The sequence below is a fragment of the Akanthomyces muscarius genome, chromosome 6, assembly GCF_028009165.1.
Source record: "Akanthomyces muscarius strain Ve6 chromosome 6, whole genome shotgun sequence".
NCBI classification, from domain to species: domain Eukaryota; kingdom Fungi; phylum Ascomycota; class Sordariomycetes; order Hypocreales; family Cordycipitaceae; genus Akanthomyces; species Akanthomyces muscarius.
In genome coordinates, this window is record NC_079246.1 from 2,261,090 (window position 1) to 2,524,698 (window position 263,609).

General features: G+C 54.1%; 99 protein-coding genes across 102 annotated transcripts; 47 read left to right on the forward strand and 52 right to left on the reverse strand.

Moving 5' to 3' along the window:
- Positions 1-5,975: 5,975 nt before the first annotated feature.
- Positions 5,976-7,313, reverse strand: LMH87_000795 (uncharacterized protein; the record flags this gene model as incomplete). Its single annotated transcript, XM_056198762.1, has 3 exons — positions 5,976-6,155; positions 6,210-6,515; positions 6,570-7,313. 3 exons carry the CDS (start codon positions 7,311-7,313, stop codon positions 5,976-5,978), a joined length of 1,230 nt encoding a protein of 409 aa, XP_056055680.1.
- Positions 7,314-10,813: 3,500 nt separating this feature from the next.
- Positions 10,814-11,476, forward strand: LMH87_000796 (uncharacterized protein; the record flags this gene model as incomplete). The annotated part of the gene is made up of 4 exons (XM_056198763.1): positions 10,814-10,995; positions 11,051-11,166; positions 11,249-11,365; positions 11,445-11,476. 4 exons carry the CDS (start codon positions 10,814-10,816, stop codon positions 11,474-11,476), a joined length of 447 nt encoding a protein of 148 aa, XP_056055681.1.
- Positions 11,477-15,131: 3,655 nt separating this feature from the next.
- Positions 15,132-15,584, reverse strand: LMH87_000797 (uncharacterized protein; the record flags this gene model as incomplete). Its single annotated transcript, XM_056198765.1, has 1 exon — positions 15,132-15,584. The coding sequence occupies one exon, from the start codon at positions 15,582-15,584 to the stop codon at positions 15,132-15,134; it is 453 nt and encodes a 150-aa protein (XP_056055682.1).
- Positions 15,585-15,757: 173 nt separating this feature from the next.
- Positions 15,758-16,088, forward strand: LMH87_000798 (uncharacterized protein; the record flags this gene model as incomplete). Its single annotated transcript, XM_056198766.1, has 2 exons — positions 15,758-15,816; positions 15,884-16,088. 2 exons carry the CDS (start codon positions 15,758-15,760, stop codon positions 16,086-16,088), a joined length of 264 nt encoding a protein of 87 aa, XP_056055683.1.
- Positions 16,089-19,874: 3,786 nt separating this feature from the next.
- On the forward strand, positions 19,875-21,052 carry LMH87_000799 (uncharacterized protein; the record flags this gene model as incomplete). Its single annotated transcript, XM_056198767.1, has 6 exons — positions 19,875-19,888; positions 19,963-20,038; positions 20,131-20,136; positions 20,187-20,240; positions 20,828-20,919; positions 21,019-21,052. 6 exons carry the CDS (start codon positions 19,875-19,877, stop codon positions 21,050-21,052), a joined length of 276 nt encoding a protein of 91 aa, XP_056055684.1.
- A 3,917-nt stretch (positions 21,053-24,969) lies between these two features.
- On the forward strand, positions 24,970-25,839 carry LMH87_000800 (uncharacterized protein; the record flags this gene model as incomplete). Of its 2 annotated transcripts, XM_056198769.1 has the most annotated exons (6): positions 24,970-24,984; positions 25,163-25,247; positions 25,322-25,354; positions 25,415-25,441; positions 25,539-25,680; positions 25,749-25,839. In XM_056198769.1, the coding sequence occupies 6 exons, from the start codon at positions 24,970-24,972 to the stop codon at positions 25,837-25,839; spliced, it is 393 nt and encodes a 130-aa protein (XP_056055686.1). The 2 variants fall into 2 exon arrangements, with proteins under 2 accessions (XP_056055686.1, XP_056055685.1); XM_056198768.1 differs by having other exon boundaries at positions 25,419-25,680.
- A 68-nt stretch (positions 25,840-25,907) lies between these two features.
- LMH87_000801 (uncharacterized protein) lies at positions 25,908-26,501 on the forward strand (the record flags this gene model as incomplete). The annotated part of the gene is made up of 4 exons (XM_056198770.1): positions 25,908-25,994; positions 26,193-26,283; positions 26,337-26,431; positions 26,481-26,501. The coding sequence occupies 4 exons, from the start codon at positions 25,908-25,910 to the stop codon at positions 26,499-26,501; spliced, it is 294 nt and encodes a 97-aa protein (XP_056055687.1).
- Positions 26,502-37,911: 11,410 nt separating this feature from the next.
- LMH87_000802 (uncharacterized protein) lies at positions 37,912-39,303 on the forward strand (the record flags this gene model as incomplete). The annotated part of the gene is made up of 1 exon (XM_056198771.1): positions 37,912-39,303. The coding sequence occupies one exon, from the start codon at positions 37,912-37,914 to the stop codon at positions 39,301-39,303; it is 1,392 nt and encodes a 463-aa protein (XP_056055688.1).
- Positions 39,304-40,541: 1,238 nt separating this feature from the next.
- On the reverse strand, positions 40,542-41,628 carry LMH87_000803 (uncharacterized protein; the record flags this gene model as incomplete). The annotated part of the gene is made up of 3 exons (XM_056198772.1): positions 40,542-40,689; positions 40,765-41,236; positions 41,298-41,628. 3 exons carry the CDS (start codon positions 41,626-41,628, stop codon positions 40,542-40,544), a joined length of 951 nt encoding a protein of 316 aa, XP_056055689.1.
- A 746-nt stretch (positions 41,629-42,374) lies between these two features.
- Positions 42,375-43,190, reverse strand: LMH87_000804 (uncharacterized protein; the record flags this gene model as incomplete). The annotated part of the gene is made up of 6 exons (XM_056198773.1): positions 42,375-42,440; positions 42,491-42,692; positions 42,744-42,781; positions 42,891-42,971; positions 43,026-43,090; positions 43,160-43,190. 6 exons carry the CDS (start codon positions 43,188-43,190, stop codon positions 42,375-42,377), a joined length of 483 nt encoding a protein of 160 aa, XP_056055690.1.
- Positions 43,191-44,224: 1,034 nt separating this feature from the next.
- On the reverse strand, positions 44,225-45,161 carry LMH87_000805 (uncharacterized protein; the record flags this gene model as incomplete). Its single annotated transcript, XM_056198774.1, has 3 exons — positions 44,225-44,575; positions 44,627-44,927; positions 45,019-45,161. The coding sequence occupies 3 exons, from the start codon at positions 45,159-45,161 to the stop codon at positions 44,225-44,227; spliced, it is 795 nt and encodes a 264-aa protein (XP_056055691.1).
- A 1,059-nt stretch (positions 45,162-46,220) lies between these two features.
- Positions 46,221-46,501, reverse strand: LMH87_000806 (uncharacterized protein; the record flags this gene model as incomplete). Its single annotated transcript, XM_056198775.1, has 2 exons — positions 46,221-46,349; positions 46,406-46,501. The coding sequence occupies 2 exons, from the start codon at positions 46,499-46,501 to the stop codon at positions 46,221-46,223; spliced, it is 225 nt and encodes a 74-aa protein (XP_056055692.1).
- A 1,267-nt stretch (positions 46,502-47,768) lies between these two features.
- On the reverse strand, positions 47,769-48,587 carry LMH87_000807 (uncharacterized protein; the record flags this gene model as incomplete). Its single annotated transcript, XM_056198777.1, has 1 exon — positions 47,769-48,587. The coding sequence occupies one exon, from the start codon at positions 48,585-48,587 to the stop codon at positions 47,769-47,771; it is 819 nt and encodes a 272-aa protein (XP_056055693.1).
- Positions 48,588-50,628: 2,041 nt separating this feature from the next.
- On the reverse strand, positions 50,629-51,405 carry LMH87_000808 (uncharacterized protein; the record flags this gene model as incomplete). Its single annotated transcript, XM_056198778.1, has 1 exon — positions 50,629-51,405. One exon carries the CDS (start codon positions 51,403-51,405, stop codon positions 50,629-50,631), a length of 777 nt encoding a protein of 258 aa, XP_056055694.1.
- A 915-nt stretch (positions 51,406-52,320) lies between these two features.
- Positions 52,321-53,505, forward strand: LMH87_000809 (uncharacterized protein; the record flags this gene model as incomplete). Its single annotated transcript, XM_056198779.1, has 3 exons — positions 52,321-53,071; positions 53,139-53,159; positions 53,213-53,505. The coding sequence occupies 3 exons, from the start codon at positions 52,321-52,323 to the stop codon at positions 53,503-53,505; spliced, it is 1,065 nt and encodes a 354-aa protein (XP_056055695.1).
- A 684-nt stretch (positions 53,506-54,189) lies between these two features.
- On the forward strand, positions 54,190-54,816 carry LMH87_000810 (uncharacterized protein; the record flags this gene model as incomplete). The annotated part of the gene is made up of 1 exon (XM_056198780.1): positions 54,190-54,816. One exon carries the CDS (start codon positions 54,190-54,192, stop codon positions 54,814-54,816), a length of 627 nt encoding a protein of 208 aa, XP_056055696.1.
- An 842-nt stretch (positions 54,817-55,658) lies between these two features.
- LMH87_000811 (uncharacterized protein) lies at positions 55,659-60,648 on the forward strand (the record flags this gene model as incomplete). The annotated part of the gene is made up of 4 exons (XM_056198781.1): positions 55,659-55,686; positions 55,931-56,013; positions 56,378-58,252; positions 58,306-60,648. The coding sequence occupies 4 exons, from the start codon at positions 55,659-55,661 to the stop codon at positions 60,646-60,648; spliced, it is 4,329 nt and encodes a 1,442-aa protein (XP_056055697.1).
- Positions 60,649-60,924: 276 nt separating this feature from the next.
- On the reverse strand, positions 60,925-62,892 carry LMH87_000812 (uncharacterized protein; the record flags this gene model as incomplete). Its single annotated transcript, XM_056198782.1, has 2 exons — positions 60,925-62,314; positions 62,381-62,892. The coding sequence occupies 2 exons, from the start codon at positions 62,890-62,892 to the stop codon at positions 60,925-60,927; spliced, it is 1,902 nt and encodes a 633-aa protein (XP_056055698.1).
- Positions 62,893-66,600: 3,708 nt separating this feature from the next.
- LMH87_000813 (uncharacterized protein) lies at positions 66,601-69,090 on the forward strand (the record flags this gene model as incomplete). Its single annotated transcript, XM_056198783.1, has 7 exons — positions 66,601-66,620; positions 67,168-67,181; positions 67,234-67,271; positions 68,159-68,162; positions 68,224-68,499; positions 68,571-68,678; positions 68,738-69,090. The coding sequence occupies 7 exons, from the start codon at positions 66,601-66,603 to the stop codon at positions 69,088-69,090; spliced, it is 813 nt and encodes a 270-aa protein (XP_056055699.1).
- Positions 69,091-69,144: 54 nt separating this feature from the next.
- LMH87_000814 (uncharacterized protein) lies at positions 69,145-69,915 on the forward strand (the record flags this gene model as incomplete). The annotated part of the gene is made up of 2 exons (XM_056198784.1): positions 69,145-69,283; positions 69,347-69,915. The coding sequence occupies 2 exons, from the start codon at positions 69,145-69,147 to the stop codon at positions 69,913-69,915; spliced, it is 708 nt and encodes a 235-aa protein (XP_056055700.1).
- Positions 69,916-70,290: 375 nt separating this feature from the next.
- Positions 70,291-71,481, reverse strand: LMH87_000815 (uncharacterized protein; the record flags this gene model as incomplete). The annotated part of the gene is made up of 3 exons (XM_056198785.1): positions 70,291-71,017; positions 71,082-71,092; positions 71,401-71,481. The coding sequence occupies 3 exons, from the start codon at positions 71,479-71,481 to the stop codon at positions 70,291-70,293; spliced, it is 819 nt and encodes a 272-aa protein (XP_056055701.1).
- A 1,076-nt stretch (positions 71,482-72,557) lies between these two features.
- LMH87_000816 (uncharacterized protein) lies at positions 72,558-72,833 on the forward strand (the record flags this gene model as incomplete). The annotated part of the gene is made up of 1 exon (XM_056198786.1): positions 72,558-72,833. One exon carries the CDS (start codon positions 72,558-72,560, stop codon positions 72,831-72,833), a length of 276 nt encoding a protein of 91 aa, XP_056055702.1.
- Positions 72,834-73,360: 527 nt separating this feature from the next.
- LMH87_000817 (uncharacterized protein) lies at positions 73,361-74,482 on the forward strand (the record flags this gene model as incomplete). The annotated part of the gene is made up of 1 exon (XM_056198789.1): positions 73,361-74,482. One exon carries the CDS (start codon positions 73,361-73,363, stop codon positions 74,480-74,482), a length of 1,122 nt encoding a protein of 373 aa, XP_056055703.1.
- Positions 74,483-75,259: 777 nt separating this feature from the next.
- LMH87_000818 (uncharacterized protein) lies at positions 75,260-75,929 on the reverse strand (the record flags this gene model as incomplete). The annotated part of the gene is made up of 2 exons (XM_056198790.1): positions 75,260-75,724; positions 75,891-75,929. The coding sequence occupies 2 exons, from the start codon at positions 75,927-75,929 to the stop codon at positions 75,260-75,262; spliced, it is 504 nt and encodes a 167-aa protein (XP_056055704.1).
- Positions 75,930-78,510: 2,581 nt separating this feature from the next.
- On the forward strand, positions 78,511-80,956 carry LMH87_000819 (uncharacterized protein; the record flags this gene model as incomplete). The annotated part of the gene is made up of 5 exons (XM_056198791.1): positions 78,511-78,521; positions 78,600-78,672; positions 78,728-78,793; positions 78,847-78,992; positions 79,048-80,956. 5 exons carry the CDS (start codon positions 78,511-78,513, stop codon positions 80,954-80,956), a joined length of 2,205 nt encoding a protein of 734 aa, XP_056055705.1.
- Positions 80,957-81,431: 475 nt separating this feature from the next.
- Positions 81,432-82,290, forward strand: LMH87_000820 (uncharacterized protein; the record flags this gene model as incomplete). Its single annotated transcript, XM_056198792.1, has 3 exons — positions 81,432-81,480; positions 81,655-82,019; positions 82,108-82,290. 3 exons carry the CDS (start codon positions 81,432-81,434, stop codon positions 82,288-82,290), a joined length of 597 nt encoding a protein of 198 aa, XP_056055706.1.
- Positions 82,291-82,615: 325 nt separating this feature from the next.
- Positions 82,616-83,674, forward strand: LMH87_000821 (uncharacterized protein; the record flags this gene model as incomplete). The annotated part of the gene is made up of 1 exon (XM_056198793.1): positions 82,616-83,674. The coding sequence occupies one exon, from the start codon at positions 82,616-82,618 to the stop codon at positions 83,672-83,674; it is 1,059 nt and encodes a 352-aa protein (XP_056055707.1).
- A 274-nt stretch (positions 83,675-83,948) lies between these two features.
- LMH87_000822 (uncharacterized protein) lies at positions 83,949-85,247 on the reverse strand (the record flags this gene model as incomplete). 2 transcript variants are annotated; one of them, XM_056198794.1, is made up of 2 exons in its annotated part: positions 84,817-84,931; positions 84,979-85,247. In XM_056198794.1, 2 exons carry the CDS (start codon positions 85,245-85,247, stop codon positions 84,817-84,819), a joined length of 384 nt encoding a protein of 127 aa, XP_056055709.1. The 2 variants fall into 2 exon arrangements, with proteins under 2 accessions (XP_056055708.1, XP_056055709.1); XM_056198795.1 differs by having other exon boundaries at positions 83,949-85,247.
- A 657-nt stretch (positions 85,248-85,904) lies between these two features.
- LMH87_000823 (uncharacterized protein) lies at positions 85,905-86,936 on the forward strand (the record flags this gene model as incomplete). Its single annotated transcript, XM_056198796.1, has 5 exons — positions 85,905-85,911; positions 85,983-86,042; positions 86,129-86,223; positions 86,282-86,494; positions 86,550-86,936. The coding sequence occupies 5 exons, from the start codon at positions 85,905-85,907 to the stop codon at positions 86,934-86,936; spliced, it is 762 nt and encodes a 253-aa protein (XP_056055710.1).
- Positions 86,937-90,908: 3,972 nt separating this feature from the next.
- Positions 90,909-91,660, forward strand: LMH87_000824 (uncharacterized protein; the record flags this gene model as incomplete). Its single annotated transcript, XM_056198797.1, has 3 exons — positions 90,909-91,200; positions 91,368-91,460; positions 91,596-91,660. The coding sequence occupies 3 exons, from the start codon at positions 90,909-90,911 to the stop codon at positions 91,658-91,660; spliced, it is 450 nt and encodes a 149-aa protein (XP_056055711.1).
- A 641-nt stretch (positions 91,661-92,301) lies between these two features.
- Positions 92,302-93,174, reverse strand: LMH87_000825 (uncharacterized protein; the record flags this gene model as incomplete). The annotated part of the gene is made up of 4 exons (XM_056198798.1): positions 92,302-92,430; positions 92,520-92,688; positions 92,766-93,000; positions 93,072-93,174. The coding sequence occupies 4 exons, from the start codon at positions 93,172-93,174 to the stop codon at positions 92,302-92,304; spliced, it is 636 nt and encodes a 211-aa protein (XP_056055712.1).
- Positions 93,175-94,041: 867 nt separating this feature from the next.
- LMH87_000826 (uncharacterized protein) lies at positions 94,042-94,353 on the reverse strand (the record flags this gene model as incomplete). The annotated part of the gene is made up of 2 exons (XM_056198799.1): positions 94,042-94,231; positions 94,310-94,353. 2 exons carry the CDS (start codon positions 94,351-94,353, stop codon positions 94,042-94,044), a joined length of 234 nt encoding a protein of 77 aa, XP_056055713.1.
- Positions 94,354-96,093: 1,740 nt separating this feature from the next.
- On the reverse strand, positions 96,094-96,516 carry LMH87_000827 (uncharacterized protein; the record flags this gene model as incomplete). Its single annotated transcript, XM_056198801.1, has 3 exons — positions 96,094-96,102; positions 96,165-96,219; positions 96,362-96,516. 3 exons carry the CDS (start codon positions 96,514-96,516, stop codon positions 96,094-96,096), a joined length of 219 nt encoding a protein of 72 aa, XP_056055714.1.
- Positions 96,517-98,925: 2,409 nt separating this feature from the next.
- LMH87_000828 (uncharacterized protein) lies at positions 98,926-100,092 on the reverse strand (the record flags this gene model as incomplete). The annotated part of the gene is made up of 4 exons (XM_056198802.1): positions 98,926-99,339; positions 99,400-99,895; positions 99,974-99,995; positions 100,071-100,092. 4 exons carry the CDS (start codon positions 100,090-100,092, stop codon positions 98,926-98,928), a joined length of 954 nt encoding a protein of 317 aa, XP_056055715.1.
- A 3,377-nt stretch (positions 100,093-103,469) lies between these two features.
- LMH87_000829 (uncharacterized protein) lies at positions 103,470-104,522 on the forward strand (the record flags this gene model as incomplete). The annotated part of the gene is made up of 1 exon (XM_056198803.1): positions 103,470-104,522. One exon carries the CDS (start codon positions 103,470-103,472, stop codon positions 104,520-104,522), a length of 1,053 nt encoding a protein of 350 aa, XP_056055716.1.
- A 213-nt stretch (positions 104,523-104,735) lies between these two features.
- LMH87_000830 (uncharacterized protein) lies at positions 104,736-106,309 on the reverse strand (the record flags this gene model as incomplete). The annotated part of the gene is made up of 4 exons (XM_056198804.1): positions 104,736-105,013; positions 105,335-105,572; positions 105,644-105,972; positions 106,147-106,309. 4 exons carry the CDS (start codon positions 106,307-106,309, stop codon positions 104,736-104,738), a joined length of 1,008 nt encoding a protein of 335 aa, XP_056055717.1.
- A 702-nt stretch (positions 106,310-107,011) lies between these two features.
- Positions 107,012-108,843, reverse strand: LMH87_000831 (uncharacterized protein; the record flags this gene model as incomplete). Its single annotated transcript, XM_056198805.1, has 7 exons — positions 107,012-107,239; positions 107,310-107,774; positions 107,838-108,131; positions 108,193-108,375; positions 108,469-108,635; positions 108,730-108,770; positions 108,836-108,843. The coding sequence occupies 7 exons, from the start codon at positions 108,841-108,843 to the stop codon at positions 107,012-107,014; spliced, it is 1,386 nt and encodes a 461-aa protein (XP_056055718.1).
- A 499-nt stretch (positions 108,844-109,342) lies between these two features.
- Positions 109,343-112,992, reverse strand: LMH87_000832 (uncharacterized protein; the record flags this gene model as incomplete). The annotated part of the gene is made up of 2 exons (XM_056198806.1): positions 109,343-109,881; positions 109,935-112,992. The coding sequence occupies 2 exons, from the start codon at positions 112,990-112,992 to the stop codon at positions 109,343-109,345; spliced, it is 3,597 nt and encodes a 1,198-aa protein (XP_056055719.1).
- A 1,135-nt stretch (positions 112,993-114,127) lies between these two features.
- Positions 114,128-116,825, reverse strand: LMH87_000833 (uncharacterized protein; the record flags this gene model as incomplete). The annotated part of the gene is made up of 3 exons (XM_056198807.1): positions 114,128-115,668; positions 115,725-116,580; positions 116,706-116,825. 3 exons carry the CDS (start codon positions 116,823-116,825, stop codon positions 114,128-114,130), a joined length of 2,517 nt encoding a protein of 838 aa, XP_056055720.1.
- Positions 116,826-118,577: 1,752 nt separating this feature from the next.
- On the reverse strand, positions 118,578-119,946 carry LMH87_000834 (uncharacterized protein; the record flags this gene model as incomplete). Its single annotated transcript, XM_056198808.1, has 2 exons — positions 118,578-119,026; positions 119,133-119,946. The coding sequence occupies 2 exons, from the start codon at positions 119,944-119,946 to the stop codon at positions 118,578-118,580; spliced, it is 1,263 nt and encodes a 420-aa protein (XP_056055721.1).
- A 733-nt stretch (positions 119,947-120,679) lies between these two features.
- LMH87_000835 (uncharacterized protein) lies at positions 120,680-121,216 on the reverse strand (the record flags this gene model as incomplete). The annotated part of the gene is made up of 1 exon (XM_056198809.1): positions 120,680-121,216. The coding sequence occupies one exon, from the start codon at positions 121,214-121,216 to the stop codon at positions 120,680-120,682; it is 537 nt and encodes a 178-aa protein (XP_056055722.1).
- A 1,833-nt stretch (positions 121,217-123,049) lies between these two features.
- Positions 123,050-125,214, reverse strand: LMH87_000836 (uncharacterized protein; the record flags this gene model as incomplete). The annotated part of the gene is made up of 2 exons (XM_056198810.1): positions 123,050-124,499; positions 124,571-125,214. 2 exons carry the CDS (start codon positions 125,212-125,214, stop codon positions 123,050-123,052), a joined length of 2,094 nt encoding a protein of 697 aa, XP_056055723.1.
- A 2,410-nt stretch (positions 125,215-127,624) lies between these two features.
- Positions 127,625-128,421, reverse strand: LMH87_000837 (uncharacterized protein; the record flags this gene model as incomplete). The annotated part of the gene is made up of 2 exons (XM_056198813.1): positions 127,625-128,333; positions 128,405-128,421. The coding sequence occupies 2 exons, from the start codon at positions 128,419-128,421 to the stop codon at positions 127,625-127,627; spliced, it is 726 nt and encodes a 241-aa protein (XP_056055724.1).
- On the forward strand, positions 128,327-128,999 carry LMH87_000838 (uncharacterized protein; the record flags this gene model as incomplete). The annotated part of the gene is made up of 5 exons (XM_056198812.1): positions 128,327-128,350; positions 128,413-128,427; positions 128,485-128,602; positions 128,657-128,755; positions 128,947-128,999. 5 exons carry the CDS (start codon positions 128,327-128,329, stop codon positions 128,997-128,999), a joined length of 309 nt encoding a protein of 102 aa, XP_056055725.1.
- A 515-nt stretch (positions 129,000-129,514) lies between these two features.
- On the reverse strand, positions 129,515-130,553 carry LMH87_000839 (uncharacterized protein; the record flags this gene model as incomplete). Its single annotated transcript, XM_056198814.1, has 2 exons — positions 129,515-130,076; positions 130,153-130,553. The coding sequence occupies 2 exons, from the start codon at positions 130,551-130,553 to the stop codon at positions 129,515-129,517; spliced, it is 963 nt and encodes a 320-aa protein (XP_056055726.1).
- A 677-nt stretch (positions 130,554-131,230) lies between these two features.
- LMH87_000840 (uncharacterized protein) lies at positions 131,231-132,340 on the forward strand (the record flags this gene model as incomplete). The annotated part of the gene is made up of 1 exon (XM_056198815.1): positions 131,231-132,340. The coding sequence occupies one exon, from the start codon at positions 131,231-131,233 to the stop codon at positions 132,338-132,340; it is 1,110 nt and encodes a 369-aa protein (XP_056055727.1).
- A 76-nt stretch (positions 132,341-132,416) lies between these two features.
- LMH87_000841 (uncharacterized protein) lies at positions 132,417-135,327 on the reverse strand (the record flags this gene model as incomplete). The annotated part of the gene is made up of 3 exons (XM_056198816.1): positions 132,417-133,281; positions 133,328-135,080; positions 135,129-135,327. 3 exons carry the CDS (start codon positions 135,325-135,327, stop codon positions 132,417-132,419), a joined length of 2,817 nt encoding a protein of 938 aa, XP_056055728.1.
- A 1,036-nt stretch (positions 135,328-136,363) lies between these two features.
- Positions 136,364-137,241, forward strand: LMH87_000842 (uncharacterized protein; the record flags this gene model as incomplete). Its single annotated transcript, XM_056198817.1, has 6 exons — positions 136,364-136,380; positions 136,544-136,556; positions 136,675-136,804; positions 136,866-137,060; positions 137,121-137,126; positions 137,177-137,241. 6 exons carry the CDS (start codon positions 136,364-136,366, stop codon positions 137,239-137,241), a joined length of 426 nt encoding a protein of 141 aa, XP_056055729.1.
- Positions 137,242-138,134: 893 nt separating this feature from the next.
- On the reverse strand, positions 138,135-140,079 carry LMH87_000843 (uncharacterized protein; the record flags this gene model as incomplete). Its single annotated transcript, XM_056198818.1, has 3 exons — positions 138,135-138,146; positions 138,202-139,891; positions 140,045-140,079. The coding sequence occupies 3 exons, from the start codon at positions 140,077-140,079 to the stop codon at positions 138,135-138,137; spliced, it is 1,737 nt and encodes a 578-aa protein (XP_056055730.1).
- Positions 140,080-141,189: 1,110 nt separating this feature from the next.
- LMH87_000844 (uncharacterized protein) lies at positions 141,190-142,996 on the reverse strand (the record flags this gene model as incomplete). The annotated part of the gene is made up of 3 exons (XM_056198819.1): positions 141,190-142,388; positions 142,528-142,636; positions 142,718-142,996. 3 exons carry the CDS (start codon positions 142,994-142,996, stop codon positions 141,190-141,192), a joined length of 1,587 nt encoding a protein of 528 aa, XP_056055731.1.
- Positions 142,997-147,108: 4,112 nt separating this feature from the next.
- On the forward strand, positions 147,109-148,295 carry LMH87_000845 (uncharacterized protein; the record flags this gene model as incomplete). The annotated part of the gene is made up of 2 exons (XM_056198820.1): positions 147,109-147,897; positions 147,969-148,295. The coding sequence occupies 2 exons, from the start codon at positions 147,109-147,111 to the stop codon at positions 148,293-148,295; spliced, it is 1,116 nt and encodes a 371-aa protein (XP_056055732.1).
- Positions 148,296-148,424: 129 nt separating this feature from the next.
- Positions 148,425-148,996, reverse strand: LMH87_000846 (uncharacterized protein; the record flags this gene model as incomplete). Its single annotated transcript, XM_056198821.1, has 3 exons — positions 148,425-148,440; positions 148,504-148,638; positions 148,917-148,996. 3 exons carry the CDS (start codon positions 148,994-148,996, stop codon positions 148,425-148,427), a joined length of 231 nt encoding a protein of 76 aa, XP_056055733.1.
- A 1,393-nt stretch (positions 148,997-150,389) lies between these two features.
- On the forward strand, positions 150,390-156,142 carry LMH87_000847 (uncharacterized protein; the record flags this gene model as incomplete). Its single annotated transcript, XM_056198823.1, has 4 exons — positions 150,390-150,684; positions 150,753-150,799; positions 150,888-156,085; positions 156,136-156,142. The coding sequence occupies 4 exons, from the start codon at positions 150,390-150,392 to the stop codon at positions 156,140-156,142; spliced, it is 5,547 nt and encodes a 1,848-aa protein (XP_056055734.1).
- Positions 156,143-156,496: 354 nt separating this feature from the next.
- Positions 156,497-157,228, reverse strand: LMH87_000848 (uncharacterized protein; the record flags this gene model as incomplete). Its single annotated transcript, XM_056198824.1, has 1 exon — positions 156,497-157,228. One exon carries the CDS (start codon positions 157,226-157,228, stop codon positions 156,497-156,499), a length of 732 nt encoding a protein of 243 aa, XP_056055735.1.
- Positions 157,229-157,856: 628 nt separating this feature from the next.
- LMH87_000849 (uncharacterized protein) lies at positions 157,857-159,850 on the forward strand (the record flags this gene model as incomplete). Its single annotated transcript, XM_056198825.1, has 4 exons — positions 157,857-158,020; positions 158,123-158,835; positions 158,889-159,025; positions 159,077-159,850. The coding sequence occupies 4 exons, from the start codon at positions 157,857-157,859 to the stop codon at positions 159,848-159,850; spliced, it is 1,788 nt and encodes a 595-aa protein (XP_056055736.1).
- A 424-nt stretch (positions 159,851-160,274) lies between these two features.
- LMH87_000850 (uncharacterized protein) lies at positions 160,275-162,110 on the reverse strand (the record flags this gene model as incomplete). The annotated part of the gene is made up of 1 exon (XM_056198826.1): positions 160,275-162,110. The coding sequence occupies one exon, from the start codon at positions 162,108-162,110 to the stop codon at positions 160,275-160,277; it is 1,836 nt and encodes a 611-aa protein (XP_056055737.1).
- A 524-nt stretch (positions 162,111-162,634) lies between these two features.
- LMH87_000851 (uncharacterized protein) lies at positions 162,635-163,755 on the reverse strand (the record flags this gene model as incomplete). Its single annotated transcript, XM_056198827.1, has 5 exons — positions 162,635-162,873; positions 162,943-163,054; positions 163,126-163,247; positions 163,332-163,451; positions 163,509-163,755. 5 exons carry the CDS (start codon positions 163,753-163,755, stop codon positions 162,635-162,637), a joined length of 840 nt encoding a protein of 279 aa, XP_056055738.1.
- Positions 163,756-165,620: 1,865 nt separating this feature from the next.
- LMH87_000852 (uncharacterized protein) lies at positions 165,621-166,778 on the reverse strand (the record flags this gene model as incomplete). The annotated part of the gene is made up of 7 exons (XM_056198828.1): positions 165,621-165,625; positions 165,680-165,690; positions 165,786-165,993; positions 166,065-166,161; positions 166,217-166,341; positions 166,391-166,513; positions 166,565-166,778. The coding sequence occupies 7 exons, from the start codon at positions 166,776-166,778 to the stop codon at positions 165,621-165,623; spliced, it is 783 nt and encodes a 260-aa protein (XP_056055739.1).
- Positions 166,779-167,051: 273 nt separating this feature from the next.
- On the forward strand, positions 167,052-168,094 carry LMH87_000853 (uncharacterized protein; the record flags this gene model as incomplete). Its single annotated transcript, XM_056198829.1, has 5 exons — positions 167,052-167,250; positions 167,302-167,427; positions 167,485-167,651; positions 167,710-167,797; positions 167,862-168,094. The coding sequence occupies 5 exons, from the start codon at positions 167,052-167,054 to the stop codon at positions 168,092-168,094; spliced, it is 813 nt and encodes a 270-aa protein (XP_056055740.1).
- Positions 168,095-168,975: 881 nt separating this feature from the next.
- LMH87_000854 (uncharacterized protein) lies at positions 168,976-172,928 on the forward strand (the record flags this gene model as incomplete). 2 transcript variants are annotated; one of them, XM_056198830.1, is made up of 8 exons in its annotated part: positions 168,976-169,022; positions 169,081-170,051; positions 170,115-171,158; positions 171,229-171,636; positions 171,683-172,581; positions 172,638-172,716; positions 172,808-172,871; positions 172,925-172,928. In XM_056198830.1, 8 exons carry the CDS (start codon positions 168,976-168,978, stop codon positions 172,926-172,928), a joined length of 3,516 nt encoding a protein of 1,171 aa, XP_056055741.1. The 2 variants fall into 2 exon arrangements, with proteins under 2 accessions (XP_056055741.1, XP_056055742.1); XM_056198831.1 differs by having other exon boundaries at positions 170,124-171,158.
- Positions 172,929-173,032: 104 nt separating this feature from the next.
- On the forward strand, positions 173,033-173,548 carry LMH87_000855 (uncharacterized protein; the record flags this gene model as incomplete). Its single annotated transcript, XM_056198832.1, has 1 exon — positions 173,033-173,548. One exon carries the CDS (start codon positions 173,033-173,035, stop codon positions 173,546-173,548), a length of 516 nt encoding a protein of 171 aa, XP_056055743.1.
- A 457-nt stretch (positions 173,549-174,005) lies between these two features.
- Positions 174,006-175,409, reverse strand: LMH87_000856 (uncharacterized protein; the record flags this gene model as incomplete). The annotated part of the gene is made up of 5 exons (XM_056198833.1): positions 174,006-174,560; positions 174,641-174,745; positions 174,805-174,984; positions 175,048-175,241; positions 175,373-175,409. 5 exons carry the CDS (start codon positions 175,407-175,409, stop codon positions 174,006-174,008), a joined length of 1,071 nt encoding a protein of 356 aa, XP_056055744.1.
- Positions 175,410-176,432: 1,023 nt separating this feature from the next.
- On the forward strand, positions 176,433-176,693 carry LMH87_000857 (uncharacterized protein; the record flags this gene model as incomplete). Its single annotated transcript, XM_056198835.1, has 2 exons — positions 176,433-176,626; positions 176,681-176,693. The coding sequence occupies 2 exons, from the start codon at positions 176,433-176,435 to the stop codon at positions 176,691-176,693; spliced, it is 207 nt and encodes a 68-aa protein (XP_056055745.1).
- Positions 176,694-176,783: 90 nt separating this feature from the next.
- On the reverse strand, positions 176,784-177,614 carry LMH87_000858 (uncharacterized protein; the record flags this gene model as incomplete). Its single annotated transcript, XM_056198836.1, has 1 exon — positions 176,784-177,614. One exon carries the CDS (start codon positions 177,612-177,614, stop codon positions 176,784-176,786), a length of 831 nt encoding a protein of 276 aa, XP_056055746.1.
- A 353-nt stretch (positions 177,615-177,967) lies between these two features.
- Positions 177,968-180,819, reverse strand: LMH87_000859 (uncharacterized protein; the record flags this gene model as incomplete). Its single annotated transcript, XM_056198837.1, has 4 exons — positions 177,968-179,158; positions 179,211-179,568; positions 179,626-180,223; positions 180,324-180,819. The coding sequence occupies 4 exons, from the start codon at positions 180,817-180,819 to the stop codon at positions 177,968-177,970; spliced, it is 2,643 nt and encodes an 880-aa protein (XP_056055747.1).
- A 3,758-nt stretch (positions 180,820-184,577) lies between these two features.
- LMH87_000860 (uncharacterized protein) lies at positions 184,578-186,407 on the reverse strand (the record flags this gene model as incomplete). Its single annotated transcript, XM_056198838.1, has 4 exons — positions 184,578-184,700; positions 184,929-185,831; positions 185,895-186,083; positions 186,138-186,407. The coding sequence occupies 4 exons, from the start codon at positions 186,405-186,407 to the stop codon at positions 184,578-184,580; spliced, it is 1,485 nt and encodes a 494-aa protein (XP_056055748.1).
- A 402-nt stretch (positions 186,408-186,809) lies between these two features.
- On the forward strand, positions 186,810-188,304 carry LMH87_000861 (uncharacterized protein; the record flags this gene model as incomplete). Its single annotated transcript, XM_056198839.1, has 4 exons — positions 186,810-186,903; positions 186,977-186,986; positions 187,091-188,210; positions 188,275-188,304. The coding sequence occupies 4 exons, from the start codon at positions 186,810-186,812 to the stop codon at positions 188,302-188,304; spliced, it is 1,254 nt and encodes a 417-aa protein (XP_056055749.1).
- A 150-nt stretch (positions 188,305-188,454) lies between these two features.
- Positions 188,455-190,824, reverse strand: LMH87_000862 (uncharacterized protein; the record flags this gene model as incomplete). Its single annotated transcript, XM_056198840.1, has 6 exons — positions 188,455-189,330; positions 189,382-189,940; positions 190,001-190,116; positions 190,173-190,295; positions 190,363-190,635; positions 190,732-190,824. The coding sequence occupies 6 exons, from the start codon at positions 190,822-190,824 to the stop codon at positions 188,455-188,457; spliced, it is 2,040 nt and encodes a 679-aa protein (XP_056055750.1).
- A 449-nt stretch (positions 190,825-191,273) lies between these two features.
- On the reverse strand, positions 191,274-192,148 carry LMH87_000863 (uncharacterized protein; the record flags this gene model as incomplete). Its single annotated transcript, XM_056198841.1, has 2 exons — positions 191,274-191,388; positions 191,436-192,148. The coding sequence occupies 2 exons, from the start codon at positions 192,146-192,148 to the stop codon at positions 191,274-191,276; spliced, it is 828 nt and encodes a 275-aa protein (XP_056055751.1).
- Positions 192,149-193,042: 894 nt separating this feature from the next.
- On the forward strand, positions 193,043-195,022 carry LMH87_000864 (uncharacterized protein; the record flags this gene model as incomplete). Its single annotated transcript, XM_056198842.1, has 2 exons — positions 193,043-193,228; positions 193,337-195,022. 2 exons carry the CDS (start codon positions 193,043-193,045, stop codon positions 195,020-195,022), a joined length of 1,872 nt encoding a protein of 623 aa, XP_056055752.1.
- An 890-nt stretch (positions 195,023-195,912) lies between these two features.
- Positions 195,913-197,225, reverse strand: LMH87_000865 (uncharacterized protein; the record flags this gene model as incomplete). Its single annotated transcript, XM_056198843.1, has 3 exons — positions 195,913-196,266; positions 196,393-196,935; positions 197,157-197,225. The coding sequence occupies 3 exons, from the start codon at positions 197,223-197,225 to the stop codon at positions 195,913-195,915; spliced, it is 966 nt and encodes a 321-aa protein (XP_056055753.1).
- A 1,659-nt stretch (positions 197,226-198,884) lies between these two features.
- On the reverse strand, positions 198,885-199,845 carry LMH87_000866 (uncharacterized protein; the record flags this gene model as incomplete). Its single annotated transcript, XM_056198844.1, has 2 exons — positions 198,885-199,772; positions 199,837-199,845. The coding sequence occupies 2 exons, from the start codon at positions 199,843-199,845 to the stop codon at positions 198,885-198,887; spliced, it is 897 nt and encodes a 298-aa protein (XP_056055754.1).
- Positions 199,846-200,201: 356 nt separating this feature from the next.
- LMH87_000867 (uncharacterized protein) lies at positions 200,202-203,764 on the forward strand (the record flags this gene model as incomplete). Its single annotated transcript, XM_056198846.1, has 5 exons — positions 200,202-200,206; positions 200,280-200,306; positions 200,396-200,466; positions 200,660-200,729; positions 200,785-203,764. 5 exons carry the CDS (start codon positions 200,202-200,204, stop codon positions 203,762-203,764), a joined length of 3,153 nt encoding a protein of 1,050 aa, XP_056055755.1.
- Positions 203,765-205,338: 1,574 nt separating this feature from the next.
- Positions 205,339-205,967, forward strand: LMH87_000868 (uncharacterized protein; the record flags this gene model as incomplete). Its single annotated transcript, XM_056198847.1, has 3 exons — positions 205,339-205,589; positions 205,712-205,818; positions 205,924-205,967. The coding sequence occupies 3 exons, from the start codon at positions 205,339-205,341 to the stop codon at positions 205,965-205,967; spliced, it is 402 nt and encodes a 133-aa protein (XP_056055756.1).
- Positions 205,968-207,863: 1,896 nt separating this feature from the next.
- On the forward strand, positions 207,864-208,598 carry LMH87_000869 (uncharacterized protein; the record flags this gene model as incomplete). The annotated part of the gene is made up of 3 exons (XM_056198848.1): positions 207,864-208,133; positions 208,288-208,530; positions 208,593-208,598. 3 exons carry the CDS (start codon positions 207,864-207,866, stop codon positions 208,596-208,598), a joined length of 519 nt encoding a protein of 172 aa, XP_056055757.1.
- Positions 208,599-209,827: 1,229 nt separating this feature from the next.
- On the forward strand, positions 209,828-211,359 carry LMH87_000870 (uncharacterized protein; the record flags this gene model as incomplete). Its single annotated transcript, XM_056198849.1, has 3 exons — positions 209,828-209,953; positions 210,071-210,397; positions 210,463-211,359. 3 exons carry the CDS (start codon positions 209,828-209,830, stop codon positions 211,357-211,359), a joined length of 1,350 nt encoding a protein of 449 aa, XP_056055758.1.
- A 577-nt stretch (positions 211,360-211,936) lies between these two features.
- On the forward strand, positions 211,937-213,016 carry LMH87_000871 (uncharacterized protein; the record flags this gene model as incomplete). The annotated part of the gene is made up of 2 exons (XM_056198850.1): positions 211,937-212,259; positions 212,326-213,016. 2 exons carry the CDS (start codon positions 211,937-211,939, stop codon positions 213,014-213,016), a joined length of 1,014 nt encoding a protein of 337 aa, XP_056055759.1.
- Positions 213,017-213,386: 370 nt separating this feature from the next.
- On the reverse strand, positions 213,387-214,757 carry LMH87_000872 (uncharacterized protein; the record flags this gene model as incomplete). The annotated part of the gene is made up of 5 exons (XM_056198851.1): positions 213,387-213,416; positions 213,468-214,090; positions 214,239-214,269; positions 214,334-214,456; positions 214,713-214,757. 5 exons carry the CDS (start codon positions 214,755-214,757, stop codon positions 213,387-213,389), a joined length of 852 nt encoding a protein of 283 aa, XP_056055760.1.
- Positions 214,758-215,953: 1,196 nt separating this feature from the next.
- On the reverse strand, positions 215,954-218,343 carry LMH87_000873 (uncharacterized protein; the record flags this gene model as incomplete). The annotated part of the gene is made up of 10 exons (XM_056198852.1): positions 215,954-215,996; positions 216,058-216,162; positions 216,214-216,497; positions 216,549-217,541; positions 217,623-217,771; positions 217,832-217,867; positions 217,922-217,948; positions 218,014-218,039; positions 218,113-218,163; positions 218,318-218,343. The coding sequence occupies 10 exons, from the start codon at positions 218,341-218,343 to the stop codon at positions 215,954-215,956; spliced, it is 1,740 nt and encodes a 579-aa protein (XP_056055761.1).
- Positions 218,344-219,268: 925 nt separating this feature from the next.
- On the reverse strand, positions 219,269-219,928 carry LMH87_000874 (uncharacterized protein; the record flags this gene model as incomplete). Its single annotated transcript, XM_056198853.1, has 4 exons — positions 219,269-219,522; positions 219,584-219,607; positions 219,670-219,830; positions 219,894-219,928. The coding sequence occupies 4 exons, from the start codon at positions 219,926-219,928 to the stop codon at positions 219,269-219,271; spliced, it is 474 nt and encodes a 157-aa protein (XP_056055762.1).
- Positions 219,929-220,682: 754 nt separating this feature from the next.
- Positions 220,683-221,867, reverse strand: LMH87_000875 (uncharacterized protein; the record flags this gene model as incomplete). Its single annotated transcript, XM_056198854.1, has 4 exons — positions 220,683-220,936; positions 221,001-221,330; positions 221,398-221,551; positions 221,610-221,867. The coding sequence occupies 4 exons, from the start codon at positions 221,865-221,867 to the stop codon at positions 220,683-220,685; spliced, it is 996 nt and encodes a 331-aa protein (XP_056055763.1).
- A 1,213-nt stretch (positions 221,868-223,080) lies between these two features.
- Positions 223,081-224,295, forward strand: LMH87_000876 (uncharacterized protein; the record flags this gene model as incomplete). The annotated part of the gene is made up of 4 exons (XM_056198855.1): positions 223,081-223,234; positions 223,296-223,504; positions 223,580-224,116; positions 224,197-224,295. 4 exons carry the CDS (start codon positions 223,081-223,083, stop codon positions 224,293-224,295), a joined length of 999 nt encoding a protein of 332 aa, XP_056055764.1.
- Positions 224,296-224,557: 262 nt separating this feature from the next.
- Positions 224,558-225,377, reverse strand: LMH87_000877 (uncharacterized protein; the record flags this gene model as incomplete). Its single annotated transcript, XM_056198857.1, has 2 exons — positions 224,558-224,959; positions 225,018-225,377. The coding sequence occupies 2 exons, from the start codon at positions 225,375-225,377 to the stop codon at positions 224,558-224,560; spliced, it is 762 nt and encodes a 253-aa protein (XP_056055765.1).
- A 1,116-nt stretch (positions 225,378-226,493) lies between these two features.
- Positions 226,494-226,930, forward strand: LMH87_000878 (uncharacterized protein; the record flags this gene model as incomplete). The annotated part of the gene is made up of 4 exons (XM_056198858.1): positions 226,494-226,634; positions 226,705-226,769; positions 226,831-226,841; positions 226,899-226,930. The coding sequence occupies 4 exons, from the start codon at positions 226,494-226,496 to the stop codon at positions 226,928-226,930; spliced, it is 249 nt and encodes an 82-aa protein (XP_056055766.1).
- Positions 226,931-227,750: 820 nt separating this feature from the next.
- LMH87_000879 (uncharacterized protein) lies at positions 227,751-228,571 on the forward strand (the record flags this gene model as incomplete). Its single annotated transcript, XM_056198859.1, has 9 exons — positions 227,751-227,772; positions 227,840-227,866; positions 227,922-227,954; positions 228,042-228,069; positions 228,123-228,189; positions 228,277-228,290; positions 228,361-228,370; positions 228,465-228,509; positions 228,560-228,571. 9 exons carry the CDS (start codon positions 227,751-227,753, stop codon positions 228,569-228,571), a joined length of 258 nt encoding a protein of 85 aa, XP_056055767.1.
- A 555-nt stretch (positions 228,572-229,126) lies between these two features.
- On the forward strand, positions 229,127-231,028 carry LMH87_000880 (uncharacterized protein; the record flags this gene model as incomplete). Its single annotated transcript, XM_056198860.1, has 3 exons — positions 229,127-229,446; positions 229,506-229,656; positions 229,712-231,028. 3 exons carry the CDS (start codon positions 229,127-229,129, stop codon positions 231,026-231,028), a joined length of 1,788 nt encoding a protein of 595 aa, XP_056055768.1.
- A 1,349-nt stretch (positions 231,029-232,377) lies between these two features.
- LMH87_000881 (uncharacterized protein) lies at positions 232,378-233,679 on the forward strand (the record flags this gene model as incomplete). Its single annotated transcript, XM_056198861.1, has 5 exons — positions 232,378-232,452; positions 232,522-232,824; positions 232,915-233,235; positions 233,316-233,384; positions 233,443-233,679. 5 exons carry the CDS (start codon positions 232,378-232,380, stop codon positions 233,677-233,679), a joined length of 1,005 nt encoding a protein of 334 aa, XP_056055769.1.
- A 224-nt stretch (positions 233,680-233,903) lies between these two features.
- Positions 233,904-237,837, reverse strand: LMH87_000882 (uncharacterized protein; the record flags this gene model as incomplete). The annotated part of the gene is made up of 2 exons (XM_056198862.1): positions 233,904-234,921; positions 234,971-237,837. 2 exons carry the CDS (start codon positions 237,835-237,837, stop codon positions 233,904-233,906), a joined length of 3,885 nt encoding a protein of 1,294 aa, XP_056055770.1.
- Positions 237,838-238,932: 1,095 nt separating this feature from the next.
- Positions 238,933-240,144, forward strand: LMH87_000883 (uncharacterized protein; the record flags this gene model as incomplete). Its single annotated transcript, XM_056198863.1, has 1 exon — positions 238,933-240,144. The coding sequence occupies one exon, from the start codon at positions 238,933-238,935 to the stop codon at positions 240,142-240,144; it is 1,212 nt and encodes a 403-aa protein (XP_056055771.1).
- A 751-nt stretch (positions 240,145-240,895) lies between these two features.
- Positions 240,896-241,711, forward strand: LMH87_000884 (uncharacterized protein; the record flags this gene model as incomplete). Its single annotated transcript, XM_056198864.1, has 3 exons — positions 240,896-240,942; positions 241,005-241,025; positions 241,096-241,711. 3 exons carry the CDS (start codon positions 240,896-240,898, stop codon positions 241,709-241,711), a joined length of 684 nt encoding a protein of 227 aa, XP_056055772.1.
- A 298-nt stretch (positions 241,712-242,009) lies between these two features.
- On the reverse strand, positions 242,010-244,199 carry LMH87_000885 (uncharacterized protein; the record flags this gene model as incomplete). Its single annotated transcript, XM_056198865.1, has 1 exon — positions 242,010-244,199. One exon carries the CDS (start codon positions 244,197-244,199, stop codon positions 242,010-242,012), a length of 2,190 nt encoding a protein of 729 aa, XP_056055773.1.
- Positions 244,200-246,155: 1,956 nt separating this feature from the next.
- Positions 246,156-247,898, reverse strand: LMH87_000886 (uncharacterized protein; the record flags this gene model as incomplete). Its single annotated transcript, XM_056198866.1, has 1 exon — positions 246,156-247,898. The coding sequence occupies one exon, from the start codon at positions 247,896-247,898 to the stop codon at positions 246,156-246,158; it is 1,743 nt and encodes a 580-aa protein (XP_056055774.1).
- Positions 247,899-250,214: 2,316 nt separating this feature from the next.
- Positions 250,215-250,951, forward strand: LMH87_000887 (uncharacterized protein; the record flags this gene model as incomplete). The annotated part of the gene is made up of 3 exons (XM_056198871.1): positions 250,215-250,353; positions 250,427-250,785; positions 250,901-250,951. The coding sequence occupies 3 exons, from the start codon at positions 250,215-250,217 to the stop codon at positions 250,949-250,951; spliced, it is 549 nt and encodes a 182-aa protein (XP_056055775.1).
- Positions 250,952-251,784: 833 nt separating this feature from the next.
- On the forward strand, positions 251,785-252,600 carry LMH87_000888 (uncharacterized protein; the record flags this gene model as incomplete). The annotated part of the gene is made up of 1 exon (XM_056198872.1): positions 251,785-252,600. The coding sequence occupies one exon, from the start codon at positions 251,785-251,787 to the stop codon at positions 252,598-252,600; it is 816 nt and encodes a 271-aa protein (XP_056055776.1).
- Positions 252,601-254,289: 1,689 nt separating this feature from the next.
- LMH87_000889 (uncharacterized protein) lies at positions 254,290-255,705 on the reverse strand (the record flags this gene model as incomplete). Its single annotated transcript, XM_056198873.1, has 4 exons — positions 254,290-254,800; positions 255,087-255,492; positions 255,540-255,598; positions 255,650-255,705. 4 exons carry the CDS (start codon positions 255,703-255,705, stop codon positions 254,290-254,292), a joined length of 1,032 nt encoding a protein of 343 aa, XP_056055777.1.
- A 1,898-nt stretch (positions 255,706-257,603) lies between these two features.
- On the reverse strand, positions 257,604-258,388 carry LMH87_000890 (uncharacterized protein; the record flags this gene model as incomplete). Its single annotated transcript, XM_056198874.1, has 2 exons — positions 257,604-258,170; positions 258,233-258,388. The coding sequence occupies 2 exons, from the start codon at positions 258,386-258,388 to the stop codon at positions 257,604-257,606; spliced, it is 723 nt and encodes a 240-aa protein (XP_056055778.1).
- Positions 258,389-258,820: 432 nt separating this feature from the next.
- Positions 258,821-260,455, forward strand: LMH87_000891 (uncharacterized protein; the record flags this gene model as incomplete). Its single annotated transcript, XM_056198875.1, has 3 exons — positions 258,821-259,225; positions 259,281-260,312; positions 260,366-260,455. 3 exons carry the CDS (start codon positions 258,821-258,823, stop codon positions 260,453-260,455), a joined length of 1,527 nt encoding a protein of 508 aa, XP_056055779.1.
- A 142-nt stretch (positions 260,456-260,597) lies between these two features.
- On the forward strand, positions 260,598-260,948 carry LMH87_000892 (uncharacterized protein; the record flags this gene model as incomplete). The annotated part of the gene is made up of 1 exon (XM_056198876.1): positions 260,598-260,948. The coding sequence occupies one exon, from the start codon at positions 260,598-260,600 to the stop codon at positions 260,946-260,948; it is 351 nt and encodes a 116-aa protein (XP_056055780.1).
- Positions 260,949-261,125: 177 nt separating this feature from the next.
- Positions 261,126-262,340, reverse strand: LMH87_000893 (uncharacterized protein; the record flags this gene model as incomplete). The annotated part of the gene is made up of 1 exon (XM_056198877.1): positions 261,126-262,340. One exon carries the CDS (start codon positions 262,338-262,340, stop codon positions 261,126-261,128), a length of 1,215 nt encoding a protein of 404 aa, XP_056055781.1.
- Positions 262,341-263,609: the final 1,269 nt, after the last annotated feature.

Below are 263,609 nucleotides of genomic sequence, written 5' to 3' on the forward strand. Positions count from 1 at the left end.
CTTAACGGCGATCCCCACCAAATCTACCCGACGGGCCGTTTATCGCGCTCACACCTCGCGCGACGTCCAGCACCAAGGACGCACTGGGACGACACGAGGGAGAAGAGATTACTAGAGACCTGAACGTGGCTGGCCGAGATATATGACGAAAAATGTGACGAGTCCAAGCATGGAAACGTTGCTGGAAAAAAGCAAGTCACACAAACACACACACACACACACACACACACACACGACACCCTCGCAGCGGATCGGCGAACAAACAGGTCGGCGTGCGGGATGGATGGCATGCAGCGCGCCCGCTGAGACCCAAATCCAGTTTTCGGCGTTTGGACGGCCGCGGACCATCCTTGGTACATGATCCGAATTTCTGTACAACCAACAGCGGCGCTCGTCTATCGCCTGCACGCTCCGCTGGCATGTCGGGCAAAGAAAAAGGGTAGCTGCAGCAGTGGGGTGTCGATGCCGCATCACAAGCTGCCCGTACAACCTATGCCAGTCCCTCGAGGTGGCCCGTCGCCCGCTCCCAGGTGTGGCATGTGCAAAAGGAGCAAAAAGGCGATGGGAAGCAGGCGAGAGCGCTCAGCGGCGGCGCGCCGATTCTGTCTAGCCCGCCCGCCCGCCGCACACACACGCCCTCCCAGATTAAGTTAGCAAAGCGGCTGCACTTGTCAACGGTCAAATTGTCAGGTGACGTGCCACGTTGGAAGAAAGCCCATCCCGGGAGCGCGTCTTCTCTTTTTTTGCTGCCCGAAAGCTGCCAAGAAGGCGGCGGGAGATGTGATAGAGGAGGGCACGAGGGTGGGCAGAAGGGGGACGGACGGGCCAGGGTGATACGGGGCCAACAGCAGAAGAGCAAGAGACAAAGAAGACATTGCCAATACACAGCAGTGTGCAGCATGACTGGTCGGAAGCCTCATGTCCCGTCTCCATCACCAGCATCACAGTTACACAAGACGGGCGGATCTTGCCAGTCGGTGAGCACGATGGAGAGACGACGAACTCATCACAAACTTGTGCGCCCGCTTTTGCCGGAGGACAGCAGCCAAAGAAAAAGAAGAGAGAGAGAGAGAATCTAGATCCGCCCTGCAGGCAGCCTTTGTTGACTCTGATGAGGTGACACGGCGCACAACAACGGCCTGAAAGAACGACGACGGGCGAACCAGGGGGGGCGTGTTGTTTGTGATAACCTGTAGCCGTGCCCGAGATTTAAAAAAAAAAAAAAAAAAAAAAAAAAAAACCCTAAAGCGCCACGAGCCAAGCACGCAACTCGAGCATGTGCGTGCGACAGAGAAAGGACTTGTCGGATGGGGGGCAGAGCCGAGGTGCGGGAGAAACCGCAGGAAAGATGAAAAGACTTGCTGGGCTGGTGTCGGATCAAGGGATGTTGCATTCTTTCCACATTCAGTGACATGCATGCATCAAACGAAACGAACGCCAAGGGCGCGTGGACCGAGCCTAAAGTCTCCCGAGCCCGCGCGAGAGGGGGTTTGCTTGCTCATATGCCGTTTGAGGCCATTGCAGAGTTGGACTTTACTGAGGAGTGCGAAAGCTTAAAAAAAAAGAAAAAGCACGCGGGCCAGTCCGCTGTTGCATCTTCTTCTTGGTTCTGGCCACTGGGAGGCAGCCACCCATCTTTTACACCCCCTTCCCGATGGTGTTGCGCGCTCCCTTGGCCGCCCTGCTAGGACCCTTGCGTGGCTTTTTGTGTGCATGGATGAAGCTGCATATGTGCGCTGTCAGATGCATCGCAATCCCACGACCGCGCACGTACCGCCGCACGCGGGGGAGGGAGGCTACGTATGCCTTTCTGGGCCGGCTGCATACCTCCGGAGCGCGATCGGCAGATGCACAACGACCAGGTTAGTGTGGCGTTTGAGATGTCACCAGAGAGGGGCGTATCCCGATGTTCAAGCGCCCCCCCCCCCCCCTCCTCTTCTAGGATACTGTCGTATTTTTAGGAGGCCAGATCCCTTTAGTCTCGAGTGCTTGGAATGCTTGCCAGAGTATGGAATAAGAAAGCTGCGTCTTTTCGGCCGGCGAGCGAGACAGGCTGAGCTTGCATCTGCGTCAACACGGACTTGCATTCAGGGTCCAAAGGCAAGCAGGGCTCCCCCTGAGATATGGACTGTCGTTTACTCCCGCCCCCAGCGTCATTCAAGAGCCTCCTTGTTTCCTGTGTGAAATGACTTTTCCAAGACCAAAAATCACTCTAACGGGATGGGCCTTGGCCGAGAAGAAAGACATTCTCTTTTCTCAGTCGCCAATCTTGGCTTGTAAAAGCTAGCGAGCCCAAGCTAAAACGGAGCGGCTGCGCGACACACACTTGTTCAGACCCTTGCTGCACAGGCCACAGCCAAGGTTCAAAATAGTTGAAAATGACAGGTCTTCTTTCCACGCTCGAGCTCGGGTATATTTGCTTCTTCCCCCGCTCCTGTGCAAATTTTTTTTCTTTTCCAAAGCACGCGAATTGTTACGATCGGAGCTTGTTCCCCAGCGCCCGTTGGCAGAAGGCCGTTTCATCTTGTTTATTTTTCTTGGTTGGCGCGCCAAGCGGTTTTGGCTAAATCTGGCAATAGGGGCGCCGCGCGAGGAAAGCTCACAAACTTGAAGGTGTAGAGGGCAAACCAATCTGTAGAGAGTAACTAGATGTGTTTTGTTCTGTAAAATGAAGAAGAAAAAAGTTGGACATGCGTGATTGAAATGTCTGACACCCTGATGACTTGCGTCAATCCAAGCTTTTGGGACCATGTTCGGATACAATAGCATTGTTTCCCAGCTTGGAACCCTGAGACTCGAGACCCTTTTGATTCCTGCCCTTTTTCTTTTCTTCTTTTTCGCTAGAGCCACTGAGTCGCATCTCGATACCAGTATCCGTACTTGGTCTGGGTCCCTCTATCCGCATTTTGCCCGTGCGACCACCTCGCCAATCTAGTCCCGTCTCCGACGACACAGTGTCTCTGGCCTAGTCGGTCGGGGCAGTGTTCCCATGGCCTAGGAGAAATAGTTGGAAAACACCAAGGTCTCAACACGGAAATTACACGCTTTCGACAGACTTGATGTGCAAATGCACGTCTTCTTCCTACAGACTGCCCACCTCCCTCGCTAGACGTTATTTGTCAAGGGATAGGCAGATGGGAAAACTAGAGACGGATCGTGCAGGAGCCGACCACGTGTGCCTCTATACAGCGAGTATTGGTGATCCCTAGGAGTAATACGCAACATCGCCACGTTTCCCTGGCTCTCACGTTGTATTTCTTAGCGCACCGCACCGTTGGATCGCGAGATGCAAGGGCGCGGGCGGTATTCTCCGTGTCTCGGGCGGGGAGGTTCTATCACGTCTATCTGGCTTTTCCTTTCCGCAGCCCCAGGGTTTGGAGATGCTCGGCCATTCGTGTCAGTCCTGCTGATTCTCCTGACTTGCATTGACTCGGATATGCAAGTTTTGTTTTTTGGTTTCTATGCGCACAGCATCCCAGACACGGGGAAACAGCCTGAATGGGTCCGAGGCCTCGGAACTCGATGGCCCAGGTGCACGCATTCGATTTCTCCACATGCGCGCCCATCATTTATTTCCCCGTATCTCTCTCTCTGTCTTGCTTGTAGAAGTCAGGGTGGACGCAGGCAAGGTGGTGAGCAATCACAGCCGGCTGTCCACGTAGTTACAGTACGTCTCGATTCGCGTCGGGTGTGCGTTTCCGCTAGCGCAACTGTAAACTTGGGCACTTTGTTTGTTGTGGTCAGTTTAGACTCTCGCTGGATGCCGCCTGGCCGCCAAGCGAGGGCGATTGAGTTTGCACCGGCGATGTGATGGATTACGTATGGTCAAAAGCATAACCCGCATTCTTTACTGTCACGAGGCCTCTTTTTCAAATACCAAATGCCAAATACCAAAATACCCTTTTCCTTTGTCCCGTTCCCGTTGGTATTGTACACCCTGGGATGTGTATGTCTGTGTGTGTGCGCACCCACCCGTAACATTCCTGCGTTCAGCTTGTCGTGCGCCCACCCCAGGCGGTGGTTTTGGCCGCCTGGCGCAACAGTGCGTCCGGAAGATGTCACTGCTGCTTCCCCGATGACCAGAAGTCCGCAGTAGCCGAGCGGGAAAAAGAAAAGAAAAGACACGAGAGTGCGCTGAGCTTGCAAGGATGTCTTGAGCCGATGGCGATTGCCCACAGACTGGCCTGTGCGCGGGGCGGAGAGATCAGCACGGGGGGGAGAGGGGGCAAACAAAGGGGATAGTAATGAAAAGAGAAGAGGAGCTAATATTAGAAATAAAATAAAAAGGGCTGTTAAAGAAAGAGGAGATGCGCACGAATTTAATGCATTCAAGTCGAGATTTAGTTGGTTTAGAGGCTGGGAGGCGAATGCCGTCTTTGAGTGAATGATGCCAGATCAACAAAAATCCAATCGGCGCTAGAGGCAAATCGACGAGAAGCAAATCTGTCCGCTCCTAGAACTAGCCGCGATAGCAACTCTCTCGCACCTAGCACCACCACGTATCAAGTAAATGACATAATGTCCGAAAAAAAAAGAAATTCAACCGAGAACAAAGATGAGAAACATTAAATCGATCCAATAGCGTCAAAGCTAATATGGTCAACCCCCCCTCCCCCTCCTTTCATGACCAGGTGACGCACCAAGCAGAAAAGGCTACATTCTCAGCTCGGCTAGCCAAGCTTTGCATTCCTGTTCCGGGCGTCGGCGTAGGATTCGCGGTATATGAGCAACTCGGCAAGAAACCAGCAGCAGCACCCAAGATACACGTCCTGAAGCGTCGACCCCCCTCCGCGCCTGGTCAGAAGAATCCCCCGCACAAAAACCACCTTTCAGCTCTCTCCATCGGATCAGTCCACCGCCGCTGGGTGACAGAGACAAAGCTGCATTCCACACAACGAATCTCACGCCCTCGGCCCCCGGAGAGATCTAATGTGTGATTTCCCAGTTTTCCGAGATCCCGGCTGACCACCACCGTCTTCGGTCAGAAAGCCCATCACCAAATGGGGTAAAACCACCACCATGACACTCACTCCCACACAGCCACATCTCATGCCGTCCCAGATCTACACCGATCGTCACAGGAATTCCACGTTGACAGGCATTAAATTTATTTTTCTATTAAAAAAGTTTGTATTGTTTGCGTATTTACGTTCAAGACTGCGTCGCCGTAGTCTCTTCTCCGCCTTGCTCTGGTGGCCATAAGTCTAGAACTAGTAAAAAAAAAGGAATAATCGCAAAGCTTGACCCTCCCAAAGATGCTGTGTAGACAAGAAAGAAAAAAAGAAACCCAAAGATGTTGCCATCATTTGACGGATTTGTCATGTCAGTGCAACAGTGTATCAAAAAAAAGAAACGAAAGAAAAAAAAACGTTGCCGCCACAATAGGGGAACAGGGTTACACTCAACCCACAACCCCAGCAAAATTGAATGGACGCGTTCAAAAAAGAAGGAAAAAAAGACCAACCGAGGAATCCATCCTCAGTACTCAATCATTGTAACAAGAAAATTCCAAATAACAAAACGCCAGCCATGAATGTCCTGATTTCCCGCCTTGCTTCGCTTGAGTCATCCTCCGAGGTATTGTAGTTGAAACATGTACGCATCTCGTGCGCCACTCTAGACCATTTTTCTTGGCCAAAGAAAATGATTTTTGGGGTATTTTGTTTTTGCTTTTGCATCACTAGGATCCGAGTCATCTCAGTCCTGTATTTGCGACGCTTGTTTCTGCGTCGCGGCCAATTTTGGGGGATCTCGGCAAGCCTCGTTTCGATCAATGTCGTAACGTTGTGCCAGCCGACACCAGAGGTTGCTTGATTGGCTTGCATTTAGGTTTGTTGCATCCTCGTCGTGAGGCAAAGGGACCTGGCGCCAGCCATGAAAGTGCCTCGGGCAGATGCATGGCGATGGGTTCCACCAATGCAGTTTTTTTTTTGTCGCGTCATCTAGGTAGACGGAGGTCTAGAACGCCATGCCTCTCAGTTGCGCTCTTCTGTCTTAGGCCGCAGCGATCGGGCTTCGAGTTGGCGCTTGCGCTCAAGCTTGGCGTAGTGCAGACCGCAGGCGTTGCACAGAGTGCGGGCGCCGTCGGGGCCACGTCGCCATTCGGGCGTGTCAATTCTGTTGCAGCTGTGGCAGCGACCAGGAGGAGCAGCACGCTTTATGACAAGTCAGTTACGTAAATTGACACGTATCGGGTTGGACAAACTTACGCCGCGGCGCTTTTTGACTTCGTTGACGGGATAGTGAGGTTTCATGCCGTCATTGTACATGTTGACGTCGTGGCTTTCCTCGTAGGCGCCCTTGGCCTTGGCTCCCTCGCGGGCGCGTTCTGTGTGTTGAACAATATCGCGGACCTGCTCGAGAGAGCGCTTGATGTAGTCGACATTGGCGAGCATCTCGTTGACCTCGCGTTCGCTAGGCAGACGCTCAATGGTGGGCGGGCCTCCTTGCTGCTCCTGCGCGGCGCGGCCATAGGCCTCGGCAAAGTTGAAAATTGTGCGGGAGTGGGTGCCAATCTGTGTGGAATTGTTAGCAACTTGTATATGGGCAATAGGGCTGTGCCAACGTACTCTGCTGAAAGACTCCTGGTACGTCCAATTCTCGTAGTGTCTGGGGGCCTGTTCGTATCTGCGACCGGCATACGGCCCAGGCTCGCCGTGGGTTTGGGGACGGGGAGCATCGTAGTGCTCGTGACGGGGAGAGATGGGGTAAACGGGAAGCGGCATCTGGCCGGGAGGCATATGGGATGGTTGGTAAGGGTGCGAGGTGGGAGCGTGAGGCTGGGGGTAGCCACCCGAGACGGAGCGGTGATCGTGGTGAACAGGGCCGTGGGAAGGGCCATCATGCTTGCCAGGAGGTGTAGGTCTGCGATCCGTCACGGGAGGCAGGCCAGGGCGGCCGCTGAACGGAGGTCTGGGCGAGTCGGCAAAGGCGGGAATGGTGTCCTGCCTCGAGGGGAACGAGGCCGGGTGCAGAGGCTGAGGCGAGTGCGAGTGCTTGTCCGAGTCGGGGTACTGACGAGAGGGAGGAGCAAACGGCGACGGCAGACCGCCAGAGCTGGGCTGAGGCGGCATGCTGCTGTGGTGAGGAGCATACTGGCTGGGACGAGCACCAGAGATGACTTCGGAGATGGAGGGTAGCGACTGGCGGGCAGGCGCGTCATTGGTGTTGTCGTCGGGTTGGCGACGGGGCTCGGATGAGGAGATCATGGCGGGCGTAGGCGAAGGGCCGGACGATTGCGGCGGGTAGGTAGAGGCGGCAAAGGACGGCGGTTGATAGTGGGAGCTTGGAGTGAGAACAGAGGCAGCTGCCATGGCCGGTTGGTGATGTGCAGTTTCTGTGTTTTATTCTTGTTGTGTGTAGATGGCGGTGTTTGCCCTGGTCGAGTACATGTACGTTGAGGTGGGCCAAGACGAAAGTCGTTGTTGGTAGTAAGAATGTACGCGGGTGGAAAAACGTTGGAGGTTGGAAAAGGTTATGGGCGACGATGTTGGGGGAGGCTTGTTAATATGTGTTATGCAAGACGGGCAAGTTAGACGAGGAGGACGAGGGGGGGAGGGTGTTAATAAAAGCTGGCGAGGTGGAATGGTGTGCCTGTGTGTTGGTAGCAGGCGTGTGTGTTGCACTCTGTGCTGGACCGCCTCTTCTTTTTTTTCCTCGTCTTTTAGCGTAAGACGGACCTATGCCGGGCTCTGGAGTCGCCCGTTTCCATATGCGCGTGGCAATGACACCAAGATGGGGAGGCAGATGGGGGGGGCAGAGCAGGAGAGGGTAAGTTGGCAAGGCCACTGCATCTCCGGTTTTGCGCGCGCTGCGGTAGGGGGCGTGTGCAACAAAGGAGGATCTGGCGCGTTTTTAGGCCGTCGATACATCTGACTTGGCAGCAAGGCTCGATAAAATCAAAAGGAATCGGGGGACACGAGGTTTGGGAGTGGGAGGAGGGTGGGAGTGAGGGTGGGAGTGCAGGTGGGAGTGCAAAGACCTCGGCCAGCGCCCTTTTGGGGGAGGCGTGGAGCCAAGATGAGAGCGGCGTCGACGAGCGACCGGCAACTCTGCTGGTCGGCAGGGGGGGGGTGTATGTGGGGTGAGGGTGGGAAGTGGGCAACGGCGAAAATAAAGAAAATAAAATAAAACGGAAGAAAATAAAAAAGTGCGATAAATTAGCCAGAGAGAAAAAGACTGGGGCTCGGTTTAAGATGAATCGCGCGGCAGGCTAATGACCCAGTGGCACAGAGACAGGCCAGGCAAAGCCCGGCCGGTTCTTATTTTGAATCATTCCTTTTTCCTTCCTCTGCCCATTGGCTAGCACCAGCACGAATAACCAGCCAGTCAATACTCAGTACCCACTGCCACACCGCGCTCTCAGAGACACTGGGGACGACTGACTGCTGCGACTGCGTTACTCGTCACTCCGAATACTCTGCACACAACAGCCGCTTCACCGTACTGTTTTATTTCTTCTTCAAAAAAAAAAAAAAAAAAATTGCTTTTTTTCTGCAGGACATCACACGGCCATCTGCAGCGAGGCGACGCAGCACATCAAGATCTCCTTGTGTCACTCTGCCAGCATCTCGTGCCCCCCATCTGTATGCATCTCTGTACTCGCATCTGTGTGCCCACGTCTCTCCCCAACCTCGACGTTGCATCACTGCCCATCTCCCCTCTCTCCTCCTATTCCTCGCTCTATTGTCCTTTTTTAGGGCCGTATTATGGCGCAGCTGGACGATGAAGGGGGTGAGGGGGGGCCGACGAAGCCACGGAACCCGGCCGAAAGTCTGTTTTTTTTTTCCTGGTACTCCGAAGGCAGATGCGCGACAAACTTTCCAGCCCATCCATCCATCCATCCATTCAGCCCATTCCAACTAGCCTGACCGATGTGCCCTCGTTTTACCAGTACGATGGTTCTTTTGCCGATTCGCGAAAATTCTAATCCAGATGCACAATACAACTCTGCATGCTTTTCCTCTTCTCTCCATCGTCACCTTCATCGTCATCCGATGCTACCTCAGGAATACCCAGCTGCTTATTCCCTAGTGGACAAGTTCCGAGAGCCAAGATTACCTCGGGGTTCTAAAACTGGCCCATCTCCGAACGTAAATCTCACACACACACGCATCATGGGGCCAGCCACCCCAGACACCTGCAACCCGTTGACAGTAAGATCCGATGGCTGGACGGAGCCAGGATGTTTGCCTCGTGGCGTGGCGCTTTTTTTTTCGTTCTTTTTCTTCGTTTAGAGCACGCCCCGGTTAAAAAAGCCACTGGAAGCTGTAGCCGGGCCTTGCCTGCGTATGTAATCTGTAGTCCACCACGACAAGGAAAAAGTCATCAGCAGTACTAATGATGATAACAATAATGCTTTTAATAATAATAAAACGAGGCCACCAGCTGGGGCTTTTCGCTCGATTATCACCCATGTCGCCTCGCAAAGGGTGCCTGCCGCTGCTGGGGTCCACTGGCGATAGCCCACTCCAGACGAAAGTCCCTCTCCAGCATCATCCCATTCCCACGTTTACAGCCTCTTTCTCCTCCACTCGTCCGCACTCGGGTTCTACTCTTTGAATCCCTATTCTTGCTGCAAGAAGTATTACACTTTTCCGAGATGAGCGCACCGGCTGCCGGGAGGTTGGAGAAGAGCATCGAGATCGAGCGAGCCGCTCCAAACGAGAGCTTCTAGGCAGACGTCGGCACAGCCCAAAGCAACTAACCTCCCCCCCGTTACGAACCTCGTCGAAACCATCATGGGGCGGCGCGGGTTTTGCCATGACCAGAAGCGGCCAAATCAAAAACCACAAGGCGGCGCCAGAGTCCGCGGCTCACCCGGGAATCGTCCCCCCCTTCTGTTCAACTTACTGGGTACCAATCTGGCCAGTCCCCCACGCAGCCTGGTTTTCTACAGCGCCTTCTTTCCCACTGGGCTGCTCAGCTGGAGGGTCCTCTTGGTGAAATCGAGGCTTACGCAGATTTCGTGTGTGATTCTTTTTGTCTTTTTTCGGTAAGACTGGTCCCACGACAAAGAGGGGTGGCCAGCAGGAAACATGTCAACGAACCAGTATGTATGTCACTGAATGCTGCTATTTCTATTTCCCCATCGGCCGCGGATTTGGGGGTCCGGCGTTCCAAGCCCTGGCTGAAGTCTGCCACACCCTCGGGCGTAGTATATGCTTTTCCGCAACTGCCGCTCTTTCTTTCTCAGTCAAACACCGCCCCCGACGATGGGGGGGGGAAGGCCTCGTCTATGTCCCCAACGAGGCATGGCCGAAATTCCCACCTGGCCATGGGAAATGAAGTGCCTGCCAGAGAATGTTCTCAAACCGGAGCGAGCCTGATAAAGGGCACCCTTGTATTATTGGACTCGTTACGCAAGTCTCTGAGCAGTCTGGTTGGTTGCCTTGTCTGAATCAGGTCGTTATTGCAGGTGATCCCATAATTGCCTCACAAGGCGTTCATGTTCGTACATTACTTTCAGGTGCGTATCCATCAAGTTACCGTCGAGAATGCATCATGCGTCAGTTCATACTGTCATTTCACAGTTGCCCCCGCCAGATTACTCGCGGAGCAAGCCGTTTCTTGACTCGTGCGCCCTATATCGTAAATGCGTATCTGCCACCTATCTTGATCGTCCCTCCGTTCTTTTTCGCCACCCAACCGCCGCGGATGAGCTTCTTCTTCTACCACTACTACTTCTTCTGCCCATCTCTCCACAGGTGGAACCGACAACGTGGTGCCAAGAAGTCCCCCAGCCCAGGCTTGCGTCTCTCATCATTTCCCATTTCATGCTCAAAACCCGCCCTCCTCGGGCCAGATCCCTCGTATGTTGCGACAGAAAAGCCCGGCCGTTGCTTTCTGCGGAGTGTTCACTTGCACCACCGTTTCTGCTATTATGCCGAGAAGCGCCGCGCAAAAAACATACTTTGCTAGCACGGCGACGCCATGTCACCCATCCTCGTTTTCGCAAGAAAGCAACAACCACCCACTTGCGTCAGTTTCTATACCGTACGAGCAGGGTTCTTCCCCCTTCTCGATACCAGAAAAGTAACGAGGCGTCCAGTGAGCCCATAAAAAAGAAGCCCGACCCAAAAGTTTGGATGTCAGCGGATGGATCCAATATACGCCTCATCGTGGAACTCTTGGACGGGGCTGCTCAGCTGGGGCTACGAAATGCGTGTGGGTATATGTTCTTTTTACTCCCCCTCGGTGTCCGACCAGCCCTTTTTATGAGATGCCTCGTTCTGCTTCACGCCAAAAGCGGGGGCGTGGAGGTCCGTTACCAGAATGTTGGTTTCCGCCGCCGCCGCCGCTGCCAACCAGCCTTTGACGACGCGAAAGTTCTCCGCTCCCCCCATCCGCCTTGATTTCGAAAACGGTGTGTATTTTTACATTCTTCTTCTAGAATAACGATTACCCATCTTTAATTGGCAAGGACGGCTGTTTATCCGCTTTAGGAAGCTCGTCGGCTGCAAAACGTAGGGAGTAGGGTAGGGAAGATGGAGAGGGTCACCTGCGACGGCCAAAGTGCGGCTGGCCCAATCGGACAAAGGTTTCGCGCCGCCTTTTCTTTTTCATCTTGTCGTCTAGTTATCAGGCTGGGTTGGCTGCGACGATGCATTGTTATGGCGCCATCCTGATTCAGAGAGGGCTTGCCAGCCCAGCCTTGCCTCAGCTGTGTGTGTGTGTGTACTTGGTGGTAATGTGAAGGGGGAGGGGTGGGGGAGCAGCAGGCCAGTTTTTGTGTGTGGTGCAGCTAACCAAGGTCACATTTTTTTTTCGCTGTCAAAAAGCACAACATCATATCGGCAGCGGGAATCTCTGTGGTAGCAATTTCCATCCCCCTCCCCGTCTGTCGATTTCACCAAAAGGATTCGACGCTAGCCTGTTCGATTCCACCACCACACCCTCTTCATTGAAATGTGGTGGTGGTCTGACAAAAGGACCGCCGCGGCCGACCGGCCAAGAAAGTGTTTCATCGGCCAACGAAAGTTGTGGTGCAAGTCTTGCATGAGCGAGCCGCAGCATGCTGCACTCGATGAGTTTTGGGTAGATCACGTAAAGCAGCCGCAGCAGCGTTTCCCACGTAGTTGAGAAAGAAGGCTCGCCCGGCCATGATTCAAGCCCATCAAAACGTAGCACGCACACACACTCACACACACACATCTGATACTCGCCTTGCCTACCCCCTCGCAGAAAACGCCACTGGTCCGATGACCTTGTCGCATTTAATACCAGTCCGCCAGTAAGTTAAAAAAGCACCTCGACTCTGGCGGGGTGCGAAGAGCGAGACGGCCGCAGGAAAAGACGAGGTTGGTTCATGATCTGAGACCAAAACAAAAAGGAAAAAGTTCCCCGCCCTCGCATCTCGGAACGCACGGAATGACGATGGGCTTTCTAACACGGTGGTCACGAGCGGCCTCGCAAATCACGATCATCTCAGCGTTGGTTTCCGGGCGTTTGGCCGCCCACCCCGCGGTATGCGGCAGCAAGCATGCGTCATGGTCTCATCAGCAAGCACATCTACATCGAGGCCTTGAAACCTGCCTGAAAGAAAGAAGAGGGAAAGAAAAAAAAAAGCAATAAAACTGCAGGGCGCTCATCGTAGCAAGTCAAGCCATTTACGCCCCGTGGTGTTAATATGGTTGATAAACAAGGTTAGAGCGCGCATGTGCGTGCGGGCGCCAAAAACGCTCAGATGCTCGGGGCCGAACGTCCAAACGAGCCTTTCGGCCAAAGAGGGCAGGGGAAAAGGTGGACGTGGCCGTGGTCCTCCAAAGGAAGGAGGAAAAAAAAAAAACAATCTTCGTGTCGTATGCTGCCATGCAACGTTTACTGGTGCGCCGAGAGGCAACGGCGGACGCCGCCTCCTCCTTGCCCCTCCCTCTTCATTTGGGCCTGTCAAAAAGTCCGCCGAGCTGCGCCATGTTGGTTGCGCGCACATGCACACACACACATGTATCCGTAACACAGACGACAATCTGCGGAGACGGCTCGCTCCCCTTGTCGCGAAGCGCCGGTGACGAGCGGGCGGCCAAGAGCTAAGCCGCCCGCTTACCACCAGGAAGAAGAAAAAGAAAAAAAAAACGAACGCCAGGAGAAAAAGGGCCACCACTCGTGTGAATCTGGTTCAATGGGTTGGAGTTTTTATTTTGTTTGTTTATTTTGTTCATTTTGGAGCGAGTCTTTTTGTTGGCATCTGGAGATGCGGAAAATGGGCTGCCGCCACAGTAGCATTTCATTACAAATCGGGAAGACGAGGGCGCGTGTGTAAACGAGGCTCGCCTTGACTCCGTCCTTCCACATCAGGCTGCGTATGTGTGTGTGTGTGTGTGTGTGTGGTCGTGAGTGTGAGTGGTCGTGTGCGTAACTTCCAGTACACTACAAAAGAAAAATCGAATTCTCATTTCTGCAATCATAGCCATGTTGGTGGAGGGGGAGTGTGCGTGGTTGTGCTTTTCTTCTCACGTGTGGCCGTCCAGGCAGCAAACGGGCGCTCTATACACAAAAAAGGCCTCATCAATGCAGGGCAACATCATCTCCTCCGCGTTGCTATTCTTTTCTTGTAATCAACAACCTCAACACCGGCGTACTTTTAGGAATCTCCCACAGATCAGATGCATGCATCGCTTCCTTGTGTGGGCATTCCCACGCCCCCTCCATCATTCACCTTTTCTGTCATAAACACGCCCCCTCCCCCCTCCTTTCATCAGTGCACTGGTGTCTAAAATAAAAGGTTTTCGCATCGGATGTGTTGGCCCAACCAGAAGAGAGAGAAAGCAGGCCGCAAGTAAAAGCTGTGCAAGCAAAGCTCTGGCTCGGCTGCGATGGGTAGTTTTGGGCGCGACACACCTCAGCACAGTCCGATGCGACGCCGCCCGCGCCCGCCCGCGCGGCCGTTTCGGAGTTGATGAACGGATGAGCGCCGGACCCCCCGTTCTCCTCTCACCAAAGCCAGCTCCAGCCTGATTTATGGCTCTCGTTCATCAAGTCACACACACACACACACACACATACTGGTACACGCAAGTTGGTTGGGTGCACGCATCTCTTCCATCGAGTAACATCGAACCCCGCTGTGGAAATTAAAATCCCCAACGCGGCGGGCGGCCCTGCCTTGCCGTATCTGAATACCGACTTTTTATCTCAAAGGGAAAGACAAAAAGAAAAAGAAAAACTTTTGGTACACGACAGCGATCGGATGTGGCTACCCGTCGTCCAAGATAAAAAAGGGCGGCCGCAAGCGAGATTTCTTTCAGCTCGACGGGCTGGGCTGAGGTAGCTGGGCCGGCTGACACTCTGCAATCGCTTTTCGCTTCGATTCCACTGCAGAAATCATTTGCCTGTTTTGTCTCATCACATTGCCCATGGGAAAATGGATCCCCCATTTGCTGGCACCGCTAGTTCATGTCCCTTTGATGGCAAGGAGCCACACACACTTGCGTAGATACATGCGCGCACACCCTCCTCTTCTTCCTTGATTTGGTCATTTCCCAGGTTCTGGATCGCGATTTCGATCCCCGTGATTGATGACCAGGCCGTTGGGCGGGCGCAGGATATTGTTACAGGCAGCCAAAAGGAAATAACGCTCCTACTAATCTACCTGCGACGAATCGTTGGACCACCCAGCCGAGGTCTCTGGTGTTAGGGTGACGGACACTTTCTCCGCCTGCGTCATCTGCTACACATCCTTGCGTCTTGGCTCCCTCACTGGTATACCAGTATGTGGCCTTTGTCGTTTCTCAGCTCCGTGCTCACATGCATGCTGTATCCTGCATGCATTTCGCAAGGGCCCGCGACAGTACATGCAACTATCCAAAAAGCACATCTGCCAACACGTTAGCCCTCCTCCTCTTCCCCTTGTGATCCCGACGCCTCCAATAAAACAAAAGTGGCTACACGCCAAGTTTGGGTTTCCTCATCGCCCACACCTTTCCGACAGCGTTACATCGCACCTTTTAGCAACGCAGATGAAGAGGGCGGGGCAGGCTCGTTTCTGCTAGTGGTTCCCGCACTTGAGCCTTCTCGACGCCTTGTTGAGCGATTTGCGCGCGCACAGCTGGCTACTGCGTTGTCCCCGAGGTCTGTCCGCTAGTTTGGACTGGTTGGGGTGCGTCCCGCCCCAAAACGCCGCCAATGGCCGATTAGCTCAGATTGCGATGCTCCTCCAGCGTGGCCACCACCACCAGCGAGATGACGAGCATGATGGAGAAGGATTCTCTTCTTGGCCCTCCGCTATTGAATTTAGCTGTCGCAGTCTGCTGCCATGTAGTAGCAGTAGCATTGCGACGTTCATGTGTAACGATGCTACGAGTGCCCCAGAGGAAGCGGTGAGCTAACTCCTCCGCGGCGCAGCACACATCTCCCTGCACAACAAGGCTGGAGGTATCACAGGCACGCGGCAAAGCCAAGGGCATGATGGAACATCTGGTCAACACATCAGGCAGCCGATGTGTGTGGTGGGTGGCCTGGTGGGTGTGACTGTGCAGGAACCTGCAATGCACAATATCGGAGAGGCAGGCATGCCCTTGCCTCCGAGCTAGTCCCGAAACTGCCTGTGCTCCGTCCCACACCCTCTTTGTGTGAGCTCGGGACATTTTTCTGACCTGTTGTCAGTATTGCGAGCGAGGCTGGAGCAATCTCGTTCTCATGCGCTGTTCCCAGAAACGAAGCTGCTGTGTAGCTTTAGCATACAAGCTCGGTCTCTGCCGTGAGCGCTGGGGAAACGGTAAAGACATGAGTCTTCGTGATACAGCAGAATACTAGGCAAATGTCTGCCGGCGGTCTAAACACTGGCGGTCATCACCAACCAGAGACTAGTTGGAAAGGGTGTGCCTGTGGCCTTGGTTTCTGTTGTGCAGATTAGGCCACGATGCTGATCGCCACCCGTCTGTAGTTCTACGGAGACATTTGCGACGATGGGCGCCAGGGCTGTGCTGGTGGTGTTTTGGCGTGGGCTCTTGCTTGCCGTGTTCAGAGCCCGAGCAGCCCATCGGCAATTGATGTCATGGTGCGTGATGGGCAGACGCCAGGCGGCGGGCGGCGAACAGGCAGCCAACAACGCCCATTGCCGTTTTGCGGCTGGCCCGAGCTGTAGATGATCTTTTGTCTCGCGGCCGGTGGTACCGAGGCGGCGGAGCGGTCAATAGGAAACAATAGAGACGACGTGAACAAAGGAACAAAGGGGTGCGCGCCCGCAAACCTTGTGTTGTCTAATTAGAGGTGTGCGCTCGGACGGTGACAGGTGAGCGCTTCGATTCCCCAGTCCAGTTTGTTGCGGCGCGATACAATATCGGGGCCGCAGGAGCCCTTGAGCCTGTGCTAGGCCTGTCTTTGCTTTCTCTGCGACACGATTTGCGGAAATTCTAAAGGGGGTGCGGTGTGCGTCACGGTACAATTTGCCGACCAGAGACGTTGCGGCAACTTCATGACTCGCACGTTTTGACTTTCATCGACATGGTTTGGGGTACTTGGTGGTTGGTGGAGATGGGCCGGTGCTGCGTTAGGACGAAAGAGCACAGGAGACCCGATACCCGTACTAGGCCGATGATAGGAGGGCAAAATGTTAGCAATCACGGCCCAAAGAGTAGAAGAGAGGCTGCATGAAATCAGGATGCGGCCAAACACGGCAATCTCGAGGGTGGTGGGAGTGGAGTCGGGCCATCGTGGGCATGGATAGGTGGATGCAACGGCTGGGAACGCATCGGCCTATTCGCCTCTCTCTCTGCAGAAAAGGGAAAGAGGTTAGGCAGCGGGCGTGTATCGTGCTGTAACCGATGCGGACCATGATGAGACCGAAACAGAAGCGGGCGAGTAAGAATCCTGGGAGATGGAGATGGTCGACTCGTCCCAAGTCCCGAGGACGGCACTCTCCGGGGGCCAGGCATCAGACGCACGCCCCCACGGCAGATATTCACTGAGAATTGGTCCGGGCCCCAAGAGAGGAAGCTCAGATAGCGAAGCGGGTTGGGTTTTCGCCCTCATTCGCACGACTTTCTTGTTTGTGCTGGAGGGGGGGGCTAAACGCGTGGGTGGTGATGGATGGATCGATGCGGCGGCGGGCGCGGGCACAGCTGATGAACGGCTACGTGAGCTGGGAGAAGAAGGAAAAAAGGCGGAGACAGCAGATTGGGTCACACGTGGCAGGGAGCTTCCAGAACGATGCGATGGGCGAGGAAGCGAGATGAGGGATGGCTGATGGCGGGCGATGGATGGGTGATGTGATGAGGCGAGCGCAGGCCGACGGAGCATCTGGTATCAGAGCTGGGGCTGGGAGGGGCTGGGCGCTGTGGGCAGTGCAAAAGCCTCACCCTTACAGTGGGCTACAGTGGGCTACAGTGGACAGCAAGGGGGAACGCAATGGCCGATGAGCCACCACTGCTGGAAAAAACCATCTTGGACCCCCTAAAACTGGTCCCCCCCGAGCAAAAGTCCCACTGAAGGGGGGGAGGGGGTTTCTCCGATTACGACGACCAGAAAAGTGGCTTCTTCAGCGCCCCAAACGGCCTAAATTTTACAAGCGGATCACCCTGTAGCGTCGCCAAGCGGCAGGCGATCCCACCGACGATTTTTTTTTTTGTGATGCGACGGCGCGCCAGATACGGGTCACCAGATTTGCCCAGCCGAGTCTTGCCAGGGTGGGAATCGACGCAAGAATGTGTCGAATTTTATTCGTTTCCTTTTTCGGGTAAGAAAAGAAAAGAAGAAGAAGAAGAAGAAGAAGAAGAAGAAGAAGAAGAAGAAGAAGAAGAAGAAGAAGAAGAAGAAGAAAAAGAAAACCAGCAAATATCAGGTTCAATTTTAATCAAAACGGGAATCTTGAAGAAAACAAAGCCCTGGACTCCGCATACTGTAATTACCCAACGATGCACTTCAGCATGCGCCGGCGAAGCGGTTGACGCAGATGAATCGATCGTCGTCGCAAAAAAGCAAGACATGGGAAATTTTTTTCATCCAAAATTAACTGCCGTCCGTAATGATAAGCTGCTCATTACCTCATTTTTCCCGTCCCTGTCTTCTTTATTTGGCAGGTAAAAACGACGCACTGCCCATCTGTCCATCCATACGCACACCCCAGTCCATCGGGTTTGTGGGGGGGGGGGGGGGGGGGGGGGGGACACTTTCTGAGCTTCTTCTTACGCGCTAGAAACCGTATTCTTGCCATTCATTCCTCGCTTTCCATTCTGGTTGGTCGTCTCCGCCTGGCCTCGGGATCAGGCTCTCGCCGGCACCGAATCGCCGTAGCGTTCGTTCCGCGATGTGGGGGGTGTGAGGCAGGCCCAGGTTTTCTTGTTGTCACAGATCACTAAGAAAACTTTACGAGAAAGAAGCTTTCCTTCCCTGGTCTTGGTCTTGGGGAGGCTGACATTGAGCAAAAGATGTGAGCCATACTAGGCAGGTACTATCCCAAATCAACGGGGCTCATCGACAGGACACCGACAAGGGTGTCGGTCATGAACATGTCATGTAGTACGGGGGCCTTGGCGTTGATTGAAATGTCTTGTCTTGGCTTGAAACTGCGCATTTCGCTTTATTGCGTTCTTCCTAGATCCGGTTCTTGTCAGTTAGGTGTGTGCGCAAATCGCCCGTATCCGCGCCGGCGGATAGATTGTGTGATGCCCCAAACGCCAACGACACACGGACGCTCACGCCACAATCACTCAGACACACACACACACACCACCACCCCCAAGAAGCCAAGAAAGCCGTCGGGTCGTTTGGCAGCACCCTCTCGGCTATCGTCCGTTGGAGACCACAAACGCTCTGAGCTTCAAAGTTGCGGTCATGACAGGTCAGCATGAATGTTTTATGCCGGGGAAAAATGGGTAGCTTGCGTATCAGATCGACAACAACCCACGGAAAGTGTGCGAGTGCAACCCCGGCATTTGGATCGGCGATACTATCAATGCTTCGGCTTTTTACATTCCCATCTCTCTTTTCTAGCCTTTGTCTGGTTTCAACAAGCTTTCAAACATCCCGTGCTCATTGTCTATGCTTGTGCGTCCCGCGCCAGTCTAGGTTTCAGTGCTCGGCCGTTTTGCATGAGCGCATCGCATTGTTTTCCAGCATGATGGCCTGTTTTTTATTATTTGTTTTATTCAAGCAATGAGCCATAAACTGCCATTTTCCTTGGCTAGTTTACCCTTTGCAACATAGTCTTTCCCAGTGCCGTGGTAACACCCACACACCCCACAGCGCATAAGCCTCTCTTTTAGGGGTTCTCGGCAGATCTGAAGAAGAAAAAAAGCAGACAGAAACAGCCCATTGTAATCACGACAAGAGTTGGCGCTGGTCGGGCACGGCCGTTATCGATGGCGCATCGCAGAAGCCTAATTAAACACACCTGGGGTCATTCTCCGCCGCTGGGACGACCCGGCGATGGCTGTGTTGGCCAAGACTTTTCTTTGGTCTGCCGGAACGTCCTGGTAACATTCACGCAATTTTTCTCTTAGGGGATGGAATGAGACACGAGGGCATTCCGAAGGAGGAAAAATCGGCCGCGATGGAAATTTGGAAGAACAGAAAGACATGCCCTCTTCCGCGTGAGTGGAAAGGTGCGCATAGGCCAGCCGGTGCGCAATGCCCGTGGCATTTGCCGGTGCCGGCCCTCCCACTCTTGAGCATGTCGACATCGGCCATGCTCGGAATACTTGGTCATGCTAAGTAGAGGCCAGCAGAGGGCAACGGTTCCGAGTGAAGTCGGCAGTCCATCTCCAGCGTGCATGGCCGGTCCGATTGACGAGAGCTTTGTTTATTCTCCCACATTACCTTCCCATCATGACCGAAGGTCCCCGCTGAATGTCACACGCGATTTGTTAACTATGCCGTCCCCATACAGAGAGGCGTGCCATAGCAGCAGTCGTTCTTTGCAGGCCTCGAAGACCAAAATGATAATAATAAAGTAAGCAAATTCCATGGCTTGTCGCCTGACAGGTCGTATTTGTCGTAAAACAACGACTCACGTCGCCGGGGAAGAAACGCCGCTCGCACTGCCTCCAGATCGGGAGTGGGAACATCCCGGCTGTGGGCTCATCTGATCAGCATGCTTGTTGTTTGTCCTTTATTAACATCTTGATAATATGTTGGTAATAATTTTCCTCTTTACTTGGAAGAGGAGACGAGTATGGTAACATGCTGAACCAGAACAGGGTAACTCATATTGATCATGTGTACCAGGCGTCCTCCTCTAACCATTTTAGCTTGGCAGAGCACGCTCGTCCGGCGTATTTGGCTTTTTCGGACAGGTATACTCCGTATGCATCGACTCATTTCACTAATGACGACAAAGCAGGCTGTGTGCTAGACGAGGCTCAGCCAGCCCGGAATGATTCGGTATCCGTACATGTAATAAGCTTTTTTTACTTTGCCTCATGCACGATGTGCATTGCAGGGGGCGTGTGCGTTGCGGAAATCAATATTATCCTGTAGGAGAATTATGACCTTTAGCCTGCATGACGAGGAGTGTGGGCTCTGGGGCTGGGCGGTTCTGTCAGCGCAGTAACGGCGGTGAGAAAGCTGAGCGCCATATCTGGACGGTTGATTAATATATGCACCTGTTTTAAACGTCTCAGATCATCAACGTAGCATGCGGGATCGGCCACATTACGCAGCGCCAGGCTTGGCCCCCTCCTCGTCCGCACATTCCCGCTGGTCCGACGACATGTATCTTTGATGCAGAGTCACGCACCCGCAGACACAGCTGCTTGGCATGACCTCGAGAAATTTCTTGGCAAGGGTCCATAAGGAGCGGCGCGTGATGGCTCAAGAGTTTTTGGTTTCTGCTGACAGCCAATGTACCTCCCAGAAGGGGGCACATCATGTGTAGCATTTTTATTGCCAGCCTGCCTGCCCATTCCTGCAGCATGGTGTCGGCCCCCAGTCCACACGCTTTGCAGCTCGGCTCGGACCAAATTTAGCCGGGCAACTTACTGAGTACGTCGTTGGTGTTGACTATTATTACTCTTTGATTCATAGCTCCGCCCCATCGATGTTGCGGCATCCCATCGGCATCACCGACTGACCTTCTGGAAGCATTCGCGAGGATGGAGCCGCTTGCACCTGGTAATTTGAGCAGGGGTAAATGGATGATGACTTGATCCAATCGAAGGGGCCCTGTTTTGCTATTACTGGTATTTCCTTTTGCTAGTCAGATGAACAATAGGAGATCCGCCGCGTGGGAGGGGCGGATTCCCCGTACGCTGCGCTGGGCAAGCCAACGGCTGGGTGCTGCGCTGTGCGGTGCTCCGGGGGGCGGGTACTCGTCCTGAGATGGAGATCAAGCCCGAGGGACCTTGTTGAAATGAAATAAAACGAACTAGTATTTAATAACAGAAACAAATAATTGGGCTGGGTTAATCTGCCAGGGGGGTGTGTGGTGAGAGGGGTCCCCTCCCAGCCTCAAGCCACGCCAGCCAGCCACAGCTAGCTCCTGGGCGGGCACGGCGGGCTGCTTGCTCAAACTCTTTTGCTCGTCGAAGCACACCCTTTCGGGAATCCGAGGCTTGCGAGAGCGAGAGCGAGTGTGGGTGCAGATTGCGGGCTGAGAGGGCGTCATTTTGTTTCTCTTGCTGTTTGCTTTTCCTGGGCGCAGTTCACAGCGGTAGTTGGTCACGATCTCGTACGCCAACGCCAACGCCAACGCACAAAGTTGCGATCCATGTGTCACTCTGCTGGCCACTCAAGACGGCCCAGCGGCTCGCCCTGCTGACGCAGTTGTTCCTCTAGAGAGACCGACCAGTGGGGCAAAAAGCACCCTCCGATCGCCTGATCGATGCGCGATGCTAGATCTCTGTCCTGATTTGACAGCGCCTGCAGACAATATTCCAGGCCATGCAGTCAATGCATTTGCGCCGTGGCCGATGGATGGGAAATGAGATTATGCATGAGGATAGTGTTGCTGCAATAATGACAACGACATGCAGCAGGTTTTTATCTCTATTTTTTTTTTGTCAAGATTCTGTTCTGTGGTCTGTTTAGCTACCTAGGTGCGTCGCCGAAGGCGCTGCGGCTGAGTATGTACCAACAGCCAAACCAGACGGTGCTCCTCCAGACCATCAACGGGCCGTCGTATGCGTGTCTCTGCTGCTTCCGCTCATGTCTCGCCAACATGAGTACATGCATATGGATGTCCATGTGATGCGTCGGCCGACTTGTGCATTTCTTTGTGCTGGCGCAATGGACTTTTTGGCCGCTTTTGCCCGCCGCCCGCCTAACAGAGTTCGTTTGATCTGGTCCGTGGTAGGCTGGGGCTGGCGGCACCCCTTCGCAAGCCCGATAATCAATCAACCATCGCTCCAACCACGGGCAATCAGCCATAAGAAATGACGCATCATTAATTATGTATGATGTATAGATATACCTGCATATTGGTGCGATGCTGCGATGCGAGAGCGATGATGCAGCGCGCGCTCTGTTTGCCAACGCACATGCCTGAGGTACCCATGTCTGCCTACCATTTGGCTGTTGCCCGCCGTCGGCCAACTCCCCAGACCAAACCTGCATGCGTTTATCCCCTTCGTAAGGATATTCAAGTCGCTCCCGCAACGCCCCAATGATCAGCAATACCCCCCGAATCCTGACCATGCCGTTGTCATCAAGCTGATTGGCAAACTCGAGCAATGACCGACATTTGACCCCGAACAGCCCCCAGCCGTATTTTCGCCAGCCCTTCGGATGATCCCCCTTTTGCCCGTTCTCTCGCAGGGCCGATGCGAAACTACGCATTTAGCACATGTTTCACCTAAAATGGTTCGCCCACGCTCGTTCTAAATCGCTGCCCTTGAGAATTGGTCCCGGCTAGCACAGACGCACACGGCATGTCACAACCCAGGGAAGCCTGCGTGGCCTGCCCGCTAACAAGCCTAGGCATCGGCATGTCACGCCAACGCAACGGACTTATCCGTCCACGACCGCCCTCCATCGCTTACAAGCTTTTGTACTGCTTGGCACAGATCTTGCATTTCCCCGTTCTATTATTATGCTTTTAACAGGAAACAAGCACTCATGCTTGACAGGACACGTAAGAAAAGGGGTCTCGATGTAACCTCACGAACCCTGCAGTATCTCGGTTGCGCAAAGACGGGCAGTACGAAGGCCACTGAACCAAATAAAAAAAAACTCTATCAAATTTCATCCACCCTTTCATCGTTAGTTCTGCGGCCAGGCTGCCGGGCTGCCAGCCCGTCCACTGGAGGGATACATCAGAGTTTCCGACGCTTCCACCTGGCAGCGCGGATGGCCAACAACGCACGTCCCCGCAGGCTGTCCTCGTACAGGCACTCCGTAAGATCAACTGGGCCGTGGCGTCGGGCTTTCAACACCGACTCTCTCCGGTGGAGTCGGCTTTCCTGGGCAGCGGCGAGGCTTTCGAATGGGCACACCCAATCGTGTGTCCCCACGCCTGGCTTCGTTTCATCGCAGAAATCAGCCCCGCCCGGGTACTGAACCCAGTCTGGCTTTCCAACGGTCCTGGGGCGGCTCTATTGGTACTGTGGCGGCGGTGTTGGCTGCCGCGCTCTTGGCACCCAGTCCTAGGCGACCCGAGGCAGCCTGTCAAACCTCCTTGGCAGTGGTGATGTGCCTGTCACGAGCCCACTGTCAGCACCTACGACTACAGGGAGCAGTCAAGGCTAGCATCATCACAAACTAAGCTGTCCAGCCATGGCAGCTCCGACTGCGGCTACTCATTACCAATTTGCCTGCCCAGAGCAGCATGTCGGTGCGCCGCGCAATTGCTGCTCTCAGCGACAGCCGAGCGCGACATCGCACCGTTCCCGGGTCTTCCGGCCCGACCAAACAACACGGGCGCTGCAGACTGCGAGACATAGTATGAAAAAAAAATGGACTGGTTAGACACGCTGCGATTTTCTGCAAGCTGCCGCTGCCCGCCTACGAGACTGCAACAACTCGGTTAGTCGCTCTGCAGCGACAGGATCGGTGGTGCTGCTGCCTTTGCCATCTATGCTGTGTGTCCTGGGATCGTATGGATCTTGGATCGGTGGTTGTGACTGGGGCCAGCTCTCACGCCGCCATATCGCGCCGATTATGCCAGCCCCAGCTGAGCACAGTCACCACTCGCATTGAGATGGCTTTGAGTTTGGCGTGGCGCGCCATCCCGGCCCTCCATGGCTGGTTGTCAGCCACGATACCCACATCTCCTACGGTTGAGGTTCCAGTAGCAATTTACTGGCTCGTACCCCAGCCCAGGGTCCCGGGATGAGCAGAGCATTCTATCCGGCCAGAACCTGCCTGGTCGGATGTTTTTCTCGCTCCTCTGGCAATAGCGCGCGGGCAGTGCTAATGGAACCATGTCCTTCGAGGGTTGTCGTTATCCGACCCGGAAATAGATCTTCCCAGAATCCCACGTAGGATTCGCATTGGAGCCTATAAGGTCGACGCCGCGACAGAACGGGTACCTCTCCCGTGGGGTATGCAAGGGCGAAGCTTCGAACAAGACGTGTTAAATTGGTCAAGCGTGGTTTTCTAAAGCGAAGTCATACGGTTTGTCTTCTGCATTTTGGACCCAGGGCTGAAGAAAACGTCGGTGTCAAACTATTACTTGGAGAATTCGTTGTTCAGTGGTGCTACACGCGGTCATCGGCTCGTGGCTGGTGGCTGGTGGCGCCGTCGGGTAGCTACTGCAGATACTGCGGCGACCCGAACCAAAGAACCTCCGCAGCTTTCATCTAGCTAGGAATTTTTCCTCGACGTCCGTGACCAAATACTTCCACCTCGGAACACAGTCCACTTGAGTTTGTACCAGTATTTGCAGGGGTCTCCCGCACAGCCTTCGAACCGAGCTGCAGGCAGACTCATCCGCACCCCAAGCAAAACCTAAATGCCCCGTATTGCAGCAATGCGGGCGGAAAGGCTGATGGACTGATGGGCACTTCTGTCATTCCGAAACACGGGTCCAAACTAAAAGTTTCCCCGATTCATGGGCCTCGGGTTGGAGCAGACCGCAAATTGCGAGTCAAATAGTCGATGGCTATGCTTTCTGTACATTCCTGTTACAGAGCATGTTGGCTCCGTCGGGATTGGATGAGAAAAGCATCGCCAAGTTGCACCAATAAATGCGCGGCGGTTCACGCAGCGACGTGCGAGACGTTTCCACCAATCCTTTTAGGTTTCGGATTGCGCGCAGGCAAGGCCAATAAACGAACACGCTGTGACGAAGCTCGAAGCAGCGACCGGACCCTTTTTTGGGGGCGCTAGATCGACCACGAGGTACGTCAGATCTGGCAGTGCCGTCCTCTTGGTAGGTAGGTTATTACTCGTCACGGTTACAGATGTCGCTTTCAAAAGTCTTGTCTGACAGGGGTCCGGGCCTGCCTAGGCTACAAGGGGCCCTGCCCACCTAATTTACTAGGTAACCTACCCCTCTTTCCTTCTTACAACCCCTTACTAAGTAGCCAAAATGGTCCGCCAGACAGACATCGCGACACGAGCTCTCGTGGTTACTCTTAAGGCACCCTGCAGTGGCAAAACCTCTACTGAGGTTGCCGGCCTGGCTGGAATATCTAGCCGTCAGGTTGATCGAATCTATGCCCGAGCGATCAAGCGAGGCTTTGACCCAAATCTTCGACCAATCATTATCAAGGATGCCTATCTTGAAGATGCCCCACGAAGTGGCCGGCCGAGCAAACAAACAGCAGAGAACCAGGAGGCTATCTTGAAGAAGATTAAGCTAGATAGGTACGGCAGGGAGAAGACGTGTGGTGTGCTTGCTGGAGAGCTGACTGAAGCTGGAATTCCTATCTCAGGGCCAACTGTGTGGCGTATCTTAAAGAAGGCAGGCTTCCGGAAGACGAAGCCGACGAGGAAGCCTGGTCTGACACAGAAGATGAGGGATGAGAGGCTGCGTTGGTGCAGGGAGCGAGAGAATTGGAGCCTTAAGGACTGGAAGAAGGTTATTTGGTCTGATGAGACCTCTGTTGTTCTTTTGCATCGCCGAGGAGGCTATCGCCTCTGGCGGCGGCCTGAAGAGGCCTTCCTCCGCAGCTGTATTCGTGAGCGTTGGAAAGGCACCTCTGAATTTATGTTCTGGGGCTGTTTCTCTTATGATAAGAAGGGCCCTAGCCACTGTTGGAAGCCAGAAACAGCCCAAGATCGACGCCTCGCGGAGGCAGCAGTGAAGGAATTGAACGCTGAGCTGGAGCCTCTGGCACGAGAGACGTGGGAATTGAATACACAGATGCGCCGGCTAGGGCTCCGCCAGAAGCCTGGAAGGCAGCCTCAATGGCGCTGGAATCAACGCTCTGGAAAGCTCTCTCGCAGCCTTAAAGGAGGCATCGATTGGTATGCTTATCAGACGAAGGTTCTGGTGCCGAAGCTGATCCCTTTCGCCAAAGCTTGTACTATTACAAGGCCAGGAACTCTCGTACAAGAAGACAAGGCTCCAGCACATAACCACTATATTCAACAGCGTATTTATGAGGCTTATGAGGTACAGCGGCTCCTATGGCCAGGTAATAGCCCTGATCTTAACCCTATAGAGCCTTGTTGGCCCTTTCTGAAGAGAGTGACCACAAGGAAGGGCGCGCCAAAGAGCCGCCAGGAGGCTATCACGGTGTGGGAGGCAGCTTGGCAGGAATTGCCTCAATCGCGTATTCAATCATGGATTGAGCGCCTGCCTAAGCATGTTAAAACTATTATTGAGCTAGAAGGAGGTAATGAGTATAAGGAGGGTAGGGCAGAGGAACGACGGGAGCGAAGAAGGGGCTGATCCTAGCCAAAATTGTATGTAGGCAACCCATAGCACACTAGCAGGCCCCCCCTGTCAGACAAGACTTTTGAAAGCGACCTCCGTAGTCTCGGTCTTTTCCCGACGTTACATTGTTCGGCCTCCCGCCCACCCAAAACTGACTAGCAGCTCGCTGCCACCAGATTGCCTTCAGTGTAACATCTGTGCGATACCAGGGCTGAAAAAATTAATCATTTGCACGAGCGGAGTGGTCGGCGCGCCGATGCGCAGATCGATTACGCCCCGATGATGGCATGGGGTTTGTAGCCCAGAAAGATGCGATTTTGTCTACGTGGCAGGAGGAACTGAGCCGCAACAAGTACTATACGATGAAAACCTGCTGTCTCAAGCAGGAGGGTCTGATTCATTGCTTGTTCGAATTGCCGTCATGTTCTTGCTTCGCCGATTGAACTCCTGAGGGCGGCATAGCGAGCACAGAGACGCGAGTCGGCAGTTGGCACAAAACTCAGTCGCCCTCCGGTTAGCTGCCAATTTCGTCGTAGCTTACCAACGAAACAACCTGCGGCATTTCTCGCACCCCCATGCATGACTGCACAATGGATCAATCTTGGCAGCCGTCGCGCCTGTCCTACATACATGGCAGATCGCCGGTCAGAGCATCTGTCACAACTGACACCCCCACCGCCGTTGCCGGCAACTCGACTGTTTCCTGGCAATCTCGAATCGCGGCAGCGGGTTTTGCTAGCTTGGTGCTAAAAAGCTATGGCAAAGTCCGGCCTGGGCCATTTTAGGATGCTGACCCGTTTGCTGCACGTCGTCTACGCTTGATGACATTGGTGATTGTCAGCACACCCCCGGTCTGACTCTATCGTGGGCAGACTGCGCACGGGTTGCGTACCCGGGCGAACCCCCAACCACCACAGAATGGGGGCGCAGGGCAGGCAGCTGGGAGCCTTTTGCACCAGATGAGGCTGTTGCGCCTTGAAGGATTTGGGGGCGTTCCTGGTCGATTTAGCCTGCCGACAAAGCTTACCATCTAATCAGCCAAGGCGCCCGGCGGGTTTGTCGTTCGTTCGTTGGCATGAGTTCGTTCGTTTATTCCAAATGATAATCATCCTTGATGTCAACTGTTTCCCCCCGTCTTTCCCCGGAAATCCTGGCAGGGTGTGTGCATGTTGCGCACAGCCCAAGAAAAAAAATCGATACGACAGTACGCACGTAACTTGCCTGCCGGTTGGCCAGCCTGCCCACCTGTAATTTTACCGCTACTGTATGAATTAAGAAATGCCCGAGACAGAGACGCGTACTGGTCAGCAGCAGATGTCAGAGGGGAGGGGGGTGTAAGGCCACAACAGAGTTGTGCACTTTCGTTACGAATCTGATTGTTCGTGTTGGCAAGAGTAGCAGGCCAGTCTTGGGCGAGTAGTTTGTACAGCTTGTATTGAAAGGTAGGGTCCATCAGCACTATGCTGCATAATGGTGGGAGAATTGGTGTTGGTGCTGCTAGCAGCGATTGTAGATATCAAAGCCAAGCAGCCCAACAGCAAGAATCGAACGCGACAAGCATGTAGTTACCGGAAACTTGATTAAAATACGTCGCCTAGCAATTTGCTTTTTTTCCGTAAAAAATGGCACGAAGAAGAATTGCTAGGACGTTGCACACACGGTTGATAAGAGGAATGCAGGATATAGGGTAGGCGACCGTTGCGACGGAATTGCAGCCCACTACTGGCACAACGGTTCAATTTGTCTCAAGCTAACACTGGGCAACCCTTAACCATTGCTGATTTTATTATCGATGTCTGTACGATATGAAACGTGAGCCGGTGCCAGAAAGAAAGAGACGAAAAGATCAGCTTCTACGGACACACTGCCTTTCCGCTTCTACAAGGCCAAATTCTAAGCTGTTTTTTCCTGCGAATATTATCACCCACGCATGGAAGCAAATGCAGAATCCCGTCTTTTGATTGACTTAAGAAAAAAGGGATACTTTGGCAACTAAAGAGGAGATTCCTGACCCGTAGAGATAAGAGACGCAAATCGAGATTTGGCGCACATGCATCGTGTTCGATTTCTTTTGTATTCCCCTCCGCCCAACCAGCAACACGACACCAGGTAATCTAGCAGTCTGCCTTGAGCGTGCGAGGAGTGGGAGAAGAGAAGAAATCCGAGGATTAACTCGCCGAAAGGAAGAAAACAGCCGAGGAGAAAACAGCCGAAGCAGAAAAATGGCCGAGAAAAAAATAGCCGAGGAACAAGACTAGAAAGTAATGGCAGTCCGTGACACATTTGATCAGCGTGGTTATCCCTCACCGAGCTTCAAACTGATCGACGATACGCTCGGCTAATGCGGAGGGATGCAAGAGATGCCGTGCATCAAGGGATGCATTGGCCAGGACCTAGTGCCTCGCACGGCCGCTGAGAGAGTTGAGGCTCTGGGTCTTGTTAGCTACTTTGTGCGTGCGTGTCCCTTGGTTTGCTAGCTATCTTGTATCTCTCTTCTGATATCTAAGTGGAGCGATCGTGACTTTTGGATGCCTGTCAAGCTGCGTATGTGATCAAAACTGGTGTAGATGATCGAAACAGGAACAGTTGCGTCGGCAGCCCCCCTTCCTCACACCCCGGTCCAGACGCTGCCCGTGCTCTCTCCTTTCTGAACGCGAATTATGTGGTGAAATTACCCATCCCAGGCTTGCTCAGGTGTGTGTGATGAAGAAGGGAATGGCATACAGGGATACTGTCCCAACCTGCTGGGAGCACATGTCTCCAACACGTCGAGGCTACTGTTCCGAGGTGACCCGGACTGTTGTCTCAGCCACAGTCGCTCCTATTTTCTTTGCACTTTTGGAGCGAAGTGATACCGTCAGTATCTGCCGCAGAAGACTTCCGCATCTGTTCCATTTTACAGACACAACGGCCATGTCTGTGGCCCAGGGGAAGGAAAGCATAGGCCCAGAGGTCTTGGATTCCATATTTGGGGATTGGATTATTGCGGTGGCCCTGTTTCTTGCGACAATGTCTTTCAGCGAACCCCTGCCACCTTTGTTTGCGTCCCTTAGTACTTGTCTCTCCTTCATAAAACCTTCATTTCTAACGGGCAATAAGAAAAATGAATATGCATTTCTTGTAGAAGCCGGGCCGGGTCCGCTAGAATCTGGATCTCCCGAGAGACAAAGAAAATTGATCTAATTGATACCCACGCGTCTGTGAACCCCTGGCTTTTGCCATGGTGCCATCGACTTATGTGCTGCCAAATGCCAGCCAACCAGTAAACTGCCGGGCTAGAACGCCCCCCAAAGACGAGACACGCCACATCGGCCATTTTATCCTAATTGGGCATGACTGAACCATTCACTATCTACCGGCTGTGCTAGTAGTCTTGCTTGTAATTTCATTTCATCGTTTCTGCAACAATAAAGACTGCCGCTCCCAGCGCCCCTGGACCGCATCTCATGGCCCCCGTGGTTGACCGCGGATCTCGATTGTGACGACTGGGCTCCTCCACCCACACAGGCGGTTCCCGGAAACGTTGTCGCCAACCGGAGTGTCAATGCAAAACCCTCTCCGCTGAGCCCTGCCCCTCATCTCAGTACGTACGAGCTCCGCGCGTGCCGTGGGAAGCTCCAGCGCTGGCGGGATACCAAGCGTCGCGCGGGTGCGGATAACTATCTTATCCCGGTTTGGTAGCCATCGTTTTGTGCAATTGTCGGCAGTTGCTATCGGCTCTCCAGAAGCTTCCGCCTTGGCTCTGCAAAGCGGGAGAGGTTGGATTGGATCTCGACGGCATTGCGCGGCCTAATCTCAGTGTATCTGTGCAACTCGCCCTGCAAGGTTGGATATGCTTTGCGGGTCGCATCGCAGGCGAGATCGAGATCTTCCTTCAACGGTCTTGGCAATATGTATGTGATTTTCATTGCTTGCGACTTGTTGTGCTGTTTTTCGTCTACTTACGGGCAGCGGGTGTGAGCTCGCGTAACTATGACTGGCCGATGGGGGGCCGCGCATTACGGATGATCTGCGTTCAGCATGAAGCGGTCTGAGACCAGAGCCCAAGCGAATCAAGATCCCTAGGCAGCTCGTGCAGCTGGCACGCATGAATTGATCGTCAATTTGGTTACATAACGTTACATTAATACGCCAGTGCGCGTGCTGTACTGCCATTGCACCGCCAAGTTGCTAGACCTCTGAGAATTGTGTGGATAAACAATGTAATTATAGAGACCGAGGCTTGAGCTGCACTGGGCGTCCGCATCTAGAGAGTGGCGAATTGACAATCTAAGCTGTGCTTTCGGGACTTTTTGATACCCATACTTGTGGCGATGTTTTGTCGTCTATGTATTACGATGAACTCAAAAGGCCCATGGAGAGAACAAACAGTAGGTACTAGGGTGGCTCCGACAGCTCCTCCTGGTCGGTAGACAAGCTCAAGGATGATACTTCCAATAGGAAAGGGAAAGAAAAAGAGTTCTGAAACTGAATGTAGTACTATCATGCCAATCAATTTCTGAGGTCTTTGGACCTAGCAAAGACATATATTGCATGTGGCCTTTGCAGTCTGACCTTAGTAGCCCACAAATTGAAGGAGATAGTTGCCCGGCCTGTGCATCTCACACCGGTCCAAGTTATCCCGAGACTGGCTTTATATCTCGATATTTGACTTTTATGTATGTGATTATTATTAGTTCCATAGGACTAAACTGAGTAGAAGGGAAGCCATTGTGGTCGCTACGGGGAGAGCAAGCTGAATCAGGACGCGGAGCATAGTCGCCGCACGTCAAGACTCGTGGCTCGCACAACGCCGCGGCGATCCAAACGTCCTATCGAAATCAGCTCTATCTCCGGGACTACCGCTGCATAGAATGAAATCTTCTTTTAGCCCAACGCCATGCCTGCGAGGGGCTTTATGCACAGGACGCAAGACAAGCTCGGGGCATGAAGAGTGTAACAGTGACCTCGCAGTATATGACCGCACTGATATCGTGCATTTTATACCCCTTGAAGATGAACCTTCGAAATGAATTCATTTGAAAGGATGAAGTCGGGCTGTTCGTAGCGGCTTTTCTGTGCACTCAAGTTCAGGTTGGTGCTCCGGCACTTGAGCTGTCTACGCTCACGCAAGAGTCTTTTCGTCTACTTGGAGCGGCGCCAGACAAACAGCAGAATCGGTCGAGACCAGTAGGGTATTATAAATCTAGACCTGAAATCTTTGTTTTTGTTACAATCACACCCGAGACGGAAGAGCCCCGAGGTTGCACCATACTCACCAAGGCCCAGATGGCTTCTCCGAGGCTGGATGAGTGGGTGGGCGTGTGAGTAAGAAATCATGTTCTGGGGGCTTATCTAAACCACCCCTTCCTGTTCTGAAATTGAACAAAATGAAAGCGAGACTCACCCATTCTCCTCATGCGAGCGGCGGAACGGCGAACGAGGCGTGAGCCCGTACTATCCGACTCGGCTTCGTAGACCAACCACGAGACTTCTATGTAGCCACAAGTAGTCTTTGTGGCTTGGTATTTCCATCCTTACCGCTTCTGGGTCTTATCACAGGCTTGTTACATGCAGCCTGCTCCAAGCCAAGCCTTACGGCCCTGCTGTCAGGCCCTGGCACTACCGGTATCGGTCACTTGATCCAATATTTACTGCAAGCAATCACGATGCACGAAGACGTACGACTCAGAGAAGGAGGCGTTCTCCGCCTCAACACGCCGTGCTTATTCTCTTCTTGGAGACGAACCCCCTATAATACGACCCCGTTGTTGGTAGCACTTTGCTGGGCAGACTGGATGGGCGACGGCGTTGACTGGATGTAACAAGCCTCCTCCTCCAAACTGGCAAAGAACAGAGCTGTACTCACGAGTCGCAAGGCGGCCGCCCCAGGCGCCTCCAAAGACGCTTTCGTACTTTTGTCTAACATGTATCTGTACTGCAAGGATCTGGAAATAAACAACGTGCCAAGCTTCTGGGGGGGATTGAACAGCAAGCGTCGGGCAGGCGAGCGGCCTGATTCCACCACACGCAGGCCACCCCTACCATGTCCATTCGTTCATCTACAGAGTTACAGAAACCAGGTGTATGGTTTTCGGCGCCTTTTTATTTTTTTGTTTCTCCGCGGGCGATGGAGCGACGGGACGTGGCTGACCTGCCCTGTCAGATTGATGGCGTTTTCCCACCAAACTAACTAGTTTTTCTTGCACACAGGGCGCGCGGATATTGCCGTCTGACTTGGCTCTTCACACTCATCCCCCGGCTATCGGGTCAGACGTCCCCCCCTGTGTTTTTCACGGGGACTGTGTTTAATCAAGCGTTCCCGGGGGAGTGAGTGGCGAAGCTTCCTCCGCCATGGGGAGGTTGAGGACTTGGCGTGGGGGTTAGAGGGAAGAAAAACGATGCGATAATTCGTATGTGGAGGGGGTGTGGGATTTTCTTTTGCAGATCTCTCTCAAAACTAAATGTTCGACAATGAACTCTGAAAGGAAGCGCCCATTTCAAGTACTTGAATCTATACGACGGCAGGTGGCGTTGTTTACAGCCTCTTGTTTTGGGGGCCGGTCCCAAAAGGCTCCTCATTGTACGCCAATTTCCACATTCTGCATCCAGAACAGACACGAGAGCGCCGCGGGCAGCGCCCCCATTCACGGAACTATTATACCCCTGCCGACATGGACTATTGTGCATCGGCAGAGTGAGCAACGAAGACGATGGATGCGCTTTTTGTGTGCATGCAAAGCAACAATGCAATATTTCGTCACAACTTTCGAGGGTAGAGTGGGTGTCGGGCTCAAACACGCGACAAGCTGGTCATATTACAGTCAAAGCAGTCAGTATTTATAGAGGTTCGCGGAATTACCTATCCATGAAACGAAATAAGCAATCGCGGTTGGACCGTGGGCCTGCTTCGATTTCTGCAGATGAGAACCATCCTGCTCAAGCTGAAGCTGCAATTTTGCTCCCCTTCTCCCTTGCCGTCCTTGGAAATTTTGCGGCATGCTATTTGTTCCATTTGTTTTCTTTCTGTCGAAGTCTCGCGCGGCTCTCATGTGTCAAGCGGCGGAACTGAAGCTGTCGCGAACCAAGCCAGCTATTGGTCGGACACACACTTGTAACGCTTGATCGCAGGGCCTCTAGCCCGTTAAAACAATCAAAAATGGGCGGGGAGAACAAAGAATAACATGCATCAGCCGGGATTGCCGGTCCTCCCCAACGCAACCACTAATCTGCCAGTCAATGTGGGCGACGGCGGCCTGGGCTTGACATTGGTCTGCCAGATTGCTCACTCTGGGAATGCACATTGCTTCATGTCGTCTGAGCCCACCGTGACGGAGCGAATGCATCCTACCAGAATAATGAAGTAAAATACTGTTCGAAATTAAGTCTATTTGCGCCCCATGACCTGGTTGAAGTGCTGTTTCTACCGGGTCTGGACGAGGGAAATGATGGACACTGGCGAGCCACCGCGAGCATTCCCTGTGCAAAATGCGTGCAAGTATACCTGGGGGATTATGGTTAATAGACGCACAATATGTTCTAGGTTTGTACTGCTTGATGAAGAAAAGATGCACGTCTCGGTCAATACAGATAACTTGGCGTTGGATGGCGTCGAAGTACTCGCGCATGGTATATTGGTAGAAAATGATGCGATGGGCCTGGAGACAACAACATGACGCTTCCGATTTTCTTTTCTTAATCATAGTTTGGCAGAGATACAGTAAGTGGAAGATCATTCTATCGCTTCTGTGGCTCTTCCGAATTCCAGATGGGAAATCCAACGCTGCGGCACAACATTTGACTCGCCAGTATACTGTCGAGTCCCAGCTTCAGCGCTGTGCGGCTATGAAATTCTGTAAGAAATACAGAAATTCCAGAAAGATGATACCTAAAGGGTAGTGATTGCGATGAAAAACGCGGTTTAGGAGTCGCTCGCTGGCTCTTGGGTCGGTCGAGTTTCCGTGTTTGGTCCCGGCGCCATGCGTTCTGGCACAATTAATTAGGCATCTTTAATCAAGAGTACTATTATAGAGACAAAGACGATAGATATACCGACGCCAATATTGACAGTTGGGAGGGGCCGATGGCAAACTGAGAATGACCTCAAAGCCGAAGACCGATGCACTGCCGGCATTGTTCTTCGAGGCTTCTGCCTGAGAAGTAAATGTTTCTGCGCAGCAAAGGAGAACGACAAACATTCAGGCTATAGAATCAAGCAAATGGACTGATTATGCGGAAAGCGAGTATCTGTCTGGTAGGACTGGCTCCCAGCGTCGTCTACCTGGCCACCTGGCACCGGATGGCCGCTGCTTCCAATTGCGCTCTTCATCTGTCTCTCTCTACCTTTTCTCCATTCTCCTTCGAAATGTAAGAAAAAAACTCGCACTACAAGAAGAAGGAGTAAGCAAGTAAAGAAGTGTGCGCAAATGTCGATATTGTATGCTGGACCTCTACGTTTGAGTCTCAAAGGGCACCCGGTCGGTTGGTAGGCAGTGGGCGTTTCGCACATGCGTGGCTCGAAGCAAGCCCACGCCTCAAAACGGGGCGAATCGTCGTTCTGAACGATACATAGGATGCGGAAGTATCCCAGGTGCTCCACGGTAGTAGAACTGCTCATGCACAAAATCTGCGCCGGAAACCCTGAACGCCATCCATCGGCGGCCAGCCGGGCTGAGAGGAGACGAGCCGGATCATCAGCTCCGCAGACACTTTCTCAAGACCGGGGAAAAAAGGCAACAGCAGAGATTGTATCAAGGAAGCTGCCTATCTGGACGATGCGTACAACTGCAGAGGAATGGATGGGTAGGAAGAAGAGGAAGGGACGGGCGTTAAGCGGAGGAAGGGAAGCGTACAAAAGGAAAGGCCGTCTGCGCTGTGGCCCGGGACCAACCACTCTTCATCACAATCACTACTCAACGTAAAATTATTCTACTTTCCACTCAAAAAACAAAAACAAATCCCCCAAGATAGCAATATGCGTCTCTCTGTCGTTACCATTTTCCTCGTTGCCGTTTCTGGGTGAGTCTTGGTTTGCCGTGCTCGCTGCGCTTGGTGGCCGGGCCAAACGTCGCGCATGGTAGAGGGTGCTAACACCTCTTCGCAGTGTGTCCGCATGGTCATGGTATGTGACTCCCAGGAGAACTCGGTCTGCCGAAATAGCGCGAAAGAGGCGAGAGAGAGATGACGAAGCGGAGAAAGGAAGACGCGTGTCTCTCTGTTCGTCGTACTGATGGTTCTCTAGGGTTTGCCACTGCAAAGATGACGTCGATGCCACCACTCGATGCTGTAAAAATAGCGATGTCAACCGGGGGACGGTAAGTGGTCTACTATGATGGACTGAGAAGATTTGACAGCTAACATTTGTTCGTCTTGACGAAGTGCTCCATAACTGGTAGTTCGCGCAAGAAAAGTGAGTTTATTCGGTGTTGCCCTGGGCCCGAGGGTGGCTACTGCTTGGGATGAGATTCCATAGATGTAGTATACCGGGTACCTAGTTCTTGTCAATAGTATTTCTTTAAGAAACGTTTTGTTCCATTACAATATCTGCACCGTGAGTAACAGCGCATCGGTTGACGTTTGGGTCTAGTTTGCCCAGAGCCTCACTATGTCCTGGCCTTGGCTACGTTTCTTGACAGTGAAGCAACGCCGTTTGATCTCTTACTTGGAGCTTGCCTCTTTGGCGGCAAGGGATTATGTTAGAAGGTACGAAAAAAGGACGGAGATGTCCGACAAAATCCGAGCGACGCAACCAGCGAGCGTGCTGTCAAGGGCCAGATCTGGGCGGCTTGGCTTCAGGGCCATTGCTAGAAGTGAGCGTGGAATCATGTGGATTTAAGGCGGCCTCGCATTGTCTGCGAGATGTGACCGATGACTTGTCTTGGGTCGCAGGTGGCTTGCACTAAGCTAGGCAGCTGGGGGATCATCATTGGCACAGGATGTGACACTGTGCCTGGAGCGTACGTGACCAGCACCACCCATTTGCGCAACACCGTACCTTTGGGCCTGCATAAGCCGTTATGGGAAAATGCAGGTTGGGTAGCAAGAAATGGCGTTTTTGAGGGGAGGGGAATGCCATCTACGCTGCCTCGAGAGAGACGGCCTCTTTGCTGCGCGGGGCATCTGTCAAGGATCGGGATGGAGGGTTTGCTTGATTTAGCTGCCTCGACGATTCGGTACAAAGGGTCTTTGAAATGAGCTACAGACAGGGCAGTCTCAGATACGAGCCGGAAAAAATGGCACATGTCTAGGCAGAGATGGGCAAGTGACCTTGCACATGGCACAGCGACTGGCTGGGCGGTCGGGCTGGGGATGGGATGGCGGCGGGTAACTTGACTGTTGCAGCGGGAGGGACAGGTGGGGAGGCGAGGAAGCCAAATCGGATGGCGGGGTAAATCCCAAGTATGTACCTAACGTATTCATAAGTGGCCTGACAGCTGAGCGGACATGCGTGGATGGAAATGCCGTCTTGGAGCATGAAAAATGCGGTCAAGCCAGATGCTCCCAATAATGGCATCTTTGACCATGTAGCTAGCTGTACTTTGAACTTGTTCTTAATGTGCAAGCTGATGGAAGACACTAGGTAGGCAGGTAGGTACGTAGAGACACATGCCTTAGGTAGTTAGGTACCTGAGCATGTACCCCGCAGTCAGTGGCTGCTGTGATCAGTTACTCAGTAATCAGTTGACAAATTCACTGCAAATGGCGGGCCGCCACTGGCTCTGGCGCTAATTTAGGCACTGGACTATGACTGTTACGGCGCTGCCCTACTGAGGTGGCACACTGAAGAATACCCACCACTCTGTTTCCCATTCGACTGACGATGCCATTTATTCTCATGCCCGTGATTTCTCATCTTCTCATACACTACACCTCTCCATAACCTTCCCGGCTCTTTATCCCTCACGAGAATATACCACAGCCACGGTCGCCATCCGTTGCTGCCATCTTATCACCCCTTCTCGAGCATCAGAATATTCCACATGTGCCGCGCACCTACGATATTCTCGCCACACACCAGCTCAGACAGATAGCGTCCCGACGCCCCCCCACACGAATAACCCGCGATCCACGAAAACAGCCTTCAGCGACGTCATACCTTTGACCCTCCCAACTCCCGTCTTTTCTTCTCATAGCGACATCTGCACAGTCCTGCGCATCAGAAACAGCTGCAGGCGCAGAACAAATACCACCTCGTAGCTCGCTACGCTTGCGCCGAACCCACCCCCTACCCCGCCATCATGAACCACGCCAGAGTCAAGGCCCTCAAGGGCAACAAGACCGTCTCCCGCAAGGCCGTCAAGTCGGGCCGTGCCTCAGGCGCCGTCACACCGCAGGGCTCCTCCGGCTCCCCGATGACGTCCCTGCTGACTTCGCCGACGCACTCGGCCTCGCACAGCCGCCCGGCGTCGGACAGCGACTCGGATGGCAGCGACTTTGAGCTCGACGACATGATGTCGAGCATCCACTCGGCCGACTCCCTCGAGACACCCGCCGACGACAGCACCGGCGGCGGCTCGGCTCTCGACACTGACGCCCTCATTACCGCCATCCAGGACCGCAAGCACAACAACACCGACCTGCGCGAGCAGTACCTCGACGCCTTTATCCGCTTCATGCGCACCCGCTACACCGAGGACGCGCACCTCTGGCTCGACACCGCCGCCGTGCCGCTGACCGACGCCTTCCTAAAGGGCGCCAACCGCGGCGACTCGCCCCGCGAGCGCCTGCTCAGCCTACAGGCCTACTGCATCACCCTCGGCACCGTCGAGGACATGGAGGTCTACGAGGGCGCCTCGCGCGCCCTGCGCCAGATCCTCCTCGACGACGACGACGACGTCTGCCGCGTCTGGGCGCTCCACGCCCTTGCCATGAGCGTGCTCTACGGCGGTGGCGCCGAGGAGGCCGCGCTCGAGACCATGGAGTACCTCGTCGACATTGTCCAGAGCGACGGCGAGAGCGTCGAGGCCCACGACAACGCCGCCGTCGTGTCCGCCGCGCTGCTCGCCTGGGGCTTCGTCGCCGCCCACGTCGATGACTACGCCGACTACGCCGACTCTGCCATCGACGCCTTCACCGACCAGCTCGACAGCGGCGACGTCGAGGTCCAGTCCAACGCCGCCATGTGCGTGGCCCTCATCTACGAGTCCTCCAAGGCCCACGAGACGGAGACGGGCAAGCCCTTTGACCTACAGTACGACCCCCACCGCCTCGTCGGCCGCATCGCCGAGCTCGCCAGGCTCAGCGCAAAGTCGGTCTCGCGCCGGTCCCGCCGCGACCTGCGCGAGGCCCTCGTCAGCGTCGTCACCTCGCTCGAGCGCGGCGTCGGGCCGTACTACTCGACCGCGTTGTACATGCCCGAAAAGGACGAGCGCGTGCCGGCCGCGCAGCGCACCGAGGACGGCCGCGCCGAGTACGGGTACCGCTACAAGCTGCGCCTACAGAACAGGGCCGCCAAGGTCGACACGTGGTCGCTGTACTTTCGCGTCGCCATGATGAAGCTCATCTTCCGCGGCGGGCTCGACAAGCACATGTTTATCAACCCCGTCGTGTCCGAGTGTCTCGAGGACGCCAACTTTGCGCAGGAGTACTCGGCGGAGGATGCGAAAAAGGCACGCAAGAAGAAGGAGTGAGACTTCATTCGAGGGGTGGCGCGGCATGCTTGCTGTTGATATCTGGGATTCGTTTTGTTTTGGGTTCCGAACTTTACGTACATTTGCATCTTTTTCTTTTCCTTGGGCTGGTTGTTATAGAATATAAACATACACGAGGCGTTGTCATGGCTGGGAAAATTGTCGCGTTCATACTCAATTATTGCCTTTTCAAAGCTTATTCTTCATGACGGAGCCCGCATGATGCAGTGACTACAGAATAGTAGAATAGTAGATCAAGAACAGAAAGATATCAGGTGATTTATCTACATCATTTTCTTGGACTTTCGCCATCCAGGAGTTTAGCTATTGACCGAAATGCGATCCAAAAGCTTATCCAGTGACCAATGGAGGGGAAATGACCATGGAGACACTGATTCCGGCAGGTATGCATACTAATCATACCCGTCACTCGACACGAGGTTATTTGTCATTTTGATCGCCTGCCAATAGCCGGAGTAGAACCTGCTGCCCTCCCAGTCAATGATGGCTGCAACTACCCAACCGCTGTCGTCGTCGTGCTTTGCCATGATGTGTGCGGGCTGAATGTCGCCGTGGGTAAAGACACATGCAGATTCGGTGGCTGCTGGCAAGGGCCCACGCAAAAGGTCAATGTAGAGAGACAAAGCAAACTCTGTTCCAGCAAAGATGCAGTCTTCAAACTGCTCCACGGTGGTGATTGGCTCGGCGTTTCTGCGTGTGCCACGTCTGGAGGGACGCAAGGCCCTACGATGTCCTTTGCATTAAACATTGTTCTTGTCGAGAGGTAGTGTAGTTTACAGTATGAAACGTGAAAAAGAGAGTGGATTTTCAGAACAGGACTGTCTTAAGCACCGATAGTACACGGTTATGCCAGTTGGAGTTTGCTGGGTAGCTTTGCCACCTAAGTTGTGACCTCACCCATGAGACTGATCACGACGCTCTCGACGTGTGCTGTGTTACATTTGCTTGAACTGGGCTGTTTCCGCTGTCTAGACGCGGGCCACGGTTTAATCGAATCGACCAGGCTTACTTGCCACCTAGTAGAGATTAATAGATACGTCCGATATCAATTTATAAATTATTGTATATGCTTGAATACACGCTTCTAGAAATATTGAAGAAACCGAAATCGTTGTATCTGATCCCCCCACACTCTATTTCCGAGCGCTTGTGCAAGTATCGACCTCTCCGGAGTACCATGAGACTCGACGCTCCTTGAGAGTTTACATGATACACAGTCAATCAACCTCGGGATTGCGCCTTTGACGGTCTGCTAGTGGAAAAGTTACAGAATCCCGCTGGATTTCCTGGTGACCGTTAATATGCTCCTTAAAGACAAGGCCGGGGTGTCCAAGCATGAGAGCAAAAGCAGAGGCCAAAACCAACCTGTAGTTTTGTGAGCGCCATTAGCAAAAAGGTGAGACTGAGCTAAGAGAGTTAAACACTTTGGGAAATACTGACACTCCCTCCAGCGCAATGAAGAGCGTTTCTTCACGGACCAAAGACCCGCGATAGCCCTGGCGCAGCTCGACCACACGGAACACGCAGCGAATAGTGATGAGCAGAATGGCAAGAGATAGGAATGTAAAGAATGTGTACAACTTCCAACTATACATGCCCTTACCGACGCCGGATCGGAAGTATCGGTACATGTACTCGCCCATAAAACCGCAGAAAATGCAGATGGTAAAGACCTGGAAAGAGAGACCAGACAGCGCAAGATCAACCCCGATTTGGCTGGTTCCCTTTGATGCGACGGACAAAGCGCCACCAGCAGCCTGGATGACCAGCGAGACGAAGTCACACGGTACAAAAATCCAGTAAAAGTAGCTTGGCTTAAAGCGAGAGAGGGCTGGTGAGAAGGTGGTGATGACTTGGGCGAGTGTGACGTAAATGGCGGCACAAAAGTAGATGGGAGTAGTCGTGACGCAGACTCAAAAACAAGCATGTCAGTTCAACGGCGCATGCACCGGTTTGCGTAGCCAGTTACTAACTGATCTGAAGCATGAACGCTGAAAAGTTGAATGGGTTCGTATGCATCATGACACGGCCAATGTACCCCAGGATTGCAGAGACGCAGCCAATAAGGACGCTGCACATGAAGAGCCACGACTTCCAGCGGATACCTTGATAGAGATGGATAGCGCCCGCAGCGGCAAAAAGCGCGATGAATACTGAGTTCGCTGCTAGGGATGGACGGTAACCGTAAACAGAATATTGTACGGGGCAGATGGCGAGTGTGCAATTACCCTTGGGCCCGAATACGATAGTACCGGGTGGTATCCCATGCGGAGCAGAAGATCCATTTGGTGGTCCTTGGGGCATTGTGGCGATGTTGGACGTTGCTGTCGCTGCTGTCGCTGTATGAAGAAGGATTGAAGTGTGGGAGGATGGCGTAAGTTTGTAGACAGGCAACGACAAGTATAAGTCGTTGGGAGATGAGTAAAAGAAATATGATTGTCAAAGAAAATCTAAACAGAAACACAACAAGTTGCCAAGACGTGACGAGTGCTGTCTCGACTTGAGGCAACCACAACGGCTTTGGCACTGCACTTGTCGCAATTACAAGGTCGGGACTGGGTGAAGCTGGATTTGAAAAGGCCCCCGAAAAGACTGAAAAGGCTGAAAAGGCTGAAAAGAGGATAGAATCGACGCCTAAGGCCTTATTGATGATGTGAAAAGGCCGCAGCGCGTCGCATTCGGAATCCGACGAGACCAAGAGAGGTGGCGCTTTGGGGGCTGTTTCCTTTGCCAAGCGAGGCTCGTTGGGGGGCACCTCCGGCACGTTCTGCATGGAAGACCAGGAGGGAATCGACATCCAAACATATGGCTGTGTCACAATCTAAATCCGACAGGACGTTGCGCTTTGAGGGCAATTTCCACTGCTTGGCGAGGCTTGCCCACGCGTACAGTACTCAGTAGACGGATGCAGTACCAAAGTTTCTACAAATTTATTAGGAAGTTTAACCTTACTCGCCGCAGGGGCGGACGCAAGCCTGCCCAGCCCACTCGGCATTCTATTGTCAAACTAATTGTATCGCTTTTGATTCGCGTCAATATTAAAGTCAAGCTCAATTATATAGAGCGTGCGTGAAACTAAACGGTCGGGCAAGCGCTGAAGTGTCACTAGAATAGTACTAGCACTCCTCCTTAGCGTGACGTTCTACTTGTGGTTCCGCTTGGCTACCTTTTTGGGTCTGATTTCACTCTTGTATAACTCGAAAAATTGGCTTGATTCTGTCGGGTGCTCGCATATAACGTCATGGAAGGCCGCAGTTGAGATGTAATTTGTCTTGCCACCTCGCACTAAACTGTAATACTCGAGAAGATAGTACTGCTCTGAGGCATTAATGGCACTTTGGGAGGCTAGGACATGCGTAGCTTCCGCCCTTTGCATACTGTTAGCTTAAAGGACTCAGCCGACTAAGAAAAGGACATACTGGGAAATGTTCTTGAACTTTAGATCTACTCCAAGCGCCTGACTTGCTGTAGTTATGAGTTCCTCGCTGGCGCATAATATTTGTCCCAATAGTTGTTAGAGTGTGTTCTGTGGATGGTAGAGATGTGCTAGGCTAGCCTGTCATAACCATCATATGGCCACGGTGCTGATCGTGAAACCCGTGCTTGCCAGCTCCCGTCAGAACGTGAGCTGCAACATTTATAACGTCCTAAGAGTGTAAAACGCTCAGCATAGTGTATGGAATGAATAAGGATGTATATACCCTAAGAGCAACCGGGGCGAATTTAAACGCGTCGCCGATACGCAAGGGAAGCGTAGAATCTTGGCCTGCTTGCTGAAGAGGAGTAAATTCTTAGTATAAAAGCTAGTACTGCTGTCAATTAGTCAATTACGCACTACTAGCCGCCTGTACTAATAGTAAAGGCATATGCTTACTGGATGATATAAAGTGGGCCGCCCGTTCGGTACCAGTATCACCCTCACTAGCGTCTTGAGATCGATAAACTCTCATAAGCGCGGTTATTCCTCAGCGGTAGTGTAGTCATATCTAGCGTTACTAGGGAGACATATATTAGGCACCTATACCTTCTTTACCGCCTCTACTAGCTTTACGTAAACATTGTACTTGTCCTTATATACTAGCGGTATAAGATAGAGGGTATCACATCTAGTACTCTAAAGGGCTTTGACCATATTATAGACGCGACTAGGCTTATGCTATACAATCTGCGCATCTAGGGCCTAGAGCCCTTGTGCCTTTTCTAAATCGGCATCTAGTGTAAGCCCGACGACGACTCTGATTTTTTACGAAAAGTCGCTGTGATGTCGAATCAGCTCTACAATTGCGAAACCAGTTTGGCCGTCGACTGCTATGATGCAGATCTTGCGCGCCATTATCGTTTTATGAACTTGTGTGGAGAAGGAATATTCCAAGGTTCGCTGCTGCCCCATTATAATTGCGGACTTCAGACGATATAAAGTGTTGAGCCAGAAGGCGGTGGAAGCGACGATGATTTATATAGAATCAAGAGAATTTAATATGTTCTGCGCCATACTGCAGTTTCAAGAATTAAGCTATAGCAAACCCTCACAGTAATATTTAGTGGGCTGTGTCACTATATCATCGATGAAAGGCTGTTTTCATAGTCGAGACATTTGTGTAGAGCAGGCTCATACTCACGCATAAATACGTCATCCATGACAAGGCTATCATCGCACATTTTAACACATCACTAATGACAGGACACAGGCACAATAAGAAGCTATCCTTTGAAACGCGAGAAAAATATTCGTCATTGATAAGGAAAATACTGACTCGTGATTCCTGGTTAAGAACAGCGGTTCCCATCTTCTATCAGGTCTTATTTAGTTCTTTACTAAGATAATCATGGAATACTAGTATCATTCACATTCAAAGACTTCTAACATATACAGACTTGTGGTAGATTGCGTACTACTTAATTACTTCGTAGATGGATTAGGAGAGATTGTCTGGTCGGGAAACTTCCTAAAGATATCGGCCACATCGTCGATAGGTGCGGTCAAGAGGCCCATGACAGTTTCAAACGGCGGATGCTCTCCGGCGCTTGGGTGACTGCGTGACGGGACAAATGCCTTGGTCCGGCCGAACGACTTGGCCATAGACTCCGTCTCTCCTTCGATGGATCGCAGCTTTTCTTCCAAAGCGGGCATATCATCACGTTCCTCTTCCTCGATATGTTCCTCAAGCGACTTCCACAGTTCCTGAAGCTTAGGAACATAGTTTGGATCAGAGGCTGACATGTTTTGGAATTCCTTTAGCATTAATTTAACCTGGCAGCTGTTAGCCTGTGTAACCCGAAAAAAAACCCTACGCAGCTATACCTTATGATGTTCTTTCCGATCATGCTCAGCCATCTCCTTGCCTTGAACGCCGAGATGCTTCTCAAAGGCAGGATAAACAACAAGTTCCTCCCCAACCGAGTGGCGAGCGAGTTCCCATGTGAATTGGTTGCCGAATCGCTGCTGGTGATCATGATTATTAACATTGTTGACCACCTCATCGTAGTATTGCTTCAGCTCGCGGTGGTCTTTGATGATTGCATTGGAAATTGTAGACATGGCTGCAACGTTACGAAATTTTTTGATACGAGAAATGCTGTATAGAGACTTGAAGTTGCAGTGCCTGGTAGAAAGAAGAGACATGTTAAAAATGGTGTTGCCTTTTCTCTACCCGTCGGCGTGTGGCACAGTTCTTATATAGAGTTGAAACCCACAGTTGGCGAGAGATGCTTCGCTTGCATCCAATGATGATCCAGGTATTATTCTTCCTTTCTCTTTTAGAAATAAGGTCAAGCTGATTGGTGGGGTGTAGGTAGGGAAGTTTCACGAGGACCTGTTTCATTAGTGCCAGAATCATAATCTCGTCACCAACATGTCATGTGGCTAGCAGCCTCACCCGTAGCTAATGCCATATATACTATAATCACATAGTGAACAATTAGAACAAGGAGGTTTTTTTAATGCGATTTATTAGTATCGCCATCTCTCCACCTTGATTACGGATGCATCACGCGTAGAAGTTATGGGCTACAACCCTGATTTGCCAGCGGGTGGGCCTGATAGTGTATGGTTGACAAAGTGTCCACCCCCGCCATCTTACTGCACAGGTACAGCGAGCACAAGCATAAAAGATTCAGCGTGCTAGACGCCCCCTAAATTACTGAGGATTATGTACGTGTCTCATGTTACAGTATTCTATTGTAGACCTTACACATGCTGCACTGTTTGGTCGAAATGCCGGAACCACAAGTCACGAATAGCGGCTTGGGAGAGACCGTCTCGCTCCAGAAACGGTCATCGTCGGCGACAACACAGTTCGTCAGGCACACTAGATACAGAGATTTGCTATTTCTCTCTGAAATTTCATTTCAATCAGCGCCGTCATTCATAGCGACCAGTAATAATTGTAAAAATACAATGGTGGGCAGTTAGTGGCAGCCTGGCCGAGGCTGAGAGAGCCTTGCAGCCCCTCCTACAACCGATGCCCGGCGATGGATGGAACTCAGCTTTTTCAGCATAGGAAAATACTGCAGTGCATGAAAGACTAGATTCGGAGCTGCGGCGTGTTTCCGCACTTTCTTTTTGCTTGTTATTAATTTTCTCGTCGTCTTATCTCTTCAAGGGCGCCTCAACCAAGCACATTCATTTAACAGTAGCACTGGCAAATGGATAGAAGAGCTTAACATGGTCAAGGCTCAGCCAGTGACAGGCTCGCAGCAGGTTGCATCACTCTGCCGAGGAGCCCGGAAGAGAATCTGACAAGGCCGCTAGAGGGAGGGCAAGTCTCAAGGCCGGCTTGAGACTCGCCCCAAACTTCGTCAGGCCATAGAGAGGCAGCGGCCGCTAACCCCAATCATGTAGTTACAGAAGGTCGCCTCCCATGGCATCCTCGCGCATCCATCGTCATGTCGCCCGCTCAGCAGATCTGGCTCATGCAAAGACTGCAGCAGTGATTGCATTTTTCAGACGCTCTCGAATCGAAACAAAGCTCCATCCCCCCTCGCAAACTCAAATCGCCCGTTGCCTCCATTGGCTCAGTGAGAGCCTACATTTCAGTGTCAGCAATAGAACTAGCTAGAAGCGTCAGTGTTGGAAACTCACAGGCTGTGTGTCGGTAATAGTCGCCGCAGCGGCTGTTGGCTGAATAGTTACAACACCAGGCGGCGTGACCGAAGGAACCTCACCGCGATCAGGCATTTCACACAAACGGAGATGAAATGCTTAATTGTGCTTCTTTCTCAGTGACGCTCTCGACAATGAATAGCCACGTGACAATTTTCATATATGCAGCAGTCTTGTGCAGTCCCGCTTCCCACAGCCTGATTTCACGGGCAAGGCTGACAAGCAAAATGAGAAATTCAACCTTGCTTGGGTGACCCGTTTCCCGTTCTTATGTGGAATGCTTCATCGCCTCAAATTCAGAGAGCACTCAGTTTATCCCTTGCATTTGTCGGTTGCTACCGAGTCTTCCATTTCCTGGTCCCGGGCCGTTCTGCTCCTGCTTCGAGCCGCCTGTCACCAACCACCTCGCACTCTCTTTTGGGCCCTGGCCCTTTACGGCATCCCCGCACATACCAACCCAATGTATGCAGACGCCGGCACCCGCCACAACGACCCTGATCGCTCGCCACAAGCCGCAGCGACGGAGGGAACTGTGCCGCTCCTTTGGATGTACATTACATCCATGTCGCTCACTGTCCACGCCATGACTGTTCTGCACTTTCTTTTTACCAGATACGCCCTCGGCTGCGCGTGGAATGAGGCTCCAAGTTGGGCGCTTCCCGGATCGGCCATGCTGGCTTCCATCTTGGTAACGCAGGCGATTTTGAAGACCTGGCCGGGCTTCTACTCTGCCAAATCCTTCTTTGATTTCTCAAAAAAAAATAAAAAAATAAAACAGCTCCTACAAGCACGACACGATATTTACACACTCGCTTCTACGTAGTTTTTTGTTTCGTTTTTCGACTTCAGCCTCTGGCACTTGGTGCCTAACTTAGCCGCCGAAAGGCGTCGCCAGACTCCACGACATCTGGTCAGTTCGATGATGCGCTTCGGGTTGCGCGTATTAATTTCCTCGACTTTGATTGCAATTTCCTCTGCCTAGTTAATTGTATTATATTTACTCCATACTTTGCCCAGCTATCTTTACAATCTTGTATTATTTATACTTGGTAACTTTAACGATAAATATCATGTTAATTATACGTAGTCTCTTAAGATAAAGTATTTCCCGGGATCCCGGCCGACCTCCAAATTCATGGTGCCTCACGAGCCTAGACGCTGCTGCGCTGTGACTTGGTCCCAGTAGAGCCGTTCTTCAGCGGCCTAGGCCACTGAGCCACCCACCAACGAAAAAAAGTTCGAGCCCGGTCCATGACGCATCAAGTATCGTTAACATCCTAATACACATTTACCTCGGCGCCCCGCACATCTCGATGCCATAGTTCCCGATACACCATGCAAATCACTGCAACATGTTTGACAGAGCTCGTAGTGATCGCTTCCATTCAATGCCAAGGGCTTTACAAGCCGGACCAAAATTGCCTGCCTGAGATGCGATAAATGCTTTAGTGATTGCCATTGTGCCGTCCTGACTGCTTTCATCATCCTTCAGCTCGCCAGAGTAGTAGTGATTGTCCGTAACGGTATCCTTAGACTTCTGGATCGCCTCGCAGAACTGTTGCAGTGCCGATGCAAAATCGTTGGCCAGATTCTCTGGCTCTCGTGTGCCACATTTGTCCTGGCCGGATGTAGCTTGATGGCCAGAGTTCAATATGACATTGCCAAGCGGCGTCGACGCGATGTTAATGGCAAGCCCAACGGCTGCTTGTTGCAGAATTGAATGGAGGTTTTCGTAATTGTTGTCTGAGAAATAGTGCCAGATGCTTGAGCCAATGTTCTTGCAGGTGTTTCCAACTGTGTTTGCAAGCCAGAGACTTGCTGTAGTAGCCGTTTCTGCGGCCTGTTGGTAGCAGACGGCTATTGCTTCGCATACATCACGATCTTCAATGGCGTGATTATCCATCCTCATCGTTTTGAAGTGCTTTTGCTGCCATTTGCTCTCCACTTGAAATGTAGACAGATCCAATGTAACCACCTTTGCCTCTCCATCATGGCCCTGGACATATAGAGGAAATGACGCATTGTCTGCAGGGAATACATAGGTGGCATAGTGTCCATAGTCTGCGGGAATAGTAGCAGAGCCCTTCTGCCGAGCTGGCATTCCGCGAGCCTGCAGAGGCAGAGCAGCGGTCAGAGAAAGAAGGAATTGGTAAGACTTCATAGTGTACTGAATAGAGAAGGAAAATTTTACTATGCCGAAATGATCAGTTGGCTCTAATCATTGGCGTTTGCTGAACCATGAGCATGATCCGATTTTAGAAGGAAGCCCTGTCTATAAATGTGACTGTCGAGGTTATTCTCCGCCTGGCTGAGCTTCCGCGTCGACTTGCATTACGGGCTTTCACCACTCTATTTTTCGGTCACGCACCAAAGGATCAAATACGAGAATGACCCGGAAACATTTTGGAAAAGCGGGCAGTTACGCGAGAATCTGTTCCGAAATGTATTCGACAAGGCTGCCCGAGGTTACACGAGGCCGCCTTAGGCTGCAGCTGATCGCCACCATGAGTTCCAGAACTAGCTTCTTGTGCATGGACCATTGAGGCTGCAATCAATGCCTTGTGCTCTTACTCTATTGTGCGCCCAATCATCGACAATTTGTGACCAAAGTCTACTCGAGGCAATCAACTTGTCAGTACGTCTATGCCGTCTTTGCCGACTGCAACCGTGCAAAGTAAGGACTGTTCTTCGTCTCACGGTCTTGCGAATTGTCCCGCCGTTTCCCCTCACTAGCACCAATCCTCATATACAAATTTCACAATGTACGGCGACAAGAACCCCCGATACGACATATTTGTGTTTCAATACGCTCTTCAACCGCGTTTCTGGATTCTCGGGGTATTCCTAATCGGTTGGTGGATCGCAACTGTTATTCTTGGTGTCAACACACCACCGCCACTGAGTGATGATCAAGACAGTCGAACAGTCCGACCAAATTTTACACTCCATCTCGCTCCTTATATAACAACCAAATTCCGCAAGAACGCTCTGTTGTTGTTTAATGTGAGCATACTTTTAAGTCAGTTACTGGAAGGATACTGGATTGCTGTGACGCTGATGAGGTGGGCTGGCAAACTTTGGCAGGCATGGCCTGATTATGTAGGTGGTGGGCTCATCGCGTCAGCCGTCTTTCTATGCTCCCTCGCTCTTATGGCAGCGCTTTGCGTTATTATTAGCTTGTTCGGTGTTATGATTATCGTGTTTCAGCTTGTTATCATTTGTGAGCTATCCTCTATAGTTCCTAGAACATGGCACTAAATACCCGGCTCCTAAGAGCAACACGTCGTCAAACGTCAGCCATTAGTTATTCCCGTACCTCAAAGTCTTAACAACAGCGTCTTTCTCTAAAATAGGCGTCGCCCTCACATTCTACATAACATCCGTGATTTCACTCTCCGCCAGAGGCATGCTTGCGACCCGGAGCGGTGCAGACTGCGTCAGCGACCGTCAGTCCTCTGCCATTCAAGGCGAGGCCAAGAACAATACTTTCTGGGTTGATATCGCTGCGCCATAAAAGATCCAGCGACTGCTCAATGTAGGCCAAATTAGAATGGGCATTCAGACATGGCTAAGCCATTGATTGCTCATGTCCCAAGTACATTAGAAATTATGCGCCATCCTAAATCTGACACTCGCCGTCCAATCGCCGAGAATATAGCAAAACTATAATACAGATACACAAGTGGAGACATCGAAGAAAGCATCAAGGTCTGCCATGGTATTGCCGTTGTGCTGACAGGCCCCGTAGAATGGGTACCGGCTCGCAAACGTCTCGGAGGCTTCTCCAAAGAGGTGTGGTCCTCGCTGTCATGTTCCAGTTGATATGCAGCCGGAAGAGTTCCCCTCGCAGAAATGATTGGCGGGCGAGACAGCTTTGCAGATCTTCTTGCCTTGGCAACATCTCTTGCGGGCGAAACGTCCGAAACAAAGTGCAGAGTATCACACCTCGTATTCTTACTACTACGTATTGCTCTCGGCATGGTCGATCCATTGCGCAGTAGCGACTCATAGGCCTTTACGTCGTATTGTGCCTCTGGCGCTGGAGGTCTGGGCAGCGTATCTTAAAAGAATGATCATGGTCACGGAGTAGAAAGTCAAGAGCTGCAAAATAAACTTCATCAATTTTAAGTAAATCTTAACAACAAATTCTAGAAAAACCGGTCGCACAGTGTGCTGGCATTTCCTTGTCGTTGCCAAGCGTCTTAGTTCAGGAAGTGATCCCAGGGAAGCTCCTCCATGACAGTGTCCTGAATCATGTGCTGCTCACCAATCTCGTTGTCAACCTCAGTCCAGAGCTCAAAGGTATCGTCCACCTTGTCCGCCTCGTGGGTCTCACGGGTGAAGTTGGAGGGAATGTTGACGGGCGAGAGGGAGGCCAGGACCATGCCGGCCCTGGTACGGTAGTACTTGAAGAGCGGTGCCTCGTCACGCTTCGAGATCTTGGCGTCCTGTACTTCCCAGCCGTCGTTTTTGCAGGGCTCGTTGTTGCAGAAGTTTACGCCCTTGGCCCCCGGGTTGCCGAAGCCGATCAGGAAGCTCGTCTTGCCCTCCTTCTGCCACTTCTTCTGGAGGGCACCCACCTTGCCGCCTTGGGAGCTGTTCTGCTTTCCGGGCACGCAGCGCGAGACCTGGTGGCCCTTGTCGGCCTCCTTTGTGCTCGCAAAAGGATACTCGTCGCACGACTCGTAGCCGTCGCCGCGGTGACCCGCGCCCGACTTGCCTTTGTTGCACTTGTTGCCGTTGGCGCACCCGGCGCTCTTGCGGCGCTCTTCCTTCTTGTCGTCGCTCGGAAAGTCAAAGGTCAGCGTCTGCGGAAAGCTTGGGCTCGCGCAGCGGGTGGCCCAGCACATGTTGGTGCAGACCTCGGGGATCTTGTCGCACAGGAAGCTCAGGTCCGGAGGCGTGGCCTGCGCCTGTCCCGCGAAAGAAATTAGACCAGCTACTCCTGCAACGGTAAGGGTGGAAATCTTGACGAGCATGATGAAGGGCAGTATAGATGATATACGTAAGATCTGAAGGTGCTGTAGAAGTTGTCTTGTATTTTTCCTTTGTGCAAGACTGGCCTCTCCTATTTATATTTGATGGATTGGTATCGAGTCTTGGTTGCAACAGCTCCTCACCCCCATCCGGAGAGACTGTTCCCTCTTACTACAGCCTCGCCTCGTATGTATGTAACGGTACATGTCTTCGTCTCAACGAGACCAATCTCCTTTCCGGAGGTGACGGATCAATGGAATCGCACGTTCATGGTCTGCAGCATCAGCATCCAAAGCACACCGAGCCGGGAATGGACACATTGGGTATTGATGGGCAGTTATTCACCAAGAGCATATACGCGTCTCATGCAGTGCAACTTTGCAACCCTGATAGCTCCGGGCAAAAACACCTGCGAACATCTCGATGAAGGCTGAGTGTGGTGAGATCTTTTGGTGTGTAGTCATGGTCCACGTCCGGCACATTACTGTTTAGTGGCGATCATCCGGAGATCATGCACGAGGCTGAGGCTTTCACAGCGCTCGGGTATGAACAAGGCTGGCTAGCCTCTGCACGGGACTGGCTGGAGATCGCTTACTCTCCTGACCACTAGTGTAAACCGTGGACACGAGACGTTATTCGTTGTAAGCGGCGTGGCGGTGCATAAGCATGTTTCGCATTATCCGAGTCTTGCTGGAAATAGCACTGCCGCTTAAACAGGAAACAATTTGCTTTGCCGATGCTGTCGCTGCCAGAATGGCTTTCAAGGTGGCCCGTCTAAGACAGGCATCACATGACGTCGAAATGACGTTCGTTGCTTGTTGAAGCAGGATACAAATGCTTTAGGTTGACCTCTCACTTGCCCTCGCCTGTGTAACGGCAATACACTTATCAACATAATTTGAGCAATCGCATTCACCATGAGTACACAAGATGACGACAACAGCACCAAGGTATACTGCACCGTTGATGATCTAACTGAGGACACAATATGCAAGTTCCTTGTCAATGAGGCTGCGGGAACCGTTGAAGAAGTCAAAGAGCAATTCAGCATCATATTTGTGCCGGGCCAAAGACCTCTACAGGTCTTCAAGCATCAACGCGACACTTACAAAGTGCCAAACTACAGCGAGCAGTCGTACTTTTTAATCGTCGACTCGGCGAACGCGACAAAGGATGGCGTGCTGCTCTGCAATCTCGAAGCCGAGCATGGCTTTGCGGATGCAGTGCGAAACCTGCCAAGCATGGCGTGCATGACAGCGACGTCCCTGTCCATCGCCAATTCCAATTGGACCGAGGTGCGGGAGGGAACCTGGTACGACCAGGAACCGCCAGTGCGCCGCCTCGCCGTGTACGACAACCGAAAGAAAGGAGACAGGGACAGCTTCCACCAGCTCGCAGATGCCGTCGATGTCGGCATGCACTACGTAAACGACGAGGGCGAGCCGCGGTCCGTGGGCAGCATAGACGATCTCTTCAGATACGTCGCCATTTCGCTCGACGAGTCCAGCGACACGGATGAGCTCGTCAAACTGCATCAGCGACACGCCGAGGAAAAGAGCCTGGACTCGAACCTCCTCGCCATTGTCGACGACAAGTTTGCTGCCGAGGGTGCTCTTCTCGTCCAGGCGGAACCGCGAAAGGAGCTCCGGTGCAAGCCGCCGGTAGCCGGTGAGCTGCTTTACTGGCACGAGATTGGCTTCATGGACTGGGGCGAGGTGGAAGATTTCGCCTCCAGGCACTCTGATTTTGACAAGAGGTCAGTCGAGCAACGGACGAGCGGCGCGCAAACGGCTGACCCCGAGAATCCAGACACTAAAAAAGCCAGGCCCGATGAGCCTAGCGAGGATAAAGACCAGCAGGCTCTTGACGGTAAAGGGGGGCAAGGCGCGGAAGAGCGTCGCTTCAGATATTACCGTACTCGGTCGGGGATGGTCATTGCCTCGATCGAACCACACGAGCTTCCGACCACATTTAGCCGGCCGCGCCAGGAGTCGGACGGGCTGGACGAGAATGGCGAGATGGGCGCCGTGGAGGACACGATGCTCGAGGAACTTCCGTGGGACTACTACCTGAAAAAGGACGCCGCCGAGGAGGGGGTTTAGTTGTGCGACGATGGACAATTGCCGACCTGGTAGGGCGTACGGCTACCAATAGAGACACTACTACCGTTAAGCCGTTGCTTTGTAGTCGGGTCAACACAGAACAGCGTGCTCTTCATACTCTTTTTACTCTGGCTAGTTTATGATGAAATGCCAGCTATTGAACCCTTTGCTTTGTATTGTGAATGATTGCCCGTCAAGGTCCTATCCACTTTATATCGCCGTAACGTTAGCCACTCATCTGTCTGGCAACATAATATGAAACATGCTGCCGCTGTAGTCTTTTATTTTTTATTTTTTTAAAGTTACTGTAGTCTTCATCAAGCTATTATTTCTAATACAGTAGAAGGTTATCGACTCGTATTTTCAGTGCACGTCTGGTCTAAGTGTGCCCTCTCAGCTTCAACAGCAATACTTGTCTTCGATTTTGTGTGTCTATTATTTTTTTGAAACCCGTTTTGTGACTTTAGACTCCTCATATATTCATTTCAGCTTTTGCAGCTGAAATACCTCCACACATTCGTTTTTTATTTGACAGTGAACCTTGGGCCAGATATTTGGTTAAGCGGCTGCAACTCCACCCGACGAAGCGCGCGCCATCGCCAGGGTGCAAAAATCCTGCAGCAGCCATTGCTCATCAGCTGCGCAACACCGGCCTCTCACTTGCATTCCCATTCACCACCAAAAATGGCCGAACACATTGAACTAGACGAGGCACAGCCCTCTACGGAATTCCTGCGCTTGCGCTGGCAAATCACCGACGGCCCAGCCTCTGCCTGCGTCAAGGTGCTCGAGGACCCCGAAGACGCCTCCTCTGCACAGCAGCCCTTCCAAGCCGCGGACGGCACATTCCACGCCATCGCCGGCGCACCGTGTAGCAACCCGCCTTCTGCGCATCTCAAGCTTCAGATCGAAGAGGCGACGTACCTCGGCGTCGAGGGCGACGTGAGCGAGGCCGCTGCCCCTAGCCTCGACATGGCCGCCGCCGCGGGGGAAGACTTCATCACGATCCGCCAGTACGTGGAAAAGGCGCATCCGTGGTTCCTGTCGCAGAGGCAGAAGCATTTTGAGGGGTACGGGTACTCGGAGAATGGCGGGCAGGCGCTCCCGGCCGATACGGAGCTGTGGTTCGATCCGTCGTCGCCGAATGTCATTCACTTTTTCGACTCGGTCGAGTCGGAGCCGCCGTTTACGTTTGAGTGGAGTCTGGTCGCGGACATGGCTTCGGGGATCATTCACGGCCACGAGGATGAGGAGGAGGACTATGGAGATGAGGAGGAGGGTGAGATTGACCCGATTGAGGAGATGAAGTGATTGGAAAGATGAGGTGATTCGCGAAGAGGCAGATCAAAAAAAGGGGACGTATCAACGGCATAATTGAGTGTGGTACACTGAAAAGCAAGGGCTGGATGGTTGTATGGTGTCCATGCGCGCCAAGTTTCTGGCCCTGGACGATGAAAGCAACGAGACAACGAAAGGGATCCGAACCAGGTAGAAGATCAATACACTATAGCATGATTTTCCCTTGAAGCAACCGTACCAGAGTGTATGCTGACCCTCTTTGATACCGCCTTTGGGTAATTTAACATTTCGGATGCCAACAAAAACAGCTTGGTATGTGCGCTAGCGAGCCGAGATGATCGACACGGTGCAGAAAAGGAAGCCATGGAAGAGTACCAAGGTATATCAATGGCAGTGCGCGCCTCCGGAACTAATGCAAAAATGAACTGATTTTGTCCTCGCCCAGCCGGGGGTGCTGAGGCGGCAGCACACCCTCACAGACTCAATGGTAGGCCAAGTCGGCCAGTTCAGCGCTATGAGGCTGGCTTATTACCCCACGACCAGGCTAGCTCCTCGTGGCGCCCGCCCCGTGATCTCAATGGACGGCGGGAAAGAAGCCCTGTCAGGCTAGTTAATTTCTTCAGCAAATTGACGTCTTGAACCTTGTCAACTTCTAGAATACGCGGAAGCATCGGGGGATGGGTGATGCCGACGGTCGGAACGTTGGGCCGGCTTTAGCCTGGCCATCCGTCTGGCTCTCTTTGTTATTTACGATCGCGAGGCTGGGACACATGATACGCGTATTATGCATTTATGGATGTGTGCCAGTTGCATTTTGCTTGTGGCTCGTGGCAGCGTCGCAGCCAGCTTACGGCATGACAACGTGGGCGTCGTGGCTGGCTCGTACGGGCTCTTGTGCAGCGTGCGTCGGTGTCAACTGCGCGGATTCTTTTTTTCTGCATCTCTTGAAGATGGGCAACCACGAAAGAACAATGGCTAGTTACCCCAACGTAGGATAAAACATTTCGTGACTAGTTTTGGATGGCAGACTTGGATGTCTCGTCTTTCCCCGCCCCGCTCGTCTGGGATTGCCTAGTTATTACAGCGCCTTTCCTAGTCTAAATTGCCACTAACAAGCCGCACAAAGCCCCCAGAAGCCCCTGTAACCCCGCCCCGCCTGCTGCCCGTCTACCCGTCTCCGCGCTGGCGTTTCCACTCGACTTGTCACTGGTAAGCAGGCCTCCATAATCCGTGACTACAACCGCCCAGTCCCCAATCCCCCAGCTTCTAACTTCCGTCGTGACGCTTCCACGCCAACCTCGACAACGCCGTCTGCGCTGTGTTCTTCGTGCACCTATCTCGAGCGGTCATGAGCCCCCTTGCTTGTTGAAGCACGGCGTATCGGAACATCCATTGCGTCCTGTTTGCCATCTTTGGCGCCCGCAGCAAGTTCCCGCAATAAGATCGCCCAGGAACATCCGTGCTGTCTCGCCCGCATAACTATTGTCTGCAGCAAATGTCTTAGACGCACACCCAACGCACAACGCATACAGACATGACCTAAACCGAGTTTTCTGACAAGCTTATCCGAAAGGTTAACCCACGTTCCAATCTCCTCCATTCTTCGCAGAGTTCCTGGGTACTCTCTGCTACGGACATGGCCTCTCAAGATGAGAAAAAGTTCGAAGGGCCGGCTCTTCCGGTAGAATTTGGCGGAGAAAGCGACAAGACGGATCGGGCCAGCTCCATTGCCACGTCTCTGGAGCAAACAGCCAACCAGAAAAGTGATGGCAACACACGGCGATTCTCGCTCTCTGGCGCTGGTCAGCTTTCTCTAGACGATGTGGCCAGCGTCCAAGTACAGATTCGCGACCTCGAGGTGTCCGTCAACACCGCGCCGACATGGCTCGCTCCCTCCACATATCCCAGCCTCTTCAAATCAAAATTCAACACGGCCCCGGAGATGAAGACACTCATCCATTCCGTCAATGCCGACTTGGCACCGGGCAGTCTCACAGCCATCATTGGAGGCAGTGGCTCAGGCAAGACGACGCTGCTCAACACCATGGCCGAGCGCATCTTCAGCTCCCGGCTGCACCAGCAAGGCATTGCCACATTCAACGGCGAGACCGGCGTCCAGAACGTGCGCCATGCCTATGTCATGCAGCAAGACATCCTTCTCCCGACCTTGACCGTTCGCGAGACGTTGCGATACGCAGCCGACCTTCGCCTGCCATCCGCCATGAAGCGCAAAGACCGATGGCGCATTGTCGAAGAGGTCATCCGCGAGTTGGGCTTGAAAGAGTGTGCAGAGACAAGAATCGGAAACTCACAACACCGTGGGTGCTCGGGAGGCGAAAAGCGGCGCGTCAGTATCGGCGTCCAGCTCCTGGCGAACCCATCCGTCCTCTTTCTTGACGAGCCAACCACCGGCCTCGACGCCACGAGCGCCTATCAGCTCGTCCGAACCCTGAAAGCCTTGGCGAGAAAGGGACGCACAATCATTACCACCATTCATCAGCCTCGTTCCGAAATATGGCATCTCTTTGACAGCATCGTCATTCTGACCAGGGGTAGCCCGGTTTACTCTGGCGACGCGTCCGAATGCATCCCTTGGTTTGAAAGCCAGGGATTTCCCATCCCACCCTTTGTCAACCCGGCCGAGTTTGTAATTGACATTGCCGCGGTCGACAATCGTACGCCAGAGTTGGAAGCCGAGAGCAGCATGCGCGTCGAGAATTTGAAGCGAATCTGGGGACAAGAGAGCGACAAACTATTCTCACCCCTCGGCGGCGTCATTAGCCAACCGCATCGCCGTCATCATCACAATCGCTCTCATGGAAAAGACGAACGGGCTGGCTTTCTTCGCCAGCTGCGGGTTTTGACCCACCGAACCTTCAAAGTCACGTATCGCGACCCAATGGGCATGACTGCCGCCATTCTGGAAGCCGTTCTTCTCGGCGCCATCACGGGCTACATGTTCTGGAATGTTGGTCGCGACCAAGCTGGTATTAGATCTCGCGAAGGCGGGCTCTACATTACTTCTGGTCTGCAAGGCTATCTAATACTCCTATTCGAGGTGTATAGACTCACCATTGACATGCCCACCTTCGACCGCGAAAATTCCGAAAACTGCGTCGACCCTCTTCCGTTCATTCTGTCTCGCCGACTCGCACGATTGCCGACCGAGGATGTACCTGTGCCATTCCTTTTCTCCATATTGATGTACTTTATGTCGGGATTCGATCGCGAAGTGGGAAAATTCTTCACCTTTTTTGCAATTACTCTACTCAACCAATACGTTTCCGTGACGTGCGCCATGGCATGTGTCACAGCCGTGCGACACTTTCCCGGGGCAAGCTTAATTGCCAATTTGGTGTACACTATCCAGAGTATAGCATGCGGCATGTTTGTGCAGTCTAGCAGTATCCCGGTTTATGTTCGGTGGATAAAATGGTCCGCATACAACGTACGTTTATGAATTGAGACGTAATTGGAAAACCTGCTAACGTTTCTGGACAGTTTTATGCGTTCAGCGCTTATTGTGCAAACGAGTTCCAAGGCAGCTTCTACGATTGCCCGTATCCTGGTGGCAAAGACAATCCGGCATGCGAACAGTACACTGGAAAATACATTATGAAATCACTCGGCTTCCCCACGAACTGGATCGCAAGACCGATTGTTGCGCTCGCGTCGTTCATTGCCCTATTTTTGCTTTTATCCACGATCGGCCTCACATTCCTAAAAGTCGAAATGACAATTGCCAGAGCTCGAACCACTGATACCGACTTGTCCGCTGGAAAGGAAAAGATGACGGTACGATCTATCACCGAGGTCAGAGCCATTGATGTTGGCTTGGACAGGTTTGCGCTCGCATTGGACAAAAAGGCAGCCACTGGCAAGTCTCTGCCTAGACGTCTGATTGTTAATCCAGTGACGACGATGTTCCAAGCTGGCACACTCAACGTCGTTATGGGCCCATCTGGTAGTGGCAAAACATCACTTCTCAATGCCATGGCACTGAGACTGCGAAACTCTGTCGGCAACAAATATCGGCCCTCCGGCAAACTGACCTTCAACGGCGCTGTCCCTTCCGACTCTGTTATCCGCTCTGTTTGCTCGTACGTTTGTCAAGATGACGATGCGCTGCTGCCATCACTCACGGTACGCGAAACTCTGCGATTTGCGGCCGGCCTGCGTCTACCCTCATTTATGAGCACCGAGGAGAAATATCGTCGAGCAGAAGAAGTATTGCTTAAGATGGGTTTGAAGGACTGCGCCAACAATCTGATCGGCAATGATATGATTAAAGGCATCTCGGGTGGTGAGAAGCGACGTGCCAGTATTGCCGTTCAAGTCCTGACAGACCCGCGAGTGCTGCTTCTCGACGAGCCTACTTCTGGTCTGGACGCCTTCACAGCCAGCTCCATAATGGAGGTGCTTCAGGGCCTCGCCAACGAGGGGCGCACACTGATACTCACTATTCATCAAGCACGCTCTGATCTGTTTAAGCATTTTGGAAATGTCCTCCTGCTATCTCGTGGCGGCCATCCCGTGTATGCCGGTGCGGGTAGGGACATGCTGGGGTACTTTGGCAGACATGGATATGAATGCCCGAAGAATACCAATCCTGCCGACTTTGCGCTGGACATGATTACTGTCGACTTGCAAAAGGAAGACGTCGAGGCGGAGAGCCGTGAGCGAGTCAAGAAGCTCATTGAAAGCTGGAACATGCATCTCGATCCAGCAAAGGCTGGCGAGCCGCGCCTGTCAGCTATTCACGAAGAAACCGATGAACTTGGTGAGAAGCGAAGCATCCAAGACGGCAAACTTCATATCGAGGGCATGGAAGAAGGCGAAAGCAGCGACAAGACACGGCCATCGCTTTACGACAACAAAGACGCCCTCGAAGTCAAGGGCTCCTTCGCAGCTGCACCTCGCCGCTCCTTTAACCGCGCCAACCTCTCTACGCCAGCAGAACTCGGGGCTCTCGTACGAAAACGCACATCCCTTGTGAAGGCGCTGCCGCTTCTTTTGCGTCGCGCCGTCATCAATACCCGCCGCCAGCCGGAGCTCATTCTCGCGCGTACGATGCAAGTCGCTGGCCTGGCAGGCGTTTTCACGCTGTTTTTTGCGCCCTTCAAGCACGATTACTTTTCGGTGCAAAATCGCATGGGTTACGTACAGCAGGTCGGTGCTTTCTACTTTGTCGGCATGCTACAGAACGTGGCCGTATACCCTGCGGAACGCGACGTCTTTTACCGCGAGGATGACGACGGCGTGTACGGCGTCGACGCCTTTCTTCTAACCTATACGATCCTCGAATTGCCTTTTGAGATTCTCAGCTGCCTCATCTACGGTATCTTCTCAACCTTTGCGGTGCGCAACCCCGAGACGGCCTCGCTCTACTTTGCCACGTTCTTTGGCTGCTTCGGCGTCGTGTCGTGCGGCGAGAGCCTGGGCATAATGTTCAACACGCTGTTTGCGCACACGGGCTTCGCGGTCAACATCATGGGCGTCTTTTTGTCCGTCGCCAACGGCATGGCGGGCGTCCTGTCCATCAACATGCCCGAGGCATTTAATGCGCTCAACTACCTGTCGCCGATTCGCTACGCGACGCGCGCCATGGCGCCGTACGCGATGCGCGGCGTCGAGTTTCACTGCACGAGCGAGCAGACGCTTCCGGATGGGTCGTGCCCCATTACGTCGGGAGAGCAGGTACTGGATCTGTACAATTTTGACGTGGACCCCAATGTGAATGCCTACTGCCTCTTGGCGTGCATTGTGATATATAGATTGATCGCGTGGGCACTACTGAGAGTGACGAGGGCGCGCTGGAAGGACAAGAAGAGGGTCGAAGTTTAAGGCCTAAAGGTGGTACATTTGTTTGATATTTGGAAGCCGACTATTCCATAAATTTTGTATAAAAATGTTGAAATGATAACTAGTACATTGATGTCACCTTATTTACGGCGGTATAGCGACAGAAGCATGCTCATACTTGGAGAAGTAATTTTATGTATTATATCCAACATAAACTTATATATACCATCAATTGGGGTCAATATAGACATGATTCGTATGCAAATTATCAAATACCAAACGTGATGAACGACAAAAATACAGGCTCATCATGTCAAACTAGTAGGAGCGCTTCTCATCATCCGAGCTCGCCAGAGGAGCCATGTTGTGGCCCTCCTGCCCGGCCTGCTCCACGGCCTCAAAGTGATACAGTGGAGGCTTGGTTGCGTTCTTCTGGAAGAGCACGTAGCGCTTGAAGAACCACGGCAGGGCGATCGTCAACTGGTAGTGCGCAAACGTGCGAACGGGCACCGCGAAGACCCAGTCGAGCTCCTCGAGCGTGCGTTGCATGGTCTCAGGGACGAAGAGAAAAATTAGGACAAACGCAACGACGTTGAAGCCGGCGTAGACGCCAAACGCGCCGACGGGCTTGGCCTCGTGCAGCAGGAACGGGAACGAGGTGCCCAGGACGGCGGCCCAGAAGAGGCAGGTTGCGACAGCGAAGCCCATGCCCGTCTCGCGATGAGACAGAGGATAACACTCGGCGGAATACGTAAAAGGCACTGGACCTTCTCCGGGAGAGTAGAAAGCGGCGAAGAGGAAGACGAAGAGGCAGACGAGGCCGGTGCGGACGTCGCCCATGTCCCGGGGAATGAGCGTGCACAGGCCGGCGCCGAGCAGCGTCCAGAACATCTGGGGAAAGGTGAAGAGCAGCAGGCTGCGGCGCCCAAAAGTGTCAATGGTCCAGAAGGCGGGAAAGGCAAAGAGCCAGTTGACGAGGCCGAAGCCAAAGGAGCCGATCATGGCGCGGAACTCGGTCAGGCCCGACTCCTTGAAGATGGAGGTGGAGTAAAAGGCGATGATGTTGATGCCGCACAGTTGCTGCGCCAGCATGACGGTAAACGCGGCGAGGTTGGCGCGGCGCACGCGCGGAATGGTAAAGAGCTGCGCGAAGCGGCTGAGCACGTTGGACTTGCTGACCAGGCGCTCTTCGATCTCGAGCTGGGTGCCGATGTAGAAGATGTCGCGCGCGACCTGGATCTCGTCGTAGCGCAGCACCGACATGGCCTTCCACGCGTCGGCGAAGCGGCCCTTTTTCATGTACCAGCGCGGCGACTCGGGGCAGAGGTAGATGCCGACGAGCAAGGGCACGGCGGGGATGAACGGCGCGCCGAGCATCAGGCGCCAGTTGAGGCCGTGCGGGAGGTGGAAGACGGCGAGGTTGAACGCGGTGCCGAGCATGATGCCGAACGCGGTCCACATCTGCCAGGACATGACGAGGGCGCCGCGGATCGAGGCCGGCGCGTTCTCGGCGGCGTAGATGGGCACCGTCGAGGCCTTGGCGCCCATGCCGATGCCCATGAGGAGGCGGCAGGCGAGCTGCTGCGGCCACGTGTGGCAAAAGGCGGAGCCGATGACGGGCCAGATGCAGAAATGCGCAGAGAACCAGATGGTGCCGCGCCGGCCAAAGTAGTTGTTGAGAGGGTCGGAGAGCCAGCAGCCGATGAAGCTGTTGGTGACGCTTTTGTTAGTGGCTGGACGTAGAGTAGAGAGAGGGGGAAAAAAGGAAACTCACGAGCTGCCAATATAAGGAGCGGCATTGATGAGACCAACGAGAATCTGCTCGCGCGCGCTGTCGCCGCCGATCCCGTAGTAGCTCGGGAAGAAGATGGTCGCGCCGTTGGCGCCCGTCTGGTCCCAGCCCTGCACGGCCGCGCCAATCGAGCACATGGCAATCGTCCAGAACAGGCGCGCCGGCATGGCCCATTTATTCGTGCTCTCGCGCTCCAGGATGGCAACCTGCTCCGGCGTCAGCGCCTCGTCGGTGCCCTCGAGCAGGTAAATATCGTTGGGGTTCTGCGCGACGAGGGCGCCTTTGCGCAGGATGGCGAGGTGCTCGGTGAGGCCGCGCGTGGCGGCAAAGTCAGCGACGTTTTGCATGAGCTCGTCGCGGGGGATGCCCTCGAGGGGGTTACGGACGCGCGCCTCGAGGGAGCGCGCGGCGATGACCTCTTCGGTGTGGGTAGTGCCCTTTTCGGCGTAGATCTCGGAGGAGGCGACGACCGCCTTGCCGATGTCGTGGGACATGCTGGGCGAAATCTCTTCTGCAATGCAGATATGACTGTGTGTGCAGGTAACGGCTCGTGGCCGGTATAGAGGATGAAGAAGTTGCAATGCCCCGAGGAGCTGGTGTGTCACTGGCGCACACAGGGTCCCTTTGTTGTAAAAGACTGTTTGGAATCTGGGATGAAAAAAGATACAGAGAGGATGAGAGTGATGATCAATGGTGAGGGGAGTGTCTGGGGTATAAAAAGAAGAAATCTGGGACTGGGACTGCAGTCCGGCTGCAGCAAACAATGTGCCATGACCAGGGTGCATGGAACGGCGTTGAGGACCCGGGGATGGTTGCGGATAGGCGAGGCGCCCACGCCAAGACTAGTATCTGCCGGGTCCAGCGATGTAGAGGTACTTGGCAACAGACAGAGAGCCAAGTAGCCAGGGACACATCTTATGCGGTCACGGCGGCGGTGCTGTCTCCCCGTTGCGGCGACGATGTACATGCCAGTGAGGAGAGCGACTAACACGGACCGGCGCTAGGTACCGGTACAAGCACGGAGCCCTGCACTAGCGTGGCTCATGATTGGGGCGAGCCGGGCGAGGCTCGCTGAAAAGAAGATGGTAAATTGGTTTTCTTGTTATTAGAGCGGCTGGGGAGGGAGTCCCGCACCTGGTGCTGGGGGGAGGTGGAACGGACGGGGTAGCCCGAATGACCGACACACTGTCTGCATGTATATGGGCTCTTTTTGTCCTTGTTTGCGGTTTTTGCAACTCTGGACTTGAGGGAAGTCTTAAAACTCAGTTACTGTTCGGCCGTTTGAAAATTACAATAATGGCCTGCCGCCGTAGAGAACTGGTGCCAAGAATAACAACACAGCTGGTGATCGCCATACTAGGAAAACCTGGGGAGCACCAGGGCCCGAAACCTTGAACCTCTAGGCTCTCCACGTTCCCCATAACCTTGTCTGGCGCTCCAGAAGACGACGCTATTTTTTGTGGTTTTCCCCGTCGCCCAATCGTGTTTCTAAATATCTTGCTTCCTTCCCAGCGTGTGGGGGAGAGATGATCCCCCTCCATCATCATCATCCGTGTGGACTGATAAGCTGCTGCCAAGATCGAGTACGACGCCACAAATATAGCTGCAATACATCTATTGCTGTTCGCACGCATACGCTGGGCGCGGATATTTACATACACTGGGCATACTGCCGTGTTGCCCAGCGCTGCCGCCTTGTAAGTAGGTCCGAATAACACACACACACACACACACACTTCCGATCTTGTGTATCACTAGTGTAAGTGCATGTACCTAGTGCGCTATCTGCATGATACTGAATAATGTGCGGGTCCTGTTAAGCCACTAAGTCTCTTTGGGGCCGCAATCGGCTCGTGGCCCCTAAAAGACCGTAGTGGCACATTCCAGAGCCGCAGCTTTTGGAACACCATCACAACACACCGGCTTTCTTGTCTCAGTCGCAAGCATCATCCCATCTCGTCTATCCATCCCTGCGCTCGCCCTTCGCTTACCTCTTATCTCCAACTAGAAATTTCATCGGGGTCTTCACTGACTGAAAATCAAGTCTTGTACAACTTCCTCCGACCACCACTAGTGAAAGCGCCACCATCTCTGCCGAGCTGCGCTGGCTTGCATCGGGTTCCACTGAAGACAGTGTGGCGTTTTCTTGGCTTTCTGCGATTCCGTTTCTCCATTTCCAGGCAGCAGAATTCCTTGACCGTTGACTGGATGAATAAAGGTATGACGGGACCTGGCAACTGGATCATCTGTCGCCAAGATCTGGTGTATCCCCCTTTCCACGCGCTCAGTGGGCGAATGATTGGTTCCGCCAATTATTGAAGCCACCAGTTCATTAGCCGGCTTATGGCCTCGCGCGCTTTGGCAAATGGGCTGTCGCTGTATTAATCTGCTGGCGCCAGCCTTGGTCGGCTTTTGCCCGGCTTGTCCATCTCTTGTCTGTGCTGCGAGCAACAACAGCCTCTGACTAGCCCCTAGTCGAATCCCCAATTCCTGCTCGCGGCTTGACTGTTACCTGAGAACTCGACGGCAGCAAAGTTTTCATGCGCCTGCAGTCTAAGGCTCTCCTCCTCAAGCCATCAACACACGACTCATGCAACCCCCAGCTCTTTACCTGCCCGAACCCCACGGGGACAATCGAAATTCTGCTGCCTGCTGAGAAAAAAACAGTGCGTTCATCTCCCCACAACGGCCACCTTCAGCCCTCGGCGCCATCCCAACCAATAAATGGTACCATTTGTATGCAATGAGTAATACTATCCACACAGGACACCTCAATTTTGAATTAGTTGGGCCATTACGAGCCCAGATCCTGCTTTGCACGCTGCAAATCAGCGGCATGAAACGGGTTGCGGGTTCAAGACAAAAACTGCTCCTCCACCTACGCAATGATCCTCGCCATCACCTTGGCCCATCTCAAACTCTAGCATGCCGACCACATTCCGACGCTTCAATCTCTGCTCCGAATATTCAAGGCGCATCTGTAGACTGCTGATTGACTAGTTAGTCTGCTCCACAGAGTTTCCACACGAAGATGCTACTTTTGCCCACAAAATTAGCACTTACACAGTTGCCGTTTCCGCTGCCACTGAAAATGATGCCCATAAACCCGGGACCGAGAGTTACAACGTCTGGGGCTCGAGGTAGAACGTTGAAACTCCCGGTTCACACTAGACTGTCTCTCATCAGTTCTGACCTTCAGCATTGGCGCCCCCAGCGTCTCCGTCCGTGTCGCGCCGGCTATCAATTGCCGCTTTGGCATGCTCAACGCCATCATGCCAGCGACGGCTTTCCCAATTTGGCATGCCGGAATTTTGCATTCAAGATCACCATTTCTTGTTGTGAAAAGCATCAATTCGGTTGCCAAGGCAAGGAGTATTCAAATGGGCTTTACAACTTTTTAATCTCACTATTGCCCCTGAGCGTTGCACAAAGAGCATCTACTCAACGCAAGCCATGGCACTTAGCCTTTGCATCTTCTGCCGTGGCTAATGTCCAAGTGCGAGGCGATGGCCTGCGCGACAAGCAGCCACCTCGTCGTCCTCCCAAACGTGCAAGGCTCGCGTCAGTTCCAGCTTAATGCGATCGAGAAAATCCTGCTGCCTATTCTCGAGGTCAATATCATCCCCAAGGTCTGGTGAGAGGCCCTTCCAGAACGGCAAATGCCGTTTGACGTGGTGCCACGGCAGTTTCGTAGTTTGCGCCACAACTTCGGATACGCGGCCAAGACGCTCTACATTAACTAGCGCCTATGGATCATTAAGGACAAAAAGAAGCTCGCGGCACTTGGCTGGCTGACTGCGGAGCGGCCAGTGCGCGCTCCACGTATTCTAGGCTGCCGTATTCTCTATACATTGACTGGAGCAGAAATCTCAAATATACCCCAGTGCGTGCCTTTTGATCATAAAACCACTTTGTTTGCAAGCCACAGTCATGCCTGGCCGTTCTATGTGGCGCATGTGCAGCTCTGGCGGCGTGGTTCCAACTTCAACTACCGGTGTGCCGTCCTGCCGGTCGGTGTAAGCCCATCGTGGTCGATGCGTGGTGTGAACTTTTTCAGCTGCCATCAAATCTCCCCGTAGCTGGATGCTGGGACCGCTCGGCACGACTACGCTGGGCTCCCATAATCAGGCGATGGCCACCGGATTGACGAGACAGCGTCAAGTCCAAAGCTCGAGGCGCCCATTTGGCCAAGTGGACAAGCTATGGATGTTTCAAACAGAAAGTACGACAGACACATTCACAATTATATACATGGATATGACTGGTGGGGTAATCATCTCAGCCGTTTTATAGACGTTGCATTATGTGGACTGAGTTGACCAGTCTGGCAAAGACCAGCTGAGGCTCCCTGCTGACACCATCCTTTCACCATTTCGTACCGCGCAGGTAAGGCTAGCGATGGTTTGAACTCAGAATTATTCTTCAGGGGAGCTATACGCTATATAATCCTGATCCAGAATTCATTGCTAAGATGATGTGCTTTTGCGGACGAGAGCCTCTGTGTGGGTGACAAGAACGGAGGGGACTATTATCGAGCAAGAGACAGTATTCCACTCGGTGGCAAATTCATCTTGCCTTGTTGAATCTGTAGCAACGGTTTATCTTTATATTCTCGATCTTTACATCTGCCCTGTGGTTAATCACTGGCTAAATGAAGCTGAAAATGAAAGTTTCACACCACGAGCGGCGAAGCCGCCAAGTCATCGGCAAGTCGAGCTGAAGCAAAACCGAAAGTGCTGGGCCGCAAAATGTGAGGCTGCAAAATAAAGACTGCCTATTCTCAGTAAAATAAAATGAAATTTTCAGCAGAAAAGGCGAAGCTAACTGCTCACTAGCTATCATTGCCCGTCACTACATAGCCAAAAAGCCCATAGTCGCCGAACTCAAGACTCGAGAATAGCCTCGCTCTCATGCCTGCCCGACAAAGCAGCAAATACATCAACAAATCGTAAATCGCAATCAGCGCTCTCTATTCAGCGTTGCCATTCTAGTCTAGTCTCTCGAATCGTTCTTCAGCACAACATCGCCTCACGGTCAGAGGGTTCACCGCTTCCAGCTTTGCATCTTCCGCGTCACACACACGCGCGCACGTCGGATACTCACCGACTGCCTGAGTTACCCAGACCCAGCTCGATCTCCTCAAGACTTCTTTGATAGGTGCAGTATCTACAGGGGGCGAAGCGGGAAGTCGCCCACGGACCAAGGCACCATCTATAGACTCCCGATAAAGGTGGGCGGCGCCTGAACATAGAATCCCGTCTTTTCGCGGAGTCGAACGATGTAGCAAACAACTCTTAGTGCGGGTGGTGTCTTCCTAATACACTCTGTGCAGTGCAGCGGAGGAGCAAGGGGGCAGCAAAAATAACGCCGATAGTTATCAACTACTGTAGAGAGAGATAAAAAACGGGAAATAGTGAAAAATAGTAAAAAAGAATAAATATTAGGAATATTAGAGAAATAATAAGAGTAAGTGGTGATTAGTTAGATCTGACCGCTACGAGATGCTCCTCGATTGACCAGCAACCTCGTCAAGACGTCTCTGTGGCAAAACTTTGCACCAATTCTGATTCATGAATTCTCAAATCACCATCATCATCAGCCCCTCGGCCCGATCAGGCATCATGGCTCTGAATCACGAACCCGGCACTGGAAGGACATAAAAAGACAACTTTTTTTTTTGGCAATGCGAAACATTTTCTCCTTGCACCACCCGTTTCTTGCAAGCATCTTGTGCATTACAATATCTCGCGCTCGTGGTAGTATTGTACGCTTATATCCTTTGCCGCTTTTGCTTGCTTCGTTGCTTGCTCCTAACGCTTGTGAAGCAGGTCTGTGTTGCCCTCTCTTGATGCCGGTCCGAGAACACATTCAGATCCAGACCAAAGCTTTTGCACCCGGCGTCCTACCGCTGTCCGCACGCACCTTTCGCATCGTCTCGTGCCTCCGTGTCGTCACGGGGCGCGGCGTTCCACTGTGGTTCTTCTGTCGCATCACGGCAGCCTTTTACAACGACCGCGGCCAGCCCGTCTGGAGCCGACGCGTGCTGCTCTACAAGATCGTTCCTCGGAGCCACCATCGCCGCGCTCCTGGGCCACGTCAAGGTACATCTTTGTTTTTCTGTTCCCGGCTTGGGACGTGCATGAGCTGTGCTTGATGCTGACAGAGAGCACAGAGACTGTCGGTTACACGGGAGAAGAACAGCCCCAGCGCTTCCCGCTGTTCGACCTGGATCGCACACAAGACGACGACGCTGCTTCTTCAACATCCGCTGAAAGTCAAGGTATGCTTCCTCGCTACTACGCAACCAAGTGCAAGAATCGCCACTGACACGATACACAGGAATCATCACGTACACACAAGAGGAGTACCATCGTCGCCTCTTACACCGCCGTCAGGATCACACGCCTGTTGCACAGTACCACCACCAGCATCGCCCTGTTCCATATCAATCACACCAACCGGCGCTCCCGCCGTATCAGGCAAACTTCCAGCATCAGATTCACCCGTACCACCGCCCAATCCCCCATCACCAACCCTATTTAACCCAAGGCCGCACCATCTTCCCCCCCAGCACCTTCGGCCCCAACCAGCATCCCCTTCAGATCAGCTGCCCCCCCAGCTCCCCCGGTCACTGGTATACGTCCTTTAGCCCGCAAGAACGTCGCTGGGTCAACACCTGGCAGCCTCACTGACTCCCGCACCACCCTCTCCTCGTCCGCACATACTCTCGCACTCAGCCATCAAAGATGTCTGGAGGCTGGAACCCCGTCACGGGCCGCGACAACCACGGCGGGCGCCCCAACTTTGCACCGCAGGGTGGCGGTCCGATGCCCAGCCAGGGCCAGGCCTACATCCCGCACGCCGGCGGTCCAGGCTACAACTTCGGTATGCTCCCCCAGTACGCAGGCTACCCCAGCATGGCGGCTTACGGCGGTGGCTACATGGCAGCAGCAGCCCCTCCCGTCGGCGCCTTTTACCCGCAGCCGCACCAGCAGCCGATGCCCTCGGCGGGCTTCTACGCGCCGCCGCAGACCTTTTCCCACCAGCCCAACGGCGCGGGCAACGCGCTCCCGCGGCAGCCGCAGCCGTACCCGGCCATCGACCCGACCATGCCGGCGGCGCAGATGACCAACAGCTCCGGCGGCGTGGGCTGCGAGCCCGGCTACAACTACTTCTTCCCCGCCGAGCACACAAAGGCCCACGTCTTCCGGTCGAGCACGCCGCCGTGGCAGCTGCCGCCCACGGCGCAGATCCCGTTCAAGGCGACGCACATTCCCTGCACGACGACCATGGCGGAGCTGCTCAGGGGCTTTGGCTGCACCAACCCCATCGCCAAGAAGAACAAGTGCTTCGAGATCATCGGCGGCGGCAGCGGCAAGTGGTACAAGGGCCTGGCGATTAGCGGTGACGACAAGGACATGATGAAGAAGACGATCAAGGAGGTCGGCTGGGACATGACCAGGACGGGCAACGCGCACGAGAAGCCGATTGTGTGCCTGTGGTTCTGCAAGGATTAGAAGAATATGGATGCAATTTTTTTGTTTGGTGGCAAGAGAGTTGTTTGGTGTGGACTTTGGTATTTGAACTTGTGTGGAATAGCTTGTCTATGGATGGCATTCATGTCTTGATTGTTATTTTGCTTCTTGTTTGGATTTATTGCCCAATCATGGTGTATTCGGAATCAGGACCTCAAAAAACTTGCTCCTTAGCTAGGTAGTGTACTCTACCATCATCATCATGAGTGTCCTGCTTAGATGCCGGCTGGAAGCCCACGTGTATCGACATTGTGCTTGAAAGGGAAACGAAACGAAGATTGTAGCCATCGAATCTGCCTATGTAGTCATGTATTTATGTAGTCATGTAGCTATGTACCGCGCAATGCAAGCTGTTCATTACTCATCATCGTCGCTGTCGTCGGGCACTACTCTCACCATGCCGAGCCCCATCTTCCGCGGGGACGTCTGCTGCTGCTGCTGCTTCTCAACGTCTGCTTTCTGCCGTCTTCTCGCCTCCGACACCAGACTCTTCAGATAGGCCTCGGCCTGGACAGTCGCGCTGTACGCCGCGGGGGTCCAGTTCCAGACGTTGCGGCGCTCGACGTCGGCGCCCGCCGCGAGCAGCGTCCGCAGGCACAGCAGGCTCCCGCTGCCGCATGCAAAGTGCAGCGCCGTGTTGCCCTCGGCGTCGGCGCGCTGGACCGCGTCGGCGGGCCCGCCGGGGCTGTACGTCAGGAGCAGCTGCAGGACGGTGTCGTGGCCGCCGGCGCAGGCGTCCATGACGGCGTCGCGGCCGCGGGCGTCGCGGCGCAGCACGCAGCGAGCGTCGCGCTCGCACAGCAGGTGCACGACCTCGCTGTGGCCGGCGGCCGCGGCCAGCATCAGCGCCGTCTGGTGGTTCTCGTTGAGGGCGGGTGTCGGGTCCTCGTGGCCGGCGGCGAGCAGCGCCTCGCAGGTCGCGCGGTGGCCGAGCGAGGCCGCCAGGTGCAGGCTCGAGTTGGAGAGCCCGGCGGCCGAGATGTCGGGGTTGTGGAGGAGGTGCGGGTGGGATTTGAGGATGCGCTCGACGAGCAGGGCGTCGCCGGCGTGGATGGCGCGCCGTAGGCGGATCGCGGGGTCAATCCTGGATGGGCAGCTGTCAGTTCTGCGGCAGGCAGTATCGCTGGGCAGGGGTGAAGAGAACTTACATCTTGGTGCGCTTATCATGTTATAATCGGCCGCGACAGAGGTGCGACTGGTGGACTTGGAGAGCCTCGCCAGCGAGGTGTAGTTGGATGGAGTGACGCGACTGGTGTGGGCGCGTGAGCCACGTTGTGGTGCCACGGTTGACATGTGGGCAATGGATCATGACGCTGTTTAAATTTGTCAAAGTATTTGTTTCTTTATCTTTTTCGAAACTATATAGACTGATAAGCCGTTGGAAGGCTCCATTTAGGTATTTTTAATATTTCATCAATTCTTTCCAACTTTTCTGTTTTCCTCATATTCATGACTAGTAATTGCTACCAGTCTCTCTACCGTGTCCTTGCCTTTCCAACTATAATGAGCAATAATTGTTCTAAAACTCTTTGAAAAATTCAGTTGCATATGGGCAAGTCCTCCAATTCCTTGAGTATACGCATAGCTTCAGGCTCTACCCAAACCACACGCCATGCTATAAATGTGGTAGGCCATCAATACACAGTGGCAAGGCTACGATACTCACTTAACAGCGTTTGTCTTAGTCAAGTACCAGTCTCAGGAGGCACTCACTTGCACTGACACGACAAAATTTCTAGCGATGAAGTGTTTGCACCGTCAATCGCGGCAAGTTAGTATGTCGTCTTGGTTGTCACGCAGAATCTGCGTGCAGCTAGAGACACAGTATGATACAGTCACGCACGTGGATGTCCTGACTACAGAAGATTTCTGCATAGCCCGGATGCACGCTTACATGGCGCCCTGTCAATATCACAGAGACGGCAGTAGGGTGTAGCAGCTTCTATCTCGATTTTTTTTTTTTTTTTTTTTTTTTTTTTCAAGTAAGGCGCCAGTTGACTACTAGCATCGCCAAGCGCATGTTGCGACTTCGAGCAGTCGCGTGGTCTACTCTTAGCACCGCAGCAATAAAGCACGAGGCGGCACGCTCCCACGCCTTGCTTATGATTTGAGCCCTTTGGCAAAGAAAAAAAAATACATTGCACCACGAAGAGCCTTTTCACGGCACGCAGTTTCCAGAATAATCTTTACATGCGTGCAAGTGGCGCAATGCTGGAGCAAATGATGCTGGTGATATCATTCTGTGGAGAAGACTCTGGGTCCTCCACCTACATCTCCAGATTTTTGACGCAACGGAGGGGACTCTCCGGGCGTACCTGACACTATTCTCGCCCCGAATGGTTTTATCGTGGGTACTCTAAACGTCAAGATGACGATGGTAGTAGATTTGAAGGCGAGTTGACGTCAGTCCTAGATCTGTGAGTTTGCCATCTTTGTGGTTTATAAACAACCCCTTTGGACCCTTGATCACACGAGCTTCAACACACACACACATTTCATTTCACAGCTCGAAATCACACAATACAAATTTGTATGTATACCTCTTTCTGCTCTCTTAAAAACTTTCACAGCTGACATGAGCGAAAAGATAATCAACCATACAATCACAAAAACACCCACACACCATGCCCGAGTCCAAGCCTGAGCAGATTGACCGCGTCAAGGCCAACCTGCCGCTCCCCGAGGACCCTCCCGGCACGTCCGACTCCAACTCGGCCGATGCGTCGACGGTGAATGTCGGCAGCGGCCGCACCGAAGCTCACCTGGGCACCGAGGACGCCTCCACGGCGGGCCTGCGCGGGCCGGACACCAAGAGGAGCGAGAATGTCGACATGTCCAACGTTGGACGGCAGGGCGTCGAGGGCTTGTCGCACCCGCCCAAGGACGCGGCCTCGAAATAAGATACCCTTGCAAAGAATTTGGCGTTGAAATGGCATTTAAAAATAATGTAAAATAGTGCATCCATATACTGCTTTCTACAAATAAATTGCGAGATGGGATGCTCACACTTTCTCTGACCCAGCAATGGTGAATCGTAAAGTGAATGTCGCAAAGAATTTGGCGTTGAAATGGCATGAAAAAGACTGTAAAATAGTGCATCCATATACTGCTTTCCATTTAATAAACTGCAAGATGGCATGCTCACACTTTCTCTGATCCGGCAATGGTGAATTGTAAAGTGCATGTCCTTTGACACTCAACTGCTTTAGTTAATATCCTGCACGCGACTGGCTCGCCCGGCCGCCACATATCGAGACTCGATTCACTTTTCCCCCACCTTGCAAGCTCCCATACTCCACCTCCACCACCCTCAAGAAAAAGCTTCAAATCTGCGATCCAGCTTTCCTCACATCTACACCATCGCTTTTCTTTCAGCACCCCTCAATTGACCACACCCAGCCTCTGCCCCCCCCGTCGAGGCCAGTCCATGCTCCCTCTTTTCCGCCGCGCCCTCACCACCAGCACCCTCCGAACCATGGCCGAGTCGGCCCCCAAGCGTCTCAAGACCGGCGACGGCGTCCTCATCGGCACCCACAGCGGCCACTTCCACGCCGACGAGGCCCTCGCCGTGCACATGCTGCGCCAGCTGCCCGCCTACGCCGACGCCAGCCTCGTCCGCACGCGCGACCCCAAGGTGCTCGAGACGTGCCACACCGTCGTCGACGTCGGCGGCGAGTACGACGCCGCCCGCCACCGCTACGACCACCACCAGCGCGGCTTCGCCACCACCTTTCCCGGCCGCCCGACCAAGCTCTCCTCGGCCGGCCTCGTCTTCCTGCACTTTGGCCGCGCCATCATCGCCCAGCGCCTGCAAAAGGCCTCCTCCGAGGCTTCTGCGACCGAGGACAGCGCGCAAGTGTCCCTGCTGCACGGCAAAATCTACGAGAGCTTCGTCGAGGCCCTCGACGCCCACGACAACGGCATCTCCGTCTACGACCCCGCCGCCGTCGCCGCCGCCGGCCTCGCCAAGCGCTTCTCCGAGGGCGGCTTCGGCCTCGGCGCCATGGTCGGCCGCCTCAACCCCAGCTGGAACGAGCCGGCCGCCGCCGACGCCGATGAGGCGCAGCGCCGCGAGGACGCGCGCTTCCTGACCGCGAGCCGGCGCATCGGCGAGGAGTTTGACCGCGAGGTCGACTACTACGCCACGGCGTGGCTGCCCGCCCGCGCCGTCGTCCAGGCCGCGTTTGAGAAGCGCGCGCAGCACGACGCCGACGGCCGCGTCCTCGTCCTCGAGGGCCAGAGCGTCCCCTGGAAGGACCACCTCTACACGCTGGAGAAGGAGGAGGGCAAGGCTTCGGTGCAGTACGTGCTGTACCAGGAGAAGCCCGAGCCCGGCGCCAAGTGGCGCATCCAGTGTGTGCCCGAGAGCAAGGACTCGTTTGTCAGCCGCAAGCCCCTGCCCGAGGCCTGGCGCGGGTTCAGAGACGCCGAGCTGGATGGCATCGCCGGCATCGAGGGCTGCGTGTTTGTGCACGCGGCGGGCTTCATTGGTGGGAACGCGACGTTTGAGGGCGCCAAGGCCATGGCCACCAAGGCGCTGGCCGCGTAAGGACCGGAGGATTCGCTGAGAGAGAGAAAGAAAAGGATAGGTGTTGGATTTTGATTTACAGTTTCATGGATTTGGGAAAGGAAACATGCCAGTAAATAAAGAAGCCTACAGAATGGCCCTTTTTAGCTATGAGAAACAAGATCATTGGTCAAGTACAACTAATAAAGCATCAGACCTAGACGTCGACGAAAACAAAAAATACAGTCTTTGATCCTTCAAACGGACAACAAATCTGGCTCTTCAACAAACCGCACATTGTTCCCTTCTTGCATGCTTCTCAGAATTTTTTTCCTGAATGTTTTGCCCCGACTTCCCCTTTTTTCCCGAAAATAAAGCCAGCCGACGATTGCCCAGTACAAGATGTGCAGTAAAAGAAGAGGCCGAGGCCCGTACATTGGACAAAAGAAATGGTGAATCAAGCGTGTTCCGCAGACAGAAACACTCGTATTGCTTGCGTGAATGGGCTACGAAAAAAGGAAGCCAAATAACGCCAACATTGTTCAATAAAAGAAATTGATAAAATAACACGTGGAGAAAAAAACGAAGGTGGGGGATTTGTCCAGAACTCGGACTAGAGGGAAAAGAAATGAGAAGAAGGCCCTGGCCGAGAAAGGGAGCATCATTCTTATACAACGTTCCAAGGCCCCTCTTGAGCCAAAACGTCCAAAGACGGACTTAGACAGCAAGGGCGAGGCCTAGATAGCCCCGTGCTCCTTCAGAATAAGACCGAAAATAGCAACAACAGAAAGAAGGTATTTAGAAAGAGGACATGGCCTCTCATCTGCGGATCGGGATGCCAGCACCACCAGCCGCGACAGGCTCTGTGGGAGCCGAAGCCTTGCTGTCCTCGACAGGCGTCTCGTCCGCCTCGCTGGCCGACGTCTCGCGGTTCAGGAAGCTGCTCTCCTTGACGGGGCTGCCGGCCTGGAAGCCCTGGGGCACGGCGTTGGGGGTGCCGGTGGGCGCGCCGCCGCCGAGGTGCTTGGGGATGGCGCTGCCGCCGCCGCCGGAGCCGTTGCTGCCCGTGTTGACGGGCGAGGAGAGGTGGGGGATGTTCTCGGGGACGGGGTGCTCGGAGCCGACGGCGCCGGCGTCGACGCTGTCTCCCTTGCCGGCCTTGGACATGGCGTAGTCGCCAGAGTCAAAGTACTTGCGCTCCTTGAGGTGCTTGGCGAAGTGGTCGGATCGCGAGGGGAGCTTGCCGTAGAGTCGGAAGAGGCGCTGCTCCTCGGGGGATAGCGACTGTGAAAGGGGAGAAGAGAAAGTCAGTCATGAGAAGACATTATCAAAGTCGACGGCATGGTGTTTCTGAAGTGCCGGCTGGTTGTCACACGAGGTCGAGGTCGAGTTCCAGTATGTTGTGTTGGTGGGGGTCTCGTCGTTGCAGCAAACATTTTTTTTCTCTTACCTTGACGTCAATCTTGTTCTTCTGAAGAAGAGGGTTCATGACTGCGGTTGCAGTTGTCGTCTTGCGTGAGAGAAAGTCGAACAGGTTGAAGTATGGTGACTGCTGTGCGGACCAGAACACCCGCTTCTCGGCTGCGTGGAGAGGTTGTGCCGCTAATAAATAAATAAAAAGTCGCTGTAGCAGGGAGAGACCAAAGCGGGGTCGTGGTAATGCGTCACCGTCAAGACGGCAACTATTTCGATCGAGTTCGAGTCTGCCCTAGACGAGAGAGGGACCGCGGCGACGAGCGTGAGAACGAGGCAAGGCGTTGCGGAACAGAATATATTCAGAAGAGGCGGGGGCCCGCGATGGAGACAAAGTTGAAGGGAGAGACGGGCGAGAGAGTTGCAGCTAGTCGGTCGGTAGTGCGTGATGTGGTGTGTGGTTGTGACGAGTGACGAGTGAGAGAGAGCGTGTGTTTGGAGAGCGAGAGGCCTTCGGCTGCGCTAGTACGCTTCAGGCGAGCTCCAAGGCAAAGTACAGTGGGCTGCAGCGGATGCCAGGCTAAAATCTACAGTGGCTCGTGGTCAAAGAATGCGGTAGTTGCTGTGCCGGCTACAGCGATTCGTCATGCAGCGCACCAGCAAACAGAGGGCGGGGTTTGCTTGTATCGGGGCCTATCCCTTCAGCGGGGTTGCTGTGAGGTCACCTGGTTGGCGCGGGTTTTACCAGTATTTATTAACGTTAGTGTTAGTTACCAGCACCTGCACCACAAGACGGGAAAGCAGAGACCGAGAGTTGAGACATGGTCCAAGAGCAATCAATAAGACACCAGAGTGTATTTCGGATCTGAAGAGGTACGCGTAATATTGGTAATTTATCCGAGTCAAGCACATGTACGAATATGCCCCGCCGCATGGACGCGTACAGTATGTACTATAACTATATAAGGATACACTACGGAGCAATGGAGCAGGCAAGTAATAAGTACCTGAGGTAGTTATGCTTGTTATAGGTCAGAGTGTGAAGCTGCCCAACCCTAGCTTCGAAACACCTTGCGGCAGCAACCGAAACGGCTGATTTTCCAAGCATAAATTCGCGCAGAGTTTGACAGCAGCAAGGCTTGCCTCATGCGCGCTGCTGGATCGGCCCGTGGTTCCAACCGGCCTTGCCAGCTGAGCCTCTCGTTTCATCCGATGTACAGCGTTGTGTGCAGCGTAAATGCCGATTGCATAGATAACTAGGTGGTATCGCGCGTGCATCACGGCGGCAGGATGCACATGTGCCTCGAGAAAAAAAATGGCGGCGGGCATTCAATTTCAGCCGCAAGCCCGGCTTCGGTCTGCGCGTGCCCTCGATAAATATCTTTTGCTTATTTATTGGCAGGCGACGGTCGTCGTCCCCCCATCCCCGGCCATTCAGCCAGCCAGTGTAGCGCACAGCCGGGCAAAGGCCCATGCCGTCAACCGTGTAAGCAGAGCAGCCCTGTCCTGCAGCCTGCATTTGTAAAGGCAGAAAGTCCGCACAGTAGTGTCACCACCACGACGATCCGAAGCGGCAAGGCACCGGCATCGCATGTTTTGTAATCTCATCAACCGTCAAGGCCGGCCGACAGCCCGATTTTCTTTCTTCTTAAATTGTCGCTGTCGCTGCTACAAGTAGGAAGCGCGGCACTGGCAGTCGTTGGCCCGGTCACATGATGACATACTCACTGATGCGCTCTCGCTGCCGGCACGGGAAACCTTATTTCTTCCCAGGTCGGCGCGAGCAATTGGGCGACAGCTGAAGAGGCTCGGCTAGAATGTGATTCATGTACGCATACACAATGTCTCTCTGCGTGGCGCCGATACGACCAGTTTTCGGACCTGGCGCTGCAGCAAAAAAAGAATCTAGAATCAGCACCCTTGTCTTTCCCGCCTTCTTTCCCCGCGTACTTTGGATTTCTAAGCATCGTATATAATCAAACCACTGGCACAGAGAGGAAAAAAAAGTCCGCCCTTTCTCTAGAGGGGCTTAGGCTCATCGTCTCCACCAGTTTGCACTGCAAAATAGCTGTTGAAAAACCAATTCCAGGCTAGCGTCCTGGGTGCATTTTCATCAAAGCAGTTCCGGCCTGAGTTTGGGCTTTTTGATCTTGCCAACACTGGAATTGATGCATTGAGAATTGGGAAAAGGCGAACGAGAAAACACAAGATCCTCGTCAGTCGCCGTCTTTGAACAGTTGCTTTTAAAGAGAGAAGACGGTCCGCACAGCTGCCCGCCAACTCCTCTCCTTGCCCGGGCCGTCGCCAGCTCTTGCCGCCCGCCGCCGCCCTTCGCCAGAGACGGCCGGCCGGACATATCGAAAAACCGCCCATCTCCGCCCACCACCGGGCCCTTTGCCCTTTGCCTTTTGCCTTTGCCACTGCTCGTCCGATATTCTAGCCTTGGAGCTGCGCATGCTCTTACTTGATTGGGCTACAGTACATTTTTTTGGTCATCAACATTCTGCAGCTGAGTTGTTGCGTCTTGCATCCATCACGCTGCAGCGCATGCCCGTCACAGGTTGCGTCATATACACAGCCGGTTGCGTTTAGCTTTTACCTGCCCTACCTGCATCTCTACGCTCTACAACCACACTCAGGTCGCTCTTCTCGCCAAAATGGGCTTGCTGTAAGTTATGGCCTCTTTTCGTCCATGGATTTCCCAACTTCGCCCTGCTTGACACTGTCGGCTGACTTAATGAGACAGTGCGCTGGGAACGGCGCTGGAATGGCCCGAGGCCAAGAAACGTGCTGATCAGGTTCGCGAATGGGGCATCAAAGTGTGTATACCAGTGCCTGCCATGTTGATCTTATCAAGGCTGACGCCAGGAGTAGCAATTGCTGGAAATATGGAACAAGGCCAAAGGCAAAGAGCGCGATGCGCTGCTCTGGGGTGACGAGGTGAGAGTTCCCTGCTCATCATCTTATTGAATCGCATACTGATCATTTCATAGGTTGAGTATCTGGTTGTCAACTACACAAAAGACAATGAAAAGGTCTACCTGTCTCTTCGCCAGGCCGAGATTCTCAAGGCCCTTGCCGCAGACAAGGATCTTGAGGGCGGCTGCGTACCGGCACTTCAAGAGACGGACACCAAAAAGTACGACGGCTTGTATCTCTTTACATCAAGCTAGACGGCTAACAGTTTCAACCAGATCCACTTCGCTTCCCGTCTTCCACCCAGAATTCGGCCGCTTCATGCTTGAGGCCACTCCCGGCAAGCCCTGGGGCATTGGCTTCAAAGAGCTTCTCGGCGTCGAGCCTGACATGAAGCTCCGTCGTAAAATCGCCAAGGAGCACATGCTATCTTCTGAATACCCCATCACTCTCACCACATACCCTCGCATCGGCGCCCCGGGACAGTTCACCGACCCGTACTACCCTCCCTCTGGCGACAGGTTGAGATCCCAGTTTGTCCCCGACGAAATCGCCAACCCCCATATCCGCTTCCCCACGCTGGCCGCCAACATTCGCTCCCGACGCGGCCGCAAAGTCCAGGTCAACGTCCCCATCTTTCACGACAAGAACACGCCAAACCCCTGGAAGGATCCCACTGTCAACTATGACCTGCACAAGTTTCCGGAGGATGACGACGTGCGCAACGGCGCCGCCCCGGACAATTTCATCCACATGGACGCCATGGCTTTCGGCATGGGCAGCTGCTGTCTGCAAATCACGTTCCAGGCCAAGAACATCAACGAGGGCCGTACGCTTTACGACCAACTAAGCCCGCTGGGCCCCATCATGCTCGCTTTAACGGCAGCCACACCCATATACAAGGGCTTCCTCGCCGGCACCGACGTGAGGTGGAACCAGATCAGCCGGGCTGTCGACTGCAGAACGCCCGAGGAATTAGGAGAAAAGCCGCTCAAGAATGACCGTTGGAGGATTCCCAAGTCGCGATATGCCTCCAACTCTACATATATCTCCTTGGACCACAGATTACGGCAAGAGTACATGGACCCGGATCTCGTGTTTGACCCCAAGATCAAGACGGAGCTCATCAACGGCGGCATGGACGACCGCCTGGCCACGCACTTTGCCCACTTGTTCATCCGCGATCCCATTGTCATTTTCGAGGAGGACCTTCAGGAGCTTGACCTCACCAAGACGGACCATTTCGAAAACATCCAATCGACCAACTGGCAGCACATGCGCTTCAAGCCGCCGCCTGCGGAGAACAACATTGGCTGGCGCGTCGAGTTCCGCTCCATGGAGATTCAGGTCACCGACTTTGAGAATGCCGCATTTTCCGTCTTCATGGTGCTCGTCACGCGCGCCATCCTCTCGTTTGACCTCAATTTTTACATTCCCATCAAAAAGGTCGACGAGAATATGGAGCGCGCTCATAACCTCGACGCCGTCCTAAACGACAAGTTTTATTTCCGCAAAAACGTCTTTCCAAGCCGGCCCTCACGCGCCAACACCGTCTTTGGCGACGACAACGCCGCCACCAATGGGAACAGCAACAACAACGGCGGTCCCGGTAGCCGTCCGGGCTCCCGCTACCCCAGCCGGCCCGGCTCGCCTGGAGCCGGCCCTGTGGAGCTCGAGTATGCTGAGATGAGCATTGACGAAATCATCAACGGCTCCGCCGACGGCGAGTTCCCAGGCCTGGTGCCCATTGTCGAGAGCTACCTCGACAGCGTCAACGTCGACGTCGAGACGCGCTGCGAGCTGGCCACGTACCTGAGCCTAATCAGCAAGCGCGCCAGCGGCGAGCTCGACACGGCCGCGCGCTGGATCCGCCGCTTCGTCGCCGCCCACCCGGCGTACAAGCAGGACAGCGTCGTCGGCGACGACATCAACCACGACCTCATCGGCGCCGTCATTGCGCTCTGCGAGCGCGAGGCCGCGGGCCGCAATTTTGCCGGGCTCGGCATCCCGGGCCTGTCCAAGCTCCTGGGTAAGTTCCGCGGCGGATGCGGCGACGAGGAGGCCGAGGAGGCCGAGGAAAGGCCCGAGGTGAATGGTGCACCGGCGGCGGCGGCGGTGGACGTTGCGGAGGCGGTGCTTCCGTCGACGGAAACTGAGTCGCCCGCTAAGAAACGCAAGATTGAGTGATTTCAGAGAGCGGAGTATCAGCATAAATTCGTCAGAGGAACTTGACGCCTCGAGGGAGAGGCTTATCTGGTTTCGTCGGAATGATTTCTCATCCGCATGCTTGATGTTTGGATCAAAGTTGGTTGTTGTGAAAGTCATTTCTCATTTCATATGGTATATACGATCATCTACGGACAATAAAAGAATCTCTATTTCTGTAATTAATTCCCAGGTACTGAACATGCTTCGGATATTGGCTCAGGGCCGGAAAGAAGACGACAGCACCACCTGTCAAGCATTCAACAGGGTAGCTCGACGGTTACGCGATCGTGATGTCAAGAGTGAGTGGGGCGGCGCTTGCGACTGCCAGGCACCAGCTTCGCCTCATGTGCTGGCACGAACAAAGGGCAAACTTGGCTTCGACAGACACCATCTTGTCTCTCGACAAAAGACACATTTCATCTCTTGCCACCACCTACACCCCGCGAAAGAGGACATGACGCGCGTTTCCGTATACTCCGCGGCGCTGGTCGCCTTTGTGGCCTGTACGTACTACCTTACCCCAGGGCTGCCGCACTGTAGCGGGCTCAGCGAGCAGCTCCACCGCCCATCATCACTCCCGAGGTCGCCGCCCAGAAACATCCCATATAACCCCCGTGCTGGCTACATACATGCATCTGCAAGAGTTTTCAGAGCATCTGCTAACCATGGACAAACAGCCGCCGCCATGGTCGTGGCCTCGATCGCCATGCCCAACTGGATCGACTACGCCGTGACGACGGCTAAGGGTGACACCATCCACAAGACCATCGGCCTGCACAAGAGCTGCTCGACGCTCGACGGCGGCCGCTGTAGCCCGTACCCAACGGCGGCGCTGTGCCAGTCGGGCCAGCGCTACTTTTGCACCATGTGGCGCACCACCGGCTGGCTGGCGTCCTTTTCCGTCGTCCTCGGCCTCGCGGGCCTGGTGGCCTTTGCCGTCACCCTCGGCGGCGGCAAGTACAAGCGCGAGAGCGGCTGGCCGTTTGTCGGGGGCCTGATTGCGACGTTTTCGGCGGTGCAGCTGATTGTGATTTCTGTCGTGGTGAGTTCTTCCTCTATGAGGTGCAATGTTTCTGAAGTCGAGGCACGCAGGGGAAAATGTGATGGGGCTAACGAGAGGGGATGCGCAGGCATATCTCTTTGATCATGATGACCAGTTCATAATCCCCGGGTGGCAGCTCGGCGTCTCGTGGTATCTGACGCTGTTTAGTGCCTTGCTCGGCATGGTCACGGTGGTGGGCTTGGTGCTGAGCGCGTACCTGCTGCCGCCCGAGGACGGCTACGAGTTCCTGGACGAGCCTATGGATGCATAGATGCAGACACCGAATAAGGGGGATGCCCCTATTCACTACTATCTTATGACTGTATACAATTTAATTCGGAGTTTGGGCAGGTGTTTTGATGCGTCTCTGGCTTCTGAGATCAGGCACAGTAGTGTGTAGGATGATCAAGGCAACGGCGAATTGGTTGGCATTAGTGAAATGTCTGCATTTCTCTATCTGAATACAATATTTAATCATCTTTTCATTTTTTTTCCTACAGCTCGTATAAGCCGTTATCAAGGTGGGGGTGCAAACATTGTCCTTCCCCGCGGCCGGGCACTTCCGACGACATGTTCTCCACAGCGCAGCTTCACTAATGAAATCCGAACGATTTCACATCATCCTGTCAACGACATCTGAGTTCTCTAGATCTGACTACGGGATCAAACACTCCGCTCATACATTTCAAAATTCGCATCATCACTACGCATCGCGCATGATGACGGCCGCGGCTACTCCTCCCGGCGGCCTCTCGGCCGAGCAGCTCGCCAAGTTCAACGCCGACGGGTACCTCGTCATCCCCGGCGCCCTCGCGCCCTCGACCGTCTCGTCGCTCCTCGACGAGACGCACAAGCTCCTCCGCGAGTTCCCCATCGAGGACCACCCCCTCACGCGCTTCACAACCGGCGGCGCCTCGGACGCCGAGCACGTCGGCGACGACTACTTTCTCGAGAGCGGCGACAAGATCCGCTTCTTCTTCGAGGAGGACGCCTTTGACGCCTCCGGCGCGCTCGCCAAGCCCAAGGAAAAGGCCATCAACAAGATCGGGCACTGCCTGCACGGGCTGAGCGGCCCCTTTGCGGCGCTGCTCGAGGACGGCGCGCCGGCGGGCGTGGCCCGCAGCCTGGGCTTCCGGGACCCGCGCTGCCTGCAGAGCATGGTCATCTGCAAGCAGCCCGAGATTGGCGGCGCCGTGCCGCCGCACCAGGACTCGACGTTTCTGTACACGGACCGCCCGTCGGCTGTCGGCTTCTGGTACGCGCTCGAGGACGCGACGCTCGCCAACGGCTGCCTGAGCTTCCTGCCGGGCTCGCACCGCTGGGCGCCGGTCGAGCAGCGCCTGGTGCGCAGGCCCGGCGGCAAGGGCACCGAAATGGTGGATAATGACGGGCCGCGCTTCCCGAGCGAGGACGGGTACAGCGCCGCGGGGGCGCCGGCGGGCGGGCCGAGCGAGGACATGTATGTGCCGGGCGAGGTGAAGGCCGGTGATCTGGTGCTGATTCACGGGAATCTGCTGCACAAGAGCGAGAGGAACACGAGCGAAAAGGGACGCATCATATACACGTTTCATGTGATTGAGGGCAAGGACAGAGTATACGATGAGAGGAATTGGCTGCAGCCGCCCAAGGAAGGCTTCACGAAGCTATATAAATGAGCATGATGCTTTTCTCTCGATAGACCAAATATAAATGAGTGAGCTTGAACAAACTTGAAGAAAAAGAGGTTGAAATTTCGAGGGTATATGGAGTTCTATCGGTAACAAGCATGGAGTGAACCACATTTATCTTGTCCGTCTATATGCCAAGTCTAACCAGTGCTATAAAAAAGTCACACCATGTACAAATGTATTAAAAACAAGACCAACTTTTCCCTGTCCGTAAATGATATCTCGATGCACAAAACACTCTCATCTATCCTCACAAAGAAATCTACTTGGATATCTTCTCTCCTTTGGTCGAAATAGCATCTGCCTCGTCGTCAGAGTCGTCGTCATCAGAGTCATCATCAGACGACGACGACGAGCTGCTTGACGAGTCCTCGTCGTCGTCCATGTTCTCATCGGCGTCGTCAGCATCGTCCTCGTCGCTGCTGTCATCGCTGTCACTGCTGCTCGTGTCCGAGCCGCTGTCCGAGTCCGAGTCCGCATCCGCGTCATCATCGCTGTCGTCGCTGCTCTCGTCGCTACTGCTGCTATCGCTGTCGTCGACGTTGGTGCGTAGCTTGCGGCGACGCTTGCCCGTCACGCCATTGGTCTTGATGTCCGCGACGGAGCCGCCGGCCACGGCAGCAGCAGCCCTGCCGGTAGCGCCATGAGCGCTGCTGGTGGTGCTGACGTCCGTCTCGTCGCCGTCTGACAGCGTCGCAATGACCATTTCCGCACGCATGCGCTTGACGAGCCGGCGGATGATGACGTCGGCGTCCTGCGCCGTCGTCACGTACTCAATCTCGGCAAAGGTTCTCTTCTTGTTGGCCGCCTGTTGCTGCGCCTCCAGGAAGCCGGCGAGGGCGGCCTCGTAAATCTCCTGCTTGCCGTCGGCGTCGGCGGTGCCCTCGGGAAAGCCGGCCGCGCCGCGATCCGTATTGTCCTTGAGGCGAATCGCTAGCGCCGTCTCTCGCAGTCTCATCCTGACGGCACCCTTGATATCATCTATGTAGTCGTAGAAGGAGCCCACGTCGGCCGGCGGAATACCGCTCTCAAAGACGGCCTTGATGAGGGTCGACTGGTGGTTCTTGTTAAACTTCCAACTGTCGCGCGACGACACCCAGTGCCTCAGATACTCGAGCGCAGGCTTGGTATCAGCCGTGGGCTGCGACTTCGTCTGCTTCTTGGGTGTCGGGCTCTTGCCGCCCTTGGTGGCTGCTGCTGCTTTGGAGGCGGGTTTCGCGGGCGTCTTTCGCGCCGTGGTCGAGCCTGGGGCGGCAGTCTTGTTGGTGGGCGTGTCGGCGAAGGCCACGGACTTCTTTCGTGTGAGCTGAGGCGTGGCATCTCCTGTTGATGATTTGGAAAAGTCTCTGCGAGGCTTTTTCGCAGAAAGAGGAGAGGAATAATCTGACGCAGCACTGGCCGCGTGCTTTCTCTTGCCCTGCATGCTGCCCTGCTGGGCACGGTCTGGATGCCCAACGGCCGGGGTCCCATTTGCGGCCTCGTTTGCATTGGAGTGCTTGAGCTTGAGGCCCAATTTCTTCCAGGCTGGAGTGGCCGCAGTGGCGTCTGTTGAGCCGCTCATTTTGAGCTATTTTTGTGTATTTTCTTTGTGTGTTTCAACGGGTTTTCGTCGTCGTGCGAAGAGAGCTATTCTCTGGCTTGGGTCGCAATGGATTTTTTTTCTGGAGCGTCTGGGGCACTAACAAGGCCGTGGGATTGGGCAGCAGGCTCAGCGCGTTCGCAGATGGAATAGCCAGCACAGTGTCGTGGCCACAGGTTGAGTACGATATCCAGGTACACGCAACGGCACAAAAATGATTCGATATGGAGTCTTGTGATGGCTGTCGCGGAAACTGCCATCGAAAAAGCTGCCAGCCCGTCTCCAGAAAAAAGCTGCCCATCCCTTCGAGAACCCCTGCCCCTGCCACGCCCGCTAAAACGCCCGCCGCCGCCGCATCACTTGCGGCCAGCACCCAGCGCACAGAAATGGCTGCCTCAGGACGCAGAAAATCGCTCTCAGGCACCCACCAGCCAGCGCCAGCAGAGCTCCATCATTGCGTTGCGGATTCTAGGCAAGCTTGTGCTAACGCGTCCATTGAGCTTCATCACTTGCCATCAGCCGCCGCAACACCACACCACCAACCTGCATCTGCTCACCATCGTCAATTCACATCTTTCGCTGCTCTTCAAACCCACACATAGCCGACATTGCCCAGTTTAGGGCCCGCAAACCGCCACAATGTCTGGTACGTTACCACGAAAGCTAGCTCGCACGAGCTGCCGTTGCCGCCCTGAGATGCTGACCCTAGCTTTGTAGCCAGCGCATACGACAGACACATTACTATCTTCGCCGACAATGGTCGCCTCTACCAAGTCGGTGCGTTTGATCGACTCCCGCGATGCGATACTTGCCTTCCCCAGCAGGATGGCTCCGATGACGCTTCGCGCTAACCCCAACGACAGAGTACGCCTTCAAGGCCATCACAGCCGCAAACATCATGTCTGTAGGCATTCGCGGAAAGGACTGCGCCGTCGTTCTGTCGCAAAAGAAGGTCCCCGTATGTCTAAATACCACGCAGTGAACATAGGCTTGAACAAGACTGACACCATTAACAGGACAAGCTGATCGACCCTGCTTCCGTCTCTCACATCTTTAAGATATCCCCTGGCGTTGGCTGCGTTATTACTGGATCCATCGCCGACGCTAGAGCCTTTGCGCAAAGAGCACAGGGTGAAGCTGCCGAGTTCCGATACAAGTACGGCTACGAGATGCCCGCCGATGCCCTCGCCAAGCGTCTCGCCAACATCAGCCAGGTCTACACGCAAAGAGTATGTGCTGCCGCCAGGCGCCACAGCTAGAGCATGATGCTAACAGCACAACTAGGCTTATATGAGACCCTACGGTGTTGAAACTACCATCATTTCCCTCGATTCCGAGTACGGCGCCCAGCTGTTCAAGTGCGACCCTGCGGGGTACTATACCGGATGCAAGGGCACCGCCGCCGGCCCCAAGCAGCAGGAGGCTCTGAACCATCTCGAGAAGAAGCTACGTAACAAGGAACGCGCGGAGGGCGATTGGGAAGAGGTTGTTGAACTGGCCATTACGACTCTGGGCACGGTGCTGAGCATGGACTTCAAGAAGGGCGAGATTGAGATTGGCATTGTCGGTGGCCCCCGCGCTGATGGCAAGGAGGGCACGGATCCTGGCTTCCGCATGCTGACTGAGGACGAGATTGACGACCGTTTACAGGCTATTGCCGAGAAGGACTAAAATCTCCCCAGTCGAGACAGCTCGACCTTGTTTGCTAGCCTATAGAGCTTGTGTAATACAATACTAACCACATAACAGTCACCATGAGAAACCAGAAGGACCGCCCATATTGACATTTTGTTATGAATGATGTAGCATGACATTACCACTATCGGTCTGCTCTAGCGGCTACTTGATGCCGTGGCTAATCTTCTATGGAGCGCCTCGGATTGGCGCCAGCACATTACGATGACAGTGAAACAGCCGCCACGTACAAAGCAAGTCGCGCAACGATTTTGACAGGATTGAATCTCTATTTTTTTTTTAGTTCGATTATAGTTACGCTGCATTGCTCAGGGAATTTGCCGGCCAAGCTCTAGCTCGTGGGAACGCTATATAGCGTAGACAGTACCAGCCATGTGCCTGTTTGATTCTGGGCTGTATAAGTGGGCTGGAGAGTCACGGCAGCTGGTCATGCACGCATCGGATAGCGATGCTTGATATGGAAGGAATGAACTGAGAAAGCTTCTAAACTTTGTTTACGTCCTGGAAACGAAAAGCGATTGACATGATTCTTCTGCATGCCATCTCTGTTTGCTGGAACCTGGCTGAGAACGACGCTTCTGAGGAGGCTATCTGAATGTAACTGTACTCGAATTCTAGCCGGGTTTCTTTGCTACTTTCAACAGCTAAGGTTAGGTCCTTGAAGCCTCAGACTCACCAATGTAGTTTCTTCCCCAGAGCTTCTCCCTAAGGCCGAACCTTGTGCGACATCGCGATGGGCAGGATGTGATTAACATGAGCTGTTTGTAAGACACAGGCGTACCCTGGGATTCTGTCCATCTGAGACATGCGGTACCAGCAGTGCGAGCAGAGAAGCAAATACATGAAGGCCAGCGAGCCATTTGCCGGGATTTCATGTTCATTACTCGGTGTGCAGAAGGGTATGGTGTGCCGCCTCGGACATGGCCAAGTATTTCTTGGTGACTAATATTGCTGGCGTGCAGGGCTTGTTAAGGTTTACATGCCAAAGTGGATACAGCACTAACAGACCTGCGGATCAGCTCCCCCGCCGCGCCGCCCCGACACGTCGACTACAAAAAGTAGTATCATGCTGGCCTGCGACATGGGTATAGAATATTGGCTTCAAGGAAACGATCAGAAACGGCATGTACAGTCAATCTGGCTTTTTGAACCTGATAACTTCGTCTGGAGAGTCTTTGAAGACGGCATAGCTCTACCAGCTGGGCCAAACGGGCATTGTTGGCAGGAGCAAAGGTACAAGAAGGTACCTCCGCCACCAGGTGTCGACCGCCCACCCACTGGACTGGCTTGAGAGTGTCATCGGCGCCTTGGTGGCGTTGAGGGAAAAAAGTTAGAAAAAGAGACTAAATTTTCAGTGAATTTTATAAAGCTACAGCTTGTCTCTCGGGTTTTTACCATTCTTCTCTTCTTCATATTGGGGAGAAAACGGCAAAAATGGGAGCCATCACTGGAACATCCCGATCTGCCGCCCTTCTCTCCAGTATCCACTGTGCAGATCCCTTCAGATGTGGTGACACCATCTGTCACCAGCAATGTTGTTAGCATCGTTTTCAGCATGATAGCAGTGTGAAGGCTCATCATTAGGCACCGATTTCTCCGGCTGTTTTGATATATACATGGCCCCCCTAAGTCGTGGAGGAGTGATGTGGCCGACAGACGGTCGTGCCTTCCCTTACAACGAATTTCGGGGTGGCAGCACTGATGTGGGGCGCGCAAACAGGCAATATCATCCGAGGGACAACCTTGGGCCGAGGGTTGCTCGCATGGCGGTCAAAGTTTGGCAGTCATGTTGAGGATTTCTCATACCCCAAGCTGACGGTGCTAGTGTCGGATAGGAACAGTGATGATGTGTCAGATTATGACTGTCTTGAATACGCAAGGGTTGACCAGCGTCACCCATTTGCCATGGCAAGAGGACAAAACGATTCTGAGTTCCTTGGTGCAGTCAGGCAGCTTGATAATAAGGCAGTATGGGTACAATCTTTTAGTACATCGTTTCACCGGGTAGGCAAGTCAACAAATTGTGTCCCGAAACCGTCTACATGCACGTTTATGGCAAGGGGCTCTCTGTTACTGACAGATAAAACATCCGGCTTGCCGATATGCTGGTTCATTCTTGTGGGTATTGGACATTACCTGCCGGTGGCTGCCCTCGGATATGGGGACACTGTGTTGAGTGAACGAGAGGTGCTTAGCCTCGGGGCTACTGGCAGGGTCAACGTTTGCCTTCGCTCGTCCTCCTTGCTGGCTGTTCGGTGAAATCGGCCATGGGAAGAGGACGAGAAGTTGCTGGTTGATTTGAGTGAGAGCATTCGCACGGTGCTGCAGAGCATGGCAGTATTGTGCCATACCAAATCGACGAATTGGAAACACAGCGACGTAGTCAGAATGCAAGAAATATGCTACAAGTGCTCCCATTCCTTCTTTTCTTCCCCTTTTTACTTTTTCGTCTGTAATCATTTTCTACAATGTATTCCTAAGTCACCCGTCCAACGAGGCTCCCTGGTCGGTACCAGCCGGCTTCAACAAAATGCAACGTGTAGTATGTGGATGCATACTCACAAGGTAAATGCCCAAGCTTACGGATGAAGCCCTTAATTCAGTCCTTGGAGCTGCAGAAGCCCAGGTAGATTACCTCGAGTACTGGCTCAAGATGGAATTTGGCGAGGGATCTCGGGGCGGCTCAGCTTAGAGCAACACTGCTCAAATTCCTCTCCCAGAACGGAATATTATGCAGTCGCTTTTCGGGTTTTATCTAATTTGTAACGTGACAACTTCCAGGTACTGCTCCCAACCATTCTTCGTTTACAGGGTTTTCATTTCGACGTGTTATCGGCTCGTGGGACGAGCAAGGCGCCTGAAATGCGACGGCTGGAGGGGGGGGGCAATCTCAGATGCAGAAGATATAATGGAGCATTTTGAAATTGGTTTCCGTATGCTCGTATTGTTTGCGACCCCGTTGCGTGCTGTTCATTCTTGCATGTGTTGAAGGCAGCTCGGCCCGTACATGGAAATAGTCAAGGGAAAGCCGAGACAGAGCAACCTTGAGGATGTACAACCTCGCCCGAGGCAGTTTGGAAGCACTCGTAATCGGCTCTCTGCCCCCTTACCTCTCTGGAAAAAGCTTTCCCTCTAGAATTGTAGCGAGAAGCAGCGCTAAGTTCTTGTCGGGGTTATCGGTGTATGTGGTCTTTTGGCGTCTGTGCGCAGCAGGTTTTTTTTCGGAGATTTCAGGCAGAGATGACGAGTGAATTAGACTCGTAGTGTAGTGTAGTAGAGAGGAAAAGAAAATTACGCCAATCTCCCAGCTTCCCACCGCCCAGCATCGCAACAAAGAAGCAAAAGCCCAGGGACCGTCAGCTCCTTTGCTGTGATTGGTCGAGAGCAGCGTTGCGAGGCTGCCTGAACCCCCGCTTTATTCCCATTCGGGATAAGCCGGCTAAACCGCTTCCGGGTTAACGAAGTGGGGGCCCCTCGTCCCCCCTTGACGTGATTGACGTGGGAAAATGACCGCCATCCAACCTCTTGCCCATCCTTTTCTTGTCATCTACAAAGTCACAATACGGTGTTGCGGGTTGGCGGCTTTTTCTTTTGGACCCTCATCTCTGCAGTCCCGCCCGATTGTCGAGCTGACAGCGACCCACCAGCCCTCCCGTCATACACTGTGAGAGGGCTTTGCTTTCGGGTCTCAGGTGCCACACTTTATATCAGTCCCCTTTCTCGGTATCCAATCACGTCTTTCAAAGTCGAAATCCTCCTTTCGCAAGACTATTCAGAAGAAGACCATCCCAGCTGAAAGAGAAGGAGAAGAAAACTTCGTCACACGCCCCCCGAGCTTTCTTTTTCCTAATCGCGTATCAAGAATCGCGGCCCGTCCCCTTTACCGCGGGCGATCGCCAAACCACTGCCGTCGTTGTATCCCGGGCCTCTAAGCCACATCTAGTCGCAATGGACGCTCTGCAAGACAAGCCCCCCGTGTTCAACTACATCCTCAGCTTCCTGCTGGTGGGCATTGCGTGGGGCGGCACTACGCCTTTCATCCGCCGCGCGGCCAAGTCGCACAAGCCGCCTCAGCACCCGATCCTCGACGATCCGTCAGTCAAGGCGAGCTGGCTGCGTTCAAAGCTCTACGGAGCGTTCTTCTCTGTCGTTGATTTGCTGCAGAACCCCCGGTACGCGGTACCCCTGCTGGTGAACCTAACGGGCAGTGTGTGGTTCTTCTTGCTTATTGGACAAGCCGGTGCGTCTTCTCTCACTCCTTACTGCTTCTTCTCTCCCCGGGACATGGCTTGCTGGCGATGTCGCGGGAATAAGTCACTGGTCTTGTCTCAACTGGAAAGACGGACACACACGGCACAAGCCGACAGAGTGTCTGACTATATGCTAACACAAGTCAAATACCTGCAGAGCTGAGTCTTACAGTGCCCATCGTCAACACAATGGCATTTCTCTTTACCGTTCTCGGTGAATGGTTGGTCGAAGGCAAAGTCATCAGTCGAGGTAAGGCTACGAATCTAGACCCTGCAGAATCCGCATGGTCTTATGCGGCCACTCTCCCTCTCTAGCCTCCAGTGCCGGAGGCAGGCGTTCGATCCCCCCTTTCACACCTTGGGCTCGTGCTAATTAGCAATTTAGACACTGGCGTCGGCATGCTCTTTTCTTTGGTTGGTATTGGACTGTGTGTATACAGTAAGACGTAGTTGACTTGGTATCTTTTCCCGGGGTATCTGCAACACTTCGTCTACCAAGATAGAGACTCCTCGCTATCGATGTATGGTACAGATGAGAAAGTAATTGTATAATGCAACATAGTATGAATAAGCAACCCGTAACTCCTGGCTATGCGGTTTGACAGTCAATATCTTTTTCCACAATACGCCGTATGATAATCCATACATATGCACACCATTGGTACAGAAACAACAAACTTTTTTTCCCCCAAAGCATAACCAGTCCCCCCCGACCATATTGATAGTCATGCTCAGTATATGCTTCGGAGAACCATTCCAGTATCCAATGTTCGCGGCCGGCCACGACGAGCCGGTTCCAGTTTTTGAGCGTGTCTCCTCCTGGCGAACCAGCGTCATGGAGGAGAAAGCATATTAGTAACATATCGCCCCAGTGCAGATTTGCCTTGGGAGAGTAACTCGGAAAGTAAAATTAATAAACCTGGGTGAGGCTGAGGCTTCACTTTGCTTTTGTCCAATACTAGACCCAATTGTGTCTAGTGCGGCATTGGTCGGCGGCGTTGTAATTTGGCTGCAGGGCGACCTTGATATACATGTGTAGATGGTATCAAGTGCGCTTTTGGAGCCTAGTCTCGCGCTAGGGACCTTGCAAATTACGAGCGGGTACTCAGCCAATTGAGAATGTCAAAGAGGCCAGGATCCTCGACCGTCCAGCGGCCAAGACTCTGGTCACCGCCAAGCAGGTCCAGATAGACAGACTCGTCTGTAATTTGTTGCACCTCCTGCAAGTGGTCAGCAGTCTGGAGCATTCGGCACATGTCACCACACGGCTCTACATATCCAAAGCATGACACAGGAGCGGTCCACGTACCTGCTGCAGTTGGGCATCCAAAGCATACAATTGGAATTCGTTGGATGGGCTAGGACCTCCGGTAGTGTCGAGAATCTGCTTGCGAGCGCTTATACATCGCTGAGCTGCCATCTGGCGCAGGTAAATTTTCTGGGCCTCGTGTCGACGAGCGTACGCATCGAGCAGCACACTGTCCGAGGCAGGAGATGGGTCAGTTCAAGTGTCCAAGCGGAACATTGATTAAGAGCTGGAAAAGGGATGACATACTGTTGAAGTTCAAGCTTCTTCTGTTCGTGTTCGTTTTGACCGACTGGATAGGATATGTCGGCGGAGCACTCGAGGATAAACTGACCCTCTGCGACGCATTGACGCAACAATGTCCATGCCGGCGTGAAGTGGTCAGCCTCGCAAGGGGCACTGACATTTCCCGAGGCGATGCAGTGTTGGAGATCTCGAAAGTCAGACAGCACTTCAGCCACGCGGGCGATGCGGTATTCGTTTACTGCGAAGACGGAGCACACGTCAATATGAGCACAAACTGAAAATATTTCATTCAATTATAACACGGCTTACAGTCTCCCATGTTGAAACAGACGTCATCCAGATTAGAATAGTTTGAGTTGGACCAATTGACGCCAGTCAAGGCAGCAGGGTCAAAGGCTTGGTGGGTATTCATATGAAGTAATTTCCAATGGATACAGAGAATGGAAGATGGGAGCAAGGGCAAAGAAGACCGAGGGCAGAAGCTCTTAATATACTTTGGCAAGCTGGCTGAGCAAAAGAAAACGATAATAATTCGAAAGCGATTATTCGCGGTTCATCTGCAGCTGCGGAGGCTGGCGGTGGTAGGCCGTGTCGTGGAACAGCTGTAAGCTGCGCAGCCTGAAGCGAAAGGGCTACCCAAGCTTTGAGACCTGAGACAATATAAGGCCCGAAAACCACAACAGAGGGGTTTCAATCTGAATTTGATGTTGCAAAGATTTGGAGCAATGATAGGGCAGAGATGAGCCAGAGGAAAAGCTACACGCGGCGCATCGACCTTGATAAAGAGTAACGCACACATCCACCACGCACACTCACACACATACCCGCAGAGACCTTGCTCCGCTTTGCCAGGTCGCGGAGCAAGGGCTTTGAGGGGGAGAGGGGGGTGTTGACGCATAGGCAAGAAATAAGGCTTTTCGCTAAGATTTGGGAGGGGTGTGTGTATGTATGTGTGTGCGTGCGTGTGAGTAGTGCGTCGCGCCGTGATGGCCGGCGGGAAGGGGAGGAGGCGTCGGCGGGCCAGGCTGACCGGGGACAAGGCTTTGGCATATAGGTTGTGCCTTTTTGATTGGCGAGACAGAAATGACGTTTACTGGTGACTAGAGCAGGTCTTGGGGAGAAGAAGGAAAAGAGCACAAAGGCAGATCCATAAAAGCTTGTCAATTTTGGGGGCGCGCACCGGGAGTCCCAGTTCCACATGGCAGGGTGGACAGATGAGGATGGAACGGTGTAAATGTATAGTTACATGCAGTACCGGTTACAGTGCGGCCACACGCCCCTAGCTTTTTCGCGCGGTGTTCGCAGCCTCTTCATTGGCGTGCTCTTCCCCTCCCCCCTCTGCCCTTGTCTTGGGTTTTCTTTTGAAGAAAACGGCTTGAGCAGCAGCAGCAGCTACAGATCCACTGATCAAGACACCATGTCCCGTAGACGAGAGAGAGGGTGTGTGGCCTCGCAGCGTCCGCTCTCCACTGCCATGCGCGGGCGGTCGTTCGGGTGCTCCGTTAGTTACCGCACAGCCTCACAGCCTCCCCTCGATTCCCACGTACCTTGCAGAGATTCCCGAGAGGTCGTTGCCGTTTTCTGTCGTCATTTCTTGGTGCAGTGTGTGTGCGTGTATAATATTTATTCCCGAGACTTTCTTTTTACTAATCCGCCCGCTTGATCTTCGAGCCTATGGTGACAACACGTCGGCCGGGCCGGTCGCAACTGATAGAAGTATAGCAGACTATTTGGTTTTTCTCCCCAGTGGCGCCTCAAATCATGTGCAGACCATATTAAAATTCGTATTACATGGGAAAGGTACAGGTCTGACAGGGCCACTACTCCCTAAAAAGCCCACGAGCTAGCAAAGTACATCGTCATGACGGGCGGCGTCTCCAACGATGATGAGTAACGGAAAAATAGCATTACGAAATATTGGTGAGCTTGTCCTCCTCTTTTTTTTTTCAGCCTTGTGACGTGCGCCCATCGTAATGACCCTGCGAGCCAGTCGCAGTGCTCGAATGGGCTGGCACCTGGGAACCAGGGAGTCGGGATCCAGCTGGGAGAATCCTGGACCAGCTGGACAGGGGCCCCGTACCAGAGGTCTCACCAGGGCTAGAAATACCAATCGGAGGGTACAGAAGCGCCTGAAGCTAAAAAAAGGATTTTCCGATCCTGCAGTGTTCCCGGCCCGCCAGAGCGGGCACTGAGTTAGGCCAGTCAAGACAAAACTTCCACGAATGAGCCCGGCAAATACATGATGAAATGGGCTCTTATTATTCGCTGTCTCTAGTGAATTGGGGTAGATTTTTTCCCTGCCGCTTAAGACGATCATTTGGACCACGAGACATGCAATAAGTGGTTTTGCGAGGGAATTATTGGGCATTCGGGCAAGTCGAGCCCGAGCCCACGTCGGTCCGTACGAGTAGCTTACCCCGAATCTTTTGCTGTCCACTGGCTGTGGCTTGCATCTGATGGGGGTTTTTGATAATCGGCCTGCCCGACTTGCGCTCCCAAAGCCCGATTGTAGATTCAATAACGCCGCGCAGTTGACATTTTTGCGGATAGGGGATTATTGCATCTTCTATTCTCAGTTGCCTCAAAAAGTTCGACACCTTGTGTTGAATCTTCGGCTTTTGCTTTTACCTACAATCCGACTTGGCGTGCAGCTTCAGCAAAAGTGCTCGATGAAAGAAAGAAACGTATGATGTAACCGTCCCAGCGGATCGGGCGAACTGTTCTGCAGCCACGTAAAATCCGTGGTGGTGGAGGCGGCCGGGTCCGCCAGCCACTATTACCACACAGCCCGCCTCTTATACAATGCTACGCTGTATCGATCTCCTGAAATGCTGACAAGGGCATTCCTCAGCTTCAGCAAACCACGTCTTCACAAGAACACGCAATGCTGCGTTGAGAGCATAGGCCTCTAGCCCCCGCGCGCAAAGCATCCTGATAGGTTCGAGATTACTAAGTACTAACTAACTAGTCTATTAATCAACGGTTCCCACAGGACAACTTGCGCTTGCTCCAGTGGCCAAGTCCCGGGACAAGGGGTTTCGGCCCCCGAAAGGGGGCCAGATGTCAACCCCACGCAAGAACCCGGCAGTTGTTTCCTTTTGATTCTTCTCTCCTTTCTTCTTTGGGATAGAAGCCCGAGCGTCAGGCTGTGTCTGCTAAAACTAAAGATTAGTTTCGTTGGGAACCCGGGTTCCTGGTTCTCTCGTTGCTCAATTTCGCCAGGCGCTAACAAGGCTGGGGGGGGGGGGGGGCAGACGTGGATCACCTTGACCATCTTGCACTGGGAAAGCGTTCTCTGGACCTGACCCGCCATTTACCCCTTGAGCATTTTTCAAATTGTCTAATCAAAATGTTAGGTCATTCGGCGCCATAAAGGCCAAAAGTCGAGCACTCTGTAAATACTTTGCTAGGTTCGGAGCCGGCTCTGGCCGCGGGAGTCGGCCTGGGCGACGTAGTCCTGCGTAGTTATACAGATGTGGGCCGGGCAGGAACAAGAGGACTCGCAGTTCAGAATCGGGGAGCTATCGAGCCTCTTTACGCCGTAGCCGTAAAGAAGTTGCAATAACAGAGGTACTATGAAATGCCTTTGAGAAACACACAGTTCCCCGCAAGCACTATCGACAGACATCAGCCTCGCGACTCGCTGTCGTGTGCGGTCAATGCCGTATGCGGCCGATAATTTGCCTGCAGTTTGGGCAATACGGCGGGTGGCGGCGTAGCTACAGGCCTCGGTCGTGCTGGAAACAGAGGGCATTTCTTTTTCACATCTTGTGACCGATTAATTGCTCGGGCCTTGGCACTAGACTCATTCTCGCGCATGGCTTCTGCCATTATCATTTCGAAAACGTCCGCTGCTCAATGACGCTTCATTGGGCATCCATGCGAGTACTCTCCGGCATGCGCGCGTACTTGCATACAGCGACAGCAACTAGGGAGTCTCGGCATGCACCATGCACGGCGCCCCATACGCCGACGCCGACTCAGCCTCATTCTTCGTTGACGAGCCCAGAGGGGCATGACCAAATAGCTACGCAGTAGTCTCTTCAAGAAACAGTCAATCCATCAATACAATCCTCTAGACAGCCACTCGTCCCAAAAATAGGATAAACCGGGTCCTGCAAGGAGGCGCTCTATACGTGAGAGCTGGTGGTCAGTGAAAAGACTGGTCGCGAACAGAAGCCAACTAGTCAATCGTCCGTCTGCCCGTAGGAGCTTCGGGGCGGGCCGCAGCCGTTGCCAAAAACGGTTCAAACTGAGACGGCTGAGGACGGATTCCTACCAGTAATTATCATGACTAGCAGAGAGACCAAGTCGGAAGTCGGCTCACGGGGCCGGTACGGAAAGAGAGACAGTCCCGGGTAATAGTAGGCCTGCTATTACCAGGGGCCATTTTCCTCCAAGCACCGAGGCTCTATTGCAGGCTGTATGTGCATGCAGCCATGGATGACACTAGATTACGGATAATAGACAGGCCCCGTCAACTGCAATGGCGCCAGTTCAGCCTCGCGCACCAACTTTGAAAATGTTCAGGTCTCTACACATAGTTGTTCTCTCGCTCGTCAGCCGCATGCCGTTGACGGCTCAGCTTCCATCTGGCCAGCCTTCTTCACAGAGAACAAGCCTTGTGCCGCGGACCACCAGACCTTTCGGGCCCCTTTTTCTTCATCAAAGTACTGCTATTCCAATGGGCGACAGCAAATCATTGAATGGATCGAGCTTCTCTGAATCCAGAGTCCCAATTATTTTTAACCCGGGCTCCCTCCAGAGCGGGTTCTCCAGACAGCCACATTTTCCTGCCCGTTTCCACAGTTCGTGCCTCTTTCAGCCTCCTCTGTGCAGCCTCTGTGTTTCTCCCCTCTGCAGCCAATGATCAATGGCAGACGTCGCTTCCTGTCCAGTTCATGGTCCGGTGATTCGGACACGCCCTTCTCCTTTAGCTGGGCGGCAGCTGCTCCGTTTCTCCCAAGATCCTGGACGAGCTGACGCCGAGATTTGGGACAAGGGAAAGCCACCGATGACGAGGGCGCTTTTCGGTCTGGGCGTGTTGCATCCAATCTGTTTACCCCATGCTGCTACCCAGTAAGACCCTGTGTTGTCTCTCCTCTCTCGGGACGGACCAGGATATCAATCGTACCTCGGCGGACGACCCCTCCAATGGCCATGCTTTGCTGTAAGACCAGGCGTATCCTGCCATGGCCAGTGGACGAGATGGCTCGCTTTAGTGTATGAGAGAAGCAACGAAAATGAACTCTCGCCTGAGATTGGAAAGGCCATGGACATGGTGCCCGGCGACCAAACTGTCGCGTAGAGCGTGCAAAGACAGAAAAAGGTGACATCACACTTCCCCCGCCTTGTCGGCCGTGCAACGAGGCAGGGGGGCACCAAGCCGCACGGCTAGTCAACCAACCTAGGGCGAGGCTTAGGAGCAGAGCGTCTCCGAGGCTCCAGCTAATAAGAGACATGCTATAGTGATACGGCAAGACATGCGGCCTGGCTCTCTTCATTGGTCCCTGCACCCGCGCCTCTTTCAGGGGAGGCAGCCGTCAGCCCTGCGTAGGCGCGGGTCATTGGGGCAGCTGTCTTGTAGGTTGTGCCACCTAGTTATCTCCTTAAAAACGTTCCTGTTCCTCGTAACATCCCAGGCCAGCTGAATGCCAGCGCATCGGCTGTCCTTGCCGGATCCACCACAACGGGGAACTGCCCAAGGTAAGAGAGAGGAAGGGGGATTCGTCGTCCAAAGACGCCTCGTGATACCGTGGACAGTCAACTACCATCAACTTCCCCTTTCTGTCTTGCTCGATCACATTTTTCATGGATTATGTAATGTTATGCATTGATGCCTCGTTTCTGTCGTTCAGAAAAGATCTTGACATGGCAAAGTTGGCCGACGCCTACTACAGTACTACAAATACTATCTCCATATCCATTGCCAGAACCGAGGTCCACCATAGTAAGGGTGTGCGTAGTGGCAGAAATTGTTTTCAGTTGAACATCTATAAAAAAAACAGTAAGACATGTACCCATATCCGAAAAACAAATCACAGCAGTCAGAAAAATGACCTAGCCTTGATGTACCCAGTGAGACGCCATGCAAACCCTCATATACTGAAAAACACAAAAGAGAACGCCCCAACTAGAAGCAAACAGTCAAGCGTCCTCTTCTTTAGCGCGTCTCGGAATAGTCATTCAGCGCAACGCACACGGCGCCTCTGTGGTGCCCATTGTATTGCCGGATAATCTGCTGGCTGTGCAGCTCCCAGAGGCGCGCGTAATGATCCGAGCACGCAGTGACAAGATACGCAGAGTCGGCGCTAAATGCACAGTCCCAGACCCAGCGCTGGTGCCCTGTGAGCGTGGCCTCGAGCGGCAACGACTTGGGCTGCTCGCCGGGCTTGGACGAGCTGTCCTTGATCTCCCAGATCTTGGCCGTGTGGTCCGCGCTGCAGGTTGCCAGCTTCTTGACGTCGGGCGATAGCAGAATGCGGGTAATGTACTCTTTGTGTGCTGAAAATTGCGTCACGGGCACCATGCGGGTGCCATTGTATTCCTGTTCAATCTTCCAAATGAAGACGTTGCCCTGCTCCGACTGTCAGTATAACACATCAACGAAAGGCAAGTTTATGCGCGCGACACTTACGCTGTTGTTGGCGGCGCAGAGCAGCGTGCCATCGCTCGCCACCGTGACGCTCGACACGGACACGTCGGCCTCGGGCGTCAGCTCGTGAGCGCAGGTGTTCTCGGCCAGGTCCCAGACGCGGACGTAGCCGGAGCGGTCGCAGCTAATGATCTCGCCCTGGTTGGGGTGGATGACGACGTCGTTGGCGGGGCAGCCGTGGCTGTAGCTGCGCTGGATGGTGCCGGTGCGCGTCTCCCAGATTTTGACGGTGCCGTCCTCGGAGCTCGTCACCATCCACTTGCCCTCGCAGTGGAAGGCGACGCCGGTGATGTTACCCGTGTGGCCCTCAAAGGTCAGCAGCGGGCTCGGGTTGGTCGACTTGATGTCGTAGAGCTTGACGGACTGGTTGCCGGCCGCGGCGAGGTAGCGCTTGTCAGGCGAGATGCAAAGGCGGTTGACCTGCGAGTCGGGGTGCTGGATCGTGCGGGAGCAGATGCCGGAGAGCGCCTCCCAGAATCTGGAGGGTGTTAGTCGTCGCAAATCGCAAGGAAAGGGGAGGCGTTTGGGGGTCGACCGCCGGTTGAGGGGAGCTTGCCTGATTGTGTGGTCGTAACCGGCTGGGGCGCACAGCCAACTGGTCAGCTTGGGTGGTGCCTAGAGGGGCCGGGAAAGCGTCGACGGCGATGACGAACCTGTGCAGAGAATCACCGACATGGTGGGCGGTGGCTGGGCCGGCACGCTATCCCGCAGAGACGTGCGAGACGCCTGGCTTGTGACGGAGGGAATGGCAATATACCGATGCTGGCTGCGAGATGCAGAGCTGTCGAGGTGATGTTGTGTGAGGCAGCGTTTGCGCCCGCGAAAGCTCCCATGACATCTGAACCTGGTGTGGAGCCCCGCAAGCCGGCGGTACCTCGACCCCGGACAGCTAACGAGCGTTGCGCGCGTGCTCAAAGCAGTGGCATCTGGCTAGTAACAAAAAAAAGTTATCAAAAATTCTGTAAATAATTACATGGCTTTGAATCATCATAGATAGTTTCTCGGCTGCTAAGCGCGTCCATCTAGCTCCTCATGTTGTCAGCGAAAGCACTGTGCTTGTCTACATTATGTTAGCTGCGCTTCGCGACAAGACCGTGGTGCTTGTGACGGCACTGACGCATGCAATAATCAACGCAAGCCTCCAATTTTCAGAATTGCGAGATAATGTGATGCTCTCTTGTATAACTGTGCCAAGCATGGCTGTTTAACGCTGGACGTTGTCTGATTCAGGGTTGCAGCTTTCACGCCGTTGTATTGATGGTATGCATTGGGCAACTATGCATTGGGTAGCTGTCTATCGTATCATTCATCATTCGTCATCTTTCCCACTCCAGTGTCATGTCTGGGACCCAGAGCCCGGCTTCGCTTGGCTTCCTGATTCCCGTTGCCCAGATCCCTGGCGCCCCCCCGACGAGCCTCCCTGCGTGTTCTGGCTGCCTGCTATCACGGAGGCTGGCAGGTCTGTGTATCGCAATCGGCGCAGGCTCACAGCCTGCTCGCTCGTATATCCGGGTGGCACCATGCGTACCATGGCGCCTCCGCAATATCGGCACTCGGAAGCACTGTCGCGAAAGGAAAAGTCAGCAACGGCGGCGAGAGCGTCTGGGCAGATCATTGGCCTACGTTCTTAGACTGCACATAATGCAGGGCACCGGGGTGTAGCCCAGAAGCATCCCAACGTGGTATTCTTCGTGAAGTCTCGACATGGCGTCGCAGTATTTGCCGCGAGGGATCGTCGTTAGGTCAAGTCGTAGACGAGACGGGGGCGGCCGTTAAAAGGTCGACGACGACTGGCAGTAGAAGAATACGCAGACAAGTACGGAAGGAGGAGAAATTGGAGTTGCCGTCCGGAACATAAGCTTACTTTGTTATTCAAAGTTAAGCACAGCGGACCAAGTATCACAGGGTAAACTCTTCTGATGATTGGGCCTTCCACAGCACGAAAGACGTTGTCCGACACATCAAGTTGACGCAGCAGTCCCCGTCGCCAAAATTTGTCGGAGCTTGTACCAAATTTGTGAAATCAGAGTGTCGTATTATTTCAACTTGTAGTTCCGAGTCTGTAACAGCCCTTTCAGATGTTTTTTTTTTTTTCAACAGCTCTTTCGGCTAGGAGATTCCGATGGAACAGAGTTCGCCAAGAGTGACTTGGCCACGGGTGGCGGAAGAAAAGTCTACACGGTCTCGCACGAAATTTCCAATAAACACTTGATACGTGGTCGTACGACACTCGCCACTGCCATTGCAAGGACAGCGGCGGCCGGCTGCCGTTCCTCGGTGGCACTTGTTTGGGTCGCACCCGCGGCGGGATAGGTAAGTAGCTAGGCCCCATTCCACAATGCCGAAACGGCTGTCGAAGAATGGCGCCAGGGACTGGACAGCTTCCCAAATAGAGTTTGAACATGTCAAAAAAGAAGAACGAATAGGATCCAGCGTACGTTGCTGGTTCGTTTCAGAGTAAGGATATGCAAGTGTGATGGGGAGAGGGGGGGGGGGACCGTCCAAGCGCAGACCAGCCCTACTCCATAACGGTCAGTCACGTTCCCAACATTTGGGGTGCATGCCGCGGCCAAGACTCAAGATAATAAAGATAAGTAAAGGGAAAGAGAAGGGAAACCTCAGAGGATGATGACGAGGAATTGTGAAACCTCAAATTGCGGTCGCGAATGGAAGCGGGGACCGGCACTTCCGCGACCGGAACCTTTGGTGAATATTACAGGTACATGGGCAACACAGGGAAACTTTTGTCCTCGGCTTGCGTCTATTTCTCTCTGTCGGTCGTCCCGTGTCTCTCTCTCTCTCTGTGCAATGAGCACATGTGTGTTAAGAATTTTATATGCGAAAAGTCTGTCTGCCGGCGGTGGCGAAAGAGCAAAGAGCGAGAGGGCTGTTTGATGTCTTCTGGCAACGACTGATTTAAAGTTTTTCCACGCTTCACTCTTCCAAGAACCATTCCATCCTCAGAAGGGGTATATCTTCGAGAATCTCTTAATAATAGGAAGCAAGTATTACATGCCAGCACTTTGAACGAACTATTGGATACAGACCAGATGCAACGACATGCTATGAGAAGAGCAAAGAGGGAAGGGGGAAAAAACACAGAAGACCTTTCGGGGATGGTGCTTTTAGTGCGTAGTTCTGTTTTGCCCGCAGCGCTCCTGTCAAGCTTTAAACAATTCAACGAGCCACCACCGGCCGGACATGTCCGGGAACGTGTCGGCACTCCTCGCTGGTGGCTGGTTACTCAGGAGTCACCGCAGCGGGCCACCAATTTAAGGTTGCGTTGTACATTTACTCGAGAAGCGGTAAGAAAAAGAAGGGTTCAACGTGGAAGAATTGCAGCAGTAGACCGGATGAAAGCGCCAGAGAGAGAAAACGGACCCGGCGGGAATCAGTCGGGGCTACTCACTTGTGCGGCTGCGCCGCTGTCATTCAGTAGCTTTGTCCATGAAGACACCAAAACTGTCTGTAGCGTTATGGCGCGGGCAATTGGAAGAGTGCTTATCTGATCCGCTTCAGTATAACTCTTGGCGCTCTATGGTCGCTTACTCGTGGCATCGCCCGATGACTTTGTGTTCTCACCACCGTTCCGGCTTCCCAGGCCATGTTGATGTGCCAGCAGTATGTGTAAACAATGATATTGCTATCGTGTCCCCATGGTTTTACATGTTAAATCGCCTGCATGCGGCGGCACATTTTGCCACGCTTTCGGCTTCCCAACACTGACTACGCCGGCTATCGGCAGTGGCTGCATGGCTTCTGTCAGAACGCGTTGCGATGCGCATCGACAGAATGACGAGAAAAACTGGCATACTAATTTAAACCAACTGAACTACCTACCCATGGGAAAAAAAAAAAGAAGCCACCCTCACCGAACCTACCCGCTGTCCGTCCACTGCCGACAACTCGCCGACGCATCGCCGCCCAGCGCCGCCCCGCACCCGGCATTCAACCTCCGCCCAGGTAACTCTCTCTCTCCACAAAGATCTCTCCCCGCGCCCTCTTCAACACCCGTCTACATCTCATCTCATCTCAGCAGGGGCTTTTCTAGCATGAGCAGACCCGTCCTGCGCTTCATCACCTCCAAGCCCAGCTTCTTCCTCTCCCGCAGCCGACGGACGGCCCAACGCAGCCCCGCGCCTTTCGCTCATCGGCAACACCTCACCCATCCCAGGTCCTGCTTCTCATCCTCCCGCCGCAGGATGGCCGCTTCATACACGCCGAGCCCGGTGCTCAAGATGCCTCGCGTCACCATTGCCTGCATCCAGCTCGCCTCCGGCGCCGACAAGGCCGCCAACCTCGCGCACGCCGCGTCGCAGGTCGCCAGCGCGGCATCCACCGGCGCCAAGATTGTCGTCCTGCCCGAGTGCTTCAACTCGCCCTACGGCACCAGCTTCTTCCCGACCTACGCCGAGGTCCTGCAGCCGTCCCCGCCTTCCGCCGAGCAGGCGCCCTCCTACCACGCGCTGTCCGCCATGGCCCGCGACAACGGCGTCTACCTCGTCGGCGGCTCCATCCCGGAGCTCAACCCCGCGACGGGCAAGCACTACAACACATCCCTCACCTTTGGGCCCGACGGCGCGCTGCTCGCCACGCACCGCAAGGTGCACCTCTTTGACATTGACATTCCCGGCAAGATCACGTTCAAGGAATCCGAGGTCCTCACCGCGGGCGACGACATCACCCTCGTCGACCTGCCCGAGTACGGCACCATTGCCGTCGCCATCTGCTACGACGTGCGCTTCCCGGAGCTCGCGACCGTGGCGGCGCGCAGGGGCGCCTTTGCGCTCATCTACCCGGGCGCGTTCAACCTGACGACGGGCGCGCTGCACTGGGAGCTGCTGGCGCGCGCGCGCGCCGTGGACAACCAGCTGTACGTGGCCATGTGCAGCCCCGCGCGCAACATGGACGCGAGCTACCACGCCTGGGGCCATAGCATGGTGGTGAGCCCCATGGCCAAGGTGATGGCCGCGGCCGACGAGCGCGAGACGGTCGTGAGCGCCGAGCTGGTGAGCGACGAGATTGAGGAGGCGCGGCGAAATATCCCGCTGCGTACGCAGAGGCGCTTCGATGTGTATCCAGATGTAGCCCAGGGGAAGCAGTAAGAAAAGAATACAATATGCCCAAAGTAGCTGGTACATAAAAGCTGGGGTTGCGTCACTGTAATTTTATTCAAGTCAAAATGCGAGTGGGAAATGGTTGAGGTTCAATCTTTCATGTATTGCCTCTGATTATATGGTCCATAAACTAAACATTTATATCCTTTCTGATGGTATATTTTTCTCCGGCTCACTACCCCGTTACCAAGCAGGCAGCATCTATTGCAGGGCCTTCTTGGCAAAGTTGGGCAGGACAAAGCTGGCCTTGTGAATCTCGGCGTTGTAGTAGCGGCACTTGGCGTCCTCCTCGGCAGCGGTCCAGGAGCGGACGGGCACCTTGACGTCGCGGTTGGCGTCCTTGGAGCAGACCATGAAGCCAATCTGGCCCGAGGGGTAGGTGGGGATGGTGGTGTAGGCGTACTCGACGACGGGGAAGATCTCCTTGCAGTCCTGCTTGAGCTTGGTGATGAGGGCGAGGTGAAGCCACTGGTTCTCAGCTGCAGCGAAGAAAAAGTTAGCGTCGGTCGATGGGGAGCAATGGTAATTTATAAAGAAAGAAGCAGCTTCTTATAAAGCCGCAGCAAAAAGGCCCTTGCCATGACGAACGGAACTACGCGATGGCAATTTGGGGGGCCTTGGAAAAGCCAAAGCACTCGCTTTTTGGGCGGACGACTCTAGGAGCAGGGGAGGGCAGCTGACGAGAGACACGCTTCCTAGAGTCGGAAAGGCCATGCCTGCTCGTGACTGTCCTCAACCGTGGCCCATCATCAAGACGCGCGCCGCCAAACCTTTCCGCTGATAAAAATGAGACATACAACCTTGGGTAGTGATGACGCCGCCCTCGCGGAGGGCGTCGTGGAGGAGCTGGAAGTAGGGCTTCTGGAAGAGGCTCTCGGCGGGGCCCTCGGGGTCGGAGGAGTCGGTGATGATGACGTCGAAGCTGTTCTTGTAGTCGTTGAGGAACTTGAAGCCGTCGCCGATGTGGACGGTGCTCTTGGCGTGAGTGAGGCCAGCGGCCATCTCGGGGAGGAACTCCTTGGAGACACGGGGGACGGCCTAAAGTTTGATATCCTGTGTCAGCTGCTGTGCGGCTACCTAAGCCACTGTATGGGAAAAGGCAAATATACCTCGTCAATGTCGCAGAGAATGGCCTCCTCGACGCAGTCGTGCTTGACGACCTCGCGCAGGACGCCGCCGTCGCCGCCGCCAATGACGAGCACCTTCTTGGGGTTGGGGTGCGAGTTCATGGCGAGGTGGGTGATCATCTCCTGGTAGGAGAACTCGTCGCGCTCGGTGCACTGGATGACGTTGTCGAGGACGAGGACGTGGCCGTAGTCGGTCGACTTGAAGACGAGCACGTCCTGGTACTTGGACTTTTCGTGGTGCAGCACCTTCTCGACCTTGAGGGTCATGGCCTGGCCGGGCCACATGTTGGAGATTTCGCGGAACCAGCCATCTGGGGGAATGTCAGCATGGGACATGCAATTCAAAGCTTTCTTCCTTCCCAATCTCCCCCTTTGCGATAGCTTCACTCCTCCTCCTTCGTCATCAGCGAGGAGGGGCAGCAGCAACAGCGGGGCAGCTCAATTTTTCCTCTTTAGTGTGTGTAAACAGAAGGGGGGAAACGTACCCTTGATGGTAGGGTGAGTAATTTCAGACATCTTGTATGTGTGTATGGGGGCCGGAAAGGACCAATGCGAATATGAAGAGGAAGAAGAGGTAAAACGTGTTGATGAAGGAAAGAAAAACGAGAAATGGCGCGTCCAGAGTCGAGCTGCAAAAGTTTTCCTCATGCAGAGGCGTGTGTACAGATGCCCAATGATAGTTTGGCGGGGTAACTTGACAAAAAAATTGAGTCGCAGCTATGATTTTTTTTTTGGGGCCGTCGTCACTTGGCGGGGCACACATCGCAAGACGGGAGCCCGCGGAACGACGTCTGTGAAGGCTATTGCCCAGAATAGGAAATTTCAAGAGAATTGTGATGGAGGACGTCCTCGGTTTGAAAGCGGCTAAGACCTGCCTCCTCTGACATGTCTGGCTGCGGTGCTGTACCCTTTTGCCGACTTCATCAGCTATTGTCTCTGCCCCCACTGCATTGCGTCTCGATGCGGTATCCGACAGTCCGGGCCTCGAGCCGCCTAAGTGCTCGTGGTGTTTCATGCCAGCCAGGTAGGTAAGGTAGGTAATGAAGTGGTGGCATTGCTATGATCGATCGCATGCCTGTGTGTGTTTCACACACCAATGTACTTCTCCCGCAGTATCACTCGTTGCATCATCAGGACCCCATCCATATTCTTCTGTCCATTCTCTCGCGTCAAGGTTAAAAAGTTCTTTCAATTTGCTCAAGGTCATCCATATGCCATTCATAAAAAAAGCTTTCAAAAGAAGAAACGCCAACAGGCTATCCCATTGTCTCGCAATTGGGTGCCGATTCGTAGCCACATGATAAAGCAAGTCCAAATCTCAGAAACGCGCGCCTAAATAAAAAATCCAGCCTAGGTCATTCGTCGGTCGTTATCCGCACTCGCCGGCTCTGCCGTGTCTCCCTTCAAATAGTCTTCATTCTCCGCCGCTTCATACTCGGCAATCAAGTCACCCACCACTTCGCGCGCCTCGTCAAACTCGTTTAGATTCTCGGAAAACGGCGCCGTCTTCTTGTACCCCTCCATGAAGGCATTGCGCTTGCGCATGCCGTCGTACTGTTTTACGATGCGTTTGAAGAGCTGTTGAGAACACAAAAATTAGTGTCTGTGCAGATGAGGCAATATAGGCGCACACAAAGAAGATACTTACGGTAGCGATAGATGTATGATTTGCCAGCATCAGGCCGCTCACCCGGTGGCTCATGGGCGTGTACGGACTCCTCTTGGTCAGCGCCACCTGGATGCTCGCGGGACCCCACGGGATGAACGTCGCCAGCTTGCGCTCGCGGATGCGCAGCAGGCTCTTGTGCACGTCGGTCGGGTCGACCTCACCCTGGATCACGTTCAGGATGGAAATGTAGCAGCTCTTCTTGGCCGGCACCGTCGACACCATGCGGTTCTTGGGCTGCAGCAGCCGGCGCATCACGTCCAGCACCGTCGTCTTGCGCACCGTCTTGGCCTGCTCCACCTGGTCCCCGGTGAATGGTGTGTACGCCGTCATGAGGAAGTGGCAGCGCGGCGTCGGGATGAGCGATGCGAGGATGCTGACGAGGTCGTTGTGCATGTACCCCGGGTAGCGGAGCGTGGTTGTGCTCGCCGACATGACGGTTGATACCTAGCCAAAAGAATGTTAGAGATTTTATCACGAGTTGCACAAAAAAAAACACGGGAAACGTACAAGCTGGTTGGTTTGTTGGAAAGACGGCTTCTCGACGTGCAGTCGGTCGGCCGAGATGCGCGACAGCGCACCATTGTCGAGCACCACGACCGAGTCGGCATTCTGCGTCAGGCGGCGCATGGACAGGATGCTGTTGTACGGGTGCACTACCACGTCGCCCGCGTTGGTCGTGTCCGGGAACACGGAGTACGTCTGGATAATCTTCTTCGGAAACTGGTCGTTGAGCCGCTCGAGCAGAAACGAGCCGAGGCCGGAGCCCGTGCCGCCCGCAATCGAGTGCAGCATCATGAAGCCCTGTGGCAGTCAGCATTTCGCGCAGTCATGATGCAGAGCGACGGGAAAGCAGAGGGCCTACCTCCAGAGAGTCGCTGCCGTCCGCTTCGCGGTCTATCATTTCTACTATCTCCTCATAGACCTCCTCGCCGCTTTGGTAGCCGTCTCCCCAGTTGTTGGCCGCGCCCATGCCATTCTTGCCAATGTAAAAGTTTTCGGGGTTGTAGATGTTCTTGTAAGGGCCCGTCTGGATGCCGTTGATGACCTGTCGAGCACAAGTTAGCCTCTGGCCCTCTGTTTCCTCTCCACGCCGCAGCTCCAGGCCAAGTCGGCGCCCTGCACTGGACTGTTAGCGTACCCTTGGTTCTAGATCAATCAGGATCGCGCGCGGGATATATCGCGTGTCGTCGCTCTGGTAGTAAAACACGTCCTTGCGGTCGCCGCCCTCGGTCGCAAAGTCCTCGAGGTTGCCGTCTTGGCTGATGCCGTGTTCTTGGCAGAGCTGCTGCCAGAACTGACTTCCAACTATCGTCGTCCAGAAGTTAGCACATGACTATCCCCTTCATTCACTGTTGCATCCTCCGCCATTCTGCGCTGTCGCGAGGGGTCCAAAACTGACTGCTGTTGCCGCACTGTCCAGCCTGGATCGTGATAATCTCCCTGTAAATCAAGGACCAGTAAGTAGATGCCGCAATATCCATGTATAGGCTTTGTCGCATCCGTACCGTGGCATTTTGTCCGGCTGCTGCAAAGGTCGTCGATTGGGTCGCTGTTGAGCTCACAATCGTTGCGGGTTTGGGAAACGCGACGCGCACCAAGCTTGCCCCGCGAAACTCTGAGCACACTTCCGGGTGGAAACCGGCAGCCCCTCTCCACCACCTCGAGACACAAGCTTGCAACGACATGCCGACACTACATTCTACAAATTATCACAGTCGACAGAAAAGCTCATAATTATTCATATCAAAAGCAAACGCGTATATTTCCCTTTTGTGGGCATTGATACATATAAACAGAACGGCTAAAACGGCCTCCCTCATTTGACAGATTGCCCAGTAATATAACAAGTAAAAAAGCCTTCGATGCTTTGAAAACGCCGTTGATGCTAACCAGTAATAAAAAGAAGTACTATACCTTTTTGTTCTCCTTGCGGCTGTAGACCCTAGCCGTCTAAAATGCTATTTCCAGGCCCGTAGGCCGAAACAAAACCCGATTCCGACACCAGTATTACTTTACTCGTCCTTCTTATTATGCACCTTGTTCTCCTCCAAAGCCTCTGCCAACGCCTGAGCAATCTCTTTGGTCTTAACTTGCAACATCCATGTCTCCAGTCCGTCGCCGGCATCGTTAGCTGTGGCCAGGCGCACGTACTTCTCGTTTGGTGCGTATTTGATATCAGGCAGTAGTGCCTTATTGAGGGCAACATTGCCTCTTGGCTCCGCTCGCAGCAGTAGACGCACCGCATTTGTCTCCTTGTGTTTCAGCACACGCAACGGTCCGATTCCCTTTGTCGACCACGGGCTTTTGGACTTGGGCTTGTCATCGCCATCAGATTGGTCTTCAGGTGATACCCACGCGAGTACCTTGGCCCGTACTTCATAGACAGTCTCCTCCTCAGATTCGGCGCCTTCCGTAAGGTTAATCTGTTCGTGTTTCTCTCCTTCTTCGTCGTTTCCGTCCTTGCTTGCTTCAGCTTGCACTCCGGGTTCCGGAGTGCCCGCGGCTGGCGTCGTCGCCAAGCTCGAGCCCCCTGCAATATTCAACGGCGAGTCTACAGCCGACGCTTTAGCGGGGCGATTTTCCGGTGCGCAAATGAGGACTTACTGGTCCCGGTGGTAGAGGATCCACCGATTGGAGGCTGCAGACTGGCACTGAAGGACGGTGCGGCCTGGCTCGAGCCAAACATGTTGCTACCACCCTGCGGCTGAGCGGGAGGGGCAGCAGTGAAGTTCAAGCCTGGAGCACCGCCCGCAGACGCGCCGCCAAACAGCGGCGTGGAGCTGCCAGAAACCTGGTTGCTGCCTCCAAACGTAGATCCTCCTCCATTAGGAGCAGGGGCGCCTCCCGGACCGCCAAATTGAAAGGGTGTCGATGATCCTGACGCTGGCGCTGTGGCGCCACCACCGAAGCTAAACATGCCGCCGCTCGAGGGGTTGGCAGGTTGGCTGCTGCCAACAGCATTGCCGGAAAATGGGTTGTTGAAGCTAGTAGTGGCGCTGCTGTCGCCAGCACTGCCTGCGCCACCAGCGGAGAAGTTGAATCCGAAGCCGCTCGGACCATTGTTTGTGGAAGGCGTAGCTCCAAACGAAACCGATGTGCTGCTGTTGGCCGCGGCACCGAACAAGTTTACAGAGGGTGCGCTCGGTACGCTGGATGCGGCGCCAAAGGTGAAGGAGCCAGGTGCAGATGAGGTTCCGCCAGTCAACGCCTTCTTCGCAGGAGACTGCTCGTCTTGCTTCATCGGGCTGCCAAACAGGGCAGCAGAGTTGGCATTGGCCTCGGGCGACTTAGGTGCGAAAAGAGGCTTTGCAGATGTGGGCTGCGCAGTGGAAGAGTTCGAGTTGCCGCCAAAGCTGAACATGGATGCGGCAGGGGCGGGAGCAGTGGCAGCCGGTGCGTCAGTCTTCGCGTCAGTCGTGGGAGCAGTAGCGCCAAACAGTGGCTTAGAGGGGGCAGCAGAAGCGCTACCAAACAGATTCGTAGTAGTTTTGGAGCTCGGAGCGCCAAATTGTGGTGCAGCGATCGTTGGTGCTGAAGACTCTGTGGAAGCAGGTTTAGCCGGCTCGGTCGGCTTGGCGCCAAAGAGCGTCGACGACTGCATCACCGGTGTAGGCTCTTTAGACTTGTCCGAGCCGCCGAACATATTCGAGGCCGTAGGCTTAGCAGCAGCCGCACCAAACAGATTTGAAGCGGGTTTAGTGGGTTCAGTAGCTGCATCAGGAGTCGTCGCACTAGGTTTGGCACCAAACAGTCCCGTCGATGCAGTCGAGCCGGAAGGCTTAAATTCGAACGCCGGCTTCTTAGAGGGCTGGGAGTCGTTCTCCTTGTCAGACTCGCCTCCGTCTTTGCTAGAGTCCGCAACAGGGGCAGTGGAAGCAGCAGGCTTTTCAGCAGTGGCTGGCTTGGCACCGAAGAGGTTAGATGGAGCGGTGCTTTTGGGAGCAAAAATATTGCTGGCGCCAGAAGCAGGGGCGGCAGCCTCTTCAGTAGACTCTGCTGGTTTGGGAGCACCAAATAGGCCGGACATCGCTGGAGCCGCAGGCTTTGCGCCAAAAAGACCAGACGTGTTGGGGGCCTGCGAGCCGCCGAAAAGGTTGCTGCTCTGCGAGGCTGACGGGGCGAATTTCAAAGGCGTGGTGCTGGGGTTCCAGGTCTTGTCCGCAGGCGCGGGAGTCTCGCCAGGCGACTGGCTAGGTTCAGCAGCACGGACGGGTTCACCATTGTTGCCCTTGGTTACACGGTCGAACAGGCTGCGGGCTGGGGTGCTCTCACGAGTGGAGTCACCAGCTGTTTCCTCAACTGCACTGGCATCAGCACTGGGTTCCTCGCTCTGCTCTGCATCCGGACTTTCATCCTCCTCAGAATCAGCGTCGCTCTCAGCATCAGCATCAGCTCCGCTATTTTTGGCAGAGCTAGCATCAGACAAATACCCGAAGATGTTGCCGCCTCCTGCAGGAGCAGCAGCAGCGGGAGCTTGTCCAGCGGCAGCCTTGATGTTGGTGAAGACGGAGCGAGCCAAGCCACCAGCGGCAGACTTGGGAGCAAACGGGTTCGGCTTGGGGGCAGGAGCCTCGGCAGGCTTGTTGGCAATCTTCTCGAAAAGAGCCTTGGTCGCAGAGGGCGTGGATCGCTTGAGGGGCTGGTCCTCCTCGCCAGCAGAGGCTTTGCGCTTATTCTTGCCAGCGGGCTGAGGCGTAGCAATGGGGGGTGGCGCTTCTTGGCCAACCTTGTCGGTGGTTTGACGTTTGCCGAAGCTGCTGGCATTGCTGCTCGCCATGTCTTTGGTCAGATCCTCATCGGCCTTGCGCTTCTTGGATGGGGCGGACTTGGTAGGAGTCGCAACTGGGACTTCCACTTCCTCCTCCTCTGGCTCGGGGAGGCCGTGCTCGCGGCGCCATCTCTTGAGGACCTCTTTCGAGGGCTTGACGTTTTGAAATTCGTAGAGGCCGTATCGCAGCAGGATGATGCTCCTACTCTTCTCAAATTCTTTGGCAAAGTTAACAACATTCAGCTTCCAGTCCTTTCGCGCGAAAATCTCATTGGCGGCATATTTCAGACGGCGGAGATCGAGAATGCAGAAGAACTGCCTGCGCTGCTCTTCGTCAAGATCAGGAGGGCAAAGGTGGGCAAGGAACTGGTCGGCATAGATGGAACCCTTTGAGTTCCATTCCTTGGGAACCTTGTTGGCAAGGAGCTCGCCGGTAAGCTCCCGCGGTGGCGACGAGATACGCATGGGGAAGAGGTCCTTGTCTGACGTCTTGGCGGCCATTCCGCGCGGCGCAGCACTGGCTGTGGATTCTCTGTAGACTCGCGATGGCTCGGGGGTCGCGCCGGGGGCAAAGACTTTTTTCATCGTGCTCTGCGGCAAGTTCGGCGAGAAGAGGCCGGAGGGCGGCGCCTCCGACAGGGCCGAGGCCTGAAAAATGTTTCGACCTGTCGAGATGGAGCTCGTGTGAAGAGGGTTGGACGGCGTATCGTTTCGATTGGAAAAGAACCTGCGCGACGGCGCAGACTGGGGAGTGCCGAGATGCTTTGACGGTCCATTGGCGAACGGCGAAGCGCCATAGGCGCGTTTCGCAAACGGCAGCGGTGGACGGGCTCGCGGCGTGCCATTTGTGGCTGGCGCGGCGTCGCCATCGCCAGGCAAGGCAAAGGTGACCATTGTGCAGGATTCGAGTCGGAGCGCGCGTGGCGAATGCGAAGCAGCCTATCAGTCTCTTGGCAACGAATAATGAAATGCGACGCGAGATGATGCAAAAGCAGAAAACCAGCGTCAAGGGAAATGTTCGCGTTGCACAGATGCAAAGGTTAGTCGTCGCGTCTCGAGGCCACCACCGTGCTGAAAAGTTTCCCCAGACTGCAGTGTTCCTAAGGGGTGCCTGTCGGGTTGCCACGGGCGACACAGACGATCAGAATGAAGAAAACCGTCCCGTTGATGCAGCAGTTTGATGTTTGTGCTACAGGAGTCGATGCATGAGGATGGGACGGCCCTGGTGGATGAAGAAACACCGGCGCACAAGGATGGGTTGGGCCTGGCTTTGGTGTCGTGTTGTGGGAGGTGCACACGGAGCCGTTCACAGCAAGGCTTGGGTGGTGAGAAAAAAAAAGCCACAGCACGGGGGGTCCGCCTTTTAGCTTGCACTGGTGAAAGTGAGCGGCAACTGAGGGCCCCGGCGAGGAGCTGTGAGCCAGTGGCAGGCCGCTGGCGAGTGACGCTGCAGCCAATGGATTGTCGGCCCGGCGGGACCCACCTCTTTGCCTGGTTGGTGGCCTCAGGCAGAAACTGCGTCCGCACGCAGCGCCCGAGTGATGTACAGGGTAGCATTGGTAGAAAAGCTGCGATTTACGAACAGGCAATGGTGAGCTCATATAAAATCAAAAATTGGTAGTGGAGGCCGCAGAAATAGAGCCGCTACTCTGCAACGCGTGTCATGGGCGCGTAGATACAATGTGATGTGCTGCGCCGGCTCACCCACACATCGTGGTGCATCTTCACTACCGCGCGCCATTTGCAAACGTAACGTAGAATTCATATCGTGTGTCAATTTGTTTCCTAACCCTAGTGTAGATAGCAAAAGAATGGCGTCCCACAGCCAACCGGCGCAATCCAGGCGGCTGCATTCATCAGGACCTCGAGAGAAATATGTGCAAAAACAAACAAAAGAGATTCCCTAAAACAAAAAAGTACAAGGGCGCTGAGTGGCGCCGTGTGTCGTCCACGACTCAAAATTACAAATAGAATGCCCAATTTCCTAAACACCAGTAGAATTCCGTCTTGAGCTGAGACTTGTTACGTCCTACTCCTTCGTCATCTTTCTGTTCTGCTCCTCAAGATACTCCTCATCCGAAGCGTCGAGAATGTCGTACTCCTCGTCAGTCATGAAGCCATCATCAGAGCCGTCCCACTCCTCGTAAGTCTTTGAGATCGGGGTAGCAACGGGGCTGGGAAGCGACGAGACAATTGGAGAAGCGGGTGCATGCTTGATCTCTTGGTGCACGCTGGAGTTGGGAGACTCTGTCTCCAGCTTGGGGAAGATCATGATGCTGCTGGCTTGAGACTCCTCAGCCTTCTCAGGCTCCTGCTCCTGCCCCTGCTCCTCCTCTTCAAAAACGGGGGCGGGAGGAGCGGCCTTGACCGATCGAGCCTGAACCTCACACCACAAGCGCTCGCCGAATCGGTAGCCATCCTCGGTACAGAGACGCCAGTACGAGATGAACTTGCCAGAACGGCCAGGGGTGCGCAAGAGCACGGTAAACTGGAACTCCTGGCCAGGAGCAAGCTGAGAGTAGCAGACGGTTGACTGCGTGGCCGATACAAGGTCGGAGATGCCAGTGGGGTGGGTAGAGTCGACATGACCCATGTAGTCGCCACCGGAGAACTTGACGACGCAGCCAGCAGGCCAAGGGACGGTTCCCTCGTTGCGGAGCGTCCAGGTCTGCTCAAAGACGTGGTTGAGACCAAAGGTAGTGCCATCAGAAACGCTCTCACGAATGAAGCGAGCCTTGAGCTGCTCCTCCTCGACGACCTTGTGGCTCTCCTCCTTAGCCTGGGGAACATCCTTGAGCTGAACAAGAGGCTCTTCCTGCTTCACTTCGGGCTTGGCGGGAGTCTCCCAGGGCTCCTCGGGCTCCTCGGGCTTCACGTCAACAACGGTCTGCACGGCATTGACAGAGTTGGTGCCAGAAGGAGCAGGGGAAGCCCAGGCGGGAGGCTCAATTCGATCACCCATGACGTCCAGCTGTCTGCCGTCCTGGTGCTCACCAGTAGTCGTGACACTGACGTGGCGGACGGGAGTCTTGAACTTGATGAGGGGGTGCGTCTTATTGTGTTCATTGGCGGGGCTGGCCTCGCAGTTTGCACAAAAGTCGAGGTCAGGGCAGACGGCACACTTGTAGCGCGTACCCTTGATATAGGCCGGCCAGGCTCGTGAAGAGTTGCAAAGGGGACCGTCGCAGCAAATGCCGCTATGCATGGGCTCTACGGTCCCGCAAGAGTGAGTCTGGCGGAGAGGCTCGTACAGCGGAGCGAAGCGGTGGTTGGGGTGAATGAAGTGAGCATTCAGAACGCACTCGCTGCAGTAGTCCCAGTCAGGGCAGTCAAGACATTTGTGGCGGACACCAGCGATGTTCTCGTCGCAGCCGTCGCAGATGGCCATGTGCATGCGGTTTCGGCCGGGAGCCATTTTGATGCTAATATGGTCAGGCATCACAGTGCCTGGAACGGCCGGAGCAAAGCTATGCATGGGGTGGTGACCATGGGAGTTTGCCGAGAAGCAGGGCTGGCAAAGGTCAAAGTCATCGCACTTCTGGCAGTGGAGAAACTGGGCTTCGGGAAGTTCTAGAACATGTTAGCCGTACAATGCAGGTAGTGCACACGCAGCGGAATATACATACCATGAAGACAAGTATTACAGGTGCGCACAGGTGAGAAAGACGCCCAAGCAGGAGTTGCCTGAACGACTGGACGTGGAGGCGAGAACGCTGGAAGAGGAAGAATGCAGTTGGGGTATGAGACGGGTGCAATCTTGGGCTCCTCCTTGATAGCCTTGGGCTTTGGCTTGGGAGAAATTTTCTCAGTGCTGCTCTTGACAATGGTACCGTCAACAATGGTACGCTTGATCAGCCAGTGGTTGTCGCTTTTGCAGGTAATGCCCTGATCAATGCAAGACTGGCATAGGTCGAAGTCGCCATCGTCGCATGTGGAGCAGTGGTAGTGGGCACCGGGAATGCTCTTGCAACAGATGTTGCAGCAAACGGCGTAGACAGCGGTTGTGGGCTGGTCCTGGGGCGCAGAGGAAGCATCCTGGGCGCTGGGGTTAAGAGACTGGCGGCTCATGAGGCAGCTGAGACGGCTCTCGAAGTCTTTGCGGAGTTCCTCACGTTCAGCAACCATGTTGGCGGCCTTGGCAAGCAGCGTCGGGTCGTACTGCTTGGCCATACTGGAACCGGAGCTGCGCAGAGGCAGACTGATTTGAGAATGCGAGGCAGACTGCTGGGGCTCGGGCTGGATAGCAGGAGCGGGTTCTGTGACGTCCTCGACGTGCTCGATGGAAACCGGCTTGGGAGCGGCCTTGGGTTCCTCAACCAATGTCACGCGAAGCTTGAGCTTGGATTTAGCCTTGGCAGCGCGGTAAAGCTGCTTGTATACAGGCATGTTGGAGGAATCGAGGAGGACAAAGGACGCGGCTGAGTCGGAGTACCTCTCGACCATGGCCTTACGGTCGGCGGGAATGTGCAAAAAGGTTCGGATCTAGCGGTGTTAGCACAGAGAACCGTGAGTGAAGCTGCTGGCCACAGTACGGCATGATTCGTGGGGAGAGAAGTGCACGCGGCACAGAGCGGCCAGCAGCATGATAGTCAGGGAGGCAAACGTACGTGCTCCTCAAGAACCCTGGGAACCATCTCACGTAGAGGCATCTTGACGCGGCGGGTGGTGCCATCATAGGTCACCTTGACGGTGACCATGGCCTCGGGACCAGTGTGAGCAGCCGACATGTTGCTGACACAATATCTTCTGACGGCGAAGTTAGTTCGTGGTGCAGAGATGAAGAGATGGTGGTGCAGGCGAGCGAGGCGGGTGGCCGTCGACCAGGCTGCAGTGAAGCGGGCCGACTTACAACTAAGACGAATGCAGGAAATGTGTAGGTAGATAGCGTGCGTCAGCGACTGACGTGGTGAAACTCCCGCGCCACAAAGTACGGGAGGACTGGTAAAGAGGGCGATGTTTGTCGGGGACGACGAGGGGTTGATGCTGGGGACTCGAGCAGTTCCTCGATGCTGCCGAGGAATATTTGGATGGATGAAGCAACAAGCGGTGATGGAAAGAGGATGATGGAGAGGGGAGAGACGACTTTGGGGGAAAGGCGGAGGCGGAAAAAGAGGAGAAAGGATGACCTACAGCAAGCGGATGGGCCAGGGTCTAAAAGACACTTCAGAGCCTGAAGCCTGCAAGCAGTGCTGTACTGTGCTGTGTTACAGCGAATTATTGGTGGCTTGCCAGTAGGTGGTGTCAGTGGTGTCAGTGGTGTCAATGGCCCGCGCCCAGTGGGATTGCGTGTCCTCACAGTGCAAGTTTACGCTAAAGATGGGGAGCCTGGCGGCGCTGTTTGTCTGTCTCGCCCGCCCGCCAATCTGGACCCTGGTCTTGTTCCAGGCCAGCTCCAGCTGTGGGCCGAATCCTAATCAGGCCGATTGCAGCAGGCAGAGACAGTGATGCGTGCCGCGCCACCTGAAGCATCCAACGACAACCCATCCCATCACACGTACACACACTCCGTCCCGGGTTACGGATTCCCGGAAGAGACGGATTTCCTTTTCCTCCAAGGCAGCCATGATATCTTCAGGTGGCCAGACGAAAACGCAGAGAGGATTCGTATGCATGTACTCGATGACAAGCGCAACGGGGCGGTTTTTCTCAGTCGCCCCTCCCAGGCAGCTATCAGGACTCGCAATGCGGCGAATCGTGCGGGGGTGGATAGCGTGGCGGAAGCTGGAAAGCTTTCACGTTGGCTGCGTCAGACTGTCAGTACAGTACGGCACTGGCACTGTACCCGGCATGCGGTACCCGAGCCGAGCCTAGCACACGCCACCACCCAGGAGGATGGCACCAAAAAAGAGGCCGCCCAGTAGCTAAGCAGTTGGTTATTGTGAATGACAGGAAAATAAAGAGAAAAAAATGGGAAAACTACATGAATCCGGGCCATGATAAAAGAAGCAAGAAGAAACATCACGAGGAAAATATGGGTACGCGACGTGGAAGAAATGAGGAGCTACTCTCTAATTCACGACAGTGGCGTCTTCCTTCATCAGCCACAAGCTAGTGCAGCCACTCTAATAGATTGTACGTACATTGAACTCGTCGACGGATAATCATTCAAGGACCGGGACGACGGCGGTATCGTGTGCTTTGCTGGCTCGCGATGGCAGCGCGGCGATGTTCTTGTACCATGGCAAGCTAAGCAAACACCATCACGCATAGAACATGGCCCAAGGGGTTTTACCACGTAGGGAACGTCATGACCTGGGCCCAGGCTCATTCTTCTCACTTTCTGTCACTCTCGTCGCTCCATCAACCGCCAGTCATCGCGCTACAGACACCCTAATTAAATCCGGCCATCAGAATTATTGCGAGCTACTCCTTATAAACTTGACTTACTTATCCCATTTTAGCACCTATACCTCGACACTTTTTCTTCTTCTTCAGTTGTATATTCCCGAGATTGAAATGCCATCACTATAACACCTACATTAATATCCCCATAAATCCAAGTAAAACCTTAGAGCGTCCGCACTTTCGTCCTTCATCTCCGCCAGTTGCGCTGGCGTTCTATGCCTCAAAAACCCATCCATGAGCCAGTACGCCTGGCAGAGCTCCTGAGAGAACCACCACACATCCGCCGCCGTGCCCGCCGAGTGCTGGTTGCTGGGCTTTTTGGCGTCTACTTGCTGCAGAGCCGCGTCCAGGGCCCTGGCCATCTTGAGATCCGTCGAATCGCTGACGTCGTCCGCTTCGGGAAATCCGCAAAGTAGAAATTGCCGAAAGAAACGCGCAGTCTCACCGCTGCCTGCGAGGAGCCCGTTCATGTCGTAGAATGAAAAGAGGTATTCTGAAATGGGCGCGCCGACGTGAGAAAAGTCAAAGTCGACGACTGCCATCAGAACATTCGTTTCGCGGTCGAATAGCAAATTGCTCAATCCTAATAAATTATATTATTGTCAAATTTATATTATTTAATAGATATTATTTCGTCAAACCCCTCTTAGGGGTTTTTTTTTAATTTTTCTTTTTTCAGTTCAACTTACCTAGATCAGCATGAATTAAAGTTGGTCGATCTTCTTGCACGGTTTGCAGCACGTCGTCCAGGCCACGGGCGAAAAATCGATCCAATCGGGCTTTGAGATCATCGTCATCTTTCCAGCCATTCAAGTGTGTACTACGCTCACTGGCCTGCCGTTGCCAGGTACACATGCCTTTGAGGAAGCCAGCAAAGGTTTCGAAAGGGCCACCACAGGGGATGGATGGCTTCGTGCTGAAAATGTGGCCCTGATCATCGCAGGTAAGACCGCCATATATCACCTCGTCCGGCAGCGTAAAATCTTGCAAAGCCTTTGTGAATTCGGCAATTTGACGGAAGACGATATGCTGTTGCTCCGGGGTGAAATCGGCAAGCTCAGCTGATGTAATGTGCTCTCCTTGTTTGAACTCTTCCACGATCCATCTCTTGTCGGGATCGTTGTCACTCCAGGCGAATACAAGGGGAGCCAAGGAAGTTTGATCAAGTTGTGCTGCGCAGAGAGCCTGCCGAGCTAGGTGGAGGAAGACGACCTGATTCCGGACTCGGACCGGGTCTTCCAAACTGACATTGGCCTTTGGCATGCGAACCACAACACGTGTGGTCCCCCGGGGAACAGTGTGAGTGAGAGGCATACTATTAGTTGCAGCTAGCTCGATAGGTGTGGGAGAGTCGAGCTCAACAAGGTAAACCTTGTTGTGCTTTGCCTTTTCCATTGGCCTAACAGAGTAGTTTTGCTGGGATATACTGAAATAATCAACCATAATATTGTTGATGAGCTCGAAATCAGCAACATCAGCCTCGGGAGTAGTAGTTGATGCCATCTTGAGTAGTATGGTGTACGATAGAAGCGGGGATTAGCTAGTGGGATGGGTTTGCGGATGCATCATGTCTAAACAAGTTGTGCACGCTCATGACTTTTTTGACAGAACCTTTGCCAAAGCTGACTGTTGAGGCTTGATAACAAGCTTTGCCAATGGTAGCACCCTCTCTCGTTGGTCAGAAAAAAAAAACGGCCTATGCCGACAGGACCAAACGTTGTGACGACACTAACAAGGCTGTGAAATGCAGGGCCAATAAGGTATGTACAAGTAAATTTTCCAGTTATATATTGTACGCACCGGCATTATGCTCGAATGACCTACATCTACTACGCCTTTGTGGAGCACAATAACGCTCCCTCACCTATTGTTTTACGCTGCTCTGGGTGCAGCTTTGTTTGACCAACCTGTTGCTCACTTGTCCGTTTACATTCTTCTCGCCAAAGGGTGGGCTGTCGCCTCGGCCGCAGGCACCTCGTATATTCCTCAGAACAGCATGTCACTGAAATCGAGAAAGGAAATAAAAATTGCAAAATAATGAATGGTATGTAGTGATCATGTAACTCATTTGGTAGACCCAAGGCGGAACATTGGTAGAACGCCATCATCGCCCGTGGTTCGACAGTAGCCGCAACTCCCTAGCCATGCAATATCCATTAAAAAAGCAGGCATAAAAAAGACGAAAAAGAGAAAAGGAAGCTATATGCACCCAATGCAATCCGGGAAAAGAAATTAGTCAAGAACTGCTCGCCGCATTCCATTGACTCTGAAACTCCCTCCCGACCTTTTCCAGCCTCGCGGCCGCCCTCTTCGCCTCGCGCGCATCCCCAGCACTCCTCGCCACAACCACCCCGACCAGTCTTGGCGGCGGCGGCGGCGGCAGCACCGCATCGTCGTCCTCTTGATCCTCCTGCTGGCCCCCGACCTCTCCTTCGATGCCGTTCCTGTTGCTGCTGCTGTTGTCGTTGCTGCTGCTGTTGTCGTTGCTGCTGCTGCCGTTGCTTGCCTCCTTAGCCGCGGCTGGGGCCGACACGTGCAGGTACGACTGGAGAACGACGGCCGCGGCCGCGGGCTCCGGGTACTCGACCATGATGCGCTCGACGACGCCCATGCCGACGCGCTGCGCGGCCGTCTGGCTCGTGAGCGCCGACGTGGTCAGCGCCGTCAACGACTCGAGGTGCGCGCGGGACCGCGAGGACGTGATGAGCGGGGTGAGGGCGTCGTCGGCGAGGTGCAGCGACAGCGTGGGGTGTTGCGAGGGGAGGCTGGCCATGATTTTGTCTTGTATCTTCCTCGTTTGTTTCTCAAGTCGCAAGAAAAGGTCAAGAGTGGTCGCGAGGTTTTTGAAGAGTATTTCAGAACAAGGGAAGAAAAGGCAAAAAAGGTATCGAGGGGAGAAGAGAAGCAAAAGAAAAGGTGAGGCGGGAGTTATGTGCGCATTTCATTGCAGAAGCGTCACAAAGGTGGATGGTGGTACCGCGCTGGGATTTGTGCGTGTGTGCGTGAGGTCTGTGATGGTGTGCAGGAAATCGGTCAATCACCCCGAACGGCTCGATGGGATATCACAAACGATAGCTAGAACATGCGGGGAAAGAGGGCTGTTGAATGAGCACAATATCCCTACCAGTTGACAGGGGGACAAAAAAAAAACAGCAATGGGATGTGTTTGTGTGTGGACAAGGATCCAAAGATCATCGCTACATGACGACACTACGTATCTATATATATATATGAACATCTGCATTGACATTACTCGGGATTCTTTTTTAGCGTTAGCCGCCGTAGGCGTTGCGAGATGTAGACTATTGGTGCGGGGAAAGAAGAGGGAAGAAAGAAGACAGAGGCACGACGCACACGACACGCCCAAGAAACCCCGCACCCGTAGCTCATCAGGGCTGATATCTTTGAACCCAAGCCGGCTCCGTCATCGTGCATGAAGAGAGAGAGCTCCAAGTCACAAGTCCGAGCAGACGTCGCGTCCAGAGATAACCGGCGGGGAACAAACTAGTTAGTTCATGCTAGCTAACCTCCAAATTACCCATGGGAAAGAGGGGCTGGGGATGGTGGGCTTGGCATGGATATGTCGTGGGATTTTCTGTGCTAATACAACGGTTTGTGTGGACACATGGGCTTGCTAGTGAGTTTCTGGCTCTTGGCCAGCCTCGACATGATGGGGCTGCCGTGGGGTAGAGATAGGATGAAAAATGTCGCAAGCGGGTATTGGCAGTTTACAAGTTTGTTGCTTCACAAGGATCAATCAATCAAGGGAACAAAATGAGAATAAAAGTAGTTCTTTCGGCCCCCTAAAGTAAGAATTACCCGTGTCCATCAAAAACACCACCAACACCGCTGCCATGGAAAGAGAAAGAAAGTAGCAACCAGTCCAAGCAAAAGAGAAGAGGGACGTAATGAGACAAGGAGCATACAAGAGAAAGGCGTCATCCGACCTTCATCACGCGTCAATACTGGCGCGGTCCATCGTTCAAGACAACAAAGATAGGCTCAGCCTGTAGTACAAGAACAGCTGGCAATGTCCACCGCCATTAACTCTTCACTTTTTCGTTCCAAAACAATAACAGGAAGAAAAACATATGCTATACCGAGGGGTCGTTGTTGTCCCCAGCACGAGCGGTAAGCAGAAAGCGAAACAAAAAGAAAAGAAAAAAAAGAGGTTGGCGGAAAGCGCAGAGAGCCGTGAATAGGAAAAAGGGAATCCAAGAGGTAAAAAATTAGGCAGAGGCTGGCCCGCAGCAAGAGTAGAAAATGCCCGTGGGCTACAATAAAATAGACGGCAAAGCTGGCTAATGTAAGGGACAAAAGGAAGAGGAAGGAGAAGAAGAGAGTGAGAGCCCAAGGTTTGGTGATGACCACACAGAAAAGGAAAATAAAGCAAAACAGGCTGAACCATGCTAGTTTTTTGCCCTCCATTGCCAAGTAAGAAGCTTCGGTTTCTTTTTTAATTCGATCCAAACTCCGTCAACAAAAAGTGGAAAAGAGAATACGTCAATCAACGCCGCGATGCCGTGACCCGTAGACTTCCAGGAACAATGTCAAATCAAAATAAAGGATAATGGAGCAAGACTTCCTCACAGGCCGTCCCACACTCCTACTGTGGATAGTAGGCGCCACTTTGAGGGTAGTAAAAGGCATCAGGGCTGGGTGTCATCATCCCGTGCATACCCATGGAGCTCCCAGGATAGGTGGTAGGGGGCTGCATCTGTGAAGGGTCATAATAGTAGACCATACCGTTGACCTCTTGTGCAACAAAGTTGTTTGGTCCAGCAGCGCCTCCCGCCTGGCTTGCTTGCTGCTCCATCTGACCCTGCATCGCGTAGTTGCCCGTGATGGGGCTGGGCGCGTTCGAGGGATAACCGCTTGCTTGTCCGTTCATGCTGCCTCCGGCGTAGCCACCTGAGTAATAGTAGCCTTGCTGGCTGACCTGCACAGGCTGGGGCTGGCCTTGGTAGTAACCTTGCGGAGGATACGCGTTGGCGTGATACGGCGCAGTATGTGCAGGTCGCTCCGGAATATGCGAAAGGGGCGTACCAGACAGCCGCTGGGACTGCGACTGCCTCCTTGAATGGCCATCGTGCTGATAGCCACCGCTGACTTGCACGGGGACTTGCTGATGGAAAGCCTGCTGAAAGGTCTGGCCGCCTTGCGGCATGTTGGGCGATTCGATATGTGCCACGGAAATGTTCTTCTGAGGCCGTGGCTGATGCATGGGTAGGGCGGGTGTCGACATGTCCATCGCGGTGCCATCCATCTTGCCCGGTGGTGGCATGTCTGGCATAGACATGGGCATGGACATGGGCATGGGCATCGGCATGGCCATAGGCATAGGCATAGGCATGAGCGGTCCAAATTGGCTGCCCATATCTGGCATCATATCCATGCGCGCAGGAGGAGGAAGACGAACCACGGGCCTGTCGGGTGCATACGGTGCTCGAGAAACGACGGACCCAGTTGGTGAGAACATGAACTCTCTGTCGTGGACAATAGAAGAACGACGACTGAGGTTGATACTGGGAGAGTACATGCTGCCATAATAGCTGCCACCAAAGACGCTGGTTCGGCGGGAAAAACCGCTGACGGAGCCAAAACCTGACCGGGGCTTACCACGGGCACGTTGCTGCTGGTTCGGGCGAAGTGCTCTGGGGATGAATGTGAATGACCGGTCCGGTGCCGGGTAAATGTACCTCGGTGCCCTCTCAGGAAGGGAAATACGGACTGGCTTGTCCCTGCGCAGTGGCGGTCTGTGATCAGGAAGTTTCGTGTACTGCTTCATCTGGATACCAGAGTGTACCATGGCCTCATCCATGCCGGGAAGAGAGACGCGGACTTGGACGTTCGCTATGTGCTTCTCCGTTGACAGTGTTCGGTTTATGGGCGTGTCGCTCTCCTTACAGGTCGGAATGTATCCATTGCCATTGGGCGGTCCTTCGTCCACGGACACTTGGCGTGCTCGTCGGGAAACCGGGGGAACAGCTACGGTTTCGTGCTTATCGTGTGTCCAAGGCAAGTTCGCTGTCGGATCCGCTGGGTGATACATGGGGCTAAAGTGTAGGCAGTTAGCATGAGGCGCCAATGGACCGAGGTATTGGCTCGAGAGAGGCTGAAGGCGTACTTGATGCGGCCGTAGCCATTGCTGGCAAAGCCGCCGCGGGCACCTCGTCCTCTACCACGCCCTGCAAAGGGGCGGAAGGTGCCGCCGGGGGCTCCTGGGGCCTGTCTGGAGTCGTGCATGAAGAATGCGCCTCTGTTGGGAACAAAGGCAGGGTCTTGGTCTCGGCGGCGCTTGTAATCGTCATTTTCGTTGCGATGACGGGCATTTGTGTCATTGCCGGCGGGTTTCGTAGCCGAGGCGGAGCTGACGATGACGGGCGCGGATGGGGATTTAGGTGGTGATGGTACAGCATCGCTGGCTTGTGCCGGTGCCTGGTTCGGCTGTTGCTGGCCGTCGGATGATTTCGCGGAAGATGCAGGCTGCGTGCCGGCAGAGACGGGGGGCAGCGTGGCCTTGGGGTGGCGTTTGGCGTGTGCTTTGGCGGAGCCGTTGAAGGCATGCAGCACGGTGCCAGCTGTGGGAGAGGCGTCTTCGATGTTGCTGGTGTCGCTGTCGGCGGCATCATGGTCGTCCGTGGCCACGGTACCATCCGTCAAGGAGTCATCATCCACCTCCTGCCTGGCTGGACGGTTGTCATCGTCACCCTCGTCCTCGATGCGACGGCGATGGCCAAGTAAGTTTCTGCGCCGAGGGGCAGGAGCCATGGCTGCAAAGAGCCTACAGCAGCTGGAAGAGAGCAGACGAGAACGTCGGAGCCGCAGTCGAGGTAGGGGTGCGCGAAACGGTCATGCGGTTCGATGGTTGCGATTATGGGGAGCCGATGAATAAATAAGAGGAGTGAAGAAGAAGTAGTAATGAGCGGCGCTGATGACGAAGCTGCAGCGTAATATAAAGTGTCGGAGGGTATGGAGGCAAGGCAAAGGCTGACGAGAAAGAAGCTTTGCAGGTGACAAGCGGCCGTACCTTAGTCGTCAACGTCACAGAGGACGAGGGGTGTGGTGTGTGAACCGGAGAAGCGAAGGCGCCGCAGCTGGGGGGCAGCTGTATGCGACGAGGGAATGTCTTTGATGAAAGTCGAGGAAGGAGAGAAACAGGCGACGGAAGAGAAGAAAACGGCGAGGATGGTGGGTATGGAAGAAGAGGAGGACGAAGAAGGATGAGGTGAATCAATCAGGTCACCCAGAAAAAAAGTACCAGCTTTGGCTTGGTTGGGTATTTAGACGGGCAGTGACGGCGAGCATCACAGCAAACGCACTAACAAAAGCGAGGCCCGCAGCAGGTGCCGGGGGAGGGAGCAGCCGCTGAAGCAGCTACAGCTACGTTAGCAGGTACCCTCTAATCTGTAGGTAGGTAGGTAGTTAAAGGCTAACAGTGAAGCTACAGTGGATCCAGGTAGCAAGCACCAGGTGGGACGGCTGCCAAAAGTGGCACCAGAATCTCTAGCTACCAGTTAAAGCACCGATTAAAAGACACCCCAACACGCCCAACAATGTATATTTTCTAGCGGCGTACGAGGGCGCACAGACGGCGTACAGGCGGCTACGGGCGATGCTAGTGGCTGAGGTGCTAGCTGCTGGCTGCTGGCTGCTGGCTGCTGGCTGCAGGTCGATGAACCAAGGTTTGGCAGCCATTGCGCTAGGCTCCCTTTGGCCTAGCACAGCGCCGCCCTTTGCCCTCTCGTGCCTCTCTCGGTCCAGAGGAATGTGGAATGCTGCATGGCCCTGTTAATAGACGAGGGAATTTGTGCCGGGATGCACCTGTTTCATCTTCATTCTGAATATAGATTTCGATTCTGCTCCATACCAGAGCCTGAGAAAGGTGCACCATACTCCCGTCCCCTGGCGACCCCACGACTCTTGATGCTGCCTCCTGTACCACCACATTGTGACTTTGCCTGGGCGTTTGCCACAAAATAAAGCTAGATGCTGAAGATTATTCACGGATCGCATAAAGTAACACAGGCTGATGATTACATGCAAGCCAGCCACACGGCAAGGCAAAAAATAGAATGACACCAACACGGCCAAACACTACATGTCGCAGCTTGCTCCACACGTCGCCGCCGCCAGACGAGACAGGGCGCAGAACAGGGAGCCCTATGACACGCCCGACAATAGAAGCCACAGGAGCGATTCTTTTTCTTTTCTTGCCCTTCTTGTGTAGCGTTCAAGAGGGTACAATAAGCCCTCAGTTGCCTAAGTAGATTGCGTGCGGGAAGCTGCGCGAGCAAATGGCTACCTAGGTAGGCAGCAGCTGCAGCTTGGGTTCAGGCACATGCTTCGTAGCTCATCCGTTAAAGCAGCATCAGTGACGAACTGCTCCAGAAGCCAATCTGCCACGCCTAGTGCTTGACCAGTGTTGCTCGTCCTCTCTCTGTGACCGCCAGGCATCAAATGAACAGCCTTCCGGGCACCAATATCGGAATTTTCTAGAGGAAGAAGGAGCCGGTGCTGCCAGCTCTAAAGTTCGCGTCGCGCCGCCCATTGGGCATCACTTGCGGGCCAAACCCGACAGGTCCATGGCCCAGTGCATGACAAAGTTATGGGTCAAAAGCCATCTTGCAAACGCATATAGCACATCTAGCGGAATATGTCATGAGCCTTTGCCGCTCCTCACAGACGCACGCCCTCCCGATCTATCCCGGCAAATGGCCATTCTTTCAAAGAGGAATGTCTTTCGAGACGGGTACGGAGTGCAAGTTACTAGCTAAAGCAAGTGTGATTGGTATCGAGGACCGACCTCAGTCGCCGACGTTGATTGCATCTTCTACAGCCCATCATCCCATTAGCTCCCCCTTCCTCCTAGTCCTCCTCCTTCCCAGGGCCCAGCATGAACCTTTCAAGAACTAGGACGGTTCCACGCCCGATAGCATCTATTTCATCACCTCCATCATCCCTAGCCGTCGATGCAGTACGGCATATACGCACGATACCTGATGTAGTGTAGGTACCAAAGACGCCGTCGGGTCGTGTCATTTTCTCTACTGCGCGAAACTACGGGCTTTTAAGAACAGCAATCAAGTAAACAAACCAGTATCACAGAGGAGCATGTATTCCAAGTCACAATTCTCTGCGAAACAAGAACAAAAATATCATCGCTAAACCTGTCAAAGTCTCAATAGTCCCACACCATGTCTAGGTCTGTTAGGTCAAGGGATTCATCCACCAGCTTTCCCTCCGCGTTAATAAAGCGTCTCCCCATCCAATCTGCGATCGAGTCTCCGCTTCCCCAGATGTGCTGATCGAGAAAACTCATCCGATAATCATCGTCGAAGACAATCGGATAGTCATTCTCCTCCAAAATCTTACCATATCCACAGGAACGGTCCAATATAACCCCCACCATCTCAGCTATCGCAAGGCGCTCGTCCCACATCACGTTGCTCTCCCCATCCAACGACGCCTGGAGGGTTTTCAGAAAATGCCATTTCAATTGCTGGGAGCCCTCAACAGGGGTCCACTTCTGGACAGCTATGTCTTTGTGGCTCGTCGTCTTGAATTCGCCGAGGAACCTGTGAGTAGTTGCCACGGCGATACCAAACGGGAACACCTCAGTATCTTCCCAGTCAAGACAGCCTTGGAAAACACCATCCTCGTCAACGACAACGTTGCTCGGAGTGACCCATACATTGCTTACAACCATGGGCCAGTCTTTTTCGAATAGTCGATGCACATTTGTGCAGAGGTAGTTGATCGTGAGGAGCCATGCCTCACCTGGAAGGCGAAGCCCGATTGCGAACAACGCATTGCGACAATATTCGAGCAGCCCTGCTCTCGGAGCCGGTTGATCAGCCTGTTTCTTCAAAATGGAACTGGCATGGAACCTGTTTTCAGCATATTAGTATATACTTTGTCTTCTCTTGCTCCACACCACGTCGACAGGATGATGACTTACTTTGCGAGACTTTCCATGGTCTGGTATGATGTGGCAAACCTATCCTCGACCGTTTTACATGATAACAGGCGACAATCTAGCGTAATACCCGAAAGAAGGGCTCTTTTGTATACCCAAAAGTTACCAAATCGAGATTCTTGTTCAACTCTTGGCACATGACCTTTGTAAGGCGCTGCCGCAAGGTCAATCTTATCGCGGGCAAGCTTCTTCTTGCGAAATTGTACGATTGAGGTATCGCGCTTAACTGTATAGCTGTTAGCACCTTGCCGAAAGTTTCTCTGAATACTACCGCTGTCGGGAAATGCGAAAATAGCGTATCCGTCGCATTGGTCCTGAGAGGGCCATTCCTTGGTAAAGAAGGTGGTGGAATGTTTGCGATTGTGTGTTTTCATTTTGAGATGCTAAGTCTGTTGCGTGTATTGAGTATTCGATATCGAGTCAAGTGTAGAGAGCTCTGTAGTCAGTAATAATGAGCTAACATGAAACCGAGAAGCGGACTTGCATGGCTATTTATCTTTACCATCAACTCTCTCTTTCAATAGTCACTGGGAGTGACCAGATGAAAGGCCGATGTAACCGGTACAATCTCGTGTAGATTATCACCAGTCACTGTAAGAAATGTCGCAGAACCGGCGAAAGCGCTTTGTGGATTTTGCCAAAGCTTAAAAAATTAATCCTATGGAAGCGCTTTGTATCATCAAGCCAAAGCATAAACGAATGCAGCCAACGAAAGCGCTGGGAATCACACCAAAGCATAGGAAACTGGCAAAGTAATGGAACTAAGCCAGCTCAGTTTCCCGTTGTACTACATGATCCAATTTTGTCTCTTTTCAAACAACTTCAGGTATTGGAACAAAGCCGGGGCCGCCAGAATGAATGCAACCCGGCACGCGTCTGCGGGCTGCTAAAATTGGTGCTCGTTCTAGTCGACCTTGAGGGAGGATGTAGTAGCGGTACAATTAAACTGCTTTGAAAGCACCGAGCTATGGATCATTCTAGATGTCATTATATCGACGAACAGCAAGCCTGGGGTCGACTCTGTGCAAATAATGGAGGTGAATGGGCGCATTACCACTTTACTAAGAATGAAAGGCAAAGGGTTGCCTTGTTCTATAAAGGCAGAGACGAATCAAGGAAACTGAGTTGAGGGTCGCGAAAAGAAAAGACCTTTGACCTATGCCGCCACAGCTCGCCAATCGAAGCCGTGCGCTCCAACAAAACCGCCAACGTCATGACCGTCTCGAAAGGGGGGCCAGGAGACCCGCGCATCTCCTTGAGCAGCACGTCGAAAAAGAGACTGAGCAGCTCTTCGTAGTGCTGAACACGTTTCCACTTTCCCTCTTGCACGAATCCGAGAAGCACGTACACACCGGCCAGGGACATGCCAAACGGGCTGATCTCGGCCTTGCTCCAGCTGATGGGCCCGAGCATGTGGCCCGTCCACTCGTCGACGGCAATGTTGGTCGGGTGCAGACAGAGGTTGTTGACGACCATCGGCCAGTTGCTCTCAAAGAGCACGCGCAGGTTCCCCCTCGTCCACCGTATCACACGGTGGTATCGCTGCGGCAGCAGGACGAGCACCCGGTCCAGCATGGTCGTGTACTCGTCGAGCAGTCCCGCTCTGGGCGGCGGCAAGGCGGCGGGCTTGTTCTTCCAAGCCGAAGCGCAAAATCTGGACGAAAAAGAAGGTTAGTCGGATGGGACGTGATTGTCTTCCGGACTGCGTGGGTGCGGCGAGCGTCACTAACCTTGCGAAACTTGGAATCATCCGGAATAGAGGAGACGAGGTCAGCTCGGGCGCTGGCTGGCGTTGAAGAGCTTCCAGCCTCACACCTCTCATGCGGACGGACCTGTACACCCATAGGCAGCCTATCTCGCGTTCTTCTAGGACATGTCCCACGTAGCCACCGTACGTCGTCTCGGCGGCCCGGATCAGACGCATGTCAAGCCTCGCCGATGGCTCGCGGAACTGGATAATGTAACCGCCAGCCAAGACCGAGTAGCTTCTAGACCCTTGCTCAATGGAAGATGTGCCTGGCTGGGTCAATGCAATATCTGCCGCGAGTTCATCGCAGTCCTTTTGAGATGGGTAGTCTTCATGGCTGAAGAACTTACAAAGGGCCGCGCAGCCTCTGTCGGGTTTTCGCATGTTGCTTTTTTCCCCCAGGTAAGGACGTCTACAATGTATACTATCAGCAAGATTAAAAAGGAGCGCCCGTCGTCTTTTATGGGATTTCGTCTGTATTTCTAACTCGAACATGTTGTTCCTGTGACAGGGTGTGCAGATAGTTCCCGATTGTGCGCCAAAGCACAGAGAATCGATAAATCACTTTATTGAAACTGAACTAACACAGTGCATTTTATCACATAGAAGGAACTAAAAAGTTGAGCTCATACATGAGTAACAGCGTTCATATTTTTTCTCTTCTTTTTCTAATGATGCAACAGTGTTGAAGACGGTTAGACCAGGTGGTTCCAAGTCACACGATGCGGGCTCGCAGCGCTTACACCAATTCCTCGTCACTATTACCGGAAAGAAGCAATTTCACAAAATCGTCTTCTCAAGAAAGATTGCGTCAATACATTTGGCTCTTAGCGGCCTGCAATACCGTGACGGCCAGTAACTCATCTTTTGGCCCTGCGTTGGCGCGTGTACAAACGGTTGCCGAATCGAGTAACTCAGAACACCAGTGCTCCATCGAAAAACCCTGCCCAAACCACAATTTCAACTACAGCCATCTCCTCCACACAACCCTTGCAACAGAGTGAAACAGTGGTTTCAAAGGATTTGAAATATTTGCCGAAAAAGAGGAAAGAAGAAGAAGCATGGTCAAGAAGCAGACGAGCGCAAAAAGGAAATCCGCGCGTGGAGGCGGGGATGCTGGTGGTCAAACGTCGGCATCGTCAAAAGAGCCATCCGCCACCGGCACCGCGGCCCATGTCGATGACGACGACGACAGCGTGCCGCAGCAGCAGAGACTCCTCAACCACTTTGCGGCGGCCTTTGAACCGGTGCTCGCAGCCGACGACTTTGCGCAGCGTGTGCAGGCCATCAAGCAGGCGCTCTTCCAGCGCGACTTTGCCGCCGCCTTTGGTCGCGCCGACCACCTCGCCGCGTACGCCGCGCGCTGGAGCCCGACGCGCGCGCTCTGCTACGCGAGGATCTTTCAGACGCACCTACCGCCTCATCTCCATGGCGATGCGCAAGTCTCAGAAGCCTCGTCGCAGCGTCACATCAGGATGGTGAGCGTGGGCGGGTGCGCCGCCGAGCACGTCGCCTTTGCCAACTACCTCCAAAATTCGCAGCCTCTCTCACAAAATCACAGCACCACAGGGGATCTCGTGCTGCTCGATTCAGCGCCATGGGCCACCGTCGCCGCCACGATGCAGGACACGCTGACGACGCCACTCCCACAGTCCAAGTACGCGTCCTCGAGCGCCAGGGCCGCCAACCTACCTTTTCTCCAGACACCGGAGCAGCTCCGTCTGCAGGTCCTGCAGCAAGACGCGCTGCAGCTCAACGAGGCGCAATGGGTCGACATTTTCACCCTGGCAGCAGCAGACCCCGCCGTCGTGGTAGTCACGCTCCTGTTTACTCTGAATGAGCTCTACACAAACGGCGGCATCAGCAAGACGACCAAGTTCTTGAAGGCGCTCGAGGCGACGCTGCCGGATCAAGCGCTGCTGCTCGTCGTCGACAGCCCCGGGAGCTTCGCCGAGGCCGCGCTGGGCAAGGACAAGAAGAAATACCCGATGCAGTGGCTGCTGCACCATACACTCACGGATCCGGCAAGCATGGCGCAACGGTGGACGAGGCTGGAGTCTGACGACTCGATATGGTTCCGGCTCTCGGATCAGTTGAAGTATCCGATTCCGTTGGAGAATATGCGATATCAGCTGCATTTATATAGGATACACAAGTCACCGCAGCTCTAATACAATACCAACAATACCAACGACAAGTAAAGATGCTTCATTAATACTATTTTGTAACGGTATGCAGGGTGCTATTTTATGCCCAGACTAGCTTTTTGATCGAGTGTCCAAGCTGCTCAAGCAACCCGGTATCGCGCTTGGCAGAGTCAAGCGAGATAATGTCGCCCTTCTCAATGATGCTCTTTGGCTCCTCTCCATCTTTCCGGAGCTGTCTATCTAAAACCAGCCTCTCAATTTCAGAGCAAATGGTCACAACCTGCTGGATTTCTGTTTGCTTCGGGCCAGGCCGCGTTGCCGCAGTGGACGAGTCTGTATACGTTGCCTTGAAGGCAAACTGTCTCACCGTGGGTCCCTTCGGACGCGGAGAGAAGAAGCTAACCAGCCCAGACTGCCTTCGCACGCTGCTATCCGTGCTGTCTACCGCAGGCGTGACGGCCAAATCTTGCTGCGATGACATGGTTCGGGTATTGGTTCGTTTGATGTCGCTCTTCCCTGGCTGGTATGATAGCACAAACCCAACGTTTCGCAGCTCGTCCATCTGGGCTGCCGATACTGTAGAGGAAATATAGGTGCCAAATTTTATGCCGGTTACGTTTGCTAAATTGACCCGTTCGAATGACGATACCTTGTCGAGATCCCAGTCGAATCGGCACAGGTATAACGCGACATTGGTCAATAGCAGTACCACTTCTTCCATCGGGAATGATTTGACCACATCTGCGGCGTTGGGGCTAATGAGAACCCAGCCTCCATGGACCTCTTCCTGCGCGTTTGCAATGACTCGCTTTTGGCAAAGCTCGATCGCACGGTTTCGCATCCTTGTAACGGAGACTGCAGGATCCTTGGTCATCATGTTGGCTTCAAATTCTTCAAACACTTTGCCGGTGACGTTTCCTAGAAGAAAGTCAATGACAGCTTGGCTAAAGTAGTCATTCACCATTCTGCTTTCATTAGTATGAGCCCCTAGCTGCGGGTATTGCAACGTACCCAGAATACAAGCGTGCCAGCGACAGACTGGCGTCATTTAAAGCACCCATATAGTTGCGCTTTCGCGTGCGAGTATAGTCACCCTTCATAGCGGCGGTCGAAGCATACTGCTTGGAAACCGCGTCGCCGTTATCTGCCCAGAGTGTATTGAACCACATTGTCTCCTGGTCCAGCTGCGCACTCATGTCGATTCCTTCGGATTTCAACTGGAAGTCAAGCATATGCTTGGCAAAAGAGCTCTGGCAGACGTTGGTTCGGTCCAAACAGTCCATGCAGTTGGTGCGGAAAGTACCGCTTTGGGAAGAGGTGACTTTGCCGTCTTTTTGCACGGTGCTGCCCATTTCCTCTAATTTGTCCTTGAGTAATAGGAGCAAATCGCTGACGTTCTCAAACTTCATACCGCGGCATGCGTGGTGGAAATCGAACCACTCAAAGGGCACAAGACCACAGCTGCCTTCCTCGTTCAGCCGTTCTACGTTCTTCTCAAAGGCGCTGCCAATCGATTTCTCGACTCCTTGCTTCTCGACCAGATTGACGATCTGGACTAGCCCATAGTTTCTTACAAGGCTCTCAAAGTGCATTTTCAGCGCCTTGTAGTTTTCGTCTGCAGAGTGCTGCTGAACAGGAGTTGGTTTCAATGCGTATGCGGTCTGTGTCCAGAATAGTGGTATGCTGCCTCGGACCTGCAGAAAAGAATAAATCGGGGAAGAGGCCTCCCAGTCAGAGCGGGATAGAATTTGCTCCGTCTCAACCATGTTGGCCGTGAACCCATTCTCGTCAACGCCACGACGCAGGTAACGCAAGCCGGCGCGTTTTGTTGATCGACGGGATATGACTGTTAGAAGGTATTTGGTCTCAGAGGGGCGCAGCTCGAGAGAATTTCGTGCACTGGCGGAAGCCGTTTGAACGGGCGACGGCTCTCTCGGCGTGAAAGTGCTTAGCTCGACAGACTCCATCTTGGGCTCGTCGACTTGAGGCGGGCTGTGGTCGGCAATAAATGTCTTTTGTCCGACAAAACCCTGCATGAGCGGAAGAACAATATCATCTCGGCCAGCCTCAATAAGCGGATCAATCATGTCCTTGTTCCAAAAGAAAACTTCATCCGCCCGGGCGTACAGCGGAACGTCGGCTTGCGTGGCTGGGGATTTTTCGGACAGATGACGAGTAATGTCGACATCATAAGAAAAGTAGAAGCTTCGCGACTTGCCAAAAAGCAGATACATGGCTCTCAAGAGTTTTGGCAACAGAGCGGTAGCGGGTCGCTGGCCATCTTCTTCGTTTACTGGTACCTTCCTAGGCTCGCCTGCTGTCTCGGCCAGCCTGGAATTATTTGCAGCATCACTCAGCCCCAGTGATCGTCTTTGGTCTGCTGTCCAGCCCCTAGCACTGAACCAGCGCTGCGCGAACCTGCCATAACTGCCCTTTCGGCGAATGACGTCTTCGGCGATGCTGCTTCGAGAGGATGTTAGATCGTTATCACCCCCCTCACTCGCACCGTCGTCTATTTCGTCTGCTGAAGCTGCGGGTAGCTCTACATCCTCGTCACTACTCTCGGCATCTTGATCTGCAGTAGAGGGCCGGTCGTCGAGCCATCTCACGGTGCGACGAATGGAGGCAACAGCGTCGGGTTGCGACGTGCAGGGGGTGACTGCAACACCAGTAACGACATAGATAGGGAAGCCAAGAATTTGCGCAACCTGCTTCCTCTTGGTGATGGTGACAAGGTAGCTGAGCTTCGATACCGTAATCAGACCTAATACTGTCAGGACCGGACTTAGTCTAGAGATGTTTGGGGACTCACCGATCACACCAAATGCTTCAAAAGAAGAATCGGAAGCTGAAATGTCTGGAATCTGTTCTCTAGACACAGAAGATATAGATGCGTCGGCATATTTTATTTGTACAGGCTTGAAGGGGCGCTGGCCCTTGGTGGAGAGAGGCTGGATGATCAGGCCATCTACGGCGGCGCAAATGAGGACCTTGCGCGCAAGACCAGGCATAATGAGGCTGCTTTGGATCGCGGCCGTCGATATAGGAGATCAGGCCGCTGAGTAACCCGAAACAGGATCCTATGGGAAGGGTTTATGGTGAAATTGAGCAGCAGTGGTGCTGCTTGTATACTAAAATGTCATGACATATGGTGGGGGTAATCGGCCTCGGCGTCCGACGCGACTGCGGTCTGGGGCGTGTGGAGACGGCGTCATCGTTGGCACCACATTAGCAGGCAAGCTGCGACCTGCAGGTTGGACCTTGCCGAGGCGCTGCTCTGGAGATGGCTTCTTGCATCATGCAGGTGCAGTGGCTGGCCCAAGTATTATTTTTGCCTGTCAGATTCGAGGTCAGATCTTGGCGACAGCTCAGCTACGGAGCCTCGTGTGATACGCGGCTGGGTGCACGTCATGTATCGGGTAGCTGACGATTAACGTCTTGACAATTCCCAACGGCATTACAAGCTGGATGAGCTCCCTTGGCTGTGCGGCAAAAAGTAACTTAATAGTGTTTTTAATCCTGTAGTGTACCGTCGAAAGTTCATAGCTGGAAGTCCACTGCAGTACTGGTACGTCCACTGCAACGGCGTCAGCCCGCCTCGCCCGAAAGGGTAGTCATTTTGCAAAGCCGCTCTCCAACGAAGTTCTGTACGGTGTGCACCACCAACCACGATACCATTGTCAGCAGCCTCATTTACCAGTACGCACGCTCAGGCGGTTCACTGTCTCAAGACAACAGTCTGGCACTAGCTCAGCCAATGGCTGGTGCTAGAGCAGGCCAGGTGCGGAGCGGGTAATTAATGTTGCGGGGCGGATTGTTATGTAAGGCGGTTACTCCTGCCACAGTACAGCAAAACCTGCCGCCAGCTGCTCCGGTCGCTAGGGAACGTCACCTCAATCAACCATCACCACACCATTAATCGCGGCCATCGACAGCTCATCGCCCGACATCCTCGCTGCTGGCCCATCCCGAGCTCCACCGACCCAAGCCTCGAATTCGCCTCTTCATCTACTCTCTTTTGTCCCATAGTCAGGAATAACCGCCGCCATGTCTACTGAGCTTTGGTACGTCACCGTTTGCCGCCCTTGAGGGGGGATGGATGCGCCCGCGAAGCTCCCCGAGCATCGTTACGAGCTTTTGCCATCGCCGCAACGCCGCGAATCTTGCTGCATCCTCCCCTGGCGCCATTTTACAACTGATGTCAAGCTAATCATCGTCTGCTTCTAGCCCCGTTTATGCGGTTCGTGCTCCCACCCCAGTTCCAGTTTCGAGCGACTTCCTACCATCGCTAGCCGACCGTCAAACTCTTATCGCGAGCGATCAATGCATCTGAGAAATGTACTAACAAATTATTGCAGCCCTTCTTTGGCGCCATGGGTTGCACCTGTGCCATTGTCTTCACCTGCCTGGGTGCCTCGTACGGTACCGCCAAGTCTGGTGTTGGTATTGCCGCCATGGGTGTTCTCCGCCCTGACCTTATCGTCAAGAGTGCGCAACTTTCCGATCCGATTTGCATCCGAGGCCGCAGGAAAAGCTAACAGCAGCACAGACATTGTTCCCGTTATTATGGCTGGTATCATTGGTATCTACGGCCTGGTCGTTTCCGTCCTCATTTCCGATGGCTTGACGCAGAAGCTTCCCCTCTACACTGGTTTCATCCAGCTCGGTGCTGGTCTCTCTGTCGGTCTCGCTGGTCTTGCTGCTGGTTTCGCCATTGGTATCGTCGGTGATGCCGGTGTCCGCGGTACCGCTCAACAGCCCCGTCTCTTTGTCGGCATGATTCTTATTCTCATTTTCGCTGAAGTCCTCGGTAAGTCTATGCGATTGCGGCACCCCAAGACAGTTCTAACCACAAACCAGGTCTATACGGTCTCATTGTTGCCCTGCTCATGAACTCCAAGGCAACCACGGACGTCAGCTGTTAAATAATGACGAGAGTGACGAGGTCGCAAGCTTGACAATTCGATCACCGCCGAAAGACTGCGACCCAGCACGAGATGTGACAATAAACCATTTTGGAGGCGCTTGATCCGCACCCTTGATTTCGCCTGCCTACTGGGATTGAAATGAGATTAATGCGTATCGGCTGGAAAGGGATTTTGCGCCAGAAGAAGTATCAATGGGACGGAGACGTCGTACATGTACACTAGCGACCGGTAGAGTTTGAACTGGCCTCGGGTGTTTTCCGTTATAGACCGTAACTGTATGGAGAAGATCTAGTTTAGGCTGAAGAAGATGCATTTGTTACTATACGCTTTGCGCTTGTCCGCGGTCGTTGCTCTGGTCGCTGCTCATTGTTCTATCAACGACACAATCACATCCTTTAACGTCTTGCATTTTTGCATTTTTAATGGTGTAGTATTGTAATGGCTGGCCTATTCCATGGCCAGCTCAGGAAAGAATGAATTAAAAAAAAAAGTTGAAGAAGGAAAGAATCTATTAAGTAATCCTCATCCCCATACCGATTGGACTTGATCGTTGACCACGTTTGTATTCTTTTCTCTTTAGCCTGCCTTCCCCCTTTTCATCCCAGCATTATTAAAAAAAAAGAAACCAAACTCATACAGAGTTTCCTGTTTGTGTTGTCCTTTGTCCCGCCATCATTAAAAAGCTTCTGTGTCTGTGTGTGTGTGATTTGTGATATGGTGATTTTGCGTGCCATCATATTTACAATGAATTGGATAAAGAAAGAGAGAAGAAGAAAAAACGTCTAGTAGGGGCTAGGCTGCTCTGAAGAGGAATAGAGAAACGGCGAGCGAGCCTTGACGAGATAATTGGCGGAGAGCGTGAGGTAGTCATCGCTTTGTTAATAAGCTCTTTAAAAGACGTACTGTAGTGCTTTGGTTAGAGGACAGGACGATGGCAGAGGTCAAGGGGTAGCTTACAGGAATAAAGAGGTAGGGCACGCGGCGCTCATACTCGAGCCAGGCGTCGCCGTATTTTTGGCGGCAGCGGTGAATGTCGCGCGCGGCGCGGTGCGCAATCATGCAGAGGAAAAAGACAGGGTAGAACCAGGGAAAGGGACTGTCGAAGCCGGTGATGAGGCCCCAGGACATGGAGAACCAAATGTCGGCCGTGTAGTGAATCTTGCGGGCGAGGCCGTACCAGCCGTTGACGAGGATGGTGCCCTGGGGGCTCCGGATGACCTCGGGGTTCTCGAGCGTCTGCCAGGGGACCTGGGGAAAGGTCCTGCGGCCGACGAGCTTGCCGCGCTCCATGGCGCGGAAGCGGTTCTTTTGCGAGTTGCAGCTGTCCCAGACCCAGTACCAGAAGAGGTAGGCGGCGTAAAAGAAGGCGAGAGCGACGCGGTTCCAGCGGTACTCGGCGGGGTCGTGATTAGCGAGGTAGATGGTGCAGTGGCAGTACGAGAGGGGCACGCCGGCCAGGTTCCAGAAGATGAGCATGAAACCCCACTTCTCGTAGTACATGTCCCAGGTGGTGATGATGAGCTCCTCGCCCTTGGCGCAGGCGTTGGCGTAGAGGTAGTGGGCCATGACGAGGAACATTATCTCGCCCGAGACGTAGCCGTACTGCTCGTACTGGCGGGCAGCGGCGCCGAGGCTGAGGATGAGAAGAATGTACCATGGCATGCGGACTTCAAAGAACATCTTGAAGTCGAGGATGCCAAACATGCGGGGGTTGAGCTCGGCGCCCATGAAAAAGTCGTAGACGGGGTAGCCGGTCATGCGGTGCTGCTTGCCGCGGTAGAGGGCGGAGAAGTAGGCGACAAAGGCGACGATGAAGCCGCTGAAGATGGCGACCGACAGCAGAGGACCAAACTCGTCGATGGCCGTGTACAGCGGCCAGACGCCGCTAAAGTGCAGACCGGCCAGCACGGCGAGGGTGAAGTAGAAGCTGGCGTAGGCGTTGCAAAAGTACGGGAGCTGCTTGCCGCCGAGAAAGGGGAGCGGCTTGCCGTAGCCCCAGACGCCGGGAAGGAGGCAGTAGCAGGCGCCCTCGAAGATGAGGTACGACCAGTACCAGAGCCAGGCCTTGGCGTGAGGGAACGCGCCCGTGTAGACGAGGTCGAAGAGGTGGCGGCCAAAGGCGGCCCAGCTCATGCCGACCTCGCGCGAGGGAAACTTGCCGTTGTAGTAGGTGGCGCCCACCCACATGTACCACATGAGGATGGGGAAGAAGAGCATCATGAAAAAGGTGCCGACGGAGCCACCAAATTCAAACTCGCCCGAGTAGTCAATCTTGGGGTCCTGGCCGGGCTTCCAGCCGTCAACGACGCTAACCTTGACGTCCTCGGCCGTCGCATCTGACGACTTGGACGTGCGAGGGCGCGAGGCCGAGCGCTTGTGCGCGCCGTTGCCGTTCTCCATCTTGCTGGACGTGGACCGGGTGGACTTGGTCTCGGGCGTGTCCTTTTCGTCGTCTTGCGCCGGCGCGTTGTCCGACTTGGCGAGCGTGCGGCGGCGGACAGAGCGAGAGCGCTTCACGGGCGAAGCAGAGGCCGTCGGTTCGGGTACTTCGTTGTCAGAAGTCTCAGGCGGGAACGAGGATTGGCGTCGTGAAGAAGAGCGTGTCTTGGCCGGCGTCTCTACCATGCCATCGAAAAGCTCCTTTTTCCTGTAGGTTATGACATGTTAGAGGACAAGGCTGTGACGTTGCAATTGCGTCGCACAAGGGAAGACGGGCATATGTGTACGACAAGGGGCCAATCGAGAGAAGAAGGAAGGACGGTGCAAGATGAGAAGCGGCAAGAGGGGGCAGGAAACATACCGTGGCGATGTGCGTAGGGAATAGCGTCCTGACATGATGAAAAGAAGGGTCGGCTCGTCGACCTCCTTTTATGTGGTTGGGAAGCAAAGGCCGGAGCAGAGAAGGGATCAATTGAGCAAGCAGAGCCTCCGAGCGATCCGTGGGACGCCGAAAGAATGCGAGATGCGCCACGAGAAAGCAAGGGTAGGTAGTGGGCAAAGGGCAGGAAAAGAGAAGAGAAGAGGTTGCGACCTGGTGCCCCCAGATGAGATTGCAGAGGTTGAGCGCGCGATGCGAATACGCGACTGGACGAGATGGGGAGAGACGTGTAATGTCATTGGGCAGACGAGCGGCCACAGTGGGCCGTCCAGGGGGGGGACTGCCGAGCTGCTGCAGCGCGCGGGAGCGCTGAAAGGGCACGGCAACAGGGCTGCTTGGACAGGCTCCAGTGCACACTGCAGCACCTGCCGCCACTGCACACGGATCCCGAGCGTCCGTTTGTTGACATTGTGTGGGGGTCGCCTTTTTTGTTTGGCTGCCTCAGGGGTCAGGCCCAAATGCACATTGCAGTGGCAACGACATCAAGATTTGTTACTTTTGGATCTGGGCAAAGAGATCATTTATCCCACAAGCGCCAGGAGAGGGACATTTCCCAACACGTACATTGAGTGATGTAATGTACGGCACAGAGTGTATTGACAGAAATTTATTGACATTAAAAATAGGCCATAAGGCTTTTTTTTTAAAGTGTAACATTGACAGAAGTTTATTAGCATTCTAAATAGGCCAGAAAGGCTTTTCTTTTATTAAAAAAAAAAAAAAAGGGTAAATGATGGATACTGAAAACGCCACTCTCTCATAGATCAAAAGTCTTTCATCCCACAAGAATCCGAAGATGGCCGTTCTCCAAAACAGAGATTTAGTCATGTAATGCATTATCTGAAGGGTACACAGAGAAATCCATCAACACTATAAGTGACCCGGAGTTGATAAAAAAAAATGTATATAAATGATTGATGCTGACAGAATGTCAATGCACATATGTAGATGATGAATGAATGATGATGAACTAGAACCAAATTATATCACACAAGTACCTCCCAAGCCGTATCACACACACACACACACACACACAACACACACCGCCTTTATTTTTCACAGACCTCCTAGTACTCGTAACGGAAGGTCGGGTTCTCCTTGTCTGTCATCCTCGCCCATGTCTCCTTGTCCATGAACTGGCCCTCGGTCTGGCGGGCGCGGCTGGCGCGACGCTTGTTGGCCCAGATGTAGTAGCCAAAGAGGGTGATGGTGACGAGGGCGCTGCCGGCCTGGGTGAAGACGAGGGCGAGCTTGGCGGGGCGGTAGTCGGGGGCGTCCTTGGCCTGGAAGGTCTGGGGCCCGATGATGTTGCCGATGGAGAAGGCGGCGCTGATCATGGCGACGGCGTAGGCGCGCTTGGTGGCGCCGGCGACGTTGGCCATGAGCCAGTTGTACTGCATGGGCATGGGGGCGACGACGGCGTTGACAAGGTACACGCCGGCGAGGAGGCCGGCGTGGTTGGTCTTGGGCAGGAAGGACATGAGGGCGCCGCCGATGATGGCGGGGATGATGCAGGCGAGGATCCACATCCAGCGGTGCGAGTTGCGGCGCACACCGTAGCCGACCATGAGGATGAAGAAGATGGACACGGCGCCCGAGGGCGTGTTCATGAGGGCGGCGTGCTGCGAGTTTTGCGCGGGCGTCTTCTTGACGTCGTGCGTGATCTGGCCGACGAGCATGACCGAGTAGGTGGTGATGACGCCGCTGGACACGGAGAAGAGGACGGTGATGAGGATCTGCAGCCAGATCTGCAGGTCGAGGAGCGCCTCGACGAGCTCCGACACGCGGAACTTGCTGTTGCGGATGCCCGTCTGGTTGACGCTGACGTGCTTGAGCAGGGCGACCTTTTCGGTCACGGACAGCCAGCGCGCCTGCATGGGCGTGTCAGGGATGAATGCGATGACGGAGAGGCCGATGAGGACGGTGATGCAGCCGAGCACGACAAACATGACGCGCCAGCCGGCGAGCGAGGCGGTGGGCGCAATGTGCTGAAAGGCGTAGGAAAGCACGCCGCCGATGATCTGGCCGACACCGAGACCAAGGTACCAGAAGGAGAAGCGTGGGGCCTGCTCTGACTTGGTGTACCACTGGCTGCTGATGAGGGCGAGGGAAGGGGCAATGGTGGCCTCGAAGATGCCGAGGAAGATGCGCGAGGCGAGGATGCTGGGGTAGTTGTGGGCGGCGGCACCGCAGGCGGTCGCGACGCCCCAAAGGGTGACGTTGAGGCCGAGCCACTTGGCCGCAGGGACCTTTTGCAAGAGGTAGACTGGAGAAGGAGAGGGCTGTTAGTGTTTTTGATCATTGGATGTGAGTTGCGGTTATGCGATTGATGATGATTTGCGTGGTGGTGGTTTGACGCGATTCATCCATCGTCATCCGCGGATATGTGGGCGTAATAAGCTTACTGTTGGGAATTTCAAAGCAGAGAAGGCCAACAAAGAGGAAAGTGGCGACGTTGGAGAAGCGGTTGCCAGTCAGGTCCAAGTCCTTTTTTATGCCCATGACGGCGGCATACTGCGGAAATCGTGTCAGGACAGTTGCAGCAATGGCGATTGAGAAGCCGCATGAATGGCAGGGAACAAGGGAAAAACTCACATTGTAAATGACCTTGTCGAGAAACTGCATCGTGTAGCAGCCAAACATGATGGGGACGATGCGCCAGTCGATGCGGCGGCGCAGCTTCTTGAGGTCGACGGCGTCGACGCCGGGCACGTCGCGGTGCTGGTTGAGAAAGACCCAGGCGGCGTCGACGTCGGAGCTGCCAGACGAGGCATCGTCGTGGTGGTGCTGAGCATGGTCGCTGGTCGATGGCGACGAGCTGGTCAAGCGCTCATTGACCTCGAAGCTCTTTTCATTCTGTTCCGTGGTGGACATTGTCTTGCCAAGCTCTTCGCCGGGAAGATGCAAACAACCAAAATGTGTTGATAAGAAAAAGGGCTCAACAGCCGCGAGTCTTGTTTTGTCGTAGGTCCGTAAAACTGTGCCCCTTGAACGTTTTACGTCAAAACAAGAATAAAGATTGTCGAAATGGCTCGCTTCAAGAGAACGTAATGGGAACAACAGAGCACGATTTGGACCGTTGGAGGGGGGCGTGTGGTCTCCTTTTTGTCTAAATAAGCTCCAACTTTTGGGCAGCGCGCAAAACAGGTCCGCGGGTTTTAGCAGTCCGGGACTTGATGGCTTCTAGCTCGACTTTGCTTGAGCAATTCCGGTTAAGCGGACTGGGGCCCCCCCAAAAAAAAACCACGCGGCAGCTGCATTTATTGATGCAAGGGTATATGAATGGATGGATGGCAATGCGGCGCATGTGGTTTGGGGGGGATGGGCGGCGGGCAGAAAGTCGAGTCTTGCAGATTGAGAACCTGGCGTACGAGCGCAATGCTCTGCGCTAACCTATCTACCCAGTATCTTGCGCTCCTCGTCCTCCTCCATCCCATCGCAAGAGGCCCCCCCTTGGATCCACGGGTCTGGGTACGACGGCGCGGCGGAAAACTAGACTGTTGTTTACTAGCCTAAATACTGACAATTTCCCGTTAGTGAGGTGCTGGAAAGGTGGGTGCGTCGCATAGAGGAAGCCAGAAGCGTGCGTGAGAAGCAAGCATGGAAGTAGGGATCACCAAAAGAGCGGGCCGGCCTACTGGTTAGTCTTGTTCGGCCGTACCTAGTGGCGTTTTCTTTTGCTTCTGCGTGCACGGCGTGGCAATGGGATGATGGATGGGATGGCAAGATGGGTGGATGGATGGAGGGATGAATGGAGACGCCGACCGGCCTTGGCGAGCTTTTACCAGCTCTACCAGCACCAGTACTGATAAGTTGACTACTAGTACTTGTCGACTGGTTTGGCCTGATGTCTGTCTACCAGTGCTTGCCCGGATGCCCTCATTTCCATGCGGCCGTCGCCCGGTGCGGTGGGTGGCTTGGTGGGACTCGAGTGCCGGTTGGTGGTGTGCGTGGTGTCACCGGTGGTGTGCCATGCCATGCGTCTTTGCCACGTTGTGCTGCCTTGCGTGCATCAAGATGCGGGCGCCCTGTTTTAACAATGCCGCCGCCATGCTTATTTTAGTTCTCACTCATTTTCCGCGAGGGTTCAATGGTTCTGACTCTGCCGTCCATGGCCAGTGCGGCTGTCATGATGAGACTGGCAGAACAGTCGCTTTTAAATAACACAATGTATCACCATGGCAGAGGTCTGAAGCAAAAGCAAAGCAGTCCATGGCAGTCAAGGGCTGCCTTGTCGGCCGGATGCTACCTAAATTGCTGCTGGCAAGTTTCAGGTAGGCTGCTTGGCTGCCTCTGGTACGGATTTGACAGGGTCGGCTTGCTTGTTCCTGGTTGTTGTGGACAGCAACATCGGAGCCAAGCAGAGCAAGCCAAGCACAAGCGCAAGCAAGCCTACCAGTCAGTATGTACTGCTGCTGTTGCTGCACATTGAAAAAGAGGAACCTTTGCCCTGGATCCTGCCAAGACGACAGACGACCACGGGGGACGAGGGAAAGGGATTGGGACGGTCCACCACTCGGTCTATTATAGAGAACTTATGGGTATTTCCACCCCAGGGCAGGCAAAGGTCCGCCCACAGGGGTCGTGCCAGGTGCGATATCACGTAACATTAATAACTGCCAACTGTTATTGCTACCAGTATGGTGCTGGCTCCTCCTCGGAGGTCGATACCTCGATCCAGGAGTCCATCCATTGATTTCGAAAAAGGGCCCAGTCCTGCCCACCTGGCAGGCTGTGGGTGGCAACTGGCACCCGTTGAACCTGAACCCCTGGGGGCCCCGTCTGTCGTACGGAGTAGCTTGGGGCATTTGGCGAGGCTATACATGGATGCGGCCGAGGCAAGGGTTGAGAGGCTAGCCTCGGGCCTAGCACGGAAGCTGAATGGAAAAGAAGAAGAGGAAATTTTTGCTCGTCGTTGGCGTTGTATTGGACTATTGATTTTTGTTTTGCATTTGGAGGCGGTTGATTTCGATGCGCCGGGTGCAGCAGCAAAAATTGGTCTCGTCCCTTATTGACGCTAACTACCAGTACCTAGGTAGTGGTCGCCAAGGGCGCGGCGGGCGGGAGCGGCGCTGGAGCACAGCACATCACCCCCTCCCTCAGGGCTCCCCGTCTTCCGTGCGCCGCCGCCCAAGAGATCGATCTCCGTCCATTACGGAGTATTTTTTCTGGGCATGAAGAATGGCAGTGAGCCCACATGAATTAATTCGGGGGACTGCGACAATCAATGCCGTCAATCAATGCGAGACACATCTCAATCAAGACCGATGGAACAAGACAGGCAGCATCGATGATGAAGAGATGCAATTTCAGGGGGCCACGGTCGGGGAGGGGGGGCTGGCCTCGCTTCGTTGCTGAAGATGTGATCGACAGTTCGTTCGCTCGTCGCTCCTTTAGTAGCGTAAAAGAAAAAAACACCTCCACCACTGCCCGATTTTTTCCCTTGCAGCAGCAGCAGCGGCGGCGGCGAACACGGCTCACGGCTAGCTCACCTTTTTCTGGGTCGCGCTGGGTGGTGAGAAGCGAGTGGGGGACGACGTGGTGGCGCGGAGCTACCGAGTAGTCTCGTCTTATTTACTTCTCACAGCCATCCTTCCTCTCTCCCTCGGTCGCAAGTTCTGGATGTCTAGCCCGGTTTGATTTTCTTCGTGGTGAGAAAAAAAAAAAGATGGTAAAATGGTATGCGCGACAGGCCCTTGCTCTCATCTATATTAATTAAAACGTTGCAAGTGACAGTTGTGGCTGGTGCCTCGTCAACCTCCGACAAGGGGGGACGGGCACCGGGGGGGGGGGGAGAGGTCGACGGCCCTGCTTGAGACAATTTCGGCCGATAGCCAGTTCGAGCGTAATCAACTGCCCAATCTATTTCGACAGCTAATAAAGACTGGACTGAAAAGAGAGGGGTAAAAACAAGGCGAACCCTGGCACTATTTCCTTCCTTCTTTTTCTTCTTCTTTTTTCTCCGTCTCAACTCTTGCTTCTCGTCGAGAATTGAGCTACATAGCTTCGCCTGCGCCCTGGCACATATACTCTTGTCCTGCCGCTAAATCGACACGGCGCAACCATGCCGCCCCCAAAGACGCTGACGCTACATTATTCTAACTACTGAGTAGTTTTTTTTTTTTTTTTTTTCCTTCTCAGACTTGTCCCTATCTGTAAACATGGCGAAATGGGTGGCACCAGTTTTCCGCACTAACATACTTGCCCTTGCCCCCCGCGGCTGGAGTCTTGTCTCTCTCTTACACTACTGGTACGACAACCCTGAAATGCTGACAACCCGCTCTCTTGCGCCCCGGCCTTGACCAAGACGGGTTAATCGCCTGGCCCTCGCGCTGCCCACAATGCTACGAGACTCGCAACTTGACTGGCCAACTGGCTTGTCCTCCGCAGAGAACTCGGCTCACCTGCCTGGGGCTCCTAGACTAGGCTAGGAAGTTGGGATCCAAAGTGCCGGCCGCCATCTACGTACCGGTACTGGCATGTAGATGCTACCAGCACCGAGTGTAAAGATTTTTTTTTCAACACATTCTCCCCGTAATCCTTTGTAGAAACAGCCCTTGCTAGTTCGTTGCAAAAAGGCCCTTTGCGAGAGAAGAACGGGTAGATGGGCTTCCCTTTTGGGAAGTACGCCGTCTGCAACGTCTTTATCTCTTCCTCATTCCCTTTCCTTCTTGATTAGATGTGTTCAAGTAGACATACACACACTCACACACACCTGCATCTCTTAGTTGTCCCTCAGTGTCGCTTCGCGCCGTGACTGCACCAGACGCGGCAAGGCTTGCAAGGTTTCGGTCTGCAAAAGCGAACACGGAATCTGACATGAGCGTGCTTTGAGTTACATTGGTCTCATCGTCCGTCGCTATTCCTTATCCAACAGATCATTCTATATTTACTTGCTGATATCCTCGCCCACCTTCTTCTCCTTCTTTTTCTCTTCTTTCGTTTTTGTTTCTTCTTACACGCAACAAACCACACGCACATCAACCATGACTTGGGTTTCCCATGCCACCCCCGAGGTGGACGCCATCTCGCAGTGGCGGACCATTGTCGCCGTTTGCGTCGTCCTGACCGTCATCTCCTTTGCCGTCGTCGGCTTCCGCCTGTGGCTGAGCTTCCGCGGCCGCGGCCTCATGGCCGACGACTACGTCGCCGCCGCCTCCTTCGTCCTCGCCTTCATATACTCGATCCTCACCATTATCCAGACAAAGTACGGCCTGGGCCTGCCCATCAAGCTGCGCTCCAAGGACTTTGGCGACGCCTCGACGTACAAAAAGGTCAATTTCGCCGGCCGCCCGATATACCAGTTCGGCGTCAGCCTCTTCAAGGTGGCGCTGCTGATTAGCTACCTCCGCCTGCTGCAGGCCACGAGCAAGCGCAACTATCGCATCCTCATCTGGGTCACCATTGTCGCCGTGCTGCTCGGGCACCTGGGCAGCGCCTTTGCCCTCATCTTTGCCTGCAAGCCCGTCAACTTTTCGTGGGACCTCAAGGTCAGCGACCCGCACCCGACGTGCGTCAACCTGTCGCAGACGTCCCTCATCTACTCCCTCATCACCATCATCTCGGACGTCCTCGTCGCCGTGCTGCCGATCCCCGTCCTCCTGACGCTCAAGATCCCCAACGCCAAGAAGGCCGGTCTCGTCGGCGTCTTCCTGCTCGGTCTCTTCACCACCATCTGCTCCATCCTGCGTCTCATTCAGCTGAACCGCATTTCCTTTGGAGACGGCAACTCGACCATGCTGGTCCTCTGGGGTGTCATTGAGTTCAACGTCGGTGTAAGTAGCCCAATCCGAACTACCACGTCCTTGTGCCCCATATTGCGCAAGCTAACAAAACGTCCGTGCAGAACATGGTTACCTCGCTTCCGTTCCTCGCCCCCGTCTTTATCAAAAAGGCCAAGGATCTCAGCTACAGACGCTACAAGACCAACAGCCGCGAGACCGAAGCGTCCAAGAACTCGCGACTGTCGAGACCGGGCGCCGGCAGAGACATCTACCACCTGGACGACGTCAAGCACCCCAACCACAAGAGCACCGTGGTCGGATCCAGCCAATCCTCGGGCAGCGCTGAAAACATCCTTCCCAAAGAAGGCATCGTCAAGTCGGTGGAATATTCCGTTTCTGTGGACAAGCCACACTCGGAGCAACAAAACACGCCATGGCACCCGGTATAAGCCACCACCACTGTCACGAGTCTCATTTTTCCCCCTGTATATAGCGCTACAAGTCTAATATTTGTCTGATATGATACGTATAATGTACAAAATACCACATTTGAATTATTATTTTTATTATTTTCCCGATCATGAAAGATGAGATCTACCGTGTGCGTGAGATGGCTGATGACGCGGGCAGGCGAGCCCCCCGAAAAGTGATGCTTACGCTATGCCGTGAGATTTTTGCTGACCACCCTCCCCCCCCCGGGCATCGCGCGATAGCGCGATGACACCTCCTGCGGATAGGCCAGCTTCCCGCTTCAGGTTGCGCAGCGATGACGACGGAGCTAGGATCAGGAACCTGCAGCACTGGTGCCGTATCGGCCTGTGTTTTCCTGCGCTATTCGTTGGGGGCGGAGATTTCAGCCATTGAACGGCGAGAAGCGGACGGCGTGAGGCGCAGTCGATCAGAGTCGCTGATTGTTCAAGTCGCTTCCCGCCGTGGACTTTTTCCTCCCTTTCTTAGATGCACGTGGGAGTCGCCAGAGCTGGCGGCGCAAGGGGGCGACGGTGAGCGCAACAACAGAGGCATGCAAAAAGGATGATGTCACTACTCTGTAGAAAAAATGTCAGACTAACCCATGGCGCTGATCTGAAACACAGCTGATCCCGCGGGTCGCAAAGCATTGCATTTTGTTGCGAGGAAAGGCGGCTTGCATACGATGGGCGCAGTTGGGTGTCAAATTCCTAGCGCCTGCCGAACTTGACGACATTAAGAGATGGATCAGATTATTTACAAGGCTGTGTGTCAAGTTGCGCATAGTAGGCATGTTAAAGTTATTATGATGCTTAAGAAGTGCATGGCTCAAATGGACTTTGTGTGGGCTAATACCACGCTCCATTTTGCTGCATGGAATGGACGGAATCATTATGATGTAAATATCTCTCTTGAATTATTATTCATAGAACCGATTGTGGACTTTAAACGTAATGTTAGGGACAATACCGATAGAGCCTGTCGTATTCGCGAGCCGCCCATCGTTAGATGGATGGGGGTCCCCGCGCGCGCATCCCGCGGCGGCAGCGGTGATGCAGCGCCGCGCAGAAACCAGCGCTTCGCCGAACTCATAAGCACTGCTGTCGCGATTTGGGCATGATGAAAATGGCCGGCACGATACAAGTCAACCCAGCATCGCGTTCGTATCTGTGCGCCCTGTGCCGATACTTGCGGCCGTTGACTGCACCGCAGAGTGGTCAAGGTGCTGGCGGCATTCAACCAAGAACCGCAAAATATGTGTTCCTTTACGAGCTGAATCTGGCGAGCCACCAGCGTTGGTTCCTATTTTCAAGCCCGAGCCTACCTATTACGTATGTTACTGCATGCAGCCTTTCGTCGAGCGACTCATCCGGAGATATATAAGCCGATAGCTGTTAGTGAAACTCAATAGCTGCAGCCCTATCCTGGTGCAAACTGCGGCACTAATAAATTGGCTGGTCGTCACGAGATTTGCAATTTTTCGTTCTTTTTTTCTCTCGCTCTTAATGCTCTTAAACCCAACACAGCGGGCATACGCAAACCAGTCTAGGGTATCCGGCGCGAGGCGAGCTTTGTCCAGACCAGGTGCGGCCCCGATGGGGGGTAGATTGGATAGCTGGCGGCAAGGCGGTCGGCAGGATGTTGGACTCAAAATTGGAGCAACATTTTCGTCCTTTCTATTCAAGAGTTTTCTGCATATGTTCAGCGTCTGATCCATGACCATATAGTGCCACAAACTGCAGCGGCTGGTTATGCTGGGCTCTGGGAACCTGCTGAAGCCCCAGTCCAAAGATCAGCAGCACGCGCAAATATTGAAGTAGCACGATGCGAGGAGAGAAGAACAAAAGTTAATTAGCATACTCAGGAAATAAAAATCAACGTCAGGACTGAAAGAAACAATGTTAAATTAACTTGTAATTTAGCTCCAGCACCGGCTCCTACCGTGGGCCAGTGGGTGCAACAAGCCACTTAGCGCCTGGCGCAAGACCACTCACGAGCCACTGTGACGCCACACCCCCTTTGGATAGGTGCCTTGGTCTGGCGTGTCTGGCGTCTGGTGGTAGGCGTGATGGATAATGCCCTTGGCCATCGCACTCGCACCCCAGCTTTCAGGGTCATTTGGCTCAATCCCGCTACTTCAACTCTACGCGCAGCTTCCGCACACGTGTATCAGTGGCTTCACTACACTGTTTCCTGGCGCCTTGCTCAACACATCACATGTCCCAAGACGACTAGCTGCCAATACCGCCATACTGCAGCTGCCGGTAGTTGCCCAGCGGTGGCCTTGCGCAGTCCCTGGCTGCATCGAGCACCAGCTGCAGCTTTCCGATCACTACCGCTGCAAGAGGCTCGGTCTAAATCTGCCCAAAAGTACGGCCCGTACAGTCTTTACTGAGCTGCTGTTTTGTGCTCCTCTTGGTTGACGCTGGATATAATAGTTTTGATTGCCGATATACCGCTTCGATCCGCGAGCCGAACCAATCCCGTCGAACCATCCCTGCGTGATAGCTGCGCATCGACGCTCAAAAATGGCCCGCGATGATTCGGTGTCGCCATTGACCCGATCACCGCAGAAATCGCCGACACATGATGATCCATACACGCCACCTGTTGTTGGGGGCGCGCTTGCCCCCTCGGCTTCCAGCCCGACGACCCCGGGCGGAGCGGCAGTGGACAATGTAAACGGCCAAGAACACGAGACGGCACTATCAAGCCATCCCTCGAGTTTATCTGCTGGCTTGTCCCATCCAAACGCCACAGAGTCATATACCGCTGATTCTTCCGGAACGCCTCGCGGCCAAGCCTCTCCAGCGACTCCTGGCACGCCCGGTGCCCGCGTCCAATTTGCACGATTTGACCCTCCAGATTTCCAACCATCCCACTCCCGACACAACTCTACCGAGAACCCTGAAGGTGCCAAGTCTAGAGGTGGCTCCATCATGTCAAAGCTCAAGTCCCTTACGCCCAACTCTCTCCAGTCCTCCAAATCGCCCCCCCTCGACATGGAGAATACGCAAGCTGCTGCAGCTTCTCCCACGACTGGGCGTTTTGCTGGCCGATTTCCCGACACACTACACGAGGAGCAGGAAGAAACCGATGCGGACCTGGAAGGCGAAGCTGATGCCGATGTGGAAGAGGAAGCAGACGAGGCACAGCCTGCCGGACCTGTCAAGAAAAAGAAGCGCAGAATGCGCCGTTTCGTCAAAGGTGATGGGTCCGGCCCCGTGTCGCCTTTCCGCTTTCCCAACGAAGGCGATGCGTTTGCCCACAGATTTCTTAAACGTCGCGCGAGCATGCCAGACACCTCAATGCACAACCAAGTTCTTTCCGAAGGCGAGACTCCACAACAGCCCAAGCGACGTCCATTTACGAGACGCGGTCATTCATGGATGAACCCGGGCATGGCGCATCACGAAACTGACATCGAAGCGCTTGAGAGCTCAATTGCTGTTGGTCGTCGTCAGGGCCACACTCGCCGCATCACTGTTTTTGGGGGCGGTGGCGTTTCTGACGGCGATGCCATGATTCAGCGCAGGCCATTCTTCAACTCGGAACGCGCCTCCAACTTTGGTGCCCAAAAGTGGAAACAAGTCAAAAGTACTCTGAAACTTTTACGTCAAAAGAAGGAGGATCGCTTCGACTACTACAAATCCGCCGAGTTGATGGCCGAGTTGAGAGCTGGTGCCCCAGCTGTGCTCATGTTTGCCAGTATGATTCAGCGAGACGAACATGGGAATAAGAGGATCCCAGTTCTGTTGGAGCAGCTGAAGCTGAGAATCACACACAGCGCCCCAGTGCCGGACGACGACAAGGAGCGGCATTGGAATTTTACCATTGAGCTGGAGTACGGCAGCGGACCCAGCAGAATGGTCTGGACCGTCATTCGCAATGTCAGAGACTGCTATAATCTCAACCTCCGCTACAAGTTCGCCTTGAACAACGACATGTACTTGCCGGGCCAGGGCCATGTGGCCGGTCGCCCCAAGCAGCCCAAGTTCCCCTGGTCCGCTTTTCCTTACCTGCGAAGTGTCCGCAAGAAGCAGGGAGATATTAGCGATGATGAGGAGCAGGCAGCTAGTGGCGGGGAGCAGACAATGCAGGAAGGAGGCGAGCCTGGAGCTGGTGACGATGTCGAAGCTACCGGCAGTGAAGGTGGCGGCAATCGACACCCACGTCGCAAAAGGTCTCGTGTCAACATGCTCGGCATGAGACGCCGCTCGACCGGGTTTACCGACAATGGTGAAGGCCCCAGCGATGAGAGCGCCGAAGTCAGGCGTCAGGCCTTTGTTGAGAGGCAGCGACGAACCTTGGAGCAATATCTCTCCGAGATGATTCGCTGGCTCATGTTCAGGGCCGATAGTAACCGTCTTTGTCGATTTCTCGAACTCTCTGCGCTTGGTGTCCGTCTCGCCGCTGAAGGCAGCTATCATGGCAAGGAGTGCTTTCTCCACATTCAATCTGCCAAAGGGCTCGACTTTCGTCGTGTGCTGACACCTGCCAAGGTGATTGCTCGCCACAGCCGCAAATGGTTCCTCGTCCGCTCGAGTTACATTGTTTGCGTCGAATCTCCCGAGAATATGAACATCTACGATGTGTACCTTGTCGATTCTAAATTCACCATCGCCTCGAAGAGAAATGCCGTCAAGCAGATTGCCACTCAGAAGAAGAGCGAGATTGACCTAACAGCGGAACCGTCGTCTTCAAAGCATCACACCCTGAAGCTGCGAACCTCCGAGCGCAAGGTACGCCTGTTTTCTCGCAACCACATGGTCCTGAAGCAGTTTCAAGAATCCATTAGTGAAATGCTGCGAGAAACTGTCTGGTCTAAGAAAAAGCGGTTCGACAGTTTCGCTCCTGTTCGACATGGCGTGTTCGCACAGTGGCTAGTTGACGGCCGCGACTACATGTGGAATGTTTCTCGCGCCATCAACATGGCCAAGGATGTCATCTATATTCATGACTGGTGGCTAAGCCCTGAACTGTACATGAGACGGCCGGCGGCGATCAGCCAAAAGTGGCGCCTCGACCGTCTCTTACAAAAGAAGGCCCGCGAAGGAGTGAAAATCTTTGTCATCATCTACAGAAACGTCGAGGCAGCAATCCCCATTGATTCCGAGTACACAAAGTTCTCGTTGCTGAATCTGCACCCCAACATTTTTGTTCAACGATCGCCCAACCAGTTCAAGAAAAACCAGTTCTTCTTTGCCCATCACGAGAAGATTTGTATTGTCGACCATGATGTTGCTTTCACGGGCGGTGTGGACCTGTGCTTTGGCAGATGGGACTGTCCGCAGCATCCCATTGTCGACGACAAGCCGACTGGTTTTGAACAGTCTGATGCACCAAAGGATGCGGAGCACTGCCAGCTGTTCCCGGGCAAGGACTATTCCAACCCACGTGTGCAGGATTTCTTCCGTCTCTCGGAACCATACGAGGAAATGTACGACCGCTCCAAAGTCCCAAGGATGCCATGGCACGATATTGGCATGCAGGTTGTCGGTCAGCCTGCTCGCGATTTGACCCGCCATTTCGTCCAGAGATGGAACTATCTGCGCCGCGGCCGCAAATCAACCAGGCCCTTGCCATTCTTGCTGCCGCCTCCCGACGCCAAATTTGAAGAGCTCCAGGCGCTCGGCTTGACCGGCTCCTGCGAGGTTCAAATGCTGAGATCAGCCAGTACATGGTCCCTGGGGTTGGAAGAGACGGAACACAGCATCCAAACTGCATACGTTAAGATGATTGAGGATTCGGAACATCTTGTCTACATTGAGAACCAATTCTTCATCTCCAGCACCGAGGCATACAACACCCGCATCGTCAACAGAATCGGTGACGCAATCGTGCACAGAATTGTTCGAGCACATGAAAACGGGGAAAGTTGGCGTTGTATCATTCTCATCCCGCTGATGCCGGGCTTCCAAAACACTGTCGATGAGCAAGAAGGTACCAGCGTACGACTTATCATCATGTGCCAGTTCCAGAGTATTTGCAGGGGCGAAAATTCCATTTTTGGTCGCCTACGTGCTGCCGGAATCGACCCCCAGGAATACATCGACTTCTTTTCTCTCCGCCAGTGGGGAACCCTGAGCACAGATGCTTTGGTTACCGAGCAGCTATATATCCATGCCAAGACAATCATCGTGGATGACCGTGTAGCTCTGATTGGTTCAGCCAATATCAACGAACGTTCCATGGTTGGCCATCGTGACTCAGAGGTTGCGGCAATCGTTCGCGATACTGACATGATATGGTCTACCATGGGTGGAAAGCCGTATCAAGTTGGCAGATTCGCGCACACATTGCGCATGCGATTGATGCGGGAGCACCTCGGTCTAGACACTGATGCCATCCTCGAAGAAGAACGACAAAATGACGTTAATGGCGAAATATTTGAGGAACAAATGGACAACATCTATGACGAGAAGCCTTCATCACTGAATGACGCCCGTGAAGGCGAATCCAGTAACTCAGCGCATCCAGGGATGCCTCATCTGCGAAGCTTCAACAACGACCTTGACATAAAAATGGCCAGGGCTGTGGACCGTGACTCATCATCATTTGAGAACGAGGACAACCCGAAAGGCAAGGGCAAACAGACAGAAAAGAATAACGACTTCCATGCTGAGCGCCATACCAAGGATGTTTCTGGCCATGGTGCTGACCAGTGGAAGGCTGCTGAGAAATCTGGCCTCGATGGAGGAAGAGACTCTGTTATTGTAGATGGTCGCGAATTCTTGGTCAGCAGTGCCGATGCCATGGGCAAAGGCACACTGGCAGACCCTCAGCACAGGGACCCGCAGGGACCTGAGAGCAGACCACAGGAACATGTCGAAAACAAGAAGCTTCCACCTCTGCCGCCATTTGACGAGCGTGCTGGTGAATTGGACCAGCTTCGGCCAGCCCAGCTTCCTACACTGCCTGAAACTAGTGACGCCGACATCCGTGGAGACGAGTTCGGTGCCGTCCGTCATTTGGCTGGCGACATTAAGAGGGCAACCATCACGAAGGACTGCATGACGGATCCGATTGTGCCCGAGTTCATCGACGACATTTGGAACAGGGTCGCCAGCAACAACACCAAGCTATACCGCAAGGTTTTCAAATGCATGCCGGATTCCGAGGTCAAGACATGGGCCGAGTATCGCGACTTTGTGGCCTACGGCAAGAAATTCCAAGAGAGCATGGAAGTCCGCCCCACCTCGGAGGAACAAGACGCTACGAGCGAGGCGGGTGGCAATGCGAAACACACCGCAAGCAGCGGTGCTATTGGCATCTCTGTACCTGACCTGGAGGCGCTGGCGAATATCAACGGAGAGGACTCAGAGAAGCTTGCTGCCAACATCAACGATCAGCAGACCGATCCCAACGTTACACGCGAGAAGCAAGGCGATGTTGGTGACGAGAAGGCCGCAATCGTGGCAGGCGAAGAGCAGGAGATGGGTGCCGAGGCCGAGAAGCAAACGACAAACACTGAACCGCTTGAACGTAAGACGACAACATTTGCCAACCTCGAGAAGCCGTCGACCAAGGATACTACCGCAACAGCGGCCCAGGCACAATTTGGCTCCGTAAAGAAGCGACGTCGCGCGGCTACTAAGGGTAGCCGTCGCTGGTCCAGCGCCGACGACATGCCGTCTCGCGCCGAGGCCGAGGGCCTTTTGAAGATGATTCAGGGCAACCTTGTTGAATTTCCCTATGACTGGCTCATTACCGAAGAACACAACGGCAACTGGGGCTACCAGGTGGATGGCGTTGCACCGCTGGCGATTTAGTAAGTCGATGACTGTAACATTTGTTGTGACGACGACTAACCGATGCTAGCAACTAATGACGCCGGCCAACGTCTGCGGCTGATAGCATGCACACAAACAAACACTCGCTATTCCTTTTGCACCCATAAACTGTATTGGCTTCCTGGTTTTCTTTTGCTTCTTAGCATTGCATGGCGTCTGTCGGCTTTTGGCTGAATTACACCTTGGAAACTTTCTTCATTTCCTTTGTTGACCATTAAGCGGCATTATAATTCTTATAGAGGTAAAAAAAAGTACTTAATACACGGTGGCAGTACAATTCTATAGCGTACACTGCTTTTAGACAAAATAAAATTATGTTACATCGACTCCCTCGGACGCTCTTCTGCTGCAACCGGCTCTCGTTCATGACTTTTTTTTGTTTCAACGTCTCAGACCCTTTCGCTGACCCAGATGGCACCGCGACAGCCCGCGCGAATGACACCCGTGAGCAGCCAGTGCGGATCCGCCTTTTTCGCATCATGCTCGACGGCATGGTCTAGGTGCTCGAGCTCCTCGTCGCGGATCCGCCTCAGCGTGCCAATCAGCTCCGCGATCTCGGGGCCGACCTCGTAGCCCTCGGCCTCCCACGCCGTTACCATCTCGAGAAGGCTGCGGATCTGCTCGTTGTAGTGGCCCCCGATCTCGGTCTCGACGGCCTCGGTGCACGCCATGGCGGCCTCGCGGCCGAGCACGGCCGTGGACCACCCGAGTCCGCTCGCGAGCGCCGACCACACCGGGTACAGCGCCGTCGGGCGCACGCGGTGTTTATGGAGGAGCGCGTTGAAGGTGGCGAGGTGCGCGGCTTCCTGGTCGTACATGTGCTTCATGAGCGGGCGGAGGTGCGGGTGCGCGCGCACGAGGGGCGGCGTCTGCGCCGTGTAGATGAGCGTGGCGGCGAGCTCGCCGGCCTGGTTGACGCGCAGAGCCGAGGAGAGGAAGGCGCGCTGCTCGGCGGTGAGGGGCTTGCGAGGACGAGGTGGCGAAGGAGGCTCGGAGGTGGAAGTTGTGGTGGTGGTGGTGGTGTTGGCGAGGCGGGTGGGACCGGTGGTGAAGGATCGCAGGGTGGATGGACAGATGCGTAGACGGCGCGCGGGCCGGGCTATGCGTTGGACGGCGGACATATTCGATGATTAGGCGTTGCCAGGCTATACGCTGGACGGCGGACGTATTTGGTGGTTGGGCGTGCTGATTGGTAATTAATGTTGGGTTTTGAGGACAAGAGGATGAAGTCATGGAATGGCCTGAAGTGCCACTATTCACGGTAGCTCGTAGCGGGCACCGGGGCTGGCACTTTACAGTGGATACTCGCGCTTTACAGTGGCTTGCTTCGCTGTGAGCCGGAGAAAGACTTCTGCCGCATTCCGCTGCTGTGGCACAAAGCCGCGTCGCCACCAGTGGCTGCACGACGTTGCGTCGCGGCGCGAAAGTCAATGTCCACTGCGCTGCACTGCTGCTGAGCTGCCCATTCAACCACCTAAAAGCCAGGTGCTCTCTCCTCGCCCCTGGCCCTGAAAACCTCTCACCCTTTTCATTCCTTTTTCATTTGCTTCCATCTCCTTCAATCCTCTCCTTAGCAGCCTTTTTTCTTTTACTGTAATTCTGCCCTGCATCTCTAATACCAACCGAACAGAGTTGGCAGCAGGACAACGCGCATCCAACGCCGGCCTTTCACCGTTGAAAACCTCCTTTTGCCCTCACCGAAGCCGATTCTGCATCGCAGGGAATAGTCGACTGCGCGACCAATACACAATGGCTGATTTCGAAGCTGATCTCTTTGATCTCGCTGGCGGCGGCTCCGATTCGGAGGGATCCGTCGACCGCAGACGCTCCCCGTCGCCGCCAGCAAAGAGAGGCTCCAAAGCGACAAAGTCGAGGCGCGCAGATGATGGCGACTCAGAGGAGGAAGGCGAAGCGTGAGTGCTCATCTCCCGTGGCACGAGATCCATATTATCCTGTTCAAGGTGATGACGGATGGACGAGATGATGAACGACGCATGCTAACCTGCTCGGAACAGCTACTCAGGGGCAGGTTCTCCCGACTCTCTAAACTCAGCCCCCATGGACGAATCAGACTCGGACGACGAGACTTCAAAAGGCCGCGGCGGCGGCAATGATGAGGAAAAGTACCCCGTCGACGGCAAGTTTCGAAGCGAGTCGGAAAAGCACGAGATTCTGGCGATGCCTGAACTGGAACGAGAACAGATCCTCGCGGACCGCGCCAACGAGATAGAGAGACTGCGGCAGAACCGCCTGTTGCGCCAGATGGTTACGGATACACAAAACGATGAGCGCAAGGCCAAGAAGAAGCGCAGCGCCGACAGCGCCGATCTCGACGACGGCGACGATGACCGCCGCGGCAAGTCGTCGCGGAGCAGTGGTGGCACGGCCATGGATGCGCTGCGCCGCGCCAGAGCCGACAGGCAGAAGCGCAGGGAGGACCACGAGCGACGCCGCGACGCGTACTCTCCCCAACGGGACTCGGATGGCGAGGAGAGCGAGGACGACTATAGACGCCGTTCGCGCACCCCTGAAAAGAAGGAAGAGAAAAAGGACGAGCCCAAGCCGGAGTTGAGGGACTTTGAGAGGGTGCGTCTGGGACGCAACGAGTTTGCGCAGGTGTGCTTCACGCCAGGTTTTGAACCCTCGATTACGGGCTGTTTCATTCGTATCGCCGTTGGTCCTCACCCGGACACAGGTGTCGAGCAGTACAGAATGGCTATTATAAAGGGTACGTGTGGTGGCTGTTTCTTCCATCAAGAACTTGAAGCTAACCCTATGCAGGTTTTACCACCGGCAGAGCTTATGCCCTGAGTGGTCCTAATGGGACTTTTGTAACGGATCAGTATGTCAAGGCGGCGCATGGAAAGGCGGTTAAGGAATTCCCTTTCATCGCCGCCTCAAGTGGCAAATTCACAGAGGTATGAACGGTACTCCGCACGAGCCGTCAACGTGTCTAACAAGCCATGCAGAACGAGCTGAACCGCTACCAAGTAACATGCGTCAATGAAAACGTCAAGACGCCTCTCAAGTCTGTCTTGACTAGCAAGGTTGACCAAATTAACAACCTGCTCACCCACAATTGGACCAACGAGGAGATCAAGGCGCGCCTTGCCCGGCGAAACGAGCTGCGCAAGCGCTTCGACCCGGCCGAGCGTGAGCGCGTCGCGCGCCTACTCGAGGAGGCCACCGTCGCTGGCCACGAAGACCGCATGCAGGAATTCCAGGAGGAGCTCGACAAGCTAGGCAGCCAGCGCCTCGCCTTCAAGACAAGCCTGGGCCCGACCAAGTCGTCGTCGTACGAGAGTCCCGCCATTTCCAGCGAGCAGGACCGCCTGGCTGCGCGCAACAAGGAGAACCGTCGCATGAACCAGGAGGCTGTTCGCAAGGCCCAGCTGCGCGACCAGGCCAAGGCTCGCGAGATTGAAATGTCGCTCAGCCGCGGACAGATGGTCGAGGAAGAGCCCTCGCGGCGTCTCCGTACCAAGGCCAAGTTTGTGCACGATGTGAACGAGTCACCCGCCGGTGCGGATGGTGACAAGGCGGCAAGCGGCATACTTACGCCAGCAGCCACAGCATCCAATGGGGCGCCGACGGCGACAAAGGGGTCGGGGCCGCTGCCGCATCTGGCCAAGTTGCAGGACAAGAGCCTGGCGGACAGCAAGGGCCTGCCGACGATTCATAAACCGCTGATGGATGACGACGTGATTGGGTCGCTGGATCTGGATATTGACATTGATATTTAACCGATAAAAAGCTAGCTTGATGATGGGGTATTAGATTGCGGGAAGGAGTTGAAAAAGACGGAATTGGCGAGAGCAAATGCAGTTGTATCATTTCTATATATATCTCGTTTTATCAGCAATCGGAGAATGATACTTTTCGCGGGAAAAATAAGATGAAGCCCCCAGGCAGGAAATGGAGGTTAAACGGCGTTCTAGGTGGAAAGAACTAGGTTATCGTACTATTTCAGAATTCTTAAACATTTTCTTCTGCTCTGAACTGATGAACTAATGCTGTATGGGGAAGGAGTAGATCATTTTTTGTGAGCGCTTCCAATCTTGATTTTCAAATGCATCGCTGCTAGAAATCACCACGGGCTAATCGTCATTCTCATCTTCGTCATCCTCGTCATCTTCGCCATCCTCGTCATCGTCATCTTCATCGTCCTCATGTACTTGCAGGGGATTGCGGCTGTCTGTGCCCTGGCCCAAGATCCAAAACTCGCACTCGCTGAACTGGCCAGCTGCGGCACCAAATATCCTTTGATAGTCCCCCCCCCCCCGCCATGGTATCGCGTTCAGCGCCACGCGGCTCTCGAAGTATCATCAAAGCACACGTCTTATCCCTGAACACATCCAGGGCTGCTTTCCACGTGTCAGTAAGCAGGTGGACCTGTGTCAGATGGATGCTCTTCATCGGCTGCGGCAGCTGTTTCAAGTCTGAAAGATTCACAGCGACACAGCTGAGCGTCATGTCCATCAGGTGAGGTCTGGGCCGGGCACACAGAACTTTTCCCAGGTCGACGCTTTCCCCTGGCGGCCTCGGGGAACCCATGTCTAGTTTGAGCTTCTGGAGGCTGGCCGTCTCCAAGCAAGCAGAGAGAAAATCATGAAGACCCCCCGCCTCTGGCGCGTCCGCCGACATGCCAGCTTTGAATGAAAAGGCTGTCAACCGCCGCGTGGCAGATGACAGCTCTCGCCAAGCGTCTGGGGCTGCTGCCATGCCACCTGGGCTTCCCAGAGTCCGTAGGTTAATATCGAGACTGTCGAGGACTGTGCCGGTTTTTCCGACCGCCCTGATGAGCTGGATGGTGCATTCGAAGTTGGACAACCCTAGTCTGTATTGTTCCGCATCAGTGTCTGCGGCTACTTGGAGCATGGACCGACAGATCAGAGTCCTCATGCCGGCTCCAGATATCATGCGATGCCTCTCCGTAACAGGATTATGGTCTGCAACGTCCAGCTTCCACACGCTCGTCAGCCTTGCAGCTGCAGAGCCAAAGAGTCGGACGAACTCTCCAGTGTCGATCAGTGATGCCTGATTTTTCAAGAGAGCTCGATACTTTCGATGCGCCTGGTCTAGGCTCGCACGGCAATTCTCATTGTCTAGGGCAGGGACGTCGTCGTCGCTTTCCGTATCTGCTGACGCATGCCCGCGTATCTTGGACAAGACCGCCGCTACGTCTACTGATATCTGTGTCTCTGTCTCCTCGGGGATTTGTGTTATATCCCACAACTGATCGTGACTGTCGGTTTCGTCTTGAGCTTCTGTGTGGAGGTGAGAGAAGAATGTGCCAAGGTCGCCGAGTGCGGACGTCTCGAAATGAAGGCCAACTCGGAAGGCTCGAACGCCCCTAGAAATGGTGGGATGGCGAGAGACCGCGCGCAGGCGCGCAAGGGATGCCTCGTTGGGGCTGATGCGCACGCGGCGGACCAGCAGCTGGGAGCCCAGTTCGCAGAAGCGCCGACAGACTAAGCGCACGTTTTGAATGTCCCTTCTGCCCCCAGACATGCCGTAGCTAACAGGCAAATCCGGATCAAAGCCTTCAACCAGTTCGAGGATGCCGACGAGAGTCTCTTCAGGCAAGTTCATGATGCTGAGGCTTCTCAAAAACGGACGTGACAATGCGTTGACGGCGCGCCAAACAGCGTCCCGATGTGCCACCAATGCCGCCCCCTGGATTTCGACGTGCTCAATCTCACGTTGCAAGTTTTCCGCAGAGTTGAGGAGACCTCTACCGCCCGCGCGTTTCCACCATTCCGACTCAAGCGGTGGTTGGTCCCCGAACCCTTTGCGCTGGTACCACGCGCGCCAATAAGTTGATCCAGCTTGGCCGGGTCCGTTGTGTTCAGCGGGAAACAACAACGTCTTGACGGTCATCAGGCAATTTAGCTCGCGCAGCAGGCTGCGAGTCTCCGCGTCGACAATTCTGAGTTCATCGTGCGCTTTTTTTAGGCGGTCGCCGTCGTCGGCAGCGGACGCAGAGGGGCCGGGCGAGGCCATTCGTACAGCGGCGTGGTGGCCTCGGGGACTGATGAACCTGCAAGTCGTCTGTGTCCGGCTTTGAGTCAGTCGTAGCCCTGGAATGGCCCGTGGCAAATTGTGATTGTTTTCCTCGCTTTTCCTCTTCTGGGTGCCCAGGTCCGCCAGCCTGACTGGTGGTTGGTTGTTGGGGGGCTGCGAGGCGTTTCCCACTGGGACAGCCGATCACGACCAACTCTGCCATAATCAGGCTCTCGTAATTTCGAGCGAGTGCGTTCACTGGCTCATGAGCGGGACTCGCAATCAAACGTACATGCATCATCATGCCTCATGCGCAGACAAGGTGTGTTGAATTAAAGGCACATTTGGCGCTTCGGCGTCGTTATCCATCCCTTGGGCTGAGGACATTGAGGTAGGTGTAAGTTGCACCACGACGTGAAAATTATTTAAATAAATCCAAACTGTTCTCTTGTTCAAGCGGCTATCTTTGACAGCTCTCTGTCGAGACAATATGAAACCGCCCCCCACGTAGAGCTCTCTCTTGTCTACCTAAGATGGGGGTGATTCGGATGCTTATACACAACTGCGTCGCTGGGCTTGGCCGGCACTCGGATGCCATGCGCCGTTTCATTGGCGTACGCGACAATCGAATCCCAGCTGCGGCACTTGTGCTCGACCTCAAAATCCGGCCAGGGAATGTCTCGATTCTCGACCCAAAAGGACATGTACACGCCGACGTCGCCAGCGCACATGATGGCCTCGCGAAGGTAGTCTATGCAATGGTCTAATTTGGAAACTAGTCTTCAGCTCATGCGTGCAGCGAACAGGTAATAGGGATAGGTGGGTAGCTTACCGACGTGCTTGCGGAGCGTGGCGGGTGAGTCACGGAAAGCGAATGGCATAGGATCTCGCTTGCGGTAGTAGTCCTCGTAGGTGAACTTGCGAATGAGATTCAGGCAGTGCAACTGTGCGAAGACATTTGCGGTTAGCGCACTGGCTCTCATGGATATAGCATATTGCTGATTACGAGGCACACCTGATGGAAGACCTCCATGCTGCCAAGGAACTCTTGTCCGTTGGTGCCGTCTAGCGCAGCATATGTTTCGTTTTTTCCCAGCGTCTCGACCAAATCCATTTTAGAGACCGAGACATAGCCAGCTATTGTACCATTGACGCGTTAGCAACAAACCCGAATCTTTGCGTATCATGGCTCTCAGCGCTCGCGGAAGATTGATATCTTACCGAGATCTAGGTCTTCCCACCTAGAGTCGATCTCGTCGGTAGGGTATCCTTTGTAAGGAGACTTGGCTGTGAATCCTTGAAATGTAACAATTTCATAGCTGATATGCGGCAAAGCCGGTGCTGACATACATTTTGTCAGCGGGAATGTGAGAAAACGGTTGTGCGACGAGAGCTTACAGAAAGACGAGAGCAACTGTGTGCAAGTTTGCTCTGAGCATGTGGATCTGACCACAAAGAAGAAAAAGACGAGAATGTTGCCAAATAACAGTGTTGCATTGGTGAGGAGGAGGTATCGGGAGTGTTTCGGATGTGTGTGCAGCGGTACAGAGCTAGGAACCTCGGTGTCGTCGCTGCTCCAGGTCTCGTCCGCGGTGTTGCGCAGAAGCGAAATGCCATGTTCTTTGTCGTCGCTCGACTTGCCCATTACGAGAGTTTCCTTGGTAGAATTGAATGAATCTCATGCAATCCGGGGCGATTGAATAATTTGCACTGCGGGATAAAGGAACTTAGGTCGCGGGATGCAGTGTACGTGTTGATGAGAGAGGGTGACGCTGCTGTGGGGATACAGTCGAGGCTGGACAATAGCCTTTAGAATCGCAAGTGAGTTTACATAATCACTGAACAGCTGGTTCCGAGCTCGAATTCAAAGTCCATGGTCGGTCTGAAAAGCACACCCCTCTAGTGTAATTTACAAGTGTTGCAGCGCGTTCGAGGAGAGGTCAATTAGCCCGCCGCACACAACAGCGCCAAAACTCGAGGATGTTCCTAAGTAGTAAAATTCTCAAAGTACCAGTTCACGATCAACAGAGTTTATAGTTTGTCTATAGATATAGGTCTATGATTGATAAGCTCGGTGTTGACCTAGCTGCTCCCGGCATCGTGACTTGGATGATCTCCCAGTCTTGCAAGCGGTTGCTACACTGCCAAGGTCTATTCTAGTCGTAGTACTCGGACATCTTGCGCTTCTCGTCGACATCCTGCGCAAATTTAGCTGCAAATCTCCGGCCTAGACGCTTTTTTCTTTACGCAGCATTTTTCTATCAACTTACATTGAGAGCACGGTCAGCATGGTCAGCGGGCAAAGCCATGGCAAGGCCAACGGCGGCGAGAACGATTGCGAATGAAAATTTCATCTTGATGTTTGTTCGAGGATATATCTTTTACGACAAGTTTAAGAGATTGCTTTTCTGGAGAGTTGTCAATGACCAAGGAGTATGTCTGGGCGGGATGCTTTTATATGCATCCGGACACAGTGCGAGGCTCTACAGCCTTCCTCGACGTCTACATTAGATAGAAGGAGATTCCGACTCATTCGAGACCTATTCTACTTGTTTGTGATGCGGGGTAGCCTTGTCGGAATCGGCTGGGTGACGATAGCGGGTTGACCATTGAACATGAGGAGCCATGCCGAGAAGAGCCACACGCGGCGACAACCCCGTTGCCAACAATGTTTCACTGCCTACGAGATACAAATTCGTCATCATCGTCAAATAAAAACAGAGAATTTACAAATACGAATAACAAAGGTAATTGTTCCCGACTGTCCACGTGGGCTTCTTCACGGCACCCTGCTTGCCGACAATCCGTCTTCCTGTTCCCCCTGTCGTGTAGGAGATTGATGGTGTAGCACTACTACATGAGGCCCGTATGGCTTGCTTATGGTACGGGCCTCAGGCGCCTGCAGTGAGTGCGTTATTTACACTCCCCATGATGTGTAGCTGATGTCCGACAATGATGATATTCATTTGAGGTCCCCATTCTCAATTCAGGAGGCTATTTCTATCCAGTATCTTATCGAGCTCCAGTGCACTTGGTTATTCGCCGCCAAGAGAAGACAAAGCCGCTCCTATGTACTAGAGCCTGTTGACAGGCGATTTGGGTGCCATCACGGGGTAACATAAAAACACGCCGCTTGAGTAGAAGTAGTAGTTTGTTATACCTTTTATCTTTTATTGCTTTTATTACTGTCCTCTATTTTCTTGTTATTCTTATTCCTCTTCCTCTTCTTATTTTTCTTCCTCTTATTTACCCTATCCTCCCTATCTTCCCTATCTTCCCTATTTTCTTTTGATTTCTCTCTCTCTCTTTTTAATCTTTTTTTAATCTTTTTTTAACAATAACTGATATCCCCGCCACTGGCGTCTTTTTTCTTCTTCTTTTTTTTGGCACTCTGGCAATGCATCGGGTGGCGTGCCGTGGTTCGCCACACCCGAGGCGAGTCAGCTCCAGCAGAATTCAACGCCACAGCTAACCTGGGTGAATTATTCGAGCGTTCTCTGTGCACCCATTCTAGGCTAATCTATTAGCTCTATGCTGTTTCGTAGACATTCGCTCTCCACATCTCGTACAGGCGCTGGTGCTGAATATGTCGCGCAGATAAGAGGGTATACATAGGTCGTCCACAACTAGTGGTCGGCCACGATTTTTGCGTGACAGAATATGCAGCCACATTACTCGTCCGTCAGCCGGCTCAGCACCTTGGGGTCCCAATCTAGAAGGTTGCGCTCGACAGCCCAAAGCCTCATTTTTTCAAAGTTGCGACAAGTCTGCGTCGTTCGCATATTTATGCCCCATTTGCCCAAATGCTCGTTCCACCGCCAGAACGATGCGCCAATGTTCGCGTCGCACATGGTCGCCTGGCGGATACGGTCGACGCAGTGGTCTGATGCTCGCGCTATTAGCATGCAGCCAACTCGACTGAGGCCCCGGAATGCTATGTCGAGAGATACGTACCGTGATGAATGGAAATATTCTGGTTCCTTGTTCCGTTGGGGAAGAAGACGCTGTAGTCTGGGAATCGCTCAGGATACAGAGACTTGCGCAGAGCATTCTAGAAAGCCGCAGTCAGATAATGACAGTGTTCGAGGTATTTTTTGCCAACAGACAAGACAATGTAGCTGATGAAATACTTCCAAGGAAACGATCCCATCACCTTGAGTTCCAGGTGCGACCATGGTGCTATTGGGCAGTCTTTTTGCGCGCTTTGAATCAATCACCGTCGTGCTTGTATCTAACTCATGTTGGTAATTTGGCTCATGGTGAGGTACAGAATTACTTACTTCGGTACAGCTTGTCCCAGATCTCATCTTTCACGTCATCAGGTGGTCCTTGAAATGGTGATAGCTCGTGAATATTGTCCAGGAAAACGACGGTTTCGTATTCTACCAAGTCCCACAGCGGTGCTGGAGACTCAATTAGCAAGAGGAGAGGGACGATGAGCGAACCCAACTTACTGTTTTGCGCGAACAGATCACATTTTGATGTTCGTGAATCGGATAAAAAGAAAAGGCAAAGTAGAGTGAGGATGGCCGCATATAAAACTGATAAGTGAATCTTGTGATAAAATGCTGGGTTTTGCTTCCAGAGTGTCTCGTTCAACTTTGGCTCCGACACTAACAGTGTGTGGCTTTCTTCGTCAGTCATATGAGTCTGGCCGTGGGAAATCATGTTACGTTTTAACAGATATTTTTGACTTGGGTAGCAGATCAGTTTGTGCGGGTATGGACTACCTTCATAGAGTATTACAAGTCAGTGTCCGGAGCTCGGAGAGGTGTGAAGAGCAGAGAAGGCTGTAAGCTGTTGCTGCTCACTGCGACCAATCGCTCTCAACCACGGTGCGTGGGTCGTTTCTTAATTCCGCACACCAAATTCGCCAAACACCATCTTTTGCATCAACTATTTCTTCAGTTTTCTGTGTCTACGCCTGTGCTCGGAAGATCAATGTCATCAAAACACAAATACGCGCTGCTCGAGTCCGCAGCGGCAGTTCACCCTCACGAGGTCAACGCTCACTGGTGGCGCCGGCTTCGTTTAACAGCCTACCTCATTGTACCCATCATCACTAGCATTGGAAGCTTTCTGCTTGGTGTTCATATCTCAGAGTCCCGATCAGTATGCACTGAAGGGGCTGCTTGCTGGTGTAAGTCGCCGTGAGATTCTCTACATAGGTACGCAACTAACAAGTCGACAGCTGCTGAGCTGGCGGCGATGGAAAGGCGGCCTGTACAATTTTCTGGCGCCTTTAATTTCACGAATCGATATCGCGCGCCACCCAGCGATGTACTAGATGAGGAATGGAATCGATTTACGCACCATGGTGAGTCGTTGAGAACCACTCGGCTTCGCAGATCACTGATTCCAGGCGCAACAACAGCGTTAATCGACGGCACCGCTTCGTTAATAGCAGTCACCGCGAATGATATTATGAAAGCGAATCTAACTGCGGACAGCAGACTCTTCGACAGCACAGTAGAGTACGGGCAGGTGAACGGCGGTGGCCATATGGCAACGTTGGAGATGTTCCACCAGCTGCACTGTTTGGTAAGTTGCATTGCCTCTTTGCGTAGAGAAAAAATATCACCCACACTAACAATAGCAGAATATGCTGCGAAAGGCCGTTCATAGTGATTACTATGAGAAGATAGGTCAAGCGGGCTCTCGCTCAGACAAAATGGCCACGCATCTTGGTATGGTGCCTCCAGTCATCACAGTCCATGGATCGCGTGCTCCTGATGAACTAACATTGCCCAGACCACTGCATCGAAATCTTGCGCCAGGTCATCACCTGCTATGGCGACACTGGTTTAATTACCTACCACTGGGTACAGGGAAATCCAGTACCTTATCCAGACTTTAGCACATGGCACCAGTGTCGGGATCCTGAAGAGATGCTGGCCTGGGCAAAGGAGCGCGAGGCCCCAATCCAGGTCAAAGTTGATAAAGCATTCTTTCCGAACGTCTTCGAGCTGGAGGAAGCCCCATAGTGGCGTAGGTAATACTGCACAGGTAGTCTGTTAGCCACATCATTCTGAAGAAGCTTCATTCGCTCGCGGCCACTCTTTGCCCATTTGTCTCGGGATTTGGGTGCCGCGCAACGGCGCCACCTCCGCTTCGGACCGGGCCGGTCACACACCGTCACATGGGGCGAGATGCTATCGCGACTTTGCGCGAGTCCTCGTGTCCCCCACAACAGTCTTGCAGGGAACCGTAACCCCTGCAGCCTGGTTTTCAACGCGAGTTATCGGACCCTTCTCTTCGGAATGGAAGCCACAATGGTCGAGAACAGGGTCGATCCACTGCCCTACAGGAAAATCGACTGGGGCAGTGACATACTCCGCCGACGGACCGGTGTCGTGAATTGGAGGCGTTGCAATCAGGCCAGGCGACCAGGAAGGCGCTGGAGCTGAAATGTCTCTTTCTGGAAGGTCAGCATTTTGTTAAACATCGCGTGATTTTTCCGCACAGTGCGAGGTTCAAAAGTCCCAGTGGCAGCTTTCCATTGCTCCAGGCGCTCAACACGAAGCCGATGTGCTGCGCGAACAAGCCGAGATTACGCCCGCGCAGCCAGCTTCACACACCGAAAAAAAAAAAGCATCCAACCCGGCAGGGCTATCGCATAGCTAGGTGCTATTCTCCCACATGCCATTAACCCTGTTATCTCATAACGGTCTGAGCTAGTCGTTGCTTCCGCTTGATCGCTTGGAGCAGCAGTGCTGAGCACCAGTCCACTCACATTGGTGCCTGGTAATCTACTCTCACAGCTCACCAACCATTTCGGAGCTCTACAAATGTGCTGAGATACCATATCAAGCATCTGCACGTTAAATCTTCGTACTGCATTATATCTCGGGGTTAGTCAGAAAACATGGAGAACGAACTCGCGCACGAAAACGTGGAGTTCGACTACCAACGGCAAGGACATTCATAATCATTAGTTCAAAAATGAATTCGAGGCTGATGTATGATACAGAGTCCCTCCATGGCTTGCAGTGGTAATAAAGGCTGCCCAGCAAGGGCGAATACAAACATACCTCGTCATTCTTTCCTGCTTTGGCACGAGCTTCCAGTTCCTCATGGGTCAAACCAAGCACAAAATCCAGAAGACTAACAGCCGAGTCCCTTATGAGCTGCTGAACAATGTGTTGAGAGTTGCAAGCTGCGTCTCACTTTATCTGACACCACTGGCGCTGGAGAAGTTTTCGTCCACTGTTGTTGCTTTGGCGTACATCTCAATCTTGGGAATTGCGAAGATGCAGTCTAACTCGGCCAATGCCAGTCACTTGCTCCAACAGACGGTGCTACTCTCCATGACAACACTCGCTCTCATGTTTGCAACCCACTTCTTGCCGCTTCTCGTCATAGGCAGCACCGCCCAGCCCAGCACTAGAGCGCTTGCTAGCACTGTCTTGTTGTTTCTGTCTATTTTCGTCACCTCCATTACACCCAGGGACTGGATAGTACCCGTTGGCGCTTCAGAAGCAACCAAAAAAGGACCGTCTCAAGAAGAGACTGCCAGCTGGTTGGATTACTGGTGCACATTTGGACGCCTGACTCCTCTCATCGCCAGGGGCTGGGATGGACAAATTACATCGAAGGATCTTGCTTCTCTACCATGGGACTACCAACCCAGTGTACTTCTTCAAAGAATCAGACAGCTCCGACATAAGCACCACTCAACGGCAAGGACGTTGTTCGCTTTTCTCTGGTTCGACCTCTCAATCGCTGCAGTCTCAGCATCGATGTTTTTCGTCACGGAGCTCATCAAGCCCCTAGGCATGTATTATCTTCTCGATTATCTTGGCAATCCTGCAGATGCTGTATTTCAGCCATATATCTGGCTCTTTGTCATCATGGTTGGTAAGCTGTTTGGTACCATTGTGCAGCAGCAGCTGGCCTTCCACTCTGGCCGGGCTTCTCTCAAACTCCAAATTGCCTTGACAGGTGAGATTTACAGTCACACGATGCAGTCTCGGCAGCTAGACCACGATTTTCTGAGCAGCTCAGGCTTGAAAGACGCCAAGCGTTCCTCAACAGGTCTCCTCACCAACCTCATGTCGACTGACATCAAGACCATCATGCAAGGCAGAATTCTCATCATGGTCATATTTGGTGGGCCTGTAGGTGGGATCATCGGTCTTGTTAGCCTGTATAAAATTATCGGCTGGCCATGTCTTGTTGGACTGGCGATTACTCTGCTTGGCACACCAATCACTGCTTGGATTTCCAACTATGCATCGGATGCGGAAGAAAAAGCCAAAGACTCCCAAGATACTCGAGTATCGCTTTCAACAGAATATTTCCGATCTATAAAAATTGTTAAATATTTTGGATGGGAAGATGTAGTCGCAGAGCAGATGGAAAAGTCTCGAGATGAGGAGCAGAGCCATCTTTGGAACGTGGCGCTCTTCTCTACTGCCTCGACAGATGTAGCCTACATGATTCCATCGCTTGCACTCGTTGTCGTTTTCGCGCTCTATGCTGGCGTCCAAGGCAACCCCATGACAGCATCTGTGGCCTTCATCACCATTGATCTGATGGAAATCGTCCGCGACAATACGACCGTCGTCTCTGTGGTAGGGAGAATGGTTCCAAAACTTCGACTTTCCATGAAGCGCATCGACCGCTACATTGCTGCCGCTTCGCCAAAGCACACATTCCCCGAGGGCAGGTTGATCGTTAAAAACGCGACATTTCAGCGCACGGCTTCTGCCGACTTTAGACTGCGTGATATTTCAGTCGACTTTGTGCACGCCGGGCTGAATGTCGTGGTTGGGCCTAGCGGCAGTGGCAAGACGTCGCTTCTGCTCTCGATTCTGGGCGAAACTGTGTTGGAAGATGGAAAGGTCACCAAGCCACGGGACGTAGCGTTTGCATCCCAGAGCCCGTGGCTACAGGCAAGATCTTTACGCGATAACATTCTCTTCACGTCTACCTACAACGCCACCAAATATCGCCAGGTCATCAAAGCGTGCTGCCTCGATGTCGATCTGGAAGAGCTGACAGGAGGAGATGAGACAAACATTGGCGAGAATGGACAGCTTCTTTCTGGTGTGTATAAACTATTTCATACTTTCTTCGTCGCTTCATTTGTCTTCTTGGTTATTCTAATCCTTGGCAGGGGGGCAAAGAGCCAGAGTTTCGCTAGCTAGGGCCTTGCTCAGCGACGCACCGCTGCTTCTCCTGGACGACATCTTTTCTGCGCTTGATAGCACCACTGCAATCTCTCTATGGAACAATGTATTTTGCAGCTCGCTTCTAAAAGGCAGAACTATCGTTCTTGTAACGCAGCTTCCTTGGATCGCGGCAGAAGGCGATTGCGTCGTGACTATGGAGAACGGTCGCGCGACGACGGAGAAAAGGACTGTCACACGGAGTCCCAATTCCGTGACAGGTGCTGCAAACCGAGAGGCTGCAAAACATCTTGCACAGACAGAGACAAGCATGGAAAAAACTGGCTCGGCCCCGGAGGATGAATGTGACGAAGAAGTGGCAACTTTACAGGCGCGTCACCCAGGGCGTTTTCAGTGTAAGTCATATCATGCTGTCTCTTTCGAGTTTACTAACCATGTCAGGGATGGAATACATTGGCTATTTTGGTAACTTGTTTACCATTGCACTTACAATGTCCACCTTGGTCATTTTTATTCTCACCGGCATGGCTACTGATCTCTGGCTCACGTCGTGGGTCGACATTGAGGACACCCAGTCAAACCCGCACACGGCTTACCACCTGGGAATTTACATTTTTCTCTCATTATTCACAACTTTCAGTGAGGGAATCACAAACCTAGCTTTTATGCGTGGAAGTTGGGTCTCAGCTCGCAAGCTCCATTCGTTGTTTGTTCATGCTGTTCTGAATACTTCCATCGGTTGGCTGGAGAAGACGTCCATCGGTGGCATCATGGGCCGCCTCTCATCTGACCTCGACTCTCTGGATCAAAACACCTCGGAGCCTTTGAGGGAGTTTCTTGACGAAGCTTTTAAAGCCATCATGATGCTTGGCGCCATCACAGGTATTTTGCCGCTCATTGCCGCGCCGGCCATTGTACTATCGATGGTCGGCGCCCTTGTTGGGGAGGTGTATAGCCGCGCTATCAAGATGGTCAAGAATATCGCATCGTCTACGCAGGCACCCGTCATCTCGAGACTCTCTGAGACCATTGACGGTATGGCTGTGATTCGCGCACGCAGCGACAATGTCCAGTTCGCTTTTGATGAGACTATTTTTGGGTTGCTTCACAACTCGGCACGGGCCGCAGCCGCGCAGAGGGACTGTGACCAATGGCTTAAGTTCCGCATGTCCCTTCTTTCGGCACTCATTAATGTCGTTGCTGGCATTCTGGCCCTGCGGGCGAGTGGACATATTTCAGCAGGTCTTGTCGGATTCTCGCTCGCCCAGGCGTCGTCTCTCAGCAACGGGCTTCTGCGACTCGTGTTCAAGCTGAACGAGCTAAATCTGTCCATGCAGTCTGTATGACAACACATCTTTTGATTCATGATGTTGCGCGTGCTAACATTCCCTGCTAGTTCCAGCGTGTCAAGGAGTATTGTCATCTCCCACCGGAGGAGGAGCCAGGCTCCAGAAAAACGGGAACTCTTAGTCTCAGTCCGTCCTGGCCACAGTCGTCTCAGGTTGAATTCCGGAACGTCACTGTTCGCTATTCCCCAGATGGCGCTGACGTTCTAAAGAAAGTCAGCTTCTCCTTTGATGCTGGCGAGCGAAACGCCATTGTCGGCCGCACAGGCAGTGGTAAATCTACCGTATGTACCACTCTACACACTCGACTGCCCGTCTTCAACTCAAAACCCTACAGGTGATTTTGTCTATCCTCGGCTTCACACACATTGTCGCGGGTAAGATTCTCTACGACGGAGTAGACATTGCCACCGTGCCTCGCAGGAGACTTAGACAAGCCATTGGCATGGTCCCGCAAGACGCGCTGCTCTTCCAAGGCACCGTCCGTATGAACCTCGATCCATCTAACACCATCCCTGACTCTGATCTCAACGAATTTCTCTCCATGTGTGCATCGCTCAACGCCATGAAGAGCCAAGCCGAAAACGATTCCTTGCAAAGTGATTTGATGCTAGACACACCGGTCAGCCCAGGCGGAAACAATTTCTCGCACGGGCAAAGACAGGTGCTCTCGCTATGCCGAGCAATGGTGCGCAAGAATAAACTCACGTTGCTGGACGAAGCGACGTCGAGCGTGGACATGGGCACGGATAGCGCCATCCAGGGTATTCTCCGCGCCCAGCTGAGCGGTGGGCAGCATGGCTTGATTACGGTCGCCCATAGACTCAAGACGGTGTTAGACTATGACAAGGTTGTGGTTATGGGCTTTGGCAAGGTGCTGGAGATGGGAAGCCCGACGGAGCTCCTGGATTCCAAGTGCAAGTTTTATGACATGATGGAGCATAGTGGTGGCGCCGAGTAGGCGAACACACTTGAGTCTTCTGAAACGCTGAAAGCCATTGTCTCTTTAACAATGCATAACAAGCACCTCGAGTGAAGAAGAGGCTTGAGAGTGCGACGGTTTCAAGTGAACTCGTTTAACTTTTGTGCGCATACTACGACGAACGCCTCGAGTGAGACGCTCGCAATATATATCTCATCTACACAGATGGAACCCACACCGCATGACCTCAACCGAGGCATTGACATTTTACACAACTGAACTGTCAAATTTTCTATAGCATACTCAGCGCAGGTCCTCGAGTGAGGCATAGGCATCCTCATCCAACTGCGGATTGTCACATATTACATAGCGTAGCATAACTATTATTATCACCTCGAGTGAGGTTGTCAAGTCGTATTACGCAGAATAATGCAGATAAAAGTCTATCGTGTATGTCATGGTCCAAATTAGTGTCTTTCGACAAGTCCAGCAGCCCCTACTGGATCTTGCGCTTCATCACGTCAGGCAGCGTATCCAGCCTCTTCGAAAACCTCCGAACGGCCTGCAGCACCACCCACAGCAGCGTAAACTTTGCCGCCTCCCACCCGTCGCCCCATCCGCTCCTCACACAGCTGACCAGCCCCAGCCGTGGCCTCTCGCGCTTCCCGTCCAGCTCGTCCTCCCACCGTTCGCACGCCGCGCGGAACTGTCTCGGGTCGTCCGTGATGACGGCGTCCAGCACCCGCGCCGAGGACACCACGTCCTTGCCGCCCTGGTGGTCCCGGACCAGGTTTCGGTCCAGCAGCCACCACATCCAGTTATCCTGGTTGACGGTCCACGTCATGACGGGCGCGGCGGGGACCATGGGGTGAGCACCACGCGCATGCCGCAGGAAGCGCCGGCCCAGCAGGCCGGATAGGGTGGAAAAGTGCAGGCTGAAGCCGAGGTTGGGAATGGCGGTGCCAAAATGCTGCGAGTAGGAGCGTGACCAGGAAATGTGCGAGAGGGGAAACGTGGGAAGGAGACGCCGTGCTGTGGTAATGTATGTGGCCTGTGTTTTCAGGTTAGTTCGGCCTCGTAGATTAAAACACAAAACGGCAAGTTCTTGATACGCAAAGGTGGTATACGTACGTTCCAGCAGCCGAGGAGGATACGCTCCTCCCATGGTACAGGACCTTTGACCGAGTCCAAGACTTGCCTCATGCTGGATAGAAGCTGATCCGCATCGTCGTCAATCTACAAGATTAGCTTCGGTGCTCTAGAAAAACCAAGGGGGAGGGTTGTATCTGATATACCTTGATATCGAGCACGCACCACGTCTTCTGCATGCCGTCCTCTGCTAGCAGTCCCAAGACGTCACTCAACCGCGGCATCCCAACATGTGGCGACCTCAAGCTCCTCAGAGTCGAAATATACTCCCAGTCACAGTCGGCAATCTTCTTTGCTACGCCATAGCAGCGTTTCAAAGTGGCGTCCTGTTTTCCCGCTCCATCGGTCAGCGAAACAGCTTATATAAAGAATACGGGATAAGCAATCACATGTGACATGACGACAACGCCGTCCCGGGTTAGGTGCACGTCCGTCTCAATACCGTGCGCGCCGGCCTGCACCGCCGCGCGCATGCCCTCGAGGCTGTTCTCCGGCCACTGCGCCTTGTACCCCCGGTGAGCGACCGTCTGCGGGAGGAGACGGGCCGGGTCTCTGGCGGAGGGGATGGCGGCCGCGAACGGCGCTGTCAATTTAAATCAGCGACATTCTCTTGTCTTTTCTTCTTTCTCTCTAGACTCTACACATCTCCAACTCGTTGAGATGGGCACCGCGGGGTTTGGCAAAGAGCCGAGGTTAGGATGGGAGGAGACGTACCGTCCGGAAGGTCATCAAATAATGAGGCGGGATCCATGTTGGGTCGTGGTTTTACATGTGTAGATGGAAATCGAAATACTCAACGAGTTATCCGTCAAACGTATTATGTAGGTGCGTGCTTGAGTGCCTGATCTCCGCCCCGGTCGCCTCCCGGAGATAGCGCAGCACGGAGTCTCCGATTCTACCGCAACCCCACCAAAGTCCGCCCACGTTCAGACGAGGCCGGCCAGCATGATTACCACGTCATCAACTACATGCTCATGGCTGAGCATTAAACTCAAGAGGCCTTTCTCGTTTAATCTGTGCACTCTTCGTCAAACGAGGTGGCACGTTGCCCTGTAAAGATGATGATGGGTAAGGCGTGCTGCAAATCCGCCGGTTGGATAGCCCAATCCCGTAGAGTTGGTGTTTCCCACAACAATAGGCTGTTAAAGGAGATAGAGGCGGTATTGCTAGCGGAGATTCTTGCTCGTTCAGGTAGGATGATGAGATACTAGGATGTCTTCCAAGTGATGGATGACCTTGTAATACGCTGGTATAGTAGGCAGTAGTGGCCCGCGACTTGCTGCATGATTCACACATATTTCGAGCGGCAATAATAGAGACGATCTTTCAACGTCCAGTGGCCGTGAGCTTTCTTCCTATCCCGATGTATAGACAGCGGTTCCCTGAAAGATATGACCGCAACCTTCCTCGCAGTCCTCTTTCGCGCCGTCTACAATCCCCGGCATACATTTAGTTGAAGCATTTGCATGCCGTTTGTGGCATTAACTTGCCAGTGAGATAGATTCAATCTTGAGAAGCAGCAACACAAGGCGAGCAGCCCCTGGATACTGCACACCGGGATTTGAGTGTTGCCATCGTGCAACGTAAGACTGGCCACTGGACATAGCCGCATGCCTCGCCTCGGGCTTCTTGAGACGTGATACATGTGGCAGAATCACAATGCAAAGAGTGCGTCTGGCCCGGTCCTCGTACCAGATCAGAATAGATTCTTAGGTGTCTATCGCTGCTCCGCCCAGATCCTTTCGCTCCAAGCCAGCTCTTCACCTATAACAAGATGTTTCGTCAACGCGCTACTTGTACGCAATACTACATTCACTCCACGTGCGGTCACGATTTGGATGTTGAGTTTGTCAAGTGCCCTACCCATGCTACCAAGGAAGAGTTGCGCTGCCCTACTGGCGTGTGGAAGCGGATGCAGGCCAAGTTTTCTACGCATAAATGCCGAGCATGCTTGAGAAGTGATACCTGGTGCGTTTCTGCCTACAAACTATATTTTACACCAGCTAATAGTGCTATATTTAGCATCCAGACATGAGCAAAAAGGGGACCATGCGAAGCCATGAGCGAACTGGTATTGTGGCAGGATAGTGCTGGAGATGAGGCCGTACTGGCGACCTGGTCATGGCTATGTTTCTATATCCCATGGTGCTCCTAGCCCTGATTGATCGGATAGCCCTTTATAAAGATTCTGTTTTTCCTTCTCTGCGAGTTTCTCCCAATCAGTCGTCTCATCCCGCAATCTCGACGCTTCAAAGTCAATAAATTTGGGCCCATCCTTTGTCATGATGATATTATACTTGTTCATATCGCCGTGGATGACGCCCACTTCATGCAGATCACGCAGTGCCTCAGAACACGCCACGTAGTCGTCGGTTGATTCGGGATAGTGTCCGACCAGTTCCTCGGTGATGAAGCCAACCACGCGATCGTGCGTGTCCTCGTAAACGTATCCAACCAGTGCAGGTGACACGGCAGAGCCGCACAGCCTATGATACACCTTTACTTCCCGCTCCAGTGCCCTGACTTCAAATTCGAACCTTGCGAGTTTCACATACACCTCGGCGCCTCGGGCTAGGCAGTGTCGGGTCCGCGCCTTGACATTGTATTCGCGCTTCAAGTTTAAAACGTCGAACAGGCCGTAGCAGCCGTGTATGGATGCTGGAGACATAGAGTGCGGCTGAAACGCGTCAACATCGATTTGTAGAGTAGAAGCGGCATTCATCGTAATCGTGAGCGTCTTCCAGTCGGGGCGTCGCCATTCATCAAGCTTCGAGAGGAGTCGTATGATACCAGGGCCATATGTACGATTGTCCTCTGCGAGAAACTCGGTCGTTGATACGTGGACGTAGACTACCGTCGCACGGCCGCCGATGTAGCGGCGAATTCTGTAGAGGGGATCGTCTGGGAGCGAATCAATGTCCAATACTGTGCCTTGCGGTCCGGCCACTGCTGCCATCGTTTCGACGCTAATACTGTGTCGTATATTATTAGGTATGCTTTACTTTTGCGTATGCATGAGCAAACGGGACGGAAAGGCGACGGCGGAAGAGCGGACGAGCTGAGTACCGCACTGTGCGTTTCAAGCAACACGCTCGCACGATCACACCAAGTACAGATTCAGGCGAAAAAATAGATGGCATTATCCTGAGCTTCGATAAATAACCGGTAAACGAAAAAGATATAAAAATTGCATCAACTCCAGCAACCATACCCAAGTAAAACAAAGACCAGCCCATAATCGCTCCATTCATATACAGCGCCTCCCGTAAAACAAAATTCGTTATCATCCAGAGAAACTAAGATTTCGGATCAAATCAGGTAGCCATCAAGCGTGTCCATATTGAATGATTCGCCGCCAGCAGCTTGCATCTGCTTTTGATAGCTCCCTCCCATCTGGCCCATGGCAGGTGGCGACACTTCCTCGCCGGAGCTCAAGCTCTCATCACTCATGCTCAGCACGCTCTGTGGCGCATCCGAGGCGGTAAAATCGCCAAGGCTGAAGCTGCTGAGGTCCCACGAGTCGGGCGACCAGTCGCTCGTCTTGCTTGCAAGCGCAGGTTCGTTCACCAGCGTTGCGCCTCCATAAATCGCATTGTATACGTTATCCATGCCGCCTTCCATCGAACCCAGCAGAGCCTCCCACTCATTGTTACTGACGCCCGCAACTTTGTTCGAAAACTGAGTGTTGCTCATCATGTTTGCCAGATGAACTTGGGCCTGGCGGTCAAGTGGCAGCTGCTGCTTGGAGCCCGGTGAGTGCGATCGAGATCCATTGGGTGTCGTGTTGAGAGAGAGGTAGTCGAGATTCGGTCGCGTCGCTAGGAGAGGGTTTGCGTGCTGGCTCGCGGTCGGCATCTGCGACATGCACAGGTAGCTTTCTGGCCGAGCAAAATCTTCGGACTGCACACTCTCAAATGACCCACGGCTGCGCGCCATTTCCAATTCAGAGTCGGGCGAAATTAATGCCGGCATCGTCATCCGCCTCGACTTGTCTTGAGTGCTCACGTGCTGCGGTTGGAGTTGGTGCCTTTGTTTCTTCTCATTTCCACTCACTCGCCTCCTTGGCTGCTCCGCTACAGGTGACTTGGAAGTTGAGCTGCGGCGCGGACTGGAAGACGAAGCTGGCGATGGCAATGATGATCCCTCTACCGTTACGAGCGTGCTGGCGATTCTTCGCAGATCAACACAGCCGGGTGACCGCAGACGCTCAACGGTGCTAATCACAGAGTTAACCAGTCGCTGGTTGTCCCGGGCCACCTTACTCTCCGTTTTGAGATCCACAACCTGGAATAGTAAAGTCAAGGCGCTGATAGTAAGCACGTCGCCCTTATTGAGGCAGAAAGAGAACGAAAGACTGCGTTCTTCAAGAAGCTCGGAGATCTGAATGATATGCTTGCCAGATTCCGCAATGGACATAAGTGCCGAGGCTGACTTGTTGCCTAGACCGGAACCGATAGCAGGCCGGTAGATGAGGGTGCGGATAAAGTAGTATGCGAGGGCCTGTGCGTGTCAGTTGGGTAGAACAGTCTGCCGGAGGTTCTTCGTTGCTTACCAAAAGAGGAGATCGGCTTCCAGTGACATCTGTGGATGGTTTGTCTTGGGCAAACCTGAGTTTCAGGTGCGCCGGTAGCGCGTCATACCAACTATCCAGTTCGTTCTCCAGTGTATTCATTTGTTGCAGTGAGAGATCATAGGTGGTGGCAGACGGATAGTTTTTCTCGAGAACCTTGGCCAGGATGCGGGTTGCGCGGAACAGGGCCAGTGCACTGGACAGACGCGTATGCTCGCCCGGAAGAGTAGGCTGAAAACCCTTTTCCGTTACGTATTCATCGTCCGTGTCAGAGGGATATTCCACCTGCAAGTCATCTTCACGCAGCAGTTTGGGAAGCCCCAAGGTAGCGGCGGAGAAGCTATGGTGATGTTAGTGGCAATGTACAAACAAGGGATGCATGGGTGGTGACGCCTACCAATCCACAGTATATAGTGTCCAGAAGACCTTCTTTCTTGTTTCAAGTGTCAGCGCACCGAAAGAAAATCGCTTTTGGCTCTGGTGGAGGCCAAGGCGATAGGCTAAGCCGACCGCGATAGACTTGTAATGTTGCAGGCGTCTATAGTCGGCAGTAAGGGAGCAGTAGAGCAGTGCGAGTACGAGGCACTGAAGAGCACTCATGGTATTCTCCAATAGAATCGCCTCAAGGGCGCCGGCCCATTGTCGCTCACATGCTGCCAGCTGATCCAGGTCAGGAGCCGAAGAAGAAAGCCCAGCGAGGCTGAAAACGAGGTACAGCTGGGCAATCTTGTAATTGCACTTGACCTTTTCGGGGTCGGCGACAAACTCCTCATAGATGCGCAAAAATGTAGGCTTGTGAAGAGCGGGGAACAAGGCCGCCCATTCTTGAAAGTATACATTGACGCATCTGTCGGTAAAAAGACGAGGTGGCACTCTGAGAGCAGCCTCGGGTGGGTTGGGCGTGAGTGGTGGGCAGCCTTGCACATGCAGGAAAGCCTCGGGATTGAATTCGCTACAAGGCTTCCCACTCTCTTGCAGCTTACGCTTCAGGGCCGCTATCGGGCAGGAAAAAGAACGAGTCAGCAAATATGATGTAGGCAACAGGAAAAAGGCGTGGCACGTAGAATTTGACCATGTCAGCAAATGGTAACTTACTAATGAAGGTGCGGCCGCTGGATGCGCCCATAAAGTAGGCATCGGAGTTCTCCACGCCGAGTAGTAACGGTGACGCTTGAACGCGGAATGTGTCCTCCTTGTCAGAAATTGTATCTTTTGAGCCATCGCTGTTTGTGCTCGTGTCATGGAGGGCCGATGACGCCCCAGACGTAGAAAGACGGCGGCCCTTGTGCATGGCGGATAACATGTCAATCTTTTCGTCCTTCTCGTCCAGTAAATCCTTCAGCTCGCGAACTTCGGTTTCCAAGGCACGCACGCGCTCCTCGAGAGATTCCGTATAGCCTCGAGGGAAAGCGCGCCGTGACAATTTGTCGCTAGTGCGACATTCAAAGCCGACGTTAGCACATTGCGAGCAAGTAGGGCGGACGCCGTCACAGCGAATCTTTTTACTGCGGCAGCGATCGCAAGCCTGTGCAATGCGGCTCTGGGCGCTGGTGCCGACTTTGATAACCTTCATAGGCAGAATGCCAGGCATTGTGGGCGATTTCGCGCAACGGTCGGCGTTTTTTGGTAGAGGATTCTGGCGCTGACTCGCCCGGTTCGAGAGGTGTTTTTTTCGCTAGTACTCGGTTCGCAAAATTTCAGACGGTTCCCAGTCTCCTGGTGCAGCACCACGGCGAGAAATAATTCATGCGTACTCGTCTCGTGTGTGCCGTACTTTTGCAGGCTCGTTTTGTTCTTTTTTTTGGTCGAGGGTGAATTGGCTGCCGTGAGCGGGAAAGGCGAAGCGTGCAAGGGGATTGTGGCGGTTGACTAAGAATCTCCTTGTCGTGCGGCTCGGGTAAGCGGAAGTAACGATATAGTACAGCGGCGCGTCCAACTGAAAAGGCGACGACAGCGATAACCCGACGCAGGACAACACCACACAAATTCAGATCTGAGAACAGAAGAGGATTTCAAGAATATGATAGAGTAAAAAAGGCGATTTTACGAATAATGGCGGAGAGTAATAATGGAAGGGGAAGAACTGGTAGAAGAGCGGTACCCCAGCAAAGTAAAGAAAGATTGGGTCGTATGTGCGGGTCTGGACAGGTCTAATACGGAGAACTGGTAATGAGAACCCCGTACTGGTGCTCCGTATGTACAACGACGGTAGATGTGGCAGGAGTCAGGACATGGTGTCGGAACCCACTGGCACGGCTGTGCAAGCCTGGGGATCAAGTCGTCCCGAAGAGCCACGAAGGAAGACCCGACTCTGTCTGCCGACCCCGGGATCTCCTATGGGTCTCAAGCGTCCCAACAGCATAGGGACAAGCGGCGGGCCTAGTCGCATGGCCAGAAACCAACGCAGCCTGTGGTGGAGCGTCGTTAGCGCCACCGCAAGACGTGTTAGACGTGCTGCGACATGCGAGTCTGTTGTCTGCCAACGGCTAGCTGTATTTGCAAGCTCCCCGGCTGGCTTCTTGGCTCCTTGCAGTGGCCTTGTGGCCCTGCTGGTTCCGACTGGCATCCAGAGCCCGTTCCCACTTCGTTTTAGCGACCGTGTGAGCGTCGAGTGGTGCCCTTGCCAGGTGCTTGGCGGGCCACCGGGCGCAGACCCATCGCCACTATTGCCATGGATGCTAGCTAGTTGGAAGAAGCCAGCCATTCAGCAGTTTCGCAAATCCAAACTAGCGGCGCACAAATCGTCCCAAAACTGGAATTCCGGGGGTGGGCCGTGACCTGTCTTTTTTTGCTTTTGTCCCAAGCGAAAAGTGGGTGGCGTGCCTTGGGTGCCTTTGGTCTGGCGCGAGAGTCCCAATTTCTCTGGCTAGTTTGGCATTTTGCACCATTTCCCACACCAAACTGCGGCGAGCACCTGTCTAGAATCGTGATGGTGATGTAATGTGTTGATCCTGGCTGCAACCTCTTGGTCTTCTCCGCGCCAAACCCGTCGTGATGGGTGCTTCGCTGGCTGCCCCGAATCCTTCAATCTCGACCGCATATGTGCTGCCTGGACAAGCCGTAGCATCATCAACTCTTGGCTAGGCTCGTCGCAGAACGTCATTGTTTCCGACTATTCATCCCAGCCTAATATAACTCCGTGTCGTGTGCCATTCCCAGCCATCGTCAAGGGCGGCTTTGGCCTCTTCCGACGCCATTCCCAGCTAGCCAGTTGTCTGCATTTGTTTCGAGTCCTGCTTCCCGGAGTTCAATCACACCGTCGCCTCTGGATCCTCTTCGTCACCTTTGGCTTCAGCAGCCATCATACGATGTTCCGATTTTGACTCCCAACACACACTAGCTATCCCTAGTGTCTTGCCAGAAAACGCCTCTGGCCTGAAGCTGACGGTGCAAAGCTGCGGCGTTACTGCTACTCCACTCGAGCCGCGGCTCGCCAGTGCGCCTTTGCTGTTCTAGATGTCCACTGCACCTCGGCGATGTTAGATGTATGACCAGCATCACGCTGTCAGACTGCGATCTTAAACCGGAAGTAAAGCGAATAGGAAAGCGTGGTTCAGCTGGCGGCGGTACGTGTTGGCGATCGTTCCATACTTTCCGGGCAAGACTCAATGCTTTGCATCGCAGGCAGTCGTCCAACAGAGCTCAAAGCTTGCATTCCTGTTTTGATCGTATTCTAATCCCCGAAATTGGTCCATTTTCGAGCTGTATAAGTCCGACGTAGCCCTCAAGCTTGGTAAGAAGACCCCGGCGCTCGGTCAGCACCAAGTGTGGTGGGGCATTCTAATCGACTTCCATCGTGCATCACATCGTTTGCCCGTAACCAGATTACCCCGCCTTGCTGGCCGACTCTTCGTAGTTGCTCGAATACTTAGGGTCGTATTGAACGTCAAAGCGGCAAGATTGCGATGTACAGAGTGGGATAGCACAGTTCGTACTAATGAAGTGTTTAGAGGTCGCGCCGGGCTGTTGCGTCTCTTGCAGTGCCGTCCCCTTCCCGATGATATGTTGGATGAATGAAGGCTGGTTCTGCTCGTTCCTTCGTCCGGTGGCGAAACCCAAGTCCTTCTACATATAGCAAAATGGCAAGCAAACCCGCCAGTGTACATGCTTCTTTTGCTCGCGACCTCCAGAGAACTTCAGTTTCATCGTCGTAGCTGGTCGCAAGGCTGGTCTCCATCCCACATCCCTAGGTTGTGGCGTAGACTTGTCGCAGGCTACAGGTATTAGCGAATTTAGCGTTAATGACGGGAAGGCTTGCATACCACTTCCAGCAGCTCAGCCTGTCTGCAGGCCAGTTATGAATCATTCTGCACTTCCAATAGCCGCATGCACGAGTCGTAGGTCTAGCGTCGTCGATTTTCTTTTCGTCGCAAGGCATTCGCTGCGTTTGCATTTGCCGGCCCTGCGTTGTTGAAACCCGGTGTTCACCCCCGGCTAGCTTGGAGCTCTGGCCTTGGGCATTAACGCCGGGCATGTATGTCTCAGGCGAATTCGCTGATAGGGCTTGGGAGGAAACTGTGGCCGAGTTCAAATTCGCAGCGCATGAAGCCTGTTCAAGTGGTTGGGGATGAGCCTTGTATCGCCGTTTGTAGGTGGGAGAGAGCCGCTGTCAACTGGCGGGATCAAGTACCTGCCAAGACGCGGCACTTTGGCAACGCTTAAACCCAGCTGAATTTCCTCCTCAATCCAAAGAGCGAGCAAATAAACTTGTTCTGATTTCTACTCTGTAATTTTACACCGTCTTACTCCAACGCCGGAGCTCCTACCACACGTTCTCTTCTTCCGAGCCCGAACCCATCATGCCCCACCTCCGCAAAACGGTTGGGCACAGTGAGGTCAAGCCTGTTAGAATGAACGCCTTGAATGCTAGATCCATTGGTAGAAGCTTGTACGTCGTTCAGATCAATGTGGACCATTGCCATTAGCAGCAATAAGCTCTTTCTCAAATATAATTGGCGCTTCAATGCATCACGAGCTATTTCGATAGCTCTGGTACACGGCGCTAAGCTATGATCGACCGGCTGGCTTTGCCATGAACAGCCGGATTGCATTTGCAAAGAAGATGTCCCTGCTGTCCCCGAGAATCACAGAAGTAGAGTAAACAAAGATTATTTCAGGATAGGCGACAAATTATCTTCCGCTCGTGCGCCTGCGACCGTTGACTGTGTTTTTTTTTTGGTACTCTTCCAAGTGTTGGGGGACTCGCTTATCAGACTCCCAATGATTGGCAGGCTGTTCCGAAGTCTTCCTCGCCAGTTCCAAGTTCAGCTCAAAACACGCCACTTCGCTCGTCGGGCAAATTTGCCCGACGAAGAGAAGCAGGTAGTGACAAAGTCTAATAAGAGCGTCCTAGCTAAAGTCGACGTCGTCATTGGCTGGCGCGGTTGTATCGTCTTGTGCTAACTCGTTTTGGTCATCTTCCATCGACCCGAAATACGCCACAACAGTTTCGTGTTCAACTAGTCGGGATTTCTGATTCGATGGCAAATTTTCACAACGCGTTAGTTTCCGATGTTTCCCCCACAAAGATGAACACAGTGTTGAACGGCACGAACGGTAAAGGTAAAAAGTTGATGAAGGATTGTGCATGCGGGATGTTTGCGGAGAGGGTAAGGGGAAACAAGGCTAATAATAAGAAAGGGGGTCTTGGTCTGGGGTTCATGGTGACAGGTCGGAATCGGAACTGGGGTGAGTACGTACCTCTTTTTCTAGTTCCGCCACAACGGCTTCGAGCACAGAACGCTCGATATCCTTGAGGGTCGAGACCAGGTCTACATGATTCTGGTCGATGATGTCTGCCGCAATCAAGGGTTCCAGCTGCTCACTACTCGGCGCGGCTGCCAGCTTCTGCAGCTGGCTCGCCGCCCGTTCCTGGACCACCGACACGGCCCGGAGCTGGAAGAGTGCTTGCAGCGGGTGATCTTTCAGTAGTGTCTCAAAGTCTCCCGCTCGCTCCGTGACATCTTCGTCCTGCCAGAAGACCCTCAGCTGCCTGTCGCCCGCATCGTCCTGCAGGATGCGAAACTCGAGCCCGTCCTCCTCGTTGAGGCACATGAGGTGCACGAAGCCACTGTCCCACAGTCTGTCGCCGCCTCCGCTGCCGCCCTCGGTCTGGCGGAGCGTGACAACGGGGGCGCCACCAAAAACACGCCGCTTCGCCAGGCCGAGCGGGTCGTCTGGAAAGCTCTCGAGGTGCAGCGTCAGCTGTCGCGTCTTGCCATCCGGGTCGATGAAGCCGTAGCTGAAGAGCATCTCGGCCGCCGCCTTGCTGTCCCCGTACGAGATGTTGATTTCGTCCCCGGCAGCGACGCTGGCACCCGGCCTGATCCGAAGCGACACGTCCCCGCTCGTCTCCTCTTCGTAGTAGGCCGTTGCGCCGGCAGCAGAGTGGTTCACCATGTCGAGCGCGGGGACCATAGCGTGGCTTGCTTGGGGAAGCTCCAGACATCTAGATCTGTACCAAGCATCTGCGAGAAGCCAGTCGGGGAATGCGGCGCCATCCTCCTCCCAGAATAGTCTATTCCAAAATGGTAGGGTTGTCGAGGCGTCCCGTAGCTTGTCAAACTCACTTTGTAGCGCAGTGACCTTCGCATCCAGTGCGTCCTAGTGATCGGTGTTAGAGCACATGCAATGGATTTGCGTAGTCTATGCGTTAGCTAGACATACCTCCAATGAAGTTCCTCGCAAAAGCATCTGATGAGGCTCTGACCATAATGTAGGCACGGGAATATCTTTTGGTAGAAATTTGATATATTCGCTCCATGGAGTTGATACACAACGCTTGGTTTTGTCCCCAACATGTCTTCCTGAGACGATGTGTACCAGTAAATAGAGCATAATGTCGAGTCGAGCGGACTGAGCGAAATTATTAGTCTAGGCTCAGCAGATACAGCCACCTGGGTCGTGTACCTTTCTGCCAACGGTATCTATGAGTTGTTTGAAGTGTTGGTCCACCTTGACATACTCTTCAACAGCCTCTCTTGATAGTACGAGCTCGGCAGGGATCCTTATAATTTCGAGAGCTTCGTTCAATTTTTTCGAAGCATTCAGTTCGATCTCCGCAACGAGTCCATATCCTTTGCCCTCGATGCGGCGCATGGCAACCTGTTGGAGCCTCACATCTTGTAGGGTGGCCCAAGCCGGGAGGGACTCGATTGGCAATTGGGGAGCGGCAGCCATCCTGGCGGCCCTTGACAACGCGCTTATCCGAGTGGCAGGCAGCTATAATAAAAAGAATTTGCGTCTCACAATTCGGCGGGAGTTCCAAGTTTCAATTTGAGCGACTGATATTGTTTCATGGCATCGGCCAAAGTCACAAGCCTTCTGCTCGCTGGCGGAGCCTGCACATTGCCCCACCAAAATCGGTACGTCACGCCGAAAAAGTGCTGTGAGATGGTGGCATGGAAATTTCTATCGAGAGCAAGCGTGCAGTTATAAGACGCTGTCACACAACACGACTCCTCTGAACTAGTAGTATATTTTGCACACCGACCCAGAACACCATACAATATCATTGCGCCCAATTGCAGACCCCAGCCTGCACACGATTCCTCTCCCCTCCGCACATAAAGATACCCCGCCATGCCTCGCGATCCCCTCATTGGGCTCGTGGGGAAGCCCTCGGCGGGCAAAAGCAGTACGATGAACAGTTTGACAGATGCGACTTCCAAAGTTGGTAAGTTCTGCGCTTCTTGCGACCCCGCGACACGTTTACACGGAAACCCCCATACTAATCACACACCTCCCAGGCAACTTTCCGTAAGCGGCCTTCCTACGCCTTGCGACTCTTTCACAAACCCTCCCTCCCCCTCCTCCAGCGTTTTCGCCGAATGCTGACCCAGCCACCGCCTACGCTCTTCTAGCTTCACAACCATCGACCCCCAACGAGCGATCGGCTACCTGCAAATAGACTGCGCCTGCGCGCGCTTCAAGGTCTCGGACCGGTGCAAGCCCAACTACGGCGCGTGCGTCGACGGCCGACGCTCGGTGCCCATTGAGCTGCTCGACGTTGCCGGCCTCGTACCCGGCGCGCACCAGGGCAAGGGGCTCGGCAACAAGTTCCTCGACGACCTGCGCCACGCCGACGCGCTGATCCACGTCGTCGACGCCTCGGGCACCGTCGACGCAGAGGGCAAGGAGACGCGCGGCTACGACCCCTCGGTCGACATTGCCTGGCTGCGCAGCGAGGTAGTCGCCTGGATCCTCGGCAACCTCATGCAGAAATGGGGCTCCATCCGCCGGCGGCACATTGCCATCAAGGCCACCGCCGCCGAGACGCTGCAGAACCAGTTCTCCGGCTACGGCTCCACGCCGACCGTCGTCAACCGCACGCTCGACCGCCTCGGTTTCAAGGAGCCGCTGGAGGAGTGGTCCGACGAGGACGTGGAGAAGGTGGTGAATGCCTTCATCGACGAAAAGTTCCCGACCGTGATTGCGCTCAACAAGATTGACCACCCGGACGCGGACAAGAACATTGCCAAGATTGCCAAGATGCAGGACCCCAACAGCATCGTGCTGTGCTCGGCCATTTCCGAGATCTTCCTGCGCAAAATGGCCAAGCAAAACTACGTCAAGTACGTCGAGGGCAGCGAGTTTGTCGACACGCGAGAGGACCTGGTCGAGCAGGGCGACCCCGACGGCGGCGGCCTCAAGGAGCTCGACGAGAAGAACCGCAACCGCATCGAGAACCTCAAGGACATGGTGCTGTACCGCTTCGGCTCCACCGGCGTCGTGCAGGTGCTCTCCAAGGCCGCGGAGCTGCTGGGCCTGGTGCCCGTGTTCCCCGTGCGCAACGTGTCGACGTTTACGACGGGCGCCAACGATTCGAAAAACGTATTCAAGGATTGTGTCTTGGTCAAGAAGGGCTCCACGGTGGGCGACGTGGCGCGCAAAATCATGGGCGATGCGCCGGTCGCATTTGTTGAAGGCGTGGGCAACATGAGAGTGTCAGAAGACGACGTTGTTGGAGTCGGCAAGCATGATGTGAGTATCGAACCCGGCTTTGGCCTTGCTTCATCACGATGTGTCAGGACTAACAGGCCACCAGGTGCTTTCATTCAAGGTTGGTAGGGCATAGTGACCATTGGGAACGACTGCCGGTGACAAAAGTTTTGGGTTTGGAGTTCTGCTGGAGGGTTGACATTGACTGTATAGAAACATGATGAATATGATGACCTAGAGCCTGGATAGCCCAGGGTATTGCATATACATATATTTATGAGCTCGTCTATGGCGTAACTGGCACGGGCCATTCTCTAGGCCGCTCACCAAACACGACCGTTACGCCATGTTTTGCTGCCGCCTTTCCAAGCTTGTCCATCAACGCGCCTCGTATCTGGTTCTGGTATATGAGCTTCAAGGTTTTGGTTTCTTTTATAACGGCGGAAATGACGGAGCACATTTCCGCTTCATCGTAATGGTCTGACCGGATCTCGAGCGTCTCCAGCTTCGGAAACGTTGCGAGAAAAGTCGGAAGAGGCATGTCGTCTGACGTCCTCGGGAACGGGCGGAATCGAAACTGCGACAGAGACATGCAACGCATCCCTGGTGCTCCGGCTAGCCATTCATACTTTGCGAGGTGCGCTGAGCTGGCGGCCCCAGCTGGCATGGCGAGGTCCTCTGGCGGGAATACGACGTCCAGGGTGTGTAGCTGACCGGCGATGGCCTGGGGTTGTGCCACTCGCTGTAGGCACCCCGGCTCCAGAACGGCGTTGGCGAGCCTGACGGCCTTTAGTCTTTTGTATTCATTTTGCCAGCTGTCTTCGGGGTCCAGCACAGTGCCGGCCATGTTCCAGACCTGTTGGATGGCAGGGCCTGGATTGAGAGTCAGAGGCTCCATGGCGACGGCGTCCGGATTCGGGCTCCAAGGCAGATCCAGGTCAATATATTCCAGCTTGCGGCCGTGGTTTAGCGAAGACAACAGGCGTATGATGAGGGTGATGGCGAAGCGAGCGGCTGTGCTAGAGTTGCTCCCGGCGACGACCAAAGCCTTAAAGTTGGGCCAGATTTTGCTCCATTGGTCTTCCCAGTCGTTGGAGCGGTCAGGTATCGTATCTTGCAGCCACAGCTGTTCCAAGGCAGGCGTTTTCGAGCCAATGTGTAGCTTGAGATGAAAGTTAGCGTAAGAAGCAGTTTCTCACGGGCCGCAACTTACAATTGGAAACATGGCAGTGGACCCAGCACGCATCTGCAAGCGTAGGTTTTTTATCTTTGGCATGAAGGGTACATCTTGCTCCCGGAACCAGCTCATAGGTAGACCAGAAAGATGCAGCGTTTCAATTGTTTCCGCCACAGGATTTAAGAGTTCGAACGGAAAGGCAGACACGGGTATATAATCCAGGCCGACAATGTTTTTCTTTGGTTCCGTGACAAACAATCGCAGCGAGAGTGTCTTGAGGGTTTTGCAAAGGCCTGCCGTTGGTGGTATCTTGAGGGTGTGATCAGGAAAGCTGAGCTCGAGGTGCTCCAGTCGCATTGCTCCCTGTAAAAGGGTGAAGAGCTTAGCTTGTGAGAGTTGGAATCGATGACTCTTTTCTTCAATGACAATTTTTCGCACGTCGCGTCCGGCGCTGGCGACGAGCTTCTTGAGAAAGTCGATGCGCGGTGGCCGTCGAGGTGTCGAAGAGCCGGTAAAGTCGAGGACTTTCCACAGACTGGCAAAATCGCGTGATGTAAGTGTGCGCTGCCACAGTTTGGAGACTCTTAAGCATCGGCTTCATCATAGCAGTTAGTATTGTTTCATGACCATTTATCCGCCTCATAGCAGCACTTACACTCTTTGGATTAGGTTACAGTATGAGAGAATCCACAGAAACAATTCTGACGGTAGAAAGATGGGGTCCTTGCGACAGAATCGGATGTGAAGCTTATTTCGAGCGCTATATAATTGCTGTTCATAATGTCGTTAGCAGTAGGCTGGTGACAATCTGTAAAGCGTGGACCAACTTGGAATTTTGGGCTGGTGGCCATGCGATTAGCATTACCAGCATGAACCCCAGCGGTGTACATCTTCCAGGCGTATTCGTCATTTTTTTGAAGACGAGCAATTTTTCCCAATCTGAGATAGCCCTGTTTCTTCGTCAGCCAACTTGCACACTTCTCCTCAAGGCACCCTCGTCGTGCTCGGGCGTCATACATCGGGAAGACGGGGAGCAAGCTCCAGCATCCATTCCGCATCTCTTCTCGCGCGGTCCAATTCCTTCATCGCCTCGAATGTGGCAGCGCGGTAGTCCAATGCTTTGACATGGACTGGGTTGTCGCATTTGCTAAAAGTCTTGCCGACAGGACAGGAGCAAGTATACATGGCCTCGTGAAAGATGGAGCCATCCTTGTCCGCCACCGCCTCAAAGTCCTTGCAGGAGCAGCGATCCCTCTTCATTCCTCGATTGCATTTACACAAGCGCATGGCCTATAGACACGGAAATAAAATTAGGCTGGATCAGCTCGCGGGGTAAATGGCACACGAGCGGCATGGCGTTCGCTGCCTGACCGTGGCAAGACATACCCTGGTAAACTGCTCCAGCGCGTGCTTGTAGCGCTTCGCCCGGTACTCATCCTGTCCTGCCCTGACGGCGGACTCGGCCTGGTCGCCAGACATCCTGGTCCACAACAGTATCTCGCGGTCCAAAACGGATCGATTGCGAATTACTCAAGAAAAACTTGAGAAGAGGAAGGTTGCACAGTGCAGCAGCTATAGTGATTGTCGCGGCGCGTTGGCACGTGTACCTAGTAACTTAGTGCGGCCCACTTGCCATGGTGCCTGAGAAGCTGCGGCAGCGCCCGTTTTGCCTCGTGTCAAAACGGCGGTATTCTAACGTTAGAAGGTTATCAACACTCGCAGCCGGTCGTTTTTCTGTGATTTTATTATAATTATTAATTTACTCGGTCGTGAGGCGCATCCAATCATGTAGCAGTAAATCTCGGGCGTTTGTTCTTTTCGCTAGAGATATTGATTGGCTCTGAAGCCATTGACCCTCGATCTGACGGGGTGCGATCATCCCGCTAACTATCAAGACAGATAACGGCCCGAGATGCCTTTGTGCCCTTCTACTTGTTTAACCGCACCTGCGCCGCAATAAAGCCAGACACACCATTGCTTATCCAGCATTCCTCGCCGTCAAACAGAGTCTCTGCTTTGATAGACTCTTCTACCGCAAGTTTACTGTTATTCCGTTAGCTGGCCCAGCAGCTGTTATGAGGTGCACCTACTTTTCGAGCGCAAATCGCCTCGATGTTCCGTTGTTGCCCCCGCTCCCCAGGTTGGAGCTGAACTCGGCTGAAATTGGAGGCGTAATCCACCTGTCATTCCTCCAAAAGTACGGTGTGGTAATGCTGCCTTCCATGATTTCGCCATTCTGGTCATTGATCATGAGTACTTCTTTTCGTTCGCCCGCCTCAATACCAGCACGGTGACGTGCCTCGTTGTACACTTCTCGCTTCGACGTTTTATGATGCGTAAATTCAGAGCGAGAGATGGGGGTATCGTCACGAAGAAGCGCATACACCACGGATCGTTTGGCCTCCATTTCGCCCGGCGTTGCGCCTGGCACGGGTAGGCGCAATGGAAAGAGGTTTTCCATCGAGGCATCCGGAGTATCAAATTGCTGAAACTCAAACGTGCCGTGGGCGTGAACAATGATTCGGAGTCGCACCGGTGTCATCTGGGACGTGCCAAGGAACTCGTTGGCGGACTCGGCAAGCTTCGTGACGGCCTCATCGCCGGTGAGCGTATCGATAGCGGACTGCCATCCCCAATGAGTGGCTGCTTGAAGCAAGCGATCTCGGTGATAGTCTAGACAGTAAAAGGGAGATACGTGATTGTAATTCCATGTGGCATGTTGAAAGCCACGGCTGGGCACCTGCTGCAGGCTGGGGTCGTATCGCACCGAGGTGAAGATATAAAAGTTGTCTGTCCCAGGCATGGTGAATGTTATGCCGATGATTGATGTAGAAGTGTATAGGACAAATTATGAGCTGGCAAGGCTTTGGTCTTATAGATGTTCAGAGGCCTCACCTTGATAATGTATGACGGCACGCATTTTGTTAGCGGGAGAAGTAGCCGTTCTGTATACGATATCCACCAGGGCAGGGTTGATATCTCGAGGTCTTGCGCCGTCTTTGTCTACGCAAATGGCACGGACATAAACGTGCTGAAAAGTTGAACAATATACAAGAACATTCAAGTTACATGATGTTTTTTTTCTGCCGCGAGGTGCATCGAAAGGCCATTGTGCACAGCTCTACGATGTATACGCTTTGGTGCACTTGACTGACCTGATACCGAGGTTTCAATGAGTACATTTCCTTTAATTTTCTGGAATTTTGTACGAGCTTCTTCATTGAGATACCAGTAATAGATACGACCTCCGTAGAATAGAGGCCATCGCCGCCGACATTGTCGACGAGCTCATGCCTCAGGCACTCCAGTCAGGCCAAGGCCCAAAACTTTTTGTGGTCTTTTAGCGGGCAATGGCCTATAAGCTCGCGCTGCAGCTTTGAAAATGCGCGTTCCAGTGGGCGTTTGCAGCGATTGAGGTGTGCATGACTAAGGCAGTCTGGCCGTTGGCTGGTCGGCCCAGACAAGCTGCACCCGCAAAATTACGACACACCACGTCTCGGCTGGAATCGTCTTTTTTTCCGCGACCCAGAAGCTTCTGCTGCCACAGCTCCTTATTCGCATCGGTCCTCCCCGCCTGCTATTCATTGCATCACGGGCTTATTTCTGTTGCGACTTCTTTCCTCTTTGTTGCTTCCCCTTTTTAATACCTTGTACTCCTTTCTTCGTTTCGGGCACTGTATTCTACCTTTCCACAGCCATGGCGAACCCCCTACCTTCCATGCCCGCCGTCCGCCCGGTCGAGGTACCCATCAGCGCTCCCTCCAGCACCTGGGATCGCATAACCTCATGGGCTTCGGAGAACAAGGCTGTCGTCTATACCATTGCCGGTGTCGCGGTCGTCATCACTGGCGCCGGTGCCGTATACTATCTCAACTCGGACTCCGTGAGTGCCATCCCAGGAAGCCGTCTGATGTCATCGATCAGCAAATTTGCATCTAGGACATCATGGTATCAATTGGCATTTATCACTAACGAATTGCCCTGTAAACAGAAGCCGAAGAACGATGGAGCCCCTAAACTCAGCAAAAAGGAACGTCGCAAGCGCAAGGAAGCTGAGCGCAAAGCTGCCGACAACAAGTCCGCCACCCCGACGTCCCAGCCCAAGGCCGCTTCTGTCCAGGCCGAGGATGAGCTTCCCGAAGTCGACGCGGCCATTGTTCAGACCCTTACTCAAGATCAGCGCGAAGACTACGCTGCCCAGCTCAAGCAGGCCGGCAACAGAGCCTACGGCGACAAGGCCTACAATAAGGCCATCGACCTATACACCAAGGCCATCCTCTGCAAGCCCGACCCCGTCTTCTACTCCAACCGTGCTGCCTGCCACAGCGCCATGAGCGAATGGGATACCGTGATTGACGACACTACCGCCGCCATCACCATGGACCCCGACTACGTCAAGGCCATCAACCGCCGCGCTACCGCCTACGAGCACAAGAAGATGTACTCCGAGGCCCTCCTCGACTTTACCGCCTCGTGCATCATCGACAACTTCAAGAGCGATTCTACTGCTCAAGCTGTTGAGCGCCTGCTCAAGACCTTTGCCGAGGTCAAGGCCAAGGAGATGATGGCTACTCGCACTGCTAAGCTGCCCAGCCCCATCTTTGTCGGCAACTATCTCCAGAGCTTCCGCCCCAAGCCCCGACCCGCCGGTCTTGAGGACTCTGCTGAGCTGTCCCCTGACACTGGTCTCGGCCAGCTGCAGCACGGTCTCCAGGGTCTCGAGAAGCGCACTTCGGAAGGATACGAGCAGGGCCGTCAAGCATTTGAGAAGGCAATTGAGCTTGGTGAGCTCGGCGACAACGAGGCCCTCGCCTACAACTGCCGTGGTACCATGCGTACTCTGCTTGGAAACCACGCCGCTGCTACCGAAGATTTCAACAAGAGCATTGAGCTCGACCCTGAGATGACCCAGAGCTACATCAAGCGCGCCAGCATCAGCCTCGAGCTCGGAGAGCCCGCTCAGGCAGACCAGGAATTTGCTGAGGCCCTTAAGCACGACCCCAACGACCCCGATGTCTATTACCACCGCGCCCAGGCGCACTTCATCAAAGGCGACCTCTCGGAAGCCCAGAAGGATTACCAGAAGTCGATTGACCTGGACAAGGACTTTATCTTCTCCCACATTCAGCTTGGTGTAACGCAGTACAAGATGGGCTCCATTGCCTCCTCAATGGCTACGTTCCGTCGTTGCATCAAGAACTTCCCCAAGGTTCCCGATGTGTACAATTACTACGGTGAGCTGCTGCTCGACCAGGGCAACTTTGCCGAAGCCGTGGAGAAATTTGACACTGCTGTGGAGATGGAGAAGCAGACCAAGCCCATGTCGATGAACGTGCTGCCGCTGATCAACAAGGCGCTTGCTCTATTTCAATGGAAGCAGGACTTTAAGGAGGCCGAGAACCTGTGCGAGAAGGCTCTCATCATTGACCCCGAGTGCGATATTGCCGTGGCCACCATGGCCCAGCTGCTTCTGCAGCAGAACCAGGTTGCCAAGGCGCTCAACTACTTTGAGCGCGCCGCCGAACTTGCCCGCACCGAGGGAGAGATTGTCAACGCTCTTTCCTACGCCGAGGCCACGAGAACACAAGTCAAGGTCACCGAGAAGTACCCGCAGCTGGCAGCAAAGCTCGCTGCTTCGGGAGCTGGTGGCGCTGGCGGCCTCCGCATGGGCGCTTAAGATCAACAGTGACGCACAACCCTGATCCGGTTGTGGGCATTATCATAATACAAATGAGCAAAAAAAGGTGTGAGCAACAGTGTACGATGGTGTCTCTGCAGGGAGCGAGGTGGCGATATCGAGCAGTGTGCTCGTCATGACGGTCTGTCTAATTTCCCTGTCAAAGCATGTGTAAAAGGAAAAAAGGCACAGGACGCATAGGATTTTTTGTAATGTTTCTTGAGGGTGGCAAAAGAAGCTCGTTTGTAGAGAGAGGCAGCTGCATTTTTTTTTCTTGCATCTTGCTGCAATTGGGGAAGGCGCCTCTTTCTTGTGTACATTTTTTTTTATCCAAATCATCATCCTTGTTGGTACTATTTTCTTCAATGAATGAAAACTTCTCTCACTTACTGTCTTGTGCTGAATACAGCGACTGGATAAGTGGTATGCGTGACGAACTTGCGTTGGATACGTGGGCATGAACATGGTTCTATTGAACAGTGGCGAAGATGATGTCTTGTAGCAACGTTGATCATCTCTGATCGTGCAATCTTGGCATTTGCAGAGCCATAGGGCCTTGATAGGAGGCGAGGCAAGGCAAGTCACAGGCAGGTGTCAATTCACATTAACAAGAGTTTAAATAAAATCATATTCATCTTTTTATACAAGATTACATGAAAACGTACATGTCCTCGTCTGATATCTCGTTGGTGTCAATTACTTGTCCCTCCTCATTAGCATTGTATTCTCGACGTAGAAGGAATAAAAAGAAATCGCAAGTATTTCCGCTGGTATAGATTTTTCGTAGTTAAAACGGGTGTAGCCTTCTTCCCCAATCGTCCCTTTTTCTCTCTCTCCGTCTCTCTATAAACACTTTCTTTGTCCTTCCCCTTCTTCGTGCAACATGCGCCTTAATTGCCGCTGGCCTTTTTGGTCAGGGTGATGCCGAGGGCGATGCCGAGCACAGCGGCAATGATGATGAGGACGACGATGAAGAAGCACCACCACTTGAGCTTGCGGCGGTTGCGGGCGCTCTTGTTGGCCTGGGCGACCTGCTGGTTGCCCGACTCGAGGTTGTCGACGACGTCCTGGCCCTTGTTCTCGGTGTCGGCAATGACCGTCTCCTGCTGCTCGACCATGGTGGCGAGCTCCTGGTAGAGGACGGCGAGCTCGGTGAGGGTCTGCTCGATGCGCTGGAGCTCGTTGTGGCGGGCGCGGACGTTGCCGAGGAGGGAGGAGGCGTGGCCGGAGCGGTTTGTGCGGAGCTGCCAAGGAGGTCATGTTAGTCCTGACCTTTGCTACGCTGCGCCAGAAAGGAGGGCAGAGCTCGAGCAAGATTTATGGACGAAGAAGAAGGCAAGGGGAGGAAAATGAGGGTTAAAGGCACTTACGGCGGTCTGGAAGACTCCCTCATTGCCCCAGTCGGTCTCCGCCGCCTCCTGAACCTCTTGCTCCGATGCCTCCGGGTTCACGATGCGGTACTGGCGGGCAATCTGGTCCCTGTACTTTTGCCTGTACTCGCGCTCGATGCTCTGGTACGAGTCGAGCTCCGACTTGAAAAAGGTGCGGAGCGACTGCAGCTGGGTCTGCTTGGTCTTGCGGGAGGCGTCGGCGGTGCGGGCGAGGTCGCGCTCGAGCGCCTTGATGCCGTCCTTGATGGCCGTGTTGCGGATCTGCGTCTGGGCGACGTAGTGCTCGAGCTGCTGGTCGGCCTGGGGGTCGGCGGCGCCGAGCGAGCGCTGGTGCAGCTGGCCGATGGTCTCAATGTCGCCCGTCAGGCGCGTGATGTCGTTGCGCAGCGACTGCACGCGGGCGAGAAAGTCTTGCTGCGAGAGCGGCGCCCGGGTGCTGCTCGAGGTGGCGCCGGCAGCGCCGGCGTTTTGGTACGAGGACGTGTCTTGGAGCTCATAGTTGTCTTGCGTGTAGGGGTTCGGCTGTGGCGCGGGAGGGAAAGAGAAGGGACCAGTTAGCTTGAGATGTATCCTGGGGCAGTGGAAGTCGTCGGGGGCGGCGCATTGAAGCTATTCGCAGCGGCTGCGCCGGCGCCGGGCAGGTAGGGAAGCCCGCAGAGCTCTCGGTGCGAGCTAGCCTGCGCCGACGCTGTGCAAAGCTACATGCGCCAAGCACGACGACAGACGGAGAACAAGAAACGTACCTGGCCATAGCCGTGACCGGCCTCTTGCGCTGGCGCCTGCTCGTACGGGTTCGGTTGGCCGTAAGACATGATGTGCGACGACGACGGCGGCGGCGGCGGCGGCTGACGAAGTCGATATTAAAACACGCAAATCAGCGCCCAAGGTCTGGCAATTGATGGAGATATCGGGTGCCGGCGCGCAAGAAAAAAGAACAATATCCGATAACTGGAAAATGGAGAATAGAAGAAAGGGAAAAAATTGAGATTGCGACGGGAGAGGCGGAGATGGGCCAAAAGGCAAAAGTACCAGGCGCTGGTGGTGGTGGATTTGGCGGGAGTGCGGGATCCCCAATGCTAACTACCTTTTCTGTATATCTTTTGCCGCTTTCTGCGATGACGAACTGGGACCAAGCTAGATCCGTTGCGCTGCGTCGGTACCTAGGTAGGTAGGTTTGAAGTAGCTCTCCGGTGGGCGCGGGCTTATCAAGGAACAGACTGAAGCAATTGGTAGGTAGTAAAATGCAATGTATGGATTGATCCGAAATAAGAGCAGGACGCAATTGACGGGACTGGTCCTCTACAAATAAAACTGATGCGTTTTCGTTCTCCAAGCCACCGCGTTTCCGTTCCATCCCATCCCCGGGACGGAGGACCCTGTTGCCTGCCAGCAAGGGCCCGAGAAGAAACAGGAAAAGCAGAAAAGGCCGCCTGATGCAAACGCGCTAGCCCGTTTTCCCGCAAAAATACCCACTGAAACAAGAAACGAAAGAGAGCAAAAAAGCGTTCGCTGCAGAAAGAGGTTCCCGCTAAAAATGACGGGCAATGGACCAAAAATAGGCTTTCCGCCCCAGCGAGAGGAGAGACACGCAAGCTGCAGGTGGCGTATGTATCCGTCCCCCAAGGCTGCCAGTTTTCTTGCTGACAAGGTGCTGGAATTGGGCCCGTAGCCTACCTACCTACCTAGGTAGGGTTCTTGTTGCATCCGTAGGGCCGGGAAGCTCGCATTTGTTTCGCTCGCATTGCTGCACCCGCAGCCTCCGCCACAGCAATCTGAATGCGCCGCATCATCGCAACGAGGCTGTGACAAAGGCCCAGGGCTGAACAACTTCAGTCTGGCAGCACAGCCCTGATGACGCTATTCACGAAACACATTTCTACGTTATCATCCGACGACGACGGTTTCGCCTTCTTGTATGACCTCTTTTGCCTCTTTGTTCTTTTGTTCACGCTTCACTGCGCATTTCCTGTAGTGACAGGTAATCGCGTGCGGATATCACATCCCATTTTTGGCGGTACACTGCCTGCTAAATGGGCACAAGTCAGAGACCGCCTTTGGTCATCCCAATCGCAACGCAGTAATCTGTTTTACATGATTCAAATTCTTTATATGTACAGTCATGTTCTAGAAATGTGGTCATCTGCCCATCTTGGGCCAATGTCGTCATGATGCATTCTCTTCCGCTCGTCCCATCTTGATATCTCGGTGCCTGATGCTAAGAGCTGCTCTTGTCTCACAGTGCTAACAATGCGACTTATGGCGGTTAGTCTTTGAACGAGATCACCGTGAGCGTACCATGTCCCCCAATGCACGATCCCACGCACATCAGATCATTCGTATTGTAATCTGGCAGCCTGGAGCGGGTCTGTCCACAACAATTGGTGACATCTTGACCCGGATTTTTTCTTCCTCTCGGCCTGGAGAATAGGTTTAACAGTCGCTGGTATTGTCGTGTTCGTATGCCCTTCCCCTCACAGATAATTCTTCTTCTTCGCCGTCCGGGTAAACTGCGACAAGTGCCACTCCACGTCACCATCCTTATTTTCCAATGTGCCTGCACGAATCTCAAAAGGTCGCATTGTCATCCGCGGGCCAACCTCTGCCAGCTCCACGCTGTCGTACCCAGTGCGCACAAACACGTGGTGTCGTACCTCGATGCTGTCGTCGATATTCTTAAACGTCACCACACGGCTCCCCATTTTATTTTTAGTAGTGATTGGCTCCCGTGGCGGGAAGGTATGTTTTAGCACCTTGACGATACGCTTGCCCAGCGGCGTTGTGAATCCGTCAAAGATGAGGTGGGGATACGACTCGCTAACGGTGCCGCGCACGCTGCCGGGAATGTCGTGTCGCAACACAACGTTGTGGAGAGAAAAGGACACAGTCGGGCCGTGGGGAAAGTGCGAAAGCGTCATCGCTGTAGGTGTGCCTCTGTGCTCGTGCAGCACAATCACATCCGACAGGCCAGACGACTTGGCCGAGCGCACGAGCTCGGGCAGGATGAGGTTGCCACGGTTCATTCGGATCGCAGTCGGTAACAGGAGGCGGATTTCCTTGGCAAATGCGGACAGTCTTGCGGAGGGGTCGCGCGAGGTCGTGACCAGGATGCGCGGGTCGACAATGCCAGACAGTTGGGCGTACTCGTCGTCTAGGTCTAGCTCCTCCGCCGTCGACTTCTCGACCGACTCGTCGTACTGGTAGTCTTTACGGAGAGATTTATCGTTTGCAATGGTAGGGTCTAGAGGCTTGCCCGATGCAAGGGACGACCTCATTTTGGCTCTTTTCTCGCTGATTTCGGCATCTCGTAGAAGGACGGCGCGACGGTAGAGATAGTCTCTCCGTTGCCTGGCTTGCTTGCGCTGCGGGACGAGATTAGAAATGCACACATTCCAAACGACGCGGATTCGAAGCTCGGTTACTTACAATCATCATCTTGAAAGATTGTGGCGGCTGTTATGCCTTGTTTAATTCCAGTTGACCGTAAAAAAAGGTTGCCAGAAAAAGTAGTCAACACCCAAAAAGTTTAGACTTTCAAGCGCTATCGATAGCGCTCCCGCTTATCACGTGTACCCAAATTGTCCCACCAAAGTAAGTCGCCTTGGACGGAACAAGGTATGGCGAATTGCGCATCTGCAGGGCTTCTCGAATTCTTGGTAGCCGGAAAATACAAGTCTGTTTGCCTCTCTCGCAGCTTGGACAAAGATCATTTTCCCTTGCAAGCTTCGCTCCAGCTTGCGCACTCGCCACCCCTGGCTCCTTACCCTCTTTCCGCCGCCACCTTGCCCGCGATGATGTGAATCACTCCCGCAAACGATTTCTAGTCTTCTTTCTCTGTCCTTATCCGAGCACCACACACGTGCTGTCAGAGCTTGTCTGGCAATAATTGACATTCTGTGAGTTTGAAAAAGAATGTGCAGCTGTATTTGCGCTACTGATTTTCTTTCTTGTCTCCTACCGGTGTTGATCGTACTAACCCAGCTAGTGAAAGAAAATTGCAACCGCCACCTCCCGACCGCGGCGGTTCCAAGCAACATGGAGGGAGCCTTCACCCATGTAGGCAATCACCTCATTTCCGACTCGGCTGCGGCAATCAACGCTGGAAACGACGACCTCTCCACCCTCGACCCCGACGAGCGACTTCTCTATGGCAAGTATGGCGATCACGGCGGGCGTCGCCGCGCCGACGACGACGACAACCAGACCGAGGCCTTCGAGGACGACAACGATAGCGTGGGTAGTGTTCCAGTCGACGAAATGGTTGGGCTAAACCTCAATAACACCGAGGAGGAGAAAGAGCTCCCCGCGTACGCATGCGCGTAAGTAAACACTCGGCAGCCCTCATATGGTCTATCGCGAGCTAACATGTCGTAGTTATTGCGGTATTCACGCTCCGGCCTCTGTCGTCAAGTGTTTGATCTGCAACAAATGGTTTTGCAGCGCCCGCGGCAACAGCACGTCCTCCCACATTATCAACCATCTCGTCCGAGCCCGCCACAAGGAAGTTCAGCTTCACCCCGAGTCCGCTCTCGGCGATACCGTACTCGAATGCTATAGCTGCGGCACTAAGAACTCATTTTTGCTTGGCTTCATCCCTGCAAAGTCTGACTCTGTCGTTGTTTTGCTGTGCCGCCAGCCTTGCGCCGCATCGGCCTCCAACAAGGACATGAACTGGGATCCCTCCCGCTGGGAGCCGTTGATCAAGGAGCGAGCGTTCCTCGATTGGCTTGTCAGCGCTCCCTCCGAAGCCGAGCAGCTGCGCGCCCGCCACATGTCTCCCAACACCATCGCTCGCCTCGAGGAGATGTGGAAGTTGGAACCCAACGCCACCATTTCCGATCTCGACAAAGGGCAAACTGTTGACGACGATCCGGAACCCGTACTCTTGAAATACGAAGATGCATTCCACTACCAAAACACTTTTGGACCGCTTGTGAAAATGGAATCCGACTATGACAAAAAGCTCAAGGAAGCGCAGTCCGAAGACAACTTGAAAGTGGAATGGTCGCAAGGTCTCAACAACAAGCATCTTGCTTCCTTTAACTTGCGCAAGATTGAGTCCGGAGAAGTTAAGCTTGCTGTTGGTGACGAAATGTTGCTTCGCTACAACGGTGAGCTCAGGGAACCTTGGCAAGGTGTAGGCTACGTCATGAAGATTCCCAACAGTCAGTCTGACGAGGTTTGTCTTGAGCTACGTAAGACTGGCAACGACAGATCGGTCCCAACCGACCTTTCCCACAACTTCTCGGCCGACTATGTCTGGAAGGCCACCTCGTACGACCGTATGCAGCTTGCCATGAAGACTTTTGCTGTCGACGACATGAGTGTCTCTGGCTTCATTTTCCATACATTGCTTGGTCACGACGTTCAGCTGCAGCCGATGAAGTCCAACCTGCCTAAGAAGTGGTCTGCGCCAGGTCTGCCAGATTTGAACCAGAGTCAAGTCGACGCGATCAAATCGGTTCTGCAGAAGCCGCTTAGTCTTATTCAGGGCCCTCCTGGTACTGGTAAGACGGTGACATCTGCTACCATCATCTATCACTTGTCCAAGATGAGCGGAAACCAGGTTCTCGTCTGCGCACCTTCTAACGTTGCTGTTGATCAGCTTTGCGAGCGTATTCACCGCACCGGTCTCAAGGTCGTTCGGCTGACTGCCAAATCCCGTGAAGATGTCGAGTCTTCTGTGAGCTTCCTTGCTCTTCACGAGCAGGTGCGAATGTCAGAGCACAATACAGAGTTCGCGAAGCTGTCACAGCTCAAGAGCGAGGCTGGCGAACTGTCCAGCCAAGATGAAAAGAAGTTTAGGCAGTTGACAAAGGCGGCCGAACGAGAAATTCTCAACAACGCCGACGTTGTCTGCTGTACCTGTGTTGGTGCTGGCGACCCTCGTCTGTCCAAACTCAAGTTCCGTAGCGTACTCATCGACGAGTCTACTCAGTCGGCCGAGCCCGAATGCATCATCCCGCTCATGCTGGGCTGCAAGCAGGTTGTCCTTGTCGGCGATCACAAGCAGCTCGGCCCCGTCATTATGAACAAGAAAGCCGCCAAGGCTGGCCTCAGCCAATCCCTGTTTGAGCGCCTCATGCAGCTTCGCCTTCAGCCCATTCTCCTCAACACTCAGTACCGAATGCATCCCTGCCTGTCAGAGTTCCCCTCCAACATGTTTTATGACGGCAGCTTGCAGAATGGTGTCACGCAAGAGCAGAGAATCCGAAAGGATGTTGACTTTCCCTGGCCTGTTGCCGAGATGCCCATGATGTTCTGGTCCAATATCGGCAACGAAGAAATTTCTACCAGCGGCACCTCGTATCTCAATCGAACGGAAGCCTCCAATGTCGAAAAGATTGTCACCCGATTCTTCAAGGCAGGCGTCAAACCCTCCGAGATCGGCGTTATTACGCCATACGAGGGCCAGCGAAGCTACATTGTTACGACTATGCAAAATTCGGGCACCTCCAAGAAGGAGCACTACAAGAGTGTCGAAGTCGCGTCTGTCGATGCCTTTCAGGGCCGTGAAAAGGACTTCATTGTCCTCTCCTGCGTGCGTTCCAACGAGAACCAAGGCATTGGTTTCTTGTCTGATCCTCGCCGCCTGAATGTCGCCCTTACCCGTGCCAAGTACGGTGTGGTTATTCTTGGTAACCCCAGGGTACTTTCCAAGCACGAGCTCTGGTACAACCTGCTCACCCACTTCCGTGACCGTCGCTGCTTCGTCGAGGGCCCCTTAAACAACTTCCAGCAGTGTCTTCTTCAGTTCAGCAAGCCCCGATCGCACCGTCAGAAGCCCACCAATCAGCTTCCGGTCGGTGGCTTCCAGAACCAGAACGGACGCTTCAATGGCGCGGGCACGGGCACGGGCACGATGCGCGACTTTGACTCTGGCTCCATGATGTCCTACGTCCCCGACGACGTCTCCTCCATCCATGGCTCGACCTTTGGCGGCGCTGCCCTCAACACGGCGTTCCCTGCCATGTTCTCCAGCTTTGCCCCCGAGCAGTGGCCAGGTCTGCCTGGCGTCGGTGGCCAGGGTGCTCGTGGCGGAAAGAGTCGCGCTCGCGCTGCCGAAAGTGTCACCGGTGAGAGCGTGGCCAATTCAGAGACCACAGACGCGTCGTCTAGCATTATTGGCAGTCGCGGCGTGGGCCAGGGCGGTGTAAGTCTCGGCGCCGGTCTGCAGGATGCCGTCACGGGCATGCGCGCCATCTCCTACACCCAGAGCGATCGTCTGCGCCAGTACGTCGAGAGCGGCGCCCGCATGCCCGCTGGTAATCGCTACGCCGGTCGCCGCTATGATGACGATGAGAAGAGCGTCAGCACCGCTTTCCACAGCCAGGTCGGAGGTGGCTATGACTGAGTGACCAAATATCGAAGACGCATCATTCTTGCGTTTGATCAACACAGCATTTTGGGGCCAATAGCCGATATTTGCAAAGCTCAGCCAATGTCGCCTAGACGACTACTTGTCCAGCTATACGTCTGTTCATAGCCGCACAAAGACGCTCTTCCGACACAGGCTAGCATTGCATGTGGAGAAAGCACAGCCAAGCCGTCAGAGGTGCACACTCTGTGGTGACGAGACTTTATCATCCCGCCTCCTCGTGCCCTCTTGCTGTGAATTATCAGTCTTTTCAACAAAGACTGGCCTCTATCTCATAGCCACCGTCGGCCACCTTTTTTTTTTTCAGCTTGTGGGTGAAGCCATGACTTTCTGTGGCCCTCGCCGATTTCAGCGAAAAATAATCCCGACGAAAGAAGACGATGGAGGATCACCAGCGATGGCACTACATTATAGAGGAGGAAGCTTTGATGTTTGATGAGGACTAGAGAAAAAGAAGATATACTTAGATAGCGCTGGCAGGGATGCTGAGTGTGGGCTTGGCGCGACAACGGTTATTTGACTGTTGGGGTGCCATGTATCTCGCTGCCTCCTTGCCAGATTTATTAACAACCAACTGATATTCGCTCCTTGCTCGCTACTATTGCGTTTTGAGTGCTTGTTGATTTTTCGTAACAGTCGATGACTGCGTTTTGAGAGTAATACGGAGTCGACACTAAGAAACTTGGTGCTTATTCTCATTAGGATTCTCTCCAGCCGGGGCCGATTCCTTCTCGGACCATTTGGGAAGCGATAGATGCAAGCCCAACCTTGCTGTATCTATGTTTGGCCGTCATTCCTGCATTTCCAACCTCCACTGCGAGCGGTACCTTGGCAACGTGGCGACGGAGACGAGGAGTGAGAAGACGGGCCGAGGAGGGTTGCACCAATGCCAGGCTAGGCTGATGCTGCCCCTTCGGCTTACACCCTTTTCGGCGACTCGTGCTGACCACATCCGAACTAAAACTCCATCGGCAGATTTTGTTTCTGGGGATAAGACATCTCCCAGGGCTGTGTTGCTGGAAAGGGACGCTGGCCGTCCCAAACGAGTTGAGAAAGATCTGGGAGTGACTGAGACACTCGTACGATCGGCAGGGCGTGGAGGATGCCGAATCCAGCCGTTAGTGTCGGGAAGCGATCTGGGGATCGAAAATGGACCTTGTTCTTGAGCATCACAGCGTCTTTTGGCCGTATGTTGATTGTGAAAAAGGTCTGATTGGTCAACTTGCTTCTTTAGCACATTGCTAGAGTACGGCTCGGCATACGGAAGTAGCTCGCTTCGGGTCAGCACCGAGCGCCTGTACTTGTTAGCACGGTAAAATGAAGGAAGAAAGCATGGCAAGACTGCCCACGCTAGCCAACGTGGAAGGATTCGAAAGCCATTTCCCGAACCTTTTTTTGTGTATAAAAAGCACAGCCGTCTTTCTCTCGGAAAGCAAAACTCCCAATCCGAATCAGCCATTGAAGTATATATATATCTACATACCTCTCCAAGTGTTTCACGCACTGTTTCTTTTTCGAAATCTGCCACATCACACACGCGCACAAACGCGATGCACTTCACCACACACCTTCTCGCCGCGCTCGCCGCCAGCGCCGGCGCCGTCTCGGCCAGCGCGCAGTGCAGCAACTTCCTCGGGTCGTGCTCCGGCATGGAGCTGCGCTTCCTAGGCGACAACGGCGGCGAGCCGTGGCTGCATGCCAACGGCGGGTGCGGCGACAACAACGGCGGCAAGTCGTACGGCTTCTTCGACCTCAACAGCAAGTTTACCAACCACAACGGCAACCTGGCGCAAAGCGACGAGTGGGTTTTTCTTTCTTTCTTTCTTTCTTTCTTTCTTTCTTTCTTTCTTTCTTTCTTTCTTGGCACATCCCAAATTAAGAGAGGGGATTTGTGAAGGTTTGCATGCTGACAATGACTGGCAGGGGCGGCTTTGGGCACTCGTGCCGGAATATTCGCTATGAGAATGGCGTGTTGACGGCCGAGTGCGGCGATAACAACGGCGGTACGCCGACTACGTCGATTAACCTGAGTGAGTTATTGCCCCAGTACTATTCTTGGATTTAGGAACATTCTGCTCTTGTTTTTGGGTTTTCTTTTCTTGGAAGCCAAAGTGCTAATCAGTCTCATTGCTTAGATGAGTACATTTGCAACATCAACGGTCAGCTAGAGTGCTTCTAAAGACTTTGAAGCCGAATTGTTTACCTGGCAAACTTTATGCATATAATAGATAATCCGATACAAATATGACTCTGCGCAAATTTTGTCCGTCATTACTCATTTCAACTGTAGCCACTCTTGGCCATTCCAGCTGTGGGAAGCTATCCCAAACTCATCCTACATGTATAGCTTTAATAGTTGCAACGCCGCACACCTCAGCAATACTGCATCGACACTATCTCCCCCCATAATATGGACAGCAATTTAGCCTTCCTATTACTTTTCTGCACCAGGTACCGCAGAAATCTATGCAAGACTTCGGCGTGGGGCCTTCGCGGAGCGGCAGCGCAACGGGAACTGGTCCGTTGGGGCCGCTGCCGGCAAGACAGTGCGGGGGCCGCAAGGCATATCAAAGCTGATATTAACCAGGGTTCCCATCTGTTTCTGCGTACCGTGAGTCTTGGGGTCGATTCTCCTTGTGAGGGGTAGTATGTGCAGCGGTCATGGTCGTAACTCGGAGTCTCGGCCGCGCGACCTGCGAAACGATGCGAGCCACGGAATCGGCACTTCGGCGACACAGCATTTCAATTGAGACGAGTACGCTATTACATATAACAAGCATTACATGCATTTTATCACACTAGCATGGCTCAGGAGAGTGTTTCCTTGGTGCATGAGCAGAAGGATGTCCACGTAAAGAGGGCGAGAGCGGGTGAGCGTCGCAAAATTGTTTCCCATCTTTTACTTCACCACTCATGCAAGTTTCAGCTCGAGAAGCTTAAAAAAGGGCACAAAAAAAACTCGGACTTGCTTCCTTTTTGTATCTTGACAAACCGATGTGGATTAAACGCAGTAATCTCGTCACCATGCAGGTGAGACGCGCCGGGCCGCCGTGGATGAGGGGAGAACCTGCCTCGGTGGGCTCGAGGTTCCGGGAAAAAACGGAGTGGGCGGCAGCTATAGAGGATGATGCAGCCTCTCATAGTAAGTTGGATTCTCTCTTCCAGCCATCTTCCGGGACACGGTGGCTTTTCTGCACGAACGAGCTTTTCTGTCCTTATGGCAGATCCGGGCCGTAGAGTCAGTCTCTTGCCAATGGACGGGCTGTATCTCGATGCGGCTCCCGATGCAGTGTCAAACTTTTTTACAGGATTCGATGAAGAGATCCTTTGTAACGCAGCTTTCACTGTAAAAGTGCAATGCTTCTCACCCAGTAAAAGGTGCTTGTCTGTGAGCATGCCGACGAGTTATCTTATCTCATATGTCGTATATAAACGGGGTCTGTTCATCAATTGCATGGAGTAAACTCTGCACTGCATTCACTGTAGTGCGCACGACGTTTTGACTTGTTTTGCATGCGCTCCTCAAAACATGACTTGACAAATGCTACTCTTGTTCCCTCCCTTTACAACACCAGCGGTGGCCCAATATGGCGGATCAAGGCTGACGAAGATTGGCAGGCCGTGTGCATTCACCAGAGCAAGATACGTCTTTTACCAGTCCTCGTTCCTGAATTTTTACAATAATAGGGTGGCCCTTCCGTAATCACTCATTAATGGCAGTTTTACTATATGAGCTGCAGTCTTTAGCATTGTGGAGCGGCATAATGAAACCTCTGAGAGCTGCCGACAGCAGATCGTCTTGCATATGCAGCACGAGATGGGGCGAGTTGAGAAGTGTTTGCGGCGTGGAGGCATCATGGGCTTTCGGGCCGCATGCGTAACACTTTGAACATGGGCCCAGAAGTATGCCTACAGTTCAATCTTGAGTGATGCTACGGGGCTTTGTACAGCCGCTCATTATTTTGCAAGTATAAAGGATAGGGCTGTTTCCGCGTCAGACAAGCTTTCCTGCCGAGCCGCTGTTCTCAACTCCCCCTTTTCTCTACCTCATTTTCCCAGTTTCTCTCACAACAAAATGAAGCTCGTTAGCCTTGTTTCCCTCTTGACCGCTGTTCTCGTCAGCGCAGAGACGCAGCAGGATATTTCCTGGCAAGAGTCCGAGGCCTGGCACGGCTGCACCCAGAGCCTGGTGGACGAATTCGACCAAGGGAAAACCGGCGACGTGCCGGCCTGCAATCTCTGGGGCTGCCTCCACAAGCAGGCCAGTCACTACGGCCGCGGCGGCACCATCACGACCATGTCCAACCTCCTGTCACCTGCCTGCGTGGCAGCGCGGCTCAGCTCAGTAAGTGTCCACCCCCCTGCCCATGCCTATCATTTCCCCGCGTAAGACCATTTTGCGATAGTTGCGCTCCATGGCACCCTTTTTTTTTTGTTTCTGTTTTTTTTTTTTTTCAGCCTTTGCAACGTTGAGTGAGGCTGACTGGATGGATTACTAGGGCGGGTTGTTTGGCAAGCCCAAGCCCGGCCCTCCCGCATCCTACCCCGAGTTGCTGGCGTGGGACGACTGCATGAGCTCGCTCGTCGAGGAATTTGAGAAGAACGGCGACGGTAGCCGCGCGGCGTGCAACCTGTGGGTGTGCCTCCACAGCAATGCGGACACGTACCAGCGCGGCGGCTTATTGATTTCGGCCTCGAAACTCATGGACCCAATCTGCACTGCAGTCGGTATTATACTCCCGGTGCGTTTTCGCTCTTTGTCTACTTTTTTAGAGCGCATGCGAGAATCTAACTCTCGAAGCAGAAGTAGTCATGTAGTCAATAGTCGCATACGATCTTTGTTTGGCAAATTATAGTGTAAGCAAGCTTGATGCAGGTCTTCCGTCGGGGGCAGTTTCCCCCCCCTGCGTACGCGAATGCGGAGCGTCCGGTAGCTTGAATAATTGAATCGATTAATCAGCTGCAAGAATATGAGCGAACCCTGAGAGAAGAACTACCCTGGCTTGCTAATGCGTCCTGTTGCCTGGGCAGGTCATGTGGGAACCTCTGCCATTGTCATTAGCCGACTTAGACACGTCCATATTGGCCACAAAAAAACCGCCCATCCCTGCCTATTCCCTACTCAATTTGTATTTTGCTTTCTTGTTCCAGCTAGCTCTGTCCGCTACTCTCGTACCGCCAGCCAACCACGGAGTCCTACGAATCCAGCTAGCGTTGGCTTTCTTTCTGTTATGTGACGCGGGACGGACTTTCCGACCGCCACCACGGGCGAAACTCGCTCACTCACCCTTTGCGGGCTTTTGGTTTGCATTGAATGGAGTTTACGGAAACTTTTTGGCGGCAATTACTTTTCTCGCACAGTGTCTCGGCAAAAACAAACCTTGGCGTGCACCTAATAAAGAGGAGAACCATCCTCCAAGTATATTCGAATCTCGCACCCGCACACACTTGCGCGCGCGCCGGGGCCGAGCCGAACGCCGCCTTGTTGCATTTCTCCCTGTTCAGCTCGAGTGCTATCTTTTTTCCGCCCGAACGCAACTTCGTTTCTCACATCTCTCGACCTGGCGCTTGCGCAAGGCATCCCTTCCCCCGCCGCCCACACACACTCATCGGTAGTAGCCTTGCCTAGTTTCGGCCCCGGTACTCCGTACCGACGGGCGATCACCCAGTCTCTCAGACACTAACGATAGCCTTCTTGTGCGGCCAACCAACTCGGGCCAGTCGCGCAAGCTCAACCTCATCGGCTGCCAACTCGAGAGACCTCCCTTTCATCCATCAAGACCCGGAAGAGAGGTAGTCGATTAGAGTTTGATCGATCCATCTTGATCCAACGCCTGAATCTATCCCGCTCCACAACGGTCTTCTTGAAACGGGCCATTATACCCTTGAGCGCGCCCTGTAAGCTGGCACGCGCGGGAGCCGCGGGCGTTGCATCTCTCGACTTTCGCCGGTCATTTCCGGGCCCATCTTTGCCCAGTCGAGAGACTTCACCCCCGTCGGTCGTGTAACCCCCGGTGATCTCGCGCAGGCATCCGGGGCATGGCACAACGGCCAGCCGGCACCGGTGGCAGGGAGGACACGTCCAAAGCCGTCGTCGTTCGGCAGCGCAAGACGCACCGCAAATCCCGACTGGGTTGCGCAAACTGCAAGCTCCGTGGCGTTAAAGTGAGCTGTCATTCCATCCATCCTTCCGTCTCATCTCCACGCAGTCCCCCGCCCCCTCGGCTATCGGCGAATCTAGCCCCCAACTTTCCTTGCTGACTGCATCTTCCTATTTGCCAGTGTGACGAATCAAAGCCAACGTGTAGCCGATGCACGTCGGCGGGCCTCTCGTGCACCTACTCGGCGCAGGCGCCGACTCTACAGCCGTCGTATGAGAACGTCTTTAGCCTAGAGCCGGCGGCCACGGTGGAAGTGCTGCCGCCGCCAAAGCTGATGATGCAGCGGATTCTGCCCTCGGCGCTCCCTATAGCAGGGAGTACGGGCAACTATGTGCTGCGGCAGAGCGACAAGGCGCTCGTGAGCCGGTTTGTGCACAACACAATTCTTACGTTTGGTCCAGGCGAAGCCGATGCGCACAAGAGTCGCTGCATGATGCTCGCGAATGCTGTACGTCTCCTTCCATGACTATTTGTTTGCGGTGTACACAGGATGACAAAAACTGATCTCGTCAGCACAAATATCTCTACCACATCTACATTGGCTTTGCGCAGCTCCAAGACGCCCACTTCAACGTAGTGCCCGGCTCCCCGCGCCCCTCGGACGGCGCGACCATGGCGCTGCACATGTACCACAGCGCCACCATGTTCAAGCAGACGCTCTCGGAGCTCATGCCGCGCAAGAAGCACATCTCCTCGATGGAGCGCGACGCCCTGTGGATGGGCGCGTCCATGCTCGCCACCTCGTGCTTTGCCAACATTGACTCGCTCGACCCGCGCGAGGTCTGGCCGCTGCGCGCCCCGGACATGATGGACCTCGACTGGCTGCGCATGAACCAGGGCAAGGACATTGTCTGGGAGATTGCCGACCTCGGGCGGTCCGACAGCGTCTTCAACGACTTCTTCGTCGAAATGGCCACCACGCCTCTACCGTCCGCGTCGTCGCCGATTCGGCCGCACGCGCTCTCGCCGCTCTTCTACACGCTCTTCGACATATCGCCCTCGTCGACGGCGGAGAGCAACGTCTACCACGGCGCCGTGTCCTACCTCTCCCAGATCATCGACGACGAGGTCAGCATCTACATTGGCGCGCGGCTCTTTATCTTTCCGATGGAGGTCGGCGTCGGCGTCAAGAAGCTGCTGCGCGCGCGCGACCCGCGCGCCATGCTGCTGCTCGTCTACTGGCACTCCAAGCTCGTCGAGTACCCGGCGTGGTGGGTCAAGTTCCGGTGTATCGTCGAGGGGCTCGCGATCGCGATGCACCTCAGGCGCGAGCACGCCGAGGACATGCCGGATCTGATCCGGCTGCTGGAGCCGCCGCGGCAGGCGCTGCTGGCGCAGTTTCGGAAGAGCAAGCTGACGCAGGTGTGGCCGCAGGAGGTCATTGACGAGGCCGAGGCGCCGTACATGTGATAGAAGTCTGTGAACAGGTTCTTCATGTTGCTACTGGACTTGATTATTTCACGAAGTATGACGGCGTATTGTATGGTTGTGCATTTATTGAGCGAGTTTTATGCAGTTTCTATATGGGTAGCAATTTGATGATCCAGATCCTTAAAAAGAGTTAATCAATTGTATGGGCTTCATCTGCCCGTGCCGTCTGTGCTATCAAGGTCAACTCGGCGATTTCGGCCGCTCGCACGTGTCGGCGCGGGAGCAGTTCATTAACAATCTTGCAACAGTCTTTGTCGCCAAAACCCACAAAATTGATAGAAGAAACATTGAATCAGTCTTCAACGACTTTCTTGAATAAATCACTGTGTAGATGATCGAGATTACATCGATATTGGCAACGCCCAGGTTCGGCTCCGAGCATGAGGGTGTGGTGCGCATCGCGCCCCATAAAATGACATCGTCGTGCCCTCACCACATTTCATCTGCCCAACTCTGCACCTTCTTCACATCCGCCGCAACGACAACCGCGACTTCTCCCCGCCGATGACGAGATAGCGCCACGCCCAAGGACGACATAAACGGAGGACCACCAGCAATGGCTGCGCTGGCGCGCGCGGCGCCGTGTCCGCGCCTCTTCCTGCGATCCACGGCATCATCGTCGTCACCAAAGGCCCCCCAGTCGGCATCGCCACCACCGCGGCACGCCCGCGCCGTCGGCGTCCGCACCATGCGCTGCCACGCCGCGTCAGCGACCGGCCTCCGGATCAACCCTGCGTCACCGTCGCCAGTACCGCAGCACCAGCACCAGCAGCGCCGGTCGTTTCGCTGCACGGCGGGCATGCGCCAGGACCTCGCCAAGCGGAACCACTACGAGCGACTCCAAGTCTCTCCCGCCGCCACCCCGGGTGACATCAAAAAGTACCCTCCTCTCCCTCCCCAAGGCCCCATTCTCTCGTTCTACGTCCTCTAACCCAAAACCCTCAGATCCTTCTACAAGCTCAGCAAAGCGCACCACCCCGACGCCAACCGCAACGATCCCAACGCCGCACACACCTTTTCCCTCCTATCCGAGTCCTACACGCTTCTCTCCGACCCCTCCCGCCGTGCCACCTACGACCGAGACGTCATCGCCCGCCTCCAACCCTCCTCCTCCGCCACACCCTCTCACGGCTCCTACCACTCCGCCGCGTACCCCTCCGCCGGGGGCCGCCCAGCCTCCGGCCTCTCCAAGCGCCGGGGCACATTCCGCGGCCCGCCGCCGAGCTTCTACCGCAACGGGGGCTGGGGCGCGCAGACCGATCGCCGACGGCGCGCCGAAGACCAGGCATCGGCGTCTTCCTCTTCTTCAGCACACTACACCAACTACGAGGGCAGCAGCAGCGGCGGTGATGCCTTTACCGCGCAGCAAGCGCCCGGGGGGAGGTTCCACAGGGCCGAGGACGACGTGCCGCCGCACTTCGACAAGGAGGCCCACCGGAGGACGCACGAAAAGGAGGACGAGCGGAGGTGGGCACGGCGAAGGCGCGCGCTCGACGAGGAGGACGTCGAGTTTGAGCCGCAGGCGAGCCTGGGGGCGCACTTTGCGATTGTGCTGGGGATACTGGGCGCGACGGTGCTGGTGCCCGTGTGGTATCTGAACACGGTGAGCGGGAAGAAGAAGAGCAAGGACTATTAGGAAGTTCTTGCGGGCTGCGAGATACATATAAAACACGGGTTCGCGATTGTGAAGGCCCGTCAAGAATACCTCTACCAGGATTCAGGGCATGGCTCGAGATCATCGGCAGTCAATATACATTGTACATACATATATGGCCAAGTCGGCGAATAGAAATACGAGCAAATATTAAGCTTGATTATGCATACATGAACATGATAAATCACTGCCTGAACGAAAAGTGTATAATTCATCCATCCGAGGACATCATTAAGATATTTTCTTGTAGCGACTCTACATCTACATCCGAGATCAACCACGGGCAAAATGCACGCATCTAGTAGGGTGGTACAGGAGGCTATGGATAGCCTGCGGGAGCATCCAGGGCGATTTAACCCTGGAAGGTGAAGCTGGCACCGAGCTGCAGAGTGTTAGCGGTCAAAGTAGTTTCTCGGGTCGTCGGATGTCGTACCTTGTGGGTAGCCTGGTCGAGCTTCTGGGTGTCAAAGGAGCCACCGAGGCCCAGGGTGACGCCCTCGCGGAGGAGGACGTTGTAGCCAATGGCGGCGATGCCACGGTCGTTGAGCTTGACCTTGGCAAAGGAGACGGGGTCGATGCGGTACTTAGACGCGACCTCGAGGCCGACGGCATTGCCCGTCTTGGAGTTCCAGGTGGCCTTAGCACCGGCCTCGACCTGGGAGTTGACCTTGTGGTAGTACGAGGCGGCAAAGATGCTGAGGTTGTCGGTGGCAGTGACGGCGGCGCTGTACTGGGGGGCGGCGTAACCGACGGCGGCCGAGTAGGTGGTGATGGCGGCCTTGTTGACGTCGTAGCCGGCCGAAGCGCCGGCGAGGAAGCCCTCGTGGCCGACGACGGCGTCAATGTTGGCCGTGGGGCCCTTGAGGAGGTCGAAGAAGGCGCGGCCGTGGAAGCCGGGCTGCTTGAAGAGCAGGTTGAACTTGGCGCCCTTGGCGGCGGTGGCGGGGAGGAAGTTGAAGAGACCCTCAAGCTTCAGGCCCTTGGCGAGGGTGTCGTTGACCTCGAGCTTCGTGTCGAGAACGTTGGCGGTGTTCCAGGTCTGGGTGAGGGTAAGACCTGCGGGCAAAGTTAGTAGGCTGATTGGGGCAGCGTTTCTGGACGTCGTTGCGCAACGCATGGGCTCGCGTCGCTCGGGGTTCGAGGCCGACGAGGTGTCGCTTCGTGCTGCGCGCGATATTTGAAACGTCGGGTAGTGGAACCGTACCGGTGGGCTTGTCGGTGTATTTTCCCTCAATCTGAGAGCAGGGCGGACGAGTCAGTTTGGCGCAACGCGCAAGAAGTAGAAACAGAAAAACTTACAGCAGCAGAGGTGTTCTTGTCGTGGCTGGACTTCCCGGTGACCTTGAAGGCAACGCCGTTGGGGGCGGTGTCCTTGAACTCAAAGGTGCTGGCGGAAAGATGGTAGAAATCCTTGTTCAGGAGCTGTCCAGGCCGGGTCAGTATCGTCTCTTTCTGCAAGTCATTGATTCGCAGCGGGTGTCCTGGGGTATAGTGAGCATGGTCGAGGACAGCATTAGCCGATTGGGTGGCTGGACGCAAGTCGGGTGCCGGAAGACATCATTGCGCAGATGCCAAAAAAAAAAAAAAAAAAGAGCTGTCCTCAACGCAAGCAAACGGGTAACACCGGGACAGCACCGCAAAGGGGCGAAGGTCTAAGAATAATCCATAATTGACGTACATCGTTGGCCGGCTTGGCAATGTCGGAGAAGGCGGGAACAGACATGATGACTGGGTTGAGAGACTGTACGAGGTACGAAGAAAAAAACGGTGTTTGGATGGTGATGGTGTTTTGGGAGGTGAGAAAAAGGGAAGGAAGCAGAGACGAGCCGAATTTGGCGCGGCTGCGTGCTAGCTAAACGTTGGGGAGCATGCTAATAGGTCAGGCGGACCAAAAATGTTTGGGGCTCTGTAATTGGACTAATCCCCCCCTGTACACACCAGCCCCAGGAGCACTTTGTAGGTACACCTGCCGGAGAGGTACAGCCTATTTACAGGCCCCCCGACATCAGCCGACCAGTCACCCCTTGTGCCTCACAAGTTGCGCCAGACACCCGAAAAGTGGTGCAGCTGGCTGGGCTGAAGGCCTGAGGTACCCAGGCAGTACCTGTTTGTCTATCCCGGGCGCAACAAGTGCCACGAGGACCCTGGACACACTAAGCCGAAAGCTCATCCATCTGGAGAGGAAAACTAGTCAATGCTGTGAAATTAATTACCCATATTATTACCATCGCTGTCTGTACGTACTACGTACCAGTGCTCCGTACCTACCAATGTATGCATGCACACATCCCCCCTCCACGTGGGGAGGCTGTTGACCCTGGAAGCTCCCATTGGCGTGATCGGATACAACCGGAAAGCCTTTTTGCAACCTGGCTCCCTCTACTAAGTGTGTAAATGGCACACATGGCGAAGCGTTCACCAGAAATACCATGTACTGGTCACCCTTTATGGCATGCCGGTTCGTGGAAAAACGCCATGGCGCTGTTGGCCACACCCCCGCCTCGCTGCCATTGGCACATCTCAAAGGACGCCCAAACAACGGCCTCGTGACGACCAAGCCCTCTCTCTGGCAGACAGTCACGAGATCCTCTGCCTCAACAAAAGCCAATTTACAGGGAAGTCTTTGCATAATGCCTTGTTATCCCGAGTTTCATGCTATTGTTTAGCCGTTGTGGTCGTTATACCCCAGTTTCTGACTCGGTCCCCCTCACTCCCCAGGCGAAAGCTTCAGCCAATAGTCGCGTCGCGTTATTAATATTACAGTCACGTATATCGTTGATATATCCAAAGGTCAGATAGATTGCTTTCCAATCATAGTTTGTAACTAAACTTGAATTTCCCTACTATACTTTTTATCGAGCATATGAGAGCAGTCGACCCTCCTTGACTCGAGCATGAAACTCCTATATTCCTGTGCATCTATGCCGCACTGTCGTACTTTTGGTTGTGAGTGGAAATAGCTCTGCAATCATGTTAGCGACCAGCTTCTCCAATTTAGTATTCATAGCATCAGTAATACATACCTGCCACTGGGGTCCGACTGCTTGGACCATGTCGGCGCCCAACGCATGACTGTCGAGGCACAGCGGGGAGGGAAATGCTCGTCAAACATAAGGCGGTACCAGTATCTGTCCTCCGTTAGCAAATTGCATAGTGCATGCTGTGTATGGTTCACGTACCCCTCCTTGGTGTCAGGCACGTCGGTACCCCATTCCGCCTTGGGGTTCTTCATCATGTCGTCGGTAACATGCTGCTCGGCAGTATCCTTGAGGGCGTCAATCCATCCGTATCCGACACCGTCCGAGAACTGCTCCTTTTGTCTCCACAGGATCGACTCGGGCAGGTACGGCTTGTTGTCGGGCTCGTCCGTCGTGTCGAAGGCCTTGCGCAGAATGTACTTTTCCATGCGCTCCTTGTTGATCATCTTGTCGGCCGGGTCAATGTTCATGGTGGTTTCCAGGAACTATTCACGTTAGCTTCTGGTCCCTCAGGCGCTTCTTCTCATAAAGCTTACCTCCTTGTCCAGGAAGGGCACACGAGCTTCCAAACCCCATGCAGAGGTCGACTTGTTGGCACGCAAGCAGTCAGCCAGGTGCAGGTTCTTGACGCGGCGCACCGTCTCCTCGTGGAACGCCTCCATGTTGGGCGCGGCGTGGAAGTACAGGTAGCCGCCGAAGATCTCGTCGCTGCCCTCGCCGCTGAGAACCATCTTGACACCCATGGCCTTGATCTTGCGCGACAGCAGGTACATCGGGGTCGAGGCACGAATCGTTGTCACGTCAAAGGTCTCGAGGTGGTAGATGACATCGGACAGGGCATTGAGGCCATCCTCAATGGTAAAGGTCATGACGTGGTGCTTGGTGCCGAGGAACTCGGCGACCTTGAGGGCAGCCACGTTGTCGGGCGAGCCAGGCAGGCCAATCGAAAAGGAGTTGAGCTGGGGCAGGTAGGTGACGGTGTCAAGGTGGTCCTCGTCGTCGATACCGACCAGACCTTCTCCCTTGTCAGCGTCCTGCGCCTGCTCCTTGTCCTTGCCAGCCTCGATGGCGAGCTGCTTCAAGCGTAGCGTCTCGCGCTGGGCAATTGAGGCAACCAAGCTCGAATCCAGGCCGCCGGAGAGCAGCACACCGTAAGGGACCTCGGCCATGAGGCGCTTGCGAACGGCCTTTTCCAGACCATGGCGAATGGCCATGTAGTCGACGGGCGTCGAAGGCACGTTGGCAGGGTCCCACCATGTGGGCTTGAAGTATCTCGTCGTCTCGCCCGTCTTGGAGTCGTAGACGTGGCCGGGAGGGAATGCGACAATCTTGTCGCAGACGGGGGCCAGACACTTGAGCTCAGAGGCAAAGTAGACGGCGTTGGGCTCCTTCCAGGACCAACCCTGGTAGAAGGTGGTGATGCCGATGGGGTCGCGAGCGGCAATGACGCGGTCCTGCTTCTTGTCGTAGAGGACAAAGGAGAACATGCCATCGAGGTGAGCGGGGGCATCGCTGTCGTAGGCCATGTACTATAAATCATAATGCTGTTAGTGGGCGAGCTCGCGCGTGCTGAAGAGCGACTCTGGCACTGCGGGGCAGCTGATTCATACCAGAGGAATAATGACCTCGCAATCCGAGTGCGTCTTGAAGTGGTACGTCTCCTTGAGGTTCTTTCGAATCAGACGATGGTTGTAGATTTCGCCGTTGACGGCGAGCACAATGGAGTCGTCGGCGTTGGTCAATGGCTGAGCGCCAGAGTCTGGAGAGCTGTGAGATGGGATGCCAAGGCTGGAAGCGAAAATTCAGTCGCGCAACTTACCGACGCCGACAATGCTTAGACGCTCATGGCAAAGGACTAAAGGGTCAGTATTGTGAGTTTATACGTGTTGGATAGGCCATTTGAGCATACTTGTGTTGTTGGAGGTGACGTTGCCGCCTGCGCAGGAATTGTTAGCATCGTGGTGACTGGCTTGCCGGTTGCGATCAAGTGCCGAGACTCACTCCAATCGGGGCCACGGTGGCGGATTCTGCATGTTGCGTCAGCTTGTTTGTCCCCAAAAAAAACGCTTCTCTTGAGCAATGGCAGTAGGATTGACATACTGTTTCGCCAGGCGCAGAGCCGTGGGCTTGAATTTGTGGACGTCGGGATGACTACAGCCGTGATATTAGCACATCGATTAAGCTTGCGACAGGCGGCCCGATGCAGTTGGGCAGCAGAGATGGAGGGGCAGCAGCAGCACGCATGTCGATGCGATTGCCCCTCACTCACTAGCCCTAACAAGCAGGTCGAGAGACAGTCACGTACCGGTGGCAAGCAAAGATGCCACACATGGTTGCGAAAGATGGAGTTTTGGTTTGTTGATTTGGTGATGCAAGGTAGGAGATGCAGATTCACAAGCGGAAGAGAAAAAAAAGGTTTGGAAGAGCTTCCCACCAAGCCCCGAAGGCGGCGTGGGGAACACAGATACTCGCGTGTGGGAGGAGTCATAGTGTGGCCGCACACTTCTCGCGCGCTGCATCTGGCCAAACTGACTCGGCCGCTGATAAGGGGACCGCGCTATGGATCCGTAGCGCTTTTTCTTTTGGCCCTGCCGAATGGCATTTTCCTGGCGCTGTCAGGCTCTAGCTTCACTGAATCTCACCCAGCCTCTGCTGAAACTACTTCACCTCCAGAGGCCTGTAGCACATGTCCACTGCAAACGGCCGACTTCGGATTCCTGCCTCAACCACCACTCGCAACTGACAGTAAAACACCTCAACCCGCACCAAGCACGCCCGTCTTCCCCATGTCTAGATTAACTAGTCGATGCAGCTAACTAGACAATCCCGGTCTTTGCCGGTTCCTGCCAAATCAGAGAGCCCATCGAATCTGGTTCCCTCCCTACCTCGCTGTGCCTTGCCGTCTGCCCGGCTGGTCGCTGTCTCTTGTAACACGCCACTGACTGAGTGCTAACAACTACATCCACATCTACCACGTCGGTCATGCACACTTCAGCAAGATTAATTGCAATGAAAAGCAAACCAATGCAATTTAAAATAATAGATGGCTACCCCTTGACCAATTTTGCATCTCTTCCCCGTCATATCTCCTTTGTCTCCTCTCCTCCAAACTCCACCGGTTCGTGTTCATCATGATATGCATTCAGTCCGCCATATAGCACCGTATAACGCCTGGTACTTTAGTCTGGTGTTCTCCCTTTCCGCTTCCAAAAATGAGAATCCGCAAGTTAAACTGCTGGCAATTCCATGCCTTTCTTTACGGAGCCGGGTTCTCGCGCACCACGCGGCGCACGCGCTTCTCGTACTCGACTCGGTCGCGCTTAAACAGGTTGTACGCCTCGGCTTGCGCAGGCGACTCGGGGTTCGGGTCGTTGAGGAGGTCCTGAATGCCTAGCATGATTTGCTTGACCGTGATGGCCGGCTTCCAGGCCTCTTCCTCATTCAAAATCGACAGGCAGACGGTGCCAGAGGGGTATACGTTGGGGTGGAACAGCGGCGGGACGAATTTGCCTATTCGCAATTCTGTCAGTGTCTTCTTCTCTGTTTTATTTTCCTGCAGGTTGCGATATACACTTTGGAGGCTTTGTCGGGTATTCTAAACGCGCGCAAAAGGTCAGTCTCCCAAACGTTACACAATAGTCTCACGTGCAGCCTCACCGTCGGGGAAAGACATGGTCAGCTTGAACATGCCGCCCTCCCAGATCGTCTTGTCCTTGCCGGGCACGCCGCACTCCCAGTTCTTCAGGTCCAGGACGCCCTCCTTTGTGCGGGTCGGTCGCGCGTAGAAGCCAAAGGGGTGGTCCCGTCGCCATTGTTTGCTGCACGTTGCCCGGGTTAGCAAGCCCGCCGTTGGCCGCAAAAGTACCTGTCGCTATCCTTACCGCTCCTCTTGTAATCTGTTCTGACACAGCGCCATGTTTGGTTTCGTACTGTACGCGACAGTCGGGGGTGGTATCTCGGTGGCAAAGGGAAAAGCAAAGAACGTTGGAAAGAATCGGCGCGAGCCTGCAAAGATTAGGTTCACCTGTTCTTCACGAGGCGTGGAGCTCGAAATGAAAACTCGTAATTTAGAAGCGTATATGCGGTCGTGCGTGTAAACGAATCTGTTGAATTCGGTGCTGTTGATGCTGATGGGAGAAGGCGCTGTTCACGTCAAGAGGTCGTGACGAAGGGATTCAGGTCTGCAGTCATGCACCAGTGAATGCGCTACACTTCACTTTCGTCCGCCCGGCGCCAACCAACCAGTTTGGGGTAGCTTGTGGTGAGGCCACAGGGAGGTGTCGCACTGCCACAGGCACCAGCCTCAGCTTTAGCACAATGCTTCAGGTGGACCCTATGTAAATATAAGACTGCCTTGGCTTTATTAAATTAGGCATTAGCTTATAACTGGAGTATTTTTGTAAGTTGAGAGGCTTGTTTTATACAATTTTTATATATTTAAATTAAAAATCTAAAAATAGTTTATTCTAGTCATTCTATTTTCAGAGAAGATTATTGTAGAATCTATATATAATTACCTATAACTAGTTTTTGTATAAACTTCTCCTGGACTAGATACTCTATCAGGCGTAATATCCAGCCGGCTATTCCGTGTAGGGATTCAGACGAAGGCAGTGTTGCAGAGTGTACTTGTGTTAGGAAAGCCCCGTTATCTATCACCGAGTTCCATTCTAAGCTCCGAAGTGCTTGGTGATGAACCCTTCGATGGTCTGCAGCTCGGCATCCTCGCCAGTGAGACCTCTTGCGGCTGCGGCCTTGGCCTTGAGTGCCTTTGCCGTGGACGAGTCGTAGAAGGTCTTGGCAAACTCGGCATCCATAACGTGCGTCAGGCCAAAGATGCCCTTAATAGTATCTGCCTCCAAGTTGCCGTGCGTTTCGAATGTTTCCCAGTCGAAACCGACATACCGGGCCTTTTTCTTTGTCACTGTCACGCTTGTCAGCAATATGTCTCAAGATTCAATGGCGTCTGTACTAGCACAAAGGCTTACCCTTTTCGAAGGTCGCGACCAAGTCTTCGAGACTGGCGACGCAGCTGATGGCCTCAATCTGCTTCTTGTCGTGCGTCTCGGGCTCGAGGAGGGCAGCGTGGACAATGTCGCCATAGTCACGCTCGATACCGACCCAGCTCATGTTACCGGCGCCTCCAAGCGAAGGCAGCTGCAGGGTGAGATAGCCATCAGCATCTGGAAAGAATGGAAATCCGCCAAAGGACTCGGCCCCGGGCCTATTGAGGTGGTTTTCCATGTACCAAGCGGCGCTGACGCTAATGGCACTTTTGAAGCCCTTGTTCCTGGCATATTGGGCGATGGCGGCTTTTTCTAGGGTAGGTTAGCACTGGCACGGGAGATGGTGCAAAAGTAATGGAGGAGGCTCTTTATAACGTACGGTCGTAGACACGGACCGGGAGCACACCGTGCGTCGCTTCTGTCGCGGAGCGCATTCCGCTATATACCAGGTGCTGCACGCCCATTTCCGCCGCGGCGTCGACAAGTGCAATGCCAAAATCACTCTCGGTGGGACCACCAGGAGTATTGAGATCCTGTCAAGTAAGAAATTCCGTCAGTCTGAACGGTTAGAGTTGTGGTGGCTTGACTAACTGCAGATTCGGTGTCCGTGTTGAGGAAAACGGCCCAACTGCCACGGAAAGCTTGCTTGATCTCCTCAAGGTTGCTTCCCTCTGCCTTGACCATTTCCACCCCGAGCGCCGCAAGAGCCTTGGACTTTTCAGAGTCGGGATTTCTGGTGATGCCGCGAACAGAGAACTCGCGGTCCTTGTTGGAAATGAGAGACCGGATGACGCTGCCTCCCTGCAGGCCAGTGGCCCCAAAGACAGTAACAAGCTTGGTGGTGGACATTTTTGTAAATGGAGAAGAAGAAAAGTTGTCAATTGAGACGGTTAGATTTTGTGAGATGCTGTTGAGAGTAGATGGACTGAGAAGTTATCTGTACATAATATTATGCTTAGTTGGTCTGGTGCACTTATATACTTCCTTCAGCTCAGTGGACGGCTTCCGAGGGCTGCGATTCCGCATCATGCTCCGCGGTAAGTCGCATGCGCATTATAAATCATACTTGGATTGCTTATGCTGATGTATAAACCAATATAAATGTGCAAATTGAGGACATTACTCTCAAGAACGACTGTTAGTCCGGGCTTGGCGCGGAGTTGGTGGAGAGCCTTGATAGGTTCGCGGTAGGCGGAGCGGAGTATCATGTCAACGTCTCGCCGCCGCACTATTCCACGATTGGCAGTGTTGGCGGAACCGACTGTTTGAATTGAATTGGATCGCGCCTTGACAGGTATTGTGATGCAGCGCTCTTTACGCCGCGTATGTTCAGTTGTGCTCGAGGCTAACAGTGAGGGCGCTACGACCATTTAGCTTTTTCTAAGCAGGTCTGTTGGCCGGCAAAACGACTAATGTTGTGAGAAATATAGTACAAATCAAAGGAAAGAGAGCACAATTAGAGTTTATAAGCTTATGGTAATATAAAAATAATTATAAAAGAAATAATTAGCTAAATAATAAGCTTATAGTAGTCTATAATTCTTTCAAATAGGATTTTCAAGAATACCAGTCTACAAGTGATAACTACTGGGTACCTACCACAACTGGGTGACGCCCGGGCTTGCCTTTGGAGGGGCGCTAGCTAGGGTCTTACGTGGGGCAGCAAGCAAGCAAGCAAGCAGCCTGTGTCTCATCTGGTCAGCGGTCACTCTCTGGCTCTGGCTCTCCCGCAAGTCGTGCTCCAGCCCTTCTAGTGCGTTCCCTCGGCCCAACATCCAATGGCTGCGTCCGCAAAGCCCTCTTGCATAACCATTCATTCCATGATTCCGACACCAGCAAGCCACACGCTTCATCTGTAATACACCGCATTTTCTTGTTCCAAACTCATTTCTTCTCCGTCTCTACAAGCAAGCAGCAGCTACTACACCATCAGACGAAAAAGAAGCTCGCTCGTCTCTGCCCCGCGGCTATTTGTTGTTCTTGGTGCATGTGGGGTTAGCCGGCGGGCAAGTTGAGCTTGTGATACAACCACACACACACACACATACATCTTTGCCTCACCATGGACGCGACTGGTACGGCGCCGGCCAAGGCCGAGAAGCAAGATGTCGAGACAAAAGTGGCAGATGCTCCCGCTGGCTCCACGAGTGCTGCCCCGGCGGCGCCTGTCGGCGACGTCCCGGATCCGGATGAGGACGACCTAGATGACTTGGACGGTAAGCTCTCAAGATCACCTTCTCCCGCGACCAGGATGTAATCTGATGAACGTGGGGTCAGACATGCTGGATGAATTTTCTACGGTGAAGCTGGACGCAAAACAGCCCGCCGATGCGCCTGCCGCTGCTCCTGCTGCCGTCGCCGCTCCGGCCGCCGAGGTCGGCGCAAAGGCCGAGGGTGCCATCAACCCCGAGGACATGACGGAAGAAGATTTCGCCAAGCAACTCCAGGCCGGTATGGCCAACCTGCTCGGCGAGCTCGAGAACTCGGTACGTGCTATTCCTCGCTGATCCTCTCGCATGGCCCCATGCTTCCATGCTAACACAGCCAACCACCCACACCAGCCAGAGATGAAGGCCGAATTTGAGAGCATGTTCAAGGGCATGGCCGCCGCCACCGAGGGCGGCGGTGCTGCTCCCGACGCGGCCGGCGGTGCCGACGGCGCGGCCCCCGCCGGCGACGAGTCCTTCCAGGACACGATCCGGCGCACCATGGAGCGCATGCAGAGCTCGGGCGACCAGGCCACGGCCGCCGCGGCCTCGGGCGGCTCCGACGACTTCATGTCGGAGCTCCTCAAGCAGATGGCCTCGGGCGCGGGCGGCGCGGGCGGCGAGGGCGGCGAGGAGGAGTTTTCCAAGATGCTCATGGGCATGATGGAGCAGCTGACCAACAAGGAGATCCTCTACGAGCCCATGAAGGAGCTGCACGACAAGTTCCCCGCCTGGCTGGCGGCCAACGGCGAAAAGACGGGCGCCGAGGAGTTGAAGCGCTACGAGGACCAGCACGCGCTGGTGAATGAGATTGTGGCCCGGTTCGAGGCGAGCACGTACTCGGATTCCAACGCGGCGGACAGAGAGTACATTGTGGAGCGGATGCAAAAGGTGAGCTGCACGCAGAGAAAACATGGCAATAAAGACTTGGGGGAAGGGAAAGCATTTTTTACTAACGGGACTGTGTGTAGATGCAGGAGCTGGGCTCGCCGCCGTCGGATCTGGTGGGAGATCTCGACACAGCACAGGAGGCCTTTGCTGGCGCTGATGAGCAATGTAACCCACAGTAGTAGGAGGACGACAAAAAAGAATAAATATACAAGACTTTATCTACATGACCAAGGGTTTTTCTTCATGGTCTTTTTTTGGAGCATGCCGTGTCTATATACCCATGCGTACAAGTTTGAAGACGTGATGATAGTGCCGTCGAGGAAGAAAAAAGTAGGACAGCTATGAAACGCCAAACCGTTGTGCCAAAACGCCCAAAAAAGCCAAATATCCAGAACGCCGTCTTATGTACCGTGCAAGTGAATATTCCATCATATAATACAATTATTCCATGTCCATCTGATCTGCCGTGTCTGCAAATTGTTGCGTCTGCATGGCCCGATCGATATCCTTTGCCGAGAGCAGCTCCTCAAAAATGTCGTCGTACTCGTCGTCGGACAGGGACGGCGATATCGGGCGCGTCGCCGGTGAGCGCGGCGGCTGCTGCTGCTGTTGCTGCTGTTGCTGCTGCTGATACGAGGCGAACATGGCCTCGAGCTCGGCATCCTCGGCATACTCATCCACCATGTCGTCGTTGCCGTCGTGGTCATTCATGTCCTCGTCACCTCTATCGGCTAGCGGCGCCATCGGCTGGAAGCTCGAGGCGTCTTCTATATCCGCCTCGGAGAGTTCCGGCGCATCGCGCGACAGGCGATCCATATCTGCGATCCAGTTCGTTTTAAGAAACTAGGGAAACCATTGTCAGCCTACCCGTAACCCATACAAAACAAGAGCGCCGGCGTACCTGTCCCTCGATATCCCGCCTTTGCCAGGCCTTATCCTCGGCTTTATCACGCACGCTGCGCAGGAACGTGGCGCGGCGCTGCTGCTGTGCGTCCTCGCGGCGGCGCAGCACCGGGTTGGCGCGCGCCGCCGCCGCGCGCGCGGCGTACTTGAACTTGGGGGCTTGGATAGGCGAGGATTGCGTCTGGCGGAGATAAGAAGCGTCATCTTCTGCGCCGGGGGCGCGGAGCGGCGAGGACGAGAGCGGCGAGGAGACGGCCGGGCGGTGGTGGTCCCAGTTGGCCGTGAAGATGGGCGCGGGGGCAAACGACAGCATGGTCTCGGCCGCGGTGGTGTGCGCGGGTAGCTTCTCTTCTGGCATATAAAGACCAGGTGGGAAGAGGTTGAGGAGCAGGAGATGGCGTGTCCCGATACTTGATGCAACTGAGAGCGGAGGGCCGGTTAATTGGCGAGAATTTTGGTCTGCGTTGAGAGTGGTGGGCTGGGAAACGTTCCAAAGCGTGTCTCGGTGTTTAATGGGCTTCTGGCGACGAGACGCGATGGGGGAGCATATTGGTGTCGCGCAGTCACGTGTAAAGTGACAAATACAGTGCATTTTGGCGTCGCGTTTTGGCGGGCGGCGGGCACTGTCCAGCGTGGTATATAGATCTACTTGTGATGAAGTTATCGAAATTAGGCGTTTTCTCGAGAAGAATTATATACATAAAACAAAATAAGATCGAAAGGGCATTTAAATACTAGAACTTTGATGCTCAGTGGTAGACACTTGGGCTGTGACTTTACCTGCTGTAAGACAGGCTTGCCAGGCTCTCCAGCTAAAAGTTCGCTGCGCACTGTACTTGCTGGAATCGCGGGCTGCAGCGAGTGGGCTTGGGCAGTCAGCAATGGGACATATCAAAATAACATTGAAATAATGATAATCATCACCAGCTTTTCGAGAGTCTTTGGATCTGCTTTTGACTTGTCTGCTGACTTGTGAGGCTTCAAGTTATAGAAGCATCTTAGGCAAGTTGTCGGTGAAGCCATGTATTTGCAATTCAGTCGGCCACATTGCCATCAGCTGAACTCGCTCAATATTTCATTGCTGGAAAAATCAACGCAGTTGGCTTTGGAAAGAGAAGCAGCCTCGGCCTTGAACCTTGCCTGCCACAGATAGTGTGCGGTCCGCGCGAGGGTCTCGAACGGTACAACGGTTTGCCCGCCAGCCGCACGATGCAAGCACTTCCTGGGCCACAGAGTTTGCTATTTCAGAGCCAAAGGACTGTCTCTAACAAGCCTGTGATTTTAAAAACGGTATATGCATCAAGTCGCAGCAATGCCTTGGTCGTACAGAAATGCAAGTCGCGGAATGACAACTTGTTTCCAACTTGTTCTGCTTCTCACCACCAAGACTTTCTTCTTTGCCGGTACCATTTGTCCACTTGTCTATCAAAACTGTCTATGTCGAGATGCGCCCTCGGCCAATCATCAAGCCTAGATGCACAAACTGTCGACGCAAAATAGCAGCGAGATAGCTGGCCATGCCATTGGCCTCGCGTCCATAATTCAGCTGGTCGGCCCCGACGCATTCCAGGATGGCCATCACCACCAAGCGTTTGTCTTTTCTCGTTTGGTGTTGGTATGTCCACTCGGGTATCCAGTCCTCATTTTCGCTACCTTTGCTAACCCTGACATGTTTCTTCGGACAGCGACGGCGCTTGTCAAAGAGCAGCCCACCTTCTTGGATGTACCATTGTGAACAGACTTCTGTGTAGTACTGAGCACCACTCGTAAACGGCCAATAAGCGTCACGAAACCATTCTCGTTTTTGACAGTAATTCTCGGGGTAAGTTTTTTTGTCGACGAGGTATTACTAGTGCTAAAAGGCGCTGGCACTGGTGAGATGTCTTAAACAAGGAAAACACATCAGCATAGACCCCTACGCCCTAGTTCTTACCATTATAGGCTTTAGTGACTTGAAATTGGGGACTCCAATATTTGCTCCATTCCGCACTGCAGTCTACGTATGTCAACCATTCCAATCCACATCGCACATGGCTATCTTTTTCTCAGTCATAGACATATATTAATCGGACAGGTGCCAGAGTTTGCGAGGTGTGGCTGTGGTTGCAACTCTATTTGCTCTTGACCTAGTTCATTTTCTTACCCTCATTCACCGATCCAGACGCCTTTTCGTTACGATGAAGCTGACTCTCGCCGCCTGTGCACTTCTAGCCGCCTCCGTCGCTGCCGCTCCCATGCCGGAGATGAATGCAGCTGAGAACGCTGCTGCAACTAATGAGGTACATATGCTAACCGGCCGTTTTCAAGTTGTAGGCACAAAGCTGATAGAGTTCCAGAATGTACGAGATGGTTATTCACGCTACTAGTATACCGCTGACAGGATTGACAACGACAGTGTGTGAGTATAGAGCGACTGTTACTTTACGTTTGAGAAGAATGCTGACGAAAAATGGAAACACAGGGTGTGAGTAGTGGGCCTAAGGACCCTCATACACATCTATTACAGTCGAGATCTAACATCAGGGGTGGCAGTTTGTAAGTCGCCCTGCTTCCAACATTTACATTGCTATAACTAACTATCTGTCATTTAGGAAGTGAGCTTTTGTACTCCTTGAAATCTCACATGTGAACAAAGTTCTAACCTGGCTTTCAATATTAGCTAGTAAGTTGTGTCAGAGAATTTGATCGTGGAGTCTTCGCTAATCGATGTATAGCTGGTATGTGTCAAACGATGTTCTTTGCCCGCGTGATGTGTCCCATACTGACATGAAGTAGGGAGTAAGTTGTTATTCTCGGCATGCTCCGACTTGAATGATTTAGCGAAGCTGATCCATTTCTTTATAGCTGGTCAGTATTTCTGCAAGTCAATTAACATCTTGATCTTTGTTAATTTGTACTACAGATTGTGAGTTGTATACTACTGATCTACTAACGCGTGGGCTACGGACTGACGGCTCCATCTACAACAGAAAGTAAGTGGTGACTTTGGCAGTGACTGTAAAAGTCACGGGTTCTTATCAAGTCGTCTATAATGCTAACCAGGATAGGCGGTGAGTGTTGTTTAAGCTCAGTCATGGTTGAATAACTGACGAGGAAAATATAGGGGTGCATTGATGAGTCCGCGCTTGGTGCTATCCAGAAAGTCCTCGGTGGATTGCTTGGGAGCTTGGGTAAAGGGAAACCCCCGGCTCCAGCTACACCTACAGCTCCGGCTCAAGCTACTGCTTCGGCTCAAGCTACTCCTTCCGCTGCGGCAGGCCAATAAACTGCGGTGAGTAGATGCATTCGCCTTGTCTGGGCGGAAGAGTTGCGCTGATGGAAAACATTTGTCGCCGGGACAGGCAGGGCATTGTGCACAGTTATTGGGGTTGTGGATTTTAGCAGCATTACGGCCCGGCCTGCTGTCCTCGGATACTGGCTCTATTTGGTATCTCGGGCGTAATAGTACACCCGTTTCTTGGCCCTCGCAAGGCTGCAATGTGGTCTTAGAGTAAGCCTACAATATTCACCTTGGCCTAGCAGCTATTGAATAATAAGCAGCCTTCCGCGTAAAACTTGTTAGCATGTAAGAAGCTCTTTGCTACTTCTTCACTAGTGGCTCAACTCAAACTGTGCACTTGTGGTACGCCTAGGTGGTCAACAGGGATGTTGGCGCATGCCACAGCACGAAAGGCTCAGTGCAAGGACCGTTACCTTCTACATACTACGTACTCAGTAGGTAGCCTTTAGGCCTGTGTGCGGAGCGAGACCCGAGCGGAGCCCTTTTCGTTAGAGCCTGCCTAGGTATCCGTAAATAGGTACCAAAGCCGACGGACACGGGCAGACGATCCTCGGCGAATCACGGCGCTGACGCTACCAAAAAAAAAATTGTTGAGTTGTCGCGACACTTTTGTTCTTCGTCATTCTCACTTTCCGAACGGGCAATTAGCCATTGCTCTACTTTTCCGTGAAGCGAACACATTGGCAATTTCATTCTCCCCTCGTCGTTTGTCCTGAATTGGAAGTCCCGCCTAGGATGATAGCCTCTAGCCCCAACGATTCCTCCTAAAACCCCCTCGAAGAAGCCCCAGGCAACAACGACACAATACACCACCTCCAGCGGCCGCAATGAGTAGCTTTTCGCTCTCCGTCTTCACTAGGCGCCTTGGTCCCCGCCAATGGACCTGCACGACCTGCAAGAGCCAGCTCCCCCGATTTCCCAAGCCGACCTCGCCCTTGGGTGCTCCCAGACGCTTCGCCACCGCAACGGGCAGGAATGGCTCGTCGCAACAGCAGCGCCGCCCGCGCAGAGCTCTGTTGTTCGCATCTACTAGTGCGGCCGTGGGCGGTGTCACGGCGCTTGCCTTCATCGATGACATTAAAGGCGCCTACGAGGCTGCTGGGCGCAGCGGTCGCGTCGTCTCTGGGCTCGCCATCTGCATCAACGAGTATGACGCCGCAGCAACAACATGACCTCGACGGCCGGCGATGCTAACAAAGGTGCTAGCTACCGTACCACACTGAACCAAAGAGCCCTGATCGAAGACGCCGACGAAAAGGAAGCCATCCTCAAGGCATGCCACAAGCGATGCGCCGAACGCACCCTCAAGGTGCTCGAGAAGAATGGCGGCATCTTTATCAAGCTTGGACAGCATCTTGTACGCGATCCGCATGCACCCATCACCGGCTGCGCACCGACTGACACATCCACAGAGCGCAATGAACTACCTCTTACCCTCCGAGTGGACCACGACCTTTATCCCTCTCCAGGACAAGTGCCCCGTCTCGTCCTACGAATCGATTGAGGCAATGTACAGAAAGGACACGGGCGAGGACCTGATGGTGTACTTTTCCGAATTCTCGCACGAGCCCATCGGCGCCGCCTCGCTCGCTCAGGTGCACCTGGCCACGATCCGCGCCACGGGCCAGCAGGTCGCCGTCAAGGTGCAGCACCCGGAGCTGCAGGCCTGGGCGCCGCTGGACCTGGCGCTGACCCGCTACACCTTTTCGACGCTCAAGCGCTTCTTCCCCGAGTACGACCTCGAGTGGCTGTCGTCGGAGATGGAGGTGTCGCTGCCCAAGGAGCTCGACTTCCAGGAGGAGGCCGTCAACGCCAAGTCGATGCGCGACCACTTTGCCAAGATCCCCCACCTCCCCCTCATCATCCCCGACGTCGTCTGGGCCCGCCGGCGCATCATCGTCATGGCCTGCGAGGCCGGCCACCGCCCCGACGACCTGGCCTACCTCGACGCCAACGGCATCGACCGCGACGAGGTGTCGGCGACGCTCGCCCGCATCTTCAACGAGATGATCTTTGGCGACGGCGCGCCGCTCCACTGCGACCCCCACGGCGGCAACCTCGCCATCCGCAAAAACGACGAGTTTCGCGGCTTCAGCGGCCGGCCCAACTTTGACGTCATCCTCTACGACCACGGCCTGTACCGCGAGATCCCGCTCGCGCTGCGCCGCTCCTACGCCAAGATGTGGCTGGCCGTCATCGACGGCGACATGGAGCGCATGAGGCGGTACGCGCACGAGGTCGCCGGCATCACCGACAAGGACTTTCCGCTCTTCGCATCGGCCATTACCGGCCGCGACTATAGCGTCATCTCCAAGCAGGGCTCCATCCTGCAGACGCGCACCGGCGACGAGGAGGCCGCCATGTCGACGTCCCTGCAGGAGGGCCTCATCGTCGACCTGGTGCAGCTGCTGAGCCGCGTGCCGCGCATCATCCTCCTCATCCTCAAGACCAACGACCTGACGCGCAGCCTCGACGAGAACCTGCAGACGCGCCAGGGCCCGATCCGCACCTTTATGATCCTGGCGCGCTACTGCACGCGCACCGTCTTTTACGAGCAGCTGGACAAGATCCGCGAGCGCGGCGGGTCGTTCCTCTGGCCGGCCAACGCGGTCCGCGTCGTGTCGGCCTGGGCGTCGCTGATGCGTGTCGAGATCAAGCTCGAGGTGTTTGAGCTGTGGCTGAGCATCAAGCGCATGCTGGGGCTGAGGAGCACCGCAGCGCTGCAATAGTAGAAGCTATGTTGATAGAATAGACTGTACATATACATATAGACAACTCAAAAAGAGGGGTTCAAGATGCCCGGCGTAAAAGCGCCGAGCAGATAATGCGATACAACATATACACATGCAGCACTACCCTACATCTACCGTGAAGTTTTGATATGGCTTTTCGATGCGCTTTTTGCCATGTTCGTTCTGTTCGTGCGACGTCTTTTTGTCATTAAATACTGACCGCTAATTCAGCTTCGATTCAGGCAGCGATTGTTGCGAACGTGTAGCTTGCTGCTTCTTCATTTGGAAGAGGTACTACTCTATGGCTCCACGACCATATAAAGCCAACAGCAGTGCCCAGTACCATTTCTGACGGCGAAAGGAAAAGAACGCATAGTTGTAGTTCAATCAGTAGTCCGGTGAAATAAAAGAAACACCAAAAAAAAAAAAGAACCTCCAGACTAATCACAACTCGAAAAGAAGAAGAAAAGAAGAAACCATTCAGTTGAGTGAGGATGGGGCAAAAAAAACAGGTCCTGCCCGGGCTCGAACCGGGGACCTTCTCGGTGTTAACGAGGTGCCATAACCAACTAGACCACAAGACCCTGTTTATTGTTGAAGAACCGTTGCATAATTGTTTATATAAAGGCTCAACTGTTTTTCTGGCATTTTTTCATCTTTACTATCTGCTGCCTGTCAGACCGGCGTCCTCGGGACCGATTCATTACACAAAACTCCGCGTTCCCTGGCGCGCCTTGAAAAACGCCACAGCATCTTTTTTTCGATGCTTGGCCTACTCCGCCTGGTCACTCGTCAGCCTTGCGTGAGATTGCCTTTCGGCGCGGGAAGTGTCCAACTTTCCGCATCGGCGTTTCAGCAGCCTCGTGTCGCTGTATCTCCGAACAGGGCGCTTGATAGTACCACCACCGGATGTGAGGCAACGTACTCCGGTCCTTAACGCCATTACCGAATACTTTTTGTCAAGGCTCTGGAAGAGAAGAAGAGGTACAATCAGCACGATGACAAAATTTGCGGATATTGTTTTTTTTTTTTTTTTGACCAGGCAGTGCATGCGCGTCTGGAAGCGTCGTCAGCGTCTCTGGAACGGGCGTTTCTTTACCTGGTTGGGATGTATGTGTGAAAGTAGGCATCCAAGTCGTAAAGCCTATAAATAATGTCGTAGAGAACGTTTCTCAGAAACCACAGAATCAGAATAGTATCCAAGAAAACCAGAGCACTTAACCTCATCGGTAACGGCCAAGCACACCCTTTCAACACCGAGATTATTGACTGGAACAGCCGTCTCCTCATCCCCATAGGAAACCACAACACCACCGCCCAAACACGACAAATACCAGTACTTTAAAATGTCCATGCTTAGCCAAATATTCCCCCCCTCGCCGACTTTTACCGAAGAGCATGTCCCCAATCTCCAAGGCAAAGTAAACCATCCCTTCCTTGCACCCGTCCCCTGCCCGTCCCCTGCCCGTCCCCGACTAACAAGCCCCCAGGTGTGCATCGTCACCGGCGCGGCCGTCGGCGTCGGCTACCAGCTCGCCAAGATGCTCTACGCCCAGCACGCCACCGTCTACATTGCCACGCGCTCCGCCGCCAAGATCGACGCCGCCATCTCGTCGCTCCGCGCTTCGGCGCCGTCGAGCCGGGGCGTCCTGCGGGCCATGGTGCTGGACCTGTCTGATCTCGCGACCATTGGCCCCGCGGCGCGGGCGTTCCTCGACCAAGAGAGCCGGCTGGATGTGCTGGTGCACAATGCGGGCATCATGACGCCGCCAGCGGGCAGCAAGTCCAAACAGGTGCGTGTGTGGTTCTCGCCGCGCGCTTCTCTATGCGTGTAGAGCAATTTCAGGAAAGGAGCAGAGCGCTAACGATGGGGAAAAAACAAGGGTCACGATCTGGAAATGGCAACCAACTGCCTCGGACCGTTCCTCCTCAGCCGGTTTCTGCAGCCAGTCCAGCAGCGTACCGCGTCACTGCCAGATGCCAGTCCCGCCGCCGTGCGCACCGTCTGGGTCGCGTCCATGCTCGACGGCTTCAGCGTCCACGGCGGCATCGTCTTTGGCGGTGGCGACGGCAAGACTGACAGCAGCGGCGCGCCGGTCGTGCAGAGCAATGCCATGGACAACTACATGCAGACCAAAGCCGGCGCCGTCTTTCTCGCGCACGAGTCTGCGCAGCGCTTTCCCGACTCTGGCGTCGTCAACATGGTAACCCCCCCCCTCCCCCCTGTCCCTGTTTCGCTTTTTGTCCCTTGTCAATATACTGATGGCTCGGGGGGAAACAATAGAGTGTACATCCGGGACTCATGCGCACAGAGCTGCAGCGTCATCAAAACCGCATTGTCAAGCACGCCATGGTAAGTTTCTGAAGCGACGGAACAAGAAGAAGAAAAGGGAGTTAACAGACCGAAAAAGGGCGTCGTGTTTAAACCGGCCAAGTTTGGTGCGTACAGCGAGCTCTTTGCCGGCTTCTCGCCGAGCATCACGGCCGCGCACAACGGCCGCTTCGCCATTCCGTGGGGCCGTCTCGGGACGGTGCCCCGGCACATTGAGGAGGCGCTCAAGGGCAGGGAGCGTGGCGGCACGGGGGCGTCGAGGCGCTTTTGGGAGTGGTGCGAGCAGGAGACGGCGCCGTACTTTGTCCAGGCTTGATTTCCTCTGTGTATGCGAGTTGATGCTGTCATCTTCACCGTCGCGATTCAGATTCAGTGGAGATGGAGTATATGAAAGATGTGAATAATAGTCCGCTCCAAATAATAATATCAATGCTGAAACACCAGTAAATCCTTCCTACATGTACAAACGCCATTCCAAACGCCAGTCATACCCAATGAGTCCCTGACCCTAAACATCGAAATGCAAAATGTGGTCTGATATTATGCAAATGAGCCGCGGCCCAATAGTCCTCCTACAACACCTAGCCTCTTCTCCGCACCCTTCATCTTCTTCTCCTCGCGGCGACGCTCACTCTCCTGGATGCGCGCGTGGCCCTCGTTGCCCGGCACCGCGCGGCTCACCACGCCGCTGCGCTTGCCGGCTGCCTTTTTGATCTTGGCCTCCTCGCCGAAGCCGCCAGCCGCAGAGCCGCTCGACGTGGTGCTCCCCGCCGTCGAAATGATGGACGAGTTGGTCGTCGCGCGGCGAAGCAGCGGCGGCACCTTGAACGCAGCCCCAGACGCTGATGCTGCCGAGGCAAACGCAAGACGGCTGCTGCTGCTGGATACATTGGAGTTGCCCCTCTTGAGGCTGATACGGTCGACGACGCCGGCAGCTGTGCGGCGTGGAGAGCGATTCTCCTTGTTACTGCGCGACGCGCCGTCTTCATCTTCGCTGTCGGAACCGGCCTCGGTTGCTGGTATCAACGAAGCGTCGGGCTCTTCGAGCAAGTTAGACAGAGTCTCGCGGACTTCGCCAATGTTGGAAGGTTTCTTGGCGTCTTTGGTCCTGCGCATGCGGGCCGGCGGCCTGTTGTTGTCGCCGCCAGCAGGTGCGGTGGCGAGTGCCTGACGGGCCGGCTGCTGGGGCTGGCTATCGGGGATCGTCTGCTGAGCACCCTCCTGTGTTTCAGGAGCAGGAGATTGCGAGGAGTCGCGCTGAGAAGGCGACTCAACAATCTCCAGAATGTCCATCTCATCGTCGCTGCCGCGGTCCTCAATGGTTCGCAGGAATGCTTGGTTGCCGGGGTTCTCGGCCATCTTCTTGACGCGCTCATCTGAAAAGAGAGCCTTTTGCATCTTGGCAAACTGGCGACGCTTCATGCGTCGGCGCGCCTCACCGTCGTCATCAGAGTCGGAAAGGTCGTAGTCGGCGCCACGTTTGCGGCGCAGATTACCCGTGGTAATGTCTTTGAATAGCTTCTCAACTTGTTGCTCATCCTCCGCACGAGCCCGGTCACTAAATCATGTCAGTCGATGTACACCATACATCATGACAAATCACTTACGCATAGAAAGCAGCCAGCTTGCTGTCGTCGGCATTGTTGGCAGTGGCGTCGTCAATCATTTCCTTCACAGAGGCGTTGGATTCGTTGTCACTGTCCTCGCCGTCAACGCCACCAAGGCCAGCGTACTCGTCATCGGACTCCATAGCTTCCTGCTCCACCATTTCCTTCGCCTTGCTCGTCTTGGTGTTGAAAGCATCCGTGAGACGTCTTTTTTCCTTCTGTTTAGCTTGTGCCTTTAGCTTGGCAAACGCATCCTCCGCAGTGGCAGAGACTTCAGTAGCTATAGGTTGAGTAGGCTCGACAGTTTTTTCAACATCAGCCTTGCGACGGAGCTTTCCTCGTCGCAAAAGAGGCGACGCTTGGGGGCCGTCTTCCATGGTACCGGCAACATCCGTAGCCACAGTAGAGAACGGAGGCTCCACAAAGCGCTCCCTAAGAGGCGTATACGCTTGGAAGCCACCATCCTGGGAAAGCTCGATGGTCTGCGACTCGCCCGGGTAGTCCCGCATAAGACTATCTAGGCCGTGCATCTGTGACTGCGACATATTGAGGCGGATACCTTGCGTGGCACCCTGCGTCTCGGGACGCTGCGAATCCATGACAATGTGATCCTCGGGCGGACCCATGGTTGCTGAAAAGTTGGAGTCGGGGAACTGGTCAAAGTCCGGCATCATTGACTGGGTAGGAGCATTGGCGGTGCCGATCTGGCTATCGTCCATAGTGCCGGCAAAGATCTGGGTTAGCCCAAGACCAGCGGGTCCCTTGACTGGCAGACCGGGAATAAACGTCTTCTTTGCAGATCGCAAAACGGAGCCAGGTGCAGCAGGGGAGTCGCCATTTGCCGCAGCGGGAGAAATCTGGTTAGTCGACCTGACTGGCTTGGGAGTAGACTTGATTTCCACCTCGCCTTCGTCGTCCGAAATGACGACTGTGACGTTTCTGGGTCGCCTACGACGCGCCAGCACCGCAGCCTCTTCCATCTCCTCGTCCTCATTGGCCTTGGTTTCGTCCTGGACATCTTCGTCCTCAGCTTCGTCATCGAAAAGGGGATTGGCCGCGTCACTCTCGTCATCAGCATCATCGCCCTCGTCTTCTTCAGATCCAGAGAGCTCAATAGCTTCGACTTCCATCTCCTTTTCAGAAGCCTGGTACTCATCATCACTGTCGTCCCAGGCAAGTGGATCAGCGGTGGTGGTTTCCCTCTGCTCCTTTTTGGCGGCCTCGCGCTCGTGCTCCATGAGACGTTGGACTTCGTTACGAGCCTTGGTGACGATATCCTCCACCTCTTCCATTTGCTTCTCACGCTCCTCCATCGTCTGGACAACAATGCCCTGAGACTTGAGAAGCTCGAGTCGACGGGCGCGCTCCAGCTTGGCCTGTTGTCTGGCTCTTTGCTGAAGGGAAGCTTGAAGTTGGTTGTTGGTCATCCCCGTCTGATTCTTCTTGCGACGGCCCTGGTTTCTGTCTGGGGATTGCACGAGAGCAAGGGCGCGAAGAACCTGTAAGGAGTGCGACTCTTGGGCGGCCTTTACAGGCACGTTGTCAAAAACAGCCTTGACCTTGTCCTGGACTGTGGCGGTGATTTCAAGCTCGTCATCAGAGCCAGTAGCGAGTGACTTTATGAGGTTAGGAAGGCGGACACGAACACGGGTTTTGGCCGTTTCGGTCTCAGCTGGCTTCTCTTCAGCGACCTCAACGGCTGTGCTCTTGCTTTTTTCGATGGGCTGAGCACGAGCGGAGCCAGAGATTTCGTCCAAAGTGGGCAGGTCCTCGTCGATATCAATCCCAGCGTTCATGGTGATGGGGGCCTCAGGGGCTTTCTTGGCTGATGGGGGGGAGCTTGGTGGCGTTTCCGCGTCTGCCATCTCGACATCGGATTGAGGGGTAGTAGGACGGCTGGAGCTGGCAGGCTCGGCGGCAGGCTCGGCTACAGGCTCAGCAGGCTGGCCATTCGGTCTGAAGTTGAACCTCTCGAAGAGGCTGCTCTTTGTAATCTTCTTTCGCGTCTTGGCCTCATGGGCCAACTGCATGCTTCGGGCCATGCGCTGCGTCTCGCGGTTCATTTCCTCAACGGCCTTTTTGCTAGCCTTGCGGGACGGCCGGGCTGACTTTTGCGTCAGAGTCTGGCCGCCCTCGTCGTCATCAATGTTGGAGACGTCATCATCGTTGGAGTCGAGGCCGTCGAGCTCAGAAGACAGCTTCTCCTGTCGCGCTCGGCGCTCGGCTCGCTCAGCTTCTTCCTTGGCCTCGCGGGCCAGGCGCTCCTGGCGCTTCCTCTCGACGAGAGCCTTGAAACGGTTCGACTTGATGTCAGGTAAAGCATCGCTGTCTGAGTTCGAGTCATTTTGCTGTACGCTGCGGGTGGGAGAGGGGCCGGCCGGTGACGAGACGAAGAGACCGGGGCTGGAAGGGTTTGTGTTATTTTGCTGCGTCGAATCTTGCTCTGGTGTGGTATCGCGAGCTTGGCGACGTTGTAAACGACGAGGAGCTACGGGTAAATCGTCATCGTCATCATTCTGCTCCTCTTGAGGTTGCTGTTGTCCCTCTTCGCGTTCTAGCATCTGTTTTACGCGTTCACGCGCGTTTTGTGGCTTCTTTTCGTTGGGTGATGCGCTGTTGGCCTGCATACGGGCCGCGAGTCTACCTCGGGGGCGGATCTCGACATCGGACTCGCTGTCGTCGTCGTCGAGCTGTGCAAGGGCTGACCTCACCGAGGTACGAGCCGTCGTTTTCAATGGTGTAGATGTGCCGTCTTCGTCATCACTGCTGCCAACAGTAGCGAGGAGGGCCTTGATTTTAGAGCGAGGCGTCAGCATGGGAGCTGGCGAACCTCCTCGCGAAGACGCGGGCGAGGACGGCGCGGACATGGCGCGTCGAGAGGGTTATGAGTGATGCAAAGAATAAGTGACTTTCTGAAAGATTGATGTGCCGGGAAGAAACAGAAATGGAGTATTAAAACAGGTCTCTAGTGCTGCATTGGTACAGAGAATAATGAAGTTGATGTCCAAAAAGTATGGAGGAAGACGGTAGGTAGTTTAAGAGGTGCGGGTGGGCTTTTCTGTAGGCGACGCGCGACGCGGTGGGCTTTGGCTGGGATACACCAACCGCCGCCACCTGGAACGCGCCGACGCATCGCTGGTGGGCCGACCCGCGTAAAACACTTGCCCAGTTTGGCCCTGTCAATTTAGCACGTCAATTGAGGATTACCTATCCGTACTACTCTGCACAACGCCCTGTAACACTGCCATTATCTTTTATTCGAGTCAAGTTCTGTGGCAATTCATGAAGATGCGTGACCGACTTACCCATGATCTTGATACCCATGTCACTGGCCAGCGTGAATGCGTTGTAAAATCACCACAATGACACCCAAATAGCGCATGTTAATTAGTAAGATGGACTTGTCTGCAACCGTCGACTTATACGAGGAACGCCAGTGTCATGGCACGGTGTTATATTAAAGAGTGGTTGTCAAGTGCTACCTACACTGCATGTGCCACACACCGTACCGCATTGGTGGGGTGTGTGGCGCATGTGAAGCTTGTGCTGAAGAAGAGTGCTATGGAGAGCGCCACAGAAAGACTTACCGGTAAGTATCCTCTACAGGAGTACTACCAGGAACATTTTTCATCAGCGTTAGAAAAAAAATGGAAAAAGTGAGAGAGCTTTGCACACTATTTTTGCCTACTAATCAAACTTAATCAAGGGTATGGTTGGCGCTACACGACCAGGTCAAGCAACTTTCAGACTGTCCGTCGCCTACAAATGTACCCTTGTCGCGATAAGGCTTATCGGCCTCGGACCCAGAAAAATTTCTGCCAAAGCACTGGTGGGATTGCAGTTTAATGCTTCCTGAACGACAATATCTTTGTAAAAAGTATTCATCTTTGAATTGCACTTAAAAGACCATTCAAGCAGAAGTTCGCATCTGTACTGGTCTCATGTCTTCCGACGAAAAAGAAATGTCCCCCGTGGACAGCGCGCCCGAGACGAATGCCTCGAAGCGCAAGGCCGATGTCGACGAGATTGAAGTCGATCTCGAGGCCCCAGAGCCGCCGTCGAAGCGCGCCCGTCGTGCGATGAAAAAGGGCAAAAGCGCGACATCGAAATCGAAAAAGGACAACGACATTGACGACCTCGAAGAGGACGAGACCACCGACAAGAAGGACGACAAAGCGGTTGCGCGCTCCGAGCACGGTGTCTGGATCGGCAACCTGCGCTTCAGCGTGACACCACAGGAGCTACGCAAGTGGCTCATTGACAACTCGGGCGGCGTCCTCACCGGCGACATGATTACGCGACTGAAGCTGCCGCTGTCTAAGACGCCCGGCCGCGACAAGAGCGCCGCACCCATCAACAAGGGATTCGCCTACGTCGACTTTTCCGACATTGGTGGCAAGGTCGCCGCCATTGCGCTGTCAGAGACTGAGTGGAACGGCCGCCGCCTGCTGATCAAGGACTCGAAATCTTTCGAGGGCCGTCCCAAGAAGGAGCCCGAGGCCAAAGAGGATGGCGAGGGTGGCCGCAGCGGGACCCGAGGCCAGCCCGCCGTGGACCCCAACGCCAGCCGCAAAATCTTTGTCGGCAACATGAGCTTCAAGACGACCGAGGACGACGTGCTGCGTAACTTTGAAAAGTGCGGCGAGATTGAGTGGGCCAAGGTCGCCACGTTTGAGGACACGGGCAAGTGCAAGGGCTACGGCTGGGTCAAGTTCAAGGACCCCGAGGCCGCTGCCTGGGCCGTCAAGGGCTTTGTCAAGATCAAGGAGGCCGTCGAGACGGAGGACGATTTCCGCGACGACGACGACAAAGTCAAGAGCGGGGATGAGGATGAGGATGAGGACGAGGACGAGGAGAAGGAAAAGAAGAAGAAGAAGAACAACGGCCAGCAGCAAAAGCAGTTCAAGACGCGCAAGTGGTACGTGAACCGCATGCTCGGACGCGAGCTCAAGCTGCAGCTGGCCGAGGACGACCAGGCCCGCTACAGGAAGCGCTTCGGCAAGGACAGGCCGGCCAACGCCCGCGAGGGCGCTGGTGGCCAGCGCGGACCGCGTGAGGGCGGCGGTGAGAGGAGACAGCAGCACAAGAAGGCCGAGACGGCAGAGGACATCCAGACGGCGCGACTGACTGGTAGAGTCGTCGAGTCTACAGGTACCAAGGTTACGTTTGATTAAAAAAATGGGGGTTTCGGTGATGGGTCTTAGAAATGTTTCATGATCATTTAGCGATTTAACACGAATAAGATTAGCATATAAAGATGTCAATTTTAATACCTTCTAGGTGTGCACATGCTCACAAATACTTGCCATGCGTTCGTCTCACTAACAAGCCGACTAGAGCATGTATAAAAACCGGGCGATGGAAACAATGGCGAACGGGAAGAAGTGATCCAGCTTCAGCCCAATTGAAAAAATAGATACTAGTCTTACCAGGCCATCGGCTCATCAAAGCTGTGGTCCCGTTCAGTTTTATCTGAAAACCAAAATTTAGGCAGGTTGTTCTTGCAGAACAGCATCGAGCTACGGTATTAGGTTTTTGAGTAATCCTGCGCAAGGTATTTGCAACAAAGTTCTGGTTCTCCATTGCGCCATCCACCAGCGCCGCGCAGGCTACGAGCAACGGCCATGTACTGTAAGCGCAGGCAGGAAGTGCACCAGCGGATGAATTGTCCTTGACGGCTTTATCAGCTTCTCACGCTCCGATATTCTCAGAGCTGTATAGAGATCGAGACCAGCATCCCGTTTGTGCGCCACAAGCGTGCGCTGTAAAAGCTGCGCCAACTATCCCATCCTCCGGCCCGAGCTGGTGACCCCGCATCCACTGGGCCTATGATGTATACTTTTATAAGCAGCGCGCGCATGTTTGACACATCACCTAGCAATCCATCCTTGCATCTCAGTATAATCACATAAATAATCAGTTACAATGTATCAATCTCAAGTCACTTTTACGCTGGACACGATATGCCCTTGGTGGGTTTCTTCCCGACCTTTTCATCAAACCACGGAACGCCACTAACACGATCTCTCAAAAGGACATATTTGGCAAAGAAGAGGTAGGCAACTTTATAAACGATGCGACCGCGCATTCCACATTCTCAAGCTAAATGATTTCCCTCCTGCCAGACTCGACGACGCTCTCAAACAGGTCCGCGCCAGCGACGCCGGCCAAAAGGTCAACTTCACCCTCCACTTTGAGCCCTACCAGCTGAACCCCGACTTCCCCGACAGCGTCGACAAGAACGAGTGGTACCTCGCCAACAAGCACATGGGCAACGCCGACGCGCAGCGCCTCTTCCAGGCGCACATGACGGATCTGCTCGCGCCCGCGGGCGTCGCGCTCAACTTTGGCGGCCTCATGGGCAACACGCTGCACGCGCACCGCGTCATCCAGCACTTTCAGGACGCAGAGCACGACGGCGGCAGCGCCCGCACGAACCGGCTCGTCGAGGCGCTGTACGCGGCCTACTTTGCGCGGGCGCAGCATCCGGCGGCGGACGAGACGCTCGTCGCCGCGTGCGCGGAGGCGGGCATCGCCGAGGACGAGGCGCGGCGAGTCGTGGCGGACAAGGAGCTCGGGCTGCGGCAGGTCAGGGACAGGCTGAGGATGAACGGCCAGGATGTGGACGCGGTGCCGGTGGTCATGGTGGAGGGCAAGCGGCGCGATCTCACGCTGACGGGGGCCAAGGAGGTGGCAGACTACGTCAAGGCGCTGGAGACTATTGTCAAGGAAAGTTCCTAAAGATAAACCTGTCACGGTGGTTTTTGTTCTTCTTCGGTTTTTTTATGACGAGTATATGCGTTCATGTATTCAAAGTTTGTATGCTAAAAAGAGATTGAAAAAAAAACTACATGTTAATGACAGGAATGATGTGTGCATTCGAAAAGAAAGGAAGAAAAAGAAGAATAAAACGGAGGAAAAGAAGGTGGGTGGACTTTCAATCATCAGTCGCGATGTCTCGTTGCTTTCATTACATGGATTCATCTGTCAAGTATCGCTGCCAAGTCATGAGTCGTCGCCGTCGTCATGCGCAGCATAATCAGGCGCGGCTAAACATGAGCGGCACCATGGCCGTCTGGCTATCCATGGTGCGCCTGTCCTCGAGCACGAAGCTGCTGTTGCCCGTGTAATAGCTGCCGCTGCCGCTGAGGAGGTCCCTGCCCGCCATCAAGCGACACGCCGCGACGGCGCTGCTGTTGTTCCCACCGCCGCCGCCATAGCCGCGGTGCTGCTGGCTTTGCGCGTAGTGACCGCCGCCACTGCTGTTCGACTTGTGACCGAGCTTTCTGGAGAACTCGCGCGTCAGCTTCGTCATGACGGCCTCCTTGGCGCGCTGCAGGGCGCTGACGCGCGCGGACGCGTCCTCGGCCAGCAGCCGGTGCGCCTCCTCCTGCTCCAGGTTGCGCTGCACGGCGGTGATGCCGTCGTCCCCGTTTGCGCACGGCGGCGATGGCTGCCTCGGCGCGCTGGGGTCGTACACGGTCGGCTGCAGGAGCAGCACCGGCCGCGGCTCCGAGGAGAGGATGGGCGCCGAGATGAAGGGGTCGGGGATGGTGATGGGCGCACGGATCGTCTCGAGGGATGCCTTGCGCTGCGAAGCGGATGAGGAGGAGTGAGATGGGCGACGGTGGCGGCGCAGAGGGGAGGCGGATGAGGAGGAGAGTTGTGAAGAGGAAGAGTATGAACGGGGCAGAGGGGGGGGTGGCGGCGGCGTCGACTTGTGGTCTGGCTCGCTGGCGCTTCGGCTGTGCTTGCGCTTGTTGCGGTGGTGCTCATGCTCATGGCCATGGCGGTGCTTGGAGCGCTTCTTCTTCCTGATCCTGGTGGTGAAGCCCGTGCTGCCGGCCTCGCTCGGCGCGGCCATGTCCTCGGCCGTCAGCTCCTCAATGACCGTCTTTTCATCGTCATCGAACCCGTACGCGCCGACGTCAAGCTCCAGCAGTTCCCTGCCGACGGCCTCGACCGCGGCGCTGGGGCTGGCGGGCAGGTCGTCGGAGCTCTCGCTCGTCACGAGACTGTACTGCGACGCCTTGGTGGCCAGCGACGGGCTGCTGCTGCTGCTGTTGTGCAGCGACCACGCGCGCTCCTCGCGGACGGGCGCCAGCGCCTCCTCCCAGCGGCCATTGTCCGTGAGCGAGACGTTGTCCAGGTCGTACTCCTTGACCGTCGCCTGGTGCGCGCTGATGAGGTGGCGCAGCTGCGGCGCGTTCATGGCCGTGTTGCGGATCTGCAGATACCGCAGCGCCGGCATGTGGATAGGCGCGCGCAGCTGCGGGCGCACGGGCAGCGGCGACATGGGCGACGTGACCTCGTGGAAGAGCTTCTGCGAGGCGCGCGGCGGCGCAAACAGCGGATCGGCGGCCAGCGCGATCGGGCAGGGCCCCTTGGCGCCGATCCAAGAAAAGGAAAACTTTTCGAGGCGCGGCGCCAGCGCGCGGATGTAGTCGTCCATGATCTTGAGGTGGTCGCGGCCGGGCGCCGCCGCGCTGCCAAAGTCCCACGACTCAATCGACATGTGCAGTTTGCGGATCTGCTGCCAGCGGCGGCCGGCCGACGGCACGCTGCCGATGCCGTTGACGTGCCGCAGGTAGCCGAGCGCCGAGGGGTGCAGGCTCGACAGCGACAGCTTGTGCAGCGTCGTCAGCGGCGCGCGCTCGACGGCGATGCGCAGGCTGATGAGCGCGTAGTCGACAATGTCCCGGCGGTAGCGCTCCGCCGGGTTCTGGCCCGGGCAGCGCACCGTCAGGTGGCGGATGCGCGCGAGGTGCGCAAAGGCGTGGATGAAGCTGGGCACGTTGGTCGCCGCGTGGAACAGCGGCGGGTACTGCTGGGTGAGGATGTCGCCGAGCTCGCTGTTGGCGTACTTTGGCCTTGTCAGCGCCGAGCCCATGCTCGTGTGCGGCGTGTAGAGGAAGGATATCTCCTGGCCCGTCTGCGGGTGCACGAGCGGCGGGAGAAAGGTCGTGTCCGAGTGCGGCAGGTAAAACGTCAGGTGCTCGACGTGGTGCCCGATGCGCCCCAGGGCGGCCACGCGGCAGGGTTTGGTAAAGGTGGCGGCGGAAAAGGTAACATGGATGCGGGTAAAGAGGCGCTTGGTGAGCAGGTTGCAGCAGGCCGAGGAGGACTGCCGGACGGCGCAGAGGTCAGTCGTGGAAAGGTGCGGGAGGAGGTGGTCTTTGATGTGGTCGCTTCTCAAGAGGGCGAGAAACTGCTGTTCTGTGGACGCCATATCGGCCTCATTGGGCGGGCTGTGCTGGGCAGGGCAGAGGTGGGGTGTATGGTTGATGGAGTAGTTGAGGGGATGTTGGATGTAACTGCTCAGTGGAAGACTACTGGTGAGTGCTGTTGACGGAGTTTGTGTTGTGGTTATGAGAGTTGAGGAGTGAGGGCAAGTATGGTGATGGTCGAGTCAAGATGCTGTGTATCGAGGTTGTGTCTTGACCAACTGTCGTTGCAAACGTTTTGAATAATAAGGAAACAAGGCCACAAGAAGTGGCCGCATTGGAAAGGGAAGCAGTGGGATGGTATATATCCCGGCCACGACCCTCGCCACTGATTTTCGTCTTTCTTCCCTATCCCCAAGCATCTCTTCCTCCACCGACCTGCATAAGCCTGCCAGCCACCCACTTCAAAAGGTAAGCTTGTTCTACGGCTCTCACGAAAAGGAAACGAAACAACTGCATCTGGACTGGGGCGGGTTTCTCCTCTTGCCGTAGGGCGACAGACGTGGGAGGCGGGGACTGCAGAAGGAGACCTCGCGTGGGATTCGCGCAATTACAGGCCTACAATGCCGCAGGTGGGTATATGCAGCATCGTCGCCACGGGTACTGCCATCGACTGGTCGGTGAGTGAGCGAAAGAAAAAACCCTTGTCCGCCTTGCAGTAGCTTGACCGCCGTGTAAGTGGCCGCGGTGCCAATCAGCCCTGCAGAGCAATGGGGAGCAATGGGGTGTCCCCTTGTCTCGCGCGTGATTTTTTTCTCTTCTTTTCCGACAGGGCTGGCGACGGGCCTTGCCATCCAACGGAACTCTTCCGAATGTGGTAGTTTCGCGGCAGCCTGGTGTGGGTGGTCCCGCGTTGGCGATGCATCAATGCAGGTCTGCAGCGCGATATTGGGCGTTGGCTTCGCGTTGGTGGCCAATCAGGAGCGCGCATCTCGACGCGGGGGGGGAGTCGCGCGGTGCGAGATCGCGGATCGCGCCCGCGTTGTGCCCAGCCACAACGCTAGACCAAATCCACCGGCAGGTTGCATTCAGCAAAGGCTTTTTGAGTCATTTTCGGACAACGACGGCGGAGAAAAAACTCTGTGGCAAGGAAAAAGGACGGCAGTTGAGAGTCTACCATGGGCCCCGACACCCGCTCTGTCACAATGCCGATTCCGTCGTGGCATCCAATGGAGCAGCGATGGCAGAAGGCACGCTGAGAACACATGTACCCCCTTCGCTTCTCATCACACCCATCCTCTGCCTTGCTTAGGACCAGGGATTGGCCCTTTTTCTTTCCTCAACCTCGCCACGCTCCATGGCCAAAGAATTTGGAGTGGAGGAGGCCTCCTAGTGGAGGCGAGGAGGATAAATGTCGTGGCATAGCCTATCGTTGTAGTATATTGTGGCCTTGTCCGAAACAAGTGAAGAAGATATTGAGGCCAATGGAAAACAAAACTAGTCCTTACTTCAAACGACTGTATTCAAGGAGCTCCCATAGAGAGTTCGAATGGAGGTAACGCTGCTGTGCGAGCCCAAGGGAGCATATATACTTTCTGCAACGCCGCATCATTGCCCAATTTTAACCACATGAGCTTCCCGAGCTCAACCCGGTGCATCATGTATGGCCCTCCTACGGAACACACGGCTGCCTTTTCCACCAGTGCTTTGCGTATGATTTGATGTCCCGGCCCGAGCGATGACCAAGGCTGCGTGTAGGGGATGACGTGGAGGCCGGATACCGGCTCGTGTGAGGTGCCGTGGAGCCAAGGAGCTTGCTCCGACTACCGCATCTGGCAACGTGCAGCAAACATCTGCATCAGACAAACAATAATTTCGTGTTCAAAGGTCAAGACATAGCCAATTGTATTCAATAAATGCTTTTGGGTATCGTAATAAGTTAGATAGCATCTCTCACCCCCCTTCTACACGCCATGCAAGATGATGATGGTGATAGATGCCGCCGTGGCTTTCGAGCACTCTCATCGCTTTCCTCGTCCTCTTCCACCTCCACGCCCGCCTCGGCCACGCGGGGGACCGCTCCGTCCACGGCTGTGGCTACCACGGCGTGAATCTCCCCTAGACGGCGGAGGAGGTGGAGGTCCACGGTTGTTCCGTGCCGCTGGCGGCTTTGGTGGTAGCGAGGGTGGTGGCCCGCGCTGGTTTCTACCATAACTAGACGTGCCTGGAGGTGGGGGATGACGCGGAGGAGGTGGAAGTGGCGGCGGAGGACCAGGTGGCAGCGGCGGCTGGACGACATGGCCGCCCAGCCTAGGCATCTGGATGTTTGTCGACATTTGCATACGGCCAAGCGGGGGTCGTTGCTGTCGGGGTGCTGCTCGGTGGCTGAGGAGGTCCATGTCTGAGTCGTCGCTTTCCGAGTAGTGCACATTCATAGTGCGCGAGGCATGGCCGCGTATTCTAGCATCCTGTCGACCCGTGTTGGGCTTCGCACGAAGATGCAGATTGGCAGCCTCCTCGATAGATTCCTTGCCGCAGTGCGGATCTATGAAGAAATCTCGATTCCGCAGCGTCCACGATGGGTTAAAGGGTCGACTGCCCTTCTGCGAGCAGTCCGACGCGAAGTGGTTACGCGAACCACATACCGCACAGGACGCCTGAATGGCAACGACGGGGAGTACAGTGTCTCCTTCGGCGTGGAATGATCGCCAAGGCTCTGTGCATTCGCCTTCAAGGTGATCCTCCATGCCGCAGTAAGCACAGGCCAAGCCCTCGTCCTTGGTGAGGGCTAGTTTTTCCACGCAAGACGAAGTGTCATGACCAAGTTGTCGGCACTTCCCGCATCTAGCCTTGATGGCTTTGCAGCTGAATGCCCAGTGGTCAGTCTCTCCACAAAATTTGCATTTTGTGTGACTGCAGGTGCCAGAAGCGTGTCCCTTGCGACCACACAGAACGCACATGTCGGCAGCATTTTCCGCAGAAGGAAAGTATCGACGTTGTTCAGCTGTTGGTTCTTGTCCGTGAGCCGATTCACCATTCGTCGCAGTCACAGTATCATTCGTGGGACCGTCGGCAGGTTGGCCAGTTTCCAGCTTCACCGACTCACTGGGCTCGTATTCGGGCGAGTTCGCGACTTCACCATCCTCCACATCGTTTGTCTGCTTCGCCGGTGCAGGAGACGGCGGTTTTGCGGTTGCAACAATGGTAGCAATCTTGCCCGACTCCTCCATGGCGCGAACAGTCTGCTTGGCAGTTCTTCTTTTCGGCGGTTTCAGGCCGCTGTATACGTCAATGTATTGACCAAAGGCGGAGACAACCGTCGGTGGCTTGATGTCGGCTAAGGAATCAAAGTTGATTGTGCACAGAACGTTGGTCCAGTCCGAGACGCGCTCCACCCAAGACCCCTCCTTCCTCTGCGACAGCGCCGGCAGCTTCAAGTTGATGGCTTCGGTTGTGAACAGTGGCGGGTCCGAGGGAACGAACGACTTGGCTGCTGGCTGGCTGTCTGAATGACCGGACTGGCTGCCAATGGACTTTGAAAAGCTTTCTTCTATTTCGCCCTCCTCGGAACCCTTGCTTGCGTTACTGCTGGATGATGGGCGGCTGAATTTGGGCCGCTTGGAGATGTGTGAGAGTTGGTCTTGTTCGGCATCGGAACCGTCGACCTCAGCTAATGGTCTCTTTTCGACCTGACTGTTCTCTTGCTCACTGTCGCTTCCGCCCATGCTAATAACATCGCCGGGTATTTTTTCTTCCGACGCCATGGTGAATGTGATGCTGCAAGTTGCCGTACTTCATGTGACGTTGAGACTCAAGTCTGTGTCGCAAGTGAAGCAGGGCCGAGGTCAATGCACCAGCTGCGTCGCCATCCAGTGCAATACTCAATACCATCAAGGGTGAAGCTCAAAATTCGCCGCAAGGTGGCGCTCTAACAATTGAGCAGCGTTGACTGAATCTCTGCAATTGTCGCAATATCAGCCAAAAAAAAGTCGACGCGAAAAACATCATCATCGAATCAGCGCAAAAGCTGAATGCCCCACTGCAAGAGCGACCGGAGCTAGTAGCCGGAGCACGCGCAGGGCAAGGGGCGGGTCCAGGTTAACCCGTGCCGCTGAACACCAGCGCTCGTACTCGCGAAAAGGACTGCCGAGTTTCTACTCAGTAGGATCCATTGGTCGCCGTCATGCTTATTACTGTATTCCATCGGCTCCTACGGGTGGTGCCGCGCCGCGAAGCAGGCGTAAGACCAGGGACAAAGCACAGTTTGCCTTGCCTGTGTCGGCCGCGGGCAATCGAGCACAGTGGCAGCTACCTGACTACGCCAGCCGAGCATCAGCCAGGCAGGTAGAAGAATGCCGCCGTGACCATGACACCATCTAACACTGGAGCCGCCTCAACATTTGGATTGTCCTTCTTGTCATTTTAGCTGTATTTGTTCCCCACTTCTGGTTGGCCGTGCAGGGGGGCCAAGGGGTTTGACGACAAGACTGGAGTGGGCAATTTAACAACGGTTCATACGAATAAGACCGGCCAGCACGGGAGAAGTGGGCAGAAGTGCGAGAGTCGAGCGCATGCTATTCTCGAGCCTGTTGAGTTCTCTATATTTGATCGGGTATCCAGTATAAAAGTGGCGCTTTCTCGGAATAGTGTACAACCTGCAATCTGTCTTGTTCTTATTTGATGCCTCTGGTTCAAGCTACCTACCACGGCATCTGGTGCAGGCGCGAAGCAGCTCACCCCCTGCCAGCTCTGACGAGCGGCCAAGGATCTGCAGAAGCAAACCAGACATGCAGCAGCAGTAACAAGCTTTTTTGGCCCCCTCCCAAGTGCATCCGGGGCAGGGGGGCCGGCAACCTGATGCGCTTACCAGTAGGTAGACAGTCAATGCCAGCGCGGTACGCTCATCGCAGTTTGGCCAGATGCTGGCGCCTACATGTTATATTGGTGCATGGGACAAGACAGCTTAGTAATATGATGTGTGGTGCCAGGGCAGCAAATTGGACTGACTCTTGTCTGCCGGCATTAGATGTTGCCTGTTTTCCATTCTCCATTCGTAGTTATAAGTTGTAGAAATGGTCCCTTTCGTCTGCAGGGTATCTCCAACGTGGCCTCTGGAATTGCCCGTGATAACGGTAGGCCGCACTGCCACAGTGGCAGCTGGCCCGACAGGTTCTAGACAGGGCCCATCTACACTAGCGCCAGCCCATTACAGCGCAAACACCACTAGCAGAGCGCTGGAAACCAGCTAGCGCCAACAGGTAATGCTTCCCAGCGCCTTGGTCCCTTGACTCTCGCAACCCCAGTGGCGGCCCCTCTCTCATCAATCCAACTCCCCTTCTTTTTCTTTTCAATTGTTTTTCCGACCACGACTCCTTCTCCTCAGGCCTATTCACTACGGCCGACCATCACAGCCACCCGCTAACCTAAGCGCCAAATACCCAGTTCCGAGGACCCTCTACGCTAGTCCAGTATCCGTACCTGCTGCCTACTGGTCAGCTCACTGCTGCCCCGTTCAGCTTGTTCCTGTCACAAGGCCGTCTCGCCACACGCAAGCCTACTCTTGCCTTAAACACCAACCGCTGCTTTTTCTTCTTTCATTCGTTTCTCGTCCGTTTTCGCCAAATACTATTTCTTCATCTTCATCAACATCATCGCACGACGTACTTGTTCCGATTACGCGCCTTCTCCCACATCACGCTCGCGCTACCGACGATACTAAATTCTCCGGCTCGACCCCCCGAATAGCGCCTCGGGCAAAGAAACCTCCCCCGACAGCCAATTGCCCCGTCTCGAAATCGAGAGCCAGTAGGAAAATTGGAGCTATCGTGCGCTCTTGCTCGTCCGCTTCACAGCGTCACTCGACAATCTCGCTCGCTACACCTTCCCGCCTTCAACCTCCGACTCTCCCGGCAGCGTTGCGTGTCGTCCCTCCCACACCAGGGACAGCACACGATCCTCGTTTGCGGCTTGCGCAGTACCCAGCCACAACCGCCAAGCTGGCTTCTCCAACTCTTCTTCACCCCACCGTGTCGTACGACGCTAGGACAAATCCTCCGCGCTCTGGAAGTACTTACCTTGACATGGACGATAAGGCCCCCGGTCGTCGCAGACGCTCCAGCAGCATCCTGCAGGTCTATCACGAGCCCCGCGAGACGCTCGAGCAAATCTCTGACCAGGCTGCTCTTCCAAATCTCAATGCAAATTGGACCAACGCAAAGGGTACGCCAATATTGTCCCCTTCAAAGCCCTTCGTATTATGTCGTCAGGGCCCCATACTAACGTGCCCATACAGGAGCGTGGACTATTCATTTCGTTTTGATAGCATGCCTCAAAATCTTTTACGACGTCATTCCCGGTGTCTCGCAGGAGACATCGTGGACCCTGACCAACATAACCTACATGGTCGGCTCCTACATCATGTTCCACTATGTCCGAGGAGTCCCATTCGAATTCAATAGCGGTGCCTTCGATAACCTCAACATGTGGGAGCAAATCGACAACGGTGCTCAGTACACGCCCACAAAGAAGTTTCTCCTCAGTGTACCGATCATGCTCTTTCTCCTGAGCACCCATTATACACACTACGACCTTGCCTACTTCATCATCAACTTTATGGCTGTCTTGGCCGTTATTATTCCCAAACTTCCCTTTGTGAGTTTTTTGACAGTCGTGTACCGTGTCGTCCTTGCGCTGCACATCTATACCAGATTGCGCCTGCTGGTCTACCGATTAATCTTATGAGGTATCAGAGCTAACTTATTTGCAGAGCCATCGCATGCGCTTTGGCCTCTTTTCAGGTCTCCCCGAAGACGAGTAAATGGTGGATCAAGGCTTCGATAGCCATTACTGGCTGTGTGTCAAAATGTTGTAATTCAAGAATGTTGGGCTGGCAGGAATGCGTGGTCATGGGACATGAGGAGTTGAGAGAGCGGCATTTACATATAGCGAGCATTATCCTTTTTGTGGTCTTCATTCGCCACTAGAAGAATTTTCCATGTATCATGTTTTACTCGTCGGTCTGTGTTGTTAGTATCTTGTACGTGTTTTTTTTACAGTCTAGGGCCGACAAGCGACGCCGCGCAAACTTCTTTTCGCGTCCAACACGGTTTTGCAAGTTCGGAAGACGTGATTGCCTTCGCGCATGCAGCGTTTGCTCGACATGGTTGGACGACACGCGTGAACTTAACGTTGAGACTTGCGTTAACGAAAATAAGCATCGTCGGCGTCTAGCTGACGCTACCAAGGCGCCGCTCGACTTCACGGCGTCATACATGCGAGGTTGTCCATTGCTTGCAGCCCAGCAAAACTCAATTGCCTATGTCTTGCTGTTGGCTTGAGGGGGCTGGTGTTTGAGCAGACCAACTCACCCAATCCCATTGCGAGAAGCCAAAGTCTCTTGCGTAACATGATGGGCTACTATTGCGACGGCGTCAACCCGCAAGAGTCTAGACACTCTGCTTGCCGCTGCAAAGTCGGCAGCGGCAAATGTCGAGAGAAGACATACCGTTTCGCTCTATATAAACCTGGCCAGGCCTCTTGCTCCAAACTCTCGTTCTTGTTCTCCTACCAACCACACTCGTTGTTACTTCTATTCGAACCCTTCGCTTACTCTTTTCTACCCTTTCTCAACCAACACACTTGCCCATCAAGATGCGTTTCTCTGCTGCTACCGTCCTGGCCGTCGCCAGCATTGGCTATGCCCACGAGGGGCCGTACACGTCCTCCAGCATGACCGGCATGGCCTCGTCCTCCTCGCACCACGCCAGCTCGTCCTCGACGCACCCCCCCAGCTCGAGCACCACGCACCACTCCAGCTCGAGCACCACGCACAAGCACAGCAGCGAGCACCATACCAGCAGCGTCTACACGGAGCGTCCCCACCACTCTAGCAGCGTCCCCCATGTGATGTCCTCGTCCTCTTACACCCCCACCAAGAAGCCGTCCAAGCCTTGCCCCAGCGAGTCGACCAAGACGCACCACCCCCACCCCCATCACTCGTCGTCGGATCACCACGGCCACCACGGCCACCACACCACGGCCCCTTGCCCGACCCTGACCACCAAGAAGCACCACCACACCGCTACCTACCCCTACCCCACGCCTTCTGGCAACAAGGGCAACGGTAACGGTGGTAACGGTGACAATGGCAACGGTAACAAGGGCAATGGCAACGGTGGCAACGGCAACAGCGGCAACAACGGCAACGGTGGCAATGGTAACAATGGCAATGGCAACAACGGCAACGGTGGCAACGGCAACAATGGCAATGGCGGTAACGGTGACAATGGCAATGGCAACAACGGCAACGGTGACAGTGGCAATGGTGATAACGGCAACGGCAACACCGGCACTGGCACTGGCAACCCCATGCCCACGATGCCCATGGTTGTCGCTGGCGGTGCTGCGAAGGTTACCGGCGGTGCTGCCGTCCTTGGTAGCTTCGCTGCTCTCTTCCTCGCTCTGTAAGCGTGAGTGCTTGCCCTATTTTGCAGCAAAACCATACGTTGGGAAAATAACGAGACTGTTTGGGCCAAGACGCCCTGCTCTTGCTTCCCATTGGAAACTTTGGGGAACAGGGGAGGGCACACTTGGAACAGTTTGAAGAAAAGAGAAGAAAGAAAGAAGAGGCGGGGGAAAGCAAGCTGGTAGCGAAAGTGTGTATACTCTTCTGCTGAGACTGGTTTTCTAGTTTGGGGAGTTTTCATGCTGTCAAAAGAGAGAAAAAAGGATCAAGATTGGGGAAGAAAAGAAAAGATTTGACAAGAGAGGCGGTAATTGATAATGTTAATACGGTAGATAGCTACACCATCTTCAGTCCCCTAATACCATCTAATTTGTTGAATGAAGGAGAAGCTGGTTTTGGATTGTCCGTAATGTTGGTGTGACAGATGATGTGAATATTGTGCATGTTGAACTAAGGCGTGGTCGAGACTCTACATGGAACATGTATAGTTGTAGAATGGTCGACTCGTCATTGGAAAGTCTTGTGTTGGGTACTTGTACCTCGGAGCTTGTGTACAAGTCGACCAACTACGGATGAAAACATTACATTGACTGCCATTCGAGATTTAGTTCCACGTCGCTTCTGATGCCAGCGCAAGAGAGTGTTTGCACCGGAGAGACGTTTTGCACCAGATGCCAGCGGGAGAGCCATGCGCCACACATGGAGCGCAGTTTGGGAGGCTGGCCGGCTTTCTGGGGGCTAGTTGCATCTCCGTCTGTCTAGATGGACTTTTGCGCGTTGGATGTATCCGCCCTCGCAAAAGAGCGCAAGGGGGGCGACCAGGACTTTTCTACATTCTTCAAAGAGCCGATCAGTCCCCCTCCTCAGACCGCCCTTCAGACGCAAGTGTGGCTGCTGGGTGCTGTTTTTGCTCTGCTAGGTTGGGCTCGGCAATTCGTTGACCAAGAGGTGGAATGAGACACGGCGCGCCCGACCCAAAGCGGGCGGGGTCAGTGCCGACGAGGTTGTGCCAGCTCATCTACGTCAATTACGAAATGCGATGGCATCATCAGCGTTGGAGAAAAAGGGAGATGCTCAAGATGAATGGATGAGTGAATGAGGATGACGTAGCTGGTAGTCGCAAGGGAGTTGTACCTGAAAGCTAGTCATGTAGTAGAGATCTTTGTGCCATCGCGAGCGCACAAGCCACACTAGGCGGCCTGCGGATTGAGATGCGATCGTGCCGATTGGGAGGGGGTGGAACGCTGCCTAAGATGCAGCAGGGAAGGGGTCTCTGCATAGCAGCGTGGTGGTACAAGGCTTGCACAGTTTTAAACTTGCGCGGAAGAGGAAACAGACAGGGAGAATGTTGTTGCTCCAATAAATTTTATTATCAGTGTATAGAAACTCGCATTAAAAGTCAAATGATCAAGTCATGAGCCAGTGGGATATCATAGCTTCTTGTACACAAAAACACACGAGGGCGTAAAACACTCCAAAACCAGCCGGAGAGACGGGCATTACATCATCAGCAGGCAGGCACAGCCAGAAATTAAAATTAGAAAACCATTACCACAACATCGTCTCGTCCAGCTCTTCATCATGGGCTGCGTACCAGGGGCCAAGCTGCGTCGTCGTAGCCTTTATATCTTGACAGGTATAACCTTGTAGATTTTTCAAGCCACAACCGACGCGCCACGGCGCCTAGCTTTTTAGCGGCGCTGCCAGAACTTGCGCTTGGGAACCGTCGAGTCGGCAAAGCCAGCCTCCTGCTTGTGGACGGTGTCAGGCTTGTTCTTGCTGCGCTTGCTGGCGCAGCAGCTGAGGAAGACGATGACGGTGGCGAAGAAGGAGGTGACGAGGGCGGCGACGACACACCAGAGGGCGCCACCGTAGGTGGCGTGGTTGCCGCGGACCTCGTTGACACGGTGGTGGACGATGCTGAGCGCGGTGAAGTCGCAGGCGAGGGCGACGACGGTGACGATGAAGGTCAGGCCCGACAGCAGCGAGGCGGTGAAGGAGGAGATGACGTGGGTACCGATGACGGCGAGGAGGAAGGCGACAAAGGAGAGGACGGCGCCGACGGGGTGCAGGACCATGACGCGGGTCAGGCCAGAGGCCGTGTTGCGGCCGACGGAGCCATTGTCGACCTGGCTGTCGATGCCGCGGACTAGGGCCAGCGGGTTGTAGCCGAGGTGGCGGTGGCAGTAGTCGGACGAGCCACTGTGAGAAAAAGAAATGGTTAGCCAAATTCAACTGTTTTTTTTCCCTCGTCGCAAGATGGGCGCATAAGAAAACGACAAATGAGCAAAGCGCATTGTGGTTGCTAGGGCTGCTTCTTGGCGTTTGAGCATTTCAGCTCTCACTGGGACCCATGGCGCGTTTGCGCAAATCTCGGGTGGGCTGCCAGATGAGCTCATGGTGGAGAGCAAGCAGCCCGGCTAGGCTGAAAATGACCAGGGGAAAGAAAAGGCTAATTTGCATGCGCAGAAACAATGGTGCAACTTACTCGTACATCTGGCAGTAACCAAAGGAACCAAAGGTCACGCGGTCGGTGTCGAGGCCGCCGTGGAACTTGACGTTGAGAAGCGACAGGCTGTTGACGACGGGCGAGGAGATGGAGGCGACGAGGAGGAGAATGGCCGTGACGAGGAGCAGCAGCGTGCCAATGTGGTGAACAGCGAGGAGGATACCCATTGTGGCGGTTTGTTGTTGTTTGGTGTCGTTTGGTAGTGGTGTTACTTTTAGGACGACGTCAAAAAAATCGGCACGATCAATGGGCGTGATGTTATTTTGCGTGACGAGAGAAGGGAAAAAGAAAATAGGCAAGAGGGAGGATTCCGGGGAGAGAGGGAGCTCATATACCACCGTAGGGCAGTAGAGCAGATCGGGGGAAGGGGGGGGGGGGGCGGCCTCTGTTTCACAAGCCCACAGCTAATGAAAACAGGGACAGACCACAAACTGGTAACTACATCATGATCCCATCTCGGTCGGCCAAATGAAAAGGCACTGGCAACGACACTAAAAACTGAGTAAGTAGACTGGGGACTGGGCGCCGGGGTGTTGACCGACCAAGCTGGAAGGGGGGCGGAGACGCAGCCGGTGGTGGTGATGTTCACAGCTGGCATGACGTTGACACGGCCCCAATTGCCGAAGCTTGGGCAGCTTGCAGCTTGCCGCCAAGCCACCCTGCCAATAGATTTCCTCCTTCGTTTTAGATAGACGACTGCTCTATGACAGTGTTGCAATGACAGTGCTCAGCGCCTGCTATACCTCTTGCTAGTCCTGCGACGTCCCCCCCGCAAGAAAAAGACACAGGTTGCTGGCCTGCAGAAGAGCATCGCCAGCTGCCCTCGGTACCTAGCACCCAGCATCGGGCCATCATAAAAAAAAGGCACGATCGCTTGCAGCCCAAGCTAAAGCAGAACCACACAGGCTGCAGCCGGGGGGCTGCCGTGCTATTGCGCCGCGCTAGCAACGAAAAAAAAAAAAGAATGGGTCCGCGCACGCTCGTCGCGAGATGAGCCCAGCAAGCCACAACAAGAAAAAAAAAAAGGCTGTGCCGATGCCCCGTGGTGTGGATGCGGAATAGCGTCACAGACCTTTGAGCCCAAGCAAGCTGCTGCTGCTGCTGCCGCTCCCAGCGCAACAACAGCCACAATCATCACGGCTCCAAAAAACCTGTGGAGAAGTCCGCCCGTTTTTCTCTCTCTCTTCACCTTTGGATGTGATGTGCGCGCGCGCGCGCTCAGATATATGTAATAATGATGATACTGTCCCCAGTGTCCGTCAAAGCATAAACTTTGGAGGTAAACAATAGGCGGCCCCCCCTGTTCAGCGCAAAGAAAAAAACTGTAACTGTAACTGTAACCTCAAGTCAAGTCATGTCGCTGCAAAGCCACATCCTTGTTTTCTGTCCAGCGCCACAGCTCCTCCCCTCCCTGCCTTGGAAACCACCCCATTCCTCGCTAGTTCCATCCAGACATGTGCTCTCGTAGCTTCGTTACTGGCTCGCTCTAGTTTAATGAGACAGAGCCTCCGTGTGACCAGATTGGTTCCTTGGTAGCGTGGTACTGAGACGGTCGAGAACTGAGGCTTTGGCTTTTAGCGTCGCTGTGACGACTTTTTTGATTGGCAAGTTCCACCGCGGCGACCAGGCTTTTGTCGCAAAGCACAGCCTCTCTCTCTCTCTCTCTCTCGCTCTTACTGGTATTCTCTAAAGACGTTTTGATGCGCTGCGGGACAGCAGGGTCGTAGGGCTAACGCGGGATCCCAGATCGAGGTCCCTCTGTAAAAGAACTGATTTCTTCACTCTACAAATATCGCTTCATGATTTCTTATTCGGTTGCAATTGACCTGGAATTATATGTTGTATATCTTGTGTACAATCGCCCATGGCGTCTGTCACATGTACAGCTACACATCTTCCGCACTACAGTACCCACGGAGTTACATATCGACTTCTGCACTGCGCCGCTTGGGGGCCACTTTCCACCCTGGCACGACCTGGCCAAAACCGAAGAATGGCCCCATCATCGATTGCCAGCGCTCTGCGCCGATCACTGCGCACCAACCGATGGCCGCTGCCGACCAATTTTTCCAACCCAGTCGCTGCCACAGCGCGCCACATTTGGGGAAGCTCACAACATTCTTTCTCCGAGTATTCTCAACCAGCGCTGGCCGGGAGCGGCTTGCGCTGCAATATAAAAAAGTCGAAAAATGCAAGTAACAACTTGCTGCCGGCTCAACCCAATACGGCCAATGCAGCCTGGCCTGGTTCCCTTTCTGTTCCTTGCTTGACCCAACTCGGGTCTATTACGTAGCTTGCAGCCCAAACCGGGTCGGAACCCCTGCTGAGCCACACCACTCCAAGGCACTTTGGGTCCGACTGTGGCCGTGCTGCCCTGGCAGCCATGCAGCACTGCAGCAATTAGTTTCGGCATGACCCGACAATCCTGAGGCCGCCCGAGGTAACTTGATCCTTGCCTGCCACTTGCGTCTTGGCAGCCGCTTGCCCAAACATGCTTCACCTGCTTCGCTGCGGCTTTGGCGCCGGCTTGACTGAGTCGGCGGCCGACATCTGCCCTGGTATCTGCTGCTTCCGCTCCAGTCGCTGGCGCATGCTGTCCCTCGGGCTGTCTGGCGCCGCGGGTTTGACGTTCCAGTGGCAGAGGCCCTTCTTCAGCAGCGTGTCCGGCAGCGCCTCCCGCAGCGCCGTCACAGCAAACGACCTGTCCGTCTTGTAGCCCTCCGGCCAGCTGGTGTACTCGGTCGCCTTGGTCGCCGCGTTGCCGTGGTCGTAGTCGCGCGCGGGGCCAATGGTGAGCACAAACTCGCGCGTCTCGTAGTCGATACCTGCTTCTCGTGCCGCGCCCTGCGACGGCTGGCCATGTTCCTCGTGTCTCTTGCTCGTCTGTGTCTGGAATTCGATGCGCGGCTGCGCCGAAGGCTCGGCCAGGCTCTGGAGCTGCCTCGCACGCTTCTCAGGCTCAATCTGCGGCAGCGATATGCGGCAGGCGATGGGACTCAGGCGCGTCAGCGCTCTGGCTGTGTCTTCGCTTTTCGTGACGGAAATGTATCGATTGGGTTCGTACTAGAAAACGTCCGACATCAGCACGACGTGTATTGCCGTAGGATAGCGCAGGGTTCGCCTACATTTTCTCTCCTGAAAACATCAATGTGTCCGTATTTCTTGAGAACTTGTAGTATCGAACGTCGCTCCGCAAATGTCGACGGCGTAGGGGATATCATAACCCGGATTGACCGGTTGGCCAATCGGCTGTTGATGCCGCGAAACGGCGCCAGCGCCATCTCGTATCTGTATCGTGTTTGCGTATCCGATGTTGGGTTCTGATTCCGATTGCAATGCTGTAAAGGCAGCCGCGATCGCGTTCAGCTAGAAATTCCGTTGATGGTGAATGCCGGCGCAAGTCTTTTTTGGCCGCCTGTCACTTCGGAAAGCTATTGTGGGGCGGCTTCAACGCCCGCCAAAGCAAGCACCAGCGTTTCGCGCTTTTGCATCCGCGCAACTCAAACCCAACGCGCAACTCAAACCCAACGCGCAACACCCACAACTGTCTTCAAGCTCAACCCAACTCACTCTGGCTATTGCATGCGAATGCGCTCACAGTACTCGATTTGCTAGTATATCATTACTCTGGTGGCCGCGGGCTGCCGGTGTGTAACCCTTCGAGCGAAGCGCCCTCGAATTGATCCCGAGCTCACTACGCAATCGCATCCACCATGTCGACACCGACGCCGGCGGCAATGAAGCATGCGGCCTCGCAGCAGGGCCGCACCCCTTCGGGCCAGCAGGGCCGGACGCCGTCACACTTTCCAGCCGCCACGCCGCCCGTCTCTACGCCCTTCTCCAACGCTGCGTACGCGGCCTTCTCCCCTCACGGCCAGCGATCGTCGCCGCAGCACGTCAAAAAATCACCTGCCACCATGGGTATGATGGGGCAATCGACAATGACCTCGCTCAACTTCGACAGTCCCTCGACAGCGGTGGCCATGGGCGCTCTCGTCATGGGAAATGGCTTTGACATGGGCCTTGCAGGCGTCGCAGGCCTCGATGGCGTCAATTCTGCCTACGCCAACGAGGACGAGAAGCTGCGGCGACTAGAGTCAATCATCAAAATGTTGAACGTATGGATTTGCCTCTGTCTTGCGCGTGGATCCCGTAATGCTAACTAACCTGCAGGAAAAAAAGGGCATGGTCAGCGAGGCAGGCCTGGAGCGACTCGCGCAACGACTTGGCATGGAAATCCTCGCCGAAGAACACTCTACACCCGGCGGGCGAAAAACGAAAACACTAGCTATCGCTGGATCTGCTATTGCCCTTGATATTATCCTGGACAACAACATCGTCCAGAATGCGACGCTTTCGTACCATGGAAATGCCGACTCCGTCACAAACCACATCGATGCCGCTAGTCAGATACTGCTCAAAGACCTACAGCTTCTGCCAGGCCAAAGTCCTCTAACAAAGACGCTGGAGAGATTTGCCATCAATTTTGAGCGTCTCGCTAAGCTGGACAAGCTTAGCATCATTCCCGGTCTGGATTGCCACGAGGCGCTGTCGAGCATGTATTCTTGCTTGATGCGTTTGCATGAATGGGACGTGGAGCAGCTGCGCCAAAGTTCCGCCCTGACTGGCAAGCCAGATTCTCTGATAGCAAGTGCTGCCATGTGCACAAGGCATGGAAATCCAGTCATGCATGAGCGCGGCCAGGTTGGGCTCGCCCTGCAATACTGGAAAGAGGCGAGATTCGTCGCACCACCAGCCGGACAAGGGACCAGTGGCGACAGCAAAATATGGTCCATGCTTCTCGGTTGCGCCGCCATTGACGGCGTAGGACTACCGCCTGTCAGAGTGTCAGAGAATTGGATCTCCAAAGACATTGTCAAGCAAGACGAGATGACCGACTCGCCAATTCCTGCCCTCGACTGGCAGGAGCCAGATCACGTCTCGTTACCTGCATCGGAGGAAAATAAGGACGCAAGTATGGATATGCTCCAGGCCGACCTCTCGACCACGAGAGTGCCGCGTGTCATGTTCACAGCCACTTTTGACCCGCCCGTCATTCTCCCACAGAGCGAATGGGGGCGCATGTACAATATTGCGGGTGTCGAGCCGCCCACCGACTTCCATCGCCAGCCTCCTACCTTTGATGTTCTTTTCTTTCCGGTAGCCCCGGGCTCGCGGCAGGACCCTAGCGAGGCCCGTACTATTGTTCGTAGACGGGAGCTGCCCATGATCAACACGTATAATGACTCTTTGTCAAGGACGCACCAAAGCAGCTTATTCATTTACAAGCCGATATACTCGCAAAAGATATCGGAGCTGCCATTCGCACATCCGCGCCAGCTTATTGAGATGCTGCCTGTGCTTCGCCAGTATGCATTCTTGTCGACATTGCTTGAGAGAAGCTTCGGTCGAGAGGACAAGTCTGCTGCTGAGAGCAATGTCGCACCAACTACGCAAGAGAACGGAATCGAAAAGTCAGATACCTCGACCATGAGGGATCAGCTCGCCGACTTTATGAACTCGGACGAGACAAGCTCAAAGACAGACGGCGGCCTTCCAATCAACATCCCGGCAGACGTCTCGCTCGATGTCATTCTCTGGGTTCATCCTTCCCCGCACATGCAGGTGGTATTCCCGATGCGGGATACAACCGCCAACATCACACTGAGCATTTTGGAAAACGGACTGGTGCAAATCATTCACGAGAATGTTCTCGGCGAAGAACCCGGCCCGGTCAAAGAGATTAACGGAAGCAATGTCACAAGGGAGCAGCTGGCCAAGGTATTGGAGCACCTCGAGGATTTGAGCAAATGGGCCGAGTGGATTCGATCTCGGCTGTAACATAGATATTGGGAGGCGCCCTCGACAAAATGCATTCATGATACCCCCCCCCTTTGTCTACAATGGTCAAGGTTGTGATGATGAAATATGCTCTCGCTTTATCGCTTTCTAAATGCAGAACAAATGGATATCTAACTAGGAAAAATGCTGATTACGAACAGAACAAAAGGAAATTCCCTAGGACGGAGGCAGACGGGCCTTGGGCCACGTCGGCGTGTCGGCAAACCACCGCGATCGATACAGCTGCTGCGGGTACGTCAGCGCCGGCTGCAGCTGGCCATTCTCGAGCAGGTTGATCTGGTACGACGTGACGTCCTGCCAGGCAGCCTGCACGTACAGCACGTTGTTGTTGCCGTCAATGCTGAGCGACTTGATGTCGGACCGCGGCAGCGACTGGCCGTCGCTGCCGACGCGGCTGTCGACGGGCGTGAAGCCGGGGAGGTACTTGCTCGCCACGGAGCTGCCGCTCTCAAAGGTCTGAGAGTCAATGTCGAAGACGTGCAGGTCCGTGTCGGTGGACAGGAGCAGCTGGCGGCGGCCCGGCACGCCCGTCATGTCGTGCCCGCCGTCCCACCAGCCGCTGTACTCGGAGTCGGCCCACTCGGTGTCGAGCGCGACGGCGGTCGTGACGTTGTAGCTGTACGTCGGCTGCGTGACGAAGCCGCCGCCGGGGCCGCGGGTGTACCTGTACCCGTTGAGCGCCGGCGCGGAGCTGCCCGACGCGCCGGTCGGGTCGGCGCTGCTGCCGGCGCCCCAGAGCAGGCCGCCCTGCTCGTCCCAGACGAGCGCGTGCACCGCGGGCAGCAGGTTGAGCGACTGCACGGGCGAGGGGTCCGTCGTCAGCCCCGCCGAGACGTTGAAAACCTGGATCGTGGCCTCGGTGCTTGACGTGGTCGTGGCGATGGCCACCTGCCCGTCGGGGACCAGCTCGAGGCTGTGCGTGTTGGTCCGGCCGTCCTGGTTGAGGCACACGCCCCACGTCACCTGCTTGTCCGTATCGCCGCCGGGCGCGTGCGTGATCATGAGCGCCGCGGCGTTGTAGATGGACAGCACGCTGCGCCCGCCGTCGGCCCATTTGGCCTCGGGCACGGCCGTGACCGACTGGATACAGCTGAGGAGGTCCGCGGGTATGTTGGACTGGGAGGCGACGTCGGCGGCGCTCCACGTCCACGAGGGGTTGCCGTGCATGTCGTGGATGGCGATTTGCGCGTCGGCCGTGTCGTTGGCGTACAGACCCGTGATGACGGACGACAGGGACAGGCCCGTCGGCACGGCCTGCAGCGCGCGAAAAGGGCTCTTGGGCGGGCGCCGGGGAGCGGCGGAGACGCTGGCGAGGACGTGGAAGAGGCAAGTCGCTATGGACCGCAGCGAGGGTATACGTGTTTGTGTCATGGCGATCGTGTGCTGCAGAGTCGTTGTGTGTGTAAGTCGCCGCAGTGGTTGCGTGAGGAGCCAAAGAGGAACGAGGTGTAGATCAGGATAGATCAGCACAGCACAGGTCTTTATCAATGGATACCGCTTGGTACTTTTGCCTTCCTATCATGTCGGCCTCACAATCACGGGCGGCGGCGCCATTTATCAGTGACGATCAACGAGGAGCATCAAGCCCTTAACCCCCCCCCTTACCCGAGGCAGCCCAGCCCATGCAGCAGAGACGCCGCCTGCCGTACGTGTCTTCCGGCAACTCCATTGCCGCTCCTCTCGCCGAAGGCATACGCAATTTCATGGTATCCGTGCCATATCGGACTGGGCGTCTCCCCCAGTCCCGGTAGCCCCCCTTCCCGGCACCAACTTGGCCACTCCGTACGGTGATTTGCTCACGCGACAGCGCTGGCGCTATAAATTTTTAGCCTCTCAGCGGCGACCCGCCGCCCCCCGTGGCGCTCTTTTTTTTCAGGTCTGGCTTGTTACGGAAGGAAATTGATGACGACGCCTGCACGGCTGTCCAAAGCTGAATGAAACATGCATGGAGAGAGTGGTCTTTTGTTTCCTTTTTTGGTGAAATCTAAATTGGATCGTGGCCAGATCCGATTTGCGTAAGCATGGGCAAATTTCCACTTGCGAGACAAAAATGTGACATGACAATAAAAGGTTTGTCAGACATGCATGAGTATATAGAATTTGATTTCAAAAAATGTCGCAGTGACGACACCATTTGGCAAAGTTGCGGGAAATAAAGAGGTAGATTAACAATACGCCAGTTCTTGGCAACGAGAAAAACTGCACGAAAATCAGGGAATGGGTGCGCGGACAGCTTCACTGGTGATGGGCAATGGGCCGCCGACGCGGCGCCGGGATGTGGCGGCCGTCGTGGCCTTCGGGGTCTGTGAGGGCCGCGTCAGACGCGGCGGTTTCACTGGCTGCGCTGGCTCCGCCCACGATGCCGATAAAGCCGGTGTGGCTTTTGCTGTTGTTGCGATGCGTGTGGTCTATCAACAGAGAGCAATCGCGTTTCTCGCCCGCTTTTCCTCTCTCTCTCCCGCTCTCCTCAATTGGCGGAACCTCTGAGTGCGGGAAGCCCCCCAAACAGAGGAACCCAGCCTACGATTGGCAACTGATTGCTGATGACATGTCTTGGCGGTTCGGAGCTTGGCAGTGGAGAGAGACCTGACTCGCCCAAAGTGGCAAGTTGTCGTCAGACCACGGAATTGATTAGGCTTT